This window comes from Schistocerca nitens, chromosome 4 (genome assembly GCF_023898315.1).
Source record: "Schistocerca nitens isolate TAMUIC-IGC-003100 chromosome 4, iqSchNite1.1, whole genome shotgun sequence".
NCBI lineage: Eukaryota > Metazoa > Arthropoda > Insecta > Orthoptera > Acrididae > Schistocerca > Schistocerca nitens.
This window is the reverse complement of record NC_064617.1, coordinates 550906353-551194710: the sequence shown is the minus strand read 5'-3', so window position 1 is coordinate 551194710 and position 288358 is coordinate 550906353. Positions and strand designations below refer to the sequence as shown.

Here is a 288358-nt window from a genome sequence, read left to right as displayed (position 1 = left end):
CTCCAATACCCGTTCCGGTTGTCGTTATTTCCTCTGTAGTAGTCGTTGCCGTTCCTGGGTGATTTGTAGTTATTGCCATATTCTCTTCTAAATCCATAACCGGTTCTTTGTTGAAATCTGTTGCCGTTTCTTGGTGCGAAGGAATCACGTGGTTCGTAATTATTGTTTCTTCGTACTGTGTGTCTTGTAGATTGCACTGCTTTTTGCTTTCGTTTTCACGTGCGCTTTTTATTGCGTCATCTTCCAAAAATATGAACTCTAACTCCCTTAGAATATCTTTAAATGCTTCAACATCATTGACTCCGCGACCTACTAATGATTGCTGGTATTTCAATGGTAACTTCATCGCGCATAATTTAATCAACTCTCCGTCACTGTATGGTACATCTAAGCATTGATTTTTCTTTGCCATTACTTCGAAAAATTTCACGGGACTCTTCTCTCCTGAGTTTTCAACATATGGGTTGTGTAATAATTCGTACTTCACTCTGTTCTGTGCTTCGCTGGACCAATATCGTGAGCCGGCCGAAGTGACCGTGCGGTTGAAGGCGCTGCAGTCTGCAACCGCAGGACCGCTACGGTCGCAGGTTCGAATCCTGCCTCGGGCATGGATGTTTGTGATGTCCTTAGGTTAGTTAGGTTTAACTAGTTCTAAGTTCTAGGGGACTAATGACCTCAGCAGTTGAGTCCCATAGTGCTCAGAGCCATTTGAACCATTTGAACCAATATCGTGAGAGAAACTTCTCTCTGAAATCTTCGTTTGATCGGCATGACGCTGCAACATTCTGCATGGTTTCTGCGACTGTTCCTGACATGTGTGCACATATAAAGTCTAATTTGTGTGCTAGCGTCCAGTGTTCTAGTAATCCTACTCGGAATTGATGAATAAAAGTTCGTGGATGTAATGAGTTTCCTTCTCGAAAGTGTTGAAATTTTCTGACTGTGAGGAAATGATCGTTGTAGTACTCCGTCATAGTTCCATATGAAATTCGCGATTCTTCGCCACTTTTGTTTCTGATCATTTCTCCCGTCGTTCCTTACGGTTGTGGTGTATCCATTGGATATTGTCCACTGTAACTTTCGCCTACCGTTCCGTAGTATCGTTGGAGTGGTACGGAATAATTTTCTTCCATCGGTTGTGAACGTGTAGCTGAATGCATTGCACTGTACTCTTCGCGACCTGGCTTTCCATTGTCACGTATTTGTTCGGTATCTTGTCTGGCTAACCTCGCCGCTTCGTTGCACGATCCAGACTGTCTTGAAACATACATTTGTGGTTCTGCATGTGTTTGTGGTGCCGTCTGTTCATCAAGAATTTCGAAACGTGTTTGTTGCGGTGCAGGCTTTCTGATTCCACGTATGTTATTTTCCGCCTGTGATTGGAATCGAAAATGCATGATATCTTCGTTAATTGCTTGTTTTTCCGGTGCTGTTACAGATACGGATGTAGTTGCAGACTCAGTGCTTGTTGCCGGCCGCCGTGGTCTCGTGGTTAAGGCGCTCAGTCCGGAACCATGCGACTGCTACGGTCGCAGGTTCGAATCCTGCCTCGGGCATGGTTCTGTGTGATGTCCTTAGGTTAGTTAGGTTTAAGTAGTTCTAAGCTTTAGGGGACTGATGACCACAGATGTTAAGTCCCATAGTGCTCAGAGCCATTTGAACCATTCAGTGCTTTTTCGATCCTGTCACTACGCTCTTCAATGGTTTGCAACAACTCTGTTCGCAACTTCTGAAATTGTTGCTTCGTTTGCGCTTCTATTTTCACTATGCGGTTATCATATCTTTTCAGCGCTGCTTTTGTGATACGTTTGTGTAACACACTGTTTTCGACAAATTCGCGCGCTGTACCTGCTGCTTGTCTAGTAATTACGTTTATTTGCTTCTCTAGTTTCTTGACTTCTCCCTGGGTGTTGTTACGTAATGTTTTGATCTCGTCCTGAGTGTCATTACGCAATGTTTGTACGTCCGCTTGTACCTTGTCAATGTCCGTTCTCAATTGATTGTGACCTGATACTAAGTTTCCCATCACTTCTCGAGATTCTTTTGCCTCGTCTTGAGTATGACTTAGGTGTAACTGAATTTTTTCGTTTTGTTCTTTAATCTCACGCATTTGCCTTGTGGTTCGTCGTTTCTGCATTCAGAATTTTAAATTGGTTCCCAATTTCTTCATTTTGTCTTGTCATGGTTTCCGACATTAATTGTAATAATTCTACCAGATTGGTGGGTCTTATTGCGTTTTCTTCCGACGTCCTACGCTCTGTGTTTTCGCCCAAGTGTTGGTTTGCAACCGATTGCATTGGACTGTGCGGTGACACGTTTCTGCTCGAATTCCTTGTACTCTGTGGTGAGGGAGCTCCGATTACTTGTACTATGGGTTCTACGTATTCAAGACGCAAGTTAGAATTCTCATCGGCTGTCTCTCTACTTTCCTGCTCCTGTGTCGTATGCTGACCTAGGTTTTCTGTGCCTTGGCGTACATTCTCCTCGTTATGGTGCGTTATCTGTCCTATTTCTTGCGATACTGCGTCGTCTGTTGTACTGTCCTCTATTCTCTGTCCATCTTCATGTTGGGTCTCTTACCTCAATTCGGTCAAGGTCTCGATCTTCCATTGCTAATCTTTCCGAATCCCTTATTTTCTGTTTTAAAAGCAATTCATGCACCCTACTTCGCGTCAACATGCGCTCATACGATCTCACGCGTTACATAAAGTTTTGTTCACACGACTTGACACTTATTATACCCAAGACTGACAATCCATTCACTTACTTGTTGGGTCAGAACCAACTTGTCAACGATGTATCCGTCACCTGTGCACTTGCATTGGAGAGAAAACTTAATTCTAACAACATTAAAATTCATAACTTAATTATGCTATTGTCTCTACTAGAATGTCTCACGTTCTATTGAATACTTTCTTACCATCTATGACTGTAGCTACTGTTTTCGACTGTTCATAACTTAAAAAAAAATTATTACGAAAATTTATCAACAGGATATTTTCTGACCTAGTTAGGCATGTGGTCGACCTTCAATCATGGTATTTTACCATCCTGGCAGGGTCGCCATTCTCTAACATTCTGCATGGTGTCTGTTTGTTCTAAGTCGTGTCTACCTACCACTTTCGTGCAACGACGCTCTGAGCGTGTTTTTTAGTGAATTGACTCGTTTGAACCTGGGACCTGTTGCTGGTAAGGAGACGCCAGACCACACATGACATGTAGAGTTCAGAAGAGTACAGTGAGACTAGCGATGATGTAACCAAATACTTAACGGTTTCAGCGTCAGCTCCACTGCACTCCCTGTAAAAGAATCTTAATACTAACTAAACTGAGTTGAGGGGGTTCAAGGCTTTCCTATTTTTAGTTAGCTGGTAAAATAACGTCGAAAAATCAGTTACGTTTACCATTGGAAATTTTATTCTCCTCACAAAACAGTGTTTATAAATTGCACTATTGATAAAAGGAAATATTTTAATACAGGATGATAAAAACCAACTGCGTTCAACAAAAATGTGAACGAGTATTCCCTGAGTGGGTTTCCAAGTTCTACAATGGATCGAAGGATGACCTATGCCATATCACATCAATAATCTAGGTTTAAATTAAGTTTCACAAAAGAGAAAACTATCAAAATGGTCTACAGTGACCCAAAATTATCTTTAATTACTTATCTAACTTGTTGTAAATTACAGTGGCTGATGTGGCTTCTCAATAATTATATAACAGAAAAATCATCGCATTTCTGATTTTAACTTACGTAGCAAATGTGAATACCATGAGCTTTAATTGACGATCGACACTAGTATTGCGCGAAAAGGGGGTGTAACAGATGAGACTTCTGCAGTTCTGAGTGAAGCTTTATGCGCTGTTATGCGGCATCGCCTGTGTTCATTACCCTGTCGTTGGTTAGGCAGTGTCAGGGGGCGGCGGGCAGCACAGCTCCATACAGCTCGTCGTCTCGGAAGCAACTCCCTCCCAAATTCTCCTTACTACAATTTACCGAAGCTGGTTTAAAAAAACTATATGGCTGAGTTTTCATCTGACCAATCAGGGTCTCAATGTTAACCTTAAGCTCCGCCTACAAAAATTATGTCTATCCAATGAGAGACGTTATACTTTTCGTGGTGGGGCAATGTTTTTAACGTTTGCAACGTAACAGAGACGCGAAAAAGTCTCACGCTAAAACTTGCAGCTGGTGTGGCCCTTTTAGTATTATCGTAAGATCTATACTGTTCTTCTGGAGGCTCTATCTTTTAACATGGGCTGGGTGTGGTCCTGGTGGTTGGCTGGCGACGTGGGTGTCCGTCCCTTATCGTAGGGCCTTCTAGCTTAACACGGTTCTGCTCTCGGCTTCTCGTTTCTCCCCTCGGAACTGCGTCTGTCTCACGGTGGGAAGGTATGACATGCATTTAGGCATTCTTCTGTTAGTCTGTGGTATTTCATTTGCTCACTCGTTACTCGTATTACTTTGGTTAATTTAATGTCACGGTTTATTCGGAGCTATGTGACATACTGCTGGATTTGCTTATCATGTCAGGGTTTTCATGGAAGTGTTGGATTTGCCTGACACCTTACAATGCGTAATGTGAATGTTAATTTGTTCGGTCCACATCATGATGTTTTTTGAGGAATATGATCCACTGAACTTGAAACTGAGTGACTAACTGACCTTTGAAACATGAAAGAGTATCGATTCTACGTAGCATGGATTCAGCATGTCTTGGTATGTTTCAAGGCCTATGTAGCACCAGATATCCACTCATAGATTTCATAAATCACAGACCAGCAGTTTGCTGGCCTGAGTGAGTCCCACAGTGTTGTTTCGGGTTGTTGACCTAGACATCAACGTCATATCACTCTGCTCAATCCAATGTAGCACAATTCTTGCCGTGTGTCACGGACAAGTCTCCTGCCGAAAGATGGCATCGTGGTCAGGGAAGACATAAAGCTTGGAGACACGCTTGTGGACCAAAATAATTTTCATGTAGTGCACAGTTGTTGTGGTGCGTTTAGATACCATCACAGGTCTCATACAGCAAAGGTGAATGCATTCATAGGATAATACAGCTCCCAACTGCATGCAGCCACGGTGTGGTCGACCTTTCGAATAGATGTTCGCCTGGATGACGACTCAAAGGTCCCGTGCCCACTACAATCGTAACTGATGATATCTTGGACAGAATTTCTGCAGAGCCCCGGGCTCATCAATGTGCGCTGAACGGCTGCTCCTAAAGGCCCGTGGTTCACCAGCAATGTACTCCGTGGTAAGATTCACCACAGATCGCCTTCTATCCTGTTTTACTAAGAAGGCACGCCTCCATTCTAGTCATTCTGGGCTCAGACATTGATGTTTAACACCTTGTCGCGTACTAGATGTTTCACCGTCATTTTGATTACTTTACGAAGATCTTCACGACAGTAGTTTGCAGACGGATGACCAGCTTCGCAGTTTCGAAGGTGCTCATTCCCAGGCACCTGCAATGTCAATCTGCCCTTTGTGAAAGACTCTTGCACTTGTAGATTGCCACATATTCAGTGAGTTCCGTCTGTAGAATAACTTCACATTCCTCACACGGCTGCTCATGTAGCCTGAAAACATTGTACTCTGAAAAATTATTCGTAATCCCTCTGTGGCTTCCTGCCCTTCTCACAAATGAGTAACAGCCTCCAATATATCTCACAGCTCTGATACGCTTACACTTTTGCCCTTGGCGCATGTAGTACGGTTATATAATAAAATCTCTTCGTGCTATATAAATGTTTCCATTGGTTCTAGTATTGTGTTTGTAACACTTGTATCTCTGAGTCTTTTTTCTTGCAGTCATTTGGCTAGTAGGAGGTTTAAAATTTTTTTAATAGAACAGCCGTAACGTTACAGCGAGTGCAGTTATACAGTTAAGTGATCGCCGTGTTTTCGAATAGTTGTATGTCGTGTCATACAAAACAGTGTTAATATTTCATCCTTTAGCTCGCTAAAATTTTAAAATCAGAACACGATGAGGTGCTCGGCGTATGGCGTAACAGTTGGATACCATACCTTTGGAAACAATGTTAACATTTGTTCCCCTAGCTCGCTAAAAATTAAAAATGGCTGCCTAATTTGACAGATCAAATATATTAAAGTTTGCTCACTCGAGTAAAACATCGCGATCTTTTGTGCTGTCGGTGATAAGGAAGTACAATATATAATGGTCATGTTGAAACGCATTATTCGATATCTTGAAACGAAATCATACTTGTATTCGCCGCTTGTGTCATTTGTCCCAGAATGGCTGCTATTGGGCTGTCCACTGGGAGATGGTTCGAGATCGTTTACGTTATTTGGCATCTGTTTATCTTCTTCAGTTGCCATTTTGTGGTCTCCCAAGATTGATACATCCGAAGATGTCAGAAGCTGACGGAATGTGACATGCTTCGTTATTTCACGTGACCATTTGCGTGTAAAATCTTTTCCGCAACATACGCATCTTCATTCATCCGACCAGCCGGCAACGGAGTAGCTTCGATTATGACATATCAAACCTACGTGGACTGATGTCGCCATCGTTCAGTATTATAGAATGTTGTGAGTCCGGTGAATCTGGCACCGTATGCACTGTGCCGAAATTGCTACCTACGAGTCTCAATGTAATTTGCTCTGCTTAAGACGCTTAGGATGTAGGAAACGAATTTTGCTATATACTAGTGGAGAAGCGCAGCAGAGCCACATCTGATTTTTCAAGAGTACACAGATAAGTACATTTACTGACTTGGGCGGTTTTTTAGGTTAGAAGGCATCGGGAAAGTACGGGGTGGGCTGCAATCGCAAATACAGGACGTAGTTCGATCAAGGAACAGTCAGAATTGTAGTTGTAAATTGTTGTAGTTGTGCTGGGAAAGTCCCTGAGCCTCTAGTGCTAATAGAAAGCACAGAAGCTGAAATCGATGTAGGTACACACAGCTGGCTAAAGCCTGAAATAAGTTCTGCAGAAATTTTTACGAAGTCTCAAACGGTGTTCAGGAAAGATAGATTAGGCAGAATTGGTTGTGAAGTGTTTGTGTCTGTCAGTAGTGGTTTATCTTGTAGTGAAGTCGAAGTAGATACTCCGTGCGAATTGGTATGGGTGGAGGTTACACTTAACAGCCAAACTAAGTTAATAATTGGCTCCTCCTACCGACCCCCAGACTCCGATGATATAATTGCTGAACAGTTCAGAGAAAGTTTGAGTCTCGTAACAAATAAATACCCCACTCATACGGTTATAGTTGGTGGGGACTTCAACCTTCCCTTGATATGCTGGCAAAAATACTTGTTCAAAACCGGTGATAGGCAGAAAACATCTTCCGAGATTGTCCTAAATGCTTTCTCCGAAAATTATTTCGAGCAGTTAGTCCACGAACCCACGCGAATTGTAAATGTTTGCGAAAACACACTTGACCTCTTACCTACAAACAATCCAGAGCTAATAGGGAGCATCATGACTGATACAGGGATTAGTGATCACAAGGTCGTTGTAGCTAGGCTCAATACTGTTTCTCCCAAATCCACAAGAAACAAACGCAAAATAATTTTATTTAAAAAAGCGGATAAAGTGTCACTAGAAGCCTTCCTAAGAGACAATCTCCATTCCTTCCGAACTGACCATGCAAATGTAGACGGGATGTGGCTCAAATTCAAAGATATAGTAGCAACAGCAATTGAGAGATTCGTACCTCATAAATTGGTAAGAGATGGAACTGATCCCCCATGGTACACAAAACAGGTCCGAACGCTGTTGCAGAGGCGACGGAAAAAGCATGCAAAATTCAGAAGAACGCGAAATCCCGAAGATTGACTAAAATTTACAGACGCCCGAAATTTGGCACGAACTTCAATGCGAGATGCCTTTAATAGGTTCCAAAACGAAACATTGTCTCGAAATTTGGTAGAAAATCCGAAGAAAATCTGGTCGTATGTAAAGTACACAAGCGGCAAGACGCAGTCAGTACCTTCGTTGCGCAGTGCCGATGGTACTGTTACCGACGACTGTGCCGCTAAAACGGAGTTATTGAACGTAGTTTTCCGAAATTCCTTCACCAGGGAAGACGAATGGAATATTCCAGAATTTGAAACACGAACAGCTGCTAGCATTAGTTTCTTATAAGTAGACACCTTAGGGGTTGCGAAGCAGTTCAAATCGCTTGATATTGGCAAGTCTTCAGGTACAGATTGTATACCGATTAGGTTCCTTTCAGATTACGCTGATACAATAGCTCCCTACTTAGCAATCATATACAACCGCTCGCTCAGCGATAGATCTGTACCTACAGATTGGAAAATTGCGCTGGTCGCACCAGTGTTTAAGAAGGATAGTAGGAGTAATCCATCGAACTACAGACCTATATCATTGACGTCGGTTTGCAGTAGGGTTTTGGAGCATATACTGTATCCAAACATGATGAATCACCTCGAAGGGAACGATCTATTGATACGCAATCAACATGGTTTCAGAAAACGTCGTTCTTGTGCAACGCAGCTAGCTCTTTATTCGCACGAAGTAATGACCGCTATCGACAGGGGATCTCAAGTTGATTCCGTATTTCTAGATTTCCGGAAAGCTTTTGACACCGTTCCTCACAAGCGACTTCTAGTCAAGCTGCGGGCCTATGGGGTATCGTCTCAGTTGTGCGACTGGATTCGTGATTTCTTGTCAGGAAGGTCGCAGCTCGTAGTAATAGACGGCAAATCATCGAGTAAAACTGAATTGATAGCAGGTGTTCCCCAGGGAAGCGTCCTAGGACCTCTGCTGTTCCTGATCTATATAAATGGCCTGGGTGACAATCTGAGCAGTTCTCTTAGGTTGTTCGCAGATGATGCTGTAATTTACCGTCTAGTAAGGTCGTCCGAAAACCAGTATCAGTTGCAAAGCGATTTAGAAAAGATTGCTGTATGGTGTGGCAGGTGGCAGTTGACGCTAAATAACGAAAAGTGTGAGGTGATCCACATGAGTACCAAAAGAAATCCGTTGGAATTCGATTACTCGATGAATAGTACAATTCTCAAGGCTTTCAATTCAACTAAGTACCTGGGTGTTAATATTACGAACAACTTCAGTTGGAAAGACCACATAGATAATATTGTGGGGAAGGCGAGCCAAAGGTAGCGTTTAATTGGCAGGACACTTAGAAGATGCAACAAGTCCACTAAAGAGACAGCTTACACTACACTCGTTCGTCCTCTGTTAGAATACTGCTGCGCGGTGTGGGGTCCTTACCAGGTGGGATTGACGGAGGACATCGAAAGGGTCCAAAAAAGGGCAGCTCGTTTTGTATTATCACGTAATAGGGGAGAGAGTGTGGCAGGTATGATACGCGAGCTGGGATGGAAGTCATTAAAGCAAAGACGTTTTTCGTCGCGGCGAGATCTATTTACGAAATTTCAGTCACCAAAATTCTCTTCCGAATGCGAAAATATTTTGTTGTGCCCAACCTACATAGGTAGGAATGATCATCAAAATAAAATAAGAGAAATCAGAGCTCGAACAGAAAGGTTTAGATGTTCGTTTTTCCCGCGCGCTGTTCGGGAGTGGAATGGTAGAGAGATAGTATGATTGTGGTTCGATAAACCCTCTGCCAAGCACTTAAATGTGAATTGCAGAGTAATCATGTAGATGTAGATGTAGATGTAGAATATAGACCTCCTTTTCTCCTTCCTGTACCAATTTCCAAATACAAATACGGTGCAAGATACACAAATAAATCATTTAAGCTAATCTCCAGTACCATCACAATTCCCTGTTAACAATAATTCAGTTTTTGAAATCTGTACTGCCTAAGCTTTCAAATACGGGCCAAATGAACAGTCTTCTTCTTTACATACGACAAGCGGACAACTTCCCGTTGTCATTTTACTGCCTTTCAAACGAGGTTCGGAGATCGAGGCACTTTCTGAAGTACCTGAAGTCACAGTAAATGAAGTACTGTCAGATGATGTCTAGCAGGAATATCGCTAATATGTTACGCACACCCTATTGGAGGATGCATCTGTTGCTTTCTTGAACCAAATAAAATTGTCCCATTCGTTTCGACATAGGATTATGAGAAGTGCAATTCATGTAATCGGTAGACTCGTGGAGTATATACATTTGGGCAGTAATTGTTAACTTACTTTAGGGTTTGTTATGATGGTAATGAAAAAGAAGTATTTGGAGTAGGTATTAAAATCCATGGAGAAGAAATAAAAACTTTGAGGTTTGCCGATGACATTGTAATTCTGTCAAAGACACCAAAGGACTTGGAAGAGCAGTTGAACGGAATGGACAGTGTCCTGAAAGGAGGATATAAGATGAACATCACCAAAAGCAAAACATGGATAATGGAATGTAGTCGAATTAAGTCGGGTGATGCTGAGAGAATTAGATTAGGAAATGACACACTTAAAATAGTAAAGGAGTTCTACTATTTGGGGAGCAAAATAACTGATGATGTTCGAAGTAGAGAGGATATAAAATGTAGACTTGAAATGACAAGGAAAGCGTTTCTGAAGAAGAGAAATGTGTTAACATCGAGTATAGATTGAAGTGTCAGGAAGTCGATTCTGAAAGTATTTGTATGGCGTGTAGCCATATATGGAAGTGAAACATGGACGATAAATAGTTTGGACAAGAAGAGAATAGAAGCTTCCGAAATGTGGTGCTACAGAAGAATACTGAAGATTCGATGGGTAGATCACATAACTAATGAGGAGGTATTGAATAGAAATGGGGAGAGGAGAAATTTGTGGCACAGCTTGACTAGAAGAAGGGATCGGTTGGTAGGACATGCTCTGAGGCATCAAGGGATCACCTATTTAGTAATGGAGGGCAGCGTGTAGAGTAAAAATCGTAGAGGGAGACCAAGAGATGAATACACCAAGCAGATTCAGAAGGATGTAGGTTGCAGTAGGCACTGGGAGACGAAGAAGCTTGTACAGGATAGAGTAGAATGGAGAACTCATCAAACCAGTATCAGGACTAAAGACAACAACAACAGCAACATGATGGTAAACGTGCTTGTATTCCTTTCTCTTATCTGAAAACACATGAGATAATTACCAGTTTATTTAAGAGATGAAGACAAACTTATGTTTTGAGATACGGACACCACAGTAAAAAAATTTGCGAGAATGTACAGAAATGACTTGCAAAGTATTGATGACTTACGTCAATACTGAAACAACGCGACAGCGGTTACTAGAACCTACTGATGCTTCAGTCTGAAGAGTAACGGTCCAATAATCACGTTGTGTTCATTTGATTTTAAACTGCCAAGAGACAGCAAATTGTATTCTTCCATCACCTCTTCTCAATATTTCAGTCATCTACCCCTTAGCCTATAACCATATCTTTCTCAAGGTCTTCTGAGTTTTGATTTTGTCTAAGATTCAACCTTGTCTTGACTGGCAATTCCAAGGCATTGTCTGGAATATTGACAAGTACGTACAAGCTTGGGAAAAATTCCGTACTCACTTTAGTAGATTCAGGGATGTGGAATCTTTGAACGAAGTCTCTTACATGATTCATCTATTACATCAAGTTTATTTATAAAAAAATGTTTACTTCAGTAAGTATTTGTTCCGACCAGTAAAAGTGATATGTTACAGAAAAATTACTGCAAGAAAGTTAGTCAAAGTTCATCTCTTCAGGAATAACTTCAAAAATCAATACTTTCATTTGTTGACTCGCGTTGTATTTGTATTCATTCTCTCATACATGCATTAGAACACATGGGAAATGGCACCGTGTGAGTACGTAAGGTACTCACAGAATTATGGTACGAGATGGTTAAATGAAACGACATGATTGTTATATGCAGTAAGAAACGGTGCAAGAAGCACCAAACATTGTACTTGACTAAAAGTGATTATATAATTCCAGTATCTATGAAGAGATGCCCGAAACTTTTATCATCACGAAATAACGAAATGAGGAAGTTCATGTAGAAAAGCTAGTGTGGGAGGCCAATGGAATTTAGGAATCCTGTTTCACTAACAGACATATTTGTGTAGTCTTGTTGAAAAGAATATACACACTGTAGAGTAACTCACGTAGCACCTTACCATTAAAAGATTACATCAATTGGTAAAAAGGAGAAGCTCGCTGTTTTACGCATTTTTCGTTACTCTATACATCCTTATCACCTTTATTCATGCGTCAAATTATCAAATGTGCACAGATTCACTAGTTGCACCAGTTGCTCAGCTAACAGGCGATGGCCGATAGCTCCACATTCAAGGTCTCATTATCTCAAAGCAATATGATTTCGTTTTGGGAGCTTGAGAGATAAAGGCTGTTATCTGCTGGCTCATATAGTGAGGTCGTTCATCAAGAAACAATTCTCAACACAGAGCTCGTAAAAGAAACCCACACATACAATGGTGTTCTTCTCTTCTGTAGTTAATTTGTTTATACTTGTCTGCGTAGTGGTCTTGTCGAAGGTAAAGTGCAGCAGCAACTTGGCATTCCTTAATGTTACGTTTTAGTCGTAAATAAGCACTATTTTAGCCTTTTGCTTCAAAATGTGCAGTATCTTCTAGGACTACTCTGCAAACACAATTAATACACGTTCAGGATTTGATGTTGTTAAAATTCATAGTGCGCAAGCTTTGTAAATGTCTTTCATTTTCGTTGTATCATTTCTTCAGCTGTATATACGTCAACACGCTGCAGTTCACCTTTTGGGGTGTGGGCGAGGATACTTTGTGTACCACTGACACCCCCCCCCCCCCACCACCACCTAGCCTTCTGTAGCCGTGAATGATCCACGGGAAAAATGATTGCCTATTTTAAAGCAATGCGTCGGTTGCATTATCCAGGAACGTATACTCTCAGAATTGTAACAGTAAGCAATATTGTGATGCAAAATGCCTCTTGTAACGTCTGTCATTGGAATTGGTTGAACATCTCCGTGATGCTTTCACGTCACTTGAAATGGAACATGGGTGGTGCAGTAACTAACAATTTTTAATCAGAAATGTAATTGCGAAGTCATTTTATCTCTCTAACTCGCATACCGGAACTTTCAGCCAGGCTCATAAGCCTTCGAATCTCCTCTGCTCATCACCATACGTAATTTTGACTTCGAGAAATTGAGTGAATTTAGCTGATTCGTCCCTTCTCCATGTATCTATCACATAGTGTGAGAACATCGTTAACCAGACCAACTTTCCTTCGAAATGTATACAATATCATTACATTTCATAAAATTTTTACCTTGCTGACGTTTCACGTCGACCACTGACTGCAGTATTTTGTTGTTTTTCTGGTCTCTCTCTCTCTCTCTCTCTCTCTCTCTCTCTCTCCCTCCCTCTCTCTCTCTCTCTCTCTCTCTCTCTCTCTCTCTCTCACACACACACACACACACACACACACACACACACACACACACAGAGAGAGAGAGAGAGAGAGAGAGAGAGGTACCCACGAAGTGTTACCCACACACATGTGTCAGGCTGGGTTGAATCCTTCTGGGATCAATGCCTAGCAATTCTGCACTTTGGTCAGTGGGATTAAGTACTTTCCTTCGCATATATAATCCTATGTCTCCTTGAAACATATTTGACAAATTGTGAGAGACCATTGTTGCTTTTGCAGTGTGGAACACAATAACTTGACAACATCTAATCCCTCCCACTGAGGAGATAACTGATGATCGTCGTCATCATCGTCATCTTCGGGTATTACGGCTTTTTGTCTGTTTCGCCTCAGAATTGTCCACGTCATCCGTTTAAGAGTCGTCCATTATTTCTCGTGCCTCTTTAGTTATTCCACTTTACCTTGGAGGTGGTCTTCATACTTCAGTCCGCATTTTTCATTTCTTTGTGTAAAAGGTTCCGTATTTAGTTCTTTTCTAATATCGGTATTACTTTAACGGTTCAATAATCAAAATGCCGCTAAAAACGGAAAAACTCCATCTACGATGAATCAGTTTTTATTTGTGGTTAGTGTCCAACATTCATCATAATACAGCAGCGACGCCAAAGCTATTACTTCGTGGTGTTTAATAAATGTTATTTTTCTCGTATATCATGTTTTAATGTACTTTGTATTGTATTGTTCTGCCTCTGTCCAATTTCAACTCTTCATCATGTGATTTGAGCAAAATATCGTTACACTGGAGATATTTAAACTCTCATAGTTTTTCAGTTATTTATCCATCTATAATAATTTCAGATACCGGGGGTTACAGTCCTTAAAATACCGTCATTACTGTTTTACCTGTCGGTATTGCTATTTCGTATTTACATACAATTAGACTTAACTGATATAATTATGCTGTTACTCGAATCTTTCCTTCAGAGTTTCCTATTATAAGCTGATTATCAGTAAATTGCAGCTTCATGAACATAAAGTTGTCATTTCTTAACGTGTCGTTTAATACAATCAACCATTTATCAGTGATATCGACAATACAGATATTAAAAAGCTCGTGTGACAGTAGGCAGCCTTGTCTAGCTCCGTGATTAATGTCGGCAGGTTCTGTCCCAAACATAACACTACGACTCCTTATTTTATAATTTTTTGCAGTGCCTGAGTTGCCGTAATTAGATATGGTGGAAGTCCAACTTTATTTAGTTATTCTCACAGTATTTTCGGTTTTTCCTCGTTTTGTAATCGATAAAAACATAATAAGATGGAATTATGAATTCTATTCTTTTCTCAGTTATTTATGCCATAGTGATAAGACAATCAGAACATCATCTACCTTTTTTAAAACCACGTTGTACCTCCCAACATATGTGCTTCCACTATTGGTATCAGTTTTTTAGATATTTCACCACACAGTTTGTAATAAGAATTTAGCACACTTATTTCTCGGCCACTTGCCCATTGTGATTTATACTCTCCCCTGCAAATATGGAATGTCAACGCTTCATTGTATTCACCTGGCACGTATCTGCTCATCCAGCAAAAATTCATAAAATTTGAAAGTGTGTATTTAGTTGACACACATTTAATCAGCTTCATGTTTATGTTATCAGTTCTCGACGATTTTTTGATAATGTTTTGTTTTATGAACATTTCATCAAACCACTTTGGATACTTTTGGCACTTTGGGTCCACCCAGGCACAATCATGTTGAAAGATGCGATTCGTTAATCAGAAGAGTTCTTGTAACACACGCTGTCACTTAAAACGTTTTCGTACAGGATTCACCATTGGATTCATTGAAATCTACATTGTCACTGTCACATCCATTTCAGAATCTTCAAGAAAACCACACGTATGTGGTACGCTTGATCGTGTGCTCGCAGCTCCTGCGGAATCCATACGTATTACAAACAAAATATGTATGTGCGTTATTCCACATCTCTTCCTAATCCAATGGACCGATTCACCTAAAAGTGGTACACGTATCATTTACTGTCTAGAAAGAATCGCTTTGGGGAATGGAACCACCCACCTATCAAATGGGCGGGGGTGCGGTGACAAATTACTGTAACTGACGACCAGCTGATTTATAGACTTTATTCACCCAATATTTGAGAATGAAAGCACTCAGCGACTTGCAACAAACTTTACTGATTATGCATAATTTCAACCCTACAAAACTTTTTCTAACTAATAACTCCTGCAAAATGAAAGGAAAAGAGTTTAAATGTTTATCGCTTAGTACATTTTCGCTGTTCATGCTGTAAAACTGCTGCATCAGGCGTGACATTTTAATTTATTACTTCTTTACTATTGACTATATTCGTGGAGCATTTTAAGTGTTAACATATGCAGCTGAATGTATCAACAAAATTGTGTTACTGTGTGACCAATAGTTCAGGAGATAGGAAATCAATAACTGAGATGCGATAAAAACTACTGCTTCCGTTTTAATTTATTACTTCTTTACTACTAACTCTATTCACAACAAATTTTGCAGATACTACCCACATATACTGCTGAATGTACCTCGGCATTGTATCATTATAATTCAGAAGAAATGACATCATGCACAACGTTTTACTTTATTATGTCTTGACTACCAACTCTACCGGCAACACGTTTTGCAGACAGTAGAAAAATACACCATTCAATGCATCTGCAAAATTTATTGGATAACACATATTTCAGGAGATATGACGTCATACAGTTCGAGCTGCTTGTAATCGAAACTGCAGAACGAAGTTCGCTATAGATACAGGTGAAACATGTGTACAAATATCCTTTAAATATGTTAAATATAAGTTAAATGCATGTGGCATGTGCATACTTTGGCAAAGCCGAGGGTAAGAAGCTCCTGCTAAACTCCTAGGTTCATTTTAACTAATCTTGCTACATATTTCTTATCTAGAAAGAAATTCTTTGGGGCAAGAACCAGCAGCCTCCTATTGGGGTGAGGGCGATAACGTGGAGAGAGAAGGAGATGAAGGAAGACATGGACATCCACAGAGGGGAAGTAGAACACGGTCATGGGTAGGAATGGGGAGGGGATGGACACATTGAGATGCCGTGAAAATGGATATGGAAAGGGAAAAGGAAGGGGTGGACAGAGAAAGGGGGAGAAGCAAATGGAGAGAGGAACAGAAGAGGAGGAGATGGACAGAGACAATTAGTAGGAGTAGGTGCACTCAGAGAGGGTAGAGGAGAAGATGAGCAGAGAGACATTGAGGAGAAAATATACAGGGACAGGGAAGAGGAATTGGACAGGTAATGTGGGGAGCAAGGGATGGACAAACAGAGGGGGAGGAGGAAATGGACAGACAGAGGGAAGGAGAAGATATACATGGTATGGAAGAGGTAGTTGGCTCGATGAGACGGGGGGTGGGGTGTGGTGGGGGGAATTGGAGGAAATGGACAGAGGGAGAAGGAGCCGATTGCAGGGGAGCTGGAGCAAAGAGAGATGGGGAGTACTTGACACACACACAGACGGCCAGAAAATAGACAGTGGGAGGTGGAGGAAGTGGAAAGACAGGAGGAAGAGAAGGAGATGGAAAGAGAGGAGGGAGGAGGAGACAGACACAGAGAGGGGGAAGGAGGAGATGAGCTAAGAGGACCGTAATAAACACATACCGCAGCAACGTCGGGTATTCAGTTAGTGGTTCAATACAACAGAAAATTCTGCCTCATTAAAGCTTCTTTTCTTGCAGTGATTTGGCATTCAGAGGGTTTACCAATAAAAGCACTATCATGGTGCTTTCTAGGTTTACTCTCTCGAGTCGGGAATCAAAGATATATAGAAAGAAAAGAAATCACGGAGTTCATGTCACACTTTTGACGGTGAAACGACGCAGTGGTTAGAGATTGCACTGGCGTTTGGGCGAACGGAGGTTGAAATAGCCGTCCAGCCATCCAGATTTAAGTTTTCCATAGTTTCCATAAGACGCTTAAAGGAAATACCGGGACGGTTTATTTGAAAGGTACGGCCGATTTCCTTCTCCAATGTGCTCCAGACCTGACTTGTGATCCCTATCTCTGACATCGTCGTCGACAGGACGTTAAATCATACTCATTTTTTTCCTTTCTTCTTATTTCTATTGGTACTGTGTTTACTAGACTGCTGTTAAGCTCAGTAGCCCCTTTCATTGGTAGGGATTTGGTTATGATAACCAGTAACTAATTTCACTGACGTCTTTTAACAGGAAGAATATGTTCCGAGCTACTTGTCAGGAAATAACTCTCAACTAATAACAGCCCTCGATACAGCTAAGTTTATCGTAAACGTTTTGCTCGTGGCAAAATTAACGTCTTCAAAATTTACACAATAAGTCTTAGTAATATGTTTTTCCACATTTCTCACTTACGATAACCAGTTCATTACTGTGTACAACATTCCCACCTCAACTGTGCAACTGAATTGACTTCATGACTGTAGAAAGACTTCACAATCCTGTCGCCGTTAATCGGGATTGCATGACGTTAGGGGCTACCTTGGATATCAGCGCAAAAAATTATGGAAATTATAAGGTGCAGATTTATGTGCTCTTGCTTGCCTCATGGAATTCGTACACGTATGTTGAGAAACATGTTGATAATTGTGAGAAAGGTATTTTCTTTCACTGATTCCTCTTCTTTTCCCCTCTGTCGCTGGTGGAGTCGCGTAGTCTTATATCTCTACTACACTGCCTCCTTTCTGCCTCTCATTTCTGTATTTCTATATTGACTCGTTTATTTTTCTTACTTCCGACACTCTCATTCATAACTTCTCTATATCAGCTACCAAAATATGTATATATACGTAAGTGAACCAGCTACTTCATTTAACTTTTTACATAACTCCCTTTACAGTTACATTCGGTGCTCAATTATCCTGATACCACCTGTTTAATTTACGAGGGATGTTCAGTAAGTAAGTTAACATTTTTTTTTTTTACTTTGGCGATTTCGGTTGAAAAAATACGGAATTTTTTGTGGGACGTCACCGGTTATTCCAGCTGCAGCCGTAACAGTACCACGAAGTTCCGATAGGTGGCGATCCTATACTAACTTACAAAATGGCGTCTGTAACGGAGGTGCGTTGCAAGTTGTCAGTGAGTTTCTCTTGGTGGAAAAGACCAGAGCTTTGCAGATATTCACAGGCGCTTCCAGAATATCTACGGAAACGTGGCACTGAACAAAAGCACGTTAAGTCTTTGGACGAGGCACCTGGAAACTTCGTAACAAGGTCGCGGAAAACCGTCCGTCTCCTGGGTGCAGGTCGGCCACACAGCTGTGACTCCTGTAACGTTGGAATGTACGAACACTCTCATTCGAGGTGATCGACAGATCACAATCGAAAACCTGCCTGCACAACTGGACGTCTGTGTTGATAGCGTTGACCCACTCGTACAACAGTTCGGGTCCTCGAAGATATGTGGCCTCTGGGTTCCTCACAGCCTAATAGAAGAGCGTAAAGAGAAACAACGAACAATCTGTGCGTAATTGCTTGCACTTTTAGAGGTTGACCGTGATAGTTGTTTTGTCGAACATCGACATAGGCAATGAAACATAGGTTCATCACTCCGATCCGCGACGGAAATGGCAATCCTTGAATTGGAGCAACACCACAGTGCCTCCAAAGAAAAAGTTCAAAGTTGCAATCTCGTATTCGAAAGTATATAGTGCTACCACCAACAAATTGAAAAACTAATTACTTCAGGGTGTTCGTCGACCCAAAAAGCAAACCAATTTCTCCATGATAACGCAAGGCTTCACACAAGTCAGCGGACACGACAGGAGCTCACAAAACTTCATTATAGTGTTCCTCGTACCGCCCGACTTCCATCTGTTTGGGCTAATGAAGGATGCACTACGCGAGGACGTGGACAAGCAGAGTGGTGTCATGCTGGCGTACGGGCCCTCCACGGAAGGTGGCATAAGGACCTCACATTCAGCGGAGATTGTGTTGAAAAAGAGGGTTATGTAGTCAAAAGAGTTGGAATAATATTGCGTTTTGGAATCCTGTATAAAACCAACCTGCTTTCAGAAAACAAAAGCGTTCCGTTACTTACTGAACCCCCTTCGTGTTTTGTATCATAGTTTGACTCGAGCTGGTTAGCTCCTGCTCCCATAAATAAACTGCCTTAATGACGGCTTATTCATCGTCTCATTCCATTTTAGCACGTGACCGTAATTATGCTTCCAACGAATCTCTGAAAAGTAAATAATGAAACGATCAGTGAACTAGTTTGTCTTCCAGACTAGTAACGCAATAATGAAGATCGTTTCATACCGGTATTAACAACGAAAAACAGTGAATGATTAGTAGACATGTCTGTCTTTCGGAGTAAGGACAAAATTAATGACGTGCGCATAGTTCCTGTGAGTTAGTAAGGGTAGACACTATAACTGACAATCGGAATAAATTAATAATTTGGTCTATTAACAACCGAAACACTTTCTTTTAGGCTTGTTTCACAAGATCTTAGATCTGCTCATCTCGAAGCAAGAATTTACAATCTTTTGTATTCAAACTACACACTAATGTGATAAGTCGTGGGATAGCCATATGCACACACGTGTGGCGGTAATATCGCGTACACAAAGTGTAAAGAGGCAGTTCACTGGCGGAGCTGTCATTTATACTCAGATGATTCACATGAAAAGGTTTACGACGTTATTGTGGTCGCATTATGGAAATTAACAGATTTTGCACGTGGAGAGGTAGCTGGAGCCAGACGCGTGGGACATTCCATTTCTGAAATCGTTAGGGAATTCAACATTCCAAGATTGACAGTGTCAAGAATGTGCCGAGAATTCTAACTTTCAGGCATTACGTCTCACCACGTATAACGCAGTGGCCGACGGTCTTTACTTAGCGACCTAGAGCATATAATTGCCAGTGTTTAGCGGACAAGCAGTACCGCGTGGAATAGTCTCAGAAATCAATGTGGGAAGTACAAGAAAAATATCCATCAGTACAGACGACGAAATTTGGCTGTAGGGGGCCATGGCAGAAGACGACCGATGCGAGTGCCTTTGCCAACAGCACGACATCGCTTGCAGCGCATCTCCTGGTTTCACGACAATATGGGTTGGACACTCGACGATTGGAAAACCGTGACGTGGTCAGATGAGTCCCGATTTCAGTTGCTAAGGACTGATGAAAGGGTTCAAGTGTAGCGTAGACTCCACGAAGCCATGGACCCAAGTTTTCAATAAGGCATTGTGCAAGTTTTTGGTGGCCGCAAAATGATGTGGACTATCTTTACATGAAATGGACTGAGCCTTCTGCTCCAAGTGAACCGATCATTGAGTGGAAATGGTTATGTTCGGCTACTTGGAGGCCACTTGCGTCCATTCATGGACTTAATGTTCCAAAACAACGATGTCATGTCACGGGCCACAACTGTTCCCGATTCCTATGAAAAACAAACTGGACAGTTCGAAAGAATGATTTGGCCACCCAGATCGCCCTACATGAATCCCATCAATCATTTATGAGACATAGTCGAAAGGTATGGAGAGCTGCATCAAACCAGTCCTGAAGACCACAACAACAACAACAGTCGAAAGGTCAGTTTGTGCACAAAATCCTGCACCAGAAACACTACGGCAATTGTGGACCTCTATAGAGGCAGCGTGGCTCAGTAATTGACAGGGGACTTCCAACGTCTTGTTGAGGCCATGCCATAACGAGTTGCTGCAGGCGCCGGGCAAAGGGGGTCCGACGCGATATTAAGAGGTATGCCGTGACTTTTGTCACTTCAGTGTATTCACTATGAGGTTATGCATGTCATTAAAGCAACTAGTACACTTCCTGCTTCAGCAGAAAGCTTAGAACTCACACTGGGGATTGGAACCGAAGTTCGTACAGGAATGCATATTGAGTGATTTTGGAGCCGTCCGTGTGTATCTCGCAGTTCCCTGGGAAACTACAACTAATTGTACAATAACAAAAGACATTATGTCCGAATGAAAAGTACACTAGGAGCAAGGCACAATCAGTATCACCACGGCTCGATAGCAGTCGGAATATTGTCGATGTCAGTACCAATAAAGCGGAGCTATTAAACACGGTTTTTGGAGTTTCCTTCATCAAAGAAGTCGAAGTAAATATTCCAGAACTCGAATCAACAACAGCTGCCAACATGTGTAACTTAGACATAGTTATCATCTGTGTAGCAAAGCAACTTGAGTCAATTAATGAAGGCAAAGCCTCTATATTGTATACAAGTTAGGTTCCTTTCAGATTATGCTGATACAACAGCTTCATACTTAAGAATCACATACAAACCGTTCGCTCTATGAAGGATCCTTACCTAAAGTCTGGAATATTTCACTGATCACACCAATAATCAGGAAAGGAAATAGGGACAATTCGCTGAATGGCAGACTCATACCAACACCGATTTGCATTAGGATTTTGGAATACGAGGGTTGTCCAGAAAGTAATTCCGATTGTTCGCGAAATGGAAACCACAGTGAAAACCAGAAACGTTCTATTTGTAACAGTTAGGTACACCTTCCACCTACTTCTTTACATAGTCGCCGCTCCAACTTCGAGTTTTGTTGTAGTGTTGTATCAACTTTCCAATATCACCGTCATAGAAAGCAGGCCAGTTATCTGCACTGGTTTGCAGGTCGTTGTTACGGAAAAAGTTTGTCTTCATAGCCAGCTTGTGAGCGGAGACTCAGGGGGAGCCAAATACGGACAGTATTGTGGGTGATCAAACACCTCTCATCGAAAACGCTGCAGGAGCGTCTTCATTGCCCCTGCTGTGTGCGGCCGAGAATTGGCCTGAAGAATGAACTGTTCGACAGTTGTGTTATGTGGGCTGCATGACACAGACTAAATCTCTAACCAGGCCCTCATACTTCGCGGGAGACGCTATTACCTACGCATCTTCACGTGTTCACTGTTCACGCAAAACTGAAAAGAGCGACGCGACACGATCGACGGACATACTAGAGACACTGCCCAACACATATGTGCAAAGCTTTACCGGATTCTCCCAGTGGTTTCCATTTCGCGACCGATCGAAACTTACTTTCTGGACAACCCTCGTATAGACTCTGTTCGAACGTTATTAATTACATCGAAGGAAACGATCTATTAACAAATAGTCGGCACGGATTCAGAAAATATTGTTCCTATGAAAGACCGGTAGCAGTTATTCACACTAAGTAGTGTGTGCTGTCGTCAGGGGTCCTTAAGCTGATCGCATATTTCTAGATTTCCAGAAGCATTCTGACACAGTTGCTCACCAGCGTCTTCTAATCAAACGGCGTGCCGAAGGAGTGGAGACAATCTGAGCGGCCCCCTTAGATTGTTTGCAGATGCTGCAAATAACCAGCAGGTGAAGTGAGAAACTCAAAACCCATATTCCAAAATTGTTTAGACAAGATACCCATCTGGCGCAAAACCATAAAAATGGAAATTTTGGGGTCATGCACATGAGTACTAGAATGAATCTACTGGATAAATCACACAAATCCAAAGATTGTAGGTTCAGCTAAGTACCTAGGGTTTGAAATTATGAATATCGTAATTTGGAATGACCACATATTAAAAGTAGTGGAGAAGCTGAACCAAAGACTGCAAATGTAGTGGAGAAGGTGAACCAAAGACCGCGTCTTTTTGGCAGAACGTAGAAGAATTAACAGGTCTGGTAAAGAGACAGCCTACACTAAGCTTGTCAAGCTTTTCAGAAGTACTGCTGAGCAGTGTGGGATCATTTCCAAATAGGATTGACAAATGACATCGAAAAAGTTCAAAGAAGAAAGGCTCGTTCTGTATTATCGCAAAATAAGGTAACCGAGTTAAGGTGTCAATAATTTAAACAAACGCATCTTTCGATGACTGAGATCTTTTCACGAAACTTCAATCACTAACTTTCTTCTCCGAATGCGAAAACGATTTGTTGACGCCCACCTACTTAAGGAGAGATGATTATCGTAATAAAATAACAGAAATCGTAAATCGCTTTGAAAGATTGATGTGTTCGTTTTTCCCGTACGTTTGTAGGGAGTGGAACGGTAGCGAGATAAACTGAAGGGGGGTCTGCCAGGCACATAGATGCTAACTGCAGTGTAGTCATGTAGATATCGCTGAACGTAGTTTCCAGCTAATAGTTATCTTGTTGTGAATGTTTTGTCAGAAAGGAGAATCTTCGGCTGCTACAGTTAGTTCGTTATAGATACGGCTCAAACCACTGCTTCCTTCCACTGCGTGTCCAGTGTCTAACCACAGATCATTCGTTTTTACAGCCGCTGACTTACTTCAGGAGACCATGGACATTCATAAATAAGTTTTAGGAGTGTGTACATATTTTTAACATTATGTGGTTCTCGTTTAATAGAACACATCAGATTGTTTTACAATGGGACCTTGATGCTGCTTCTCCAAAACTTTCGGCTTTTGTATCTCAGAAGTCGGTAGAATTATCTTAAACGGATGTGAAACATTTTCGGTAGATTACTCTCGGTTACTAGAGCTTCGAAGCAGACATGTATAAGCCATTATAAATTGGCCAAACTTAGGACACTACAGACGAATGTCTTGTATGTTGCTCATCATTCAGAGCATCATGCTCTAGAATTAAGTTTGCATGTTGGTTTCAGGGAGAAGATGTGCTGGTGACTGTCGATCAGGGAACGTTGCGTGGGATCACAGCAACGAGCGTCTACAACTCATCCTACACGGCCTTCCTCGGAATTCCGTATGCTGAGCCACCACTTGGGGTGTTGCGGTTCCAGGTGATGTGGGAAACCCTGCTGAATTTGCTAAATTCTGAGTTACACACAATATACACCGTCCAGTCACGTTAATATGACCACCAAATATGTTCGACGTCAACGGGTAATAACCACTCGCAGAAGACTGTTGGCAGCTCTAGCAGCGTTTCAGGGTGATACGGAAGACAAGTGCAGTCGCTTCGTAACGCCGAAATGGAGCGGTTTATCTGACGACCAAAAGTGCAATATCACAGGCCTTCGGGCCAAGGGTGAAAGCATTTCCGAAACGACTAAGTTCATAAACCTTTCGAGTGCCGCCGTGGTTAAAATGTACCATGCGTGGCAAAACGACTCCAGGGAACTGTGGTGCACCACAGCTGCAGAGATATGTACAGGTGAACACTCGAGCTACTCTTGAGAAACTGACCACCCCGATGAGCCAACGTGCAACAACAGTGTCTCCACAACGACCGTTCAGCGAACATTGCCGCTTATGGGCCTCCGCAACGGGCGCCTGCTTCATGCACCCATATTGACTGCTGTTCATCAGCAACGAAGGCTGGAATCAGCACGTCAGTACAGCATCTAAAGGTCTGCTTAGTGGCGACAGGTGGCTTTTTCAGATGAGTCATGTTTTATGTTCCATCAGACACGTGGCCACTGGAGTGTACAGCGTGAAGCGACTGAAGGTAAACATCCTGTAGCAATCGTCGTGAGGGTCCATGCTGGAATAGGGACCATTATGGTCTGGGGAATGTTTCCGTGGAATTCCCTGTGTGATCTCGTCATTCTGGAATGCATAGTGGATCAACAGAAGCATGCGCATATCCTTGGGGACTATGTCCACCCCTACATGCATTTTGTTTCTCCTCTGCATAATGACATGTACCAGCAGGACGATGCAACGTGTCACGCAGCCCACAGTGTACGAACATCACATGAAGAACACCAGGTTGAGTTTAACATACTTTCATGGCCACCAGCCTCCCCGGATTTAAACGCAATCCAGAATCTGTGAGGCCAGTTCAATCGGGCTGTTTGCGCCACAGATCCTTATCGGAGAAACGTGACAAACATGATCACGACACTACAGTCGTCGTGGTTCCACAACCCTGTCTATACTTTGCAGAACCTCATTGACCTTCACGACCCACAGCGGTCGCCGCTGCAAAATAGTTATTCAGGTTTCTTACAGGTGGTCATATTAGTGTGTCTAGACAGATTAGAAATGATGGCTTTGCACTAAAGAACAGTGAACACACATAATATGTGAAATTATGTTCAGTACTGGCGTATGTTTCCGACATTACACCATTTGTCCTATTGTGCGAACAGGTAGCTGTTGCAGTGGATGGATTCATATTGTTATCAAGCAACTGCTTCCTGTTTGAGTTTAATGGTACTGCTGTTCAGACTGCCTTTTGGACTTAATATTAAACAGCTGCTGATCTGTTGTCGCCACATTGTTTCCAGAAGCAGTAAAGCACAACTGTTATGTTTTGACTGAACGTATCAGGAGACAGCAGCCGAAAGGTGAAAACAATATGTAGAAACCAATTTTCTCGCGAGATGAATGTTCTGCCGACTGAATTTGTACTATAATCCAGTTTTCTCCTGAATAATGCAGCATAAAGTAGGAGATTACAATTGAAATAGAAAGTAGTCACAAGACCCACTGCCCGCATCTCGTGGTCGTGCGGTAGCGTTCTCGCTTCCCACGCTCGGGTTCCCGGGTTCGATTCCCGGCGGGGTCAGGGATTTTCTCTGCCTCGTGATGGCTGGGTGTTGTGTGCTGTCCTTAGGTTGGTTAGGTTTAAGTAGTTCTAAGTTCTAGGGGACTTATGACCACAGCAGTTGAGTCCCATAGTGCTCAGAGCCATTTGAACCAAGACCCACTACTCATCAATTTCATCGTTCTGATTTCCACCTCGTCATCCACGAACAACCGTGCCTTCTTACTATGACATTAAAGTATTCTGGAAAGACTGTCGAACTGCTGAGGTCACCTGACTACTCTTCAACAAATACCCGACTTCTGACTGGCACTCCTCAAACTATTATAAGCGGATTACATCTTTCGATCATACTAAAGGTTTAAGCAAGCCTTATCGACCCATCCCATTCTTCGTCACCTAGCTCGACTTCTTTGGACCGTTAAATTTTACCGCTCCTGATAAGTCATCTAAAGCCAAAGAATTCACCTCTTCTTAAACACCCTCTTTCAGCAGATCGTATGCCACCTATTCTTAGGTAGTCAGGTCATCTCTGTGAATACTATATGTATCTTAAACTAGGAATTTATTGTCTTCTTAATTTAAAAAGCTTCTACCCTCTACCGGCACTTCCGCATACTCTACATCATGTCACAATGAAGCTGAACAAGCTTCCCCTTTATGATCCTGAAGCTACTGACACTTAACAGTACTATTTACGGTATAGTCATAGCCCGTTGCTACTTTTTTCCACCTAAGTTCCAACAATCCACACAGCTTCACAATAGCGAGGCAAAACACTTCCCTGCTATTGCTTCCATATCCTCGTCGAACACTTCACAATACACCAAACTCCGCTCCAAGTCAAGATATCTCTGTCAGTTTGTTCTCCCCCACTACCACTGTGACATTAAGTGCTAACCATCATGCACAATTGTATCTATTAGTGCTGCCTCATGCAGCATCGTCATCCACATCACAGTACCAGCCACGTCATCCTAGTGTTACATAAAGTTATAATCAATAGATGTGATATTCTGTTGCTTCAAATTAACAAATGGAGACATGAGAAAACTCTAGCTAGGTTATACCATGATTTCGAAATGAAATACTGGACTGTAAAGCAAACACAGGAGTAAGACTGAGATCACAAATTAGTGACGGTAAATAATAGATTGAATTTGAAGAAGATCGTTCGGAGGAACCAGTGCAGGAAGAAGTGGGATACTGAACCAAAAAGGAATGATGAGGTGAGCTTGAAATTCTTTATGACTGTAGACATTGCGATAGTTAACACAACAATAGTCAGTGGAGTTAAACAGAAAGGAATTTCTCCGAGAGGAGCTGTCACTGACGTTGGACAGACATAGGCAGAAGGAAGGTAACTGTGAATAAATCTTGAATAAAAGGAGAAACAATGCAGATGAAGGAAACTCAAAACCATTGACACCTTGAGGTGTCGGGTTTGCTGCCGGATATCGACGTCCTTTCGACAACGTGGCTCCTTGTGATCAAGTGCTACCTCAGACTACTAGGCGAATGAAAGTGCCCCAGTATTGATGCCTATTGCATCCACCCTCCATGACCAGCTCTGGGCGTTACGTCTGCAGTCCGTTCCCACTAAAATAGCACTGAGCTTTCGGTCCGTTGAGTTGGTGGAAATCTGGGGTTCTGTTGTCGTAGGAACAGTAACCAGACTGTCGCCTGCCACACGGCCCGAAAACCTGGAGTGATGGTCTGGGTCGCGAATTCGTTTCATATCATTACCTCTTTGGTTGCCATCCGCGGCACCGCAACAGCACAGCGGTGCATTAACGATCCATGCCCCGTTTTGTTGTCCTTCATGGCACGCCGACACAGGCTTACATTTCAGCAAGATAATGCCAGCCCTCATATGGCGAGAGTATCTACTGCTTGACTTCGTGCTTGCCAAATCCTATTTTGACCAGCGAGGTCGCCGGATCTCTCCCCAATAGAGTACGTTTGCAGCATTATGAATAGGGTCCTCTAACCAACTCGGGCTTTTGACTAGATAACGCGCCAGTTGGACAGAGTATCGCATGATATCACTCAGGAGGACATCCAACAACTCTGTCAATCCGTGTATAAGGGGCAGAGGTGCACCAACGCGTCACTGATTTGCTCGATTTGTGAAACTGCTCCTCTTGAATAAATCATCCAGTTTGTCTGAAATTATTCCCGTTTGTTTGTCTGTAGATGTAATTGTTTGAGCGTAATTGTACATAACGCGCAACTTATGTCGTGGTCTTAAGTGAAAGTTACGTCATAGTGTAAAGTTCTAACCATTCTGTGACAGCCATATTGCATATATGAAGTAATGATTTGTGTTAACGATAGGTGACCTTACACTATGGAGACTTCAGTGAAATACCTTTCCTACGTCTCTTCCTGTACTATGTGGCAGCTTTATTCAACATTTTGAAGAAGTTTCCAACACCGTCAACACTCATTCGAAACTTCCGTTTAAATTTATGTCACAGTTAGTATATTAAAGGAACGTTTCACCAAACCGGTATTAAATTGTCTAGTATCTCTCAGTAGTAAATAAGTCATAGAGGCTCAGTTTTCAATCCAGGATGAGTGCAATCATATCTAAGAAGGTTTCCAGTCCAATCCTGAGCTGTCCTGGCAGGCACCACAGCCAGCTGGAGGCTGGGACGGTGTCCGCGACGCGACCCAATACGGCAGCGACTGCGTGCAGGACGACGGCAGCGGCTCCGAGGACTGCCTCTACCTGAACGTGTACGTGCCCGGCGTTCCTCAGGAGGGCGCCGACCTGCCTGTGATGCTGTGGGTGTACGGCGGTGGCTTCACCGTCGGGAGCGGCTCCAATGAGGAATATGGACCAGACTTCCTCGTCTCCTACGACGTCATACTAGTCACCATTAACTACCGACTGGGAGCCCTAGGTACGTAAGGTGGTAAGTTACTCAGAAGGTACACACTGGTTCTGTGAAGCTTGCTGAGTAGTTTCAGTTGCCACCTTTTTATACACCCAGTTCCATATCCAGCTACTCTCGTGTTTCTGAAACACCGAGAACCTAGTGAAAGCAGAACACCATGAAGCAACGAATCATCAATGTCAGTCATCGATGTTCAGATGTCATGCTCGTACAGGATATTAAGGACGATCAGAAACCGTCTGAAAAGCTTGTAAGGTTGTTGTAGGGCAGGCTGTGTTGGGAAATAGCTGTTAAGAAAAAAATTCGATACCTTGCACCGTTTCCGAGTAATAATCATTGAAGTTAGCTATTCAGTTCGTCCTTTCGCAAATTCAAGCAGCCTGCAGGGACAGTGGCGCGAAAATCGTTCTTCCTTTTGTTTTCTCAAACCGAATAAATGTAGCTTTTGCTCACCTAGCCTAAATTATCACCTCCTTAAACAGCACACGTTAACTGGCAATGAGCATTTGAACCAGTGATAACCTACGCACCCACAGATGTCTGTGCATTTAAATGCGTGTAAGTGCTTGAATCTGCGCTTGCAACGACCAGATTGGCTGACTTCAATGCTGAATAGCCAGGAACAAGCACAACGTATCGAATCTTTTTCCAGGAAATTATTTCGGAGCATAGCCTCCCATGCAACACCCCTACAACACAGGTTCTGACCACCCTGCTAGTCTAACTTCACCCACCATTTAAAATAACTCAATCTGATCGTTATTGTAAAAGAACGAACTAAAAATGAGTTACTAAGAATCACGTCTAAACCGCGTTTTGGTAGCGTATTATTATCTCACATTTTGAACAGTTCTGAAGAATAGAGGGAATTAAGACTTAATGGAAATGTGTGGAACTTGACAAATTTATTCCCCAAATCAAAATCTCTTTCCGTACACAATTTTTCTTCCATTTCCAGTACACTACTTTGTATAACAACTGCTCACAACAGACTGCCATCCAACAACTACTAATTACAAACATCAACAGGAACAGATACATTGCAAGAAGACAGTGTAAATTGATTTTACAGAATACCGAGTTTACATCAAAAGACTTTAATTCATAATTAGGTCCTTCATCAGTATTATCAAATTATTATTCAGAATAAATAACAGAAAGTAATTAGATCTTTTGTCATAATTAACAACTTATAATTCAAAATTAATTACAGCATGACAGCAGTAGTTTTAAATATGATGACAACTATCAATTAAATTGAAAACATGAAAAAAGACATTATGTCTTCTGAAAATAAATCTTACGTTAAACTCACGTGTTATTTCTGTTTACAAGAGGAAAATAAAAGATCATTTGAAGTGTGCCGCCAACATTATAGTAAATGTAGAATTACAATTTTGTTCCTATGGGATCGTTTTGTGAAATTATTTATACTGAATTCTACAACACATCAGTATTATCAAATTATTATTCAGAATAAATAACAGAAAGTAATTAGATCTTTTGTCATAATTAACAACTTATAATTCAAAATTAATTACAGCATGACAGCAGTAGTTTTAAATATGATGACAACTATCAATTAAATTGAAAACATGAAAAAAGACATTATGTCTTCTGAAAATAAATCTTACGTTAAACTCACGTGTTATTTCTGTTTACAAGAGGAAAATAAAAGATCATTTGAAGTGTGCCGCCAACATTATAGTAAATGTAGAATTACAATTTTGTTCCTATGGGATCGTTTTGTGAAATTATTTATACTGAATTCTACAACACATCAGTATTATCAAATTATTATTCAGAATAAATAACAGAAAGTAATTAGATCTTTTGTCATAATTAACAACTTATAATTCAAAATTAATTACAGCATGACAGCAGTAGTTTTAAATATGATGACAACTATCAATTAAATTGAAAACATGAAAAAAGACATTATGTCTTCTGAAAATAAATCTTACGTTAAACTCACGTGTTATTTCTGTTTACAAGAGGAAAATAAAAGATCATTTGAAGTGTGCCTTGAAACAAACATCAAGAAAACTAAATATATTATAAGAAGTCAAAGTATATCGATTTTACAGAATACCGATTTTACATCAAACGACGTTAATACACAATTAGCCCCTCTACCAATATTATGAAATTATTATGACAACACATGCTAGTCTAACGTCACCCACCTTTTAAAATGACTCAGTCTTATCGTCATTACAAAAGAAGTAACTAAAATGATGTTACCAAGAATCAAGTGTTCTCTACGTTTTGGTTCCGGATAATTATCTCACGTTCTGAACAGTACTGAAGAAGAGACGGAATGTTGGTATGCACGTAGCAATTAATTGTAAAATTAACATATTTCTCTTTTACTTACCATTGACGATGTATTTCATTGTAAACATCTTCAGAGTTATGGTCTTATTGTCTAGGATAGAATGAAATACCCCTTGGTTACTGCAGACAGGTGTGGAACTTGACAAATTTATTCTAGAAACTTTCTTTGCTAACCAAAGTATTTAATACATTGCAAACACATGACTCCATATAATAACAGCTCACAACAGACTCTCATGTAACTGCCACTTGTTACAAACATCGTTGTTGTTGTTGTTGTGGTCTTCAGTCCTGAGACTGGTTTGATGCAGCTCTCCATGCTACTCTATCCTGTGCAAGCTTCTTCATCTCCAAGTACCTACTGCAACCTACATCCTCCTGAATCTGCTTAGTGTATTGATCTCTTGGTCTCCCTCTACGATTTTTACCCTCCACGCTGCCCTCCAATGCTAAATTTGTGATCCCTTGATGCCTCAGAACATGTCCTACCAACCGATCCCTTCTTCTAGTCAAGTTGTGCCACAAACTTCTCTTCTCCCTAATCCTATTCAATACCTCCTCATTAGTTACGTGATCTACCCACCTTATCTTCAGCATTCTTCTGTAGCACCACATTTCGAAAGCTTCTATTCTCTTCTTGTCCAAACTATTTGTCGTCCATGTTTCACTTCCATACATGGCTACACTCCATACAAATACTTTCAGAAACGACTTCCTGACACTTCAATCTATACTCGATGTTAACAAATTTCTCTTCTTCAGAAACGATTTCCTTGCCATTGCCAGTCTACATTTTATATCCTCTCTACTTCGACCATCATCAGTTATTTTACTCCCTAAATAGCAAAACTTGTCTCATTTCCTAACCTAATCCCCTCAGCATCACCCGATTTAATTTGACTACAGTCCATTATCCTCGTTTTGCTTTTGTTGATGTTCATCTTATATCCTTGAAACAAACATCAAGAAAACTAAATATATTATAAGAAGTCAAAGTATATCGATTTTACAGAATACCGATTTTACATCAAACGACGTTAATACACAATTAGCACCTCTACCAATATTATGAAATTATTATTCAGAATAAATTACAGTATGACATTAGTAATTTAAACATGATTATAACTTCAAATTAAATTGAGAAATAAATTATATGTTAATTTTTATGTGTTCTTCCTGTTTAGAAAAGGAAAATACATTATCATTATAAGGGTGACATGAAACTTACAGTAAATCCAGAATTTCGATTGTGATCCCATGGGATCATATTGTGGACTAATCTGCGTTGTATTCTCCAATACGTGATGAAAGAAGAAGTGTACTGACCAGTTCCGTTACACTAGGAGCAGGGGAGAGGAATTAGTCTCTTCTTTCTAAGATGTGTATCTTAGCGTTGACGTCTTTGTAAGTATCGTACAGGTTTTCTGACGAAGCTCTTCTGCTGCTTTCATTGGAAACGGAGTAGCAACATGCTGCATAAAGATGATCTAATATTTCTAACACAAAGATCTTTTCAACTGCATTGATTCTGCTTGTGGCCATGTGTCAATGTCAAAAACTTCTCAAGAATCTGCGGAGACAGTGTAGCCAAAGTGTAATGTTGAAGGTGAATAACGTCTAACATTTGTTGAATGTGACGAATTTGATTGTGACAAATTCTCTCTGTTACGAGCATCAGGCCTGCATGGCATATAATCCTACTGTAAGCCTGTGTTTTAATATGTCTGAATCTGGTGCAGGAAGGTACAACTTGTTCATCTCAAAGCCTTGTTAAGAATGTCAGCTTACTGAGAAGTTGACCCTTCTCTTTACAGAGCTTCTGCAACTTTAGTACATCGTAGATTATATCCTCCCTGTAGAGGAGGGGTCGTCAAAGCCACCGACAACAAATCTAGCAGCATCCCTCTTAGTTACTTAGATGTCTTCCTTTAGTCAGAACTGGTAAGAATCTCAAACGCTCGAGCAATACTCAAAGATGGAGCGCAGTAACGTTCTATACGCTGTATCCTTTACCGGTGTACCCCACATTCCCAAAATTTTCCGAATTAACTGAAATCGATCATTCGCCTTCCCTACAATTGTCCTTATTTCCTCCTGTTGCCCGAATCAAGTAGCCATGCTGCCTTCTGTTCTCAGCCATATTTTATAATGATTTACATCCACCAAGTAACAGCTGAATCCCAAAAGGCCAAGTAATGTCAAGAGATTCTTGTTGTTGTTTTTGTGGTCTCCAGAGTGAAGACTGGTTTGGTGCAGGTCTCCGGGCTTCTTTATCCTGCGCAAACTTCTTCGTCTCCAAAAAACTACTGACTGAAACCTGCATCCTTCTGAATTTGCTTACTGTGTCCTGTCTCCCCTTACTTCTTTTACCCCCTCCACCCCCGTTCCCACTCACACGCACATTTCCCTCCAGTAGCAAATTGTTGATGCCTGATGTGGCAGAATGTGTCCTATCAACCGATCCCTTCTTCTTTTCAGGTTGTGCCCACAGTTCTTTTCTCCCCAGTTCAGTATCTCCTCATTAGTTAAGTGAAAAAAAATGGTTCAAATGGCTCTGAGCACTATGGGACTTAACATCTGAGGTCATCAGTCCCCTAGAACATAGAACTACTTAAACCTAACTAACCCAAGGACATCACACACATCCATGCCCGAGGCAAGATTCGAACCTGCGACCGTAGCGGTCGCGCGGTTCCAGACTGTAGCGCCTAGAACCGCTCGGCCACCCCCGCCGGCGTTAAGTGAACTACCCATCCAATCTTCAGCATTCTTCTCTAGCACCACATTTCAAAATCTTATAAACAGTGCAGCTTTTCTGCTCAGTCATAAACAAAAATACTTACAGAGATAGCAATAACATAAGATGTGCAGAATTTGAAATGACGATGGTGAATTGGGACCGTGAGCTAAGTTAGCGGATTACCTCAAGGGCACAGAGATCTGTTCAGTCTGGAGTGAGAGAAGGAAGATTTTACTGTTTATCTTCCAGTGCTGACAGTGCAGTGTCGTGAGCGACTCGTACCGACCAACTGCCACTGCATAAGTTTTTACCTGAAAGTAGCATGGATTCGAAATTGCGCACTATAGAGAAAGTGACCTCAATTTCGACGCATATTGTAGCAAGTAGTATGAAATTAAATTAAGGCTCTTGATCTGATGGAATTACATTTTCATGGAGACAAATGAGGCTCAACTTTATCTTCGATAAGGATGGAAGCTGAACTAAAATTTGTGTCGCAACTGAGATATGAACCTGTTTCTCCTGCTTAGAAAGGAGATGTGCCAACCACTACGCCACAGTAATATAGCTGCACAGACTAACCAAGTCAAGAACCTTCCCTAACACTAACTCCTGTTCAAACCTTCACCCCATTTACTCCATCTTCAGTCGTCAGTATTACCGATTTCCCCATCAGGTACAAAGCCGGGGTACTATTCCAATGTAGGAGAGCCTCGTAAATACAGGAAATGTATTCGCTGCTGCAAATATGAATCTCTGTTGGCTGTATATTGGAATGACGACAGCTAAATTTTTTGCTGAACCAGAACTCGAACCCAGATTCACCACTTTACGCGAGCGGTCGTCTTAAACGCTTGAACCATTTGAGAAGGAAACATGGCCAGCATACATGTCCGAAGGAAAATTGTGTCATACTTCTTAATAACATAGGCACTGCTATTTTCTATTTATTAGCCAATGCCAGGCCTTGGACTCTCAATAAATATTTTCTACCTGTAGTAGACACATGGACGACGACATTTGGAAGTGTGGGTCCGGCCTTGATTCGTATTCGGATGGTCGAAACTGTTAAGGTGACCACTCTGATAAAAGTGGGAAATTCAGGTTAGAGTCCTACTCCGTGAAAAATTTCCATCGTGGTCATTCCAATAGTCAGTCGACTGTGGTTCATATTCGCAAAGGCGAATACATTTGCTGTAACATGGAAAACATTTAGTAAAATTTGTGATCGTGCCTCATATTGAGTAATGCATTAAAATATAGCTCCAGTTTCTATTATTAATCAAATAATAATTCGCTCCTAGAAACAACAGAACTCATCACCAGCCAACGGCTGTGTCAACAATTTCCGGTCGCTAAGCGTGGGTGCTATTTGAAACGGAGATCTGTTGACAGGAAGTGGAATGTAGAAAAATTCTAAGTTAATGCAAATCAATAGGAAAAACAATTCTGTAAAGTTCGAATACAGTATTAGTAGTGTACTGCTTTACACGAAACCTCGTTTAATATCCATGCTTAATGGAATTAAAATGTAAGGATGGTAATAGGGAGAGGCAATTTCGGTGTTCTTTGGAAAATTTGGGGATAGTGTGGTCCATTTGTAAAGGAGACCGAGTACAGAACCATAGTGGGACTCATTTTTGAGTACAGCTCGAGAGTTTGGAATCCTCCCTACGTCTGATCAAACGAATGCTTCGAAGTAATTCAAAGGCGTGCTGCAGGATTTGTTAGCGTAGGTTTGAACAACACGCAAGTGTTATGTAGGTGGCTCGAGAGCTCAAGTGTGTATGTAACAATTGAACAGTCTATTATCATCTTGGAAAGTGTGCCTTATACTGTTGAGATACCTGTCGACTGGACTTTATCTTATTCCACCACTCAACACACAGAGTTGGAAATGGGAACAGGAAGCGTCGAGCGTTTTGGAGAGCGTGCTGAATAGTGCGAGAAGCTCATCTAGAGGCTTAGAGCTGTGGAATGCTAACGTCTTCCGCATTCGTCAGCCACGTATTGAACGAATCGCAAGTGAAATGATATATTTCGCAAATTTCGAGTTTTCAATTCCAGGGCAGAAATAACAAACATTCATGAATCCTTCATTTAGAAGTACCATTGATAAAATCTAACATATCTGTATCTGTGAATGAATCTGCTGATTCGAGAAAGGTACACTGCTGGCCACCGTAAATGCAACACCCTGAAGGAAGCATCCGAATCAAGTGAAATTTACACCATGAGTTTGCAGCGATGAGATATGCAACTGATTAGAATTTCAGCGCAGACGCACATCACGCGCGCCTGTGGCGCCACCTCATAGCGCCATTTAAGGCTTGGCGATTTCGACGAGTGTACGTTCGGCACGTGTGTTTACCTTGTGGTTGTTTCACAAGACGATCAGTTATGCCTCGTAGACAACAGCGAACATCGTTTGATCAAGTATCCGAGTTCGACAGAGAAAGGATAGTGGCTTACCGAGATTGTGGATTATCATACAGAGAAATCGCTAGTCGTGTTGGCCGAAACCAAACAACTGTAATGCGGATATGTGACCGTTGGATGCAGGAGGGTACGACAGACCGACGTGGTCGATCGCATTCACCTCGGTGCACCACTGCACGTGCTGAAAGGCAAATTGTGCGCATGGCAGTGACGGATCGCTCAGTGACATCCCGAACCATAGCACAGCACATTGCGTCTGTAACGCATCATCCAGTGTCTGCGCGTACCATTCGACGCCGTTTACAGCAGAGTGGTCTGTCCGCAAGACGTCCATTGCTTCGTCTACCATTGACGCAGAACCACAGACGTCTCCGTCGCCAATGGTGTGATGACAGACGGATGTGGACGGCAGAATGGAATGACGTTGCCTTTACTGACGAGGCACGCTTCTGTCTGCAGCACCACGATGGTCGGATTCCTGTGTGGAGACACCGTGGAGAGAGGATGCTGGACAGCTGCATTATGCACCGCCACACTGGTCTTGCACCGGGTGTCATGGTATGGGGCGGTATTGGATATTACTCTCGCACGCCTCTAGTACGCATTGCCGGTACTTTAAATAGCTGGCGCTACATATCCGAGGTGCTGGAGCCAGTTGTCCTTCCTTACCTTCAGGGCTCGGCCACAGCCATATTTCAACAGGATAATGCGCGACCACACGTGGCACGCATTGTCCAAAGGTTCTTCGTCAATAACCAGATTGAATTGCTTCCCTGGCCGGCTCGCTCTCCGGATCTTTCGCCGATAGAAAACATGTGGTCCATGGTTGCTCAACGGGTGGCCCAGATTACATTCCCAGCTGCCACACCAGATGATCTTTAGCAACGTGTGGAAGCTGCTTGGGCTGCTGTACCCCAGGAACACATCCAACGTCTCTTTGACTCAATGCCGAGACGTGTGGCAGCGGTGATCTCCAACAATGGCGGCTACTCTGGCTACTGATTCTGGCAGGAACCACATGTCACAGACGTCTGTAACCGTAATCATTTGATACTTGGTCAACATGTTATCTACAAAATAAATTTTGTTGTGCTACCTCTTGTCTTTCTTGGTGTCGCATTTACGGTGGCCAGCAGTGTACATGTTATTGTTGAGAAACTTCGTTTGTAGGATTCCTGAGCACTGGTGATCAAGTTGTACCCGGCAACGCGGGCGTGAAGGACCAGCAGCTGGCCATGTCATGGGTGCAAAGGAACATCGCCAGATTCGGCGGCGACCCTCAGCAGGTCACCGTTTTCGGACAGAGCGCAGGCGGCATCTCCGTATCCTTCCACCTGGTGTCACCAACATCTGCAGGTCAGCACGTCGATAACCACATCAAACAGCAGAATGCAGATCGTGGTTATAATGTCCTTGGTAATATGTAGAGCAGTTGGTACTTACTTTAGCTGTTTTCGGCGCTTTAGTTTGGTAGAAGTTTTGTCCATTGTGGAAGCAGTGACGTTTATTTTGTCGTCTGTGTCATTGCTTAACAAGTAGCGCATACAGTGGCTTACATCGTTTCCGAACATTTTATTCCCTAGGTTTGTTCTCAAGGTTAATCATAGAAAGCGGCGTCTTCATCAGACGACTCGTCCCCTTGGCCGCAGCTCGCAACCACGCCTTCAGACTTGGAGCTGCCCTCGGTTTCGAAACGGAGGACTCGCAACAGCTCTTAGAATTTCTTCGATCTGTAAACGCCACCGATCTGCTCGTGGACAGGAATCTTATCCTCACCGACGAGGTAATTCAGTTTACAGGTCGAAGTTACAGTGCTGTTAGTTGTTCTTTGCATGCGTCCTTACTTGCTGTTGATAATCCTCGGGAAATTACAGTCCATGTAATACTGGTGTTTAAATTACTTTATAGCGGGTTAACATCAATAAAACCGAAAACTGCAGGGACAGTTGCCTGACTGGAAACAGAGGAAACAAGGTCACATGAAAACTTATCCGGAAGTGGACGGTGTGCATACAACGACAACAAATCGTCTCGGAAAACGGTACAGAGGTGCATCGCATCCACGTCGTAACAAATGTTCACAGAGGCCTCCATGGGTTTGCAGGTGATAGGGAAGTAGTGGTTGTCATGCAGAATACATTTTTCTTCTTTCGTAATCGTACTTTGGCTTGCACCACGTTGGCGGGACACTTACCTGGAGCTTGTCCTAGGGGTTCGTCTCAATATCCTGTAGAATCTGTTCCTCCAGAAGTCCGCCATTTCCCCGCACATTCTGAAAGAATGATCACACAAACGCCCAAAATGGGCTTGAAATGCTGTATGATGTGGTTGGTGTCTGTGAGGGTTCTTGTTTCGGTACAGCCCCTCTGCCTCTCGGCTGTTTCCATATGCTTGACTGTAGACGAACACCATCTCGGATTGTTCCCGTTCTGCTACTGACATTCAGCTGAGTCGTTCACACAGTCTGAAATACACAAGAAAGACACGGCACGTGGCCAGAGGAACATTTGTCAGCGCCATCTACCGTGGGAACGATACATTTCCATGATCATAGGACATTTTTTCCTCCGTTTGCAGTCAGGAATCCGTCCCTGCAGTTTGTCGATTTCATTAATATTCACCCTATATACATTTTTTGTTTCATAAAACATATAGAAGAGATCGTCATGGATATGGAGTAGTCCATAAAAACAAAATACATTATACACACAGTGTTGTTAAATACTGACACAGCTTCACTAACATAACACGTCTATGTTGGAAATCAAGTCAAACTGACACATTAATAACTTTATTTGCACTACTACTAAGTGGGTTCTTTATTTCTCATTTTTCAAATTTCAGTTCAACTTTCATTCGCCGTAACTTGTTCATTTCAACAGGTTTGAAGAAACGCAGGTGCTTCCTCAGTTCTGATTGGTTTCCTGACTGAAGTGGTTCAAACCCTGCGTTTTACTTACCCGATATAAAAGGGTAACAGTTACATCGGGAAAAGCTAAATGAAATGCAGATGTCATGATTTCAATTTATAATTTTCGCTGGCAGTACTGATTCATCAGTACTGCAATGATTTATTTCAGAATTTACCAGCACAGAGATATATTTTCGAGAGAGAGCCATGCCGTTCGTGAATGAATTGTGCACTTTTGGTCCCTAGGCGAAGGTTGAAACCATTTTACATAAAGTTTAGTTACTCATGCCCGAATAGTTTGATCCATGAAGAGAAAGGCCCTGCAACTTTTAAAGCGAAATATCATCATTCCGTAAACTTTTACCTGGTGTGTGTGATACATATCTTGACTGTTTCCTGTGTGAGAAACACACTACTTTACTAAAGGTAAGTTTCACATACGAACCACCTTTTCTGTACTTAACTTCAGTTTTGTAGCAGTATAGAAGCGATTAATTCTATACTCCTGGATCATAGCTTGCAGTAATTGCAAATTGTAGCATTCTTAATTTCGTCGTTACTTTTGTGACGCTCGACAACGCCAGTGCCCGTACTTTAAAATATCTGGACGAGTGTATTTAAAATAATTAATAGGCGAGTATCAAGCCGCATGTGCTGGTCTCCCATCTGTCCGTCTCTCTCTCTCTCTTTCTCTCTTTCCCCCTCTCCCCCACCCCCATACAGACACACACACACACACACACACACACACACACACACTGACACTCACCCACAAGACCCACAAGCCTACCAACCTAAAATTCCCAAAGGCACTAATCCTGCTAGGTATGCAGACGGACTTCCGTGAAGTCTTTAGAGTGTAATAAGAGGTACTGCCCTAAGTCAAGCTGTGAAGATGGGTCGTGTGTCATGCTTGGCTGGCTCAGTCGGTGGAGCATCTGTCCGTAAAAGGCAAATTCCCTGCTTCGAGCCTTGCCGGCACACAGTTTATTGTATCTTTAACATGCTAAAATTTAAATCTTTCAACGTCCATAAGACATTCAAAAATACAGAACCATTAAAAAACTTTAAAAAATAGATGTTCAGATGCGTGTGGCTGGCTCGCGTACCACCTTTACGATGAACCATCAACTTTGCCACAAGCAATCTGATAGCAAACACAAGCTGTGCTACACCCATCCCATCATTGCCAGATGACAGGCAAATTTCTGTTGTTTTACAACCCATTAAATATGATTAACTGAAGCTATGTGTCACAAGTACGTCGTAAAGGCAATGTTCTTATTGTCGAGGAGGAAGCCCTGTTATTTTAGTCACCAGTATTTAGACAGAAACCTTAGGAGAGGCAGTGGTGTATATTTCATGCATTTGTTAATTTCTGTATAATTTACTTTTTATTCAGTTCTACGTACATGTGAGTGATACAGTATCACGAAAGCAGCGTTTAATATCCACATAACACGGCTGCAATTATGAAAATAGCTGTTCCTGTCAGCTGACCAGGCATAAACACGATCATTCTGCCACCCCATACCAATCGTTCATTACAGGACACGTAAACTATAGAGAAATCATATGAGCATATGGACCAGATAATTAAAAATATATGTAGGAATATGAAAATGTAATAATGATGGGGGATTGGAACGTGGTTTTAGAGGAAGGTATAGAGGAAAGAGTTACGAGAGAATACGGACTAGGCCGTAGGAACGAGAGAGGAAAAAGACTAACTAAGGTTTACAACACGTTTTAGATAGTAATAGCGATTACTCCAGTCAGTTTCGCACTTGCCAAAGACCTGGAGACTGGGGAAGATTCCAGCTGGATTACATCATGATCAGGCAGAGATTCTGAAATCAGAGACTGTATTTTGTGGTGTAACTGAGAGCAGAGACAGACTCAGATCTGACCGAGCGGTTCTAGGCGCTTCAGTCTGGAACCGCACGACCGCTACGGTCGCAGGTTCGAATCCTGCCTGGGGCATGGATGTATGTTCTTAGGTTAGTTAGGTTTAAGTAGTTCTGAGTTCTGAGGGACTGATGACCTCAGATGTTAAGTCCCATAGCGCTCAGAGCCATTTGAACCATTTGAACAGACTCAGATCATAATTTAGTAACGATGAAGAGTAGACCGACGTTCACGAGAGTCGTTCGAAAGAATCCGTGTGGAAGAAAGAGGGATACAGAAGAACTTAGGAATAATCAGACACATATGAAGATCGTTAACAATGTGGATACCACGATAAAGTATACATCAATAGGCAGTTCAGATGAAGAGGATGGTTGTCTCTAAAAGGGGCATTCACAAATAATGGACTGTCAAACTTAGGTATGAGGAAGGTAACAGCGAAGAAACGTTGGTACCATGAGAAATACAATTGATCGACGGAAGAAGAAGTACAAAACTGTTCGGGAAGACAGCAATACAGTAATATAATTCCCTTAGAAACTGAATAAATAGGAAGTGCAAGGCACGCAAGGCGAAATGGCTGCAGGAAAGATGTGCAGAAATCGAAAAAGTAATGATCATCAGAAGGGCTTACTCACCATGTAGAAAAGTTAAAGCAACTTTCGGTGAAATTAAAACACAAAATTGTAACACAAAGAGTGAAATGGGAATTCCACTGATAAACGGAGAGGAGAGAGTGAGCTGGTGGAAAGGACACATTGGAGGTCTCGATGAAGGGAAGACCTGCCCGATGACGAGACAGGAGAAGAAACTGGGATCCAGTATTAGAACTTTAAAGAATTCTAAAAGACTTTAAATCAATTAAGGCATACGGGATAGACAACATTTCATTGGCATTTCTAAAATCATTGGGCTAATGGGCAACTAAAAGTCTATTCATGATAGTGTGCAGAATCTATGAGACTCGCGACATACCATTCCGAAAATAGGAAAGACAGATAAGGGCGAGAATTGTCGCACAATCTGCTTAAAAGCTCATGCATCCAAACTTCTAACAAGGATAATATACAGAACAATGGAAAAGAAAATTTAGTGTCTTGTAGATGACGGTTAGTTTGGTTTTAGAAAAAGGTAGAGGCACTACAGAAGTAGTTCTGACGTTGTGCTTGATAACAAAACCAAAATAAAGAAAAGTTATGACGCGTTCATAGCATTTGTCAATCTGGAAAAAGCGTTAGACAATGATGATGATGATTTTTGGTTTGTGGGGCTCTCAACTGTCCGGTCATCAGCGCCCGCACGAATTCCCAATTATTACACAGTCCAATCCAGCCACTGTCACGAATGATGATGATGATGATGATGATGATGAAATGATGAGAACAACACAAACACACAGACCTCGGGCACAGAAAATCCCCAACCAGGCCGGTAATCGAACCCGGGACCCCGTGATCCAGAGGCAGACCACGTTCTGGCGTTCGACAATGTCAAATAGTACAAAATGTTCAGAATACTCAGAAAAATGGGAGTAAGCTATAAGAAAAGACGGGTAATATACAATATGAAAAGAACCAGGAACTAATAACTGGGAATAAATAGTTTAAAACTTGGTTAAAAATTTTCGCCCCTATTGTTCAATCTATACATCGAAGAATCAGTCACGGAAATAAAATAAAGATTCCAGAATGGTATTAAAACTGAAAGGATATCAATGATAGCCGACCGAGGTGGCCGAGTGGTTCTAGGCGCTTCAGTCTGGAACCGCGCGACCGCTACGGTCGCAGGTTCGGATCCTGCCTCGGGCATGGGTGTGTGTGGTGTCCTTAGGTTAGTTAGGTTTAAGTAGTTCTAAGTTCTAGGGGACTGATGACCTCAGATGTTAAGTCCCACAGTGCTCAGAGCCATTTTTTTATGTCAATATAACATTCGTTGATGACATTGCTTTCGTCCAGTGAACTGAAGCAGCATTACAAGATTTATTGAATGGAATGAAAAATCTAATGAGTACATAATACGGAATAAAAATAAACCATAAAAAGACTAAATTAATGAGAAGTAATGTACGCCCAGTTAGCCGTGCGATCTAACACACTGCTTTCCGGGCGGGAAGGCGTGCCGGTCCCCGACACGAATCCACCTGGCGGATTTATGTCGAGGTCCGGTGTGCCGGTCAGCCTATGGATGATTTTTAAGGCGGTTTTCCATTTTCCTTCGCGAATGCGGGCTGTTTCCCCATATTCCACCTCAGTTACACTACGTCGACGATTGCTGCGCACTGTCTCCACGTACGAGTACACCATAATTACTCAATCACGCAAACATCGGGATTACGCTCGTCTGGTGTGAGACGTTCTTGGGGGGTTCACTGGGGGCCGAACTGCACAATAACTCTGGGTTCGTTGTGTGGCGGCGGTGGGGTGGGTGGACTGCTGTAGCCTGTTGTGTGATTGTGAACCACTGAGGAAGGGCTACGGTGGCGACGAAGCCTCTCCGTCGTTTCTAGGTCCCCAGTTCCACACAATACAATACAATGCAATGATAAATACAAAGATTTAGTAGGTTAACACAACCGTTGATGACACTAAGTAATTCTGCTATCTTGGAAGCAAAACAGACCATGCAGGACGAAACAAGAAGGTTATAAAAACCTGAATACCACCGGTAAATTGTGCATTTCGGCCCAAGACAAGTTAACTGGTATTAAACATAGTTTTTAATTTCAGAAGAAATTTTTGAGAATGTACGCTTGAAGCACAGCATTGTATGGTAGTGAATGACGTACTGTTCGAAAACTGGAACACAGGAGAATTAACGCATATGAGATGTAGTGTTACAGAAGAATGTTGGAATCTGTGTGGACGGACAAGATAAGGAATGAGAAGTTTCTCAGCAGAATCGGCGAAGGAAGGAACTTATGGAAAACACTGACAAGAAGGAGTGACAAGATGATAAGACTTGCGTTACGACATCAGGTAATGACCGCCTTGGTACTAGAAGGAGCGATAGAGGGCGAAAACTATTGCGGAAGACAGAGTTTTGAATACATCCAACAGCTAACTGAGAAGGTACATGCAAGTCTGACGCAGCCCTCATCAAATTAGTCAGAGGACAGACGACTAAAAAGGAAATCATATAGTAGGTTGTTTCATTTCACAAGGTCCATGCTGAAGTATGCTGCTTCAACATAGGAGTAGATGGATCGTTCATTTGACACTGATTCGTTCTTGATGTCTCTGTAAATTAAAATTTAATAAGCTGTTTGTGACACTTCAGAATTTAACTGAAAAATTACCTCTTTTTCAGGAGAAAATGCTGGCCGTAGCAGGTCTGTGGGAACCTCACATAGAGCCAAATCTACAGGGCGCATTCTTAGCAGAATCGCCAATCAGAATATTAAATGAGGGTCGTTTTAGCCAAGTGCCCATCATAATTGGCACCACTTCGGCGGAATTCGGTATGTATCGTCTGGCGATTGGAGTTTTTTTTTCTTTTTTTTTTTTTTCGTTGCCATTAGATTTATTTCGTATGTCCGCTAGAGTCTTTCGATAGAACGATGGCACCTGTCATGATTCAATTTTATTTAATTTTTTGTATAGGTGAAGCAGACCGCTCAACATTTAGATTTGGATAGACTCTTGGGACTGGTATATGTATGATTAAACAAATAACCCAGAATTAAAAGGTAGAATCAGCGTTCGAATAATTTTGGCATAGAATCTTTATGCCTTTTAACAGTTTAATCACGTAAATACTTTTGAATAAATCACTGATTTTTCATATATTCATGCTGGACTTTTATGCTGATGGATATATGATTTTCAGTCGTCAGAAGTGAACAATATAGAGACGTTAATAAATTAGGGCTATGGCTTGACTGTTTATGTGAGGATCAATATAGAATTCCGAGATATGCTCCAAGTCACATACTCATTATTGGTTGCTTGGAATAGGGCTGGAATCCCTCACTCTTCTGTCAGGGAAAATCTTTTTCGATAATGTATGCGTAAATACATAGTTTTGCACTATGCCATGTTTCTTCTGGGCTGTTATGGATCAGTAAGCAATGAAACTGAAGGAATGTTACAGCCTGGTGTCAAAAAGTAGACCTTTTCTCTCGAAAAGCTACAGTGGCTCTGCAAATAGTAACGTGAGTTTCACTGACTTTCATTGACAGTAAGCTGTTTAGCAATATAAGGAACACAGTCAGTTGATTTTCTAAATCTGAGTGATTTAGTTCATACGCTATTCGTATAATTTAAATCATAAACATTATCAAACAGACGTATATTATTTAGGAAGATTATTAAGGACATTTTTCTATCCCCAAAGCATCAAAAAATTTTCGTCCGAATATCTACTCACACTCTCAAACGTACTGATTGTTATGCTTCCCCTCTAAAAAGGAAACAAATTGCAGTAAATTCTACACTTAATAATGAAGAAAGTAAGTTCATTCTTCGGTACAAATTTTTAGTGTCTAAGAATTAGTTATTAAAACGTAAGTTGACATATCGGTAACTTAAACTGAACTATAAATGTCATAAATTAGTATCTTCATTAGTATCTTTAGCTATTTGTAAATTATTAGCTGTTTTGTGGAATATTGTTTATAATTTAACTGTGGATCAATTTTGATTTAGGGCCATACATGGTTAGCCAGCAAGAATTAATCACGAATCTAAACGAGGCGTTTGACGTCGCTGTTGGACCGTGCCTTCACCTTCCGACAGCAGAAGAGCAGACAGAGGCGGCGTGGAAGCTCAGGGGATTCTACTTTGGTAACGACACCATCTCCAGCAATGACCCAGATCCCCTCGTCAACGTAAGTGCATCTCAAGTCTTTTCAGGTGCATTATGACAGCCAGAAAATAAGGAATAGGACAATCATGTGTTGGCATTCCAGAGAGATAAGTATGAAATTGTTCCTCCTAAAGTATTCTTAAAAATATCACGGAGCTTTTCCCACTTGATCCAGTTCTTGCCCCAAATTCCATCGTATAAACAATTCCTTGTCGAGAACCTCCGTTTCTGTGACCCACTTTCTTCCGCGTTTCCCTTCACGACTACACATTTCTTCCATTTGGGTTTACTGTTATTGACGCAGAGCTATCAATGCCATTGCTGCAGGTAGTTGTTTTTTTATTAAACGTAACTTAAACGTAATATTACCTTATAGTATTAAATACAACCTCTCATACATCTCTCATTCAAGTTCCCGTACCCCCTGAAACACCCATTTCCAATCACTGGTTCCTTATCTCAAAATACGTAATGTAGAATCTACTATGATATGCGTAATTTTGATACTAAGGATTCTGAACACGAAATATATTATGAAACCAGTAAGAATCGGTGTTACTGAATTAGTACTCAGCATTTATTATAGTAATCTGTATGAATATGTAGTCCCTTTTCTCTCTCCTTTTTCCTGTCATTGCATAGTTAAGCAAAGTGGAAACAACTAGCACACATAAACACCGTCAGTACAGTGCCAGCAAGATGTTAAAGTCAAATGTGTGTGAAATCCTAAGGGACCAAACTGCTTAGGTCATCGGTCCCTAGATTTACACACTACTTAAACTAACTCAAATTGACCTATGCTAAGAATAACACACATAACCATACCCGAGAGAGGACTCGAATCTCCGGCGGGAGGGGCCGCGCAGACCGTGACTTGACGCCACAAACCAAGCGGCCACCCCGCGCGACGTTCCAGCATGAAAACGTATGTACGAACTTGTAGTGTGAAATATGCAAAATAACTCTGATAGTTTAGTGAAGCTCAGTTAAGGTGAAAAACCTTTTGAGAACCAGTGCTGCAAATAGATTCTCTGATTATAATTATCTGATCACTTACAGTGAACATTAAATGGTATGCACCCACACTCTGCCTTAATGAAGGCTTGAGATCTGCTGAGAACGCTGTCAGTGAAGAGTCTGGATGTCTGTGGAGGAATGGGATTTCACTATTCCTCAACAGCCGCAACCAGAGAAAGTGATGGTGTCGTACACTGGAGTCTGGAGCGAAGACGAACTTATCCCAAAAGTGTTCCATTGGGTTCAGGTTGGCAGTACAGGCAGGCCAGTCCATTTCGGGAATGTTACCATCCACCAGTCATTACGACGGGGTGCATTGTCTTGCTGACACAGTCATCGGTTCCGAACTGTTCCGCGCCCACTAGCCAATGCTGTAAAACGTGTCCATATCCTTCCGCATTTAGCGTTTAGTTCAATGAAGGTACCACATCTTCATCGTCAAGAATAGGACTATATCTTAACACCCTCTCCTCGACACCTCACTATTCGCACTATATTCGATGGTAGGTAATGTTCTACAGGCATTCACCGAATCCATATAGTTCCACGGTACTGCCACAGGGTGTAGGGTGATTAATCACTGCAAATCACTCGTGTACACACAATTAAGTCGCGTCGATCTTTGCACCACTTCAAGCGTCGCTTAACATTCACTGCAGTAATGTGTGGCTTATGATGAGCTACTCGATCGTTGTACCCCATTCTACTCAACTTCCTACGCACAGCCATTGTGCTATCTGGACTGCTGGCAGAACTTTGGAACTCACGAGCGATTTCTTCCGCTGACTTCGTGTGAGTTTTTACAGCCACCCTCCACAATTCTCAACTGTTTCTGTCCTTCAGTACGTGAAATCTCCCTGGTCCTGCTTCAGTTGTGGCTGTGGCTGTTCCTTCGCGTTTCCACTTCACAATATCATCACCATAGTCTGCTTAATTCGCTCACGAGATGAACATACAGCTTGATGTTTATAACATCAGGAGAGGCTATGGCCTTCCTTTTTAGAAGTAGTTGTAAAACTGACTCCGAATTTTCTGTTACTATCTTGGGTGCAAATGTCTTGACGGTCACTATCGAGTGGGAAAATGTAGGGCCCCCTTAAGGGCAGGCGAGTACCCAACTCTGGAGGCAGCTACTTGGGAACCCGATAGTAGTGGAGTGTACCTGAGATTTTCTTAAATTCCAGTGACCACACAGTATTGTCGCAGAATAGCTGTGTGCATCAAGCCGTATTTGCTGTTGACAATAATAAAAATCACAGCATAGCAGAAGAAAAGAGTATTATAAACTAATGTTAGTTAACTACAGAAATACGTTCCCGAAATGACTCTTACCCATTGAACTCATTGTGCGTAATATTTTGTACAGAAACGGATTACAATGCAACAGTAAACTGTGAATGGAAGATTATTCAAAATCATAGGCTCCACACTAATGAAAGCGCTGTTTCCATTACCGTCGAAACCTCTGTAGTGTCTAATGAGATAAATACATCAGAATATGCGGCTGCAGATTAAAGCCAAATGTGTATGTAAAGTACATCGATGGAAAAAAAGATCATAATACCAGGAAAAAGTTGCGCACATAAACGAAAGTTGGTAGCCGTGTTTCTACATATGAAAGATGATGTCTATTTGAATTTCCCGTCAGTTGCATAAGACTGTTGTTTGTAGCAAATCGTGTTTGCTTCGAATACACGCTGTAACGGTAGTGACCTTTACTTACCTTTGAGATTGGAGTGGGGAGTTGATGTTAGACAAGAATGCCTTTAAGGTGACTTAGACGCCATTATCAACACCTCACTGAGTCTAATCGAGTTTGTGTAATACGGCTATGACTAGATGGAAGTTCCTTCTCTGATACTTCTGAAAAACTTGACAAAAATGTAGCCACTGTACATAATTACTGACAGCGACGGTCACGGGAATGTTCGGTTGTAAGAACATCGGACTCCGAACAGCTGCACGGGGGAGCACTATCGAGAGGGAACACCACCGTATTTGGTGTATGGCTCTATCGCTTCGTACTACATATGCACCAGTAATATGAGCAGTAGTTGTCACCACAGTGACACAACAAACTTTTACAAATTGATTACTTCAAGGACAGCCTCAGGCCAGACTGCCAGCAGCGAGCTATCCATTAACAACAAATAACCGCCATTCGCGACCTCAGTGGTATCAAGCGAGAGCTCTTCGGAGGGCATGGTAGAGGTCTGTCGCGTTTTCTAATGGAAGCTGGATACCGAGGCGGAACCAGCTTCCATTAGAAAACGCGACAGACCTCTACCATGCCCTCCGAAGAGCTCTCGCTTGATACCACTGAGGTCGCGAATGGCCTCGGTTGTTAAGCCCTTTGGTTAAAAGGAGGCCAACTGAGGCCTACAGCCAACTTGTCTGCGTCCAAGATACACTCGACCTACACATGGACCTAAGGTCTGTCGTGTGATTTCGTATGACAGCGGGAGCACTCTCGTGGTTATCTCACTTACCCTGAATCCAAATTTGTACGAGAGTCTTCTGATTCGACGTGTTCTGCTGCCATTCATTGACAGCATCCCAGGGTGTGCCTCCTAACAGCGTACTGCTCGCCCACATACCGCTGTTGCCTTGGCCTACTCAATCACCAGAATTGTCACCTATCGGGAACATAGGGGACTATATCTGACAACAAACGCGTTACCCACAACCTTCATTAACCGTCCCAATTTTGACCGACCTAGTGCAACAGGCATGGAACTCCATCCCCAAAACTGCCATCCAGCACGGGTTCAACACAACGCATGCACGATTGTATGTTTGCATTCAACATTCCGGCACTCACACCAGTTATTAATGTACTAGAATTTCACATTTGCAACCGCTTATCTCACGCTGACATTAACCTGTGTTCTTCCAACGTTAATCACTTAAATACGTTACAATAAAATAAATTCCCGAAATTTCATTACTCTACGTTAATTATTTTTTGGTGCTGCAGTTTTTTTCCGACAGCGTATCAATTCGAATTCCTGTCGTCCATCTACATGAAATATGATTCTTGTGGCATCCTTTATAAAAATTGTGAATGACTTCTCACGTAAATTATCCAGTCGGTTATCTTTCAATCAACTATCTGTAGAATAAGGATCGCACACACTTCAAACTATAGATAGGAACATAGGATCTCGTGATGTTGTGCTCAACGTATTACCCAGGTGATTCAAAATGTGTGTTTATCTCGGTTTTATATGTGGAAAATACACCTGCTTAATTTGAAATATTTTAACGTCGATTGTCACAACATGCTCTTCCACATGACATTAAAATTCAAGGATTAATGAGAAAGAAAATTTTAAAACCTCAGTTGAATCTTATCTCTACGCTTCCTTAATATCTCCTCTGCACACGTTTTTTATATTCTTCCTAAGATTAGGGTACAAAAATTCGCGTTAAAGGTTATTATTTGTTACTGTGGGGTTTCGATGTCTGAACCTGTCAACTGCCAGTATCGGTATCTCGGAGACAACTAAAAATATATCTCACACGGAGTATGTGTGGTTACTTACCAGACTGCTCGACGCGAGGACTGTTTTCTTTCAACATATTGTATAAATCTCAAGTAACATCATATCTTCATTCCTTTTTGTGAGCTCATTAGTTTTGTGACATTCGTGATGAAGACACAGCTACCTACTTTCCTAGTGTTTGATGTCCATAACTTACAGAATTTATTTTAACGTGCTTTACTAATATCAATTGAAACTATACGGTTCTAGAGACCTTTTCAAGTCTCAGACATCTATATTTATGCAAATTTACATCAGGGATTTTTTGGAATTGCAAAGTTCTCTGGAACCATATAGTTCCATTTGAATGTAACAGTGCGCCGTAGTGATTGCGTATCTACCTCTTGAGGAGGAGACTTGGGTTCGAACTTCGGCCTTGATATAAATTATCATTCGCCGCAGTTATACTGACAGCTATACTTAACTGAACCATATGCTTATTCACTAGTATGTTTCTAGTATTGCCATACTGTTTGTGGATAGGTACTCGGATTTTTGTAAAACGTTTAGTAATTACTTTTGCAGGCAGAAAAAAATAATCAGGTTTCAAATGATTCACTAGTTCTTCATCTCACATGAAGTCTCAGTAACACTTATTTGTTGTAGATGTCTAGGAAATGCAAAGTGGTTACAACTCATCCTTATGTATATGCAGTACTAAGAATATTACTCACCAGTTGTAGAAAATGTATGACAAAGGAACTAACACATTATCCCATTATCAAGTTGTATAAAACAAGGAACCACATGCGGCTATAAAACGTGCATCTCTACACAGAAAAACTCTTCGTAGTACTTCCCGTGTAGGCGTTTAACACCTATACAGATCTTAGTTATCAACTGTCCGTATGTACCCAAATTTGTACTGACATGTTACTTCCATGTCACAGTTCCCAACGATGCTGCCGTCTACAGTAAAATCTATGAATGTTTATGCATCAATTATAACAAATACTAAATTATTTACAGTACTAAAACCTAAGTAGTTTGGGAAATTCTCTCATAAAATGAAAAATGTAATGATTATGTTTCCTGCAACAGCCGAGTTTGTCATAAGTCACATATGACTCTTTTTATTGTCAGACCTACAAAAAATAAAGGAAAGACATGTCCACGTTTACACCGAATAGGAGTTTTCTATTTTCTCTTTAGTGTATGTGTTCTGTAGTCTACAACTGAATGCAAATGGTGTAAATATTATACATCGTATTACTTTAATCAAATGCAAAAACCAAGGAACTAAATACACTGTGGAATATAAGAGGGCCTTCAAAGAAACGAGAATAAATAGAATCAAAACTTTTAGTTACTTGTTAGACTGTTTGGATGGCCACAATTTCAACTAAAATTTCCTTATATTAAAATTTTCTGCACACAATTACCCTTAGGGTGGCCCTGTAATAAGTGCCACGAGATTCTTTTTTTACTTTTTATTCATTTATTTTTTTAACTGAACATTGAGGAATGATGTATCAGTAAAGTTCGTAAACCGATCTGACAAAAATTTATGTTGTTTCCGTGTGTATATCTTTTTTCTGTTCATGTAGTATAATTTGCATGTAAAACTAGATAGTACGCATTAGTTAGTAACACCGACACTTCGATCTAGGTAAACCACAACAATCACTAAATAGTGGTATTGTGTGATAAAATCTGTTTAGCGAGTAAAAGTTTCGTTTATAGAAATAATGTCTGGTGTATCTTTATTTAGTCATTGATGAGAGATACGATTTTACTGTAACAGTTCATGAATGACATCAGCATCTTCGCGACGACAGACGACTTAGTGAGGAAAGTTACAGAGCTCTCCAACTTACCAGCATACTACTATGTGTTTGACTATGGACAGCCCACATCCCAATCAGAGTGGGGTAAGTACAAATACCTACAGTGTAGCTGTATTTACATAGTGGGGTAGTGTTCATACAACCCCACTTATTCTAGGACATAGGGCAATTTAAATATGGTAGGAAATTCGAAGAGTTTCTATTATTTAGCAAAGCAGAATGAGCTTGCATGGTTGACACACTATTCGAAGATGACGGTTCCTGTCCAGGACAAAGGATCCATTGTTCTCCTTATCTCCACTGTAAGACAACTGTATCGCTTAAAATTGATAACATGTAACGTTTACCTCATTATGTATTAACTAATCCTAATAATTTATTATCCAAAAAGACTTCAAGGATTTCCTCAACACCAGCAGAGGTGCAAAGAAGATAGTTATCCCCAGTATTACTAGCCATCATGTAAGGAAGAGTTAAGGGTAGCTATAATTTCAACTACCTAGTTTCAACTACTTTTCCTGGTCACAGAACTATCCACTTCCTACATCCAAAAGACACATGCATATCAACATTAACAGGAAAGTTTGTGCAATTTTTGACAGGGTAGTAAATAAGAAAATAAATAATCCTGAACAAAAATTTTATTAATTATACATATATATACATTTACATACAGAAAACAGCTCTCATATTTTTATTTGTAGTTTCAATAACATCCAGTTCAATTTGAATTTATAATTTAAATACAAATTTTTAATTATCTGTTTCTTTCACCACCCAGTAACTAGAGAAATACTAAGAAACGATGTTCTGATATTTCAATAGATATGAATTTTTTCCTATGGGTTGTCTCTTTTATGACTAACAATTCTCTCCATTCCTTCTCGCAATTCTTTAAGCTGAAAACATTAGTAAACTTTAATTTTTCCTCTTTTCTCTTGCATTACACTATTGTTAAAACACTCCTCATCATACTTGGTTTATTTTGGCAATTCTTCTGCTATATATCCTGTAGAAATTTCCATATAAAATATTAAGTTCACAATATGTGCAAACAAATTATCATTAAATGTTGTCATTCCATTCCTTTCAGTTTCGCAAATGGCCATTTTAATAGTAGGTGCGCAATGTTGAGCTGACCACATTTAGATGCAATGTAATATCCTTTTGGAACAAATCCAAATGATATTGGATGTTTATAAAAAGATTTTTCGAAACTTCCTTTAACATAACAAACATATAATTACAAAAGTTTTGGCTAGTACTTCAACTTACGCCACTTATTATTGATATTTATAATAAATGCTGATATTTTATATTACCTAGTTGTATTTGGATTTTTGCATACACTGTGTTTCAAGTAATTTGTAGACCTCACTAGTACATGTGCAATGCTTTCAACTTTTTCCAATTTCAGTTCACACTCTTTCGTAATGGCAGCTGTTAGCACCATATACAGCAGGTTTAATTTTTTTGGATATGGTGTCTTCCACTTCCAGTTTTATTTTGCATATCCATGACACCTTAAGCGCACTTAAACGCGCAATTTCTTTAATGACGTAAGTCAGTTTGACATAACGTTTCTTTTTCTTAGGATCTGTAGGACAACATTGTTCGTGAAAACCAGCCTTAATCTCGTAATGTCTTTATTGGTTTGTGGGGAACAATATTCCGAATTGGGAAAAATACGGTTATGTAGCTTTAATGAAACCCTTCCTCACAATACTTGTATCTTCTTTGTTGTTCTTGACAGACAGAACATAGTTTATAATCTTTTCTCTACAAAAAGCTTGTGTATTTAGGATCCATAACCAGAATTTTATATAATTATCAAACGGATTGTATTGCATGTATGTGAATATTTACAACGCAGCATCTTTCATCTTTAGAGTGTACAATGAGAAATCATAGCTGCAACAATGTGTCTTCTGTGAGAGTAAAAAGCAATAGCATAGTTTCGTCAAAGGTGTCAGACATACCTCAGTTAATGGGGTAGAAGACGAGGCCAATGGACAAACAATTTGATATGTAGTTATTATAGGAAAACCCAGACGATCTTGCTACTGACATTGTCAACATAACGTTCAGTGAAGTCTGTACACTTCTCAGGAGAAAAAAGTTTAAATATCCTTTCGTCCATTACAGAACCGTTTTGTGACTGCCTTATGGTGGTTAAAATCTGTGATCAAGCGGACTGGCAGGAACAGATAAAAAAGGTACAGAAACAATGCCAAAGAAATAAATGTGTTGTGCATTTTAACAGCTATCTGTGCTGTAAATACCACAAGTTCATCTCGACGAGACATGTTCTCAAGATGAAGGTACCATTTCGGTGAATTGGAATGACAATGTGACACAAAGAGGCTTTTTAGAAACAGAAATGCACAGGGATTCACTGGCAGCCATTTCGAGGAAATACAAAAATCCTGTGGTAATACCATGTAAACTGCAATAGGCTGACCCTAAAACGGGTGAACTAATTGAAAATGTGCCTGGAAAATTGCAGTAACTTCGAGTAGACCATTATAACGTTAGGGGTCTGGATAGAACCCAAGTTTTTGCTGGTATTTTTAACAAAATGGGAGGGGGTGGAGCGGTGGCTACCGAATATCAGTGACCTTTTGTGCAAGGAGACTATCAAGAAATAAGCAGTTTCTTTGTAAATAACGATAAAAAATTTGGAATAGATTTCTTAAAGTAAGTGAGCTACAACTGTACAAATTTTTATGTTAGTCACAAAGCTAGGGGGAACTAGTTTAATGGGAATCACTTCATTGATTTTAAATCGATCTAAAGCACATGGTTTTGCGATACACAAAGCTACAGTGTACGATTAGAAAGTGTATCACGTCTTTGACCCAGACCAAAATTGTGTAAGTGTGTTAGGCACCAACAAACAGTATTTACAATGTGCGCCACTGTATTCTATATCTAACAGAACAGGTACAGTGTGGTATTTAACAGTGCTCTGCAGTTTGTCTTCTGAGGCACTAAGAATACCCGAAAACTGACTGGTGTGCAAGTAAGTCTTGCAGGAAACCAGCACTGAGAAAACAATGTAAACTATGAGCTGTCTGCCTATAGAGTAACTAAGTGGAGTTTGTGACGTATTCTCCAACAAATATAGTGTTTTACTAAAGATGGAGAAACGTATTTTTCTCAGCCCATAACACTGTTCTCCATAATACTGTATGATATAATTATTACTTAATTAGGGTGATTCCTAATAATAATATTGAGGAAAAAGAGCCAATGTGTCTAAGAGACAAAGCTGTTCTCTGCTTCAGAAATTAATTGTTTGTATGATATTAATGCATCATGCATGCCAAACAGAAGACTGGAAATGGAAAAGATTGGAATCAAAAAATGAAAACTGGAGTATATGGCGTAAACAGTTGCCATAATGAAAGAAAATAAACCTCAGTTGGAATAATAAGAAACTAATGCAGATGTACAAGCCACATTTAAAGTCTCTTTGAACATAATGTACGAAAATATCTGGATACAACCAGGAATATAAAACATCAGCAAACAGTGTAAATGGAAATGATAAGTAATCATATATCGGAGTACTGGGCAAAATTTTTGGTTTTGGTCACATTTATTTTGTTAAAGGAGGCATGAAAAAACGTTCATAGTGTTCCAGTCCTATCTGAATCCGTTTAATACGAATGGTTACATGGTCTCTAAATGTAACTGACTGTACACGTGCAACTAGAAACGAAACAGCCATTCCATGTGTTTAAAACATGCAAATGTAATTTAATGTTAATTCGTTCACAAACATTGAAAACTTACAGTTTATACGGAAACTTCCAAAGAATGTGGAAGAGAAGACTGCCATAGTATACCCAGGACGATGTGGAATATTAACCAATAGTGTAATTCATGAGATAAGACGCAAAATTAAAACTCCCAACCGCTCTCAGTTACAAGAATTGTAATAAGGAACATAGTTAATGATCAAAGATGCAAAAGATATGGTTTACAGGATAAAATTGCTATTTACTGTAATTTGATGATGTACTTTCTTTTTATTTTTCACATTACTGACTGGGGAAAGAAATAGACCATCCAAATTTAGATTTAAATAAGAAATTAAAATTATATGGGATGTTATTTAAATTATGCCAAAGAAAAACAAAGCGCTGTCTTCTGTGATTAAATATATATGCTAAATTTAGTACATTTTTGTGCAAGATCGATTATTTTCTTATCCACTACCTTGCCAAAAATCCTTAAAAATATCTTTTCATTGAGGTTTCGTATGAAGGAAGTGGGTACGATGCACCTGAACAGTAGTTGAAACTAGGTAGCTTACTTATAAGAAAAAATTTCTTACTCTGTTTCCATATTTTTTGCAATCCAAGCCTTCAGTCCTGATACCAGTCAAAGTCACTGTTCTATTGCACATAAATGTTAAAGGTACCTCTGGTGCATAATTACAAAAAAGTTGAGACACATGTTACGGTGTGTGTGTGTGTTTAGAACATCAGTGCATGTAGCATGAGATACACGAGTGAGGAAACTGATATCTAACAAGAACACGGGAATGGTGAGGATAACTATTTTATTATATTTTATTCTTTTGACTGATGTTGGTGGTGGGGAAATCCTTGACAGTCACTTTTTCGATAAGAAATCATTGTAATAGTTAATAAATAAGGATGATAAAAGTGACAGGTAGTCAATATGGAGTCACATAGATGCCGTAGAATTGAGATAAGAACAATGGACACCTTGTCTTTGATTGCACCCGACATCTGGGATAATTCTGGAAAACATACAGCCTCGTCTCGATTTCCTGACAAATAGAAAAACACCTTTTCGAATTTTCCGCCATTTCAAGAGAACCAATTCTCCTTGATAATATAGGGGAGAAGGTAAACTGTCTTTGGCACTTGAACTAAGAGGAGATCTGTCAAGAATACAGGCTGCAGTCGTATACCCAATGCGCCACTACATATGTAGTACAGTCCTAGAAGGAGTTCTGAACCTCTGCCCTTGAAAACTGAAAAAGTAATCCAAAAGCAACAAACTGTCATTGAACAAAACCAATCATCATAACCATCATCATCATCTTGGACAGTTTCCAACTTCTTGCTGGGTCTATTTGGAACATAAGCCTCTCCATCATCATCTGTCTTGCCATCATCTCTCCATCTTCACCTTGGTCCAGTCTTCTCCTTTCTTCTGGACGCATTTCTCCACTCCTTTCAGCCATCTGTCTCTCGGTCTTCCTTTTGGTCTCTTTCCTTCCAGTTTAATATCGTGTATCCTCCTGGGTATCCTCTTCTCCTGTCAATTCTTAACCTGTCTATCTTTGTCACTCCAATACTGTTCCTCAAGAATTTCATCTCACTAGCTTGTACTTTGCTTTTCTCTCTTCCTTTCATAATCCATGTTCCGGATGCATACGTCAGGATCAGGACACTGTATCGGCGGTATATAAACTTTTTACTGATTTGGGATACCTCCTTGCTCCATATCAGGGTTCTGACACTCTTCCGAAATGCTTCTGGTCCCCCCCCCCCCCACTTGTTTATTTCTCTGACGTTTCTTCCATCTTCCTGTATCAGGCTTCCTTGGTACTTGAAATTTTCCACTCTCCTCAATCCTCTCCCCCTCCCCCATTAACAATGGTTCCTCTCTCCTTCGTTGTTGTTGTGACAATCATCTCGCTCTTACTTATACTAAATTTTATCTAATATTCTTGTACTGTTCGTTCCCATATGTCCAACTGCACTTGTACTTCTTCCTCCTTATTCCACCAAATCATCAGATCATCTGTAGACAGCATAGCTTCCATCTTTATTCACCAATTACTTGTACTACTGTACTCATTATATCATCCATCAATACAATGAAGAGTAGTGGAGAAAGTGCACCTCCCTGCTTCAAGACATTCTTCAGTTCAATCCAAGCTGATCTCTCTCCTACCACTTTCACACAGCCCACACTTCCATGGTACATTTCCCTTATCCTCCAAAAAAATCTGTTTTGCTACTCTTCTGTTCTCCAGGGCCTTCTTTGCTTCAACGTACACTAACATTAACTTTTTCAATATCCACGAAGGTCATTAGTAGATCTAGTCCATATTCATAGTGCTGTTCCTGCAGTTGTCTTACAGTAAAAATTAGATCCACTGTGGACCCTCCTGTTCTGAAACCACGTTGCTCTTCTCTCATCCCTCCTAATTTTGCCCGATTTCGTGCTTTCAAAATGTTCCTAAAAATCTTTCCACAATGATTCTTTAGTGTTATCCACCGATAGTTCTTGCATTCTTATCGATTTTCCTTCTTAAAGATCGGGATCATTATTCCCTTCTTCCAGCCTTCTTTGATAATCTGCTGTCTCCACACAATTTTCATTACTCGATATATCCATTGTATCCCCGCTTCTCCTGCTAGTCTCACCATCTCTACACTTAGCTCATCCAGACCTGATGACATCCCTCCCTTGATCTTGCCAAATGCCTCTTCCACTTCTCCCAATGTAAAGTCTTTTTCTATTTGCTGTTCCTCCTCTTCTTTCTCCTCGGCTTCTCCCTTATCATCCAGGTCTCCATAACACCTTTTCTGAACCTTTATTATCCTCATCCATTACTCTGGTTCACTGTTTCATCCACTATCTTCTGGCACCGCTCTTTTAATTTCTTTCTTTCTCGCTTGATACTATTCTCTTGTCTCTACTGGTCTCTTTTGGAACCATACCCTAAAGGCTCTATTCTTCTTTTGCACTATATCCCTTGTTTTATCATTCCACTGGGATGTTTCTTTCCATCTTTTTTTCTTTTTTCTTTTCCTCTCACATATTGCTTCGACATATTGTTCCCTTTTCCCTTTAATCCACCCCATTCCTCTTCTACCGTTTTTGGTTCATCCTTTGGGATGCTGGATGCTTTCCTTTACGATTTGAAGCTACTGTAGCCTGCTTTCCTCCTCCTTCAAGTTCCATACCCTTATACATCTTTCCTGTTTTTCTGTACCTTTGTTATCCTTAGTCCCTCTAAGACTCATTACCAGCCAACGGTGGTCGCTATGCAAGGCTTCTGATGGTATTACTTTAACGTCAACGATGTTCCCATTCATCTCACTATTGTACAGGAAGTAGTCAACTATCGACTTTCTATTTAAGTCTTGACTGTAATAGGTAATCTTGTGGCTCTCTCTTTTCATGAACCAAGAGTTCTCAACCAGCAAGCCATTCCTTTGACAGAACTTCGTGTTTCACCTTCCCCATTTCGGCAGACCCAACCCTCTCGTCCAAGCACACTTTCACATCCTTGTCTTTCTCTTCCCATGTGTGCATTTAAATCCCCCTTTACTATCACATTTTTCCTTCGCATCTGATTCTGCATTTCCTCTTCAAACACTTGCTTCTCCTGATAAGTGCAACCCACCTGTGGCACATACACTTGCACTGCCTCTATGGTCGTCCCCTGGAATGATATTTTGATATTCATCACCCTATCACTTATTCTCTTCACTTCCTCTTTTAATCTATCTCTTACTAATATTCCCACTCCATTTCCCCTTCCCTCCTCATTTCCACCCCAGTATAGTCGGTAGCCTTTCCTCCATTCTCTCCTTCCATCTCCTTTCCATCTCGTTTCAGCTAACCTCAATAGGTCTAACTTCCTTCTTTCCATCATGTCTACTATCTACTCCACCTTTCCAGTCAATATCAATATTAGATACTATTTTGTTACAAAACCTATGCATCAATCTGAAAGCTGACTGCTTCTTACTCATGCATGTTGGTTTAGAAATCTGAAGCTGCTACAGTAAAAGAATACCCTTCTTAATTCGTCATTGTGTTTCTAAATATGCGTGCCTTATACTCAAAGCTAGAGTACATTAGAGAAACTGAATGATTTATCTAGTAGCCGTACATTTGTGAACAATTTATAGAGAGCTGCATCCTCAAAATTTGTCTCTTTCATTAAGAATTTAAAAAAAAGTCTTAGTTTTGTTGGAGAGTGGCTGTACGGTTGCAGGTGTTCTTCATTCTGGGGAAATGCCCTTCCTCTTTCTAAGGAAAGATACAGAATACAACCTGGACCCGGAGTCGGAGGAGGAGCGCGTCCGCCGGAACATGCTGATACTTTGGACTAACTTCGCTAAATATGGGTAAGAGCAAGGAAACTGTTGCTTTTTGCGGCAGTGCTTCGCAGTACGAACAATGTCACTTTTCATCACCATTAAAATTTGGCAAAGCAGCAGATGTATCATCCGCCCTATGCTTGCACAAATCTGTAAGGGGCGATCAAAACTTTTCCGTTTCAGGTCGTTGATAAGCGTGTATGTAACACAACGCGACTCCAATGTCAGTACGTGTGCCGACATGTAGGCTAAGTATTAGTGTGGCATTCGCGTCTTTCCGACGTGCGTGCGGTAAATGCGGAAACGTGAACTTTGACGATGTCAGTATCAGACAGGGCGAACAATCCGTTAACTTTTCTTGGCTGTCGAAGGACAAACACCGGTAGACATCCACCGAAGACTGAAGAATGTTAGGGGGCAGCATATCTTTCGAAAAGCACTGTTACGTAATGGTGGTGCTGCTATTTCATGTAACGCACATCCCTGAATCGCAAATTTCGAAAAGCATAAGTTATGTACCAGCCCTGTTGTCCCGCTCTCTCACCATACGGTTGTAATACCTTAGGTCCCTTATAGGTCTCGATGAGTAGGCGATTCCTGTCGGACGAGCACATGCAGCAGACGGTTACGGATTTCTTCACGACGCAGGACACTGTGATTTACCATACAGGTATCTTCAACCCGGTGTGTCACTGGGACGATTGTCTCAATGCCCACTGAGAGTTGCATATAAAGTCTTCGAACGGAAATTTGTTGATAGCCCCTTATAATAGTTCCAGATTACAGTCCCATGAGGTCTCTACATACTGTCAGAGAGAGTGCATGTAACAGGCGAAGGTTTTCACTTACACTGTTTCTGTTTGCTTTCTGCTGCAAATGCGTACATGTTAATATGCAGTGCGTTAAGACTATTTTGGGAACTCAATACTTCTCACAATTACTCTGAATCATATCACTAAATCATACCTCTAACATACCTGTGTAGTAAATGAATGCAGTGACAGCATTAAATGAAGCATTAAATCATCGCAGTTGTTGTATCGTACAATAACGGAAGCTGTATTTACTTTCTAGAAATCCAACGCCGGAAGCAGACCCTGTAGTATGGGAGCCGTACCACCTGACAAATCGGGCTTATCTGCTAATGCAGGCCAACTTCTCGCTGGCTCACGACAAGCTCGGCGAACGCATGGACTTCTGGCATGAGAATGTTCCTCTTCTTCCTTTTCCCGACACCTTCTAGAAATACAATATTCTTAACAACAGAAAAGCTACGCTAAGCCTTCATAAATACTTGTAATGAAGTTTAGGACACAATTTCATTCGATGTGTGTGTAATTAAATCACTGAATTATAAGAGAAGCCACATCTGTATTAAAATCCCGTCAGGAAATAAATCCGGAGCTTCCTGCGGTGCTTGCATCAAGAAATGATCTTAGTGTTCGCAATATGCAAAATAGAATCTCTTTAACCAGGAATTTCATGGACCTTTTTATGGTGGTTTCATAATTTCTTGAAATTCGTACAACTAGCTTAATTAAACTATAGGTAAACTGTGTTCCTAAGACATTCAGATGACTATTGTATTTAGATAATTACCATTCTACTCACTCAAATATTAACCCAGCATTAGCGCATAGTCAGTAACTATTTACTACAAACGGGAAACACCTCTTCTCAAAAAGTCTAAGTCTACGTGACTACATTTTGTTCTGAATGGTAAACAAAGAGCTTCTCTGTCTCTTTTATCATAGATGCATATTTTATAGTATAGTATTTCTAAACACAAATAGACGATAACGCTATAATTATATTTAATGTATGTTACGCAATACAAAATGATAACGTCCACTTTGTCTGTGAACGCTGTTGTCTGTAACGTGAAGCTGCACAAACCTATCCAAGGCTAAAACGATTTGAGACCTTGATACACAAGTCAACTGTCTAAGGCAGACAAAACACAGCTACATAATATCCCAATAATCAGTATTGGGGCAGAGATACTAGCTGTCATAATTTTATTTAAATTAGCACACTCTCACTAACTTTTCGTTCAATGTTCTCTAAGACACCAAGAAACTCCATCGCTAGGTTACTTGACCAAAGACATTAAATAGAAATCTCTGTTTAAAACGAACTTAAATACGTGGGGTGTTCCTAGATATTGCACAGAAATTAATCCAATAGACTGTAAGCTTTCACTGAGTCTCTGAAATGTTGCACTTGACAAGAATTCAAGCTGAGGCTTGAAGTGTGCAGTAATTAAACTATTTCCTCTACCTATGTTAATGAACATCTCAATCCGAAATCTTGAAATAATTACAAATCCGATTTTCGTTAATATACTCGAAATAGCAAGCTTTGACTCCATCGGAATTAGCTCAAAACTATGTACTATTCTCACAAAACATTCTCATAAAATTTCTCAGCTTCTATTTAACTGTCTTGATCGCAAAATTTTTTTGAAAATTTAAAAATATGTACATCATGATCGCTCTTCCTAATGTCATTTTAAACCGAATTCTATTCAAAATTTTGTAAATTTTAAAGTGAAAACTTTTCACCACAAGATTACGTCCTTTGGTAAATCTTGCAGATCTGTGTTCTGCAAGCGCAAAATATTCATACATTGCCGCTAGCTAGTGTGACCCTTATAATCACTGACATCATTTCCATCCATTTTATTTCTTCATGTTCTTCAGACTATGCATTAAATGCAACGATAGATCAATATGTATCTTCGAATTAACGCTTTTACGCCTAATAAAATTGTGTATTCACAATGAAACATATTGAATAACTTTATGTACATTGAAAACCTTTTGAAATAGTAGGAAAAATACAACTGGCATACCGTCATGGGATTTGGTGTGCTCTTTCTTGTGACATTGCTAGAATCACTAGGTCTAGAATCGAAGTGCAAAATACCATCTCAAGTATTTCAATGAATTAAAAACATAGAAGAAAAATAATTGTTGTCTGCAGAATGATGAGATACTACATTATGACCATTATCCATCACGAGAATGAATGCCGTGCAGTGTAGTTTTCATATGTTCGTATACAATATAATGTGATAGGGGAGACCAGCAATCACAGTCCATTTCGTCTGTAGGATACAATCAAAATGTGTAAGAGTTAGTCTACAAGTTCCTCTAGGAGCAGTCGTCGCGCCACACCAAGAGACACCAACCAGCTGTGTAGGAGGGGGAAAGGCAATTGCTTTCAGGTGTAGTCTATACGCATACATCGACACAGATCACTGGAGACTGTCTGCTGAAAATATATTCTGCGCCATGCCAGTACTGCTCTAGACGTTGTGGCAGAAAAAGGGGAAGTGAAAGATCAAGTATGTGATACTGTTTCAGCAGGCCGAAAGTGACCTCACATCGTTTTTCCAATGCATTACTGGGATCAACGACCGGTTGTGTTGTTCATTGTAATGACAAGGAGGCATTTATTGAGCATTTCTACTTATGCTGGCGATAACCAATCAAGTTGACATAACTGTTACCTGTCCTCCTGAAGATTATTTGATAGGGTACTATGCAGCTATCACTGAATACTCAGATAACTATGTACCAAGGAAAGTAGCTAAAACAGCTGTTGGTATTAAGTTATTTTATTTTGACAAGCTGTTCCTGCATTTCCATAAGCCATATTCAGGCTCCATATGCACTTCATCTTCCCCCATGAACCATGGACCTTGCCGTTGGTGGGGAGGCTTGCGTGCCTCAGCGATACAGATGGCCGTACCGTAGGTGCTACCACAACGGAGGGGTATCTGTTGAGAAGCCAGACAAACATGTGGTTCCTGAAGAGGGGCAGCAGCCTTTTCAGTAGTTGCAGGGGCAACAGTCTGGATGATTGACTGATCTGGCCTTGTAGCATTAACCAAAACGGCCTTGCTGTGCTGGTACTGCGAATGGCTGAAAGCAAGGGGAAACTACAGCCGTAATTTTTCCCGAGGACATGCAGCTTTAACGTATGATTAAATGATGATGGCGTCCTCTTTGGTAAAATATTCCTGAGGTAAAATAGTCCCCCATTCGGATCTCCGGGTGGGGACTACTAAAGAGGACGTCGTTATCAGGAGAAAGAAAACTGGCGTTCTACGGATCGGAGCGTGGAATGTCAGATCCCTTAATCGGGCAGGTAGGTTAGAAAATTTAAAAAGGGAAATGGATAGGTTAAAGTTAGATATAGTGGGAGTTAGTGAAGTTCGGTGGCAGGAGGAACAAGACTTTTGGTCAGGTGATTACTGGGTTATAAATACAAAATCAAATAGGGGTAATGCAGGAGTAGGTTTAATTATGAATAAAAAAATAGGAGTGCGGGTTAGCTACTACAAACAGCATAGTGAACGCATTATTTTGGCCAAGATAGACACAAAGCCCATGCCTACTACAGTAGTACAAGTTTATATGCCAACTAGCTCTGCAGATGATGAAGAAAGTGATGAAATGTATGACGAGATAAAAGAAATTATTCAGCTAGTGAAGAGAGACGAAAATTTAATAGTCATGGGTGACTGGAATTCGTCAGTAGGAAAAGGGAGAGAAGGAAACATAGTAGGTGAATATGGATTGGGGGGAAGAAATGAAAGAGGAAGCCGCCTTGTAGAATTTTGCACAGAGCATAACTTAATCATAGCTAACACTTGGTTCAAGAATCATAAAAGAAGGTTGTATACCTGGAAGAATCCTGGAGATACTAGAAGGTATCAGACAGATTATATAATGGTAAGACAGAGATTTAGAAACCAGGTTTTAAATTGTAAGACATTTCCAGGGGCAGATGTGGATTCTGACCACAATCTATTGGTTATGAACTGCATATTGAAACTGAAGAAACTGCAAAAGGTGGGAATTTAAGGAGATGGGACCTGGATAAACTGAAAGAACCAGAGGTTGTAGAGAGTTTCAGGGAGAGCATAAGGGAACCATTGATAGGAATGGGGGACAGAAATACAGTAGAAGAAGAATGGGTAGCTCTGAGGGATGTAGTAGTGAAGGCAGCAGAGGATCAAGTAGGTAAAAAGACGAGGGCTAATAGAAATCCTTGGGTAACAGAAGAAATATTGAATTTAATTGATGAAAGGAGAAAATATAAAAATGCAGTAAATAAAGCAGGCAAAAGGGAATACAAACGTCTCAAAAATGAGATCGACAGGAAGTGCAAAATGGCTAAGCAGGGATGGCTAGAGGACAAATGTAAGGATGTAGAGGCTTGTCTCACTAGGGGTAAGATAGATACTGCCTACAGGAAAATTAAAGAGACCTTTGGAGAGAAGAGAACCACTTGTATGAATATCAAGAGCTCAGATGGCAACCCAGTTCTAAGCAAAGAAGGGAAGGCAGAAAGGTGGAAGGAGTATATAGAGGGTTTATACAAGGGCGATGTACTTGAGGACAATATTATGGAAATGGAAGTGGATGTAGATGAAGATGAAATGGGAGATAAGATACTGCGTGAAGAGTTTGACAGAGCACTGAAAGACCTGAGTCGAAACAAGGCCCCGGGAGTAGACACATTCTATTAGAACTACTGATGGCCTTGGGAGAGCCAGTCACGACAAAACTCTACCATCTGATGAGCAAGATCTATGAGACAGGCGAAATACCCACAGACTTCAAGAAGAATATAGTAATTCCAATCCCAAAGAAAGCAGGCGTTGACAGATGTGAAAATTACCGAACAATCAGTTTAATAAGTCACAGCTGCAAAATACTAACGCGAATTCTTTACAGACGAATGGAAAAACTGGTAGAAGCGGACCTCGGGGAAGATCAGTTTGGATTCCGTAGAAATGTTGGAACACGTGAGGCAATACTAACCTTACGACTTATCTTAGAAGAAAGATTAAGAAAACGCAAACCTACGTTTCTAGCATTTGTAGACTTAGAGAAGGCTTTTGACAACGTTAACTGGAATACTCTCTTTCAAATTCTGAAGGTGGCAGTGGTAAAATACAAGGAGCGAAAGGCTATTTACAATTTGTACAGAAACCAGATGGCAGTTATAAGAGGCGAGGGGCATGAAAGGGAAGCAGTGGTTGGGAAAGGAGTGAGACAGGGTTGTAGCCTCTCCCCGATGTTATTCAATGTGTATATTGAGCAAGCAGTAAAGGAAACAAAAGAAAAATTCAGAGTAGGTATTAAAATTCATGGAGAAGAAGTAAAAACTTTGAGGTTCGCCGATGACATTGCAATTCTGTCAGAGACAGCAAAGGACTTGGAGGAGCAGTTGAACGGAATGGACAGTGTCATGAAAGGAGGATATAAGATGAACATCAACAAAAGCAAAACGAGGATAATGGAATGTAGTCAAATTAAATCGGGTGATGCTGAGGGGATTAGATTAGGAAATGTGACACTTAAAGTAGTAAAGGAGTTTTGCTATTTAGGGAGTAAAATAACTGATGATGGTCGAAGTGGAGAGGATATAAAATGTAGACTGGCAATGGCAAGGAAGTCGTTTCTGAAGAAGAGAAATTTGTTAACATCTAGTATAGATTTGTCAGGAAGTCGTTCCTGAAAGTATTTGTATGGAGTGTAGCCATGTATGGAAGTGAAACCTGGACGAAAAATAGTTTGGACAAGAAAAGAATAGAAGCTTTCGAAATGTGGTGCTACAGAAGAATGCTGAAGATAAGGTGGGGAGATCACGTAACTAATGAGGAGGTATTGAATAGGATTGGGGAGAAGAGAAGTTTGTGGCACAACTTGACTAGAAGAAGGGATCGGTTGGTAGGACAAGTTTGAGGCATCAAGGGATCACAAATTTAGCATTGGAGGGCAGTGTGGAGGGTAAAAATCGTAGAGGGAGACCAAGAGATGAATACACTAAGCAGATTCAGAAGGATGTAGGTTGCAGTAGGTACTGGGAGATGAAGAAGCTTGCACAGGATAGAGTAGCATGGAGAGCTGCATCAAACCAGTCTCAGGACTGAAGACCACAACAACAACATGCACTTCATGTATAGAGATTCGGATGTATCGATATTGACATACTAGAACCATCGGTACCTGGAGACTGTGAATATTTCCTTAGAAGAGTTCACATCAAATGGGTTAGTTCTGTGGGTGAGGTCGTCAACATGAGTTAGTACTGTGTTGCTTGAGTTACAGATAGCCTTTTGCAGTAGTAACATGGAGAGCTGCATCAAATCAGTCTCAGGACTGAAGACCACAACAACAACATGCACTTCATGTATAGAAATTCGGATGTATCGATATTGACATACTAGAACCATCGGTACCTGGAGACTGTGAATATTTCCTTAGAAGAGTTCACATCAAATGGGTTAGTTCTGTGGGCGAGGTCGTCAACATGAGTTAGTACTGTGTTGCTTGAGTTACAGATAGCCTTTTGCAGTAGTGAAAAATGTTTCATCGTCGCTATTTTGCCGGAAAGGGGAAGAGAACTAGTGGAACACATATCCCATCACAAGATTGTCTTCTGCACTGTCTCATGGAATAAATGGACGCAAAACTGTTGCTGGTGATTCATAAGTGGAAACTGAATGTTATTCTGCAGCAAATGCTATGAATCATGCTTTTCCCTCACTTACCGTCATTATAAATCATAAAAACACAACGGTTCGTCTCTCTCTCTCTCTCTCTCTCTCTCCCTCTATCACACACACACATTAGTCATGTAGATGTGATTGTTATCTTGTACAGTTGGCAAGTGAGCAGACCAAGTGGGACAATAAAGTCTAGCTATGGGCTTTGAGTCACAGAGTCCGTTCACTGACAGAAAAGAAGTTTCTGCTGTTCGTGACTACGTCTCAGAGCGCACCTGCTGTGGCTGTGTGTTGTCTGCAAAACAGATGACGCTCGAAACACGGATGTGACGCAAATTGTGACTGCATCCTGATCACTTCTGCTGCCGCTGCACGACAACATTGCTGCCTACTTTAGGTTCTGCATTCGCTTATGCGTGGTAACACTGCAGACACTTCTGTCTCTAAATCGCAATACATCAACAAAAGTTTGGAATAATTAGGTCCAAATGATGATCCCTGGTGAGCCACGTAGTGGTAGGATGCATGAAAAGCGCGTGTGGAGTCTCTAGTTACTAGTAAATATGTGATTAGTTCATCTAAATACGAAGAGAATTGGAGCTGTACGAAGAATGCTGATTTCCCATCGCGTTCCTATCATTACCTGTGTCAGTGGGAAACTAGCAAGGTTAATCTAACGTAATGTGTATAATGAATGCGGAATAGTGCCATTACACTGTAAAACATACAACTTACATTTAGAATACCCCTCCAGTCCAAGAAGTATCGAGACAGGATCAATAAACAATAGGGAAACGCTTTAACCTAGAACAATAAATGGTAGTTGGGGGGGGGGGCTATATAAAATCGTTAGTAAAGTATCATCAATTTTACTGCTCCCTATTTTATATTTTATTCAAAGGAGTAGTAATTTTGGCACTAGTTGACTACAATTATAATGCTTTCATTGGTCTGTCACATACAAAATAAAAAATTCTGCTTTTTACATTATATGCAACACCAAATTGGCGAGAACCGCGAACACCTGTAATTGTAAATTTTATGAGGATTTAGTAAGTTAGGCTAATGCTTCATTGGGTGTTCTATAAAGTCCCTTTCCCCTCACCCCTGCTTCCCATGTGCATACAGTGCACAGGACATTCATACAAAGATGTAAGTGGTCCTGTTCAGTGCACTTAACTAAGATGTAAAAAATATCGTCTACATCGCACGTACTACATCCATTGGTACAAGAAAAAAATTCACTATTGAACATAAAATATTAATAGCTAATAGCTCAAAAAGGAAGAGTAACGCAGTGATGGCAGAATACTGGCGACTAATAACTCAAACATAAAAAATTGAAAATCGAAGTTAAATTTTGAATTAAAAACTAAAACTCAGATTCTATATTAAGAAAATCATTATCATTATTTTAAAATTCCTTCGTTCCTTTATATCTCAGCTTCAAAAAAATGAAAGTCCCAACCACTAATTAACTTCAAGTATCTGTTTGTCAAAGCAATTTCAAATTTATCATCAAGCTTCCCCCAAATTTTTTCTCCATTCTAGTTTTTAAATATTCGCAGTCAGTAACCTAGTATACATAATTTACTTCTAATACATATCTTTTGAAGGAAATGAGAGTTGTTAGCGTTATTGACCTTCTTCAGTAGAGCCTCCACGTGTATAGATGAAAACATTGAGTTTAAAAATTTTCGCTCAAAATTCTGTTCTAAGCATCATGTGTTAAATTTTTCTTGCCATACATGACTATATAGGGAAGACTATCATTCAGAATTATATCACTGAATGTAGCACACAGCTTTATTGTTGTTATCTAAGAGGTTAACACATTCATTCTCCTAGACATATTTATTATATCTTGACAAATAACTTCATTTTTTCCATTCTTTGGGTAGATATTCTATAATTTTATGTGATCAAACAAGGAGGACTCTCTTAACTGATTAGTCTTCCTTCTTCGTCTGGAAACCAACAAAAATTAAATAAAACATATCAAATTCTGCATAATTATAGGAAAAGGCAATATTAAGCTAAAATTTCTCTTTCTATTCAGTACAGCAACCATAGTGGTTTGTGGTTCAAAGAAGACTATGAGGATCTTCAAATGCTTTAGTCTCATACTTAGCCACTGAAATTGCCATTCATTCTACAACATCTTCAATGGCAGCTTGATTATTGTCAGATCATCGAAAAATACCATCTCACGCACTTAAAGCCCACATAAAAATTACACTAAAATCTCCTTCCCACATTATTTCATTATAATCCTTGTAAAATCCACCAAGTATTTCACTTTCCTTATTTTTTATCTTCCTATTATTGAGGATATGACCCTCCATGGTTAACCCATTGGTTAGATGAAATTAGTCACATAAGGATAGATGACGAAATTAAATAATGTTCCATTGTAGACAAAATAATGTTTCCTTTCTTTATGATGATAACGACAAACTGCTTTGACAAGTAGTGTTTATTGGACTTTAATCTATGTTGGATAATCTGTACCATTAACTACAATAATTCTAAGGCTCATGTACATTTGAGCATGATTAGGATGCCCATCGCCAATATTTATGTTAATTTCGGTGGTCTGGTTGGGAAGATACAGTTTGTTTTAAGTTTTCTCATTTACAGCAGGTAAGAAACACTGATAGCCCTCTACTTTGTTCATTATATATTAAAAATAAAAATTTATGAAACAATTCCTAAAATAACTGTTACAATAGCATGAGCAAAGTCAAGCAAAGTATGATTTTCATCAGGTACAGTCATTTTCTATTCCTGAATAGTACGGAAAATTGGAATACATACAAGATATTATGGTCAGTGAAATACATGTCCACCAAATTCAGCATTGAGCTTGAAAAAGTAATGATATTAGTTTCTTGATCAAAATCATCAGTATGCTTTACAAATACTCCCTCAGCCAAATTAAATTCGTATTAATTACTCTAGACTCTTGCTAAACCGGCATTCCTCGCACATTTGGATGCTGGATTAGCAGAAGTGCCAGATTGATCAGAGTGTCTAAAATTTAGTATAAACACATAGGGATTGTACTTTATCAAATCAAAAGATACATTTATTTTTACAGGAAACTTAGTTCATGAGTGTGTACATTGATATCATTTTTACTCCACATTCACTATAAAACATGTCCAAAAGTCTTAATTGTCACAATGCTGAAATGCAACTGTGGTATGCTTTATCACACATCAGCTTTTTAATCATATCATAGGTCCTGCCATGTTTCTGATTGTTGCATAATGTACACTAGGAAGACGTTCCCAGCTTCAGCACCAGACGTTTGAGATATCCTCATGTTCTCTCCTCCAAAACCTCATCTTCATCAATGTTATCGTGACTTCTATGTGAGCTTATGCTTATCTCTTTTCTACTAAAGGTTGGTCATAAATAGATGCTCGGGCAACACTGTTGCCAGCAACAATGATTTTCTGCAAAGAACCACAGTTCCGTTTATATATAATTTTGAGCTTTTGCTTAAGGTTTAGCATAACGTGTTTCCCTTTAGAAGCCATGATAATGATCCATAAGGAAAGCAAAATTTGAAAGTGTACAGCAAAGTACAACATTGTAACTAACTAACAACATTGTTGCAGACGAAATTTGAATACTGTAGGTCTCATTATTGTAGGCTGAACGCTCAAATGGCTCTGAGCACATTGGGACTTAACATCTGAGGTTATCAGTCCCTAGGTTGAACGACTGGAAGCTGAGAGTGCGCCAGATTCCTGAGAGGACAGACTACTGAGCGCCTTATTAGGGAGAGTTTAGTGTAATTCAAATGGAATAAATTTAGGCACATTATTACCAACAATCTTTTCATTACTTTCAGTAGTTTGACTACTAAATGAATGTACACTTCCAATACTATCCTTTTCATCCATATATAATTTAATGTCACCTCAATAATAATTCTATTTAAAATTTCGTCTGCTTTAATACGAATATTTAGCTTCTTTGAATGAATCAATTTTTCCAGTCTTCTAATCTAAATTGGCCAACAGAAGTTACTATCATTTCCCTATCACATAATTTATTATTTTCATATATAATATCTGGAGTTAGAAATGATGTATAAGAACCAACTAGTGCAACATTATTAAAACTTTCTCATATAGGTACAATCAATCCTTTTTTGAGAACAGATGACATAACACTCAACTTAAATAGGCGACACTTTTACTATTAATATTAATTAATTTAGTTAAATAAACAGTGTCTAAGGACCAAAAATGAGAATTGTACAGAAGGAGTCAAAAAATAAACATAGTTATCTTTTACCAAATTCTAATGGAATTGTAATAAAAGGACCAAGGGATTTTGAAAAAATAATTTTAATGATTTGTTATTATATTTTAGCTGTATAACAGTTGGACTGTATATATTCAAAAAGTTTTATTAACCAAAATACAAAAAATTAAGACGAAATACTACAAAATTGCTACTTTTATTGAAAACAGTGAATAAATTGAACCACTAAACGAATCTGAAGGTAATTCAGTTGTTATATTAGACGATTTTATTCTTGAAAATCAGGATATAGTTGGACAATATATTACTGCACTTATGCATAAAGGAATTGATTATTTTTATTTCGCTCAGACATACTCAAAAATACTAAAACAGTTAGTAAGGTTAATCTAATTTTTTGAGTATTTGTAGACAACATATAGTGAAACAAGAAAGAAACTTGTACAGGCATGCATATTCATGTACAGAGATATGAAAGCAGGTAGAATACAGCACTGAACTCGGCAATGCCTATATAAGACAACAAGTGTATGGCACTGGTGTTAGATCAGTTACTGCTGCTAGAATGGAAGATTTCGTATTTGGACCTTTGAATCTGCACACTGAGTGTTTTTATGTGTGCAAACCTAGCTTAACACTTAGTGAGCAAATGGACAAAACATCTGAACTGTCTTCTCAAGCCCAGGGTGTCAAGCAGACATTCTAAATAAATATGATCCTAGTCCCATAAGGTTGCTAATATCAGATGCATATCGTAACAAAATTCATTAAAAATGATGCTGTCACGTACCTAGAATGCATGAATTCATAAAAGTGAAAGCCTGGTATCTTCTCTAGAAAGGCAACACAGTTATTCCTCTTTTTATACTATGTATAATTTATCAACTGTTGCTTTCAGGGGTCAAGAGATAAACAACAATCTTGATCAATTACTTTAGACACTTCGCAACAAAATATTTAATTCTTGGACATATGGAAATGAAGATTATTAAAATTGTTATCTCTACAGAAGAAAATTTTTTGTCACAGGAAAGAATGATTATTAAAAATCCTCATCAGCTCATTTAAATCTACATTGTCCTAGCTGGTCACTGCACTGAGTTGGTGGAGAATGAATTTCCTGTTTGAACCAATAAAGAAAAACTGTCATGTATGCAATGTGAGGGTAGGTCAGTATGCCAGCTTTGGATATTCAATGGTCAAATCGTACACAAGTTGGAGTGAGCAAAATCTAGACTCCACATCTGCTGTGGCACAATGTGCGATGGTACTTTACCAAGTGGCATCTCCAACGGCGTTGTCTCCATGCTGGATTTGAAACTCTAATTCCCCACTCTGGCTTTGACTGGACTCACTGTCGCAACTTTCCTCCATTCCATAGAGTGTTAATCTTTCCCTAGACGAAATAATGACTATTCCTCACTCACTATGGGTAGGTGCAATGTGCAGAGTTTCTTTGCCCATAAAAATTCCTGCTGGAATAATTAACTACCACTTTGCTATCTGTCACCATGATATGCGAGGTGTATCATCCTCACTTTGCAGAAAGGAAAGCTCTCAACACCCTCACTTATTTCCACACACTTGCGCGGTCCGCCATGAGAAGTGAGAGAGAGAGATAGACAGAGATTTTTGGTCTCAAATTGTTTCTATATAATGGGAATCTCCTCACTGTGTCATGTCTGTGTCGCCAAGTACTGTGTCAGCCAATCACTGTCTCGCTAGAGTTAAATACATTTTATTCCTCTTGCTGGGTCACAGCCTTGCCCTGTTAATGACATTCATCCGCTTACCCTCAGGTCCGGCCTTATTTGCATTAAAAGGAATAATGTATTTTTCTGGCTTTATCCCTTTCTGCACTGATGCTCGCTGTTCTCTTGCTAAATCAGAGTTTTTCAATATCACTAACCACCTGCTCGGTTCATCTCTAAAATGTGTCCCGCTTTGTTTGTTTTGTTAGTTGTCGGTACATGAGATTAACTGCAATTGCCTTTGGTGATATAATATAACTATTATTTTCAGGGGATCTCATAATGTATCACCCTGTTGTTATGGATCAAGATCATGTACGATCCATAAAATTGGACGCCATACAAAGGTTGCAAAGATTTAAGTGAGTTCCAACATGGTGTTATAGTTGGTGAATGAGGGATGGGACACAGTATCTCCGAGGTAGAGATGACGTGGGGATTTTCCCATATGACCATTTCATGAGTGTGCTGTGAATATCAGAAATCCAGTGAGACAAATCTGGGTGAAACATCGAATCTCTTGCAGAGGCTGGAAAAAGATCCTGCAAGAACGGGACCAACAACAATTGAAGAGAATCGTTCAATGTGACAGAAGGGCAACTGTTCTGCATATTGATGCATATTTCAATGCTGGTTCATCGACAGTTGTCAGCAAGCGAAGCAGTCAACGAAATATCATCGATATGAGCTTTTAGAGCCAAAAGCCCATTCTTGTACCCTTGATGACTGCACAAGATAAATTTTTACACCTCGCCTGGACCTGTCAGCACTGACATCGCACAGTTTGTGACTGGAAACATGTTGCCAGGCCAGAAGAGTGTCGTTTCAAATTGTATCAAGTGGCTGGACGTGTATGGTTACTCAGACAACCTCAAGAATCCATCTACCCTGTATGACAGCAGCGGACTATTCAAGCTGGTGGAGGCTCTGTAATGGTGTAGGGCGAGTGCATTTGGAGTGATATGGGACCCCTGATATGTCTAGATATGACTCTGACAGGTGAAAAATGTGTAAGCATCCTGTCTGATGACCTGCATCCATTCGTGTCCGTTGCGCATTGTTACGGACTTGGACTATTGTAGTAGGATAATGCGACACGCCATACATCCAGAATTGCTACAGAGTGGTTCCAGGAACATTCTTCTTATTTTAAAAACTTCCGCTGGACACCAAACTTGCTAGACCTGAACATTATTGAGCATATCTGGGATGCTTGCAACATGCTGCTCAGAAGAGATCTCCACCCCCTTGTATGTTCTGTCCTGCACGATACATGGTGTCAATCTCTTCCAGAACTACTTCAGACATTAGTAAAGTCCATGCCACATCACGTTGTGGCACATTTGTATGTCCATGACGGTCTTACACGATACTGGGCAGGTGTACCAGTTTCGTGGTTCTTCAGTGTAAGACAAATTTAAGTGTCATATATCATTAATTTTTTGGTGACGAATTATTAATTTGTTGGTGACGATTTAAAATTCTGTGTTTTGAAAGGCAACTGTAATAAGAAACGTAATTAAGTTCTTTTACAATAGACACAACTATCTAGCCTAAAGAAGGTATGTGCAGACATATCAAAAATAAATTTCTAAACAAAGTATTGTTTTAGTTTTAATAAATGTTTGCAAAATATAACCCATATTGTGTTGATAATGGTTGTCAAAATAGAAAAGGTAAAGGAACAAGAGGAATTTTAAAAAATGTAACAAACAACTGAGAACAGAGTATGAAAAATATGAAAAACAGGCTAAACCAGTTATTGATGCAATCCAATAAACTAATAAAATAATTGAAGTTTTATGTGATAGTGTGCTTAAAGCTATTGAACAAAACAGAGAGGTTAAAATAACACAAGATTCCTTATCACCATTTTGATGAGTAAGGTGACATACCACCAGTTAAGCAATTTGAATGTCTGCCACACAGCTGTACATAAAGTTAATTACAAATACAAGGTGTACTGACTGTATATGAAGAAGAGGTTAAGACAGGAACTCTCAGAAATAAATAAGTGAGGTTAATGTTAAAAAAACTGTAAGTTAAAAAGCGCTAGAATACACCAACCATAGCCAAGATCAAGTTTATGATTTAAGATGTGTTAGCACATTTGAATTTCTTAGTAAACTGCAAGTAAATTTTTGATGGAGATAAATTAACAGTTGGTGATAGGTCATATGAAGGTACAAAAAGGGACTAGTGAATTTTTTAACTGAAAAACGTTGCAGTATGAAAGAAATGAATAAAGGATTTGATGCTGTTTGTTTATCAAATTACCCAAACATTTTGTATTGTTCAGGAGCATTTTGTTCTGAAAAGAATCAAAAACAATTTAATCAGTAGAATTATTAAACACAGCAAATTAATATATAAATAATTGTTGATGGCCAACGGCCTTGCCACAGTGGTAACACCAGTCCTCGTCAGATCACAGAATTTAAGTGCTGATGCGTTTGGCTAGCACTTGGATGGGTGACCATCTGCTCTGCCGAGGTCTATTGGGGAGTAGGGTGCACTCAGCCATTGTGAGCAAACTGAAGAGCTACTTGATTGAGAAGTAGTAGCTCTGATCTCATAAACTGACATACAACTGGGAGAGCAGTGTGCTGACCCCATTACCCTCCATGTCCACATCCATTGATGCCTATAGGCTCAGGATGACATGCCAGCCACTCAGTACTGTTCGAACTTCCAAGGCCTGTTTGGATGGAGTTAGTTAGTTACATTAATAATTGTTGATGTCAGTTTCCCAAAAGTAGTTGCCGATTTTGGATCAAGTGTACATGAGCAAAGAGGTGAAGGTTTAATAATAAGTATACAGCAAAACCAGTTGGCTATATCTGGATAAATGGTATGTATGAATTAATCGATGAATTGACAGTAATTCTTGGTGAAGATTTGGCATTAAAAAAATAATTATAATGTAAAAGTTGCAATATTGTAAATGTTAATAAATAAAATTAACGATTTCATTATTAATAATCCAAAAGGAATTCTGTATTCAAGCAGAATTTCGAATTATTTACCACACACATTTTTTAAAAGTGGAAAGCATTGAAAAGCGTTAGTAAACTTGGCTTTAAATAACTTACCAATGTGAGTAATGCATTTACAAGCGTACATGTATGGTGGACATTTATGAATCTGGATGTATGATTAGCCACAGGAGATTGTCAGCTTGCTTAACTGAGTGGTAACGTGTTTGCCTACCATGCAGAGGGCCCGAGTATGATACCTGGCTGGGTTGGAAATTTTCTGTGGAGTAGGTGTTGCATTGACCTCATCATCACCTCATCATCACCAATATGCAAGTTACCCTGTGTGGCATCACCTGAAATAATGCTTGCATCTAGAGGCTGACGTTCTGATGATGGGACCTCTGAGCCAACAATGGCTTACAATCATTTTATTTCATTTTTACAGGAGATCAAGGAATAATCTAAGAGATGAAGGTTGTAAAAAGCTTGAGATTGCATATAAAGATAAAAAGATTTGGAGTAAAGACATAAAGGTGATAAAGAACTTTAGTTAGCTGAAAAAGAGAGTTCATATGCTAAAGATGCATCACTTGGCGAAAAATTAGGTGCACTGCAGTTAGAGAAATATCGGATGAAAAGAGAAAAATTTGACATCAGCCTCAATGAAAATGGTTGGAAACTGTAAGAATATTAATAATATTAATTCACATACAATTTCTACCTACATAAATGAATAACTTCAGCGTCGATTATGCTTTGCTACAAAGTGGCAAAACTGCATGAAAATCAAATAAAATTAAACTCAGTAAATAACATTTAAGTAGTATTGGTAATTACACATTACACATAACATTATGTATATCTTTAGTGAAAAAAATCTAAGAAAAAATTTCAAAAATGAGTCTATATGTATCTTAATGCACTAAGTAATTTTGACATAGGAAAATTTGCTAAAAATTTAATATTAAACATTTTCCTGAAATTTTTATGATTGTTGAATTATGTAATCATCCTAAAGAATATGAATATGGAATAGTTAATTCAGATATAGCTGTTCATTGTGGTTCACATTGGGCCTCTTAATATAAGAATAAAGATAAAAAAATTTGTATTGAATTTATTTGGAAGAAATATCCTAAAGAACTGATTAAATATTCTGGTTCTAGAGAGCTGTGTTAATGAAGTGACATTTGATGATTTCTGTCTATTTATATAAAGCCCTTAGCAGATAATTGTAAGTTTAATGATAATTTGGTTTAATAAACAAATATTTTTGGAAATAAGTTAAAAAAGCAGAGCATTGAAAAAATAAAGAAAAAATCAAGATATAATGTGGGAAATTAGAATCTTCAGAATCAAAAATGAAAAAAAATTCTTAATGAATTTGGTAGTTTTGATCCAAAAGATAGATCACTTAACTCAACAATTTCAAAAAGAACTAAGGAAAATTTTAAGATAAGAAAAGACTATATTGATTTCAAAGGTAGAACACCTGTAGAAATAAAAGACTCTGCAAATGGCTATGATCCAGTTACTGCACAATAGTTAGAAAGTGAATCAGCTAATTTTGTTAGCAAAGCTGACAAATTAAGCATTTTAACACACCCAGGCTTAAAAGAATGAACATTTAAAAATCATGAATTTTATATAACAGCAAATGTATATGATAACCTACATGAATTAAATAATAGTAATGAATCAATCATGGTACAAAAAATAAATTTTCTTGCTGTAAGATTAAAAGATACTGTTCCAGCTGTACCAGTAGTTGTGAAGTAAATTATATTTTATGAAATTACTTAAAATTTAATGAACTTTAATTCATATAAATGGATAAACAGAACTGGTGCTTGAAGTGCAGAAAATTTACTGAGATACACAATCCTCACAGAGAAACACCAAAGGAATCGAAGACAGAGAATAGAATATCTTTGCACAGTATGTAAAACTAAGCATTAAAAATATTTTGTAGGTCAGGGTTTGAGTGATTCATCCAGACCTTCAATGTTCGTGAAGAAATAATTAATGAAGTATGTAAACCAAATGGATATAGTTTTAAGATATGAATATTTACTGACCGTAATCCACATTGTGTAAAAATTGGCTTGGGATATTCAAGTTAAAGATAGAACAGGAAAAAATGTAGCTGATTCTTCTGAAAAAAAATTAAAACTCAAATGACCAGATATTCCACAGACAAAAAATGGTAAGGTATTCTACTGTATAACAACAAATTTCAAGAACTTACGAAAAATGTAATATTAATCATTATTCGATGCATTAAAAGCATCTTCTGTAGCAATATTTCATAGACCATTTAAAGGAAAGATGTAGAAAGTATTTGACTTAAGAGGAAATTATAAATAGGCTGAGTTAGTTAAAAATCCAGTTGATTAATATAATAATACAAAACAAACAACAATAAAAATAAAGCCAATAGAAGTTAATGATAAAAATTATCAGCCTGTTGTAAATGTATCTGAAAACAAATCCAAATATTAAGTGGGTGTTAAATGAGAATCAGTACACTTAAATGGAATATTTGAAGAAAATCCACTGCCAATTGGCCAAAAGAAATTTTCAAAACTGAAACTGTTATCCATTCTAACCCTGTCACAAGGAAACTGAATTCATTGGATGGAGAAATAATGGAAAAAACATTTTATGAGCTAGAACTACAGAAAACAAATAAGCCTGACGTACATTTTGTTGAGAAAATTTTGAGAAAGATGGAAGATAAGGCATAATTTATGTTACATGGTTGTGTGACAATAATTCACATAATCATTGGATGGATAGAAATTAAATTGTTTTATGTTTAAAAAGAAGTAGATATTGATAATGTAAATATTTTGGTTTCATTACAATGTTAATTCTGCTAATTGTTTTATTAACAAAGGTAGAGTACATTTTCAAATCAAAATTAAACTCAACACTAATCCACTGGTCAGATTCATGCCAAGGACTGGCATCTCTTCCCACCTGGAAGGCAGTGCGTTAGACCACATGGCTAAAAGGGTGGGAATTAGTTCCTGTGGTATGTAACCACCCATAAAATTAAAATATATAATATTCAATCTTTCTCTGATTCCCTTGTACTAGTTCATTGAAATGTGATCATAATTAAGGCTTACCATTTATTCAAATTTGGTTGGTTATTTCTAATATTGTTCAATTGTTTTTGCAAATTTCTTCCTTGTACTCTAATGACAAACCTTCGAATTATCTTCACCCTTTCTTCCCCAGCCAACCATGTGGCAACATTACCTTCTTATGGGCCATTCATGGACGTTTCCACCACAAATCTTTATCCTGTAGCTGCCCTATGGCTACACACATGTGTTTTGAGAAATCGGCAACAGATGGCAGGAGAATGTCCAGCAATGGGTCTTAAAAGTAATCTTTGGTATGAGCTGCCATTCTAATGTTTCGATCAGCTGTTGTGTGCTATTATTGCTCTTTTTTACTCTTCTCTCCATGAATACTTACAAGGTACATTTTGCATAAAATTCCTAAAACAGCAAAGTATCAAGAAATGTAAAATAATAATACATTTATAACGATTTATACTCAGAACACTTACTGAAATGCGACTGTTGCCATTTGGCAATTATAGGAATTCATGTTTTGTGTTTGCATAGCGTCAGAAAGTGCTTCCTGTTTCACAGTTTTCTGGGAATGGCACTCCCCCAGAAAAGTCTAACTGATAAGAAAATATTAGAGCTGCTGCAGATTCCAGATGGCGATATTTCAAAGTTTAGCTTTTCATAGGATGAAGAAAATAATGAGTGTGACATTATCCAGCAAGACTTTGACGGTGTCCTAGAATATCCACAAAGTAAACATATTGAAATACACATTGAAAGGAACGATTACAGTATTGAACATGAAGACATCTCTAAACAACAAGCAAACAAACATAGAAATTAATGATGTACAACCTTCCACCAGTAAGGTAAGTATTATATATTTTCAGCACAAAAAATCATCACATCGTGTTACCTCAAAATGCATATAACTGGCTTTTTATGCATACATTATGCTACAGGAAGTAGCTCAACCCGCAAAAAAGAAGAAGAAAACTGTTCATGGAAGAAAGGTTAATTCGTTCTGCCAGATACCACATGGAAAGACAACATACATCAACCACCATCTGATGGAGACCTGACTCCAATCAATTATTTTCGGATGTTCATTGATGATGAAATATGTGAATCCTTTTCCATTGAAACCAATCATAATGCACATATCAAAGATAGGGTTGTCGCTGATGTTTCTTGCAATGAAATAATACAATTTGTTGGTCTTTTATTATTTATGGGTGCAGTTCCAATGCCACAATATAAAATGTACTCGTCACAAAAGTGTGGCTTTCCTCCAATTGCAGATGTTATGAGTAGGAGTAGATTTGAAACTCTAAGGTCATATTTCCATATCAATAATAACAGTAACCAGAAAACGAAAAGTGATCGAAAGAATGACAAGTTATTAAAAGTGAAACCCCTGATAGATTCTTTACTGAACAATATGTTGCAACTCCCTCCAGACGAGAAACAAAGCATTGATGAACAGATGATCCCTCTCAAGGAAAGAAAATCTTTAGTTCAGTATCTCAAACCAAACTTCATAAATGGGGATACATATGGAGTATCAGGCCTAATATATGATTTTCCAATTCATGTGGATAAGGGCACATGTGATGAGTTCAGTTTAGGAGTTTCAGGAGATATTGCTCTGATGCTGCGTGGACTGTTGCCAGAGAGCAAAAACTACCAGATATTTTTTGATAATTGCTTCAGCTCTTTAGAACCTTTAGTCATTCTCTAACAGAAATGTATTTTATGTGTTGCAATTATTCATTCAGGCAGAATATCACTCAGCCCCATAGCAGAAGAAAAGAAGCTGAAAAAGGAAGGAAGAGGAGCACTGGATTACAGCATTTATGAATGATCCATCATAGCAGTAAGGTGGTATGGCAGTAAAGCTGTACAACTGACTTCCACATAAGCAGGTATAAATCCACAGGATAAATGCAAGAGAAGGAGTAAAAAGGATAATTAGTCAATTTAGGTAAATCGACTACTGATGTGAAGGAATATAATGAGCAAATGGGAGGAGTATATTTAGCAGACATGCTCATAGAACATTATAGGATAAATTTCCATTCCAAGAAGTGGTATACACGAATAGTTTATTGGTGCTTCAATGTTGCAGTTGTAAATTTGTGGTTGCTTTACAGACGTGCAACATCTAATCTTTCTCTTCAGGATTTTACACACATTGCTTCTGGTCTTACTATGGCAGGAAATGTTGTTCACTGCAAAAGAGAAAGACCATCGACAGAAGATACACAAGCTTGCAAAGAAGAATTTGGTAGCCTCCAGGCCTATCGCAGATGTCTGATATGATGAATTTGGTCACTGGCCACAACAGAACCACCAGAAAGGCCCCTGCAATCTATGTCCTAAAGGATTCAGCAGAGTGTTGTGCATAAAATGTAAAGTGTTCCTATGTCTAACAAGTGAAAAAAATTGCTTTATGTCTTTCCACACTAAATAATAAATGAAGTTTTCTGTAACTTACCTTGATGGCATGTTTATGTTATGTTATGGAAGAAACACTTAGAAATGGTCATGTCATCCATATGAAGATATATTCTCCTTGTTGCATTGATATTCTGGAATGCTATAAAAAACTGACAGGAAAACAATTTTAATGTTGTGAAAAGGGAATGCCAAAGAGAGTTCCTTGCATGTGTACAGAAAAATAAATGTCGTTTTAGTATGAAGCTCCACCAGAAACTGATATACATATTGCAAATTTAATAATAGTTCACAGAGTTAATGGTGACTTTATTGCATGTTACGAATTTTGTAGGTGGATGATTTCTAATAAGCATATGTATAACACTAAAGGTTACAATTCACAATTCATTCTGAAGTTCAGTGATAATATAAAAAACTCTATTGCGCATACACCGGAACTAAACTGACGTTATTTGAGATCAAGCATTTAGAACTGAAAATTATAAATATCAGAATTTTGTAGAAAGCCTTCTTTCTAGCTTCCCCAAAACATCTGATTTGGAACTACTGAAGAAAATTACTTCTCACGTTTGTTCAATACACAGGAAAACGAAAGTGGCATAGGGTCATGTCCTGACATAGAATATTATTTTGTTGACGTTATGAAACTAAGAGAAAGAGAAGTAATTTCTCAAATGGCATAGTCAGAAAGTTAAAGAAAATTATGTACTCAGTATGATGAAAGAAATTAAGTAATGTTAAAATTCTGATGTATATGTACTGAAAGGAGTGTTCGGAGCTAAGGAGACAGTTCCTATAAATAGCCAATACAAATCCTTGCTGTTATTTAGCTATGGTTAGAGTTTGTATGGCGTATAAAAATCTAAATATTTGCCTGAAGGAAGAACTGCTGTAGCGGATAAAGAAGAGAAAGAAAATTATACTAAAGCATCCATAGCTTGGTCAAACAGCTTAAACAATAATAATATTCAACATGCTCTTAATGCTGGTGAAGTAAATATAGGTGGAGTACATGGAGCACATGGATTTGATTAAGAAACCACTACTGTTTACCAACACCAAAGTTTGCTTTTGGCAAGGCTGTAAATAATGTTATAAAGGTGAGACAATTAACAAAAAATTAAGGAAACAGAGGATGACCTACATCAAATGACTTTGATAAAAAATAATGAAATTCACAATGCTGGATATAATTTAGTGGAGACAAGGGAATGGGGTTAGCTTAGCCTAAGAAGTTAAAACAGTTAACTGAGTTTGTTGAACCTTTGAATCCAAAAGATTCTTTTTTATGCTGGTCGAACAAATACAATAAAATTAAGAACTAAAGCAGCTGGTATTAACACAAAAATAAGATTTTATGATTTATGTAGCCCTTATCCAATTGTACAATATTATGATTATTATCCTGAGTTACATCTAACAAAAATATAGACCAAAATATTATTGTAAAAAATAGTATGGATATATAAAAAGTAAATCACCTAGGTGATTGTATCACCCAATTTTACCAGTGTGAATGAAGAAATATAAAAATAGGAAACTGTTGTTTCCTGTAAGTATCAACTGCACAGAAGAAACAAATACACAAATGCAATCACAACAATGAGGAAAGAAGTCTTATTGGCACTTGGGTACATGAGGAAATAAAGAAAGCTATGGGAGAGGGATTAAAATTTCTTATGTCAAAGCTATGGGAAATGATTAAAAATTTTGATATGTATGAAGTTTAGGATCTTTGAAATAAAAATATCATTTTGTTTAAAAATTATAGGAAAGATTTTAAGAAAATAGAATTAGAAACCTGTGCCCACAACTTTGAAAACAAAGAGAGGTGTATGAAAACACTAAAAGAAAAACTGGAATTGACTTAGATTCTGATATGATAAAGGAAAATCCAGGAAAACTATTTGTTTCTGAGAAACGTCTGAATCAAAAGGTATGACATTTTTTCAACAATTTTATCAGGTACTATTGCATTATCGATTGCACAATACAGATATAACTTTTATTAATTGGGAAGTGCTTCAGAGGAAGTACAATTTCAAGAATTATTACATAGAAAATAATATAGTAGAAAAGCAAGTATGTTGGGTGAATGGGCTGCTGAATTAGGAGATAATAAATGGATTACAAATTGGGCTACAACTCCATCTAAAATTTACTATTTTAAGAAAGATGATAAAAGCATAGCAATGAAGGTAAAAGGCTTCAGTTGAAACTATACAAATTTCCAGAAATTGAATAGTGTGTCCATGACAAGATTAATAGAGAGTGAAGTGAAGGAAAGGCAGAATTAGAGCATAATCAGATTGCCAGAGCTGTAGATACTAAAAGTTTAATCTAGAAGCAGGTTAAGAAAGAATTCTAATTTTAGTATGATAAAAGAGAAATTCTAGAAAATTACAATACAATGCATTATAGATATAAAAATTAATTTAAGTTATTATTTTGTAAATTTTAATAAATTAAAATTAAAGTCGGTTTTCTACAGTAGTTTAGAAATAATCATAATGAATTCCATAATACATTATTTCTAGTTTAATTTTTAATTTTAAAATGTACCTCCACTTTTCATTTTTTTTATATTAGAGCTCTTAGTCATCGGTTCCTCGCTAGTGCTACCTTAGTCATCATTTTTTGGCTGTCCATTTTAATACTAGTTTTCAATAATTTTCAATGTTTTTCAATAACAATCTTTCTTATGGCAGTCCTCATAGAATATGGGGTATTGTTGATTTTTATGTTTAAGTAGTAGAATTGTCTCCTTTGTTTTTCAACTAGCATATCACATTGGTTTGAATATCGGTTGGGTAGTCAAAGTGTAGACTGTTCATGTGTATTTCTGCACTTTATCATTTTATAGTGCATTCGCGTTGTTAACACCAAGTCTAATCCCCATGATGACTTCATCATAAAAGAGTTTATTAGGTTGGGCATTTCAGCCACACTGTTCAGCAGCCATATTTTTGTTCAGAGGTCTAGGTGCATGGAACACACTTTGCACATTCCTTGTCCTTCTTTAAAACATTCTCATTCAGAGATATTGCTCCATTGTCATTTGCGACTCAACAGGGGAAGACACGACGGTCACACACCTGTTTTTAACGCTACCTGATCAAAACTTACTGGTGGAATGCACGTATGTTGTTTACAGTTTTTTATCCAAGCTACTGCCACAGTTACTGCACTGTTGTTGTTCATATGAGAGGAATAAAATCTTTGAACTGATGGTATATGTAGTCACAAAATGTTCAAAGCTGTATCTTTCGATTGTTGCAATTGAATAATTAATAATGTAAATGATGACCATTCTTTAGAAAATACAAATAATTTGATTCAAGTGTAATATATTAAACGTATGTTTAAAGGAACTGCAAATAATTTTACCTTATCGACTTTCATTGCATTGTGATAGAATTGTTGATACAGCAGAAATTGTACCAAAGTATAGGCTGTGAAGTGCATATTATTAATTCAATATTGGAATTAACTGCTATGGCGATATGGATTAAATTTGTGATGATAAATTTGGACCTCTCGCTTGATTACCTTAATCACTTTTAAACTACAGGTACCTTTGTAAGTAGTGTGTGTGTAATCAGTCCTAATCTGACCATCAAGTTTCTGACGAAACCGGACCAATTTAAACAATTTTTTTTTTGCTATTCGAAATTGTACACATGACATTACACTGCATACAGTAGTCCAATATACATAATGAGGACAATCCTTATGTCACATGTAAGTACGTATTATGGAAAGGTTGCACAAAACGAAACGATACAAGAGGAGAAAACTGCAAAAGAAGCACAAGATCCTTTATTGTAAGATTATATGATAGCAGAACAAACACTGGTAGCAGTTACTTCTGTAAAATATCTGGGAGTATGCATGCGGAATGATTTGAAGTGGAATGATCATATAAAATTAATTGTTGGTAAGGTGGGTACCAGGTTGAGATTCATTGGGACAGTCCTTAGAAAATGTAGTCCATCAACAAAGGAAGTGGCTTACAAAACACTCGTTCGACCTATACTTGAGTATTGCTCATCAGTGTGGGATCCGTACCAGATCGGGTTGACAGAGGAGATAGAAAAGATCCAAAGAAGAGTGGCGCGTTTTGTCACAGGGTTATTTGGTAAGCGTGATAGCGTTATGGGGATGTGTAGCAAACTCAAGTGGCAGACTCTGCAAGAGAGGCGCTCTGCATCACGGTGTAGCTTTCTGTCCAGGTTTCGAGAGGGTGCGTTTCTGGATGAGGTGTCGAATATATTGCTTCCCCCTACTTATACCTCCCGAGGAGATCACGAATGTAAAATTAGAGAGATTCGAGCGCGTACAGAGGCTTTCTGGCAGTCATTCTTCCTGCGAACCATACCCGACTGGAACAGTAAAGGGAGGTAATGACAGTGGCACGTAAAGTGCCCTCCGCCACACACCGTTGGGTGGCTTGCGGAGTATGAATGTAGATATAGATGTAGATGTAGAAAACAGTAAGTGGGTGACAAGGCATTTATTGATCTGTATGTCTAATTGTACAGTTACTAATTCTTCAGGCTACCTTTTTCAGATTTGTGTACATTACAAAATTTTCCAGCACGTTCTTATGCCATCATTGTTTATGGAGGAAGTTGACATCATATCCTCTATCTATGATGGTGTCACCTTCGTTGTGGATGTGTGCAACGTATTTGAATGGTTTGCTATAATTTATATTTTCCCTATGTCTCAATGGTGCAGAGTTCACAGTTTGTCCATCTGATCTTCTACATTTTAAAATGCAGGAAATTGAAGGTGTTACCTATTTCACATAGTTTATAAAGTGCAATCTTAATGTCGTGTCAAGTCTTCTGAAGTGTTTAATCTGTTTTTTTCTAATTTTCCCACGTACTGGACTACTACACTTCTTTTGTGTACCATAATTTCTCCCAGTTTAATTTTTCTTCTATCATGTGCTACAATGGATAGAATTTGTTTTATACACTTCACTTGGTGTTTTGTTTTTATTTGCATTCTGAAAAGGAAAAAAGTGCAATTGGTTTGGATAGTATTCAAAGTATGGTTTTACAAACTACATTTCGTATTTGGCTGTCACATGTAAAAACAAATAAGTTCTGTGGTTGTCCAATATATGAATATGCAATTAAATTAGTCCACACTTCTACAGTGGAATGCTTGCTATTTTGCTTTGTTGATAGTCATACAGTATATTAGTCTTAACAGAAACTGGAAAGTTTTAAATGTGAATGGGAAATTACTCGAAAATGAGTGGAAGTCGTGGTATAATTACTGATGTGCTGTTTTCTTTTCCAGATACCATTTTCACTTCTTTGCTTTCTTTTGAGAGATTACTGGGAATGCTGAATTTAATTAAGTATTCTGATGGGAAATTCACGCTTTCATCTTGGTTCATCATTATATCAATAAATTTAAACAGTTTTTATTACCCTGTTGTTCACTGATTTGCTTTTGCACCATGTTATATTCTGTTGGTAGGCACCATTCGTTATTTACAAGTTTTATCTCTGTAGATAGATATACTTTTTCTATGAGTCGTTTGTCTGCAAAAGTCATCGTTTAACACCATTTTACAGATGTGAAAATCAGTGCACTATGTGCCATTTCTATACTGTGTTTTAGAACTTTCTAGAATATTCGAAAACAATGTAGGACATCCAAGAATATTCGTAGAAGCTCTACAAGATTATAGAACCTTCCGATTCGACTACATGACTCATATCTCCACAACCACAGCAGACACCACTATAGTTCACAACAGGGGAACCAAGGGTGCCAACAGACACGAAAACCAGTAACTGATGATGGGTGGTTATTTGGCATCTTTAACTTCAACGAAAAACACCAGTGTAAGAAAACCACTTACACAGAATTTTGCCATGTTGGAGGAAGATTAGAAGAAACTTTTTATAAGTGACGGAAGCGTCACAGGTGCACCACTTCCTCACGTTGGGTCAATGAAGTTTTTGAGGCTAGTGATGTTCAGATGCTGTTCAAACTCTCACAACTGAATATTGTTTTAGAGATGGAAATATGGTTTACATCAATGCAAAACGAAAAATATACATTCGCTACCACACCGCATCAAATTAATGCTTTTACTTTGCATTGTTTAATTAATGCTCCTCTCCTTACGTTATGTTTTAGTGTATGTTATGTAGTTTCACAGAAATGTCTGAATCTGACCAATTTTACCACTACATCGTCTGACATGGGAAATCTAAATTTGTACCCTCAATATTTAAACTCTCTTACTTGTTCAATAATTCTCCCATCTGTAACATTTTTGGCTTTTATGGGCTACAGTCCTAGAAATGCCATCACTTTTGTTTTTCTAGTGATATTCTCAATCCATATTTAGCGTTAGTTTCACGAAATTTCTGACCTAAACTTTGAACTTCCTCTTCAGATGCTCTTTTTATAATCTCATCATCAGGAAATGGCATCGTAAGAAAATTAAAATTATCACTTCTTAATGTGTCATTTAGTGAAATCAATCATTTACAAATGATATCGACAATGTGAACATTAAAAATGGTGTTGGACTGTGGGTAGCCTTATCTGACTCCTCGACTGATAGCGGCAGATTATGTCCAATTCCTCACAGTGCAGATCTTAATTTGTTATTTTTGTATGATGACTCAATTCCGATAATCAGATGTGCTGGCACCCTCAATTCCTTAATTCAGTTCCATAGCATTTTCCGCTTTGCCTTGTCAAACGCCGCTGCATAGTCGATAAAAAATAGTAAGCAGGCAATATCAATTCCACTCCGTTACCAGTTACTTGTACGAAAGTAAAAATACAATCAGGAAATGATCTATGTTTTCTCTAACCATGTTGTAACTCTAACATAGGTACTAATGCTATTGTTAGTATTCTCTTATTCATAATTTTAGCATAGAGTTTGTAGCAGGAATTTAGACCTATTCCTTGTTAATTTGCACATCAAGATTTATCGCCTTTCTTATAAATAGATCATAACACAGCCATATTCCATTTGTCTGGCACACTTCCATTCAACCATCAAACACTCATAAAATTAAGAGTCTATACTTTAGCTGGTCAGGTACATATTTAATCAGCTCCAGGTTTATGTTACCAGTGGCATGTGCTTTTTTGTTTTAATCACAATTTGTAATTCTTCCAATGTTATCAGATCTATATTGTCGTTGGTGCAGGTGGTTATTTCTGGTTCTTCTTCATTTAAAATTCACGGACATTTGAAGTATATTAAAAATTCTGTGTTGGATATTACATTTCATTGTAAAGTATCTCGTTCTTTGACTATTCAAGTACTTCATGGCGTTATATGCTTTGTCTTGTCTTCCTTGAGTATCAGGTTTCGTTTTACTCATTTCTCGATCCCAACTTTCCTGTTTAATTTTTCTTATTTTTTCTGTACTAAAGCAGATATGGTTTTATAATCCTCTCTACTATTTACGTTACTAGCTAATGACAACGATTTTAGATGCATTCGCTCTTTGTCTTTTATTAACGTGCTAACATGATAATACCAAATTGTTAATTCCTTTGTAGAGTATTCCTTTTTCCTCATCCCTAATGCTTTAGCAGCTACATGCATTGTGATTTATTTTATAGTATTTCATTCTCTACTTATGTTATTACTTACTGGTTTCATTTGACATTTCTTATTTAGTTTCTTTTGGTATAATAATTTGATATTTTATTCTTGGAGCAGGTACAACTCTTACGTTCTTACATCCAACTAAGCCTTTCTGTGTGGTTTCTTCCCTCTTTTTTAAAACAGCTATGTCATTTTTTACTGAAAAGTGATCAGTTGATACATCCAAGCTTCTGGAAACTGTTGCGTCTTTTATTCTTACCAATGCTTTTTTATTTGCACAAATGTAGTCTATTACTGAAGCTGCACCTCGAGTTGCTCAAGTAAATTTATGGATGTCACAGTGTTTAAGAAGGAATTTATTTTCGTAATTCATTGTGGCAAATTGTATCAGCTTCTTTCCATTATTATTCAGTGTATTTTCACCGTCTCTACCTACTGTATATTTAATGTGTTTCTTACCCACTTGGGCGTTTAATTCTCCCATAAGAAGCTGATAACGATTTATATTTATTTTTCCTATTGTGCTCCGTAACAACTCATAAAATTCAATATAATTTATAGTTCTTGCTTCTTCTGGCGTGTACACAGGCAAAATGGAGATGTATCCTCTCTCAACTTTAAGATGTAGCACTAGTATTCTTCCATTTATATATGTGTACCAACGCATTCTGTTCTTCAAAGCTTTCTGTGCCCAAATGGAAGCTTCAGCAGCAGTTCTTTGTTCTTGCTTTACTCTGAAATATATCATCACATAATTCAGAAATCCGATCGTTCCTTGTAATTTCTTTTTGTTTCAGTTCTGGCAGCAATATAGATTTTGTCATTGCCTAGTTCTTATTCCAGCTCTGTTCCTTTACGTTTCACAACGTCAACAGTTCATTTGCTATTTTAAACATTTCTGATAAATGTAACTTGTCCTTACTCTTTGGGTCGGCATATAATGATCAGTCCGGCGTGAAAGTCTCTTTGGATATTTAGCAGTTCGAGTGTCTCTTGACCGCACCACAAGTGCATCACAGAGTAAGGACAGTGGTTAGACTGCCGCCTTTAAGTTTCCCTCCCAGATGATCTTATTTCAGACTTCTGTACGTATTCGAGATCTTCTTCCTGTTGTGCTTGTGTTCTCTTACGTATTTTGGAGGATGTAGTATGGATCAAAAACAGAAAAAACGTCTAATAAACATGGGCTTTAAAATACGTGCCCTAAGAGCTATGAGCATTTGTTATCTAGAAGAGATGTGTCTCATAGTAGCGAAAGTGAACAAGTGCCCATAGTTCTTCAGGTATGCATTTTAGAGCACATGTTTTCTTGGCATTTTCTTCTTCTTACGATCTACACTATCGTCTCTGAAAGTTTGTCGGTGGAGCCCGGGTTGAACCCAGATATGTAATTTGAAAAAAAAAAAATAACCAAATTAAAGTCAATGTATTTCAAAGAGCACATCTTTGAAATCAAAATGAGCTGCTTGTTAACAGTGATTGGTGTACTTTGCAATACACTCGGATGCTTAGTTCCTCAAGCCTATTATAATACTCCCCTTGAGTCCGCAAGGCCGCTATCAGCCTCTATTTGTTCTGGAGTAAGTGTAGACGGTGAGGGCGTAGTTGAAAATATTCAAGTCCGCCTCATCTCGCGGTTGTTGATGTGAAATCTTCTAACCTGCTTCTGTCAGGTGGTGTCCCTTTCGCTGCAGTAGAAGCGCCGGTCGTGGGCTTGTCTGACGTGGAGGCAGAGGTGAAGCTACAATCGTCAATTGTGAAGGGAATACTAAACGTAAAGAGCGTTCAACGATTTAAAAGGGATGACAAATAATTATCCATTTATCCTGTAATGTTACCACATACACTGCACTAAGCAGCTCTTCGTTAGATACTACTATCGCACCCTGCAACTGTGGGGAGATTACACAGGAGACGCATATTACACACATATATGCCCTTACAAAAACGGACAGCAGATATGCATATATAAACACTAAGCCTGCAGTAATTTATGAGAGTCACTTCCTGTCTGTTAACGACGGCGGCCACCGACAACGATTCTGCCTTTAATACAAGAAATTCAACAATGTAATAAGCAACCGAAACACGTCTCCTGCTAATGGTTTCCCCCCTAACTTGTCAGCTCTGACCCTGAAGCTGCGACACACGGTAAGGATCTGCTGTCTTATTTTTTGGCCAGTTAGCGCCTCATACATTTTGTTTGACTATGTATATTGCTGCCTAGCTCAGCCAATAGCGTTCTCTTACGAAGTTGATCACAAATCACGTCACTTCACCCTGGTGCCATACTGGAAGTGCTCTGTCACCCAACACCATCGTCCCTCTCTCTCCTACTGTATCCTGGTAAGAATTTGCACATTATAAAATAATACATACTCATCATCTGACGTAAGTTTTACACTGTCTCCTCTTTAACATTTTGGCACCTAATTGAATACGGAGAAGCCTTGCAATGGTGCATCACATATTTCAGTTGGTCTTTGAGCTCATGACATCTGGTCCATTTGTTTGACTTTTGACTCTATGAATACAATTTTCAGGAGCTGGGTGCAGTACAAATGTGCATATTCATATTTCTAATAATTTTTTGTGTTTTCAGTCACCAATCTTCTATTTGATGTGGCTGCTACAAATACTTGTCCTTTGCTAATCTCTTTATTTCAGAGTAGTAAGCCGGCCGCGGTGGCCGACTGGTTCTAGGCGCTTCAGTCCGGAACCTCGCTGCTGCTACAGTCGCAGGTTCGAATCCTGTCTCGGGCGTGGCTGTGTGTGATGTCCTTAGGTTAGTTAGGTTTAACTACTTCTAAGTCTAGGGGACTGATGACCTCAGATTTTGAGTCCCATAGTGCTTAGAGCCACTTGAACCATTTTATCATAGTAGTAATTGCAACCTTTGTGCTCAATTATACATCAAATGTATTCCTATCTCTGTCTTCCACTAGAATATTTTCTCTCTACAGCTATCTCTAGTACAATGAAAGTCTCTCCCTAATGTCTTAACACATATCTTATCTTCCTGTCCCTTCTGCTTGTCAGTGTTTCCCATATGCTCCATTTTTCGCCGATTCTGTACAGAACCTCCTTTTTCCTCACCTTATCACTCCACCTACTTCTCGGAATTCGTCTGTGACACGACATCTCAAATCTTTTAACCTCTTCTGTTCCCTTTTTTCGACTGTGAATGATTCACTACCATAAAGTACTGTGCTCCAATCGTAGCTTTTTAGAAATTTCGTCCTCAAAAAAAGGCCTACATTTCAAACCAGTAATTTACTGTGGACCAGGAACGCAGTTTTCTGTCTGTGCAGGTCTGCGTTTTATGTCCTTCGTGGATCATCCATCTACGTTTCATACTAGTAGTCTACTGTGGACCAGGAAAGCAATTTTCTATCTGTGCAGGTCTGTGTTTTATGTCCTCCTTGGATCATCCATCGTGCGTTATTTTGCGCAACTGGACTACCTGTTGTGTTGTTACTTATCACAGCATCCACATCTCTAGCGAAATTCAAATGCGTCTCACACTTCCTCAATACTTCAGTATTCCAATTTCCTTCTACATTGATTCTCTTATATCATTCTCAGCTTCAGCCTGCTCTGCATCATTACTAAATTGTGTTCTTTGTCTGTACCTCCACCTCTGTCCACTTTACAATCCAATATCTCATTTCAGAATGTCAGTCTGACCCTGACGTAACCCATATGCAATCTTCCTGCATCTCCATGCCTTCTCCACTGAACCTCTTGTCCTTGCAATTCTTGAACATAGTATTCGCTATTACTAGCTGAAATTCATTGCAAAAGTCAATTAGTTTTTTTCTCCTCTCGTTCGTAAGGAAGATCACATATTCTACCGAAACGTTCCTTCTATACCTTCCCCTGCAAAGGCATTCCATTCCCCCCTGGTTATTAGATTTCCTTTTTCGAACTGATTTACTCGTTTATTGTCCCTATACACTGTCTCTCCACTTTCTGCTTGCGGCTTCGGCATCTATACTGAACTATTGTGGTAGACTCTGGTTTGCTGTCATTTCTGATGAGAACTGCACTGTTCACAGTAATTCAGTTTCTCTCCTACTTTCCTACTCAAAGCTAATCCTACTCCATTATACTATTTACTGCTGCTGTTGATATTACACTATACCTGTCTGATCAGTAATCCTTCTCTCCTTTCCATCTCACTTTACTGGCCTCGACTATATCTAGATGATCCTTAGTAATTCTATTTTCACATTTTCTAGCTTCCCTACCACGTTCAAACTTCTAACGTTCCATGACCCTGACTTGAAGAGTGTAATCCTTTGGTTGGTTATTCCATTTTTTTTCATTGTCGCTTCCTACCTCATAGTCCCCTCCAGAGGTCTTTATGGGAAACTAATCACGAATCTTTTGCCACTGGAAGGATCCTGGTGGCAGTTTTTCGATTACAGTTTACAAGTACTGTGAATACGCGTTGTGTGTCTGATGGAATAGTTTCCATTGCCTTCTGCATTCTCATACTATAACCTCTCTTTTAATTGAGAACAATATTATCAGGAATATTGTCACATAGGAGTGTGGTGACTGACAATATCAGAAATAATTAGCAGCACTGGTAAAGTTTTATTTAAAATTATCGATATGTAATCTCTTATCCAAATAACGCCCGCAGCAAAATAGCGCTTCAGGGAAATCAAAGAGAGTTTAACATGGCTACTTTTTTTTATAAATTATACTATACAAACCATGTGTGGGTATTTTTAGTGCTCTTCTCTTGTTTTCTATACTCTGAATAAGTGTGGTGTGCAATACAGCTGGGATTTGTGTGTGATATGCTACGCAAGGGACCAGAGCACTTTTGTTAAACTGCAAGATAATTGACTGTAGTTAATTTATATGGGACAAACTTTTGCCATAAGGTCACAGACTAAAAATATCTGAGGAAATGTATGCATGAGAAAAAGTAGTGCTCAGTGTTAAATTCTATTACATGCCAAATAACCGCTCATAGGATCTGTGGTCTATATGAAGGGACATTAAATTGAATACAGCAACGGAACAGGACACAGCTTTGTGAAAGCAAAAGCGAACGAAGTTTGGATGGCTGTATCAAAGTATAGTAACGGACCATAGTCCTTGTTATAACACCTTCGAGTGATGAACTATACAAGTCATGGATATTTTAGTTGCTGTAATATTTGAGAATAATTGTAGAATCAACCATCCTTTTCCCTGTAAATAAAAAACAGTCTTTTATGGTCACTTAATAATTATTAAATATTGTTAATGAAAAACTAGAGTGATTTCCACAATAGCATTTGTATTAGTCAACAATATTTATAAACAAGCTGCAAACTGTATCTCTGGACGACGGGAGGTTCGATTTCGATATATTATGAAGTGTAAATTGTGACTTAAAAGCTATTTAACATTTCATTTCCAATAGAACGGATATAATTCAAAATCAGAAACAGTGTGGATAAGTAGTAACGTCGGAAATAGAAAGTTGAAATGATAACTAACACCCAAAGACATTATTAACTGCCTTGTCTTTGTTAATGCAGCAACAAATTGTCAGTCGTGCAAACCGACGAAACATTTGAACTATCATGTCATGCGCAGGGTGTTAGACATTCTAGATAAATATGAACCTGACCCTGTAATGCAGATAATATTAGGTACAATTAGAAATGTTGCTGTCATGTAACTAAAATGCATAAATTAATAAAAGTGAAAGATTGGGATCTATTCTAGAAATACAAAACAATTGTTCCCTTTTTCGTTCTACATATAATTTATCACTGTGCTTTCAGGGGTCAAGTGATACACAACAATCATGTTAAGTTACTTCATACACTCAATAACAAAATACTGAACTCTTGGACATATCGAATTGGTGATTATTAAATTTGTTATCTCTACATATGAAAATATTTATCACAGGCAAGAATGATTAAAATATTCATCAGCTAACTTATGTCTATGATGGCATAGCTGCTGAATGCACTTAGTTGATAGAGAATAGTTTTACGTTTGAAACCAATTAAAAACTCTCATGTACTCAATGTGAGGGTAGCTTCGTATCCTAGTTTTTGATATTCAATGGTCAAAGTTACGCAAGTTGGAGCAAAGAAAATCTCGACTTAACATTTACTGTGGCCAAATGCACTATGGTACTTTACCAAGTGGGATCTGCAACGTCCTTGTCTTTGTGCTGGATCTGAAACACTAATTCCCTACTCTGGCCTTGATAGAATTCCTGCATTCCGTAGAACGTTAATTTTTCCTTAGTCTAAATAATGGCTCACTGAGGGTTGGAGCAACGTGCACAATTTCTTTGCCTGCAAAAATTCCTGCAGGAATAATTAACTACCTTTTCGCTATCTGTCGCCACGATATGTAAAGCATATCGTCCACACTTTGCAGAAGAAAAGCCCTCAATGCACTCGCACACACTTGTGCAGTCCGCCGTGAGATGAGAGAGATCTCTAGAAATTTTAGTTCTTAAAATGCTTTTATATAATGGGGATCTCTCCTTCATGTCGCATCTGTGTCACCCAGTGTGACTTCAGCCAATCGCCGTCTCGTTAGAGGTGAATTTTATTTTTTTTTGCCAGGTCGCCATCTAGCCCTGTTAAAGCTGTCCAGCCACTTACCCTCAGTCCCCGACGCATTTATGTTAAAAGGAATACTGTATTGTTCTGGCCTTGTCCTTTTCTGTGCTGAAGCTCGCCATTCTATTGTTAAGTATGGTTTTCCAATGCGATTAACCACCTGCTCGGTTCATCTCCAAAATGCGTTTCACTTTAACTTATGTATCCATGCCACTATCCTTACATTGGTAGATACTGTTTTGTTAGCTTTCAGTACATGAGATTACTGCAATTGCTTTTTGTTGATATAATGTAATTATTATGTTCTGAGGACGTCATACTGTATCACACTGTCTTTATGGATCAAGCTCATGTAAGGTCCGTAAAATCCGGCCGCCTTATAAAATGAAGGGTGACCAAATGTGCAAGAAATTAACATTAATTATTATGAAGATCCAAAAATTAGTATCCGTTACAGTGAAGATGTTTGTGGCTGCTCCATCTGATGCGTAGAAATTACGAAAAGTCAGTCATATTCAGTAGATAACATCATCAATATTTTACGTCAAAGAAGTCGATGACAGCAGGTAACAGAGGGTGGCTACTGTGCCCATGTTCATGATTCTGCCACATTTTATATGACCGTTGCATCCCATGTTCTAGCAGCACAGGTAGAGTATCCCGTATGAAATCATGGCGGTGAATCGAGGAAGTACAGTATATACTGACGAAACTAAAATGAACTCTAACATGGAAACTAAGCGTTTCCGGACACATGTCCACATAACATTTTTCATTATTTGTGAGTGAGGAATGTTTCCTGAAAGTTTGGCCGTACCTTTTTGTAAAACCCGGTATGTACGAGTACATAGCAGTGGGTGCTAGCGTGACTGATGCACCCTCGTGTTTATCCCACTAACACGGCATGGGTGGGACGTATATTGCTACCTGACCACCATCAAGTGTCAGACAAATATTGTGCTGTTAAATGAAGAGAATAGCCTCCGTTAGTCCATGTTCCATTTCATCTACATTGCAGCCCCCAGTGTTCAGCAGGTTGTGTTGTTTCTCGAAACGAGTTCCTGGAGGATATTTGCTTGAGTGGCATACAGGCATCGGAAGGAGAGGCGGGGGCTGGGGTAAGTGTAGGCTAAAGTTTGAAGGTAGCAATCACAACCCGATAATGTCGATAGCTACCACCCACTAAACTGCTGACTTTCAATGTTTTATTTCTCACAACAGCAGCTGAAGCTTCGAATGATGTCACTGCGGTTTACGCCGCATCGGCAGGAAGCTTATCGTGTTGACAGTCGTTTTGGCCATAAGGTGACAAATAGCTTGCAGTTGCGCTTCGCGGAATATTGACAGGCAACAGCCATCACGAGGCGCTTCATCTGGTTCACAATTCGAGACACAGAGCGCTCTCCTCAATGCAGTTGAGAATTTAGCTTCACTTTTACGTCGTAGCGATTTTCTATAATCAAACGAGCACCGAGAAAGAATTTTCCGATCACATGAACACTGTTCCAAAAATGAGTGGTGTGACACATTGAGCAGCATTTATTTTCATCTTTTGGTAAATTTTGGATAATTATGTCTAACATGTTGTAAATATAGCGCTTTTATATTACAGTGTGTGGTAGTACGAAACTTGAATAATGTAGTCAGTATTCATCGATTTCCTATAAAAATATGCATATGGGTGCCCCACAATTAGATCCTTTCAGTCCAGAAAGTTTGTATTTCTGTTCTACTCGTTTTGAATAATGACCTTAAAGTTTTACTGGCGTTCTCTAAACTGACGATGACGTTGATTGATGTCGTTGGGTCCACCACCAGTAAGAAAAAATGCATTGTAGTCGTGTTTTTTGGCAGCTATATTATTGTGTTTAAGGAAAATGATTTGAAGATAGTCGAAAAACATTTAATGATCGGTATTCATGTTAATAAAAGCTGTAGCAGAATCCTGAACAGCCGTTATGCTTTGGCTGCATCGTAAAGATGATTTTACTGAATGTTATGACAGAGGTTGCTTCATACTGATTTAATCTACATGGAACAATAAATACTTCTTCTTTATTGGAGTACTAGTCATTTTTACATATTGGTAACATCATAGTAGGCAATCACATGACACTAATTAATGATAATAATTAATTTTTGAACACATTATAATGTAGTTAGGAGTAGACATTCCGTCTGACGTCTCAGGAAGCTTTATGTCGTTGAATCTCCCCATATTTTTCTAAGAGTCTTCAGCGTAAGGTTGCAGCGGAATGTTCTGATGCCAGAAGTCCATCCGCTCTGCGTCTTTGTTGTGAGCGAGGGAGAAGTTGGACTGCATCAGAATATAGCTACGGGTCACATTGTCGTACGGCTCCCAGATCACAGGATCCGCCTCCGGGGTTGGATTTCTGCGAAAACACGAGGGTGAGGGCTGATCCTTAGGAAGGTGTTAAGCACAGCAGAAAAATTAGCTGTTTAAACAAAATGGTTCAAATGGATCTAAGCACTGTGGGGCTTAACATCTGAGGTCATCAGTCCCTTAGAACTACTTAAACCTAACCAACCTAAGGGAATCACACAAATCCATGTCCGAGGCAAGATTCGAACCTGCGACCGTAGGACCAGCGCGGTTCCGTACTGAAGAGCCTAGAACCGTTAGTTGTTCTTCTCTGGTTTTAAAGTCTACGTTGTTTTAAGTTTCTGACATTGATCCAGAAAGTTGATTAGTGATTCTGCATCTACATTTAGATGGAGGTAGTAAATAGAACGGAAAAGTTAATGCACACTTGCAGTGTATGCTAACAACATATTTGTAAAAAAAAAAAATAACGAAACAAGTAATACCTACACACACGCAGATGAGAATAACATGTGCATTGTTCATAAGAGTAACGCTGTACTTTTTGTTAGAACAAATGCAGTTGGAAATAAGGCGCAACAACATGTTGACCGCGACGAAAGAAATAGTGATGAATGTAACGAGAACGTGGCACAGCTGTAGTGTCACCGTATTTATTGGCTTCTTAACTGTCGCATAATCACACCAATTCCGCTACGTTCGTTAAACCACAATCTTATCGTAATTGTTAACCGTTTCAGTCGTCTGCTAAGTTCGTTTGTGATTCTGATACGTAGACCATTGAGATACTTCGAAGCAGAGAAACTCACTGACGAGTTAATTCGGAAATTGGTTGTAAAACGTTACTGTTTACACATTGCATGTAACACTGCTAGGAAAAGAGAAAGCGAAGAAATATAGGTACCTTAAAATTATAATACTGATTTTTTATTACTATCTACATCAAGTGCTTTGTAAAACATTGAAATATGATGACTTATTTCAGATGATGACATAGCCATCACTCATGGTAAAATATATATCAGCATATAGAGTACTGAAAACCGTGCACCGCTGATATAGCTCCATCTCTCATATATCTTTGTACAGCAATCTGATTAAGCACGGTTTAGAACTAGATTGTTTTACCTACCTGGTGTATTCAGTTTTTATTGGAAGTGTTAACACATACGGACATACCCGTACTCCCAGTTATCGCATCGCATTTTGAATGATTTATAATGTGCTCGATTTACACAGTTATAAAAACATTTCAAATAGCTTTAAGAAAGCGTTTAAGACAAGCTGTAGTTATTGCAATTTTTAGTGAACAGCCGGAATCATATTTAATGATCTGTAGCAGACTGCTCAACCAGCAACAAACAGTGAAACCAAAATTCGAAAAATAATTGTTTTATCCTGATTCCGAAGACAAAGAACTTACAGTGTCTGTACATACCCATACTTAGCGAAGTTGGTCCAGTACCGAACCATATTCCTGCGCACTTGATCCTCCTCTGACTCTGGATCCAGGTTACATACGGTATCATCTCTCACAAAGAGCACAAATATATCACCAGCGATTCGTCCCTGAAAGAGGAGATTATGTTAGAACAGTCAATTGTGTAGCGTTAATGCCCTAATAAACACATGTGGAAAGTTGTTGATATGTTTCTGGGTGGTTTATAACTTTAGATATTTTAATAAAGAAGTGAAGTTATTTTGCCATACTTCCGTCTCTGATGTAATCTTGCGTAATTGTAATTCGGTAAATACAAGTGTCTTTAGTCGCTGCCATTAGTACGGCAATTCATACAGAATAGTTACTTTTGTCATTGTTGTATCTTTCAAACCAGGGGTGGCCAAAATTTCAGCTCAGGTGTGATGCCCAGGCCCTACTGCCAAAGCGTCCAGCCTCCCTCACATTTCTCCCATCACCTCACCGCACTGTCTGAGCGCGAGAAAGGGGAAAACAGCAATCTCGCCGCACATAAATGGCAGTACAATCGTTCTGCATACGACTTGGTTTTATATTTCACATTTCTCAAAAACATAGATCACAAACAAAATAAGTTTTCAGAATTAATTACTTATTTCTGGCGCGCTGAAGACATAATATAATTTTTATCTGGTGCAGACCCAGACAATTTCACACAGTTTTACTCAAAAGTTGCCATGTGATCGTGAATTATTTAGTTCATAATCGAAGAGAGGTCTTTCACACAAATATGGCAATCGAAATAATGTAGCACTTTTGCAACCTCATTATGGAGTCCTGGAAAATCTACCCGGGAAAAGCAATGTAGACTTACTGGACAGTTTTAACGAAAATGATTTGTGATAAAAACTGGAATTGCCTTGCAGGTCAATCAGTTACGTCTGTACATGCACAGCGCCCCTCTCAACTGAAACGGCAAACGGTTTCGATAACAGCTTGAGAACAAATGTAAGACTAATAGAATGCTGGAAACCATTATAAAACTATCGCTTTCTTTTCTTGCGTGGCCACAATGAAGTCTTCAGACCTCGCGCGTTTTTTAACGGCAGTGAGCTTATGGAAGTGGACTGTCTTTCTCAGAATGTGTCGCGTCTACAATGTGATTTTCTTTTTAAATGCATCCTGATCAAATCAGAAAGAAGTGTTGCAGTGTCTAACTGTGGACAGTATGCAGCCGAATCCATTTATAGTGTGAAATCTACAGTTCATTCCTCATGTTCTAATTTTCATTCCTGGAGTCCTTTTTCCGTCACAAATTCATAAATAGCGTCATTTAAATCGAAAAATCGTGCCAGACACGCTCCTTGACTTGATCAACGGACTTTTCAGTAATGTGTCCGATTACTTAGCTGAGTGGTAACGAGTTACCTTCCCGTGCACCGGGCCCGGGTTCAATTCCCGGCCGGGTTGAAGCGTCCCACCACTCGTGGACTGGATGTTGTGCTATCATGTTTCATCACCAGCAATGAGCTAAGTGGCCAATGGTACATCACCCGAAATAAGACTTGCAACCCGGCGGCCATCAATGCCACAGGATCATTCGGTTTTTATTTATTTATTTATTTTGCAGTGGTATGTGAAGTCTCTATACTCTTCGCTCACTTCCACTGAAAACTGTTGCAACTGAAAATGCAATAATAGGTGCGACTTCAGAAGTTTTACTATTTTACTACCAGTTTCTTCAAGTGCTCCCTGCCTGCAAATTTAGCGCAAAATGCTTGTTAATGTACAGAATAATAAATGCCGTTTGTCGATCGTTGTATTTTTTTTCTTTCGTGACATCTAAAATTTTTTTTCTTTCTGCTTGGTACTATATACCGCTTCGTTGCGAATAAACAGTACCTGTCGCTTATGCCAGTTGAGAATTGTCATCCCTCTCTTTTGTCATTCCCATCTATTTTAAAAGACTGTCACGATAGAACATTGCCTCGTTTTGTACAAACGGCAGCTGGACCTACGAACGTCCTTCATTCCAAGAACAAGTAGGGAATGGCAAATAGCGCTGACACCAGGATTCTGCCGAACTCAGAGAGTTGTGTCGAACGCAAAAAGCCACACTTAGTGCTAAATAAACTGTCGCGCTATTCTAGGTACTTCTGACTGGACCCGAGCAAAGTCAGGTGACAGGGTGGGCCTTAGCCTGCACGCAGCCAGCGCACGCTGCACACGTGAAGTCTGGCTCGCCATGGCCGGCCCTGTTTTAAACAAGGATGGCACACGTTTCTTCCCTTTCAGGGCCAGTTGATAGTCTGAGAGTGTTTAGGAAAAACGTAAGGAAGGTGCACTTGGTTTGAAATTTACTAACCGTTGTTTTATTGCTCTGTGTGACCAATGTGTAATGCTGGACTCCTCGTAAGGGTTATTAATTCAGCGAAAAACGCCTGGAAGTTAATAGAGATCTGTGAAAATACGCGAGTCTTAGCGATAATATATCCACCAACAGATGCATTGGGAGCAATATAATACGTGACGCAGTGATATAACTAGACGGTATGCCGGGTAACTGAGTTAATTATATATTGTGTACTTTCACCCTTCATACAGAATGTGGCTTTCAAGTGGCATCGATATGTACAGCTTGGCTGGCCCTAATGGTTCAGAATATGTGACACGAGGCCTCCAGGCCGTGGTGTAGCGTTTAGGGCAGTATTTCTTCGGTATAGAGGTTACCGTGCAGTTTTCATCAGGTTTATATTGCGAAGCTGTCGATTCTTGAAGGTGTGACGTCTTCACGATGTAGGCATTCCTTCGCCAAGTCAACCTCGTCAGGTATTCCTATCCATTGGACTGAAATTTAGTACCAGTTGTAGCACATACTGTTGCATTATTTTGTCCTGTAGATTTCCAACATCATGTTGATTACAGTAATAATATACAGGAGTGTGTACAGTCCTAAATGACTCCATACAAAACAAAACATTTATGGAGTCATTTTTGCTTTTATCTGCAGTACTTTCAAAGTTCATACGTCTCAGGACATACTTGTTTAACAGATGGTGAGATCCAACATCAGTCTTAACACTGACGCAACCGTAAATAGAATTCTGTCTCATTGTTGCTAGGTTCTTTCAGAGCTGACAAGATACCTCATTCACTGTCTTTGCATGGCTGAAATGTGTCAGGCTGGTCGCCGACATGTTGGAGCAATGGTCGAAAGCAGTGGCTCAAAGCTCAGTGTAGATATGAGTCCCAGGGGTTGCTGGTTAGTCTTCTTCAGGCACTAAGACAACAATCCTGTTCTTGGAATGTAGCACGCGCACTGCTGCTGAGTATTTCCTCCTTGTTGGATTCTTCTCCTCAGACGTCTACACTCAGCTCTCGGCCCAATTTGCGTTGTCCATGGAGGTGTACAATCTGCCGATAATGAGCGTAATGTGGTTAAAACATGTACCCTCCGCTATCCTGCTTCTATTCGACTAAAATTGTGTAACACCGTATAGTGCTAGCTGCGTCCCACTTTTCAGTTTCAGTGTCGATAACCGACAGGGTCTCCCTACATATTAACTCAGCCGGCACAAAACTACTATCTACTAATTTTGAGTGCTCGATACTATGAGCATTGTTGACACGACAATGCCCCAGCCACCAGAAAAGACACGTAACCAAAAGAGAGGGAAAAAGCAAAGAAAAAGCAAAAACAAAATGCTAGACGTTAAGGCTCACTGGCTGGCATGTGTTACGGTACAGAGCAAAAGTGTCAAAGACGGACAACCATTGACAGGGATTTGACTAATGTTGCATTCATCAAAACTATTCGACAAATAAACATTAAACTGAGCTAGTCCCATTAGACCTAGATATGTATGTCCAGTTAACCATCGTCGTTTCGAGCCGTTACTTTCACGAGGGCGTCTGAAGGCTGGATGTCAAACAGCATGTTGAATATTGGGAAGGTATTTCACCGCTCCTACGGAACAAATCTCCGAAATAATTTTTTCCTGCTAAAATGATCGGGCAACGCACCCAGAATAATGTTCCGCAAGTTGACTCTGATCTTGGACCTCTGCTCTAGTGTATTAGGAAATACCTGTTTTATATACGTTGGCGGCAAGTTTTTTAAACCAATTTTTATCAGACTTTTTTTTTAGATCAGCAGTGTGTGAAGCTCTCTTTTCAGTATTTAGACTAGTGTATGCATATGTGAGTCATAGTTGATTTGACACGTCGTGTATGTCATTACATACTTACTAAGTGTTGTGTGTCATTGTGGGCGACCACAGCTTGATAACTTCTATTCCAGTGATGTGTACTACATAAAAATTCGTAATATATCTAAGAAAGAGATAAGAACCATTCTGTTCATTACATAGCTGCAGGAAGCATTTCCCAATGTAACTGAGCTTTCTGAAATATAGGAAGCAAACTAGACTGAATTTGTCTTCCAGCTTAACTGCATTATTTTGTGGAGATACCAAAGTGGTCTAGGAAAAAGCTGCTGAATGACACAGAGGATCTTCGTAAACTTACACGTTGTTGTTATAAACGTTTATGGATTTCTTCGACCCCTCAAAAAATTACCATCTTGCTGTACTGTAAAGTGTTTACTATTAATTCAGTCTTGTATTCTCATATTAATAATCATTTCAAAATAATATTTCTTATCTAAAGTCCTTACACATTCCCTTTGATGAGGACATTCACCATGGATATATAATAATAAATACTATATAGAGCCTACAAAGCTGCTGTGAAGTTGTCACGAGAGATGTTATATTATTGTGTATCGATAGCAATGACAAAAGGCAAAATTAAAGCCACGCACTTGAGGCTGCTGCCAGTTCGTCAGAATCGCGACAGACGACGCAAACATGAATGACGTGGGTTACGGACTTCAGTTTTGGACAATCTTCTGAGTCTTATTTTGTTTGCTGTTCACGGTAGCACCTGCATGCATATCGATGCTGTTCACTTGAGTGGCTGCGTCTGAAGCCATCCCTATCAGTTCTTCAGACACTCAGTACTTAGTTTATTTGTGCCCTTTACAGCTGCGTGTTTTCAATAAATGTCTTGAGTAATTCACCCTCTGTGAGTACCATTTCACTTAGGCTCTCTAGAAGGAACATTAGTACATTAGTGTGGGCCTTGTTTGTACATATGTCATGACTTGTTTTGGTTTTATGATAGGTTATTAATTCTTGAGAGGCTCTTTTATAGATCTATGGAGCAAAACATATCTACTCCAATTTAAACTATCTACTTATTTACAAAAGTAATTACGAGAAAACAAGAACGGCAAGCATGAAAAACAAAGTGTTAAGCAGAGACTGAGAACAAGAATAAAACTTTGAACAACGGGAACAGCATCTACAGTAAGTGACATTGAAACAACAGCAGTCCAAACGGCGAGAACAACACTAACATCAGCTGATGGAACAGCAGTATTCGCAGTTTCCACAGCCTCTAAATCTATCAATGTTATAAACGCCGGTTGGCGTTAATTCAACGCATCTTCTTAGATATGTCGTAGAATCAGTATTGGCTCGCGAGTGGCACAGCTTTCCCGCATCCAAGCTAATATTCCCCGAGATCACTTTGGTTCAAATGGCTCTGAGCACTATGGGACTTAACATCTCAGGTCATCAGTCCCCTAGAACTTAGAACTACTGAAACGTAACTAACCTAAGGACATCACACACATCCATGCCCGTGGCAGGATTCGAACCTGCGACCGTAGCGGTCGCGCGGTTCCAGTCTGAAGCGCCCAGAACCGCTCGGGAGATCACTTTCTCCAGTTTTTCGTACTGTTAAGTATCTTATAAATATGACTGATGCAGTGACAGTTCGTTAATATTCACGTCTTTCATCAGATTCCTTCCTTAGGAATTATTATATCCCTCTTGCAGTCTGAGGGTATTTCTCTTATCTCATATATCTTCCATACAAGGTAGAATAGTGTTTTCTCATGGCTGTCACTCGAAAGGACCTCAGTAATACTGATGGACTGTCATCTATTCCAGAGTCTTATGTCCTTCACAATTATGTCAAGTTCTCCTGATTTAATTCGATTCCATTCCATTACCCTTGCCTTACTTTTGTTCATATTCATCTTTTCAATAAACTATTCATTCCGTCCAACTGTATTCCAAGTTGCCAGCTCTGAGACATCTACATCTACATTTATACTCCGTAAGCCACCCCACGGTGTGTGGCGGAGTGCACTTTACGTGTCACTGTCATTACCTCCCTTTCCTGTTCCAGTCACGTATGGTTCGCGGGAGGAACGACTGCCGGAAAGCCTCCGTGCGCGCTCGAATCTCTCTAACTTTACATTCGTGATCTCCTCGGGAGGTAAAAGTAGGGGGAAGCAATATATTCGATACCGCATCCAGAAAAGCACCCTCTCGAAACCTGGACAGCAAGTTACACTTGAGTTTGCTAAACATCCCCGTAACGCTATCACGTTTACTAAATAACCCTGTGACGAAACGCGCGGCTTTTCTTTGGATTTTCTCTATCTCCTCTGTCAACCCGACCTGGTACGGATCCCACACTGTTGAGCAATACTCAAGTATAGGTCGAACGAGTGTTTTGTAAGCCACCTCCTTTGTTGTTGGACTACATTTTCTAAGGACTCTCCAAATGAATCTCAACCTGGCACCCGCCTTACCAACAATTCATTTCATATGATCATTTCGCTTCAAATCGTTCCGTACGCATACTCCCAAATATTTTACAGAAGTAACGGCTACCAGTGTTTGTTCCGCTATCATATAGTAAAGGATCCTCCTTTCTATGTATTCGTAAAACATTACATTTGTCTATGTTAAGGGTCAGTTACCACTCCCTGCACCAAGTGCCTATCCGCTGTAGATATTCCTGCATTTCGCTGCAATTTTCTAATGCTGCAACTTCTCTATATACTACAGCATCATCCGCGAAAAGCCGCATGGAACTTCCGACTCTATCTACTAGGTCATTTATACATATTGTGAAAAGCAATGGTCTCATAACACTCCCTTTAACGTCTGTAGACGTCTCTCCATTGAGAACAACATGCTGTGTTCTGTTTGCTAAAATCTCTTCAACCCAGCCACACAGCTGGTCTGATATTCCGTAGGCTCTTACTTTGTTTATCAGGTGACAATGCGGAACTGTATCGAACGCCTTCCGAAAGTCAAGGAAAATGGCATGTACCTGGGAGCCTGTATCTAATTATTTCTGGGCCTCATGAACAAATAAAGCGATTTGGGTCTCACACGATCGCTTTTTCCGGAATCCATGTTGGTTCCTACAGAATAGATTCTGGGTTTCCAGAAATGACATGATACGCGAGCAAAAAACATGTTCTAAAATTCTACAACAGATCGATGTCAGAGATATAGGCCTATAGTTTCGCGCATCTGCTCGACGACCCTTCTTGAAAACTGGGACTACCTGTGCTCTTTTCCAATCATTTGGAACCTTCCGTTCCTCTATAGACTTGCGGTACACGGCTGTTAGAAGGGGGGCAAGTTCTTTCGCGTACTCTGTGTGGAATCGAATTGGTATCCCGTCAGGTCCAGTGGAATTTGTTGAGTGATTTCAGTTGCTTTTCCATTCCTTGGACACTTATTTCGATGTCAGCCACCTTTTCGTTCGTGCGAGTATTTAGAGAAGGAACTGCAATGCGGTCTTCCTCTGTGAAGCAGCATTCGAAAAAGGTGTTTAGTATTTCACCTTCACGCGTGTCATCCTCTGTTTCAATGCCATCATCATCCAAGAGTGTCTGGATATGCTGTCTCGATCCACTTACTGATTTAACGTAAGACCAGACCTTCCTAGGATTTTCTGTCAAGTCGGTACATAGAATTTTACTTTCGAATTCAATGAACGCTTCACGCATATCCCTCCTTACGCTTTGACATCGTTTAGCTTCTGTTTGTCTGAGAGGTTTTGGCTGCGTTTAAACTTGCAGTGAAGCTCTCTTTCCTTTCGCAGTAGTTTCCTAACTTTGTTGTTGAACCACGGTGGGTTTTTCCCGTCCCTCGCAGTTTTACTCGGCACGTACCTGTCTAAAACACGTTTTACGATTGCCTTGAACTTTTTCCATAAACACTCAACATTGTCAGTGTCAGACAAAACCGCAATGTCGTCAGAGAGCTTCACCAACTTTCTCTCTTATCCTAGAATTCCTTTCAAATTTCAACTTGGTTTCCTTAACTGCTTCATTAACGTTCGGGTAAACTAACTTCAGGTATAGGCAACAACTCTGACTTATTACCTTGTCAACTACTGCTTCCGTTTCACTCCGTTAGATTCTTATAACTGCAGTCTTGTTCGTGTACAAGTTGTAGATTACTTTTTGTTCCCTGTGAGTATGCTTGGTACCCTCAGACATAATCCAAAGCTCCCTGCAAATCTACAAATTATATGTACATTGGTTTTCCCATCTTCAGTCTTCCAAGATACGTCGTGGAGCAGAAATGCCTTCTAAAATTCTACATTTTTGCGGAACCCAGACTGACAGTCCCCGAGACTGACTTCTGTTTTTTTATTGTTCTGTACAGACATCGTGTCAGTACTTTGCAGCCATCATTTATCAAACTTGTAGCTTGGTAATATTTATACCGATCAGCTCCTGACTGCTTTGAAACTCAGATTATTAGATTTAGATTTCACTTGTCTCATTTATCGTACACGTCTAAAGTATCCCAATAATCCTGACGGAATTTTGTTTACTCCAGGGACTTGTTTCGACAGGTCACTGAGTAGTGTTTCAAATTCTTCTCGCATTGTAGTATCTCCCATCTTATCTTCATTAACATTCCCATAGACATCATCCAATGTTCTCCTATCTAGTTTACTGGTCTATCCTTAACGTTACATAAAATCTTTCTGTGTCTCCAATGTCTTGCAATTGTACAATCTTCTTTCATTATTCTTAAACCAGATGTCAGAAATGATTAAATGACGCAGTTTTTATTTGTTTCCCGTAGCCCATGTTCTCCTACCAATGAAATCACGTCTCAAATTTCTAAATACTTTCTTTTATTTCATATTCAGTGTGTCCGAAAAATGTATACACCATTTAACTGTTCATAACTTCCATCAACTGACGGAAACGTCTCGCTTATGATAGTGCAGTAGGTATTGTTTTGGCAGTCGCCGCATTGGCGTTGTCTTGTTTTCTTACTTGGTAGTTGCCTGTTTTGTTTTGTTACGTGATGTCGCCACGTAACGCTGTTTCCTTTTATTTTCAGTAAACATGAATGGTACAAGCCTGACATTCAATGAAAGGAAGACAGTTTTGTAGTGACACAGTATACATGAAAAAATTGATGATGATCGACGCCTGTGGCGAAATAAGTTTCAAACAACCTAACAACCGCCCGCATTCGTGACACAGTCGGAAGCTGTGCTAATGATCTACACAAACAACGATATAGACGACCTTCCACGACAGCATTAAGTGCAGCGAACTGCAGTGCTGTGTTAACAACAATTCTCTCTCTCACCACAAAAGTCTGCGAGACAGACATGAAACCATGGTGAGTCAATCAAGTGATCAACTCATTCTGAAATCTGAGGAGTTTAAGTGCTGCATGTCAAGTCTGCCACGCGCAATTAAGGAGGCCGACCCAGATCGTAGAAAGGAGAACTGCGAGTGGTTTAATGGTAAGGTGCGCATCAAGGAAATATTTGCAGAGATGTTTGTGTATTCTGATAAGGCGCTATTTAACCTCTGTGGCACAATAAACCTGCACAATTCCGTATACTTGGTATCTGCACGTAAACGTGGAGAAAATTATGACTCAACCTGGAGGAAATGGGTTGTGTGAGTTATTACCGGGGTTTTATTGGGCTGTTCTTCTTTTATGGCACTCCTATACTAATTTCGATAATTTGTACTTAAAGCTGCACTTTGACCGAAAATGAGATGTTTCCGTCAATCAGTTTCGAAGTTATAGGCTATTAAACAGTTTACACATTTTTGAGCCCCTCTGTATTCTTTCAGCGTCTTCGCCATCTACGGAGAGAGTTGGCGTGTAGACTTTTAGTTCTGCGACAGGTGTTGGTTTAGTGACTATCATGGTTACGATAATGCTTTCAGCATGGTTTTCTTAGTAGTTTAGCCGCGTTCCTTTTTTGTTTGGGATTTACTCCCGCATTACCCATATTTGATTTAGTATTTTAACTACGTACTGGCCGGACAGAAGTCATAATATTCCTGTCACCTTCACTAGTACTCAATGTATCTTTACCCTATTCATTTCCCTTTTCCTATTCTCTAGTTTATCCATCCGAACAAGGGATAACGCATTCCACTGTGAACCACAGATTGCAAGTTTTGTTTTTCCTGATGACTAAATACTATTCCCAGACCGGTGATCCGTCTAGGGAGACTATTTTACCCACTGAGTATTTTACTAATGAGGATGACATCATTATTAAGGTGTACAATAGTGTTGCGTGCTCTCAGGAAGAAATAACGATTGTAGTTTTCCCTCACTTTCAGTCGTTCGCACGAAAGGGCCATGTTGGCTAATTGCCCTATCAGTCAATCATACAGTTTGTTGCCTCTGCCACTACCGACAAATCTGCGTACCTCTTCGGTCCTATCTGTCTTTAGACATACCAACTGCAGACATGAAGTCTGTGAGCGAATCCACGACCATGTTACGGCATCTTATTTGCAAAGGTCCGTCTTGGTTACATAAACTGTATAATTCACAAGTACCGGTTTCGGCCATTGTCATCTTCAGAGCCATTACAAACAGAAAAACCGTCTATAACAACCTAAAATCAATTAACTGTGGCAATTTCTACGAAATCCCAGTGATAAATAAGAACAAGGAAAAAATTCTAGAATCATTAGCAGCCATACATACCATCAAAATATTCTGATGCAAGTATCAGATCAATCTATATATCTAGATGCATAATTAGTATTAGTAATGGCCTCGTTGCGTTCTGTATTAATATAGAAAACTGAGACCAGTAGAAGGCGCTAATCCTAGGGTATATGAGTAACTAGAATTTTAAATTTCATAGTTAAATGACTATATGCCTAGTCATTAACTAAAATCATTTCATACGACGAAAGAAAAGCATCTGCCAATAATACATGAACTGACATGCTATATACGGAAATAAAATGCATACTCAAAATCCACATAAAACGTGTAGTGAATAATAATAGGAAGATCCTAGCACGGAAAGTAAATAATACATCATTATATAAAAGTCACAGCCAAAAATTTTTAAGTACCCATCACGTCTATAAATCAAAGCCTTTCAACATAACAAAAGAGTTAAACATTACCATAAGTCTGAGATAATTAACAGGAAAATGTCTGTTGATTAAAATCTCGATAGCCGATGACACGTTCGGAATGGAATCACAGAGACGCGGCCTTGTGGCTTCTCTGTAAGAAGTTTTCGCTTTCCTGTGGTGGAGTTAGCGGAAGAACTCCTTCCTTTGATAGACGGCGCACACGACCGCACGCCGAGCTGCTAGTATTTTTTTAATTTTTCTTATGTATCACTAGACTTGTTGGAGAAATTATTTCAGCCAATTAAACTTAGGTTGTTACACGACTGTTTTTCTATTACTGGCAGATCTGAATATAGCAATGGCCTAAACCGGTACGGCACTCATGAGTTTTACATTTTATGTAATCAAGATGGGACTTTACAAATAAAACATCGGCAAATATTTGTCTGTTGTGGTTGTTATCTGTATCGATGAGGCACGCAAGCCAGCCCACCTTCGCCATGTTTATTGTTGCTGGGGGGGGGGGGGGGTGGAATTGTAGAGGTATATGGTGACAGTCACGGAGCGGCACAGTGTTTTTTCCAAACATTACACTTATGAGACCATGAGAATGAGTTGGTGTTAACAATGTAACCTGAAAGGCATACGTTTCAAACAAAGTGCTACTCGTAGAGTTGTAAATCGCATGCGTGATACAAATACTACACTGCCCATGGTTTCGTCCGCTAATGCAGTCTCGTCTTCGGTTATGCAGTATGCCTACAAGCAATACTTCGAAGACCGAGCCTTTTCAACGAATCAGGTTGCCAAGCGTTTGGATTGGAGTTCGCATGGCCCTTGTGGGCTGGGGCAAATCACTTACTTTTTCTTCCTTCCATACTATATTCGCAGCTGGAGGCGCTGTTTACACAGCACTAGCGTAGTAAAAGTTCAGATATACAGGGTGAGACAAAGTCTTGCCCTGATTATAACAATTTACTATAGAATAACCGTTTGACATAATAATTTGCACTTGATGCCGTTCTATAGGTTAGTGTTACTAGTTTTTTTAAAGACCACTTACGTTAGTAAACCACAACATGTGCTCTCTTGGTAGCTCGGAGAATGTCGAAGCGGTATTCCAGTTCCCGCCAGGTGTTCCGTAACATGTGTTCTGTCACAGTACCCACAGCAGCTTGTATCCTAGCCTTCAGTTCATCGACGTCAGCAACTGGTGTGACGAAGACTCTGTCCTTGATATAGCCCCAGAAAAAAGTCAAGGGGCGTAATGTGTGGAGACCGGGGCTGCCAAGATGTTAGACCGTTCCTTCCAATCCACCGTTCCGGAAACGTTTCACCAAGGAAATCATGCACTACCAAAGCCCAGTGGGAGGGATGGCGGGGGGGTGGGGGGGGGTGAGGGTGCTCCATCTTCTAGCTGTGGGCCAATGAACTGTGGTAAAACGTCTAAGTAAAAGCGGTATTTGATTTTTCCGCGAAGAAAAACGGTCCAAAAACCTAGTTATGCATGAGGTTGTAACAAACATTTACTTTTCCGCTGTCTCGCTGTAAATGTACAGTAGCTAATGGAGACTCTGAACCCCGTACACGGACATTATGCCTATTTACCATTCCACTGCATCAAAGGTGGATTCATCGGTAAAGTATATGCGATTTAAGTAATCATTAGCGCCATCAATCTTGTTGAGAATCTCAGTTGCAAATTCAGCACGCTTTAGCAAATCATTCGGTTGCAAGGCCTGCACTTTGTAAGCATACAACCTAAACCTTTCATAAAGGATCTTCACTACACTTGCTTGCGGTATTTGAAGTTCACGTGATGCTTACCGAATTAATTGAGACGGACTCCGTTGACACGACTGCCGAACACGATCAACAGTTGCATCACTCACACGAGGCCTGCCACTTAGAGGATCTTTAACGCTTCCTGTTTTGTTAACTTTTCGTACCATCGCTTTATTGATTCCACGTCAGGAGGTCTGCGTCCATAAGAAGCCCGAAATTTACGCTAAACACTGATCGGCGATTTCGTTTCGTGAAACCAAAGCACACATTGCGCTTTCTCCTGCTTCAACGCCATTTCGCCAGCAACTAACGTGACATAACAGACCAAGTCGGTGTTGTGGAGCACTAGCGCCATCTATTGGTCACAAAAGCTAGTAACACTAACCTATGTAACTGCATCAAATGTAATTTGTTGTGTCAGACGGTTATTCTGTTATAATCCGGGCAAGTCCGCCACGATAGCTGAGTGGTCAGCGTGACGGATTGCCGTCCTACGGGCCGGGTTCGATTCACAGCTTGGTCGGGGATTTTTTCTGCTTAGGGGCTAGGTGTTGTGCTGTCTTCATTATCATCTCATACCCATCCGGGACGCGGGTCCTTCAGTGTGGTGTCGGATGTAATAAGACCTGTACCAAGGCGGCCGGACCTGCCCCGCAAGGGGCCTCCCGGCAAATGACGTCAAAAGCTCAATTCCATTCATTTCCAACTAGGGACTGGCCGAGCGGTTCTAGGCGCTTCAGTCTGGAACCGCGCGACTGCTACGGTAGCAGGTTCGAATCCTGCCTCGGGCATGGATGTGTGTGATGTCCTTAGGTTAGTTAGGTTTAAGTAGTTCTAAGTTCTAGGGGACTGATGACCTCAGATGTTAAGTCCCATAGTGCTCAGAGCCATTTGAACCAATCAGGAACAGACTTTGTACTCACCCTGCATTGTCTACGAATGATTTGAGATGGCCAATACACAGCTGCAGTTTGCAGGAATTTTTGTGCGAGTGTTGCATGCTTCTGCTGCACTGTAGTGGTTACATTTTATGTGGTTTTCCAGTGCACTTGTGTATCCACGTGCGAAAGCTTGAATCGAGAATTTGTCAATAACGATATTTCAGTAATCAGTTCTCATCACCTTGCAACTTACATAAACTGGGCAGAAAATCTTTTGTAAATTTAATACACATTTTATCTTTTGAGAACAATTAAGTATGTCCAATGTTCGGGCAGTTGTCTGTGCACTATACATTTGCACACCACCATTCGTCTCCCCCTGCATTGCTGTGGCCACCGCTTTCACGACGCCGAATCAATTCGCTTCGTCCCTCTACCAGGTTGAACGCCAAAAGAACCCATCTTCTCGAATTACCTCCAGACCCACGGCAGTCATCGGCCCAATACTTTTATTCAAACCCTTCAGTGTTCGGAACTTCTGCTGAGCGACATGTGTACGGTCATCATTCTTGTAATACAGCTTTACAAGCAAAACGCGATCCGGTATTGAGACAGTCATAGAGAACTTCGCAGACGCAAAAGGAGGAAAAGCCGTGTACTCGGCGTGTTTATACGAACTTCAATGATTTGTGCACATGGCAGGTGTTTTTATTTAAGTATTCTGACACATACGGCGCCGTCTATTGATCAATTTTCACACTACTTTTTGTGCTGCCATCGTTCTCCTCTTTCTCCGATAATATTCCGTTGCAATCTGACTTCATTCTGACCAGTAGTGTTATTTCTATAGCGTTTTGAAAGTTTAATGTCAATTATAATCACCCTGTACATCTACATAGATTCTGCGCAAGCCACCGTACGGTGCGTGGCGGAGGGTACCGTGTACCACTACTAGTCATTCCCTCCCCTCTGCCACTCACAAATACAGCAAGGGAAAAACGACTGTGGTGGAGCTGGAGCTGGGTGCTGAAGTAGTACTGGAGTAGCACTTTGCAACAGAGCAGTCTGCCGCAGCGGGTTACTTCCCGCCGTGGCACAATGCTGCATTTCAGCTGACATCTACGTGGTGGGGAGGAGACTATTGTCACTGCACGCCCAGGATCGCCGAGTAGACATGTCGACCCGCTGAGCCATTAGCAGCAATTGTTTTTGGACTTCCGAATTCCACCATCGCTGCGATAATCTCCAAAACAGTCCTCTGTCCATGTTTGGCGAAGCCGCTAAAGGCTCACTGAAAAGTGTCATCAGATGTGCAAAAACTGCTAGTATTCGAGCCGCCAGCTAGACTCTGGATCTGGAACTGATACCAGTAACAGGATGCCTCACCTTTAGTGTCATCGCCTGACAGTCTGGCCGGTTTCAAAGGTGGATCATCTGTATGGCCCTGCCTACCGCGCACTACGCCTGCAGTGTACGCCACTTAGCTGTCTCGCCACACTGCTGCAAAACAAACAGTTGTTCAGCACCAGCAAGGCCACGCCCACTATCAGTCGTGTTATGATGAGGCGGCATGCCCCCGGGTGCTGGATGCCAATATCTATCTACTGTATGGAAGCTGCGCTTACTAAATAATGTTGTTACTAAGTGAGCGTTTCTCACAGTGCCCTCGCTGCGATAGTGAAAAACCACTACTCACAGATCCTGCAGAAACCATTGCGGCACAGTAGTAGCCATACTGGCTGGTACTGGTGTTGGTGTTGACTGTCACCGCGGCGCCTTTACAAAATGGTTCAAATGGCTCTGAGCACTATGCGACTTAACTTCTGAGGTCATCAGTCGCCTAGAACTTAGAACAATTAAACCTAACTAACCTAAGGACATCACACACATCCATGCCCGAGGCAGGATTCGAACCTGCGACCGTAGCGGTCGCGCGGTTCCAGACTGTAGCGCCTAGAACCGCACGGCCTCTTCGACCGGCGGGGCCATTACACAATGTAAGAAAATTGCGATTAGGTTTTCTACGGCATTCAAAAATTTGTGTGACTGCTCTAACTTTTACCAAACATTATTTCAGTTACACTGGTTTATTTTGGCTACATGAAATATTTAACAGCAAAGAGACATGTTTATGTTAGGTTCCTTAATTTCTTTGTACTCACCCCAGTGCGTAGATCCAACGATCTCCCCGCGATAGTCGAATTCGTAATAGAACACTGGTGTGTCAGTTAGCTCGGTCACTTTCCTCACCAGCGCGTCCGTTGGCTCGAAAAACAGCATGTCATTTCTGAACTATAAGAAAAAAATATTATTTATCTTTTGATAGTGATTGATGCTGCTGTAGTCGCATAATGTATGCATCGAGGTGTGCCATATCACACTAGTTTCGAAGATGGCTATACCAACATTTATATGAATCAACGGAGTAAGAAAAAGTTACTTTTATCAAGTACGGTCCTTTTACTTTGAAACTATGCAGTTTTATTCTTTTGGCACAACTTATCAATTTGATTTGTTCTGTAACAGCTTCCTGCAACACTTCATAAGTAACGATCTTGTGTTCACTCTGCCCAAATGTAAATGGGTTACCAAATGTGCCACTAACAGCATCCACCTCTTGGCAAGTGTCACGGTTAAACATTTAATCACCAACTGATTTCAATAATTATTCCCAACATTACGTTTTCACTCAGTCAATACGTGTTTCTTCAGTGCTAGCTTTCCCTTTTCCCTTTATTACTCGTTTCATAGTCGTCTTAATCTAAACACACTGCTTCCAAAATATCTTTAATTATAAATCAGTGACATCAGTACATTTTATAATGTCAAAATTCTGTGTGTACGCCCTTAGAGTCTTGTCTGTTATACCCTAAATGAGATTACTACACACAACTGCTTCCTTTTTCCTATGTTATGCGAAAGTTTCCTTTTTACATTCATTACTTATAGTTAAATTTTTTAGACCTTGTGTTTAAGGTCTCTTCATGTATTGTATTCTCATACGTCACTGCAGCGCAAAAAATTATAGTTTTCACTATCAAAGACTCTTCTAAATACCAGTCAGAGAGATTTTATCAATTATTTTCTTCATTAATATTCAAAATTTGAATTCCGTCACTGGCGCAAATACTATTTCGGAACAGAAATTGTCATGCACTAATTTTGTAACCTTTCTTTACTCTCCTTCATATATGAAAGCTCTCAAGATGTTCGGAGAAGAAGATATTGAACTATAGTGTAGTCTGATTTAGCTCATCTACCGTTATTCGGTCTCTGGAAGTATGTCCGTTGAAATATTTCCTGTGGTGTAAAAAGCAATGACACCAAACTCAGATTATTTCTAAAGAATTCTCCCTCAGATTACCATTTCATATTATTTTGTTTCTGTTACTATTCTGTTTCTGTTTTTTTAACTGTTTTTTATTTTACTTTTCCATTCAGCTTGTGCAAACGTATATCTGTGCCGGATGTGGTTAATGGTAGCATAAATGGTCGTTTATGCACAATACATGAATTCCAATAATGTGTTTACTTCACCGTCTGAAATCCATTGCGGTTTATCCTTTTTCATTGTACCCAGTTCCTGTCTCGACCCTGACTTTACTTACCAATAATTTGGACCTCTTTTGCGTGTTATTAACTATCAACATTTTTTTTCTATTTGTGCTATTAAAGTAGAATTATCTCTGAATAAAATTTCGGATAAGAAAGAGTGTTCATTTTACTATCAATGAGACACTTCCTTGGTTATTTCCTGTAATCTTCACAAAAAAGTGAATGGTCTGTTGGATGAAAAAAACAAACATTTTCGGTACACGAGGCAACCCTGACAAAATATTAATGCATTTAGGCACTTCACAGTAATTACTAGATTTATTTATACAGAATTGGTATGGAGTAAGAAATCGTCAAGGCCGTTGTAGTACAGATTGTGCTGCGTATGACACATTTTTGATCAAATTCGAAAGATGTGGTGATGCAAAAATGCAGAAGTGACTGAATCTTAACAGTACTGCTCCACTGATAAACCTGAAATGACAGAGAGCTACAGGAAATTATATTGTCTGACAATTTTCTGAAAAAAGCTGTATAATGTCGAAAAATTAATTTGGTTGGAGGATGAAACTTTTCGTAGTCCTCCTAAAGACATATGTGATGTGTCCGTTTCAAGAGTCCAACAAAAGCAATAAATTGTTTTCTGCAAATGGTAAGAAAATGTTTGGGATGTGACCTTATTCTTTCGTTTTTTTCCTGATTTTGCTTCGTACATTAAAAGCTGTTTGCAAGTACACAGTCTTTTTCTTTTTTTTTCATTTTTGTCCTAATTTGCCTCGATGTTGCTGGAAGCAAATGTAAAATTTCGAAACAGTAATCCACTGACACTTATCAGTGACGTTGTTGTATATGAATGTGTCTTAGCATTCGTAGATCACGCAAGTGATGGCAAAACGCGGTCTGCACTTAATTCGTGCACGAAACATGACTGAGCGGCTGACTGGCTTTATACACAGCATTTTATTGGAAAGGAATCAGCTTCGTTTCCAAGACAGCTACGAACTTTTCTATGGTAATACCTATTAATGATATATCTACATGTTTATTTCAGGTGAAATTCGTAATTTTGCTACTCCTTTCCGTATATTTTCCTGAATCAGTTTAACAGGGTCGAAGTAACCTAGAAATCAATAATGGTCATCTCATTTGTAAATCAGAGCGCCCAGTCCCTTATATCCCCTTCGTTAACAGTACACTGGTCCTCATGAGCAGATCTAAATCTATCAAAAAGTTTTTTTTCGTATTTTTACGAGTTTCATTTCGGTGGATATTTCGTACTTCGTGTAAATATTTCTTCCATTTATACAATTCGTGTTCAGATTCATGCGAACGTTTAAACGTTTAAACTTTGTCTCCCCTCTCTGTTTTACTAAAAAATCTATTTCCTTTACTTTGTCACTGAAACCTATTACTGCACGTGTCTTCTTTCGGTTTGGGAGGTAGTCTGTTATTGTTCTGGACTTTTATTAGCGCAACAGTCATAGTCTAAACTACAATTAGCCGAATAATCCTACCTATCGCCTGTTTCTTCTGATTTCCACAATTTCTAACGAAATGTCGAAAACCTTCGAGAGGATATATTGGCGCTCGCAGTATTGCAATAGTTCGAGTAAGGAAGATTTTTGTGAGGTAAGTGATTCATGAAAGGTATAGGTTATTGTTTGTCAGGGCCATTCTTTTGTAGGGATTATTGAAAGTCAGACTGCGTTGCCCTAAAAATATTGTGTGTCAGTTTAGTGTTGATCAGAATAAGTAAAGAGAGAACTGTCTGAGTACAGTTTTGCTCAGCTGTTTGAAAATCAAATAACGTAACAGTTTTTCCAGCACTGTCATTCTTTACATACAAAGGGGAAGTTTCATATGTCGACCCTTGAGCCGAGGATACATCACTGGTATCTTCTGATTTTTTCTTGTAGTTTGTGTAATTAGTGTAGTTATTGTTTATTGCTAGCGCGTAATTGTACAGAGAATTAACTTTGTAGTTGTAGTTGTAGTTTTTCAGTGTTGTACAGTAAAACAGTTGTGACCTGCATGTAGATTTGCACCAAGTATTTCGCACCCGCGCTTGCAATTAATTGGATATTATTTTAATTGCTATTTTAATGTGTTTTCGTATTTTGCTCTTCAAATTGTGCTTTTCTGTGTTGTCGTGTGAAATATTTTGACAATTATGGCGTGTGAAAACCGTAATACTAGGCTGCAAAGTTAATTGAGAAATGTCAGTGAAGAACAGAGTAGTGTGTTAGCGCCACTGCGTAATGAATTAACAAATATTCAGAAAAGTAATTTGTAATAATGCATAGGGAAATGGACCAGGCAATAAATAATGGTGTAGACAGTGAAACAGCTAGTGAACAGGGTAGTATTGTCGATCGATCGGTCGGCAACAGCTCGCCCCAGGAATCCGAAATGACAGGAAACAATCTCGCAAATACTGTAGATTCAGGTTTTGCGTCATTACCCGTTTCTCAATCAAATCAGGACACATTTTCTGTTTTTCGAAATGCGAATGTTGCCGGTGCAAATCCAGTGCCGAAAAGTACAGAGGAACACGTTTTAGACACAAGTGCATTGTTATTACAATGAATACAAAAAATAGGACAACAGCTTCAAAAGTTAGACGCAATGGAACAATATCAAAACAATCAAAGCAACAAATGGAATAAAATCAAAAACAATCACAGCAATAAATGGAACAAAATCATAGACAAACACAACAACAGCTTCAGAAGTTAGACACAACGCTTGAACAAACACGCGAAGATTTAACTGCTGAGTTACTTAACATCGAATTTAAATGTCAAAAAGTCTGTAATGACGTAAAAACATAAATTTGTGAGCATTTTCAACCTATTTTTTCGCGGCATGAAAATGCTTTACAGAATCAATCACGAAGCAGCTATAAAAGAACTGTAAACTATTGTTCATGAAAATCACCTTGCGGGCTAAAATTGACTCAGTTGCATCTACCGATTCGGTTACGCAACTTGCAAAAACTCAGGAAAACTTAAAGGACACAGTAGATACACTAAAACTTCGTTCAGAAAAACACACGGAGCAAATCAGTTCATTATCGGAGAACGTAGCCAAACTTTCGGGTCAGTTCACTAACTTATCTACAAAGGTAGATGATGATCTGAATGACACAAGACTGGCAGCCTTCACTGACACAGAAGAGTATGAACAAATTAAGGAATTTAAACAAAATCAGAATCAAATCAATACACGGTACAAAAGAGAAATGCGGGAAGTACAAGATCAGTTGACACACGTAATGCAAGAATTACATATTTCAAAGGAGACGCGCGCTCCGACACGGGAAGAGGGATTCTGAAATAAGGAAAAGTCACAAAGCAACAACTCACGATATTTTGGAAATTGTGGAAGAAATTGACAAGGTGCATCACATTTTGCGATGGAACCGCCGACACAGCAAAACAATGACCGATCAGCGACTCGCCGTCATGACGATTTTGACTATAAGCTGTTCATTAGTATATGTAAATTCAAAACATTTAAGAATTCCGGCAACGACATTCATCCACAGGCGTGGCTTCATCAATTCTCTCATTGTTTTCCTCCCAAATGGTCATTAGAGCACAGATTGGAATCTATGTGTGGCTATTTGGAAAATGAACTTGCTGTAAGAATGCGTTCAGTCATTCGCGATTGTCACACTGAAGGAGAATTTTATCATGCCTTCCTCTCAGTATATTGGTCTCAAGCTACTCAAGACCGAGTAAAACATAGCATCATAATGATGAAACACTTTGAACAATCAGAATTCTCTAGTCTTATCAAACATTTTGAAGACATGTTGCACAAGAATCAGTACCTGTCAAACCCATACAGCCCCTCAGAACTCATCGGTATTTGCTTAATCAAGTTGCCGGAACATTTAAGACATATTTTTTGGCAGGACGTTGCAAGGATGACATGGAAGGTTTTCGGGACCTTTAACAAGAATTAGAAATTGATACAGACAGTCGCAGGATGCGAGAACAGGAAAACAATCATTATAGGACATATCCGTCACAATTCCGTGACGACAGAAACAATAATCAGACACGACAAGACTACTATTATAACGCAAATCGTGACCAAAAAAGACTTCACCCGTATGACAACCGTTGGCAGAGTAACAATTGTTGCAGGGAACGATCACCTCTCCACGGAAATGACTATGATAGAGACAATCATAGAAAGAGACAATATGGGATCTAGAACAATTATTATCAAGGGAGACAGAATAACTTCAGAGACAACAGCCCACTATGCAGTTATGATTCAGGGAGAAATTCTCCACCACGTGACCGACAAGAAAGAAATTAAAGAAATTACCAACATGACGAGAGGACGATATAATCTTAACAACAGACTAGAATTTAACCAAAATTGGTGTGATTCAAGCAGGGCAGGGCCCTCTCGACAAGTTGAAATTGTAGAAGTTAGATCTCCAAAACTCAGTAACGATGCGCGACAACAAAGAGGTAACAGTCAATGACTCTCACCGCAGGCGGCCACATGCGCCGGCTAGGCTTGAAAAAAATAACATAAGCTTATCTTGAGAAAAATTCCAGTAATCTTTACTGACGTATATCACATGATAATTGGGTTGAAGCTGAAACTCTGTGTACTGGGAAGAGTAAAGGATTACACCACAATTCACATGTAAAGCCGATTATTGAGAGATAATCTGCTTTTTAACTTAGTCTTTGCCAGAAAATTTTTCACTTCACGTTACTAGTACGCTTTGTCACACTTAGAAACTGTTAACATGCAACAATTTTTTGGACTTAACAATCCATTCAAGAACCTAGGGAACTTATTTGGACAGTAATTACGACTGCATTGTTATAGTCAACAGACAATACAGTGCTATTGTGTGTACCTTCTTGCTTGTTAGTTGCACGATTATGTAACCACTATAAGGCTTACATACTTAGAACATATACTGCTAATGAGACTTTAATGCAACATTTTGGTTTACTTGAAAAGACATTCTTTATTGAAAGTACTTTCTGAGATATTACAGGTAACTTAGTAATTGGTTTGTTTGATAGCTACACGATTATACCATGATGCTATTAATGAGTGACACAATTTATATTATTGCTTTTGCGCTGTACCCGTCTTATATCTGCGCAGTGTTTCTGTATTCTTCTGGAATGTGAAACGTGTTTTAGTAGTAACTTTTGTGGTATAGCTACAACGAAACAGCCTTTTCTGTAGCACAAAACTACGTTACATTACAGTACTTTCTTGATCACAGCAATGAGCGTAGTAACTACGATGTCTATATGCATACCATTTCACTTTGTTTATGATGAGGTAAGTACATTGACTTCTACAGAACTTGGCTTACAGACGACGATAATTACGACACTTGGCATATTTTTACCGTAAAGTGATGACAGAAATTATCCTACAGCAAGACGCACAGTTTAGCGCTACAGGAAACGCATTTGAGTGATTAATTTTGGTACTTCGAAAATTTTTAGAAAGATTCTTGAATTACAAAGATACAAAGAAGGTTTTTGGTGAGACATTTCATTCGGTTGCTGTAATCTGTGACACCTGAAAGTATAATTACATTAATCATCGAGGGGTACACGTTTACTTTGTGTACCATGGGTGTGGCAAGCGCTAGGAGCCCTAGCTAATTGGTATTTGGTTATTCAGTTTTACACATTTTTTACGATATTTCTCTAACATAGAATTACACAGCTATCTGATCATTTAAGAGAGACAAACTTATTTTTTTAATACATCAGTTAATTCACACTTACAAAATTGTATTTTTTTACTTTGTTAACTGTTCATACATCAGTTAATTCACACTTACAAAATTGTATTTTTTTACTTTGTTAACTGTTCATACATTTCGGAACCATTGTGATACTATGAGACCTTTGAATGAAGTATTTTGTATGGGATCATGATCTTTGAAGTACGTTTGAGGTAGATGACACAACTGAAACGAGCAGAGAATTTTTTTAGGTTTTGAAATTATTGAAAGAACCTGTGACGATTTTGAGATGTGATTGATGTTTTGTGATGATATTATGAAGACGATGATGTGTATTATGATGTTAAGATATGTTTATGATCAATACGATTATGCTATTTGAGAAATGTGATTATGTGTTTATATGTATACCAATAATGAGTAGGCGTTAGGGACTCTGGTTTGTGAAAAAGGATGTACTTTAAGAGTTATGAAATGTGTTTACATACGTGAATGTGAGCACCACAATGCTCACAAAACTTGTTGGACACTCTTATATATGAGATTTCGTTTCTACACACTTCTAACATAAATTTTCAATCTATGAAATTTGTATTTTATATGAGACTGTAGTGGAAACTGCTGTCGTCAGTATTTCGGTAAGGAAGATAGGTGACCTGGACGTAATGCGCTATGGGTGCCGAGCTGACCGACAGTTGCCTGGAAAAAAACCATAAGTGTGTACCTTTCAGAGGGACCGGTGTAGGAAAAAGAGGCCATTAACCTCGCTATTGACATTTCTTTGTAGAAAGCATCGCAAATATGACACGCTCATACTTGAAAACATACAATTACAGTTTGGAGCTCGTACTTTCTGATATTTACTGAAATGCCTAATGGAATGATGAGAAATATTTTACATCTATACCCCTGATTATGTCTACTGCCTTTCTAGTTGAGAAATTTTTTTTACTGCCTTATGAAATGCCATATGGCTAGTGAATGGTGTTTCATGCTTGATACAGAAAGGTACGGCCAAACTTTCAGGAAACATTCCTCACACACAAAGAGAGAAAATATGTTATGGGGACATGTGTCCGGAAACACTTACTTTCCATGTTAGAGCTTATTTTATTACTTCTCTTCAAATCACATTAATCATGGAATGGAAACACACAGCAACAGAACGTACCAGCGTGACTTCAAACACTTTGTTACAGGAAATGTTCAAAATGTCCTCCATTAGCGAGGATACATGCATCCACCCTCCGTCGCATGGAATCCCTGATGCGCTGATGCAGCCCTGGAGAATGGCGTATTGTATCACAGCCGTCCACAATACGAGCACGAAGAGTCTCTACATTTGGTACCGGGGTTGTGTAGACAAGAGCTTTCAAATGCCCCCACAAATGAAAGTCAAGAGGGTTGAGGTCAGGAGAGCGTGGAGGCCATGGAATTGGTCCGCCTCTACCAATCCATCAGTCACCGAATCTGTTGTTTAGAAGTGTACGAACACTTCGACTGAAATGTGCAGGAGTTCCATCGTGCATGAACCACATGTTGTGTCGTACTTGTAAAGGCACGTTCTAGCAGCACAGGTAGAGTATCCCGTATGAAATGATGCCAACTCCGTATTTGTAAACATTGCACTGGCTGCAAAACCACGTTCGTGATGAACAGTAAGCTGTTGATGCTATGTACTGATGTGCTTGATGCTAGTACTGTAGAGCAATGAGTTGCATGTCAGCACAAGCACCGAAGTCACCATTACCTTCCTTCAATTGGGCCAACTGGCGGTGAATCGAGGAAGAACAGTACATACTGCCGAAACTAAAATGTGCTCTAACATGGAAATTAAGCGTTTCCGGACACATGTCCACATAACATCTTTTCTTTATTTGTGTGTGAGGAATGTTTCCTGAAAGTTTGGCCGTAACTTTTTGTAACACCCTGTATATATAAATATGCTGCAGCATTGGTTAAAATAAAATTTAATAGATGCACTAATGTAAATATTTTCTGTCTACAGATCCATTAAATAATTTTATGATATACTCAAATAGACATTTCCCTTCACAGGAATTGCATACATATTTTTTTCAACGATTTGGTAACTTGTTTGGTAGAGTAAGTTATCGTGATGCATCGCTCTAGTGTTCAGATGTGACATAGGTATTAGACATGGCTATCTTTACTGTAATATTCTGCTTGAGCTTTGTCATGTTTAGGTATAAGTTTTTGCATTTGCTGCTGCTGTTTGCCAGGCATATTCATACTGAATTTCACTTTGTATTACTCTGCTAAGCCAGTTTTACTACTGATTTATTCTTCTTGTTGCTGCACATTGTCTTATATTAGTTGTAATGTTGCATTTTCTTTGCTAATTTATATTTATTGCTGCTTGCTTTGCCAATTTGCATTTTTTTCCTCTTTCATGTTTGTGTTAATGTTTGTGCTGCTGCATCGCCTTGTCGCTTAGTATATGTATCTGAGTTCAGTAGACTTAAGTTAGCTTAAGAGGAGAGATACTATACAGGAAACTAACTATGAAGAATGGAGAAAGATTGCATTAAGAAGTTATAAGAAAATTTTTTAGCCAAAACAGTAGTGTACAATGAGGAATAACTATTTTCAAACAAGTAGGGTTTAGGGACAACAGGTTTAGGTAGGATTTTCTTGGAAACAAATGATGAGGTGATATAATGAAAGATAAATGATGAGCTAAGATAATGGAAAATACAGAAAGCATGCTTAGATAGGACCTCTGTGCGAAAAAAATGTTGAAACAAGAGGAGAGATCTATGGAATGAAGCTTTGGGTAGGACTGCACTACCATACGTTATACTGAAAACAAACCCTGTCCTTTCCTTTGGTAATGGAAATGTCGTGTGGCTAGGGCCTCCCGTCGGGTAGACCGTTCGCCTGGTGCAAGTCTTTCGATTTGACGCCACTTCGGCGACTTGCATGTCGATGGGGATGAAATGATGGTGATAAGGACAACACAACACCCAGTCCCTGAGCCGAGAAAATCTCCGACCCAGCCGGGAATCGAACCCGGGCCCTTAGGATTGACAGTCTGTCACGCTGACCACTCAGCTACCGGGGCGGACTTTTCCTTTGGTGTTATTCCGCTATGTGTTAATGTGTACCCTTGTGTGTCTATGTTCTTCCTGTCTTTATGCGTTTATCTGATAAGAGTTATGTTGTAGAATTTTCTAATACTAAGCTACATTCACTATGATGAGGAGTACTGTTATCCTCAAACACTTTGGAAAAATGTTTGGATATTATTTACTCTGTTATGTTTTCCTTTAACGATCATGTGTCAAATTAATGTTTGAATATTCTCATTTCGCATTTATTTACTTACGTCACAATTCCTATAATACTCATATATATGCTTGTTTCTATTCTTTTCTAAAGCCTGTATTACTTAAAATGTTGATGAAGGTTTCTCGGGTCTCCAGCTGGGTGGTAGCGTTGATATCTCGCGACGTTTCGGGAAGTGTCATACCACCCACTTCGCCAGAAGATGGGTAGTATGACACTTCCCGAAACGTCGCGAGATATTAACGCTACCACCCGGCTGGAGACCCAAGAAACCTTCATCAATAGTTTACGCCGGGAAAGCCTACAGTCACATATACTTAAAATGTTGTCTGTATTATTATGTTCTTTAATGATGTTTTCTGTACCATTTTAATTTTATTCTTATGCCTTAAATTTGTAATTGTATAGACACCAGTTCTTCAAATTAAGTGAATAGTAGGGATTCATTTTACGGCACACATTTCTGTTGGTCATAATGTATATGTAAAATCTCAGATGCTAAATGACTGTCTTAGTGTTTGGGCATGTGTTGATAATTGAGCAAGGGACTGGTTAACAGCACTGCTGGTTCTAAGGACATTCCAAAATGTTTGTGAGTGCACAAGTGGTAGTTCATGGACTTGCTATATTATTCGCAAGACACTTAGATGATAATTATGCACGCGCACAGTCGCAACGGATGGCTGTTGTCCATCTCCACAAGGATTACAGTGGGTCTGCACCTTTGATGGCCCACAAATACTATTACCTCTACCAGAACTGTATTGGGTCTGCACCTTTGGTGACCCACCAATACCATTATCTCTACGAGAAATACTATGGGTGTGCTCTGTGATGAACTACCTACCAATATTCTTCAAAACTTCGACTGACCCTGCTGTGGGTTCTGTTGTGGCCATTTACCTGTCTGCATGTCAAGAGTCAGCACTGTCTATCCGTTGGAAGAACAACAGTACTTCTTCAAGACTGCATGGAAATCCGCTACTTCCCTGTGCATTTTCTTTTACTGCTCAGACTTTGTGCACAAAACTGTAATTACCACGGTGATGAATGATCGGGACTGTCTTTATGGACTGTGAGAACAATTTGGCTTTTGACCAACACTGTACCAATAAGTGTGTGCACTTGATATGTTTGTTATTTTAATTATAATTTTTTTTATCAAATCAGTATTGTCCGATGCCCAAAACAATTTGTAAAATCTTTTTTTTTTTTTGGGTGGGGGGGGGGGGGGAGGGAACTTGTCGGCTATGTGAGCAGGCTGTTTAGGTTTTTATGTTTGTAACGCCACGTAGTGCTCTCTACGAAAATCGCTGACTGCGCTGTGTGCAGTCTGTGGCTGGTTGGACTCATTGTTGGAATATTCGCTAGTGTAGCGTTGAGCGTTGGGCAGTTGGGTGTGAACAGCGCGTAGCGTTGGGCATTTGGAGGTGAGCCGCCAGCAGTGGTGGGTGTGGGGAGAGAGATGCCAGAGTTTTGAGAGGTTACTAGGAGCGGACTATCTAGACGTGTGTCGGTCAGAAAAAGGAAATTTGTAAGACTGGACGCATTGGGGTGCCTGCATTGGCGCTCGCTGTATTGCAGTAGTTCGAGTAACGAAGATACGAGGTAAGTGATTCTTGAAAGGTATAGGTTATTGTTAGTCAGGGCTATTCTTTTGTAGGGATTATTGAAAGTCACATTGCGTTGCGCTAAAAATATTGTGTGTCAGTTTAGTGATGATCAAAATAAGTAAAGAGAAAACTGTCTGAGTATGTTCAGTTTTGCTCAGCTGTTTGAAAATCAAATAATAGTTTTTCCAGCACTATCATTCTTTACATACAAAGGGGAAGTTTCAAGGTAGGTGATTTTGACTGCACACCAAGTTTTTAATATTTTACCTTTGCTAGTCTAAGAACATTAATTGCATTTCACACTACTGCGATGTTCTTAAACATCCGCAAAGACCGATGAAATTAGCAACCACTGCTAATTCTTATGGATGTTAAATGAGTTGTGAATTTTCATGAATAATAACTGTGTTCAATTGTGACAAACTGTCAACAGAAAGTGAAATTCGGTTTACGGATTACAATTGTGCCGTGCCCTGTTATCTGCTTACTAATGCACCATCGACCAAGTGTATCTGCCCGCCGCGTAACGTATGCACTGTGAAGCGTGGGTATACATTTCTCCAGCTGTCTGAAGAGCTACGAATTTGGCAACGTTCAACATTATGTAAAAAATACTTGCAGTGTGTCTTAGCGGCTACAATTCTGATAGCGTGTTTTTCTGGGTGTATACTTCTTGTACATCTAATTTTAGGACAGGTTTCGATATGTCGAACCGTACTGTTCCCTTATGAGTCACATGAGACTGAAGAGACGAAAGATATGACAGCAATGCACACACAGTCGACAACTAATTACTCCAGCTTTGAACGAACCTGGAAGAAAAGGACGGTTCAGTTGACGCTCGACCCACAGAATTTCGTTTTCTTACATAAACTGTAAATCTTGTCTTATATGTAATTTAGAAATATTATTACTTGTGTGTCTGTTTCCTCGTATTTTGTGTGTTCCTGTACCATTCATTCGATAAGAAACTTCGGACAGTTGTAGTGCATACACTTGTGAAGGTTTCTGTAGGGGTAAGATCCATCTACCACGCGTGAATACACTATGTGATCAAAAGTATCCGGACACCTGCCTGAAAATTAAAGTAAGCTTTTGGCGTCCTCCATCGATAATGCTGGAATCCAATATGATGTTGGCCCACCCTTAGTCTTGATGACAGCTTCCACTCTCGCAGGCATACGTGCAATCAGGTGCTGCAAGGTTTCTTGGGGAATGGCAGCCAATTCTTCACCGAGTGCTGCATCGAGGAGAGGTATCGATGTCGGTAGGTGAGGCCTGGCACGAAATCGGCGTTCCAAAACATCCCAAAGCTGTTCTATAGGATTCAGCTCAGAACTCTGTGCAGGACAGTCCATTACAGAGATGTTAATGTCGTGTTACCACTCCGCCACAGGCCGTGCATTATAAACAGGTGCTCGATCGTGCTGAAAGATTCCGCCGCCATCCCCGAATTGCTCTTCAACAGTAGGAAGCAAGAAGGTGCTTAAAACATCAATGTGGGCCTGTGCTGTGATAGTGTCACGAAAACAACAAGGGGTGGAAGCCCTCTCCGTGGAAAACACGATTACACCACAACACCACCGCCTCCGAATTTTACGATTGGAATTACACATGCTGGCAGATGACGTTCACCGTGCATTCGCCATACCCATACCCTGGCATCGGATCGCCACATTGTGTACCGTGTTTCGCCACTCCATACAAGGTTTTTCCACTGCTCAATCGTCCAATGTTTATGCTCCTTACACTAAGTGAAGCATAGTTTAGCATTTACCACCATGATGTGTGGTTTATGAGCAGCAGCTTTACCATGAAATTCAAGTTTTCTTACCTCCCGCCTAACGGTTATACTACTTGCAGTGGATCCTGATGCAGCTTAGAATTCCTATGTGCTGGTCTGGACAGATGTTTGCCTATTACACATTACGAACCTCTTCAACTGTCGGCGGTGTCTGTCAGTCAACAGACGAGTTCGGTCTGTATGCTTTAGTGCTGTACGTGACCCTTAACGTTTCCACTTCACTATCACATCGGAAACAGTGGGCATAGGGATGCTTAGGAGTGTGGAAATCTCGCGTGCACACGTATGACACAAGTGACACCCAATCACCTGATCACGTTCGAAGTACGTGAGTTCCGCGGACCGCCCCATTCTGCTGTCTCACGATGTCTAATGACTACTGAGGTCGCTGATGTGGAGTATCTGGCCGTAGGTGGCAGCAAAATGCACCTAATATGAAAAACGTGTGTTTTTGGGGGTGTCCGGATACTTTTGATCACATAGTGTATGAGGATGAATGGATGTCTTAGAAAATTAGCTCAGGAACGTCTGGAGCAATTGCAATAAAATTTTGTATACGTATCACATTATTTGTAAAAATTATCTATATAAAAATATCGTGGGGGCAGTGTACCGTAAGTAGCTGTAGATGTGAGGCGGGGTCGAGAAGACACGATATGTTAAAATCTTCCATACGCACCGGAACTGGTTTAAAACACATACTGGTGAAAGCCAAGACTCCTCTAGCATCCCTGCAACTAAGGTTTTGGGGTGGAAAGGTGTGTGACAAACGCTTAACTCAGAAACTACTGAAACCAAATTTTTTATACTGATGATTCAGTATGCGGGAGTCAGATACCCCTACTACTGCAAGGGGTGCAGGTGAATTTGAGATGGAGCGACATGTAGAAACGTCCGAAAACGATCTTTCCTGTAATAAAATTTAGTTTGAAGGAAATTCAAACTTCGGTGTTATAGTAGTAAATAGCTTTACTGGTTCAAGTCACGGCCGGTTTTCGGGTAATTGTAAGTCGACTTTCAGGTGTACAGGAACCGTGGATCCGGAATCTCGGCTTCACGTGCGTCACCTGGCCGCAGCCTAGCTAGCGTTCACTGTGCGCGGTGGCTCGGTTTCCGTACACCTGAAGGCGGACTTAACAAGTGATTTTGAACCAATAAAGCTATTTACAGCTGGACCAGTTATTTATCTGACTTGGAACACTTCATAAGTATGAATCACAATCTCATTTGTATTGTTCAGTTGCATCTCTAGAGCTGCATGGTGTAAAACAGAGCAGAGTAGATAGTTCCCTAAGAGAGTCTTTTTCTCGAAATGACAATCAGTTACTGACAGAATTATAACTTTTCTCCGAATTCAGATGAAACCGCAGGGCCATGCGGTTCTAGGCGCTGCAGTCTGGAACCCAGCGACCGCTACGGTCGCAGGTTCGAATCCTGCCTCGGGCATGGATGTGGGTTATGTCCTTAGGTTAGTTAGGTTTAATTAGTTCTAAGTTCTAGGTGACTGATGATCCCAGAAGTTAAGTCTCATAGTGCTCAGAGCCATCTGAACTATTTTGAAACCATCGGACGAAATTCATTAGAGACGAAATATGTGACCGGGTATGTATGAAATATATTAAATGTATGTCAAATATACACAGGACGGCCAGAAACAGTCTGAAAAGCTTGTAAGAATGATGCAGAGTAGGTTGTGCTGAGAAATAATTGTTAGGAAAAAAGTTCGATACGTTGCGCCATTTGCGAGTTAATCAGCGTTCAAGTTAGCCAATCGTTACGGGCGTTGCGACCGTTAACTGAAGCAACCTACCAGATGCAATTTAGTGTCAGTTGTTCTCATAGCTTACACGATAGCTCAAAAGACTCGTCATCCTCTGGCTCCAGTTCGGTCCTTACTAGCGCCTCAAGGCTAATTTTTATATCTTTCTCTTGCCTGGGTTTAGACAACTAAACAAAAAACCCGTTTGACGACATCTTGTTTTCGGGTCGCTTTAAACGGCGCATCGAGGGGGGTGGCGCAGTGGTTAGCACACTATACCCGCATGCGGGAGGACGACGGTTCAAACTCGCTTCCGGATTTAGGTTATTCGTGGTTTCTCCGAATCACTCAGGGCAAACGCTGGGATGTTTCCTATGAAAGGAGACAGCCGATTTCCTTCCCCACGTTATACAAAATCCGAGCTTGTTAACGAGTCGTTAAACCCAATCGTCCTTCCTTTGTATTTGCGCGCGCAACAGACTGATGGCTGATATCAATGCTAATTAACTTGCATAGGGACCAACGTATCAAAATTTTTCTTAACTATTTCCCCTCAGCACAACCTTCCCTGAAACGCTCATACAGACTGTTCCTAACCGCCCTGTGTATAAGGATGCAACGTACGTGACATATGAGTAAGCAAGTGAAGCCACGGGAAAATAGCTAGTCTTCAATAAAGGCAGTCCGAAAATTTACGCTATACGTAGAAGAATGGATATAAATCTTTGGTGTCCTCACATTAACCCTACGTGGATTTACAGAGCAACTCTAAACAGAAACAGAAGTGAATGAAAGTGACACTTTTCGATGAGCTAAGGCGGAAATGTGAATTGATGAGTGATATCAGTAGCGAAATTCATTGTATTTGTACGGTTCTAAAACGTTTCTACGTCTTCACAGTTTCATAAGTGTACAGCATTACCATTCACTGTTTTGAATACATTACTAAAATATCTTTCAAGAAATAAAATCTTACACAAAATCAAATAAATGTAGATAGCTTACTTGCAGAAGGCAATTTAACACACTACATAGAAAGTAGGGAAGCTATCCTTTACCAATGAACTAGCAATCGACTCCGGAGAATTCCCTAAAAAACAGAGAAAATGGTTCTGGATTACTTACGTTCACAAGAGCGTCAGCATCGTCCGTAGAGATAGTATCGTTGCCGAAGTAGAACTCTCTCAGCTTGAGAGCTGCTTCTTGTTGCTGCTCTGCAGTCGAGAGGTGTAAACAGGGTGCCAGCGACTCGACAAATTGGCTGTTGAGTGTCTCGATTTGTTCTGTGTTGTTTAATATCTTGTAGCCTGTCAGATTACCATAGAGAAGCATTAGCAGTTAATTAGTGATAGGGATATATCCATACTAAAATTCTACTCATGCATCCAAATTGCTGAAAAAAATAATAAACAGAAGAATGGAAAATAATATTGAAGATATTTTAGACAGCAATCAGTATGGCGTTAGGAAAGGTACACAGATATGACTCTGACATTGCGGTTGATAATAGAAGAAGAATTAAGGCAAAAACTAAGACACATTATAGGGATTTTCGACCTGAAAAAAGCGTACTACGATATCAAAAGGTGCAAGATGTGTGAATTCTGAAAAAATAGGGGTAAGATATAGGGAAAGAACGGTAATGTACAATACGTACATGTGCCAAGAGGTAACAATAAGAGTACGAGACGAAGAACGAAGTTCTCAAATTAAAAAGGGTGTTAGACAAGGAACGAAACCTGAGTGCAGTTAAATTTTGAAACTTTAATTTATCTGGAATATTGGTTATAAAATTTACTACTTTTGAACTGAAATATTTATCTATTTTACGTTAAACCTTTTAGCAAACTCAAATATGAGGTATATAAGCTACCGTAACATTAATTTAAATGTAGCACGCCAATACAAAACTCTATTGCACTATGTGGCTAAAATAGCCATGATGTTTTTAATTACTTTAGAAAACTCGATTACGAAAATTTACTTTCGCTGAAACATGTTCTCAACAAATTTAAACGACCATAGAATTTACTAACAATGTTAAGCTGAAAGGGAGCTTTCGACATCGTATTCTTACGCTGTTTATGATGACAAGTTTCCTTCATAATCTTGAACTTCTATAAAACATTTATACACACAGACTTAAGACTTGCATTTACAGGAAACTTGCTAAGGCAAATAACAATTTAAAGGCAATTTATCTGAATTACTCTGTTTTCCAAGACTGCATCGCATATTTTGAAATACTAACTGAACTCTGTCAAAATTCTGGAAATGGTTAACAAACATGAGAACTGCCTTGCTTTGAGAATGTAGGCGTTGGGATGCTGCTATTGAGATGATGTTGCTAAATACTGGTGTCTTCACCTCTCAATACGTGTGGCTATTATTACACCAAGCCCTCCTTCTCGCAGACGTCGTTACACTCTTGGTAACCGCGCTCAACATTGCCATTAATTTTAGATCGGAATATCTTGCATTTCGCAACTCAGAAAATAGAGAAAACTTTTCCCGTCATCTGCTGCTGATACCACTACGATAATAGGGCAGGTCGCAATAACTCTAACCTCTCAACATTAGTCACGTGAGGACGGAACTCTACTCGCGTCTGCATCTTTGTTTGGTCACGCGGTTCCTTCTTTTATAAGCTATGAAAAATTCTTAACGTAAATTTGGGTTACGTTACATCATTTACTGCTACGATTGTGATAAATCGTAAGTCATCTAATGTTGTTGCAGTTGGACGGAATATTTCGCAAACCTCGTCAGTAAATTACATACCGTAAGATATGCGCATGATAGAACCTTGGAGGTGAATTATACCATCCGAGAACGGTTCTCCCCTTATGGTTGATCCATCTTTGATGTTGTACAGTTGACAAAAAACACTCACCACGAATCTGTCTGAATTGCAGTTAACGGCGTTTGTTTCCTTGAATGGTCACCCATTGTCTAATGAACGTGCTAAGTGTACCAGAGACAAAGTCATCGGCAACAACAGGAACCGACCGTTTACAACAAGCGTCGAGCAAAATTTTTAATTTCATCCCAAGTTTCTATCTTCATTCGTGTAGAAGACATACTCTTGCGGAATCGTCTGAACCTTTTTGAAGTGCCCTTTATTTAGTAGGCACATAGTCACTGTGTTGCCCACGATCTCCTGAGTCAGATCTCATACATGTTTTCTGTCGCAATCTATTCGTCCACTACCAATGCGTTAACTACCATCAAATATTTGACAGCATAAACGTCGAAAAGGAATAGCTCATTACTTCAACACGGTTGATAGCTCTTTGCCAAGGCAACAAGTTTTATTCTTCGTCTGTCTGCGTAATGCCTATTATAGTCGTAGACTTTAGTCTCCGTTAGATCAGCAACATGTAAAAGTAGTTATTCAGCGGATCACAATCTATTGTTCAGTAATTCATATAGGAGAGATGAGTGAATGGCCATTGTTTGAATTACTAGATACTAGTAGAGAAACCGATGCAATAATCTGTCCAATTGTCTCACACTGAAGTAACGTAGATTGCCGTTGTACCACTGAGGTACGAACCCGATTCTCCGGAAGTGACTCCTGTAATAATGGGCACTCTGTGGAAACGGCCGTCGATGAGCGTCTGGATTGAAGACTCTGTGAGGAAGGCGCCTTCGAGGTTTGGTTCCACGTGTGGTGCCCACACGATGTAGGTAAATAAAACCTTCAGCTGTAACCAAAAGTAGCGATTAACAGGAAGTGTTCCTTTATTTCAGTTTAAAAGTATCTTTTATTGATTACATGAAACATGTTTTATTTTCTGGGAAAAGTGTTGTGATCTGAAACAAGTGTATCGAAAATTGTCACAAGAACATTTAGTAGATATTTGTCCTGGTAATACTATCCACAGTTTGTGAAAGAATTATGCCAACGTACAAAAACATAAACTGTCGCACTGACGGAATGAACCTGTCCCTCTAATCTCTGTGCCAATAACGCTGTGCGACTATGATTTTCTTACTCATGTCATTTAATACATCTTTATCGAAGAGTAAAAGAAACAGGAGTGATGTTGCTCGTTGTCAAGCTGTGACAGCCCATGTCACTCCAGAAAGGCAGTCTGCTAAAGTATGTTTCTTTTCAATAAGTAGGCCACAGTGCAACAAATTACCAGACCCAATCCATCGAGTAGCCACACAATCTTGTTTCTAGATACGGAAGCTGCTGTCATAAGAATGTATAATACTTCAGGATAGTATATGTATCAGCGTAGTTAACAATCCCCTCCTGGTTTTTAGAAATATAATTATAACGATAGGCATACAGAACATTACTCCAGTAGGCAAACTGAAACCTTTCATAGGGAATGTTTAAAGTCTGCTGAACACAGTGGTTCTCTTAGGTACTACCCATCTCATTACAGAATTTCAGCTACATGTCGTGTCACTTTAAAGAGGTCCTGGATTGATATAGCAGTTATATATAATACCTATGTCGGCTGTGTTGGGGTCTTTCTTAACATAGATTGTCTACCACATGCCTGTCACCACCTCTCTTTTTAGTATTCTTCATTATGTGCAGCTGTCACTCTCCCCCAGTTTTTCTTGAGTGATGAAGTATGTGGTACTGCATCCCCCCATAACAAATAATCCTTTAAACCTACAGAATGTTCACCCCAACTTTCACCCTTGTGATTATAAAATGTAACTCACTTGTGATAAATAACCAGTGCTGAAACACAGCAATTGAAGCTGGTGTGTAAACACAGATTTCCACGTAGTTTATAGGAAAATAATGAAGATAATAGGTAGACAGAACATAGTTTACAACCTTTCCTCAGTCCTGATTGTCTGAAATTTGTACACACACACACACACACACACACACACACACACACACACACACACACATATATATATATATATATATATATATATATATATATATATATATATATATATATATATCCCGAGGGCATGCAGCTTTACTGTATCATTAAGTGATAATGGCGTCCTCTTGGGTAAAATATTCCGGAGGGAAAATAGTCCCCCATTCGGATCTTCGGGCGGGGACTACTCAGGAGGACGTCGTTATTAGGAGAAAGAAAACTGGCGTTCTACGGATCGGAGCGTGGAATGTCAGATCCCTTAATCTGGCAGGTAGGTCAGAGACTGTAATGGATAGGTTAAAGTTAGATATAGTGGGAATTAGTGAAGTTCGGTGGCAGGAGGAACAATACTTTTGGTCAGGTGAATACAGGGTTATAAATACAAAATCAAATAGGGGTAACGCAGGAGTGGGTTTAATAATGAATAAACAAATAAGAGTGCGGGTAAGCTACTACAAACAGCATAGTGAACGCATTATTGTGGCCCGGATAGACACGAAGCCCATGCCTACTACAGTAGTACAAATTTATATGCAACTAGCTCTGCAGATCATAAAGAAATTGATGAAATGTATGATGAGATAAAAGAAATTATTCAGGTAGTGAAGGGAGACGAAAATTTAATAGTCATGGGTGACTGGAATTCGACAGTTGGAAAAGGAATAGAAGGAAACGTAGTAGATGAATATGGAACGAAAGAGGAAGCCACCTGGTAGAATTCTGCACAGAGCATAACTTAATCATAGCTAACATTTGGTTCAAGAGTCATGCAAGAAGGTTGTGTACATGGAAGAACCCTGGAGATACTAAACGGTTTCAGATAGATTATATAATGGTAAGACAAGGATTTAGGAACCAGGTTTTAAATTGTATGACATTTCCAGGGGCAGATGTGGACTCTGACCACAATCTATTGGTTATGAACTGTAGATTAAAACTGAAGAAACTGCAAAAAGGTGGGAATTTAAGGAGATGGGACCTGGATAAACTGAAAGAAGGTTGTACAGAGTATCAGGGAGAGCATAAGCGAACAATTGACAGGAATGGGGGAATGAAATACAGTAGAAGAAGCATGGGTAGCTTTGAGCAATGAAACAGTGAAGGCAGCAGAGGATCAAGTACGTAAAAAGACGAGGGCTAGTAGAAATCCTTGGGTAACAGAAGAGATGCTGAATTTAATTGATGAAAGGAGAAAATACAAAAATGCATTAATTGAAGCAGGCGAAAAGGAATACAAACGTCTCAAAAATGAGATCGAGAAAAAGTGCAAAATGGCTAAGCAGGGATGGCTAGAGGACAAATGTAAGGATGTAGAGGCTTATCTTACAAGGGGTAAGATAGATACTGCCTACAGGAAAATTAAAGAGACCTTTGGAGATAAGAGAACCACTTGCATGAATATCAAGAGCTCAGATGGAAACACAGTTATAAGCAAAGAAGGGAAAGTAGAAAGATGGAAGGAGTATGTAGAGGGTCTATACAAGGGCGATGTTCTTGAGGACAGTAATATGGAAATGGAAGAGGATGTAGATGAAGACGAAATGGGAGATATGATACTGCGTGAACAGTTTGACAGACCTAAGCCGAAACAAGGCCCCAGGAGTAGACAACATTCCATTAGAACTACTGACGGCCTTGGGAGAGCCAGTCCTGACAAAACTCTACCGTCTGGTGAGCAAGATGTATGAGACAGTCGAAATTCCCTCAGACGTCAAGAAGAATATAATAATTCCAATCCCAAATAAAGCAGGTCTTGACAGATGTGAAAATTACCGAACTATCAGTTTAATAAGTCACAGCTGCAAATTACTAACGCGAATTCTTTACAGGCGAATGGAAAAACTGGTAGAAGCCGACCTTGGGGAAGATCAGTTTGGATTCTGTAGAAATGTTGGAACACGTGAGGCAATACTGACCCTACGACTTATCTTAGAAGGCAAACCTACGTTTCTAGCATTTGTAGACTTAGAGAAAGCTTTTGACAATGTTGAGTGGAATACTCTCTTTCAAATTCTGAAGGTGGCAGGGGTAAAGTACAGGAAGCGAAAGGCTATTTACAATTTGTACAGAAACCAGATGGCAGATATAGCAGTCGAGGAAGATGAAAGGGAAGCAGTGGTTGCGAAGGGAGTGAGACAGGGCTGAAGCCTCTCCCCGATGCTATTTGTATATTGAGCAAGCAGTAAAGGAAACAAAAGAAAAATTTGGCGTAGGTATTAAAATCCACGGAGAAGAAATAAAAACTTTGAGGTTCGCCGATGACATTGTAAATCTGTCAGAAACAGCAAAGAGTAGTTGAACGGAATGGACAGTGTCTTGATAGGAGGGTATAAGATGAACATCAACAAAAGCAAAACAAGGATAATGGAATGTAGTCGAATTAAGTCGGGTGATGCTGAGGAAATTAGATTACGAAATGAGACACTTGAAGTAGTAAAGGAGTTTTGCTATGTGGGGAGCAAAATAATTGATGATGGTCGAAGTAGAGAGGATATAAAATGTAGACTGGCAATGGTAGGGAAAGCGTTTCTGAAGAAGAGAAATCTGTTAACATCGAGTATTGTTTTAAGTGTTAGGAAGTCGTTTCTGAAAGTATTTGTATGGGGTGTAGCCATGTATGGAAGTGAAACGTGGACGATGAATAGTTTAGACAAGAAGAGAACAGAAGCTTCCGAAATGTGGTGCTACAGAAGAATGCTGAAGATTACATGGGTAGATCACATAACGAATGAGGAGGTACTGAATAGAATTGGGGAGAAGAGGAGTTTGTGGCACAACTTGACTAGAAGAAGGGATCGGTTGGTAAGACATGTTCTGAGACATCGAGGGATCACCAATTTAGTATTGTAGGGCAGCGTGGATGGTAAAAATGGTAAAAATCGCAGAAGGAGACCAAGAGATGAATACACTAAGCAGATTCAGAAAGATGTAGACTGCAGTAGGTACCGGGAGATGAAGAAGCTAGCATAGGTAGAGTAACATGGAGAGCTGCATCAAACCAGTCTCAGGACTGAAGACCACAACAATATATATATATATATATATATATATATATATATATATATATATATATATATATATATATAGGGTGTTCCAAAAATGACCGGTATATTTGAAACGGCAATAAAAACTAAACGAGCTGCGATAGAAATACACCGTTTCTTGCAATATGCTTGGGACAACAGTACATTTTCAGGCGGACAAACTTTGGAAATTACAGTAGTTACAATTTTCAACAACAGATGGCGCTGCAAGTGATGTGAAAGATATAGAAGACAACGCAGTCTGTGGGTGCACCATTCTGTACGTCGTCTTTCTGCTGTAAGCGTGTGCTGTTCACAACGTGCAAGTGTGCTGTGGAGAACATGGTTTATTCCTTAGAACAGAGGATTTTTCTGGTGTTGGAATTCCACCGCCTAGAACACAGTGTTGTTGCAACAAGACGAAGTTTGCAACGGAGGTTTAATGTAACCAAAGGACCGAAAAGCGATACAATAAAGGATCTGTTTGAAAAATTTCAACGGACTGGGAACGTGACGGATGAACGTGCTGGAAAGGTAGGGCGACCGCGTACGGCAACCACAGAGGGCAACGTGCAGCTAGTGCAGCAGGTGATCCAACAGCGGCCTCGGGTTTCCGTTCGCCGTGTTGCAGCTGCGGTCCAAATGACGCCAACGTCCACGTATCGTCTCATGCGCCAGAGTTTACACCTCTATCCATACAAAATTCAAACGCGGCAACTCCTCAGCGCCGCTACCATTGCTGCACGAGAGACATTCGCTAACGATATAGTGCACAGGATTGATGACGGCGATATGCATGTGGGCAGCATTTGGTTTACTGACGAAGCTTATTTTTACCTGGACGGCTTCGTCAGTAAACAGAACTGGCGCATATGGGGAACTGAAAAGCCCCATGTTGCAGTCCCATCGTCCCTGCATCCTCACAAAGTACTGGTCTGGGCCGCCATTTCTTCCAAAGGAATCATTGGCCCATTTTTCAGATCCGAAACGATTACTGCATCACGCTATCTGGACATTCTTCGTGAATTTGTGGCGGTACAAACTGCCTTAGACGACACTGCGAACACCTCGTGGTTTATGCAAGATGGTGCCCGGCCACATCGCACGGCCGACGTCTTTACTTTCCTGAATGAATATTTCGATGATCGTGCGATTGCTTTGGGCTATCCGAAACATACAGGAGGCGGCGTGGATTGGCCTCCCTATTCGCCAGACATGAACCCCTGTGACTTCTTTCTGTGGGGACACTTGAAAGACCAGGTGTACCGCCAGAATCCAGAAACAATTGAACAGCTGAAGCGGTACATCTCATCTGCATGTGAAGCCATTCCGCCAGACACGTTGTCAAAGGTTTCGGGTAATTTCATTCAGAGACTACGCCATATTATTGCTACGCATGGTGGATATGTGGAAAATATCGTACTATAGAGTTTCCCAGACCGCAGCGCCATCTGTTGTTGACAATTGTAACTACTGTAATTTCGAAAGTTTGTCTGCCTGAAAATGTACTGTTGTCCCAAGCATATTGCAACAAACGGTGTATTTCTATCGCTGCTCGTTTAGTTTTTACTACCGTTTCAAATATACCGGTCATTTTTGAAACACCCTGTATATATATATATATATATATATATATATATATATATATATATATATATATATATAGTTTGTATTTGTTTAGATACTGAACTGCAGCAACTGACAAACATTATATCCTAGAATGCCAGCAGCCGCTCCACCAGACGACGTTGCAGCTTTAACGTTTGCTGAAATGGAGAGCAGAGGCAGCCTGAGATACTGCACAGTGATGAGTAATATTGGTGAGATTCACCAGGTCCATAGAGGAGACATCCTCGTAACTTTAGCCATCTCCAAGGAACTGACTTTAAAATCTGCAAATTTATGTGTCTAATGCGATCTAAACTGTGCAAAAAAATCCAAAAGACCAATTTATCTCCTATGTCCCACCGTGCATATAATTAAACTGAAAGAATGGCTCAAATTATGTTAAGTGACTTAAAATTATGCGAACGCCAAATAATAGTATTAGTTGCCAATCTCGGTCACAGATGTGAATGCAGGCAAAATGTGTGAAGTCATTACAACCCCTGTGGTTAGGTGGATGGTAACGTGTTTTTGTATGGATTAATTAGAATCAGTTACTGTAAATTGCAGTACTGTGATGGAGGAAACTTATTTTCTTGGTATATAATCTAGTGTCTGAGCCACAATTTCTGCACATTTTTATAGCCCTAATGGGTGTATTGTATCTCTCTAGAGGTGGGGAGTGACCTAAGAGGAAAGCAACTACATTGTTCTTATTCACTCATTCACCATTTTTCCATATTTTTCTATTTTTTCATTTGTTTTCTGTATATTACATTTGTTTACATAATTTTCAATGTTTTTCCGTATTCCATGTGTACATGTACAGGAATATTTGTGTTCTAATTGCTTACCCTACCAGGTTTCTTTGACATTCAACAGTGACTCTGATTCTCCCACCAAGCCAGAGTCTCTATAGTGTTTGCAAGATGTAGTGATGTCATAATCTATATCCTTGCTAGCGAACTACCTTACAATAGGTGCTACCTGACAAACCTTAGCTGTGGCATTACAATGTCACAGCGAGACCGCAAGTTACCTGCATGCATGTGCATTTGGTAGTAGTATAATAGACTCGGTCGAGTGAACATGTAGTAATGAAGGGTCTATGAAACCTCACCAGCTTCTACAATTACTTCGTAACTAAATAGTTACAGCTGTGCGAAGTTCAGTTTGGCAGTAGCTGAATGTTTTGTGTAATTGTGGCTGAAGTAAATCTCTCACCCTGTCGGCAGATAGCCAGGCACTAGGATCACAGTCAGATCTCTTAAATTTACGGGATGAGAGCTTGCAAGTGACGTACTGTGGCACGATACACATTTCTGATTTAATAATCTCGAAAAGGGACCGTATTAAACTATGCAAGGCACGAATAGGGTCTATATCACGTACACAAACTACAACGGTTCCTGATACTTGCACGTGAAGTGTCGTACATGTGAAAGCAGGACGAGGCATCACAACACATCAAAGATAGAGTCCAGTGAGGTACTTAATCAATCAGATACAAACGTGTCGCAAAACGCTTTACTGATGTAGAGGGTTGCATGTGAAATTGTTGCTTTCGACACTTTTGAGTAAAATCGAATTTGGCGCATGTGATGTGGATAAACTAATGTATTATGTCAGAAAGTGAGATTCAGTTTTACCAGATTGATGTAATACAAGTCATGGAGGAACAGGGCGAAACGAGCAGCGAACGGAATGTTAACGTATACAAACTGGGATAACAAATAAAAACGTAGATACAGATTTAGGAACCGCAGAAACGTCAGGAACTAATATAACAGTGTCTTGTCTAATGGACGAAACGGTATGTGTGGAAGATAACAAGATAGAACAGGTACTTACGGAGAAAATACTGGAGGCCAATTGAGTATAGATACGCAGACACTCTAAGCAACAATAATGGGTAAGATGGGGAACTTGTCCTACTTGAAAGAAATAGAGAAAAAGAGAGAGGAACATCAAGCTGAATGAGACAAGTAAAAACTGAGAAAGCATAATTCATCACTAAGTGGAATAAGCAGATCGAAACACACGAGGAATGGAGTCGCAATCATGAACTAAGAATACTACAGATTAAAGCAGTTGCGGCGGAGTCCACCGACAATTGTGCCCAGCTCAGCACACAACCAACAGTTGTACAAACGAGGCAAAAAACGTAGCATAAAATGAAACCGAATTAGTGGAAGAACTGAAGGGGAAATCGCTGAGGTCAAGTCTGAATTAGAAAAGACTACTGGCACTCTCACAACTAACAAGATGACTTCGTGATGGGTATTTTAGAGAAAGAAGCAACGAAGGGCAGTACAGGGGTAATCAACATACTACTAACTGGTTTGGTGTGAGTAAGACCTTTCGAAAGACACTGCTACAGGTCGCAACAGGGAGGAAGATTGCAGCCATCGGCTTCTCTTCATAGATTGAAAAGAGCGATTTCCGGAAATGGTCAGACACAGAAAAGACAGATTTTGCAGCGACGTAGATGGAAGAAGGGACAGCCAGCTGGGTAGATTCCCTGAAGTTAGGATGATGTACGACGCGTTAATATTGGTCACAGGGAAAGCAACAAGAGGTGAAGCATGAACTGACATACGAGCATGCAATAGACAGACTTCAACAAACAATGCTACGTACCAAAGCTGACAATTAGGCACACTAAAACACTCTTGGACTGTGGTGGAACTCCAGCTTCAGCTATCTCACATACAGCTTTATGTTTAGTGATTCCTACAAAACATTCTACCTTTCTATTGTTACTCTTAAAAAAGTACATGGACTAGTTGCGTTGCTTTACTTCTTCTTTATGTGTTAGTATTTCGTCTGTACCGAGCGCGTGGACGATTAGACGATGAATTATACACTTCTTCACTTGTTTCCTCTATTACGCTTGCAATTTCAATAATCATTAGAAATTTTTACTCAGAAAATCTTCTTTCAACTGTTGAAACAAGTCGGCCATGGGCGTGCCAAGTTAGCGCTTTGCAGATTTTCAGCATTCAATGTACATGATTAATGTGGGCATGTGCGCGTCTGTACATATGTAGATGCCTGAATATGCGTGCATGCCTATGTGTGTGTGTGTGTGTGTGTGTGTGTGTGTGTGTGTGTGTGTGTGCGTGCGTGTGTGTGTGTGTGTGTGTGGCACTTGTGTATGTGTGCGTGTGTGTGTGCGTTATCGCTAGTGAAAACATAACACGTACCTCATCCGTCAAGAGGACTGAGTCGCTTACGACCAGATCCGCTGCGTCGCGAGAACGCAGGAATTCAACCAGCTCCTGTGAATCATTCGTTTCCAAACCAAGGATCGAGCCCAGTCTGAAAGCGTTCCAGCGAGCCTGCTCCAAGGTATTTGGACGGCCGATGAAGTTGCCGCTCTGAATAATGATCCTCGAGAAGAGTCCTGTACAAATTCAGACCTATATCAAACAACATTCATAAAAATCTTAACATGAGACGTAGGAGATAGATACGAGGTGAATGATTATTTTGAAACTGTACTGTCCACACCTCATCATCATTTCCATCGTCATCATTATCATAACTGTACTTAAGGATTACGCCTTTCGGCCTGTTCTGCGTCAGAATTGCTGATGGCATGTCTTTAAGGGACGTCAAACGTTTCTCTTTCCTGTGGAGTCATATAGTTTTGCAGCGTTACTTATCCTGTTATTAGACATGCGTCAAACATAGTCTTCCAAAATCAGTCTGTATGGAATGGGATCGACATTTAGTTCTTATCTAGTCCAGTAACGAATATCACAGTTTGAAGCGGAGGAACTGCATCTCGGATGATACGATTCGTCATCACTGATCAGCTGTTAGAATCCAACATTCTCTGCCATACAGCAGAAAGGGCAAAGCTATTACTTCCTAATGTTTAATTAGCATTTCTATCAGTGAGTTATGTGTTAAAGTAAGTTGTGCCATTAAAAATATCTGACTAATTGCAGCTCTCCGTATTCATTCTTGGGAAATCTTAAATTGCCACGTAGACATTTAAACTTCGTTACTTGTTCAATTGTTTGTCCATCTATGATGATTTTAGCTCTTATGGGTTCCAGTTCTTGAAATTCCATCATATTTGTCACATGCTATTTTTCTCTGTCGATATCCCCATTCCTTATTTAGCGCCTATTTCGTTCACATTATGAATTGTAATTTGAGTTTTTTCTTTGGCTTCTCCTATTATAAGCTGATCATACGCAAGTACCTGCGTCAATGGTCTAATGCACGGCTTTCCGGGGTGGGAAGGAGCGCCTGGTCCCCGGCACGAATCCGCCCGGCGGACTTGTGTCGAGGTCCGGTGAGCCGGCCAGTCTGTGAATGGTTTTTAGGCAGTTTTCCATCTGCCTCGGCGAATGCGGTCTGCTTCCCTTTATTCCGCCTCAGCTACATGATGTCGGTGATTGCTGCGCAAACAAGTTCTCCACGTACGCGTACACCACCATTACTCTACCACACAAACATAGGGTTACGCTCGTCTGGTGCGAGGCGTTCCCTGGGGGAGGTGGAGTTGGTCCAGGGGGCCAAACCGCACAATAGCCCTGGGTTTCGGCGTGGGGCGGCGGAGGGGTGAAGTGGACTGCGGTAGCCGTAGTGGGGTTGTGGACCACTGCGGCTGCGGTCGGGACGGAGCCCCGCCGTCGTTTCTAGGTCCCCGGTTTGCATACAATACAATACCTATGTCAATTAAAATTATCACCACTTAACGTGTCGCTTAATATAATGAACCATTTTGAACGATATTGTCATTATAAGCACTGAAGAGGTTGTGGGCAGTGGACAGCTTTTTGCAACTACTTGATTACTACTGTCAGATTCTGCCATATTCGTTACAGTAAGGACCCTCATTTTGGTATTTTTGTATAATGGCTGAGTTGCTGTAATCAGATGTGCTGTAACTCCAGTTTCCTTTACTGATTCCGATAATATTTTCAGTTTAACCTCCTCCAGCGCCTTTTCACAGTCGATAAAAACATTATATATTGGTAATCTAATTCTCTTCTTCGACAGTTACTTGCGTCAAAGTGAATCTTTCTTTTCTAAAACTGTGTTGTAACTCCTACATACGTGCTTCCACGAATGCTTTTAATCGTTTTTTTATATATAATTCCAGCATACAGTTTTCAACAGAACTTTAGCAGAATCATTCCTCGGTAATTTGAGCATTGTGAGGTATCGCCTTTCTTGTAAGTAGCGCCTACAATAGCTTCAATTCTTTCATCTACGATATGTTCGCTCAGTCAGCAAACATACACTACATTTTAAAGTCATTCCTTTGGTTGATCAGACGCATGTTCATAATATCAGTGCACACAGACTTTTCCTTTTTTGTTTCTTTGGTCACTTTTTTGCAGTTTTTGCACTGTTATTAGATCTAAGGAGTCATAGGAATTGGTGTTTTATTCAGGAACTTCTTAATTTTCAGTCCATAAGCATTTAAGGTAGTATAAAAATTCCTTTTCTGATATTATATTTAATGAATCTCGTTCTTTTTTATTCAAGTTCTTCATAAAATTTGTACGCCGTGTTTTGACCTCCATGAATATCATGTTCTACTTTACATATCGATCCAAATTGCCCTGTTTAATTTGTGGTATTTCCTCCTTTTCTGAACGAGATGTATTTTTATAGCTCTCTCTGTAACTCATATTATTGGGTAATGACTAGGTTTTTTGATACTCCACTTTTGTTCATCAGCTTTACAACGATACTGGGCATTATGCTCTGTAGCTTGAATGGTTAGCTCGAGCCCCCACGTGCTATGCCGTGAAAAATTATATACAGGGTGGTCCGTTGATAGCTCCCCGGGCCAAATATCGCACGAAATAAGCATCAAACAAAAAAAGTACAAAGAACGAAACTCGTCTAGCGTGAAGGGGGAAACCAGATAGCGCTATGGTTGGCGCGCTACATGGCGCTGCCATAGGTCAAACGGATATCAACTGCGTTTTTTTAAATAGGAACCCCCATTTTTATTACATATTCGTGTAGTACGTAAAGAAATATGAATGTTTTAGTTGGACCACTTTTTTCGTTTTCTGATAGATGGCGCTGTAATACTCACCAACATATGGCTCACAATTTTAGACGAACAGTTGGTAACAGGTAGGTTTTTTAAATTAAAAATACAGAAATTAGGTACGTTTGAACATTTTATTTCGGTTGTTCCAATGTGATACATTTACCTTTGTGAACTTATCATTTCTGATAACGCAGGCTGTTACAGCGTGATTACCTGTAAATACCACATTAATGCAATAAATGCTCCAAATTATCTCCGTCAACCTCAATGCATTTGGCAATACGTGTAACGAGATTCCTCTCTACAGCGAGTAGTTCGCCTCCCGTAATGTTCAGACATGCACTGATAATGCGCTGACGCATGTTGTCAGGCGTTGTCGGTGGGTCACGATGGCAATTATCCTTCATCTTTTCCCACAGAAAGAAATCCGGGCACGTCAGATCCGGTGAACGTGCCGGCCATGGTATGGTGCTTCGACGACCAATCCACCTGTCATGAAATATGCTATTCAATACCGCTTCAACCGCACGCGAGCTATCTGCCGGACATCCATCATGTTGGAAGTACATCGCCATTCTGTCATGCAGTGAAACACCTTGTAGTAACATCGGTAGAACATTACGTAGGAAATCAGCATATATTGCACAATTTAGATTGCCATAGATAAAATGGGGGCCAATTATCCTTCCTCCCATAATGCTGCACCATACACTAACCCGCCAAGGTCGCTGATGTTCCACTTGTCGCAGCCGTCGTGGATTTTGCTTTGCCCAATAGTGCATATTATGCCGGTTTACGTTACCGCTCTTGGTGAATGACGCTTCGTCGCTCAATAGAACGCGTGCAAAAAATCTGTCGTCGTCCCGTAATTTCTCTTGTGCCCCTGTGCACGACGTTCAAAGTCGTCGCCATGCAATTCCTGGTGCACAGAAATATGCTATGGGTGCAATCGATGTTGATGTAGCATTCTCAACACCGACGTTTTTCAGATTCCCGATTCTCGTGCAATTTGTCTGCTGCTGATGTGCGGATTAGCCGCAACAGCAGCTAAAACACCTACTTGGGCATCATCATTTGTTGCAGGTCGTGGTTGACGTTTCACATGTGGCTGAACACTTCCTGTTTCCTTAAATAACGTAACTATCCAGCGAACGGTCCGGACACTTGGATAATGTCGTCCATGATACGGAGCAGCATACATAGCACAAGCCCGTTGGGCATTTTGATCACAATAGCAATACATCAACACGATATCGACCTTTTCCGAAATTGGTAAACGGTCCATTTTAACATGGGTAATGCATCACGAAGCAAATACCGTCCGCACTGGCGGAATGTTACGTGATACCACGTACTTATACGTTTGTGACTATTACAGCGCCATCTATCACAAAGCGAAAAAATAGGGCCCAACTAAAACATTCTTACTTCTTTACGTACTACACGAATATGCAATAAAAATGGGGGTTCCTATTTAAAAAAAACGCAGTTGATGTCCGTTTGACCTATGGCAGCGCCATCTAGTGGGCCAACCATAGCGCCATCTGGTTTCCCACTTAAAGCTAGACAAGTTTCGTTCTTTGTAGTTTTTTCGTTTCACGCCTATTTCTTGAGATATTTGGCCCGGTCACGATTATTGGACCACCCTGTATTTGTTATACTCAACACTCAGCTTCAATGAGCGGCCCAGAGACGTGGCTGGTCTCAATGTTCTGTTTTCGTCATAGGGTGCCAGCTCACACCAGTCGTAAACTCAGTTTTGAAGCATAAATGTAAAAAACAATTCAGGCAGGTATAGCGGTGAAATTTAAAAACAATGAGTCACTTGAACAAGAAGTTTATTTCTATTTTCCACGAAACAATGAGTCACTTGAACAAGAAGTTTTTTTCTGTTTTCCACGAAACTCTTCAGTATATTCACTAATCACTTAAAATGCAGCCTGAGGGGATTTTAGATAAGGGCGGGAGTTAATAACTGATGCTGCAACAGTTCCCTATAAAATTCATATGTCGCGATCACGACACTCGACAGTCTGTTCACAGTTCACAAAATACACTGTTGTCTGCTGTCCTAATGCTCTATATTGCGCTCAACTTGATGGTTTTCGAACGTCGTTACACGCACGCTTGTCCCGGAACAGGGCTACCCCCAACCCACTACTAACCCCAGATGCACGGCAAGTCAGGCTCTTAGCGTCCCTCAAAACCAACTCCCCTGTCATCAAAGAAGACCGTCCTATGCACCCTCGAAAAGACTGCTTACCTCAAAACAATTTTTGACAAAAAGAATTACGAGTACTCTAAAACTAAACACAAAAACACATATGTTGTGGTCTTCAGTCCTGAGTGGTTTCATGCAGCTCTCCATGCTACTCTATCCTGTGCAAGCTTCTTCATCACTCTGTACCTACTGCAGCCAACATCCTTCTGAATCTGCTTAGTGTATTCATCTCTTGGTATCCCTCTACGATTTTTACCCTCCACACTACCCTCCAGTACTAAATTGGTTATCCCTTGATGCCTCAGAACATGTCCTACCAACCGATCCCTTCTTCTAGTCAAGTTGTGCCACAACACCTCTTCTCCCCAATTCTATTCAATACCTCCTCATTAGTTATGTGATCTACCCACCTAATCTTCAGCATTCTTCTGTAGCACCACATTTAAAAAGCTTCTATTCTCTTCTTGTCTAAACTATTTATCGTCCATGTTTCACTTCCATACATGGCTACACTCCATACAAATACTTTCAGAAACGACTTCCTGATACTTAAAATTATTCTCGATATTAACAGATTTCTCTTCTTCAGGAAAGCTTTCCTTGCCATTGCCAGTCTACATTTTATATCCTTTCAACTTAGACCATCATCAATTATTATGCTCCCCACACAGCAAAACCCCTTTACTACTTCAAGTGTCTCATTTCGTAATCTAATTCCCCCAGCATCCCCCGACTTAATTAGACTACATTCCATTATCCTTGTTTTGCTTTTATTGATGTTCATCTTATATCCTCCTTTGAAGATACTGTCCATTCCGTTCAACTGCTCTTCAAAGTCCTTTGCTGTTTTTGAGAGAATTACAATATCATCGGCGAACCTCATAGTTTTTATTTCTTCTCCATTCAATACCTACTCCGAACTCTTCTTTTGTTTCCTTTACTGCTTGCTCAATATGCAGATTGAATAGCATCGGGGAGAGGCTAAAACTCTCTCCCTTCCCAACCACTGCTTCCCTTTCATGTCCCTCGACTCTTATAACTACCATCTGGTTTCTGTACAAATTGTAAATAGGCTTTCGCTCCCTGTATTTTACCCCTGCCAGAATTTGAAAGAGAGTATTCCACTCAACATCGTCAAAAACTTTCTCTAAGTCTACAAATGCTAGAAACGTAGGTTAGACTTTCCTTAATCTTTCTTCTAAGATAAGTCGTAGGGTCAGTATTGCCTCCCCTGTTAAAACTGATCTTCCCCGAGGTCGGCCTCTACTAGTTTTTCCATTCGTCTGTAAAGAATTAGCGTTAGTATTTTGCAGCTGTGACTTATTAAACTGATAGTTCGGTGATTTTCACATCTGTCAAGACCTGCTTTCTTTGGGATTGGAATTATTATATTCTTCTTGAAGTCTGAGGTAATTTCGCCTGTCTCATACATCTTGCACACCAGATGGTAGAGTTTTGTCAGGACTGGCTCTCCCAAGGCTGTCAGTAGTACTAATGGAATGTTGTCTACTCCTGGGGCCTTGTTTCGACTTAGGTATTTCAGTGCTCTGTCAAACTCTTCACGCAGTATCATATCTCCCATTTCATCTTCATCTACATCCTCTTCCATTTCCATAATATTGTCCTCAGGAACATCGCCCCTGTATCGACCCTCTGTATACTCCTTCCACCTTTCTCCTTTCTCTTCTTTGCTTAGAACTGGGTTTCCATCTGAGCTCTTGATATTCATACGAGTACAAGTGGTTCTCTTTTCTCCAAAGGTCTCTTTAATTTTCCTGTAGTCGGTATCTATATTACCCCTCGTGAGATAAGCCTCTACATCCTTACATTTGTCCTCTAGCCATCCCTGCTTAGCCATTTTGCACTTCCTGTCGATCTCATTTTTGAGACTTTTGTATTCCTTCTTGCCTGCTTCACTTACTGCATTTTTGTATTTTCTCCTTTCATCAGTTAAATTCAGTATCTCTTCTGTTACCCAAGGATTTCTACTAGCCCTCGTCTTTTTACCTACTTGATCCTCGGTTACCTTCTCTATTTCATTCCTCAAAGCTACCCATTTTTCTTCTACTTTATTTCTTTCCCCCATTCCAGTCAACTGCTACCTTATGCTATCCATGAATGTACAACCTCTGGTTCTTTCACTTTATCCAGGTCACATTACCTTAAATTCCCTCCTTTTTGCAGTTTCTTCAGTTTTAATCTACAGTTCATAACCAATAGATTGTTGTCAGAGTCCACATCTGCCCCTGGAAATGTCTTACAATTTGAAGCCTGGTTCCTAAATCTCTGTCTTACCATTATATAATCTATCTGAAACCTTTTAGTATCTCCAGGGTTCTTCCATGTATACAACCTACTTTCATGATTCTTGAACCAAGTGTTAGGTATGATTAAGTTATGCACTCTGCAAAATTCTACCAGGCGGCTTCCTCTTTCGTTACTTAGCCCCAATCCATATTCACCTACTACGTTTCCTTCTCTTCCTTTTCCTACTGTCGAATTCCAGTCACCCATGACTATTAAGTTTTCGTCTCCCTTTACTACCTGAATAATTTCATATTCCTTTCATCAATTTCTTCATCATCTGCAGAGCTAGTACTACTGTAGTAGGCATGGGCTTTGTGTCTATCTTGGCCACAATAATGCGTTCACTATGCTGTTTGTAGTATCGTATCCGCACTCCTATTTCTTTATTCATTATCAAACCTACTGCAGCATTACCCCTATTTGATTCTGTATTTATAACCCTGTATTCACCTGACTATTTTTTATTCATTATTAAACCTACTCCTGCATTACACCTATTTGATTTTGTATTTATAACCCTGCATTCACCTTACCAAAAGTCTTGTTCCTCCTGCCACCGTACTTCACTAATTCCCACTATATCTGACTTTAACCTATCCATTTCCCTTTTTAAATTTTCTAACCTACCTGCCCAATTAAGGGATCTGACATTCAACGCTCCGATCCGTAGAACGCCAGTTTTCTTTCTCCTTATAACTACGTCCACCTGAGTAGTCCCCGCCCGGAGATCCGAATGGGGGAATATTTTACCTCCGGAATATTTTACCCAAGAGGACGCCATCATCATTTAATCATACAGTAAAGCTGCATGCCCTCGGGAAAAATTACGGCTGTAATTTCCCCTTGCTTTCAGCCGTTCGCGGTACCAGCACAGCAAGGCCGTTTTGGTTAGTGTTACAAGGCCAGATCAGTCAATCATCCAGACTGTTGCCCCTGCAACTATTGAAAAGGCTGCTGCCCCTCTTCAGGAACCACACGTTTGTCTGGCTTCTCAACAGATACCCCTCCGTTGTGGTTGCACCTACGGTATGGCTATCTGTGTCGTTGAGGCACGCAAGCCTCCCCACCGACGGCAACACATTGAAAAATATAGAAAATTTCTGGGCAGTAACTATTTCTGTTTCTTCGGAAATAATGTTCTCGTGGCGTGATATTGCTTTTCACGGAATTTTGATACTAAACATAAATAAACAGATAAAAATACGTACTTCATTACTCATCTAATTCTTTAAACTTTAGAATGCTGCCGATAGTTTCGTCTCTTTGAATTTATTTATTACGGAATAAACAGTTCCTCTCAGTCGAATCCCATATTCCGACCTCTCATTCAAAAATGGCACACATTCAGCTAAATCGGCTATTATTGTTCGGCGCAGCTCTACTAGCTGCATCCTCAAACAATTTGTTCATATTAATCGGCCACACCATTGCCGAGATATTAGTTGTAGAACTTTCATAAGTTTACAGTTTGTAAGGCGACAATAACTTTTAAAGTATTATATATTTTTGTGGCGCATCTAGATTATTTAGTTTTACATATTTTTCTGTCCATGAGTGCCAGCTCGCACCTCTGTGTCACTGTTAGTTCTGGTTTTATCACTTTTTCTCTGACATATAAATGTCTCCAAGTGCGTAATCACGGCCATATGCGCTCCTGCCAAGCGTCCTTTCGGGTTTTTCCTAGGCCGCGTAAACGCTAGCCGCTCACCACGGCCTCTTAGCATCCGCCAGCGACGTGCTCTATCTCCTTTCCCCCACAACTTGTACGCTCACAACCTCCTAACAACGTTAAAAAGCAATAATCCGGTCTCAGAATATTTACTTTTCCTCGTTCCTAATGCTTCAGCGGTTGTTTACGTTATAATGTCTTGAACATTATTCCCTTCTCCGCTTATGTTGTTAGTTACTGGTTTCAGTGGACATTTCTCATTCAGTCTCTTGTCAATGGTTCAAAGCGCTCTGAGCACTATGCGACTTAACTTCTGAGGTCATCAGTCGCCTGGAACTTGGAACTAATTAAACCTTACTAACCTAAAGACGCCACACACATCCATGCCCGAGGCAGGATTCGAACCTGCGACCGTAACGGTCGCTCGGCTCCAGACTGTAGAGCCTACAACCGCACGGCCACTCCGGCCGGCTCTCTTGTCAATACGATATCTAATGATGATTATGTTTGGTTTGTGGAGCGCTTAATTGCGCGGTTATCAGCGATCGTACAAATTCCCAACCTTTGCTCAGTCCAATCTCGCCACTTTCACAAATGATGATAAAATGATCAGGACGACACAAAGACCCAGTCATCTCGAGGCAGGTGAAAAATCCCTGACCCCGCCGGGAAACGAACCAGGGACTCCGTGCTCGGGAAGCGACAACGCGACCGCGAGACCATGAGCTGCGGATTCAATTTCTGGTATTTTAACTACAGCATACAGAATACAAGCATTTGTTTAAACTTGATCTATATTCTGAGATATTACAGATCTATAGTTTACTTAATACAGCAACAAAGATACTATAAAAGGCGCAGCAGGTGATGAACAAGACATATATTCAACACAGGCTCAAGACAGTTATCTCATTGTGATGTGTATACTGAGGCTTTGTGGCATTAGTGGTGTATGTGTCACTGTTATCAACAATGAGATGGCGCTCGGGATGCTCGTCTGTGTACCTTCTATTCTGACAAGCAGTAACTGTGCTGAGTTTACGGGGGAACAGTGCCTGCAAAATTCATTCTAGGGTACAACCATGCACCACATGTGCTATACACCTTCAGAAATTTGAATGGGATCGCACTGTGTGCATCCGGGAAACTGGATAGAAGTACCGACGAATGATGCACATTGGTGGCGTAATGTGATTAGCTGCTCTCCACAGTGGCCTGTGGAACATTCCGACGATAATAGACACTTTTCTGGACGTCCACATAGTACAGACTCCAGTAGACGCAGCATTCGAGATGTCGCCGACCGAACATCATTCACGGTAGAAATACGGGCTCTTATTGAACCTGCTATGTCACCAGCTACCGTTGGGAAGCGTCGCCTTTAGATCACATGTGGCTCTGGCCAGGCTACCACTTACACGACGTCGCCGCCAGTCATGGTCTCTCTCATGCCATGGAAGAGTGGACTGGAGAGTTGAAAGACGCTCCATTGTCTCCAGTGATGAGAGTAAGTTCTGTCTGTAAGCGAGTGGCGGACGTATACGAGTAAGGTGGATACGTGGAAAGTTGCAATTCCAGTGTGCATTCAGCCACGACGCGCTTGTCCAGTTTGAGGGTTCAGGTTATGAGAAGCCATCACTTGGGGGGTCAGTTTTGTTGTTTCTGAAGGGTAGAGTAATCAGTGTCCACTACCGTATGAAATCTCTTGTCCCCTTGCTAGTGCCATTTATTCGACGGTAACGTGATGTACTTTTTCACCAGGGTAGTGCAGTTTCCTGTACGGCTGATGCTACGTAATGTGTTGTTCGCGGTGTACAGCTACTACCCTGGCCTCCAGATCTCTCGCCATTTGAAAATATATGGGATATGATAAAACAGGAAGGTAGTCGTTCTCCAGGGCCTGCAGGAACAATTGTCGAGTTGCAACAAAAGTAGCGAGACGCTTGGAACAGTGTATGGGAAGCTGCCATTTGGCACCTTCATGTGGATGCAAAAATACAGGACAGCTGTGCTTCCAGAACGGGGTACACTTTGTATTGATGCGACTAACTGGGCACCCTTTACAATGACATGTCTTTCACTTGGTGTGAATCGAATTAGTTGGTGCCCGAAGATAGGCAACCCAATAAAAGGAATTCCAAATTGGGTTTCTCTCCCTCTTTTCCAGGAAGTTCATGTCTGCGACTTCGATCAGTTGTACGCACTTATGGACGTTTGTAGATTGATCGCCTGTAATCCGAGTTCAAAACGCGGTGAGATGCTCCATCCACCGATGTCTGTCTGCTTTCTGTATGTCTTGTAATTTTCACACACCTTCTGAAATCTCCGAGCTACCAAGGAATAATCCTGTATTTAAGAATGAACTGCGGAATTTTAATAAATTCAAAAATTTGTTGTGGAGGTACTCACTTGGCTGAGTAATCTGACTCCAATAGCTTGAACGGCAATATCAACACTTACATTCACTTTGCACACCTATTGTATGTAAATAATAACATTCACTAATCTTACTTCTTAGAGACACGTATTGTCATTTTGCATGAAACGATAGTTACAGATAATTTCAGATACAAGAAAATCAATCTCTGTTCTAGCTTTTGAACCACATTTTCTTTTCAGTAAACTTGTGTATTTTAAGTTTCAGTTTTCGCAGTTTTATAGAAAATATTCAAATTTGTTTGTGATTTTTTAAAATTTATACCGAAGACTAAATGTAGTACTTCATCGAAAATGTCAAATACCACAAAGGAGGCAGTGGAAAGCCATTAATCCTGATTCTAAGTTCTTGACATTTATTTAACTAAGTAAGTAGTAAGTGAATGATAAGAATGAGTTAGCCCTCTCCAGTGAGTTATTGGTTCTAATCAGTCGCTCGAAAACAACCTTTCTGCTCTTCTCCAGCAGGAACTATTCAGCACAACTCCGTCGTACCTTTCTTCTATCGCACTTGATGAAGAAACATGAAAGGTGTAAATCGGCCAACTGTTCATCAACGAACATATCTACACTGCCGTGTATCATTGTCTACGTGCAACTGACACTGCCGGAACAAGAAATCCGAGATAAAAATCGAGCAATACTGAATACTAGCTTGAAAGCGAAGAGTAAAGTGGTCATTGCTGTTGTAAACAGCGATTACCCTGAGTGAGTGGAGCAAGTTTGTTCCCAAATAAGACACACAGAACATACAGTGAACATTTCGAAGATTGTGCAGATACGAGAATAACAGATGGAACGATAAGCAAATTACTCTGTAGCGAGCTGCCGAAAATCACTACTCTCCTATACCAAAATACTCCGAAAATATCCGTGAATACCCTTCTTCGTCGATGGAATTCATGATCACTCCGTATACTGGTTGCCTGCTCTTCCGGCACATTTAAATTCCCACTTGGCGCACATATCACTGCATCGTCATCGCCGTTTCGCGGCCCCACCTGGTGTAGCAGTCAGTCGTCAGGACAGCACGAGATGGGAGGGTCTAGATTTGGTGGAAATGCTGCGAGCATGCACCAGCAGAGATAAGTGTGGCACCAGTACGTCAGCAGCTCGGCAGTTGGCCAAGAAGAATCATTTCAACTTCCTAAACTTGTGATTTACCTGCAACATACCACATGACAAAAGAAGTAGAAAACTCAGAAGGGGAGGAGGAATCGAAATTATTCTTCATGGGTTGAGAGGATATGTGAGGTTATTTTAGTGCTTTTGGTATCGAGTCGAATCTACAAAGAACTTGGCAGTATGAGCTCACTTACTAGGAGGTCGTTGCACCCCATCTGGACAGAATGCTTTCACTGACTCGGGTGGGAAGGGTGTCGAAATGGTGAAATGGTACTGTATCCTCTCCAGAGGCAAGATGGTCCTCAACTATTGTAAGTGGTCCTTCCTGATTACTGGCACTCGGATGATGTTACAACTGGAGCTGTTCCCACGCATATTCTATTGGGAACAAAGCTGATGCTGTCAGTGACCTTGGGAGTATCTTAGAACGATACATGGTTCATAGAGACATGTGCCACATGTGGTCGACCATTATCCAATTGAAAATGCTACCCAAATACTGTCCGGTAAATAGTAGCTCACCAGGAGGAAACACGTGACATACTGTTGTGATCATCACAGTTCACTCAGTCACTAACAGCAGTGAATTGAAGTAATATCACATGGCCTTAACGCCATGAGTAACAACACTGTGTCTCTCCTAAACATTGTAAGAATAGAAACCCTCGCCAGGTGGCCACCATACTCCCTAACGGTGGTCATCTGGAGTAGTTAAGAACGCTGATTCATTACTGAACACAATGTAACACCAGTCTTAGGCGGTCTATGGTTCTATAAAGCGAAATCGCTAGAAATGTACCCGTTTGTGTTGTGCTATTAACTCCAGCTTAAGGGTGGCGCGGTAGTGCAGTAGACAGGCAGCTGATAGTCGCCGACTACCGGTGAGGGATGACACAAAAATGTTTCAGGAAGACCATTACGAATTTTCTGATGGCAGGCACAGATGAGAAAGGGTTAAAATGTGGCTGATGCATAATACAGCTAGTTGTGAAGGTCAGATGTGGTCGACACAGACAAATGTATCTGCCCTCACGTTCCAAAGCAGTCTAACATCGGGGCATTGTCCCATTGAATGCCCCAAAGATTTAGATATTACGTGATTTGACCAACTAGCATAATGAAGATACACGATGAGGGAGCTTTAAAATTTTTCACTAGTTGAAAATGCTGTCTCACACGAGTAACCGACATCTCAGCTGCCTTTGCAGCGATCACGCAATATGTGATACTTTTCACTCGCCTTATATACCCAATCAGGCCTGGTAACTACACTAAATACGAACAACACTAATTCTCCCTGGTGGCTATTCTGTCACAAAGAATTAAAGCTTTGTCATCTACGTACCTCCCGATAGTTTGTATTGTAAAAATTTACAGTGATATCCAACCATGCCTTCGGGGTTATTTCCGTTTCTTCAGGCAGTATATTTCTCCAGTGGTTTCTTACGCACTGCCATATGATTACGGATTGAAAGAGTGATTTCTGCAACCTATTTGGTGAGCAAGTGGAATTTTGAACTACATAAAACGGCCTTGCTCTTGCACTCTTCCACACAGGTTTTTCTCTGTTTGACACTTACATGTCACTTTTCTTTCGCATATTGTGCTGTATTCCCACCTTCGTAAGCGGTGGTCCACGTCAGGTGTATTGTTTTTATCAAAAAATCGTTCAAATCTAAGCTTGGTTTTAAAATTATCCAGATTATTTATTTAAAAATTCATTATAATTTTATAAGTTTTGTGAGTTTGGAAAGACAATTTGAGTTCCTTCTTGATAACGACTATTAATTTCGATATCTGAGATTAATAAACCACTAAGAGTAGTCCCCATTTGATATATACAGGGTGTTACAAAAAGATACGGCCAAACTTTCAGGAAACATTCCCCACACACAAAGAAAGAAAATATGTTATGTGGACATGTGTCCGGAAACGCTTACTTTCCATGTTAGAGCTCATTTTATTACTTCTCTTCAAATCACATTAATCATGGAATGGAAACACACAGCAACAGAACGTACCAGCGTGACTTCAAACACTTTGTTACAGGAAATGTTCAAAATGTCGTCGGTTAGCGAGGATACATGCTCCCACCCTCCGTCGCATGGAATCCCTGATGCGCTGATGCACCCCTGGAGAATGGCGTATTGTATAACAGCCTTTCACAATACGAGCACGAAGAGTCTCTACATTTGGTACCGGGATTGCGTAGACAAGAGCTTTCAAATGCCCCCATAAATGAAAGTCAAGAGGGTTGAGGTCAGGAGAGCGTGGAGGCCATGGAATTGGTCCGCCTCTACAAATCCATCGGTCACCGAATCTGTTGTTGAGAAGCGTACGAACACTTCGACTGAAATGTGCAGGAGCTCCATCGTGCATGAACCACATGTTGTGTCGTACTTGTAAAGGCACATGTTCTAGCTGCACAGGTAGAGTATCCCGTATGAAATCAAGATAACGTGCTCCATTGAGCGTCGGTGGAAGAACATGGGGCCCAATCAAGACATCACCAACAATGCCTGCCCAAACGTTCACAGAAAATCTGTGTTGATGACGTGATTGCACAATTGCGTGCGGATTCTCGTCAGACCACACATGTTGATTGTGAAAATTTACAATTTGATCACGTTGGAATGAAGCCTCATCCGTAGAGAGAACATCTGCACTGAAATGAGGGTTGACACATTGTTGGATGAACCATTCGCAGGAGTGTACCCGTGGAGGCCAATCAGCTGCTGATAGTACCTGCAGACGCTGTACATGGTACGGAAACAACTGGTTCTCCCGTAGCACTCTCCATACAGTGACGTGGTCAACGTTACCTTGTAGAGCAGCAACTTTTCTGACGCTGACATTAGGGTTATCGTCAACTGCACGAAGAATTTCCTCGTCCATTGCAGGTGTCCTCGCCGTTGTAGGTTTTCCGCAGTCACGAGTCATAGGCTGAAATGTTCCGTGCTCCCTAAGACGCCGATCAATTGTTTCGAACGTCTTCCAGTCGGGACATCTTCGTTCTGGAAATCTGTCTCAATACAAACGTACCGCGCCACGGTTATTGCCCCGTGCTAATTCATACATCAAATGGACATCTGCCAACTCCGCATTTGTAAACATTGCACTGACTGCAAAACCACGATCGTGATGAACACTAAACTGTTGATGCTAGTACTGTAGAGCAATGAGTCGTATGTCAACACAAGCACCGAATTCAACATTACCTTCCTTCAATTGGGCCAACTGGCGGTGAATCGAGGAAGTACAGTACATACTGAAGGAACTAAAATGAGCTCTAACATGGAAATTAAGCGTTTCTGGACACATGTCCACATAACATCTTTTCTTTATTTGTGTGTGAGGAATGTTTCCTGAAAGTTTGGCCGTACCTTTGCTTTATCGATTACACTCAAACAAATAAAATAAATACAAAGTTCAAGAATAGTGCTTAAGCATGTTGTTGTTGTTGTTGTTGTTGTGGTCCTCAGTCCTGAGACTGGTTTGATGCAGCTCTCCATGCTACTCTATCCTGTGCAAGCTTCTTCATCTCCCAGTACCTACTGCAACTTACATCCTTCTGAATCTGCTTAGTGTATTGATCTCTTGGTCTCCCTCTACGATTTTTACCCTCCACGCTGCCCTCCAATGCTAAATTTGTGATCCCTTGATGCCTCAAAACATGTCCTACCAACCGATCCCTTCTTCTAGTCAAGTTGTGCCACAAACTTCTCTTCTCCACAATCCTATTCAATACCTCCTCATTAGTTACGTGATCTACCCACCTTATCTTCAGCATTCTTCTGTAGCACCACATTTCGAAAGCTTCTATTCTCATCTTGTCCAAACTGGTCATCGTCCATGTTTCACTTCCATACATGGCTACACTCCATACAAATACTTTCAGAAACGACTTCCTGACACTTAAATCTGCCCGCATCTCGTGGTCGTGCGGTAGCGTTCTCGCTTCCCACGCCCGGGTCCCCGGGTTCGATTCCCGGCGCGGTCAGGGATTTTCTCTGCCTCGTGATGGCTGGGTGTTGTGTGATGTCCTTAGGTTAGTTAGGTTTAAGTAGTTCTAAGTTCTAGGGGACTGATGACCATAGATGTTAAGTCCCATAGTGCTCAGAGCCATTTGAACACATAAATCTATACTCGATGTTAACAAATTTCTCTTCTTCAGAAACGATTTCCTTGCCATTGCCAGTCTACATTTTATATCCTCTCTACTTCGACCATCATCAGTTATTTTACTCCCTAAATAGCAAAACTCCTTTACTACTTTAAGTGTCTCATTTCCTAATCTAATCCCCTCAGCATCACCCGATTTAATTTGACTACATTCCATTATCCTCGTTTTGCTTTTGTTGATGTTCATCTTATATCCTCCCTTCAAGACACTGTCCATTCCGTTCAACTGCTCTTCCAAGTCCTTTGCTGTCTCTGACAGAATTACAATGTCATCAGCGAACCTCAAAGTTTTTACTTCTTCTCCATGAATTTTAATACCTACTCCGAATTTTTCTTTTGTTTCCTTTACTGCTTGCTCAATATACAGATTGAATAACATCGGGGATAGGCTACAACCCTGTCTCACTCCTTTCCCAACCACTGCTTCCCTTTCATGCCCCTCGACTCTTATAACTGCCATCTGGTTTCTGTACAAATTGTAAATACCCTTTCGCTCCTTGTATTTTACCCCTGCCACCTTCAGAATTTGAAAGAGAGTATTCCAGTTAACCTTGTCAAAAGCTTTCTCTAAGTCTACAAATGCTAGAAACGTAGGTTTGCCTTTTCTTAATCTTTCTTCTAAGATAAGTCTTAAGGTTAGTATTGCCTCACGTGCTCCAAAATTTCTACGGAATCCAAACTGATCTTCCCCGAGGTCCGCTTCTACCATTTTTTCCATTCCTCTGTACAGAATTCGTGTTAGTATTTGGCAGCTGTGACTTATTAAACTGATAGTTCGGTAATTTTCACATCTGTCAACACCTGCTTTCTTTTGGATTGGAATTATTATATTCTTCTTGAAGTCTGTGGGTATTTCGCCTGTCTCATACATCTTCCTCACCAGATGGTAGAGTTTTGTCATGAATGGCTCTCCCAAGGCCATCAATAGTTCTAATGGAATGTTGTCTACTCCCGGGGCCTTGTTTCGACTCAGGTCTTTCAGTGCCCTGTCAAACTCTTTACGCAGTATCTTATCTCCCATTTCATCTTCATCTACATCTTCTTCCATTTCCATAATATTGTCCTCAAGTACATCACCCTTGTATAAACCCTCTATATACTCCTTCCACCTTTCTGCCTTCCCTTCTTTGCTTAGAACTGGGTTGCCATCTGAGCTCTTGATATTCATACAAGTGGTTCTCTTCTCTCCAAAGGTCTCTTTAATTTTCCTGTAGGCAGTATCTATCTTACCCCTAGTGAGACAAGCCTCTACATCCTTACATTTGTCCTCTAGCCATCCCTGCTTAGCCATTTTGCACTTCCTGTCGATATGATTTTTGAGACGTTTGTATTCCTTTTTGCCTGCTTCATTTACTGCATTTTTATATTTTCTCCTTTCATCAATTAAATTCAATATTTCTTCTGTTACCCAAGGATTTCTATTAGCCCTCGTCTTTTTACCTACTTGATACTCTGCTGCCTTCACTACTTCATCCCTCAGAGCTACCCATTCTTCTTCTACTGTATTTCTTTCCCCCATTCCTGTCAATTGTTCCCTTATGCTCTCCCTGAAAATCTCTACAACCTCTGGTTCTTTCAGTTTATCCAGGTCCCATCTCCTTAAATTCCCACCTTTTTTGCAGTTTCTTCAGTTTCAATCCGCAGTTCATAATCAATAGATTGTGGTCAGAATCCACATCTGCCCCTGGAAATGTCTTACATTTTAAAACCTGTTTCCTAAATCTCTGTCTTACCATTATATAATCTATCGGATACCTTTTAGTATCTCCAGGATTCTTCCAGGTATACAACCTTCTTTTATGATTCTTGAACCAAGTGTTAGCTATGATTAAGTTATGCTCTGTGCAAAATTCTACAAGGCGGCTTCCTCTTTCATTTCTTCACCCCAATCCATATTCACCTACTATGTTTACTTCTCTCCCTTTTCCTACTGAGAATTCCAGTCACCCATGACTAAGCATAACTGTCGGAAAATGAAAGAACAACGAAAGTGCTATCTGCCTTTGGAGGTGGTGATAAAAACACAACAATTCAAACAATACCATGCTTTATTTGGGCAATCTGGGCACTCGTAAATCGTGTCTGTTCGTTGTCCTCGGCTGGAGCATGATCTGCACTTTTTTCTCCGTGATTTTGATGTTCCAGGTGATTTTCATTTTACCACAACATGTTGGGGATTTCTGACTGGCTGATCTACCTGCTTTTGTGGCAATAGTGCTCTTATAATACTGAGTCTGAATTCTTGGAAGGACATTTTTGTGCCCGAATATTTATTGTGTAGGGCATGTGCGTTTGTCAGCGTCGTTTCCATAACGTGGATGAAACGTTTATTGTACCAGCGTATGGTTTTTCGTTCCGAGAGGTAATATGATAACATCTGATCGTGCTGATCAACTCCCGACATAAATTTATTGTAGTGTACATTGGTCAAGGGCTTAGATTTCTTCTTCTTTCTATTGTTTTCAACCTGAACCATTTCATTTGCAAATGCATTAGAAATGTAGCAAACCTCCCTCTAATCACACCACTTACCTATCGTAACTCCTTCCGCAAATCCGGCAACGGCTTCACCTTTTCGTAATTTTGCCTTCTGTATTGCCTTGGGTGCATCCTTCCGATAGGCCCTCAGAGGTCCCGTGCGGTGAGTCTTCTTCTCCAGGAGCAACTTAGCCAATGCGAATCTATTATAGTACTTGTCCATGTACACGTGGTGACCAGCATTCAACTTTTCATCCACTAAATGAAGAACAATTTTTTGCGCATGGCCTCTTCCTTCTAAATCGTACAGCATGCCAGAGTATACCGCAAATTTTAGGACCATTCCAGTGGAAGTTTTCAAAATATATAGCTTTATCCCAAATTTGTGATTTTATTTCTGATGTATTGGCGGAAAAGTAATCTACCACGCCAAAGGACCATTGATTTGTCCAGTGACAGTTCCCGTCCACGGTAGTACGTTTGGCACATCCTTTCACTGAAAAAAGTGAGAACTGGGCGTATTTTATAAAACATGTCCGTTGGTTATGGTTCGCCGTTTTGGATTTTCAGAAAAATCCAATGCACCAAGTATCAGAAGAAAATGATTTCCTGAAATACTATCGGCAATTCCTTTCACATGACCTTTTTCCAATAGTCCTGCAACTTCCTCATCTTTACATTTCCCATGTGCAGGAAATCTCCTAAGAATACTGACAATTCGCCAACCGTCACATATTTCCAACAATTTATTCGTGATTGTTCTTTGATTCCCACAGGAAGGAATAATGAAGTTGTGTTTCGATTTGTTCCTTTTACAACTTTCAATAGAAATTCGTCCGTCAGGAAAAGACGAAAATAATCTAAGGGAGTGTTTCCCACTGGTTGAATTAGGAGTCCCTCATTTTTATAAACGGGCAATTTACCATCCCAACTGGCTCGCTTTCCCATGCAACACTTGTATCAGCTACGTTACCACTTGTTAGCACTCCTGCCTTTCCTGTCGCTTGGATTCACAGCCATTTCTAGTCTCATCTAAAGCAAACTCGGCTCAGTCAGACTCTTCACTGGATTACCACCCGTCCTCCCCACTGGCCAATTCCGTTTCTGAATCGCTTTCTTCTAATATTTGTAATAATTCCGCAACCGTTAGGTTTTATACGTTTATTGTGTCCTATATTTTACGTTTCTTAGGTTCTGAAGGGCCCGCCGTGTCACGATTGTTTCCATTTTCAGTCCCCCAATAGAGAAAAACTGTAGGGAAAAAACGCGAACCGCACCCGTAAAAACCGAAAACAATACGTTCTTAGAGAGCCTGCGCAATAAACCACACCGAATGGCTGTGCCCAACTAAACCGAACCGTGGTGCCTCGCAACAACTGACTCTCTCTCCGCGCAGGCGCGTCCACGGTATGTGCTCCAGTATCGGCCAGGCGCGCTGGCACTCCGATGACAGCGAACGTGTTAACGAGGGAGATTGGTCAAGTCTCTGTCCAGCTATCCAGAATGTAGCTGGTTGTGATTTCCGTAAATCTCTGTAGGCAGATGGAGGAATGGAGCCTTTAAAAGGGCACTATCAATTTGCTTCGCAACCTTGACACAGCCCTAGATTGTGTTCTATCTCTAATAATATCTGATGAAACTTTATTTTCCTTGAGACATATTGAGTCTCAACTTTATCTTTGATAGGGATCGAAGCTGACGCATAAAATAAAAGTTGGTACTAAGGCCGGGACTTGAAACCGCATCTCCCACTTAGTACGCAGATGTGTGGCCAGTACACCACCTCGCATACTGCCACACACATTTATTTCCCTCCACTTCCTTGAGTTGTGGAGTGAGGTTTGTATTATGGCCGGTATTGGACTGCAAGAGTCCATAAACTATGCCAGACGCAATTTCAGAGTGGTATATTGGAAACACATTTGCCTAACAAGGACCAAGGTTCAAGTCAATGCCCTCGTACAAACTTTAATTTACTGATTCAGTTTCTATCCTTGTCTAATGATTTCGATGTAAACAAGACATTAAACCCTAATCTTCATTCCTTACTTCCTTATCCCAGAAGAGTTTTGATGACTGAGAACATAGCGTGATTTTATTTCATTCAACATTTTTTCATGTTTTCGAAGGAAAACATTGGGAAAATATAGATGTAAAAAGTAAAATAGAAATTAAAAACGCATTATCAAATCAGATAATTGGAGGCTAGCTGTAGGTGTTCGAAGTTCAATACACCACAACTTGGTTTGGATTTAAAGAGATTTTGTTCGACTTAATGCTTCAAGCGAAGAAATATCTTTAGAGCAAAGCTCTTTTTCTGAGATCACTGTCTTTTTCCTTGTATCCCTGTAGATGCCAACATTTCGTCATCATAGTATGTTCCTTGTAGGTAGGCTCTTTTCTATTACATAATAATAAATAAATGCTATAGTTTCAATAAAATGATTTGACTTATGAAACATTTGCAAAAGGAACCAAGTAGGACCTTCTAAAGTATCAGAATTGTAATTATCTTATTTCATGGTGCGTTAAACAACCATACAGATGCATGCTTTACCAGTGTTGATGCTCAGTTTAATACACTTTCCGTGGTTTCAACGACCATTGTAATGCATGCAAACAGTCAGGTAACAGGTGGAGTTAGGTATGGGTAGCATTGTGTACTGACCTGCAGACAGCGGTGACACCAGATGGAAGGACGCGCAAATGGCACCAGCGCTCTCCCCAAACAGAGTGACCAGCTGAGGGTCGCCGCCGAAGTTCACGATGTTCCTCTGCACCCAGGTCAGCGCCAGCTGCTGGTCCTTGCTGCCCGCGTTACCAGGAACCACCTCGTCACCCGTACTCAGGAACCCTGTGAAACACACAGCTTTATGGCATGCCCTCTACTTGAACTGCTTATCAGGCTGTAGCAGTTCGCGTGCTTGCTAAACGGTAGTAGGGCGAAGACGGGCACAGCTGGGCACGGTGAACAGACAACTGACAAGCCGCCACTTCTGTCTCAGGGGTTGTAGCGCACGTGATCCTACTACACAGGCCGAGCGTATGCGGCCGGGGCTGGACAAGCAGCTAGTGCGTAAGGAGAACGCATGCCATAATACTGTTTAGCGGGTAGCCTACTTTGCCACGAGTGATGTGAGGGGCAGGCATGTCCCACGAGGTAGCACTGTAACACCTTGCATACCTTGCACCATCTGCTTCTTACTCGGTGAAATGTTATGATGAATAGAAGACAAAAGGAAATGGCACACATGAACCATAACATGCTCTCCTTCTTTCATCCCCCTTTCTGCTTTACGGATGCTAACGAAATGACTTTTGACTGCTACAATACCCAGGGGGAAGCGAGGGTACTTTATGCTGAGCATCTGAAAATTTTATAACATTATCAGTTACTTTACACTTTAAAATTCTGAAAAATATTTATTGTTTTCAATAAGTTATTTTACCAAATATCGCCACTGTTTAGATTTTTCGTTTAAACTTTGCCCAAAAATTAAAGTTTCCATGGTAGATCTCATTTTTTGCAATGAATGTCATATTCAGTATGTTCGGGTTCGGAACATTAGTCACACATCAGCATCTATTTAAACAATACGTTATGAGTGAGAAACAGTTGGGTTAGTTTTTATGGTGGACATTAAAGTATCCCCCTCCCTCCCAGCATTCTAATTATTGAAAGGGTGTTGATATTGCTCAGATTGCGCTAAAAATATTTTCGGGTTCTGGACCCTAATTACATAAGAGTACCTCTGACAAAGAATAACGTTAATGTAAGTCAATAACAATAAACCATTTTAAATTTTTATTCTTATTTAATTTTTTGGGGTGGGCATCAATTACCCCACCCACTGATAATGAGCGTTACGGAATTTTTGTTGGTATTGCTAGTGGTGAAACAAAACCAAACTATCGAAAGTGTAAGTGTGCAGGATCTATCCTTCAGTTTGACAAAAACTTCTTAAATATGTGAGTAACTTCTCATGGACAGGGCCCACAGTCAATAGAAACTTTGAAAGACATCATGTTCCCCATTGACTGTAGAAAATTATTTGCTTCTTACAATAAGCAGCGAACATAATATCTTTCAAAATACCCTACACATTTATGAATGTGGCATCACTCGTTCCTGCAAATTAGTTCAATAATTTGGAAGTTTTAAGTCTCTTAAGAACTGGCACAGGAAAGAAATACTTATTCAGTAAATTTTTAATAGCCCTCTGTGATACGACTGGCCTAATATGATTTTTTATTTAATACGTATAATCAGCTGTATAACCTCTTAGAAAAAATGTATTTCTCGATGTGTGCTATTGTTGTGGCCCTCAACATGAAAAATGGTTTGATTTAATCCTCTATTTCACTTTGCTGTGTGTAATTCTCTTCGCTTCTATATAAGTACTGCAATTATTATGATCATATGACTGTGTGCTTAATGGATGAAAGGCTATCGGTTTTTCTGCTGTGGTTTCAGGGGTATTTCAACCGAGTGCGGCTGTTTTTGGAACTGAATAGTGGAAATGATACAAGGTTTGTCTATTATTAACGACCACAAAGATTGCGATGTACAAACTGACATGTATTTTCTACTAACACACAAATTCTGAGGCAGTTGCTACCTTCGCCTTACACGTCTAATCACAGTTATATCTTTTTATTGGTTGTTGATTTTCAGTACTTCATCACACGCAATGCTGATGGTTAACATCGACAACAATCCTCACTACAATCCATGGTTGTTGTTGGCCAACGCGGTTGATGCGAAACACGAAATTCGGCACTTGTCACTTCTGATGTCATATCACTCGCGAATCGGTATCGATGAGGGTCCACCCCACGACGATTAGGGCGACGCGCTCATCTGTCACACATCGGTAAATTTACTCGACCACCATTCTTGCCCATCCCTCCAGCACTACAGCTCACTCGACACTCTCCATTACTACTGCTTACTCGACACTCCTCTCACTGCCTCCTGCAGGGCTCGACAATCGACTCACATCTATCGACCTGGGCGTCGGATACCAGCATCTATGTTAATGGGATCACGGATCCCTTACATCCCCGCCCTAAAAACCTTCTTTGTAGCCACAGGCGAAAAAGAATAATAGGAAAAAATTATCACGTAGTATATAAATGAAAATGAGCAACATAAGTTCTGGTTCAAATACTGAAAATTACATCATATCACAAATAATACCCCATTGACTCCAGTAGCAAACTGCCCCTACAGAAACATCATACAAAATCAATATACCTTAATTAACATAGCATAGTAAATATTTTTATAAGACTTTGTGTTACATTCAGTTACCAAAAATCTTCACTTTTAAAGGTTTGTATGGGCCGTGAACAACATATTTCTTACTGGTTAATCTTTTATAACTTGCTACAGCAAAGACAAGAAAACAAGCTAGTGGAATGCCAGCTACCCCTTTGGTATGCCGTCGTTTCAGCGGGGTTCCTGCTGTCCATACTACTTACTCACTTGGTGAACACACATTAAACTTAAGGGAGAAATTCACAACTTATTCGTTTGAGTTTTTAACGCAATCAAAATTGAATATCAAAACAAAATATAGCATTTACACCTTGACTTATGCAATTATTTTATAATCCGTCTTACATCTACGGAGTCAATAATATTAAATGCTCCATTATACCACTAAATATGTCTTACATAACTATTTGCATCGCCATAACTAATGTGGTCACCTAATGAAAATTTAAAATTACTGATCATTTCATTTCGCCAGACATTTAATGGCATCGCTAATGCTCGGATGAAAAATATAATATTTCCTATTATACCGACATTAATCCAAATCTGCTATATGGATATTTATTATTCATTACACAGTGCCAGAATTCTGCTTCTAAAGCTTGATGTAAGTACAACCATACTTGACTTTGATAGCTAACTGGATACATGAATTACTCATTACTCATGAGTTACACTTTGTGTTTTATTCATAACTTGCAAACAGATGTGGCTCATGTGCTAAATGACTAACTTCAATACTTCTAACATCTCATACTCCACACATTTCATTACACATAACTCCCTCAACTTAACAGCAACTTCAAATGCAAATAAATATATATCTTCAACCTACATGAATCCTCCATATACTTCAATAATTCAAACATCTCACACTCAATACACTTCATTACACATAACTCCCTCAACTTAACAGCACTTCAACTGCAAATAAATATACATCTTCAGACTACATCAACCCTCCATATTCGCTGCAATTACTACATAAAAATACTACTCCAGGCTCCTTGGCCTCTCCGTTCATCATATTTCACATCATTTATTCGAACAAGTATCTCCTCATGTATTTGTTTCTTTACATGTTCATCTACATACAAGTGGATACGTTACTTCAATTCTCTTACAATTGCTTGACCCTTTTATGCCTCATAAAACAACTCTGTAAGGTTACACAAACTCTTTTTTGACCAATTAGCTTCCCACCACATTTTATAAACATTAAATTTCTGATCTGGTTCTCCCTTTATTACTTCTGGCACTATTAATTTTGTAACATACTGACACTAAACTGATTTTTAATTTTTTGATTCTCTGACATCCCACACTCTACATCAACAGTAACTACTTATCCTTATTTTAAGTCAACTATAAATCTGCTACATGTTTCCTGAACGAATTACTTGGATGACCACTACCAATCCTATCTACTACACACTAACTTTCTTAGCCTAAGGATACAGAAAGATGGTAGAGGAGTGAAACTTGAAACGAGAAATAAAGTCTCACCCAGCTGGGAGTGTACCAGTCGCCACTTGGTATACCAACAAAAGAGTTGCTGACTCCCTACACCTTAAACTGATTTTATTCCATTATCTGGGTTGTCCTTATCCTTATGTGGATAGTATCTTTTTATATTCTCAACATGTTCCTTACCATGAGCTCTTTTTGTTTGCACATATTCCAATTCCACTATGTTCGGGTGATAAATTCTTGTGATCTTATATGGCTCTTTATAAACATGGTTAAATTTATGCATCTCAGAATTTATTTTCTCCGATTTGGCATGCACTTTTACTAGCACCAGATCCCCAACTCGATAAGTTCTTGGCTTTACCAATTTATGTCTTTCCTGTCCCTTCTTTGCTTCCTCTTTCATACTCAGTTCCACTAATTCTAATTTCTTCTCCCATGTTATGTCATTTCCAGGTGGATAACCCAATAGCTCACGAAACACACTATCAGGTTCTTCGTTGAGCAAGATTTCACACAGTGCAAATTCCGTTGAGTCATGTGGGAGATGATTCCTGATACGTTCAAATTTTCCCAGGTACTCCTTCCATGATCGCTGCTTCCTGTGACAGTATGTCCTACACAAACGATTTAATTCCTTCATCGATCGTTTGGCTGGACTGGAGGTCGGTCTATACCTTAAGATTGCAATTGGTTCTATCTGATGTTTATCTAGCATTTCTTTGTTTTCTTTCTTGATTTCTTCATTTTCTTTAGACATCTCTTCTACACACTTGTTGATTTCTTCATTTCCTTTGGACATCTGTTTTGAATGCTTGTTGATTTCTTTATTTCCTTTGGACACCTCTTCTAAACATGTGATATTTCTTTCTTTCCATTGGACATCTCTTCTAAACGCATGATGATTTCTTTCTTTCCTTTGGACATCACTTCAAAAATCTTGTTGACATCTTGGAGTATCTTAAACATTATTGACTGCGATTCTCCATCCTCAAGACCCAGTTCCTTTCTAATTGGTTTTACCGGTGTCTCAGGGTAACCGGTTGAATGACCCAATGGGCTGTCCATTGACATTCCACTAGTACCAATTCCTGACTCATCCTTGTCCTCCTGAACTACATCCATTTGTCTAACCACCTCCTCCACAACCTTCTCTTTCAATTCAGGATCCATTCTCAATTACTCGCTATGCACAGATAAGAAAAAAATAAAATAAAATAAAAATAACCTCCTGTAACCCAAACACTCACTAATTAGTTAATAGCGAAATAATCCTTCACTGTATTCGTTTAACCCAGACTAGCAAAATAGACCTCTCCTTTGAACACCATAAATTACAGGAGCCTATCCACATCAAACATCAATGACTGCATTTATACACAAAATCTCGAAGTAACATACACACAACATAGAAGACATATAAACATGTAGTTTACAATAAATAATGCAAATGAGACACTATTCTGTGCTGTACAGCATGAAAACACATGCATATTAGCATACCATGCTTCAGAGAAAATTCGCAAAAAAAATACTATTCTTATGTTTTCTGCAATTGACAAATTCAATTTGAAGTTCCTTCCGCGCTCTGAAGATAGTGCAATATTAATTAGTCTCGCGCCACCAACTCGTCCTCACTCACCCCTCGACGCTCGTCGAAGTCGCGATGTTTTGACGTTTGAAGTCGCGCTACTAGTGGTGTTGGCGTTGGCTCCTCCGGAGCGGCGGCTGTCAGGCGATGCGTTGCTGTAGCTGGTGTGTAGTGCCGTGTGCAGAGCGAAGCTCGCGGCGAAACGCGCTGACGCAGTCTCGCAGTACGGTGGTTGGCGACCGGATGGAGCTGCTATCATGTATTTCGTTGATCGGCGGGTAGGTGGCGCAGACGTCGTATACTTCGTGGGTTCGCCACTAAATGTCGTACTCCGCGTCGTCGTTGTTTCTACTTCAACCACTTGGATCCGCTGTAGTCACCGGTCAGTATGGTATATCTCCGCTATTCAAATCCTTGCTGTCACGGCGTGTGGAACTTCTTCACTGCTTCAGATTCTTTGGCTAGGCGATCACAGTGTCAAGGTGACGTCATCCAACAATTACGCCACAGACAACACTCGCAAATGCGGTAACAGTTTATGGGTCCACGTGAAATTGAGCGATTTACACCGTTCAAAAGACAATTTCGGGTACAAAGTCACTTGAAAAGATGTTCCTAATACTTTCGTAACGGAATTTTGGTTAGTTCATTCTAGATTACGCACAAACGCGCCTTTCCTTAGAGTCTAAATTTTACAGTACTTCATGCAGGTTTTCGTGTCCATATTTCAATACATTGCTCATTAACACTGCTTTGGTCACTTGAACTTGTAAAAAGAAATTGTTTACTGTTCCTCAGTTACTTTTGCACTGTATTGTCTAAATAACGTGCTTCGTTCCCGCGATTTCTAATTTCACCATACATGTTATATTATACTGTTTCTAGTTGGAATACTGTAATTTTAGTCACGGTAATGACAATACCCAATTATTTTTGCACTAAAATCGTCCGATAATTGCCAATGTCTTTACACTGAACCAAAAATAGTGCTTAATAACTCATTGTTCGGATCCGAAGATTGCAACCGTCCTTTTCACGGGAGCCAAGATGAAACTCCCCCGTTTAATTCCTTTACTGGATTTTGTGTAATTTATCGAAGCCGCCAAACAGTTAATTATTATGATTATATGACCGATGAAAGGGTACAGTACCGCCCAACATTGAGAATAGGTACGAAATTCTGTCAGAACAACACATTTTTTTTGTAAAAGTAACTCAATAATTTCAATTAATACAGCGAAGCCGGATACCAGTGTGGGAAAGAATGACAATTTATTTATTTAATTGATCACATGTGCACTTCCTCAACATAAATCCTTACATCCAGTTTGGTGAGATCTGTGTGGTGTAAATGAATGAATGTATGGTCGTCTGCTAACCACAGATAGTGAATCGATATGAGCATCTTTGAGTCGATCCTTTGGCTACCTTTGGTGAGACCAAAGAGATGGAAGTTACCAGAGCTTTGAGCGTCTGAAATGGGGCTGACCAATAAGGTAGCAAGGTACTTCTCCCACTTCGAGAGAGGTGCGAGAGAACGAAAAGACGGCCATGTTTCAGACTCGGCACTCTGGCGCTGAACCTTCTGCTGTGAAGACCTGTTTTTTGTTGTGCTCCGTAATGAAAGCGTGGAGGCATGGTATGGATGTGGAATACTTAAGAGTAGTTAGAACTAATCATTTCTCTTTCCTAGGATCTTTTGTGGGGAAAATTACAAAGTGAGGCAGGTAATTTTAAAGGGATTATAGTAAACCAACGGTCACAAAGGGGCCACGTGTAGTTATAAGTTGAGATACTAGCGTGGGTACAATAAGCTGAAATATTTAAGAATTAATATCGTGTGTACCATAAGCTGAAATATTTGAGAATTAATAGCGTGTGTACAATAAGCTGATATATTTAAGAATTGCGTGTGTATCATAAATTGAAGTATTTAAGAAATATCATTCCGTGTGACGCTGAATTTAAACTCTGAGAGAAAATCAAGGTGAGTCGGCCGTTTTTCCAGCAACGCCACTTGGCTTGCATTGCACAGGAAGACGAGCGTTTATCTCCAGAGTTCACAGTAGGAAACTGGAATTACAAATTGGGGCAGTGTCGAGTGAAACTGGGTTAAATATTGATTGAAGTGGGAAAGCGGAAAATGATGAAGTTGTAACGGTTCTTGTGTATTATTTCAGATTGTTGTATTGGGTATGTCTTGTAATTTGAATATGTGTGTTTTGCATGGGAGTAGCAAGGTAGTTTCGGAAGATTTTGTGGGTATGCCTGTTCCTTCTGCATCGCTCGATCTGGAGGAATGTTTCTGGAGAATGATTGTGAGAGGCGAAGTGTGAGGTATAATAAAAGATCCACCATCCGACCCAGGGAGTGCACAGTTGTGGTAGATAGATTACGAGACCGTAGTATGGAAATTCTCTTATGATATTGTCGTAGGTTGTAGAATTTGTGTGCTAATGAATAAATCAAATAGTGAAAAGAAAGAGATTAGTGGCCTATTTCATTAAATTGTATGTTATCATAATGTCCCGAATTTGTATAAAAGCCGTTAAATCAAAGACAAAAAGTAAGTGTGGTATTGCCAGTGCGTAGTGTGCAGACAGAGTTCTATAGTCAGATGCGTGTTTCCGTTGCGTATTATTCATGCAGGAGGATAATTTGTAACAAAATCGTAAGATACGAGAATTCATGTTGCTAATCCACTCGCTTGGCAAACCACCCATCTTGCAGGCCTGACTGCTTGATGCCACAGTATGAGAAAGGCAAGTGGGTGCCTCTCATAATTTCGACCCTGCCAGGATTCCTTTTGTTAGGATATTTAATTTGATGCCAGGATTAATTTGATGCCAGGATTATTTATTGGTCAGGATATTTAATTTTGTTGCCAGGATTCCGTTTTTGTCACGATAATTTTGTTGCCAGGATCATTTTTGTTAGGATATTTTGTTGTTAGGGTTTGCTGTTAATTTTTTTTATTTTTTGATGGAATATATTGTGATAGCGCTAAGAAGTAAAGTTTTTTTTCTGTTTGCAATTTCTTTCTGGATTGGTGAGGATCTTTTATTTTATTTTATGTAATTAATTGCGGTATCGCACAAGGCTAGAAGATCGTTTTATAATTTTTTTTTTGCGTAATGTCCGTAGTAACTAGGTCGCAGGCTAAAAGTATAGTCACCATGGAGAATAACGATTCTGGCGTGAATGTAGCAGTGCAGCGGGAAGTAGGTGTTGACCGTGAGTTAATGAGAGGGGACGGCAGGCACTCCGAAGAGGCTGTATTGTTCAGTGGACCTCTGCAAGGGGAGCCTTTGTGCAGTGGGCTTTGTTCACTATCGGGGGCCTTTCCGAACGACGCGGGCGAGCAGGGACTCGGTCAGGTAGAGAGTGAAAGTGCAGCTACCCTTAGCGAAGCTACGGTTTCTCAGGCGAACGAGGTGAGCGCGTCGAAAGTTGCAAATGACGATATGATGCTACAGTTGTTACAGAGTTTGGTGAGAGATAATAAGGAAAGAGATAGGGAGAATAAGGAAAGGTTAGAAGCGATGAGTAGGGAGACTAAGAAAGGATTGGAAGCAAATAACGAAAGATTAGAAGCAATCAATAGAGATAATAAGGAGAGAGATAGGGAGACTAAGGAGAGATTGGAAACAATGGATAGGGGAAATAAAGAGGCAATGAGGAAGCTACACACAGTTATCGATGAGCGGCTGTCCGCAGTTAATAATCGGTTAGATGAGGGGGAGAAGAATCTGGATGTGGTGCAGCAAGAATGTGATGCTGTGAAAGGAAAAGTCAATAATTTGGAGGTACGAATAAGTGCAATAGAGAGCGATATTACAGAACGTAGGGACGTGCTGCCGGATGAGCGAATCAAAGAGATAGTGGAGGACTTACTTGCAGATAAACAAGGGGCATTAGACAGCGTGGAAGCTCAAGTCACCCGACAGGAAGTGGCGCTAAATAAACATAGAGGAGAAGTTGCGGAGGTAGTGGCCAGAATGAATACGATTAGCGCAGATGTAGAAAAGATCAGTATAAGAGGCGAAACAGGCTCTGACAGCACGCAGCGAGAGGTTTATGCCGACCAGGAGGAGATACAGCCACCATTACAGTTTAAAGAGGCACAATTAGAAATAAGTAGGAAACATAGTGAGCTAGCACAGTTGCAATTAGCGTGCAGTAGCGAAGGTGACGCACCACCAGGTAGATTGCCGAGGGAGAGTGAGATAAACTCAGAAAGCGAAAATAGGCAGAAGGAGAAAGGCGAATTCACAGAGTCAGAAGAACGGTTTTGTCGGATAAAACAGGTGGCAGACTCAACTGGGTATAGTCCAAGGCTGTCTCAATTTCAGGACGCATTACTTTCATCGAGGGGATTGCTCCGCAAAACGAAGTTTGTGTATAACTATTTGAGAGACGAGGCTAGAGCGAAAATGCAGGAAGACCTTAAAGACGGTAGTAGCCATTTAAATGAATTCTGGTCGCAAAGTAAGCAGGACCAGGTTACGCAAAGCATATTGATAATGCCAAATCGTAACGAATGTGGTATAAGGGATTCAGTGTCGTGTTGTCAGAAAATGCTGAGACGAAACAGGTATTTGGATGTGACATACGAACCAGCGGAGTTCATTAGAATCCATATAACGAAGTTGCCAGTGAAATTGCGCAGAGGTATAGCGATAGCAGGCAGAGGCGTAGACGATACCGCGTCATTTCAACACTTGGGTAATGAGAGCGATATCGTGAACGGAGACAGGTCAGATAGTGTCGAGGGCGGAAAGTATCAGAATGACAGGAGAGCATGGAATCCAGGCATTTCATTCTTGTCGTAATGGATTGAAGAATAGGAGAAACTAATCCAACATATCAGCCCTTAATATCTTGCTCTTAAAACACATGCAGCTGGCACTGAAAATTGTCTATGTAGCAGACAAACTCAACTAATATGTAGGGAATGCAAATACCATACTTCTGATCAGAGAATAAAACGGCAGTAATGGAATCTGTTAGGCTGGTATCTCAGTAAAATTTGCAAATTTTTTATTTCAAACGGTAAAGTAAAAGAGCGGTTTCTTCAAAGAATCCAGTTGCTAAAAGGTTATGTAATAATGCCAATGAGTCCAGTTTAATTAGGGTGATTTGATTATTGTAGATACTAAACACGTAATGTAAGAGGTAAACATTGTGATCGAAGTTTTTAGATGCCATCTGATCTATATTATGTCATTGTCGTGGTGACAGTTATAATGAAGTGCTGTGTATGGTTGTTCGGAATCTGGTGTTAGTGAGAGAGGCCACTTGCACCTAAGTTTCCAACACTTGGGTTGCCCAATTCTCCCAGCTTGTATATTCTCTGCACACATTTAATTTTCGTGTAAGCACATATTCCTAACTAGGAAATTTTTTACTGTGTATAGTGGACCATTCAGAGTGAGGCGGATTGTACATGAAAATGCTGTACTGATTGAGACGATCAAAGGAAAACAATCTCGAGGGCTTCATCACATTTCTAACATCAAATTATGGAAAAGTTAAGGATAGATCTAAGGTAGTCAATTTATGGTAGATAGTCAGTATATTTATTTGTGGTGTGTAACGTTGTGCAGAGTCAAATCGAACGTAAGAATTTTCAGGCGGGATGTCAGGAAGTATGACGGAATAGACTGGTCAAATGAGTCATGAACAGGAGTCGACAGAGTGGTGTATGTACGTGTTTTTTGTCGTATGAATAAGGATCAAGCAGAAACGACGTGATGATTAATGAGTGAATAAAGATGGTAGATAGAGAAGCGACGTGATAAATAGTAGTGGATAAAGGTGAATTTTTGAGGAGAGAATCGACGAGAAGCAGTGGGAATAATAATAGGGGGATTCGACGTGATGAAACAGCGGTAAAATAAAGGTGAGTAGAATTGAATAATGTGGAGATGTCTTAGATGTATGTTACAGAGAGGCCTGTGTATGCTGCAATAGAGATTGATGCCAATGGCGAAGGAAGACCAGGAAATGATGGAGTAATGGACGGACGGAGAGCCGAAATACGAATGAAGAGATGAGGACAACTGCACAATGTGAAAGGACGTAAAGGGAGTATGAGACCCAGATGGTGAACGTTGTGGAATACTGACGTAAGATGTAATGTAGGTGTAGATCTAATTCTTAGCATAACAATTGTGATTTGAGAAAAATAATATTTTTTGTTGTTGTTGAAGCCTCGTACCAGTATAACTAATCAAAACGGTACCAAGAATGTGTACAGCTATTTTTTGCAGGATGAATAATTTGTGTATTTTTTGTTCTTAGATGAAATGTCGCGATTCTAAGTTGATATTTAGCATAAAGTGAATGCAGAGGTAAGCCGATGGAGAGAGGTGCCAGAGTGAAAGGACGAATTCGGAGACTGGAATGCTATCTCTGAAACAGCTTCATGTGTTATGTGGTTGAGTATAAGGGAGCAAAGGTATGGTATGTTGTCGTGAGTGTGGTGGTGTTAAGGTTAGCTGACTTCTAGTCCTATTCTGTTAGTGTGTTAATGGATTGAATGAGAGGAAAAATGTGATGTCTGGTGAGTGAGAGTCGTAGAGTAGTGTGATCAATGCGCACACTCCTGTAAAGGGGATGCTACCGATCCATAACTAAAACATTATTGTGTTTTATTGTTTGTTGGGATGAACCTGGATGTCAGGTCAGGATCTGTCATACGTGTCCTAGAAACATTGCTATATATAATGAAATGTAAAATATGTGAAGAGATACTGATTTCAGTCTGTCACAAGCACAAGGGTGCATTATATGTTGTAGATTTAGAGTCATCAGTTCCTAAAATGTTTATTGTGTTAGGATGTTAAAGTAGTTAATATTTAATAACCAGTGGTAGGTAATTGTGAGCTATGTAGATTATTCTTATTTTTTTGTTAGAACACTTTCAAGGGGTAATAATTTCAGTGTGTCACAAGCACAAAAGTTCATTGTATATTGTAGTTTTAGGATAAAGTTTCTAATATTTTCACTGTGTTAGGATGTTAGAGTAGCCTACTCTTTGATATTGTAATTATGAGCGGTATAGATTGCTTATTATTCCTTTTGTTTTATTTTACACTTTCATGTTTTGTATGAGGGACGACAGGTACAAAGAATAGCACGAGTGTGGGCTATCTATAGAAAAAGGATAGATAAATGTATGTTGTCTGTGTAGAAAACTAGGGTGTATAATTTTATGTTCTTTTTAGAACAAAGATTCTTTTGTTACCAATGTAGCTAATAGATAATACATGTAATCAATGAGTATTTAAATGCTGTATATCGTTTTGTCTGTAATGTTGCGAGATGCACGGAAGATCTGGCTAATTGGGTGTCGTAACGCCCATACCGCTAACGGGCCGAGCTGACGTCACCATGGCGACAGGCGACACAGCCGCGGCACTCCCCACTCCATTGTCGGACGAGGTGCGCTCCACGCGCCCGCTACAGCAGGTCAACGGCCTGGGGCGACACGCACGCATCACTGGCCATTCATGAGTTCCGCCACCCTTACGACTGGGGAAGGTACCCCGCGGAGGCAACAGCGGGTGGTTTCTTCTGCTCAACGGCGCGCGCAGCGACGCTACTGCTGAATGGACGAGGCGCGACAGAGCCCGGCGGGAATTGGTTACCAGCAACTAGTAACTAGTACTGGACTGTGGAGCCGTGAAACAAGATGACTGCGACTTTCCATAAGGTGGAAAGTGAAGGACTGGTGTTTCCACATTGTGAGTGGTGGAAAAGATGTTGTCCTTAGCAGACGGGACGATTGTTTTGTTTTGTCTTGACCACTGAATGGTGGGATCGATAAACTTTTGACAATGACTTGTTAAGTGTGCTTTGTGAATGGCATGTGGGACACTTGGTATACTTAGAGGACAGTTGTCGTTTGGTGAACAATTAGAGTGGGACATTGACATTTGCGTCTGTAGTAGGAGACATTTCTTGGATTGGCGCGGGAATAAGTGCTGTTTGTTGAAACTTACGACTTTTAATTACACCATGAACTGAAAGGACAGAACCGTGGGTAATAGTAGTTGTAGGGCCATTTTTTTTTGGACGAACAGTTTCGTGTGGATGGTACTCTGAGAGTGACTATGACATTTGTGTTTAATGAGAGATACAGTTTACTGTTCAGTGCGTGTTCAAAATGCCGAATTGAGTGACTCAAAGACTTTCGTCCGGGTAACCATGGGAGAGCTTTGACACCGAGACAGTGGTTCTAGGAAAACTATCAGCAACTTTTTGACCCCAAGAAAATCACAGAATGAAATGTTTCCGTGTGACTCGCAAGATAGGGAATAATGTATTTGTAATTGTGTAAATGTTTTTTTTATATGTTTCATTCCTGAAGGGACAGCAAGCGTAATTGTATTTTATTAATATTTGTGTTTAGAATAGTTAGTGTTAGTTTTTTGGTTTGTTCTGGGTTATCAAGTTCACGTAGCATGTTTATTAGAATATTTGGTACAATGATGCTTTAACTATTAGCCAGTGGCGTAATACTAACGTAGCGGCTCTTGTAGTATTGATCAGTAAGGTTGTCACAGGGGAGAAGAATTTGCATTGCACAACAAATATCGGAATTAACTGATGTATTTTGATGTCGTGCATAGTAAATCTTGTTGGTGTTTTGACTGAAGCCACTTATTTTTTTTATTATCACAGTGGTGACATTTCACATTAAAGTGTAACGAAGGCTAGTTGAAATGCAAGTTCTTGTCGTCTATATGTGTGACAACAGAGAAATAAGCAGTAGAGTAAGATAAGAAAGCTACTGGTGGATTCAAGCACTTATTGCTAACTATTTATTGCGAGTATTGATCAAAGTTGATGGACTGACTAGCTCAGCACCAGGTATTTGTACTGATGGATATAGGATAAGGTTAAACTCACTGTCGAGTAGCTGTGGCAATTGCTTAGGTGATGATAGTTAATGAGGTATGACATGATGTCTTATATTTCATTGTTTTTCTTCTCAGTTTTATTTCTCTGTAGGTTTGAGGTATATTTTAGAGTAATGGTATGGAACCTGACATTCTACGTGTAACTAGTGTACGAATTTATTTCTTTTGTTGATTTTGTTTTGTATTTAGACTTTGCTGTGTAAGGGTTTTTACAGCGCAATTTATGAATGTCAGATTACTTGCTCTGTGTTTGGACAGTGAGCTATTCAAAATTTCATGAGTACAATTAGTATTTTTTTTATTTGTTTTAGAATTATTGAAATTTGGATTACTCATAAAAGTAACGAAGATCCCAGTAACTAAAGCAAAATTTTATCTCAATATTATTTTTTTATTTCTATGATGTGATGTTTTATTTGTCATGTGGATTGTTATATATTTGTATGTGTACGTTACTCCGGATTGTGGAGAGTACAATATAATTTGATCGTCTATTTGAGGTCACCAGGGGCTAAGGTCTCCTCCTGGTTATTTTGATGAATTGCTACGTTTGTTTTAATACAGTTTTCTTAAAAAAATGTTCGGAACTACCCTCGCATTGCAAGGATAGTACCGTGCCATTTTTTTCTGCATGGGTAGCCGGTGATGAAAGGGTACAGTACCGCCCAACATTGAGAATAGGTACGAAATTCTGTCAGAACAACACATTTTTTTTGTAAAAGTAACTCAATAATTTCAATTAATACAGCGAAGCCGGATACCAGTGTGGGAAAGAATGACAATTTATTTATTTAATTGATCACATGTGCACTTCCTCAACATAAATCCTTACATCCAGTTTGGTGAGATCTGTGTGGTGTAAATGAATGAATGTATGGTCGTCTGCTAACCACAGATAGTGAATCGATATGAGCATCTTTGAGTCGATCCTTTGGCTACCTTTGGTGAGACCAAAGAGATGGAAGTTACCAGAGCTTTGAGCGTCTGAAATGGGGCTGACCAATAAGGTAGCAAGGTACTTCTCCCACTTCGAGAGAGGTGCGAGAGAACGAAAAGACGGCCATGTTTCAGACTCGGCACTCTGGCGCTGAACCTTCTGCTGTGAAGACCTGTTTTTTGTTGTGCTCCGTAATGAAAGCGTGGAGGCATGGTATGGATGTGGAATACTTAAGAGTAGTTAGAACTAATCATTTCTCTTTCCTAGGATCTTTTGTGGGGAAAATTACAAAGTGAGGCAGGTAATTTTAAAGGGATTATAGTAAACCAACGGTCACAAAGGGGCCACGTGTAGTTATAAGTTGAGATACTAGCGTGGGTACAATAAGCTGAAATATTTAAGAATTAATATCGTGTGTACCATAAGCTGAAATATTTGAGAATTAATAGCGTGTGTACAATAAGCTGATATATTTAAGAATTGCGTGTGTATCATAAATTGAAGTATTTAAGAAATATCATTCCGTGTGACGCTGAATTTAAACTCTGAGAGAAAATCAAGGTGAGTCGGCCGTTTTTCCAGCAACGCCACTTGGCTTGCATTGCACAGGAAGACGAGCGTTTATCTCCAGAGTTCACAGTAGGAAACTGGAATTACAAATTGGGGCAGTGTCGAGTGAAACTGGGTTAAATATTGATTGAAGTGGGAAAGCGGAAAATGATGAAGTTGTAACGGTTCTTGTGTATTATTTCAGATTGTTGTATTGGGTATGTCTTGTAATTTGAATATGTGTGTTTTGCATGGGAGTAGCAAGGTAGTTTCGGAAGATTTTGTGGGTATGCCTGTTCCTTCTGCATCGCTCGATCTGGAGGAATGTTTCTGGAGAATGATTGTGAGAGGCGAAGTGTGAGGTATAATAAAAGATCCACCATCCGACCCAGGGAGTGCACAGTTGTGGTAGATAGATTACGAGACCGTAGTATGGAAATTCTCTTATGATATTGTCGTAGGTTGTAGAATTTGTGTGCTAATGAATAAATCAAATAGTGAAAAGAAAGAGATTAGTGGCCTATTTCATTAAATTGTATGTTATCATAATGTCCCGAATTTGTATAAAAGCCGTTAAATCAAAGACAAAAAGTAAGTGTGGTATTGCCAGTGCGTAGTGTGCAGACAGAGTTCTATAGTCAGATGCGTGTTTCCGTTGCGTATTATTCATGCAGGAGGATAATTTGTAACAAAATCGTAAGATACGAGAATTCATGTTGCTAATCCACTCGCTTGGCAAACCACCCATCTTGCAGGCCTGACTGCTTGATGCCACAGTATGAGAAAGGCAAGTGGGTGCCTCTCACCGTGTGCTTAATGGATGAAAGGCTATCGGTTTTTCTGCTGTGGTTTCAGGGGTATTTCAACCGAGTGCGGCTGTTTTTGTAACTGAATAGTGGAAATGATACAAGGTTTGTCTATTATTAACGACCACAAAGGTTGCGATGTACAAACTGACATGTATTTTCTACTAACACACAAATTCTGAGGCAGTTGCTACCTTCGCCTTACACGTCTAATCACAGTTATATCTTTTTATTGGTTGTTGATTTTCAGTACTTCGTCACACGCAATGCTGACAGTTGACATCGACAACAATCCTCACTACAATCCATGGTTGTTGTTGACCGACGCGGTTGACGCGAAACACGAAATTCGGCACTTGTCACTTCTGGTGTCATATCACTCGCGAATTGGTATCGATGAGGGTCCACCCCACGACGATTAGGGCGACGCACTCATCTGTCACACATCGGTAAATTTACTTGACCACCATTCTTGCCCATCTCTCCAGCACTACAGCTCACTCGACACTCTCCATTACTACTGCTTACTCGACACTCGTCTCACTGCCTCACAGTGTTGCCAACTCTAAAAAACCCTAGTCTCTAGATTCAATATCAAAAGTCGCTAGAAAGTTGCTAAAACTGATTTTACTAGGGGTGTACTGAAAATTTCGTGCTGTGAATGGTGCAATAAGCCAGGTTGGGGGGGGGGGGGGCAAATAAAATATTAATAAAAATTATCTCATACGTAATTGCTATGTTGTCTTAATTAAATGACGCATTGCTTGCAACAACATACATATAAAATACGCTAACGTTTAATTAAACATGTTATCATAATTGATGCAACACATAAATTTTTGTTCCGATCACAGTAGTCAAATATACTAGAAATATACAACTATATTTGTAACAAAAGAAAGCAAGAACTCAAATTAGGTTAAAAAATATATACATACCGTTATGTGAGCTATTCATCGTCGTCACTCAGAAGATCGAATAACTCTTCTGTTTCTTGCTCTGACAGAACTGTAGTTGATGTAGAGGATTGAACATCGCTCAAGAGAGCAACTTTTGTTCGTTTCAATAAGCTCCAATACGTCTGACAGTATGTCAAAAGATGCACAATCTTTATTTTGTTTCTTCAGCTAGCCTCTTAATACGATCAAAGCATTAATTCTTTAACGATAATCTGTTACGTTGTTTAGTTTTTATAGTGTTCACAGAACTGAATATTCTTTCCCCTTCATCATTTGAATGCGGTAGGCATAGAACAGTCATTGCTAGCTGTGAAATCAAAGAAACAGCATTCTCCCCTGCGGCATTTTTATACTGCAAAACCTCACTCCAAAATCGAACAGTGTTAGTAGTTTTATTCCACCTAATGAAGTTGATAGTATGCCATTCTTGCAGCATACCGTCTATGAAATCGCCACTAAAACTCAATTCTTTGGTTACATCCGCTACAGCATTATTTTTATTCACTTTTAGTGTTTCTTCAACATTCAGAATTGACATCTTTTTCAGGATCGTAACGTTAATTGGCAGTCTTTGTTGAATTTGTTTTATGAGTTTCAGACTAAACTGAATGGATCTCTTTTTCAAATAAAATTTATTTTCTTCAGACAAACTTGACTCAGACAATTTCTGTTCAAACATAAAGCCAAATTTCGGATTTGCGTACATACATTCGCTTCGAACTGGTGTTGTCAACAAATCAACAGTTGGAAAAACTGTGTTTTGTCCGAGTGACTGCATGAGAAATACAAGTGTATCTAGTAATTTAGTGGGGTCATTGTCTTCTCCTTCAAAAGCTTTTATTGCTATTTGTACGTCTTTTAAAGCATGTTTAAGGTAAAACATGTAAAGATGATTTGAGTCGTCACAATACATCTTGTACAAAAGATCGGCAGTGTTGTCTTGAACCATGGCAAGTGAAAAATGTAGCTTTAGTTCTTCCCACTGCTCCAGAATTCTTCGTATTGCTGGTTCAATTGAAAGCCAATGTGTTGCACAGACCTTCAAAAATTTTAGTGGCTGTTTTCCACAATTTATTGTCTCATAAACCTTTTTATATTCCTCTTGTCTTTTGGGTGAAATGGAGAACCAATTGTACATTTCCCATACAAGAATCTCTATGTTTCTAGGTATGGTATTCACTGAGGCGTGCGAAACTGCGAGTTGAAGAGAGCAACAAATGCAACGGATCAATACCAAATGCTTCAAACCATATTCTCTCCTGAGTTGTTCGAAAAGCCCATTGTTTATTCCAACCATTGCAGAAGCATTATCTGTACCAATTCCTACCATATTAGCGATTGGAAGTTTGAGATCTTTCAAAGAATTCACAAGAACAGCAGCCAGATTTCTTGCATCTGCAGTTTCTACTACAGCGTGTATGAGAAATGCTGATCTAATGGTTTGGTTGTTTACACTATAGTACCGTATAACGATAACTATCATTTTATATATTGATACATCTGTGGATTCATCTATTAGTACACTGTATTTTTGGTTACCTATATCTTCAACCAATGATTGTGTAAAATATGGAGCCAAAACTTCAGTCATAATGTTAGTGCACTTTGTACGATGTAATTGCATGTTTTTAGCGCCCTCATCACCGGAAAACACCTTCTTGCACAGTATTCCTAAATGATCTACAGCTAAAATAGAACAATGTTCAGCAATAAACAAAGAAAGGGTGCCTTCCACTCTGCTTGCTATTTTAACTGTAATTTTCGAAACAATTTTTACTGGTAAGGTGGTTTGTGTGATGTTTAAAGCTTTCCCGGCGTACTGATTGTTCCCTAATTGTTCCGGCAGTTCTCCCGTGTTTTTATGGAACAAGGTGGTTCGTGTTTTCTTTAAATCAATAGTTTTGTTTATGCTTAATAGTTTTCGAATGCTTTCTAATATCACACAATTCAGCATAAAACTCTGTTACACATACTTGACATCTTGCCTTCGATAAGTCTCCAATGACTGGTTTCAGCCACCCATTGAATTCAGGTTCTTCTTCCCACGCATTCCGATATTTTTGAGCGTACTTCTTCTTCTTCTGCGGTAAATCCATTATGTAAGCCACCACAACATAAGTTTCACCAAATTATAATCACTGAAAATACATTAAAACTCAGGCGAATTAGAGGTCATGTAACAATCTACTTACTCGGTAACTCGATATCAGTCCTATTGTTCATTGTTTAAAACGTAATAATGTCTGAGATACCCCCATCGAATTGTTCTTGCGTTACCACTGTGCATGTGGTAATAATTTGACTGCAAGTTAACATTTCGAAAAATTAGATGTTGCTGGATAGAGATGTGTTTTATTATACTTAATATTGCGTATGTTTTTTGTCAATTCGAAAAATGAAGGTTCAAAAGTTTAAGAATTATAGATCGATACGCTATCGACGACAACAGGCTAGTGGGTAATGAATAATGAATTGTTCTATAGTCAATGTTTTCTTACTCTGTAGGCAATTCCCACATTCAGGTTTACTAAATGCTGAACAGTGCTACATAATCTGCTAAGAACTTAATTTAACTTAGTAAATCTAGAACAATGTCTGTGTAGTACCAATTCAATAGTTAAAATCTTAGTTTTGTTAATGAAAATACTGGCCCAAGATAGTTTTGATTTGCGCTTCAAAAGTCGTCAGTACTCCAAAAGTAGCCAGATAAGTCGCTAAATAATTTTTGTCGCTAAAAAGTTTTTTTTGTCGCTAAGACGAAGGCAAAAGTCGCCATTTCTAGCGACAAAGCCGCTAAATTGGCAACACTGCTGCCTCCTGCAGCGCTCGACAATCGACTCCCATCTACTATCGACCTGGGCGTCGGATACTAGCATCTATGTACGTGGGATCACGGATCCCTTACAACATGCATTTGATCTGCTTACTGCAGCTGACCATTGACTTCACCATATAATTTTCACCCCTATCCCACCAATGCCCACCAAATGAACTCACACTCATACACTTGCTTCCATTACCTTCCTCTCTGACTTGTTTCGTAAATTTTGACTAGTTAGCCTGTCTGTCTACCTTATCTTCAGCATTCTTCTGCAACATCACATTTCAAAAGTCATTAAGCTGATCTTGTATGCATGTTTGACTTGCATATATGGCTAAACCACAGGCAAACTTGAGAGAGGACATGTAACTCCCACACCTACTTTTTCTATACGGAAAATTATTAAAGTTTTCGTTACAACCTGATGCAACTTGAGCAAGACTCTAGAATGTTAATGGCCTGAGCAGACGTTGATGGAGCCTGATAGGGCGCTAAAAGCATGAGGTATTTTTATGGTTCTTATCTCGTAGAAACAGCATGTTGAGAGTTGAAAGCAATTGACAGCGAGCCCATCCCTTAGTAAATCTTGCTGGACAGGCCCACAGCCATACAGGGCAGACAGAGCAGACCCTCTTCGAGACAGGTCTCCAGCAGAACAATGTCGCGATATTTGCCGTTGTGCCAGCAGAAGCCTTGGCTGGGGGCAATGGTGTGAAGAAGCGCATGTGCACAGTGGAGTCGTGAACATGGCATTGTGTGCAGAGCCACGTGTAATAAAAAATTCACAACTTTTCGTGTTCACCGATACTGCAAATAGGCCTGTGAAACACTTCCATCGGCTGCCTCAGTTTTATAAGAAACTCCAGTTTCTGACAAACGTTTAGAGATAGAATCTTTATTACACCACATAGCTAGGACTAATAAGCTCCAAGGCTCAGGAAATTTAGGTACAGATCTTTAAGATTGTATCTGTTGCCGTGGGAAGTGACATGACTTCGCAGAAAATCATCTTCTCCCTCTGCGAAAGAAAAAAGAAAAAGCCAGTAATTGGCCGTTTCTTTTTCTTCCAGAGACTCAGGTTCCTGAACTCTTGCCCTGTTTCGACATGACTTTGTGCTTTCGTGTGGGAGGGGAGATTTAGCACCTCTAGAGCCCTTTGATTGGCTCAAGACAGAGTGAAGGCAGTGTCGTTCGTGCACTTTGCGGGAAAACGGAATTTCTCTTGAGAGGTGCGAAGCACTCGGTTGTGGGTCTTTGGTCTGGTAAGGGACTTCTAACTAAGGCTCTGGCATATGTGGTTGGTACTTGGGACCTGTTCTGAGACTGATTTCACTTGCGAGTAGTTTGGACTGGGGAGCCTGTGGTGAAGTTCTTACTGTACCAAAAGTGTGATTTCAAACATCTCGGACTGCTCGTTTGCTGAGGGCACTCTTATTCGTTTTAGATTTACCAGTCTTGACATTTAGTATCCTTGTGCACTCTGTCGTATAAGTGAGCCAAATTGGTCATTGGTACCAGCAAACGTGTGTGTCACACACTGAAATCTACCATGATTTCAGGGCTCTGTTAGAGAGAAAATTGCGATCCGTCTGCCTGGTCGCTAGACCATTTCTTTTATGGGCGCGATCGATTCACAGGTGCCGCCTCCATGCCTCAATTCGGCTGCACACATCTCGCCAGCTGCAGTTTACACCGCCACACGAAGCAAGCAATGTAACATACTGCCGCTATGGCATTGTCAGGGCGTACAAATCTCAATCGACACTTGCTCTCAGCTGCACCTATATAGAGAAACTGCAGAAGATTTGAATCAAAGTCTGCTGACCATCAGATCAGTTAAGATTGCGTTATCCACATTTTTAGGGTCAGAATACTTGACTCACTTCTTTCACCCAGGATACTTGTCCAGTGTAGTATTAAGCCACATGATAGTGTTCAATCAACTTGTTTAGCATAATTGATGTTTGTTTCTTTTTTGGAAAAATAAATGTTCTTAGAACACTAAAATTATTCCTACACCATCAACCATTTAGACAGTCCCCACCGGATTACCTTTCAAACTCTTTTAGAAAATTCTCCCCTACATTTAAATTTACCTTCGATACAGCATGGTTATTTTTTTGGGGAAAGCTCTCCTCATTTTGCAAGTTTGCATTTTATACCCTACCTGCTTCTGCGACCATCAGGTAATTTGCTGCCAAAACAGCAAAGTCATCCACTACCTTCAGGGTCTCATTTCCTTACTCTTTTGAAGAGAATATCGATTCCATTCAAATGATCTTTCAAGAGCTTCGCCATATCTGCAGTAATTACAATGTCATAGGCAGACCTTAATTTTTTTCAGTTTCTTCCCTGATTTTTATTTCCTTTCTCAAATTTGTGCAAATTTACTGCTTGATTACTTTACAAAGTGAGACAAGGGACAGGCTACAACATTCACTCTCTCCTCATTCACTGACTTGTTTCATTTTCTTTGGGTTTTATGACGTCCATACCAGTTAGGGATAAATTTCCGCTTCCTATATTTTATCGCCGACAATTTCATGATTGCAATAGATGTGTTTCAGTTAACACTGCCAAACGCTTTTTCTAAATTTGTGACTCCCGTAAATGTGGGTTTCTGTTCCTTTAAATTATCTTCTAAGGTACGTCACAGAGTCAATATGGACTCCTGTATTCCCACTTTTTTGCGGAATTGAACCTGAACCTGGCGCAGAATAAAATAATGTGCATAAGTACCGATACGAAAATGCTTCTGCTTAAAAGAAAAGGCGAATTTCTTGTCGCTGACCAGTTTTGTTCAGATGTGTGTGAAATCTTATGGAACTTAACTGCTAAGGTCATCAGTCCCTAAGCTTACACACTACTTAACCTCAATTATCCTAAGGACAAACACACACACCCATGCCCGAAGGAGGACTCGAACCTCCGCCGGGATCAGCCGCTGACCAGTTTTAAACAATTCCATAGTAAATAGGAAACTGAACAAACAGAAAAGTAAATGAGACCAGGTTTGTTTCTACCAAATTAAAGAGTGTTTTAAAACCGATGATTGCGATTTTTCTGAAACGGAGATATTCTCATGAGCATTTACGGAGTATTTTGATATGAACAAATAGGAGTGGCCTTTTATTGCGACAGCCATTAAAATCCTGAGAACTACTCAGCGATTAAAAGAGAGCTGTATGATGCATATTTGCCTTCTGTCGAGTTCATACTTTTGTATTTAACTCTTTGTCAGGACTGCACTGTGGAACAGAGTTGTTTTCAGCGGGACACTTGAGGTATCTTTCTTGCCACCACTCTGTGTGGCAGGAAACGGTGGTTGACAAAAGGATGTCTATAAAAATATATTTCGTTTGCTGAATTTCCTAGACCTCTTCAGGTTCCATCGAGACGAGAAAAATTGCTTTGATACTAGTTGTATGATTACAGGTAGTTATTAGGGAAAAAGGTCGATATTTCACGTAACTGAACACCTGAAGAAAAAACGTTTCGACAACTGACGTCAGCTATTACCAAACACAGAGTCCGCCCTCCGGAGCTGAGTGGTCAGCTCGTCTGACTGCCATGCAGCGGGCACAAGTGACTTCGCCGCCGAGTCGGAGATTTTGTTACGATCGTGGATTCGATGTTGTGATGCCCTTATTTCAACATCAGCGATACGAAAGTCGCTCATTCTCGCGTCAACTGAAAGGACTTGCAACTTCGCGTCCGTGCTTCTCCCAGATAGGGACCTATAGTCCACAATGCGTACGATCACTTCATTTCACTAAACACGCATAGTATGAAATAATTATAACTACCAGATTGCAGACAGTGCCAACACTGAGTAGTTAGCTCTGCCGGAAAATGCTTGTGTGATTTTCTATTAGCGTATCTGTAGCTGTGCTCAGGTCTTGGAAACATTTACCTATCTCCAGTGGCCAATGCAACTACCATGAGCGTATTAACTTCGCCCTAAAGACCAGAATATCTAGGAAGACAGCTGCGCTATCTAAACAAGTATCTGGTTACCTATAAGTGTACCCACCCATCGCCTTTAAGACGGCTGGAACTGTGCTGGGGACAATTTGGATGAAGTGTCTGAATAAATGTGGAGGCAAGGTTCAAATGGTTCAAATGGCTCTGAGCACTATGGGACTCAACTGCTGAGGTCATTAGTCCCCTAGAACTTAGAACTAGTTAAACCTAACTAACCTAAGGACATCACAAACATCCATGCCCGAGGCAGGATTCGAACCTGCGACCGTAGCGGTCTTGCGGTTCCAGACTGCAGCGCCTTTAACCGCACGGCCACTTCGGCCGGCTGGAGGCAAGGTAACTCGTTTTTCCCGAAGAAACGAAACCAGAGCAGGAAGTGATCTTGGACGTTCGGATCTAGAGCGTAGTATATAGAGGGTAGTCGGCGTTGTCAATCAAGCTAAAAGTGTTCCATTGTGCTTACGTCGGACGCTAGACAGGCCAGTCCCTTTAAGAAATGAGGTTGTTTACATGTAATTGTGTCAGAGACTCTGCTTAAAGACAAGGTGCTCTGTAACGCTGAAACAGTCAGTGTTTCCAAACTGTGCATCCACTTTACGCAGTATAGAATGCTGCAAAATATGTTTATATCCTTTCAGAGATAGCGTTTTCCTAATCATGATAAGCGGATCATATCCGAATCACGAAAAACACTTTCATACAGTGATACCACTTCCTCCATACTTCCCTGGTGGCAATAGAATGATGGTAGATGACGTTCACCGGGCAATCGTGAAGCCAAAACCGTTCTATGGGGCTGCCATAGGGTATAGCGTGATTTATTAATAAAATTCATTGGTTTCCTCTCATCCATCGTCCAGTGGAATCGCTCTTTACAGCACCAAAAGCAACGCGGTTAACATTGTTTACGGAAATGTGTGACTTGTGAGAAGCTGCTAGACTATTGTACCCTGTTCCTTCTAACTCACTACTACATTGGGTAGACTGCTGACAGCATTTTAAATGTTATCGTACGAAAAATGAGGTCCCATGTCAAAGTTGGTGCCTCACGACAGAACCACAAGTAAGGATAGTCCCTGCTTGACGCAGCAGTGAATGAGAGTCGTCGGCTTAGAAGCGCCCTCAAAATTTCGGTACGCCACCGCTACCGGAAGATTACTTCATCAACCGCTTACGACGGCAGCAACGTTTTGCAAGGAACCCCTTGAGTACGAGGACGCAAATGGCGAACGACATTTACCGCATTCGACGCTCCAAGTATTGTCTACCATGCACCCACAATACTGGCTGCAAGTGCCAACATGGGGGCGGGACTGGAGGTACCCAATGCTGAGCGCACATAAGGATGCGGAGCGTAGTTGCCGGCCGAAGTGGCCGTGCGGTTAAAGGCGCTGCAGTCTGGAACCGCAGGACCGCTACAGTCGCAGGTTCGAATCCTGCCTCGGGCATGGATGTTTGTGATGTCCTTAGGTTAGGTTTAACTAGTTCTAAGTTCTAGGGGACTAATGACCTCAGAAGTTGAGTCCCATAGTGCTCAGAGCCATTTGAACCCATTTGAGCGTAGTTGCTTAGTCCACCAGTAACTCACTACAGTGCTACTGTGGTAGTGGTGTTGATATAAGGCAGAGCAACGTGAATGATAAACAAAGTAAACTTCACATTATATCAACAACGACATTTGCCGAAGGTGACAATTCGTCAGACAGGAACCCAAGGAATTTTTCAAAATGAGAAAGATTGGCAGATGAAATAAGAGCTTCTCTGCAAGCTGAGTGAATGCAATGGTTGATGTATTACACGCTCCATTGTGCATACAATGTACAAGAGGAGTAAAACGATGACGATATGTGATTAACCCTCCCCCCATGAACCATGGACCTGGCCGTTGGTGGGGAGGCTTGCGTGCCTCAACGATACAGATGGCCGTACCGTAGGTGCAACCACAACGGCGGGGTATCTGTTGAGAGGCCAGGCAAACGTGTGGCTCCTGAAGAGGGGCAGCAGCCTTTTCAGTAGTTGCAGGGGCTACAGTCTGGATGATTGACTGATCTGGCCTTGTAACACTAACCAAAACGGCCTTGCTGTGCTGGTACTGCGAACGGCTGAAAGCAAGGGGAAACTACAGCCGTAATTTTTCCCGAGGGCATGCAGCTTTATTGTATGGTTAAATGATGATGGCGTCCTCTTGGGTAAAATATTCCGGAGGTAAAATAGTCCCCCATTCGGATCTCCGGGCGGGGACTACTCAAGAGGACGTCGTTATCAGGAGAAAGAAAACTTGGGTTCTGCGGATCGGAGCGTGGAATGTCAGATCCCTTAATCGGGCAGATAGGTTAGAAAATTTAAAAAGGAAAATGGATAGGTTAAAGTTAGATATAGTGGGAATTAGTGAAGTTCGGTGGCAGGAGGAACAAGACTTTTGGTCAGGTGAATACAGGGTTATAAATACAAAATCAAATAGGATTAATGCAGGAGTAGGTTTAATATTGAATAAACAAATAGGAGTGCGGGTAAGCTACTACAAACAGCATAGTGAACGCATTATTGTGGCCAAGATAGACACGAAGCCCACACCTATTACAGTAGTACAAATTTATATGTCCACTAGATCTGCAGATGATGAAGAAATTGATTAAATGTATGATGAGATAAAAGAAATTATTCAGGTAGTGAAGGGAGACGAAAATTTAATAGTCATGGGTGACTGGAATTCGAGAGTAGGAAAAGGGAGAGAAGGAAAGGTAGTAGGTGAATATGGATTAAGGCTAAGGAACGAAAGAGGAAGCCGCCTGGTAGTATTTTGCAGAGAGCATAACTTAATCATAGCTAACACTTGGTTCAAGAATCATGAAAGTAGGTTGTATACATGGAAGTACCCTGGAGATACTAAAAGGTTTCAGATAGATCATATAATGGTGAGACAGAGATTTAGGAACAAGGTTTTAAATTGTAAGACATTTCAATGGGCAGATGTGGACTCTGACCACAGTCTATTGGTTATGAACTGTAGATTAAAACTGGAAAAACTGCAAAAAGGAGGGAATTTAAGGTAATGTGACCCGGATAAATTGAAAGAACCGGAGGTTGTAGAGAGTTTCAGGGAGAGGATAAGGGAACAATTGTCACAAATGGGGGAAAGAAATACAGTAGAAGAAGAATGGGTAGCTCTGAGGGGTGAAGTAGTGAAGGCAGCAGAGGATCAAGTAGGTAAAAAGACGAGGGCTAGTAGAAACCCTTGGGTAACAGAAGAAATATTGAATTTAATTGATGAAAGGAGAAAATATAAAAATGCAGTAAATTAAGCAGGCAAAAAGGAATAAAAACGTCTCAAAAATGAGATCCACAGGAAGTGCAAAATGGCTAAGCAGGGATGGCTAGAGGACAAATGTAAGGATGTAGAGGCTTGTCTCACTAGGGGTAAGATAGATACTGCCTACAGGAAAATTAAAGAGACCTTTGGAGAAAAGAGAACCACTTGTATGAATATCAAGAGCTTAGATGGAAACCCAGTTCTAAGCAAAGAAGGGAAAGCAGAAAGGTGGAAGGCGTATATGGAGGGTCCATACAAGGGCGACGTACTTGAGGACAATATTCTGGAAATGGAAGAGAGTGTAGATGAAGACGAAATGGGAGATTCAATACTACGTGAAGAGTTTGACAGAGCACTGAAAGACCTGCGTCGGAACAAGGCCCCGGGAGTAGACAACATACCATTAGAACTACTGACGGCCTTGGGAGAGCCAGTTCTGACAAAACTCTACCATCTGGAGAGCTAGATGTATGAGACAGGTGAAATACCGGCATACTTCAAGAAGAATATAATAATTCCAATCCAAAAGAAAGCAGGTGTTTACAGATGTGAAAATTACGGAACTATCAGTTTAATAAGCCATGGCTGTAAAATACTAACGCGGATTCTTTGCAGACGAATGGAGAGACTGGTAGAGGCCGACCATGGGGAAGATCAGTTTGAATTCCGTAGAAATATTGGAACACGTGAGGCAATACTGACCTTACGACTTATCTTAGAAGAAAGATTAAGGAAAGGCAAACCTACGTTTCTAGCATTTGTAGACTTAAAGAAAGCTTTTGACAATGTTGAGTGGAATACTCTCTTTCAAATTCTGAAGGTGGCAGGGGTAAAATACAGGAAGCGAAAGGCTGTTTACAATTTGTACAGAAACCAGATGGCAGTTATAAGAGTCGAGGGACATGAAAGGGAAGTAGTGGTTGCGAAGGGAGTGAGACAGGGTTGTAGACTCTCCCCGATGCTATTCAATCTGTATATTGAGCAAGCACAAAAGGAAACAAAAGAAAAATTCGGAGTAGGGATTAAAATCCATGGGGAAGAAATAAAAACTTTGAGGTACGCCTATGACGTATTAATTCTGTCAGAGACAGCAATGGACTTGGAACAGCAGTTGAACGGAATGGACAGTGTCTTGAAAGGAGGATATAAGATGATCATCAACAAAAGCAAAACGAGGATAATGGAATGTAGTCGAATTAAGTCGGGTGATGCTGAGGGAATTAGAATAGGAAAGAGACACTTAAAGTAGTAAAGGAGTTTTGCTATTTGGGGAGCAAAATAACTGATGATGGTCGAAGTAGAGAGGATATAAAATGTAGACTGGCAATGGCAAGGAAAGCGTTTCTGAAGAAGAGAAATTTGTTAACATCGAGTATAGATTTAAGTGTCAGCAAGTCATTTCTGAAAGTATTTGTATGGAGTGTAGCCATGTATGGAATTGAAACATTGACGATAAATAGTTTGGACAAGTAGAGAATAGAAGCTTTCGAAATGTGGTGCTACAGAAGAATGCTGAAGATTAGATGGGTAGATCACATAAGTAATGAGGAGGTATTGAACAGAATTGGGGAGGAGTTTGTGGCACAACTTGACTAGAAGAAGGGACCGGTTGGTAGGACATGTTCTGACGCATCAAGGGATCACAAATGTAGCATTAGAGGGCAGCGTGGAGGGTAAAAATCGAGATGAATACACTAAGCAGATTCAGAAGGATGTAAGTACTGGGAGATGAAGAAGCTTGCATAGGATAGAGTAGCATGGAGAGATTCATCAAACCAGTCTCAGGACTGAAGACCACAACAACAACAATGTGATTAAGAAGTGAAAGTGATGCTGAAACAGCTGTGAAGCCAAATAGTACACTATCCTTGTCGGACAGGGAGTCATAAATCCCGTCTCTAGGGATACAATGAAACCTGGTGAAGGGCAATCATTGTCCAAGAAGAGGGAACTAAACACAATTACGTAGATGGATTATCATACCTAGCATAGTACAAACAAAAAGCAATTTTCAGGTAAGTCCACAGTAATATGACCGTGTAGTGCACCGTGTAGAACATTAGAAAAACTACGGATATTCAAGTGAGGACAAGGCGCACATGTTACAATAACTGGTGTTCGCGCTTTTCAAGAATGCTCAACACATTTTACAAGATATGTTTGCTCTATACAATTATCTGGATGTGCTTCACAGTGACATAGTACGTCACGGAAATCAAAATTTTCAGCGACATAGATTACAATTATTTCATGGGAAGCAGGGGAATGTTGCAAAACTTCAAACAGTTCTACAGAAAATGAACATGTAAGATAAAGGAATTTATAACAAAGTGTTAACTTGTCGATGCACAGCAAACTATGTAATCGGCCCGGAAATTGGTAAGTGAGATACGCAAACTTACACCATCGTTCAGTAAGAAATTTATTTTCAACTTCAACCATTAGGGATCTGAAGAGGGAACGCATATGAATGGAACCATGGAAGTTAGAAGCTCCAAGACAATTGTATGTAGATCAACTAACAACAGTGCCTTAACTCACATATGTACAATTACGACTACTTTTAATCTGGATGGTAAATTGGCTAGAGAGCTGTTATTGTACTGAGAGAAGTTGGAGGTTTTGACCCTACGATTCTTTCTCGGCTGCGTGATCTTGCAAGGGCATTAGGGAATATTTACGTCGCAGCAAGCGAGAGTGGGAAAGTGGGTGTAAGATAACTTCAACTACGAGTACTATTTTTGGTCAAAAGCTGGTTCAAATAACTTGCTTTTGCTTTATTCCTGGTCTGCGCGTAAAATCACATTCTTTTGGAGCAAACCTTTCAGCCTGAAAAGTATGTGATATTGCTTTTCATACCATCAGGAACCATTGAACAAATTCTGGATGTATATTTTTTTCCGTGCTCTTAAAACATATTATCGCACTGTATGCAATTACACTGAAGAGCCAAAGAAACTGGTACACCTGCCTGATTTCGTGTAGGGCCCGAGAGCATGCAGAAGTGCCGCAACAAGACGTGGCACGGACTCGACTAATGTCTGAAGCAGTGCTGGAGGAAATTGACACCGTGAAATTTGCGCAGCTGTCGATAAATCCGTAAGAATACGAAGAAGCGGAGGTCTCTTCTGAACAGCACGGTGCAAGGCATCCCAGATATGCTCAATAATGTTCATGTCTGGGGAGTTCGGTGACCAGTGGAAGTGTCTAAACTCAGAAGAGTGTTCCTGGAGCAACTCTATAGCAACTCAGGACGTGTGGGATGTCGCATTGTCCTTCTGCAATTGCCCAAGTCCATCGGAATGGACAGTGGGCATGAATGGATGGAGGTGGTTAGACAGGATTCTTACATACGTGTCACCTGTCAGAGTCTTATATAGACGTATCAGGGGCTCATATCACTCCGACTGCATACGCCTCACCCCATTACAGAGCCTCCACCAATTTGAATATTTTCCAGCTGACATGAAGGGTCCATGGATTCATGAGGTTGTCTCCATATCCGTGCGCGTCCATCCGGTCGATACAATTTGAAACGAGACTCGTCTGATCAGACAACATCAGCCATCAACAGACCATTGTCGATGGTGAAGGGCCCAGGCGAGGCGGAAAGCTTTGCATCGAATGCAGACATCACGGGTACACGAGTGGGCCTTCGACTCCGAAAGCACATACCGATGATGTTTCGTTGAATGATTCGCACGCTGACACTTGTTGATGGCCGACCACGGAAATATGCAACAACTTGCGGAAGGGTTGGACTTCTGTCACGCTGAACGATTCTCTTCGGTCATCGTTGGTCCCGTTCTTGCAGGACCTTTTTTCCGGCCGCAGCTATATCGGAGATTTGATGTTTTACCGGATTTCTTATAGTCACGCTACACTCGTGAAATGGTTGTATGCGAAAATCCCCACTTCATCCCTATCTCGGAGATGCTGTGTCCTATCGCTCGTGGGCCGGCTATAACACCACTTTCACTCTCACTTAAATCTACAGGGTGTTACAAAAAGGTACGGCCAAACTTTCAGGAAACATTCCTCACTCACAAAGAAAGAAAATATGGCCGGCCGCGGTGGTCTCGCGGTTCTAGGCGCGCAGTCCGGAACCGTGCGACTGCTACGGTCGCAGGTTCGAATCCTGCCTCGGGCATGGTTGTGTGTGATGTCCTTAGGTTAGTTAGGTTTAAGTAGTTCTAAGTTCTAGGGGACTAATGACCACAGCAGTTGAGTCCCATAGTGCTCCGAGCCATTTGAACCATTTTGAAAGAAAATATGTTACATGGACATGTGTCCGGATACGCTTACTTTCCATGTTGGTGCTCATTTTGTTACTTCTCTTCAAATCACATTAGACATGGAATGGAAATACACAGCAACAGAACGTACCAGGAAATGTTCAAAATGTCCTCCGTTAGCGAGTATACATGCATCCACCCTCCGTCGCATGGAATCCCTGACGCGCTGATGCAGCCCTGGAGAATGGCGTATTGTATCACAGCCGTCCACAATACGAGCACGAAGAGTCTCTACATTTGGTACCGGGCTTGCGTAGACAAGAGCTTTCAAATGCTCCCATAAATGAAAGTCAAGAGGGTTGAGGTCAGGAGAGCGTGGAGGCCATGGAGTTGGTCCGCCTCTACCAATACATCGGTCACCGAATCTGTTGTTGAGAAGCGTACGAACACTTCGACTGAAATGTGCAGGAGCTCCATCGTGCATGAACCACAAATTGTGTCGTACTTGTAAGGCACATGTTCTAGCAGCACAGGTAGAGTATCCCGTATGAAATCATGATAACGCGCTCCATTGAGCGTAGGTGGAAGAACATGGGGCCCAATCAAGACATCACCAACAATTCCTGCCCAAACGTTCACAGAAAATCTGTGTTGATGACGTGATTGCACAGTTGCATGCAGATTCTCGTCAGGCCACACATGTTGATTGTGAAAATTTACAATTTGATCATCAGAATCGATGACGTACAGTACATATTGACGAAAATAAAATGAGCTCTAACATGGAAATTAAGCGTTTCCGGACACATGTCCACATAACATCTTTTCTTTATTTGTGTGTGAGGAATGTTTCTTGAAAGTTTGGCCATACCTTTTTATAACAGCCTGTAGATAAACTGCCATTGTAGCAGCAGCACCTAATGTAAAAACTACGCCAGATACATTTGTTGTCTTGTATAGACGTTGCCGTCATCAGTGCCGTATTCTACCTGTTTACGTATCTCTGTATTTCGATACGCATGCCTATACCAGTTTCTTTTGCGCTTCAGTGTGTGCCGTAAACGATAACCAGTTTCAAGTCAAGGTCCAGGAAAAATCCGTTTGCCATTCTGTAGCATCCCATCACATGTCCATCAGTTCTTATCACCTCCTCACACACATATGACTGCATACGCATTCTTTAAGAGTTGATATCGAGCTGAACGACCTGCACGGTTTGTAACTCCCAAGGAGAGAGCCTTAGATCTTGATAGCGCGAACCTTTGTTATCGCTATGGAGCGCCATTTTTCATTTGGTGTTCGTGGTGCAAGTTATCAGTTTGTTTGAACATTTCTTGAATGTCAGCGATGTCTATTTTGTGAAGTGTAATACGCACAACTCATTGAAGGTTGATCTCAGCACCTTCTGGACACTCACTTTTCTGTCGCCCTCCTGATGCACGTGGTGAGTCTTGGCATGTAATATTTTTTTCTGTCGTAATTGTAACCATAAAGCTTTCAAATGAGCCTTACTAAAGATTGATCTTACGACCTCGAAATTAAGGAGTTCCTTATTAGTCATTTCTGGCAGAGCGAGTTGTATTACAAGTCAGAACATTGTATCAAAGTTTAGAGTCAAATGAAGTTCTAAGTTCTCGGGGACTGATGACCTCAAATGTTATGTCCCATAGTGCTCAGAGCCATTTTTTTAACAGTACATACCAAAGGCTCCCAGCCGGTAGTTTATGGTGACGAGTATGACACCGTAGGAGACGAGGAAGTCTGGTCCGTACTCGCGGTCAGAGCCCCCACCACGTACAAACCCCCCGCCATGCACCCAGAACATGACGGGCAGCTTGGCGCCCTCTTCTGGCACTCCCGGCACGTACACGTTCAGGTAGAGGCAGTCCTCCGAGCCGCTGCCGTCCTCTTGGACGCAGTCGCTGCCGTACTGGGTGGCGTTCCGCACTCCCTTCCAGCCTGCTGTTGGCTGCGGAGCCTGAGACAGAGAGAAAAATCGTACCGCGATAAACGATTGCACTAGGCGATTTAGGGAAGCTGCACTAACTCTCTTCTCAGTGACAGTCTCTAAAATAGGAAGGATTCTGAATATTTTGTGGAAATGCATCAGATAATAATGATTACTTCAACAAATATGTCTTCGTTGTTTTGATATAAAGCCAGTATCGTATTATAACATTATAGGAAATTAAAATCGGTATCATGTGAAGTTTTTCTTTTTTTTCCCAAGTAACCATAAAGCAAAAGATACGCTGAGATCAACGAAAGACCGACCAAAGCCACTACAGATTGTTTCAGTATACGAAATTAGGTGCCAGTATGATATAGGAGAGATTTCGTGTAGTTAAAGCACGTTTAAAACAGCATAAACAACATTTACGCCTCAATAACGCAACACTCAGCCGTAAATTAATGCAGTGAAATACGAGGTAAGATCATCGTATCAGTGGAAAGAGAAATTAGAGCGCTAGAAGAGATTGTTAAACACACGAACAGTTTTAATTGTGGCGATATGTTTTGGTTCCCGGCGTCTTGGCTGACTGTCCTAGGCTCTACGACGACACACGCTACGCCCTCCTGGCTGCGTTGCACCGATAAACTCTTCAGCCTATCAGAGCAACGTTATTGAATACCACAGACGAACATTCGTGGCGATAAACATGGAAATACTCTCCACGAATATGTGATAGGTTGACGATGCACCACAGTTTGCAGCCTGTTCCCGGAAGAAAGTAAGAGGGCAAAAACGACAGCGTCGAAGATTATAGAAAGGACGACGCCGTACCAAAGCCCAAGAGCTTTGACCATCATCTGATGTACTGCTTGTATTCCGCTATCTAACATTACGTACCTCGTATCTGCAATTCAGTTTTTTTTAATCTGAAATTTGATGGATAAAAGCTTATGGAACGCAAAAATAACGCCTTTTCATCACACAAAAGAGCAGAGAGGAATATTTTTCCACAGTTATCTGTAGATTAAACTACTCATTCAGTTGCATTGGCTGACTGTTCCGTAACTTCTTGGTAGAATATGTTATACATTATGAATGAAACACACACAACAAAATTAGAAATGATTGACTCCTTTATAACCCATAATGTTCGTTTTATTTGTAATCTCTTATTTGAACATCACATAACCCGTAATAAGGAAATAGTAAGACACTGCATCAAAAATTTCGTTGAAAGAAATGTTGAACGGTGAAAGATTAGTGTATGAAACATTTTAGAGAATGTTTTATACACGGATATCCTCACGAGAAACTGTCAAAGTAGATAATTATTTAACATGTCGACGTCGAGATAATTAGAGACAGCGCAAGTTCTGTACCATGTTTTCTTGGTGGAAGTAAAAACTGTCCAAGTTTAGCATTTTTGTCACATTCTAACCATCCAACAGACTATCAATCAACGTGGATATAGGAAGTTACACAAAAGATAAGTTTCGCTTTCGGTTTATGCTGACCAGGAAGTGAGCAGAAGTGCTGACGTACAATTTTTGGTAATTATGCTTTATGAATCTCAGTATTCTCGTCAACTTCATATGAGCATACGACACGATTGGCGGTGACCCATTCTTCTGGATACATTCAGCACGGTGGGTACGGTCGTAGATTTTGAAGCAAATGATTTTGCATTCATCGCAGTTCTTAATCAATGCATTCGTTTCATGATTAGAGTTATCCATAACAAAACGAATACACAAGCACACCGAAAACGTACTCATATCGATTACTTACTCAGCACATGTGCTTCACATTTATATCGTCCTAGATATTCACAGACCCGAACACAGAAATGCCCTGTAAACCATGAACATAAGTACCGAGTTGAGTTAGAACAAATAACTAAGCAGACCATGTAAAAACTGCCAGATGTTTACTTCCCTGCATTGAAGTTCACGAGGGATTACGAATACCTTTGTAATAACTTCCTTTATGAAGATTGTCAAAGACTGAAAATATTTCTGGCCTTATTAGAGTAAAATGCAGCCCCAGACGCGTAAGTGATTTACTGCCACGATATATTTAAATTATTTTTCCTCGTGGAACATTACACCTAGCTGAAAGATTACATACAATACCTACACTCATGTTGTAATTTTAGACCAGTCGCTCTGCTACGACGCTCTTACAAATTGCTGGAAAGATTGATTTGTTATTGACCTCTCACTTATACCACACGATCAGGATTTCGACCTGGGAGAAGGCGTACAGATAGATACTAAATCCCACACAGTTTATAGCAGATGGATTTGAACTCCGTAAGGTGACACGAGTGGTACGTCTTGATTTATCAGCAGTGTATGACACTGTCAATTACCAGCTACTACTAGCCGAGGCCTAAAGCCTGACCAAGAATTTTAGCCCACTCTTCTGTAGCCCACCTCTTTTGTAAAATCGCAGGTTCTTTGTCGACATCGAAGAACAGCGTACCCGACTGAGACTTCAGAAAAAATGACCTCCCGCAGGGAAATGTGCTAGTACCAGTCATACATACAAGAATGACACACTTGTAGGACCCAAAAGGAGGAGCTACTTGCAAGCCTCTGGCCTTGCTCTAGCCACCCAGAGCGCGAAGTTTGAATTAGTGGAAAACAATCTCAATAATGGCTTTGGAAATCTTCCAGACACTGCAACACAAACCAACTTCAAACCAAATCCCACAAAGGTCCAAATACGTGCTTTTCATTTCAGAAAAGGGTAAGCCAGTCGCAAATTAAAGAAAGTATGGTCAGTAATTGAAAAAGCGTCATGATGACCTCTCCCTTGGCAAAAGATTCCGGAATAGTTCCCCATTCGGATCTCCGGGACAGCTGCCAAGCGGGAGGTGACCATGAGAGAAAGACTGAATAACCAACGAAAGGATAACGTCCTACGAGACGGGAAGTGGAATGTCAGAAGCTTGAACGTTGTAGGGGTGAAGAAAGTCTAAAGAACGAAATGCTAAGGCTCAATATAGATATAGTAGGATTAAGTAAAGTGATATGGAAAGAATACAAGGATTTTTGGTCAGGTGGGTATAGGGTAATAGCAACAACAGCAGAAAATGGTATAACGGGAGTAGCATTCGTTATGAATAGGAAGGTAGGGCAGAAAGTGTGTTACTGTGAATATTTCAGTGATAGGGTTGTTCATGCCAGAATCGACAGCATACCAACACCAACAACGATACTTCAGGTATACATGCCGACGTCGCAAACTGAAGATGAAGAGATAGAGGAAGTTTTTGAGGATATTAAAAGCATAATACAATACGCAGAGGGAGATGAAAATCTAATAGTTATGGGGGACGGGAATGCAGTGGTAGAGGAAGAGATAGGAGAAATGGTTACAGGATAATATTGACTTGGGACAAGGAATGAGAGAGGAGAAAGACTAAATGAGATCTGTAATAAATTTCCGCTATTAATAGCGAATATTCTGTTAAAGAATCACAAGAGGGTGAGGTACACTTGGTAAAGGCAGGGTGATACGGGAAGATTTCAGTTAGATGACATCATGCTCATACACAGATTCCGAAATCAGATACTGGATGTAAGGTGTACTCAGATCACAATGAAGTAGAAATGAACAGTAGACTGAAGTTTAAGATATTTCTAAGGAAGAAACAATATGCAAAGAAGTTGGGTACAGGAGTACTAAGTAATGACACTTGGAAGTTCTCTAAGGCGATAGATACAGTAATAAGGGATTGTTCAGCAGGCAGTACAGTTGAAGAGGAATGGATGTCTAAAAAAGGCAACCACAGATATTGGAATGAAAAACGTAGGTACAAAAGGATACCTGGGAAGAAACCATGGTTAAGAGAAGAAATACTTCAGTTGATCGATGAAAGGAGGAAGTACAAAAATGTTCCGTGTAACACAGGAATACAAAAAAAAAAAAAAAAAAAAAAAAACAAGTCCCTGGTGAATGAAATAAATAGGAAGTGCAGGAAAGCTAAGACGAAATGGCCACATGAAAAATGTGAAGAAACAGAAAAAGAAATGATCGTCTTAAGGAAGACTCATCGTGTAGGAAAGTGAAAACAATCTTCGGTGAAATTAAAAGCATGGGTGATAACATTAAGAGTGCAATGGGAATTCCACTGTTAAATGCAGAGGAGAAAGTGGACAGATGGAAAGAGTACATTGAAAGCGTCTATGAGTGGGAATATTTGTCTGGTGTGACAGAAAAAGAAACGGAAGCTGAGTTCGAAGAGATAGAAATCCAGTATAAGAATCAGAATTTAAGAGATCTTTGAAGGACTTAAGATCAAATAAGACAGATAGATAATATTCCATCAGAATTTCTAAAATCATTGGGTGAAGTGGCAACATAAGGACTATTCTCGTTGGTGTACAGAATGTATGAGTCTGGCGACATTCCAACTGACTTTCGTAAAAATGTCATCCACACAATTCCGAAGACTGCTAGTACCAAAATGTGCGAGAATAATCGCACAATCAGATTAACACCTAATGCTTCCAAATTACTGAAAAGAATAATATACAACTGAATGAAAAAGAAAATTGGGGGTCTGTTAGATGACGATCAGTTTGGCCTTAGGGAAAGTAAAGGCACGAGAGAGGAAATTCTGACGTTGCGATTCATAATGGAAACAAGACCAAAGAAAAATCAAGTCATGTTCACGGAATTTGTGCAATTTTCGAAATTCTGTGAACAATAGGGATAAACACATAGGGAGATGGCTCTGAGCACTATGGGACTTAACTTCTGAGGTCATCAGTCCCCTACAACTTAGAACTACTTAAACCTAACTAACCTAAGGACATCACACACACCCATGCCCGAGGCATGATTCGAACACGCGACCGTAGCGGTCGCGCGGTTCCAGACTGTAGCGCCTAGAACCGCTCTGCCACCCCGGCCGGCCATATAGGGAGAGATGTACAACATGCACAAGAGCCAAAATCGAATAATAAGAGTTCACGAACAAGAACGAAGAGCTAGGAATAAAAAAGAGTGGGATGTAGTCTTTCGCCCCTACTGTTCAATCTGTACATCGAAGAAGCAGTGATGGAAATAAAAGGCTCAGGATTGGAATTGAAATTCGTACTGAAAAGTTATCAATGATATGATTCACTGACTACATTGCTATCCTCAGCGAAAGTAAAGAAGAATTATGAGATCCCCTAAATGAAATGAACAGTCTAATGAGGACAGAATAGGGATTGAGAGTCAATCGAAGAAAGACGAAAGTATTGAGAAGTAGCAGAAATGAGAACAGGATTGATAGTCACAACGTAGATCAAATTAAGAAATTCTGCTACCTAGGCAGCAAAATAACCAATGACGGACGGAGCAAGGAAAACATGAAAGGAAACTAGCACTGGCAAAAAGGGAATTCCTGCTCAAGAGACGTCTGCTATTATCAAACATAGGCCTTAATTTGAGGAAGGGGTTTCTGAGAACGTACGTTTGAAGCACAGCATTGCATGTTAGTGAAACAAGCACCGTGAGAAAACGGGAACAGAAGAAAATCGAAGCATTTCAGATGTGGTGCAATAGACGTGTATTGGAAATTAGATGTACTGATAAAGTAAGGAATGAGAAGGATCTGTTCAGCGTCGGAAAGGTATTTATGGAGAACACTGAGAAGGTGAAGGTACAGGATGATACGACATCTCAAAATGGTTTTAATGGCTCTGAGCACTATGGGACTTAACTTCTGAGGTCATCACTCCCCTAGACTTAGAACTACTGAAACCTAACTAACCTAAGGACGACACACACAGCCATGCCCGTGGCAGGAATTGAACCTGCGACCGTACTTCAATGGTACTAGAGGGAGCTAGAGGGGGTAAAAACTGAAGAGGAATACAGAGACTGGAATTCATCCAGAAAATAATTCAGGATGTAGGTTGGAAATGGTATTTTGGGATGAAGAATTTGGCGCAGGAGAGAAATTAGTGGTTGGTAGCATCAAAGACCAGATTGTTCAATATATCAGTCAATACTGATATCGTCCCATCGTCCCACCTCCTACGAAGAAGATGAACTTCATCAAGGAATCGAAAACGCCGTGGGTGTGTCCAAGTTTTAGCCAAAAATAGTTTTGTCATAAATATGTGGAATATGTAAGTTTTCATACGAGAATGAATAATCCGCGTCGTAATGGGTTTCCATTCTAGCCTGCTCCTGGATAATTTTGTTTATGTTTACAGCATTAGAAATTCCATAACACATTTTCACTGTCCACTGAGTACCTCTCAATTTGTGAATGGTTTCGCACTGAAAGTGAACTCTCTGTATCTCCACCAGGTAGAATAAAGCAAGACATTGAAGCAATGCAGAGGTGTACTGCTAGATTTGTTACCCATTCTTGGATCAATACGCGTGTATTACGGAAATGTTCCGTGAATTCAAATAGGAATCTCTGGAGAAAAGAGGACACTTTTCCCGATACGCTATTGAAAATGTTTAGAGAAATAGCATTTGCGACAGACAGCAGGACGATTCTACTGCCGCTAACGTATATCTCGCATAATGACTGCAAAGACAATTTTTTTTTCCCTCGCTCCATTTGTGAGTGGGACAGGAACAGGCAAGGTAACATCTAACAGTGGTACAGTGTATCTTTAGCCAAGCACCATACAGTTGCCTACAGCGTATGTACATAAAAGCCACCGACATTTACGTTTCCCTTGTTTCTCCCGTGAATCGATTCAGATGGTTCCTTGAAAAGAACCGCCATGTTTCCTTCCAATTCTAATCTCGTCGGTTAATTTCATATGCATTTCCTCTTCATATCTCGACTGGTTGGAGATGAAAATAAATTTCTTACAGAGCTAAGATATAAGTTTATTTATCTCATCCACAAATTTTCGTGTCGCTTTCTGTTTTCTGTGCTTCGTCAAGTTGACGCTTTGTTTGAAATTTGGTTATCTTGCGTTTTCCAATGCTGTGGCTCTGTTTCAAGGTATGCAACCATCCATTGCATCCCTTTAAATGGCCATAGCCTATGTCGCCCAAACTTTGATATGCATGACGTAGTAAGTCACCATCATGCCCACCCTGTAGATTGTATCGGGCATACTTGAATCGCGCAAACACCAGTTTTTGTAACATGAGCCCCTTGTCCTCCCTTCAGTATCAGTGGTTTTTCTTATGCATAAAACGGTCATATTGATACGGATTTATTCGAAATATATTCATATCTCTGTTTTATTATGTAGTGTATGATCTTCCAGGGCTGCACCCGTGGTCTAGGGGTAGCGTCTTTGATTAGTTAACGTTATTGGTCCCGGGTTAGAAACCCGCTACAACTGAAATTTTGATTAGTTATCAGCATTGGCTGCCGAAGACTACTGGCGTAAGAAGTCTCCCCGATTCTTCCAATGGCCTTGTCAGAGGGTGGAGGAGCATTTACAGGTTTAGCACCCTCGGTTGGGGTGGGAAACTACCCTGAAGGCGGAAGAATCAGCAATGATCAACGGCTTGAGAATGCAGAAGGCCATAGAAACTACTGCGTTAGAGACACATAACGTGTACCCACAGGAAATGTGGCCTGTACCTAAAAAAATGTCATGATGACCTCTCCATTGGTAAAAGATTCCGGAATAGACACCCTTCGTATTTCCTGGAGGGGACTGCCAAGGGGCAGGTGACCGTGAGAAAACGATTCAATAACCAGCGAAAGGATAGCGTTCTATGACTCGGGGAATGTCAGAAGCTTGAATGAGGTAGGGAAGCTAGAAACTCTGAAAAGGGAAATGCAAGGCTCAAGCTAGATATAGTAGGGGTCAGTGAAGTGAAATGGGAAGAAGACAAGGATTTATGATCACATGAGTATATTATATACAGGGTATAGATAGTGTATTATCAACAGCAGCAGAAAATCGTGTAACTGGAGTGGGTTCTTTTATGAATAGGAAGGTAGGGTAGAGAGAATATGTTACAGTGAACAATTCAGCAGTGATAGGGCAGTTCTTATCAGAATCGACAGCAATCCAACACCAACAACGATACTTCAGGTATACATACCGACGTCGCAGGTTGAAGATGGAGAGATAGAGGTAGTATATGAGGATACTGAAAGAGTAGTATAGTACATAAGTGGCGGTAACAATCTAATAGTCATAGAGGACACTGAAATGCAGTGGTATGGGTAGGAGTAGAAGAAAAACTTACAGGAGAACATGGGGTTGGGATAAGTTATGAGAGAGGAGAAAGACTAATCGAGTTCTGTAATAAATTTCAGCTAGTAATACTAAATACTCTATTCAAGAGTTACAATAGGAGGAGGTATACTCGGAAAAATCTGAGAGATACAGGGAGATTTCAGTTAGATTACATCATAGTCACACAGAGATTCCGAAATCAGATACTGGAATGTAAGCGTACCCAGGAGGAATTAAAGACTCAGACCACAGTGTAGTAGTGATGAAGAGTAGGCTTAAGTTGAAGAGCTTAGCCAGGAAGAATCAACATGCAAACAAGTGATATACGGAAGTACTAAGAAATGACGAGATACGCGTTAAGTTTCCTAAGGCTATAGATACAGCAATGAGGAAGAGCTCAGTAGGCAATAGAGTGGAACATCTCTGACAAGGACAATCATAGAAATTTGGAAGAAAAACATAGGTGCAAAGAAGGTAGCTAGAAAGAAATGATGGACGAAAGGAGGAGGTACAAAAACGTTCAGCGAAATTCAGGAATACAGAAATACAAGTCTCTCAGGAATGAAATAAATAAGAAGTGCAGGGAAGCTAACACGAAGTACTCTCTACTCCGTCCGAGCAGGCCTTGGAAGGCCGAACTGTACCGACCGGCCGCCGTGTTTTCCTCAGCCCACACGCGTCACTGTACGCGGATTTGGAGGGGCATGTTGTCAGCACACCGCTCTCCCGGCCGTATGTCAGGTTACGAGACCGGAGCTAAGACGAAATGGCTACATGAAAAACATAAGGAAATCAAAAAAGAAATGATTGTCAGATTGTCTCAGCACATAGAAAAGTCAAAACAACCTTCGGTAAAATTAAAATCAGGGATGGTAACATTAAGAGTGCAACATAAATGAAACTGTTAAATTCAGAGGGGAGAGCGGCTAGTTGGTACGTTGAAGGCTTCTGTGATGGGGAAGACTGGTCTGATATGATGGAAGAAGGAACAGAAGTCGATTTAGAAGAGATGAGAGATTCTTTATTAGAATTAGAATTTGTGAGAGAGTTGGAGGGCTTAAAATCAAATAAGACAGAAAGGATAGATAACATTCCATCAAAATTTCTAAAATCATTGGGGAAGTGGCAACAAATGGCTATTCACGTTGTTGTGTAGAATGTGTGAGACTGACGACATACCATCTGACTTTCGGGAAAACATATCCACACAATTCCGGAAACTGCAAGAGCTGACAAGTGCCAGAATTATCGCACAATCAGCTTAACAGCTGAAGAATGGTGGAAACAAGATTAAAGAAATGTAAAATGGTGCAAGACATTCGAAATTCTGAGAGAAACAGGGGTATGCTACAGGGAGAGGCGGGTAGAGAATATGTGGGCAGAGGTAACAAGGTCATTGCCATATGGACCTACAAATGCATGCGATCTTTGGACGAATATAGACAACGTATGGGGCAAGTAAACCATCAAGCCACATTGTCGACGACTTAATGAAATCAATGCCCCTACGCCCTCGAGAAATCTTACGTAATGATGGTGGGTGGGTTGGTTACCAAACGTATACTCGTCCACAAATCCCATGTGGACAATTATCTGATAATCGGTCAAGCTTTGCTTGGTCACAGCTCTTTAGCATACAAGTCCATTTACTTTCAGTCTTCTCCTTACAATTCTTGCAATGCAAGGTAATGGAAAAATCTCATCCACTCGACGCCAACTGATGAATTGATTGGTGCATGTGTTGTTCAATACACAGCAATCGTCAGCCTCACTGGAATCTGTTTGTGTGTGTGTGTGTGTGTGTGTGTGTGTGTGTGTGTGTGTGTTTTCGTGTTCATGCACAATCTGAATCATTACTATTAACAATAGAGAGACAACCGACACTAAATATTGCATCAGATATGTCTGTAAAGTATTTTAATGCAATGGGAAGTTACAAACTGTATTTTTACCCAACCCACGTCCTGCATATTACGTCAAGTAAATAAGATGTATTAACTCCATAATATCGTCAGCAGACATCACTGCCTGCATGTTCTTATAGTAACTAACGTGAGACTCTACTCACAGTTGCCGTGGAGGAATTGGAACAGATATCATGTCATTACTTATCAGAATATTAACCAGTGATGAAATGTCCACTCTATTTGAATCCCAAGAAACTAGGAACCTTCTCACAAAGGAATGTGAGGTGATATTAAAACTTATCCAACAAACATAAATTAACTACAGAGCTTTCTTGCACGCATTAGTAGCACACAAGGAAATATTATGTCTTGGAAGCGTATATTTCATTTCCTCTTCTCATTTCGACGCCCTTGTTTTAGTATGAAGTGAGAAAATAAACACGAAAACTAAAGTTCCTGAGAAGCATATAAGTCATTTCCTCTTCTCATATCATGACTTTTGTTTTATTATGAAGTAAAAAATAAACAGTTTAGGGTCCTGCAGCAAAATATGACACCAGATTCTTATCGTAGGCGCTATCGGAAACGCAAAAAGCAGGGAGCTGTCCATTCTTTTGTCCAACAGTAAGTTTCCTTTCATGCATTACTACCGCTCGAAGATTCTTATTTAAGGACTTGCGCGCATCAAGTTCTTCGCAGAAGAAGCCTTATGTTATTGTGCTAATTACGGTATGGAAGAAATGCAACAAAGACGAGTTGCCCTAGAGCAGTGAAGATATTTGCACATGTCTGTATACAGCAATGACTGCCAGCTGCCACAACACTTCACAGGATCCATACGGCAGGCAACACAACTGTGAGTGCACTTCAGACCGCTTTCCGAGTCGTATTCAATCCATAATGAGGTGTTTTAAGGTAGCTGAGCGTTCTAGCAATTACACTTTGATAATTCCCATATGAGTATTCCGATAGCCAAAAGAGCCCGTTAGTGTGAAACCATCGGGGACTGCATTAATATCAAACTGCAAGAACTTGAGACAATACGTGGACTCTTCTCTTCGCTGGGTAACCTATTACTATTATTTAGGATTCTCTCCGTCCTAGGCGTAATGCAAATGGAACTTCAGATTCATGAGGCGCTTTCTACTATTCTTGACAAACATCAGAAACCTGTAATCACTGCGAGTTACAACTGCGTGATGATAACGGTACAGGTTGTCAGTGGATGTGGTGGTGTTACGCTGTCAAACTACTTACAGTAGCGTTAATGGTGGCGCACATTATTTATCGTAAGTGAAGACAGTGTGGTGGCGTCGTCGCTTCTCTTTATTTGGCACCAGCTTGAGTAATCCGATTTAACGAACACAGTACTCCATTCGTGAGCTGTTAGTGATACAGTATGACTACAGAGATCATCGTGCGGGTATTACACTAATTGTGCAGTGAATTGCTTAACAAATATAACCCTCTGCTATGCAACTGGAATGACTCATTACACAGGTACTCTACGTTGCACTTGGTTAAGTGATCAGTTCGCTGCAATCCGGCTTCTACTTTTCGTAAATACTTGTATACTGACCATTCGTTATTTGATTAAATATGCGCTACAATCTGATTCGCTTGTATATGACATGGGTTAGCGCCGTCACAAAGGGTTGGATGTCCTTGAAGTACCGTTATATTGATGGCAAAACAAATGTTCACAAATCATCCCTATTGCCTCAAAAAACAATTGCATCTTAAATATCGAAGGACCGACGTCCACACTGTTACAGCGCGTTGAAATACAGCAATGACGGCAGATGAAAATTTTTGACCGACCGGGCTTCGAACCAGGACCTCCTGTTTACTAGGTAGACGTGCTGACCACTCCACTATTTTCTTTTTTTTTTAAAAAAAAGTTTGAGAAGACTTTCAGCACCAGGTAGGCGGAGGCAAAAAAGAGGGCAGGGGCCTGGCCTCAGTGCCTCCCCCATACCCGTCACTGAGTAGCTGCATTATTCCCATGCATTCCATGTTTGTTCCCATATATGCCTTAAATTGTAGAACAAAATTGAAGTAGTAATTAAGGTAAAATAAATTACAAATTGCTGCTTCCAATGGCGTGCGTTCCTTGTAGAACATAATTCAGGCAAAAGGGTGACGGAAAAATACATAACAAACATTCATTCAGAAACATATTCACAATTTAAGTTATTATGCACTGGATGCAAATAAGGTCTGTAAGAAAGCCATATATTTCGCAACAAGTGAAAGAAATTTCGGAACCGGAGGGGTTTTGCCAAATTAGAACAGTTCTGATTTTAGAACCAACATAAAAGAAGATTTCAGGAATAAAAAAAGGTGAAAAAATAGTATTCTGCTTGTAATCAATAAAACTGTCCACCTCTTTGTAGCCCACATAAAGCAATAGATAAAAAGTTTTGAAACCATTCCTTATATTTGTTATTCTTCTTCAACTTAAAATGTTCTTCTGCAATATCAAAGATGTACTCTTCTAAGTTCGAAGTTTTGTTTGTTAACACGTAAAACACAATCCTCCCCAGATATCACGAATAACTATTATTCTTTGCGGACAGGTAACGTTTCCAGTTGAGTTGTAAAGCTTCAGTTATCGGTATATGACTTCCTGCGGTTCTGTTGATAAGTGCTAATTTCTTCCTAGTCCAGTTCCAAATTCTGATTCTGTTTTCACATAAGAACATGTGCGCTACAGTTTCTACAAGCTGACATGTGTCGCAGTATGGAGATGGTCTCAATTTGATTTTCCGCTGTGGGTATGGTTTCGTTTACAACGTCGCACCATACGACACTGACTCTGATTGAATTTTACTGTTGATATTTTTCCTGACGTTCATCCAGTTTTAGTAGGTTAATTTACCTGAACTGGGTTGTGAAGACGATGTCTGGTAATGTAATCATAGACGGCTCTAGTGTTGGTTTGTACTGGTGGAAGTCTTACATAGCTCCAATCGACATAGTACTGTTTGACGTAACTAGGCTGGCATCTATATGTGCTACATTGACAGGAGCGTTCCTATTCCCAGGATCTAAAGAGAGAAACAGAAATTTCGTGATGCCTGTCTTAGTGGCATGTATTAGTTGCAAAGCACTAGTTAGAAACAGTGCGTCACATTTAGACTTAACGTCTTTAATTCCAAGTTATCCGTTTTGCCTCTGCAAAGTCGCCGCGTGGAAGGATACTTTGAAGATATTTTGGTTCCACACATACTAACACATTGCAACTTCTATTTTATGTGCGGTGACCTGTGGTATCTGTAATACTTTTGCGACATGATACGGTACCCCCCCCCCCCCGCCCCCTCTGTCCATTATTCCACTCTCTCGTGGCCACACTGTATTCCCACGAGGGTTCGGACTATGATGTGCGTCTAGCACTGAAAACCCATCGAGGCCTGAATAATTTTACAGGATGTTTCAAGAGGAATAGTAAATATTGTAGGAGATGGTAGTATAGACAAATTGCAGAAAAAATGCCATATAACATGTGTCCAATTTTTAGTGAGTGCATATAGCTGGGATAAACGCATTTTCGTTTCGTATGTTGCTCCTTACAGGACCCAGTTGTCTACACTTCCTTGAAAATGAGCTTCCAGCGCTATTGGAAGAGCTTCCTTTGACTACAAGAATGCGTATGTTCCTCCATCATGGCGGGGCCCCTGGACATTCTAGTCTTCAGGTGACACATTGTCCAAACCTAACATTTCCCGGAGTATGGACCAGTAGATATGGGCTCTTTTCTTGGCCACCAAGGGCCCCGAACCTTATCTCTTTGGATTTTTATCCGCGGGGATGGTTAAAGGCGAAGTCTACAAAAAGTGAACCCAAGAGCCGATTTGATCGGTCGGATTATGAATAGTGCAGCCCTCATAAAAGAATGCAAAGACGACCTCATAAGAGCTACGCGTGGTGTTATCAAGAGAAGTCAAATGTGCATTGAAGTTGGTAGGGGAATTTTTGAAAATCAACTTTGAACGTCCTCATTTGCTTTTGGTTTGAGTTTGGTAGGGTTACATACTAACAGCTGTATCTCTGTACTCAAAAAAAGTGTACGCAATTATATGGGATTTTTTAATGCAATTCGTCGGTACTACCACCTGCTAAAATATCTACTGTTCCTCCTGAAACATCCTGAATACGGATATATGTGTGGTGTCTGTTCTATCGGACATGTCCGAAAGAAAAGACACTACGGATCCGGGTTCGAACCTGGTCAGGCACAAATTTTCATCTGACGCCGTTGCTCTATTTTAACGCCCATGACAGCCTGGACATCTGTCCTTCGATATTTAATTGATTAACAATGCTGTCTATTTCGATTCGTAGTGTCTGTTCTTTCGGAAACATCCGAAAGAACAGACACAGACACACACACACACACACACAAACACACACCAAATGGTTCAAATAGCTCTGAGCACTATGGGACTTAACTTCTGAGCTCATCAGTCCCCTAGAACATAGAACTACTTAAACATAACTAACCTAAGGACATCACACACATCCATGCCCGAGGCAGGATTCGAACCTGCGACCGTAACGGTCACGTGGTTCCAGACTGTAGCGCCTAGAACCACTCGGCCAACCCGGCCGGCCACCCACCCACACACACACACACACACACACACACACACATACACACATTAATATCTTAAACGCTTGGCAACTCAATGATAGTGCCGGACTGGAGCTGCATCAACCTACGCATTTCACTAGATATAATTGTAATTTTCTGGACAATTTCTGTTTAATAAGTGACAACGATAGTGTCTCTCATCGTTTACTTTGTCGGAAACCTGCTTCTTTCTGCCCTAGCCTATACTACAACAACGAGTGAATGCTCACATACTTGATACCTCACTGGACGTGCTCCTGCAACTGTAGCCAAAGATTCAAATCCCGCGGGAAAAAATGGTTCAAGTCAGATGGTTTTGCTCCTCCCCTACTGTCATTGAAAACGATCACAACGAAATTAAGTATAAGAATCCTATGATACCCTTGAGTTCATACTGCGGTGCCGTGCAGATGAAAAAAGTAGTTTTTCACAATTTTCATATGGCAGATTAAATTTGTCAGATACTACTAATTATGACTGCATTATTAACTGTTGGTTCACAGGCGCTTTTCTGTCGCTTATTGTAACTGTTTTTTGAATTTTAGAGCTGGAAGAATAGACTCATCAGATTTTCGCCATATGGAATATTCGAATTCGCCTTAAGTCTTCACGTTTCGAACAAAGGCAGAATATCCGCCAGAAAAGCTGACAACAAGAAGCCAGGCCATGCCTGTCTTCTGGCAGATGTGCCAATGACAGTGATCTCAATAACAATATTGTATAGCAAAGATAAGTTGCCAACGCAACCACTGGAGAAGCTCCAAAATTGTGAATTGCGTCTGGTGAATATGCTTTCAATGTTTCGGTCCGATTGAGACAGTAAAACACAAATAATTGTCGCAGTTATTAATTTATGATACTTAGTTTGCACTCAGTGCATCGATGTATTACAAGTAATTACACTCTAACCCCTAAAGCTAGTTACAGAAATGCGAATAAGTCTCATTGAGATATAATGAGGATATTGTGGCCTTTGCCACCCGCAACTTTGAGACGAAGCTATAGTCACTTCCGAGGTCACTCACAGAACACATAAGCTGGTATCCTTCCTGGCAGTATAAATGAAACTTGGCAACAGCGCAGAATAAGTTTGGCAACTCTGTGACTGACGAGTTACTTCCTAGACGGCACAGAACTATCCTGCTACAATCACTTGATATTATCGTGTCGTTTCAATTGAATAGTGGGAGTGATTTTCCCTTGAGATGTGGCATAAGGATGTCAGTTAAGGCTTTTGAGTCAACGAAAGTCGTTCCACACCGGAAATTCAACTACTCTCGTCTCTTATGGTGCGATTTATCTGACATAGCGCTTACTGGGCCAATAAGTAAGTCAAATACACCACACCTATTCGCTAACTCCTAGGTAACGTGCTTCTCCGTCCGACGCACACTGCCTTTGTTCGCCTTTCGAGACTCGCTGAGAGCTAGATTCTTTTGTAGCAGAGCTACAAGCAAGCAAATACAAACTCAATAAGGGAATCGTAAGACAACGCTCGAGCAAAATTCGTCTTGCTACTTTTAATACCCCTTAGTGTCAGAGCGAAAACCTATGGTACTGAAAAATTCATAATGTCACTTTTGTTTCATGCAGATATATTTTATGCTGCTGTGAATACATAATTTTATCTAAGAACTGCCACATTTTCATAATACTTGCGAATGATACAGGAAATGAAGTAGATACAGACCTTTTCAAAGCCAAAAGTCGGTAATATCCTACTAATTCGTGTTGAAATGGGCGCCATCGTCTTACAGACACTTAATGCTTTATTAAGATAGACTGTCGTCGTGATGTTTCTGTAGGAAGCTGAATTTAATTTGTATTAATACAGTGAATATCTCAATTGGGTATTCCATTAGTTTACTGACCGCAACAGTAATCATCAAAGAGAAATTAAACAGCAGCATAATTTTCTTTCACGATACCTAAAACAATCTGATAATGCTAAGCTAGTTTACAAATCTTCCCCCATGAACCATGGACCTTGCCGTTGGTGGGGAGGCTTGCGTGCTTCAGCGATACAGATGGCCGTACCGTAGGTGCAACCACAACGGAGGGGTATCTGTTGAGAGGCCAGACAAACATGTGGTTCCTGAAGAGAGGCAGCAGCCTTTTCAGTAGTTGCAGGGGCAACAGTCTGGATGATTGACTGATCTGGCCTTGTAACATTAACCAAAACGCCCTTGCTGTGCTGGTACTGCGAACGGCTGAAAGCAAGGGGAAACTACAGCCGTAATTTTTCCCGAGGACATGCAGGTTTACTGTATGATTAAATGATGATGGCGTCCTCTTGGGTAAAATATTCCGGAGGTAAAATAGTCCCCCATTCGGATCTCCGGGCGGGGACTACTCAAGAGGACGTCGTTATCAGGAGAAAGAAAACTGGCATTCTACGGATCGGAGCGTGGAATGTCAGATCCCTTAATCGGGCAGGTAGGTTAGAAAATTTAAAAAGGGAAATGGATAGGTTAAAGTTAGATATAGTGGGATTTAGTGAAGTTCGGTGGCAGGAGGAACAAGACTTTTGGTCAGGTGATTAAAAAATCAAATAGGGGTAATGCAGGAGTAGGTTTAATAATGAATAAAAAAATAGGAGTGCGGGTTAGCTACTACAAATAGCATAGTGAACGCATTATTGTGGCCAAGATAGACACAAAGCCCATGCCTACTACAGTAGTACAAGTTTATATGCCAACTAGCTCTGCAGATGATGAAGAAATTGATGAAATGTATGACGAGATAAAATAAATTATTAAGGTAGTGAAGTGAGACGAAAATTTAATAGTCATGGGTGACTGGAATTCGTCAGTAAGAAAAGGGAGAGATGGAAACATAGTAGGTGAATATGGATTGGGGGGAAGAAATGAAAGAGGAACCTGCCTTGTAGAATTTTGCACAGAGCATAACTTAATCATAGCTAACACTTGGTTCAAGAATCATAAAAGAAGGTTGTATACCTGGAAGAATCCTGGAGATACTATTAGGTATCAGATAGATTATATAATGGTAAGACAGAGATTTAGGAACCAGGTTTTAAATTGTAAGACATTTCGAGGGGCAGATGTGGATTCTGACCACAATCTATTGGTTATGAACTGCAGATTGAAACTGAAGAAACTGCAAAAAGGTGGGAATTTAGGGAGATGGGACCTGGATAAACTGAAAGAACCAGAGGTTGTAGAGAGTTTCAGAGAGAGCATAAGGGAACGATTGTCACAAATGGGGGAAAGAAATACAGTAGAAGAAGAATGGGTAGCTCTGAGGGATGAAGTAGTGAAGGCAGCAGAGGATCAAGTAGGTAAAAAGACGAGGGCTAATAGAAATCCTTGGGTAACACAAGAAATATTGAATTTAATTGATGAAAGGAGAAAATATAAAAATGCAGTAAATGAAGCAGGCAAAAGGGAATACAAACGTCTCAAAAATGAGATCGACAAAAAGTGCAAAATGGCTAAGCAGGGATGGCTAGAGGACAAATGTAAGGATGTAGAGGCTTGTCTCACTAGGGGTAAGATAGATACTGCATACAGGAAAATTAAAGAGACCTTTGGAGAGAAGAAAACCACTTATATGAATATTAATAGCTCAGATGGCAACCCAGTTCTAAGCAAAGAAGGGGAAAGGTGGAAGGAGTATATAGAGGGTTTATACAAGGGCGATGTACTTGAGGACAATATTATGGAAATAGAAAAGGATGCAGATGAAGATAAAATGGGAGATAAGATACTGCGTGAAGAGTTTGACAGAGCACTGAAAGACCTGAGTCGAAACAAGGCCCCGGGAGTAGACAACATTCCATTAGAACTTCTGATGGTCTTGGGAGAGCCAGTCATGACAAAACTCTACCATCTGGTGAGCAAGATGTATAAGACAGGCGAAATACCCACAGACTTCAAGAAGAATATAATAATCCCAATACCAAAGAAAGCAGGTGTTGACAGATGTGAAAATTACCGAACTATCAGTTTAATAAGTCACAGCTGCAAAATACTAACGCGAATTCTTTACAGACGAATGGAAAAACTGGTAGAAGCGGACCTCGGGGTAGATCAGTTTGGATTCCGTAGAAATGTTGGAACACGTGAGGCAATACTAACCTTACGACTTATCTTAGAAGAAAGATTAAGGAAAGGCAAACCTACGTTTCTAGCATTTGTAGACTTAGAGAAAGCTTTTGACAACGTTAACGGGAATACTCTCTTTCAAATTCTGAAGGTGGCAGGGGTAAAATACAGGGAGCGAAAGGCTATTTACAATTTCTACAGAAACCAGATGGCAGTTATAAGAGTCGAGGGGCATGAAAGGGAAGCAGTGGTTGGGAAAGGAGTGAGACAGGGTTGTAGCCTCTCCCCGATGTTATTCAATCTGTATATTGAGCAAGCAGTAAAGGAAACAAAAGAAAAATTCGGAGTAGGTATTAAAATTCATGGAGAAGAAGTAAAAACTTTGAGGTTCGCCGATGACATTGTAATTCTGTCAGAGACAGCAAAGGACTTGGAAGAGCAGTTGAACGGAATGGACAGTGTCTTGAAAGGAGGATATAAGATGAACATCAACAAAAGCAAAACGAGTATAATGGAATGTAGTCAAATTAAATGGGGTGATGCTGAGGGGATTAGATTAGGAAATGAGACACTTAAAGTAGTAAAGGAGTTTTGCTATTTAGGGAGTAAAATAACTGATGATGGTCGAAGTAGAGAGGATATAAAATGTAGACTGGCAATGGCAAGGAAATCGTTTCTGAAGAAGAGAAATTTGTTAACATCGAGTATAGATCTAAGTGTCAGGAAGTCGTTTCTGAAAGTATTTGTATGGAGTGTAGCCATGTATGGAAGTGAAACATGGACGATAACCAGTTTGGACAATAAGAGAATAGAAGCTTTCGAAATGTGGTGCTACAGAAGAATGCTGAAGATAAGGTGGGTAGATCACGTAACTAATGAGGAGGTATTGAATAGGATTGTGGAGAAGAGAAGTTTGTGGCACAACTTGACTAGAAGAAGGGATCGGTTGGTAGGACATGCTTTGAGGCATCAAGGGATCACAAATTTAGCATTGGATGCAAGCGTGGAGGGTAAAAATCGTAGAGGGAGACAAAGAGATCAAAACACTACGCAGATTCAGAAGGATGTAGGTTGCAGTAGGTACTGGGAGATGAAGAAACTTGCACGGGATAGAGTAGCATGGAGAGCTGCATCAAACCAGTCTCGGGACTGAACACCACAACAACAACAACAACAGTTTACAAATTCTACCCCCTTAGAAACTTACGATGTCATTAAACCAGTGTAGTTTGAAGAACATTTTCGTCTAGAAATGAACTGCCTTGACGGTTGATCGATCAAGAGTGGGAAAGGTAACATTTTACGAGTATATGATGAGAGGGACAAGTGCTTGAGAGAGGACTTCCCTATCAATACAAGTGCCTAAGAGATGACTTTCCTATCAGTCTCCTGGATAGTTTTGTTTCTGTATTAACAGAGTGCGTTATCATGCAGTAGCACACGTGATGTAGTTTTGCCGTTCGATTTTTTTACACTGCGACCGAAAGGCGTCTCAGGTGTCGGCAACAAATTCCAGATGTGATACACACACCCTTGGGGCAGCATTCGTAGCGCAAAACACATTTTTGGAGCTATCAGATGTAAAATATTATGTTCACACTACTCTTTGCTCGACTTTACGTCTTTTGGTGGGGCTCAGCCTTTCATTTCTTCTTGGGAAGTTAACGATAAAGGAATCATAACTCGTCACCAGTAACAGTACTGCATATGAATGCTGAGTGAGCGACCTGATGAGCATGCAGTACTCCTACACCAGAATTCTGAACTTTGCCTGTTGAACGCAAATGTTGCATGATGGTTAAATGGTAATTCATCACATATATCAGTAGTCTAGACTTCCTTAATGTAGAAAATCATTCATGCCAGGACGATCTTTGTTGAAACAAGAATATATTTTTCTGGCGTATTTTTCCCAAAAGCACTCGCTCCACACACAGTTCAAATCTTTCTAGCTGCCTCCTCTGCATTCACCCCTCTGTGATACCAAAAGTAAATATTGTCTTGCAGATGTTACACCTTTTTCCACTTGCGACTCAATTTTACAGCGCTTAACCGTAGTTCATGATTTTCAAGAATGCAAAATCCAATGCTTAACTGCAAGATGATAACTAGAACTTCAAATTCGAAAATAACAGTTGATACATACACTGACAGCGTCGCGCCGCGTTCACCTGGGTGGCGCAGGATTTCAGGCGGCGGGTGGCGTCTGGCCGGGGGCCGGTAGCCGCTGCAGCGAGAGGAAACGCTCGAGCGTAAGCTGTTCTGATCGCAACGCAGCCACAAACTATGCTGAACTATGCTGCAGAACTGTTTCTGGAGGTACTTGTTATTGCCGGTGGGTAGAATGTAAAGCGAACTATCTTCGATGTTCAATCAGACTCATTAATTTAGACGAGGGCCGAAATGTGGTACAAAATAATAATAAAAAAAAAAAAACAACCATTTGGACGCGAACAGGCGACTATAACCTTAGAATGGACGACAAATACCACTAGACCACGGGCTCATACAATCCGACAACATCTTGGAAGTAGACACCTCCGCATCTTACAGTGTTGCCAGATTGGATAGATGGCCAGACATAGAGTTGTCAGGGGCGGTCGGTTTTATTGGCCACCTTAACTGGCCCTTGGGAGAGCCAGTCCTGACAAAACTCTACCATCTGGTGATCAAGATGTATGAGACAGGCGAAATACCCACAGACTTCAAGAAGAATATAATAATTCCAATACCAAAGAAAGCAGGTGTTGACAGATGGGAAATTACCGAACTATCAGTTTAATAAGTCACAGGTGCAAAATACTGACGCGAATTCTTTACAGACGAATGGAAAAACTGATAGGAGCCGACCTCGGGGAAGATCAGTTTGGATTCCGTAGAAATGTTGGAGCACGTGAGGCAATACTGACCCTACAACTTATCTTAGAAGAAAGATTAAGGAAAGGCAAACCTACGTTTCTAGCATTTGTAGACTTAAAGCTTTTGACAACGTTGAGTGGAATTCTCTTTCAAATTCTGAAGGTGGCAGGGGTAAAATACAGGGAGCGAAAGGCTATTTACAATTTCTACAGAAACCAGATGGCAGTTATAAGAGTCGAGGGGTATGAAAGGGAATCAGTGGTTGGGAAGGGAGTGAGACAGGGTGGTAGCCTATCCCCGATGTTATTCAATCTGTATATTGAGCAAGCAATAAAGGAAACAAAAGAAAAGTTCGAAATAGGTATTAAAATCCATGGAGAAGAAATAAAAACTTTGAGGTTCGCCGATGACATTGTAATTCTGTCAGAGACAGCAAAGGACTTGGAAGAGCAGTTGAACGGAATGGACAGTGTCTTGAAAGGAGGATATAAGATGAACATCAACAAAAGCAAAACGAGGATAATGGAATGTAGTCGAATTAAGTCGGGTGATGCTGAGGGAATTAGAATAGGAAATGAGACACTTAAAGTAGTAAAGGAGTTTTTCTATTTGAGGAGCAAAATAACTGATGATGGTCGAAGTAGAGAGGATATAAAATGTAGACTGGCAATGGCAAGGAAATCGTTTCTGAAGAAGAGAAATTTGTTAACATCGAGTATAGATTTAAGTGTCAGGGTCGTTCCTGAAAGTATTTGTATGGAGTGTAGCCATGTATGGAAGTGAAACATGGACGATAAATAGTTTAGAAAAGAGAATAGAAGCTTTCTACATGTGGTGCTACAGAAGAATCCTGAAGATTAGATGGGTAGATCACATAACTAATGAGGAGGTATTGAACAGAATTGGGGAGAAGAGGAGTTTGTGGCACAACTTGACTAGAAGAAGGGATCGGTTGGTAGGACATGTTCTGATACATCGAGGGATCACCAATTTAGTATTGGAGGGTAGTGTGGAGTGTAAAAATCGCAGAAGGAGACCTAGAGATGAATACACTACGCAGATTCAGAAGGATGTAGGCTGCAGTAGGTACTGGGAGATGAAGAAGCTTCCACAGGATAGAGTCGCATGGAGAGCTGCATCAAACCAGTCTCAGGACTGAACACCACAACAGCAACAATAAGTTAATGACTCGGACTTAGTCTCTGTGGCGGCCGGACGGCAGTCAGTTTTTATGTCTAAGACTGTACATTGCCCTCACAATGGAGCAGATAGTACACCAACTATTCTACTAACTCATCTTGCAGGGACGCTAGTATTTCACATTCCATTTCTTTCTAACTCTGCTGAATACCATGGGTTACTGTCTGACAAATTGTCATCTTCAGCAGCTGTTGTTGTAGGTAGAATACTAAGTTTCCTTTTCTGAGGATGACATTGCTCTGATTTGAATCAACACTGCTAGCACAGTAGCAGTATTGTGAGGTACTGGCGGACTAAGCAACTACACTTCACAGCCTCGTGCTGTGCTCATCGTAGGATATCTCTAGCCCCACCCCTGTGCCACCAGCAGCCAATATTGTGGTTGTGTGCTAGGGAATATGTCCGGCATCGAATGACATAAGTATCAATGGCATACTGTCACCTCGAATTCAAGAGGTGTCTTGCTAGTTCTCGCGGGTGGATTGAGACATAATCTTCCTTCATTCCTCACTGATTCGTACAATACGTACCTCGTGGATACCTTCTCCGTCAACTAAGCTGTAACGGCTAGTCAACTAGACACAGTGCCAGTGAACGTCAGGTTGTTACTTATCAATGTCTGTTGGTAGTAAACTCACCGTGAAACGCAGCGCTCCAAGCGCCGGCTCAGCATACGGGATTCCAAGGAAGGCCGTGTACGTTGTGTTGTAGAGACTGGTTTTTGTGGTTCCCAGCAACGTACCCTCGTCCACAGTCACCAGTATGTCCTCAGCCTGTAGAGGAATTACGTATTTACTAAAACTTATTTAGGTGATTTACTAACAGCATTATCAACATTCCTCAACGATATACTTTTTATATCTGAAAACAGATACTTGAGTATTATGTTCTCTGTACCTGTGCACCATCGCCTTCAATTTTGTGTCGAGTCTGCTACAGGTATCTATCGTCAACCATAATCAAATAATATTTATTGGGTATATAAGAAATAACAAGGTCACTTAATCTTTAATATACAAAGTGAAAATGATGAAAACCAACAAACCTTGCGAGGTCGCACGGGATACTGAAACAAATATATTTCCTATCGTCATATTTTCCTGTAAGAAGTTTTCAGACTAGTTGACGGTGCTTCCTAGGGTTGATAATTAACTAAACCAACCTATTCTTTGAAGTTGCACAGAAAACTGACAGTACTTTTGTAAAGTATTTTCCTATGACGCACCATTTTAAGAGGACATCAAACCTTAATTGCAGTAGACAAAAAGTAACACAAACAATTTTTGATTCTTTAATACTAAGAGACAAAAACATATTACAACACAATTACTTGTATAGCTGAGGTTCAAAAATGCCACCACTGACTTGTAAACGAAGATTACACTGGCAGGTCCTTAATTTCCCCTTTTTCTACTACAACACTATCGGCCCAGCCATATCCTGTTCTGATTCAACGAGGTTTTGCAAACTAGGTGTGCATCTCTCGCCAGACAAAAAACTCCAGAGGGGTCAAATCCGGGAATCAAGTAGGACATAGTAGTAGGTCACGATACAGGAGCACTCCTGCAACCCATTTTTCTAGAAACTGTCGGTTCAAAAATTGACACACAGGATGATTGGTTCAAAATGGTTCAAATGGCTCTGAGCACTATGGGACTCAACTGCTGTGGTTATCAGTCCCCTAGAACTTAGAACTACTTAAACCTAACTAACCTAAGGACATCACATACATCCATGCCCGAGGCAGGACGCGAACCTGCGACCGTAGCAGTCCCACGGTTCCGGACTGCGCGCCTGGAACCGCGAGACCACCGCGGCCGGCACACAGGATGACTGAAATGTGCTGGCGCCATGTCATGCTCGAACCGCATGCGCTGTCTTATAGCGAGTTTGACATCACCCAGCAATTCCGGCAATGGGCTGGCGAGGAAATTGCTGTAATGCCTGTATTTTAATAGCCTAGATAGGAGATATCGTCCAAATTACTCACCAACAATAGGTGCCCACACATTCAACGTGAAACCGCACTTGAATTGTGCGAGTAGATGAAGCATCTGGAGTAAACTCACAACAAATATGCACATTGTGGATGTTGAAGGACCCATCACACCCAAACGTTACTACATCTGTAAACAGCGCAGAGGCTGGAGATTTAGGATGCATTTGATACTGTTCCAGGTACGACTGCGAAAATTGTGCTCTGAGTGGATAATCTTGTGGTTCAAGGTTGCACACACGCTATGAGTGGCATGGATGTAACAATACTGATCATGAGGGACGTTCCTGACATTCTTCTTATTCGTCCGCATGTTACCAGCAGTTGCACAAATGCTGATGGAATGATCGTGCTCCAGGTGCTACAGGACAGCTCCCTCAAATTGAGTCCGCACTGTGCAACCTAGTACCTGTTCAGGTAATCTGCTAAATGAAACGTCCTCACTCAGATGCCGACACGAAGCGGTAAACGTCAAATGCTGTGGGCTATGGCAACTGGGGTATTATTGTTGATAAACCCTCTCAGGTGCTCGTGCGTTTACAGTTCATTATGTAATAAGCATCAACCACATCAGTGTACGTACTCCAGATATATCGCTCCATTCGTAAACATGCCCTACACTGGGTCAAATTGTACAACTAAATGTGAATATGAAACAGCTGTTACAACTGAAGAGTGAAGTGCCCCCTCTACCGTTACAGCAGGAACCGTTACAACAACAAATCAGACGTTTCTATTCAATAGCGAATACACCGCCTACTGGATAAAAATGCTCACAGAAATTATGACATTAGAGAAAGATATTTGTTTTGGTGTCCTGTGCACCGGCCAAGAGTTTCTTAATTTAAATGAATTCAACCCTGTAGAATATCTTACAAATATGAGTGGGTTATAAGAAGTATATCATATCAGTATAAATGGTTAAATGTGCATGTAAAGATACGTGGGTTTGTGAGGTGAATTAAAAAAAATCATAAATTCTCACACATATTCATTCATAATTTAATGAAATTTTCAAACTAGAGTTATTTTGTCATTTCGAGATTGTGGCTGTGTACAGTGTTGAGGAGGAATGGACGTCTCTAAAAAGGGCAATCACAGAATTTGCGAAGAAAAATTTGGGTACAAAGAAGGTGACTGCGAAGAAATCATGGGTAACAGAAGTAATACTTCAGAAGATCGATAAAAGAAGGAATTACAAAAAAGATTCAGGAATACAGAAATACATGTCGCTGAGGAATGAAATAAAGAGGTAGTGGAGGGAAGCTAAGACGAAATGGCTACATGGAAAAGGTGACGAAATAGGAAAAGATGATTGTCAGAAGGACAGACTCAGCATACAGGAAAGTCCAAACAACCTTCGATGAAATTAAGAGCAAGGATGGTATCCACTTTTGAATGCGGAGGAGGGAGCGGATAGGTGGAAAGAGTACATTGAAGGCCTCTATGACGGGCAAGATTTGTCTGATGTGATAGAAGAAGAAACAGGGGTCGAGGTAGGGAATCCAGTATTAGAATCGGAATTTAAGAGAGCAATGAAAGACTTAAGAACAAATAAGACAAAAGGAATACATAACACTCCATCAGAATTTCTAAGACCATTGCGGGACGCGGCGACAAAACGTCTCTTCACCTTGGTGTGTAGAAGATATGTGTCCTGATACATTGCATCTGACATTCGGAAAAGTATCAGCCACACAGTTCTGAAGACTTCTTGCAGTCTGAGTAGTGCCAGAATTATCGCACAATCAGCTTAACAGCTCACGAATCCAAGCTGCTGACACGATTAGTATACAGAAGAATGGAAAAGAAAATTAAGGATGTGCTGGATGACGATCAATTTGGCTTTAGAAAAAGTAAAACTACCACAGAGGCAAATATGACATTGCGGTTGATAATGGAAGCAAGACTAAAGAAAAATCAAGATACATTCATAGGATACGTCGACCTGGAAAAAGGGTCCGACAGTATAAAATGGTGCAAGATGTTCGAAATTCTGAGAAGAATAGGGTATACTACAGGGAGAGACAGGTGTTATAAAATGTGTACAACAGTCAAGGGAAATAATAAGAGTGGACGACGAAGAACGAAGTGCTCAGATTAAAAAGGGTGTAAGACAGGGATGAGTCTTTCCCCCCATATTTTTCAATCTGTACATCGAACAAGCAACGATGGAAATAAAAGGAACTTTCAAGAGTAGAATTAAAATTCAAGGTGAAAGTACATCAGTGATACGATTCGCTGATGACATTGCTATCCTGAGTGAAAGTGAAGAAGAATTACATGATGTACTCAACGGTATGAACAATCTAATGAGTACAGAATACGGATTGAGAGTAAATCGAAGAAAGACGAAAGTAATGAGAAGTTTGAGAAATGAGAACAGCGAGAAACTTAACATCAGGATTGATGGCCACGAAATAGATGAAGTAAAGGAATTGTGCTGCCTAGGCAGCAAAGTAACCAATGACGGACGGGGCAAGGAGGACATCAAAAGCAGACTAGCATTGGCAAAAAAGACATTCCTGGCCAAGAGAAATCTACTAGTGTCAAAAATACGCCTGAAATTTCTGATAATGTACGTCTGGAGCACAGCATTGTATGACAGTGGAACATGGTGACTGATACGGTAAGGAAAGAGGAGGTTCTGAAGCGGAGACGAAAACACTGACAAGAAGAAAGGACAGGATGACATCTGTTAAGAAATCAAGGAATTACTCCATGCTACTAGAGGGAACTACAGAGGGTAAAAACTGTAGAGGAAGACAGAAATTGGAATACAGTCAGCAAATAATATCAGACGTAAATTGCAAATGCTACTCTGAGGAAGAGGTTGGCACAGGAGAGGAATTCGTGGCGGGCCGCATGGAAGCAGACAGAAGACTGATGACCCCAAAAAGAAGAAGAAAGTATCACAAATTGTGGTAGCACAGTCTACATCCTGAGTAGCTTATTATTTGGTTACTTTGCCACACAACTCGTACTGATAAATTCGGTATAACTTTGTGGCATTTTGTTCTCTCGTTAAGTTTGATTTCATGAGCTACCTAGATGAGCAGACCTTGTAGCACTTTCTCCATACAATCTTGCACTCTTTGTGATGCCTCCCTGTGCGTTTAGTGTGGTTTTGTGATTTTGTTTGATTTTTAGAGACTTCGATCTTTGTTAGTTTTACTATGGTTCAAGTTCATCATTGGTAAACAACGGTTTCGATTTTTATTTCAGTCTTGATTATATTTCAGGATCTCTCACTGTTCCACCACTGTTCTACAGCTTTTTCATAGGTGACCCACAAAAATGGTTCAAATGGCTCTGAGCACTATGGGACTTAACTTCTGAGGTCATCAGTCCCCTAGAACTTAGAACTACTTAAATCTAACTAACCTAAGGACATTACACACATCCATGCCCGAGGCAGGCTGTGGTCGCGCGACTCCAAACTGTAGCGTCTAGAACCGCTCTGCCACAAAGCCGTCAGGCGACCCACAAATAACAAATACAATCTGCTATATACCCAGTTTGTTGTTTTGATTGTGGGGGTATTTTCATGGTGTACAGTGGCCAAGTTCAACAATCAGTTACATGAAGAAGAATTTATAGAAGACAACGAGCGCGGCACTCACGTATCTCGTATGATTAAAGACTATTATAGCCGTTCTTTGAGCATATATATATATATATATATATATATATATATATATATATATATATATATATGCTCAAAGAACGGCTCCTGAAAGAACGAGCGCGGCACTCATTTATCTCGTATGAGCAAAGACTCATATATATATATATATATTTACTCTTGCCCTCCTCGAGTCAGATGTGGGACACACCAGACGTATTTACAAGGAAAAAAGCAGTTACGAGCACCTTTTCATAATGCTATTTATATGTAAAAATATCGCCGTCGGTGGTTTCAAATCGAGATGTTCATCTTGAGACAGCTGTTCACGTATACACTACTATTTGTTGTTGTTTACAACCAACAACTAATTTCAACAACAGTAAATGTAATACTATGGTAAACCAAATTGGTAACGCGGTGTTTGTGGAAATAAACAATATTATTAACAGTAGCTCAGTACCATTTTCTTCCTTGCAGGAATCGGCTTGTATTTAACACTAGCGTATCTGGAGGGCCGTGAAACTCATACCGCCATTGCAGCTGAAATGTGCTACTTTATTCATATACTTAAGAGATGGCAAGGGATACTTTTCCTAGGATCTCTGTCTACATCTACATCTACATGGAGCCGAAGCCACGCGCGGTGCATGACGGAGGCTACCCTGTACCACTACAAGTCATATACTTTCATGTTCTACTCGAAAAAAGAGCGAGGGAATAACGACTCTACATATGCCTCCTTATGAGCCCTAATTTCCCGTATCTTATCTTCGTGGTCCTTAAGCACATCGTAGGTGGGCGTCAGTAGAACCGCTCTTCAGTCAGCTTCAAATGTCGGTTCTCTAAATTTTCCCAATAGTGTTTCCCCTCATGGGGTTCCCATTGGAGTTCCCAAAACATATCCGTAACATTTAAGTGTTGTTGGAACCTATCGGTAACAAATCTAGGAGCCCGCCTCCGAACTGCTTCAATGTCTTCCTTCAAACTGACCTGCTACGGAACCCAAAAACTCGAGCAGTATGATGAACAGATCGCACAAGCGTCCCATATACTTTCTCCTTTAAAGGTGAATCACTCTTTCCTAAAATTCTACCAATAAACCAAAGTCCACTATTCGCTGTTCTCACATGTTCTTTGCATCTCATATCGCTTTGCAACGTTACGTTACGCCCGGATATTTGAACGACTTGATTGTGTCAAGAAGAATAATAGTAAAACCGTAGGCGTATCCGAACATGAGAAGTATGATCTTCCTAGCCATTGGCATTAACTTACATTTTTCCATATTTAGGGCTATCTCCATTCATAACACCAACAGGAAATTTTGGCTATGTCCTCTCGTATCTTCCTACAGTCTCTCAACATCGATACCTTAAGCGTACACCACGTCATCATCCGCAAACAACGGCCAAATATCATTTATGTATATAAAGAACAACGCCGCGCTGGATTAGCACAGCGGTCTGGGCCCTGCAGTGATGGACTGTGCGGCTGGTCCCGGCGGAGGTTCTAGTCCTCCGTCGGGCATGGGTGTGTGTGTTTGTCCTTAGGATAATTTAGGTTAAGTATTATGTAAGCTTAGGGACTGATGACCTTAGCAGTTAAGTCCCATAAGATTGAAAAAAAAAAGAACACCAGTAGTTCTATCAAATTTCCCTGGGGCAGTCCTGATGATATCCTTGTCTCTGATGATCACTGGCCGTCGAGGACAACATATTGTGTTCTATTATTTACGAAGTCTTCGAACCACTCACGTATCTATAAACTTATTTCACATGCTCGTACCTTCGATAACAACGTGTAATTGGTCACTGTGTCAAATGCTTTCCGGAAATATAGAACTGTGGAATCTGCCTGTTGCCTTTCATCCACAGTTCGCAGTATGTCATGTGAGGAAAAGACAAGCTGAGGTCCGCACAAGCGATGTTTTCTAAAACCAAGCTGATTCGTGAACGTAAGCTTCTCAGTCTCGAGAAAGTTCATTCTATTCGGTCTGAAAATATGTACAAGGATTCAGCAGCAAACGGAAAATTGGGATACTGGTCTGTAATTTTGCGGGTTTATTCCTTTACCCTTCATATGTAAAATAGTCACCTGCGCTTTTTTCCAGTCACGTGGGACTTTGTGCTGGGGGAGAGATTCATGATAAAAGCAAGCTAGGTAAGGGACCAACGCTGCTGAGTACTCTTTGCAAAATCGAACTGGGTTTCCATCCGGACCTGGCGGATTATTTGCTTTCAAATCTTTCGGCTGTTTCGCTACGCCAGTACGTCAGGAATGGTTGTTACTATGTCGTCCATACGAGGCTGTGTCCGATGGTCAGATAACGATATGTTTGTGCGATTCTCCTTTGTGAACGATTTCTTGTATGTGAAATTTAAAAATTCAGCTTTCGTTTTGCTATCTTCGACTGTCACAGATCTGAATGGAAGGCTTTAGAGCTGCTTAGCTATTTTATATAAGTCCAACATTATTTCGAGTTCTCTGCCAGATCTTTTGCTATGACGGTGGTAGTTGTATACTTTGCGCATAGATCTTTTCAAAGACCCACGACTCTCTAATTCGCCATTTGTGCGTTCCCTTTTGCACCGAGAATGCAACAGCCTCTGCTTCCTCAACACCCTCCGAATTTCGTTATTAAACTGTGGTGGATCTTTTCCGTACTTTATTCACAAACTAGAAACATAATCCTCCAGGTGAAGATTTACAATCTGCTTTAATTTCGCCCATAATTCCTCTACTTTCATTTTACTGGAACTACGTGATGCCAGTTCACTGTCTAAGTGAGATGCTAATAACTGCTTATCTGCTCTATCTATCAGAAACACTCTCCTAGCCTTCTTGACTGATTTATTAACTGTCTAGCAGTATGTAGGCAGAACTTATTGGTCGGCATGCATGAAGTTGTTACGACCTCATGAAGTGATACACATCGTATCCATCAATTTATCAGTAACGTGACTGTACAGTTCTGGATTTCTTCTCCTAGTTATGCGCAACATGTTAAATTCATTTACGCTCTTGGTCAATTACCAGTCCCTACACCATTAATGAATTGTCTGCAGGTTTTTCTGCAAATCACTACAGTATTCTGCCGTTCCTACTGTCCAACTGCATCATCTGCTAACAGCTGTATCAAACTTTTAACGTTATCTTCTAGATAACTGTCTTATCAAACTTCCTTGCGGTACTCCTAAAATTACCTTTACATCTGTCGATTCTGCTTCCTTAAGAGCAACGTCTTGAGCTGTGTATGTAAAGAAGTGTCGAATCCAGTCGCAAATCTGGTACAGTACACAGTAAACTTTTATTTTTTTTCCAAACAGTAAAAATTGGGGACTGTGTCAAATGCCTTCCTGAAGTCTTGGAACATAACGTCAACCTGAGCGTCGATGTCTGCAGCTCTGAGGCTCTTATGGAGGAACAAATCGAGCTGAGTTTCGCAAAATCTCTGTTTGCAAGCTATACGTTCATTCTGATAGATGATGTTTTCGTTCTTTCAAAACGTCATAATACCTGAACATGAAACAAGTTACACTACTCTGTAAGAGAGTAATGTCAGCGATGTAGGCCCATAATTTTGTCAATCTGTCCTACGACCCTCCTTGAAGAAAGGACTTATCTGTGTTCTTTCTCGAGTCGCTGAACAGCCTTCGTAGCTTCAGCGAGCTAAGCTGAACTGCTGCTAGAAAGGGAGCAAGTTCTTTCGCTTAATCTCTTCACAATCTCAGAGGTATCTCACCTGGTCTAGAAGCGTTTCCACTGCTGAGCTGTTGTAGTCGAATGTCTATTTCTCACTCACTTGTGGTGATGGAATGGAGGGACCACGTTACTGTCTTCCACAGTGAAACAGTTTCGGAAGAACGAATTCAGTATTTCGGACTTCTGTCTGTCATCTTCTGTTTTAATCCGAGTGCAATCATTGAGTGACTGAACAGGTGATTTCGACCTGCTTACTGATTTTACCTAATACCAAAATTTCGTAGAATTTTTAGTCGGATCAATGGGCAAAATTTTACTTTCGAAGTTATTGAAAGATTATCTCTTCGCTCTCCTTACACTCATTTTCTCTTCGTTCAGCTTTTGTTTGTCCGCTAGATTTTGACTTGTCTTTGCGATAAAGCTATGGCTATTAAACCACGGCTTGTCCAAGGGTAACGAACGATGCTTTTTAATTTTATCTGTTTGTGCTCCAAATCTTCGTCCTCCCCACTAAATATGTGATATTGACCATTAACAATATTAGGAGACCGATGGATTGCTACTTACTGTAAGACACGTTGGACTGCAGACAGGTACAACGAAAGGACTGTTACACACTAAATTTTCATCAACAAAGAAAGCGAGTACACCTCACCCACACATGACCAACATCTTCAGCACCTTGGACCGGAATGCATCTGTCATGTTGAACAGAAGTAGCAATATGGAGTGGGGCAGGAAAGGGTGTGGGATTGCAGGATAGGGGCTGGGAGAGAGAAGAGCTCTGTCCGGCAGAGAGTGCAATGACTAGATGGAGGCATGACAAGGCGCAGTGTGGGGAGACTCTGGGTTGCATGAGGTAGGGGATGGGGGTGGGGGTAAGGAGAGCAGGAAAGGACCAGGAAAGGGAGAAGATGGACAGATGTGTTGGCATTGTGTGGTACACAATTAGGGTGAGTGGACGTGAACAGAGAGGACAAGATAAGACAGAGAGGGCAGAAACTGTTGGGTGTAGGGTAGAGGAACAGTATGTTACTGCAAGTGGAGGCCAAGATAATTTCGGGAGCGGAAACGTGTTGTAAGAATAACTCTCCTCTGCACATTTCAGAAAAGCTGATGGTGGAGAGGTGGTTCCATATGGGCCTGGTTGTGAAGCACAAATTGAAATCGAGCACGTAATGTTCAGCTACATGTTGTGCCACAGGGTGATCGACAACACTTCTGGCCAAGGCTTGGCGTTGGCTGTTCGTCATGGTGGACAATTGTGCAATATAAGAAGCTGTGCAAAGATTCCAGTAGAGCCAGTATACGATATGACTACTTTCACTGGGAATCCAGCCTCTGATAGTGTAGGATAAGACTGTTACTGTACTCTTAGGGTTGGGTGGGTGGATTGGGCAGGTCTTGCAATTGGATCTTTCATGGGCATATCATCCTGGTGACAAGGAGTTGGGATTTGGTGTGGCATAGGCATGGACTAGGGTGCTGTGGAAGCTGGGTGGGTTACAAACACCACTTTAGGAGGGGTGGGAAGGCTCTTGGGTAGGATGTCCCTCATTTCAGGGCATGATGATATGCCTTTGTCTAGTTTCTCTTCAAAGGAGAATCATTTGTGCGTTAGGATACAATTGGTAAGATGTATGATGAATGAGATTGTGGGTCAGAGTCTGAAGGACTTTGGGGAAGGTAATGTTCTATAGCAGCAAGACCATGGTTATGAGGGATGTTGGTGTACAGGGAAGTGGCGTCAATAATGGCGAGTAAGGATCAAGGAGGAAAAGCCAGTGAAGGCATGGGTTGATATCTTTTTCGTGGGAAGGTAGATTACAGGGAACTTCTTGGAGGTGTTGGCCAATGAGGGTCGAAACCCTTTCATTGGGGGCACAACAGTTTGTTACAAAGAGGTGCCAATGACTGTTAGATTTATGGATTTTGGGGAGCAAGGTGTGGGGTGTCATGAGGGTCAGGTAGGAAAAGGATTCAGAGGAGAGATTGTGGGAAGCGACTAAAGCTAAAAGAAGTGATTGGAAGTTATGTTGGACTTCTGGGTGAGACTAACCTGCCAGAGTTCATAGGTGGAGGAGTCAAATATTGACAGAGGCCTTCCGCCAGGAAATCATTGCGATTCATAACGACATTGGTGGAACCTGTGATTCCACAAAGGATGATTAGGTCATGATTTATTTTGAGGCATTTTACGGCTTCCATTGCAGCCTCCATAGTCCATGAACGATAGCGTCAAAGCGTTAGGAGGTGAGTTTGATGCATTGCCACAGATTGCTTCAACCGTTGAGGAAAAAGAAGAACTACGAAGCAAAAAGGAACATTAGAGAAACGTACGTTATTCAGTTAGGTCTAGGAAACTGCGTAAATGTCTTGTGTATTGGGTATACGGGATTTGTTAGCTTCGTATGCTGGTCTTTATTTTCTTTACTTGTCATCTTCTGTGTTTACTTATTTAGGTATAGGACAGAGGGGATTGGCGGTACTTCCTTTTCTCTCAGGAATTGAAACTCTCGTATGAGAAATCGAGGACTCAGTTACAATATTTAACAGAAGAATACGACGAAAGCTAATATATAAAAACGAGCCTCGTTAGAAGCGAGATCGAGACTGTTACAAACTGGGTATCAGAAAATCAGTTGAGAACCTAATAACAGCATTAGAACAACATGCACAGAACACCAGGAACTTCTTAGATAGTTCTCTACAGAGAATACACAGCTAAGCAAACTATATGAGAAAGCGATAATAGGTACACCGCTACAAATCTTAGCAAACAGATTAGATGACTCAACGATTCAGATCGAAACTTGATATGAAGCAGTCCTTCAAGCTGCTCATAGACAATTGAGTGCAATGTTATTAAATGCACAAAAAATTTAATGACATTACAAGAAGCTGAAGAATACTTTCTAGAAGGATTACAACATTGAAAGCCTACAACCAGTAAGAATGCATGAGATCTTTGTATTCAGGTAAATTTGTTTCCGTGGCCTGACTTGGGCAAGAGAAGGTTCCAGACTAGCGAACAACTGTTTTTAAGAGGTTTATTGATTACATAAACATTTGTGTCGAAAATGTGGAAACATTCATCCAATAAATGGCTAGAATCTAAACTGTGATCTATGTATCATTCGAGAGCATGTCACACTTCTAAAGGCAGATTCGGCAGCAGCCCATTCGCGGTCACCTAACTTAATATGTTTTGCTGTCAGGTCACCCATTACAGTAATGTAATTCGGTTAATAGGTGAAGCTCAGCCAGCCGAGATGATTTTCGTCTGATGATTTCTGCTGATACTACTACTTCGTCTTCCAGATTTTCCATCTGCTCCGCCAAGAGGAGAACGATAGTAGACCAACGAATCGCCACAGATTCTGTACCACTGAATGTAGAAAGAAACATGTCTGAGATGCCTTTACAGTCGTGATACGTGCATAACAAATGACAGACTGCATAAACCGGAACAAGACATACACCTATTCCTGAACTTCTGCTCTGTCACTCCAAATTGATCACCACGTTCATGCTTGAGTTTATGAAACAGTTGGAAGCTTTTATACTCTGCAAATTATGCGGTAGGGATTGCCTAAATAAGTCCTATCTCGTGAGAAATGTATACTCAGCCTGTTCCCTTGCAAGATATCAAGCATGTTAAAAAGTTAAGTGGAGTGGAGGATTCCCGGAAATTTCTTATCAACTCTGGCTGAATCAGCACTTGAACAGGCACATTTCCATAATCTCGAATCACTTCTTACTTATTCTTTCAGGAAACAGATAAGTGAGCCTCAAACCTTTGTGCTACAGTTTTTTATGAGATTGTCCAGTCACCTACTAACTACATCCTCTAGCCTTGACATAGGGGAGGCATTCTGCATTAAATGTAAAGCAGAAACAATCATGGCAAACAGGGTGACACTAGTTTCAAAAAATCAATATTTATTTACAACCACTTACAATCCGATATGCACAAAGCATTCTGGAGGCACGGCTTACTTAGAGTCCACATTCTAAGAAAAGTACGGATGGGATTCTCCCAGATATTCCTGCTGAGTCAATGCCTGCATCTGCATACTCTAATTCTCCATTGTTGCTATAACGTGAACCAATAAAAAGCGATAGACAGTAAATCACTTGATAATGCCAATTATTGTCAATTTTTGTCTAAATTTTATGATGTCTGACGAAAATTATAAAGTGAAACACTCAATTGCAGAATGGAGTATTGGATATGAGAACGTTCTGTTGAAAGACACCCATAAAGAGTTCGTTATGCACGCGTGATTATTACATGATTTTGCATGGTGGCCTAACATAGAAGCGCTAAGATTCACCATTATAGTCACCAACATCACAAAAATGTAAGTTCAAAGTGAACTAATAATAGAATGCATTTTGTTTATCTGTTACTGATTGCACTACATGAAAGCAGCTACTCCATGTAACAAAACTTGAAGAAACTGGGAGGTGCAGTAAGCAGTGTAAAACTGCTGGCGTTGAGAAAGGGCAGCATCATCCGATACTGTGCATCTACATGAACTCTGGAACAGCTGTGCTGGTTCGTCACAAGGAGTGCAGGATATATCTGCCATCAAGATTCTCGACCATTAGCAATGCTGCAGTTGATTTTCTCTACAGTGGTAACATGTCCTTGATACACCATGGAAGATTGAATTACACCCACATAGTTGATTTCTAGAATATTGGTACGGAATTTCTTGTGAATAAAAATGGCAGTTTCAATTCATGAAGTATCATGCAGTGGAAAATAAGATTAGATTCCTAAAAGAAGACTGTCATGGCTCTTTGGTTATTTTAAAGAACGTTTAATTTTCACATATTATGTCGTTGGCGATCCAAAGGATTTTTCTGAAGTGAATGCGAAAATGATACTCCTGCTTCAGAGATAGTGTTTTACAGATTAAGAACACTTAATTGTTTTTGAAACGTAGGATAGGTATGATTGCATTTATCTCAAAGAACTGTTTCAGTTTCAGAGTAACAAATTGGTTCATTGATAAATGAAGTATATCGACCATATTGTATACTGTTGTCCCATAAAATTAAATTCAGTGACATTCTGATTTTATTAAGATAGATGGAGCAGTCAAAACTTGGCTGTCTTATGGAACTGTCTCAAATGTTTATTCAAATACTGACAAAATATTACTTGCAATAGATGATGTTCTATAAATTCTTGAAGACAAATTGGAATATTCATTACATTTGTCTATATACAATCTATGTGAGAGTATAAATTGTCAATGTTCGGTGTGAAAATATTTTACAAAGTTTTTTTAAAGTATATTTTGTCTCGTTTACGTTTCATTATCTCTGTAGTATATTACAAATCATGAGACAGATGTGACAGGAAAATCAGTGATAAGGCAGAGGTGGAGAGAAAGGGAGAGATCATTTGTGAATGGAGTTCAGTATCTGACGTATGAAACAGAAAGAGAGAGATACATTATTATTCATATGTGTGAACATATGTCGAACATGTAAGAAGAGTTGTATTTGTATGTGTGTAAATGATGCACATCTTTCAGTGTGGCACTATTTTTACACATCATTTCAATTTTATGCCAAAGGTATGTACGTGCAATCAATTACATTTGACTTTCGAGTGAAACCTGCAAGTTGGCAACAGAGGTGTGTATTTGCACACAATATTACATACATACCATGTAAATATTTCATATACATTTACATCGATGTCATTATTACGCATAATTTCAGTATTACTCAGTTTTATTTAAATTCATGGAAATAATGCATACCTTTGACGTTGACATCATTTTTAGGCGTCAATTTAGTATTACGCCATATGTATCCACGTGTACTCATTTTTATGTAAATATCACGGAAATATTTCATGCCTTTGGGTTTGGCTTCATTTTAATACTAGACACTGATTCGCTGGAGATAAAGGGTAAGGTGGGGTGTACAAAGCAAAATTCGGATAAATATATATATTTTAAATTTATTTTATTTGTTTATTTACTGACTGCCTCATTTTGACACTTGGCTGTGACTGAGTGGAAAGAGGTGGGGTATAATGCACAATTTTCTACATAGTTCGTCCATGCTCGATTTTTGACCGATTCTTTCATTTTTATTACTGCATTGTGATTGAGTGGAAACAACTGAGGGGAACGGAAGAGTGGATGGGGCTCAGGGGAAGGGTGGATAAAGAGGAGGGAAGAGGTCTTGTCAGCTTGGACTGTGAGGTCACGTAATTGCATTTCTTGCGTTTCACTTTGGTCACATGCCTCCATTCCTTCCAATGGATCAAAAAGAACGTTAGTTATTACTGGTAGTTCATCTCGTATTGGGGAATACCTTTGAAGCATAAGTTGTCTCGTTTTCAGCACCTTCCTGAATTCGCACCATTGAAGTTATCCCGTAACTGATAGTCAATGTGAATTACTTTCTTGGCATTCTAGTCATACAATGTTTGAACTGAAGAATATGTTAGCGAAAATGAAGGATCTTTCTTGCATCTCGATCCCAGAAATGCTGGTGTCTCCCTGCAGCAATACATGCAATGGATGTGTCTTAGTAGAGAATTCTGTTACGAACTGCCAGTAGAGTGAACACATTACAGGAAAACGTCTCACATCACAAATGTGCCGAGGAGTCGGAAATTCTGTTCTTATTTTCTTTTTATCAGGACTGATTATGGCTCTTCACTAGATACCCCAAGATTTTTATTGGTTAATGAAGATTCACTTTTTCCGATCTAGGCGGAGACCAGCCATCTAAAAAGACTTCAGCACAGTTGTCAGGCAACTTATATATTCTTATAATGTTTCCGAAAACGAAAATGTCATTCAAATTGCAAAACAACTTTGTCCATTTAGGGTATCAAAGCAGGTTCTCCATCTCTTCATCATATGTTAGAAAGTGCCTCAGGTATTCACCATAACTGTGAACTCATACAAGCCTTTAAGAGTTACGAATGCTGTCTTTTCCTGGTCAGTCTCGTCAACGTGCTTGCATGTCCATAGCTGATGAATATATTTCTTCCTTTAGTCAGTCTGTGCTGTAGTCAGCACGTTCTAATAGATAGATACCGTTTTTCGTGACTTTATTCTGTGGTTGGTACTCGACGCAGAAACAAAGTGTTCCATCCTTCTTTTTCGAGAAACGACTGAGAATTCTCTTAAAGGTTCAATATCATCTTGCATCATTTTCTTCACTTTGTCCTTAATTATACGTCGTTTAGCGGGTGACACCATCTTCCAGCGCTGGATTATTGGTAGATGATTCCCAATGCTTTACATTTAGCCGTTTGGTAAGTCTGTTTTTCATTCTTGATTTGTAGAAATGGATGCAGAATGTCTGTCGTCCACGTTGTTCCTCGATCAGGCCACTTCCTATTTTCAGTTCGACAGCAGCTTCCCCTACTGCGTTGTTAGGAGCGATAGTGGAGCACTATTCCTCGTCGATGTCACTAACCGGCAATCCTCGGACTGAATCAGCTGTCCCTTCGATCATATACTTAGGGCTGAGTCATGGTTGCTCGTTACAATTAATGAAGGAAAGTTATTGTTACCTATCTAAAAGTCTTATAATGTTCTCGATGGCTGTACTACTCTTTTGTGAGACTGAGTGGCTTTTTGCAATCTTTAAAACCGTTACAGTTAAACTGAGCATCTAGATAGGTAATGTAGAGCTCTTCTCTTCCATAGTCTATGATTACTTTTCATGCCTGACTTTGGAATAGCATTGTGACTTTTTTTCTCCATCACCCTCTGGCTGGTTTGACGCGGCCAACCTTTTCATCTCAGAATAGCACATGCAACATAAATCCTCAGTTATTTACTGTATTCGAATCTCTGCCTCTCTCTGCAGTTTTTGTCCTCTAAACCTCTCTCTACTACCATGGAAGTAATTCGCTCATTTCTTAAAACATGTCCTATCATCCTGTCCCTCTTTCTTATCAGTGTATTCCACGTATTCCTTTCCTCTCCCATTCTGCACAGAACCTCCTCATTCCTTACTTTATCAGCCCTCACAATTTTCAACATTCGTCTGTAGCACCACATCTCCAATGCCTCGATTCCCTTCTGTTCCAGTTTTCCCACAGTCCATGTTTCACCACTATACAATGCTGTGCGCCAAATGTACATTCTCGGAAATTTCTTCCTCAGACTGAGGCCTATGTTTGATACTAGTAGACTTCTCTTGGACATGAATGACCTTTTTGCCAGTGCTAGTCTGCTTTTAATGTCCACCTTGCTGCGTCCTTCATTGGTTATTTTGCTGCCTAGGCAGTAGAATGCCAAAACTTCATCTACTTCGTGACCATCAATTCTGATGGTAAGTTTCTCACTATTCTCATTTCTGTTACTTCTCATTACTTTCGTCTTTCTTCGATTGACTCTCAATCCAAATTCTGAACTCATTAGACTGTTGATTCCTTTCATCTTATCATGTAATTCTTCTTCACTTTCACTAAGGATAGCAATGTCATCCACTCTCTCCTCCGCATTTAACAGTGGAATTCCCATTGCAGTCTTAATGTTACCACCCTTGCTATTAATTTCACTGGAGGTTGTTTTTACTTTCCTGGAAGCTGAGTCAGTCCTTCTGACAATCATTTCTTTTTCGATTTCTTCACATTTTTCATGCCGCCTTTTCGTCTTAGCTACCCTGTACTTCCTATTTATTTCATTCTTCAGAGAATTATATTGCTGTATTTCTGAATTTCGCTGAATGTTTTGGTACTTCTTCATTTCATAGATCAACTGAAGTATTTTTTCTGTTATGCATCGTTTCTTTGCAGCTAACTCCTTTGTACCTGTGTTTTCCATTCCAGTTTCTACGATTGTCCTTTTTAGAGATGTCCATTCGTCTGTACTGCCTAATGAGTTCTTCCTTGTTACTGTATCTGGAGTCTTAGAGAAATTCAGATATATCTCGTCATTCCTTAGTACTTTCCTATCCCACATCTTTGCATATTGATCCTTCCTGACTAATCTCTTAAACTTCAGCCAACTCCTCATCATTACTACATTGCGGTCGGAGTCTATATCTGTTCCTGTGTCGACATACAATCCAGTATCTGATTTCGGAATCTCTGTGTGACTATAATGTAGTCTAATTGAAATTTCACCATATCGCCCAGACTTTTCCAAGTATACCTACTCCTCTTGTGATTCTTGAACAGAGTATTCGCTACTACTAGTTGAAATTTATTACAGAACTTAATTAGTATTTCTCCTGTCTCATTCCTTATCCCAAACCCATGTTCTCCTGTAAACATTTCATCTACTCCATCCCACACCTCTGCATTTCAGTCTCCCCCATGACTATCAGATTTTCATCTCCCATTATTTACTATATTACCCTTTCAATATCCTCATATACTTTCTCTATCTCTTCATCTTCAGTTGGCGACGTCGGTATTTCTACCTGAACTATCGTTATCGATTCTGACAAGAACAGTCCTATCATTGCTGAACTGTTCAGGGTAACGTATTTTTTGCACTAACTTCCTATTCATAACGAATCCCACTACTGTTACACCATTTTCTGCTGCTGTAATAATATCCTATCGCCAGAAATTCTTTCTATTTCACTTCACTGACCCCTATTATGTCTAGTTTGAACGTTTCCATTTTTCGTTTCAGATTTTCTGCCTTACCTAACACGTTCAAACTTCTTACATTCCATGCCCCGACTTGCAGAGCGTTATCCTTTCGTTGGTTATTCACTCTATTTCTCAGGGTCACCTCCCCTTTTTCAGTCTCCTCCCAGAGATCCGAATGGGGGACTAGTCCAGAATCTTTTGCCAGGGAGAGAGCATCATGATTCTTCAATTACAGGCTGATTTTCCTGTGAATACACTTTACGTGCCTTTAATACAGTGGTTTTTATTGCCTTCTGCATCCTTACGCCGTTGGTCGTTGCTGATTCTTTCGCCTTTAGAGGCGGTTTCCCACCCCAAGGACAAGAAAGTGCCTTGAACCTCTGTCTGCTCGCCCACCCTCTTTGATATGGCCGTTGGCAGAATGAGGATGACTTCTTAAACCTTCGGCAGCCAGTGCTGATTATTAATCAAAATATAAGCTATGGCAGGTTTCTAACTCGAGACTAAGGACGTTTTGATCACTAATCAAAGACGCTACCCCTAGAATACTCGTTTTTTACATTATGGTTGCTTTCTGTTAAGGCCACGAATTGGCAGGGCTGGCTGTGTTCTCTCATTGATACTTATTCTTGCAGTACGTGTTCTGGTCGGCTAGACATACTTCCGATTTGCTACTTTTACCACAATCGCTTTCGTGTCATGGAACATATCCTTACTTATCTGGTGACATTGAGCGTTTTATATTACTGGAAAAGAAGTCCCAGAGTCTAACAGCGACCTGACAGGTTGGTCGTCGATGATGACGTCAGTGTGAGTTCTTGACATCTTGGGAACGAGAGAGGAGACGCAGCGGTTAGTATGATGGACTCACACGCGGGAGAAAGACGGTTCAAATACATGTACGGCTACCCTGATTTAGGTTCTCCGTAATTTGCCTAAATCGTTTATCATGAATGGTGGAATGGTTCTTTTGAAGGTACACGGCCGGCTTCCTTCCACATCCTTCTCTAATCAGAGCTTCTGCTCCGTCTCTAACGATCTCGTTGTTGGCGGGACGTTAAAGACTAATCTTCATCTGTTTTTTGGTATCTTTGTGGCTGTCGTTCATGGAGGATTTTAATCTCTGGCTGCCCCACCTACAAGTACGGCCGCTTCACTTAATGTAGACGATGTGCTGGTATCTCTGTACGACGACGGGGAACAGCTACAACATGTTTGAGAGCGACCATTTTCGGGGTACGACAACGACCTTCATTCCATAGGCTGACTATTAATCGCCTGCAGTTGACTGGCCTGAATAAAATTGTTGTTATGACTGACGTCTGACGACGTACTAATAGTCGAACACTAGTCTCATTTCTCTGCAACAGCGTATAACATGTCCAGGGGGCCCTCAGTGGAAACATACTGTTGCATATTCCTCTGTCCACCAAATATCTGTTCTTCTACTGGGCGTTACACTCGGCAGAAGAGTTGGCTGTACCTGCGTGGCATACGTCCGAGTTGGTGAACTCCAGTCTTCATTGTGTACTGGACTGGTGGCGAAGATTGGTGCTAAACATCGATACATCTCTTCTTCAGCATTCTCTATTATCTCCCAAGATATGGGATCGACATTCAAGGCTGCTATCTCTTTCTAACACTGTCTGGAAATTCTTGCTGCTATAAAATACTCTATCTCTTCTCTTATTAATTCCATATAAGAGGAACAAGATCGCAGAAATCTTAAATAACTTCCATAGTGCCCCTCATTTTGAAGTCGTATACAATTTTCTCGTCAGACACTTTTCTGTTCCATTTCGTCGATGAGATAGTACTATTAAATAAATTCCTTGGTGGATTTGACATCCTTTACCAGAAGAGCTTGGTACATACGTTTGCAACTCCTGCCATGAAGTGCGAAATTCTGCCAGCTGCTGTTAAAAAAAAATAATTTTTTAGGACTGTGTCGCTTCCCCATGTCGCTGGGTCCTGTTCTTCAATTGCCCTTCTAATTAGTGGACTTCTTGCTCGTTGTCGCTAAATGTTTTCTTCAGTTCGATCTGGATTTGATCCCAGCTATTGAGATTCTTCCAGATAGTGAGCCTCTCTTCGCTGCATTCTGCCGCCGAAGTATAAATCTATAAAACACGTCATGTTATCCCACCTGCCACATCTGGTGACTTGGTCGAGTACGTACAGTCATTTCGACAAACATGACCACTATTTTCGGTAAACAATGATGGATACCTGATATGGAGCTGCCTTACTGCTGGTTTGGAATCTAATGACATTTTCCATCCTTCTGTATATTACTCTTGTCAGCAACTTGGATGCATCTGCTGCTAAGCTGATAATATGACAGTTCTCGCACTTGGCCATCATTGCTATCCTTATAATTGTATTGTTAATAATCTTTCAAACACCACGATGTATGTCTCCAGTCTTATAGATTTTAGACACCATTTGAATAGTTGCTAATGTCACTTTTCGCAAGAATTTCAGACATTATTTAACTTTTAAAGACATAATATTTATATAAAGGGAATCACACAGCCAACCACGTCAAAAGTTTATAAAAACCTTTACCTATGTGCAACTGGTTGGCTGTGTGACACCCGTTGTATTCATAATTCTACAGTTGCCGGGTGCTGCATGTTCAAGATTTTAAACACGTAATACGTTATTAATTTGTAATAGTTAAACAATTTGCATTTATTTGTCTCCATTTCCCCCCCCCTCCCCCACATCTCTCTCCAAAATATATATATTTGTGTTTGTGTGTGTGTGTGTGTGTGTGTATGTGTTCTGCTGATATGCTTTCACGTTTTAATTCTAATTCTACAGGTATAACATATACAGTGATATAATCATGCAATACAGTAACACAATTGTGATGTTCAGTAAATTAAACAACCAAGTTTCACCAATAGCATCATACTTACATAAATATAGTCACATACCTCATGTGTCTACAGCATAAAAAGTGGAGAAGCAGAGTAACACTTCATGTACAACTAAAGTCAAATGCAACGGTAAGTAGTGTGCAGTGTCTGTTTGCTCCTCCTGTCCTTCAAAAGGCGGATTGTAATCTGTTTTTCCCTTGACGTGGTGCAATCCATATTTGTAGCTTTGCACCTGAACGGTGTGAAGCATTGAAATATGTAGCAGTATCATAAAAAAAGTGACATACTAAGCATACAGTTTTATTTGTGTTTAATTATTAGTTGTAATCCTTTTGACATCATGCTTTACGGATGAAATTATAAAATTCTTGGTTCTGAGTATTATGGTACTTAACATCTGAGGTCATCAGTCAGCTAGAACTTAAAACTACTTAAACCTAACTAACCTATCACACAGAAGCCCGAGGCAGGATTCGAACCTGTGACCATAGCAATGAAATTGTTCGGTTATAGATACCCATTGCAATAAAGACTTTGCACTTCCTCTCCTAGTTGTTTACTTCAGTTCATTCAAAAACGCTCTACATTTAGTCACTTAAATGTATATCCTTTAATAGGTACTTTTCAACTTTCTTTGGCCAATGCTTTTAAAACCATTCTATTATTAAATACTCTTTATGTGCTGTATCAGTGTAACAGGTTATTTTTGGCACTGTTAGCATATCAGCATTCACCCAGAAAAGTTTAGAAGAAACTAATATAAATATTCCATAATGCGTCAATTATCTGGAAGATATCCCACCTCTTTTATGGAAACTCACATTTACAATCAATCGCTCGACTTTTCCTCAAATCATCACATATTCATTATATTTCGTAAATCCTATATTACAGCACTAAAACTACTTTTCTAGGTCACTGAACCTACAGCACTAGTCATTAGAAATTACTACAATTTCATTGCGAAAGATGACGTCACTGTTTTCTGAAGTTTACGGTTAACTAAGGCGTTTAAAAAATTTATCTAGTGTAAACGTTACCTTGCCGTAGGCGGTGAACTGAAGAAGGAAAATAGCAAACAAGTTTCTGATGTACAGCAGCATGGCAGTAGATGCGTCAGCTTCATGAGCAGAACTTAAGTGACGCTTTTTCAAAGTGTGGCTGATCATTTAAACGTTCCTCCTCCTTCGCTTATGGTTTGTAAGCTGCTGAAATTTCTTGGTAGCCTGTTGTTGATACAGCTGCTGCACAGGTGTTCTTCGTTTTCAAAGAGTAACGTACAGTCACGAGAATTCGATTCGTTATCTCTTGGCTTTGTTTGTGTGTTAGTGGCTGACTGAAGTTTGTAAACATAGTTGCGAACATTGGGACTCGCTTGTTTCTCGGAAAATGAACAAAAACTGACGTCTTTCCCATTGTAAACTAAAAGACGTTTTTATTTTATCTTCTTCATTCACACCTTATCTGGCAAAATTATTGTCAGTTTGTTATTAAGATAAGGAATTTTCATTGCAGACGACAGAGCCAAAGTTGCTTTATTTCTTACAGATGTATCACTGGAAAACATTCGCGCACAACGTTATCATGTCTTAATTAACTAGAACAATGGAATCTGAGAAGTCTGAACGTGGTAGGTAGCCTAGAAAATATGAAAACGGAAACGTGAAAGCTCAGTCTAGACGTAGTGGGAGTCAGTGATGTGAAAAACATTACTAGTCAGTATAGTGAAAGTGAAAGAACATAATGATTTCTGGTCATAAGAATATAGTATAACACCAACAGCAGCAGAAAATAGTATAACAGGAGCAAGATTCGTTATGAATGACAAAGTAGAGTAATGAGTGAGCACTGGTAATAGGTTAGTTACAGTATTGTTTCCATCAGAATGGATATCAAAGCAGCGTTAACAAACGTAGTTCAGGTGTACATGCTGAGGTCAGAAACGAAAGATGAATAGGTAGAAAAAGTCTATGAGGATACTGAATTGATAATTCAGTATGCAAAACAAGATGATAAGTTAATAATCACAGGTGACTGGAACGCGGTAGCAGGGGAAGTAATAGAAGAAATAGTTACGGGCGAATACGGGCTACGTAGCAGGCATGAGAGCGGAAAGAGAATGAGTTCTGCAATACATTTCACTTACTAATAGTGAATACAGCGTCCTAAAATCAGGAGAGAAGCTTATATACTTGCAAACGGTTTGGAAATACTTGAAGGTTCCAACTGGTTTGCATCTTGGGCAGAGATTACGTTGTCAAATATTGGTTTGTGAAGCGTCCTGTGGAGTAGACGTTGACTCAGATCACTATTAATTTATGATAAAGAGCAGGCTGAAGTTTAAGAAACTAGCCCAGGAGAATAACTCTCCAAAGAGGTAAGATACTGAATTACTTAGGAATGAAGAGATGGGACTGAAGTTGTCTGCGGCTGTAGATGTTACACTAATGAGTACCATAACAGGCATTTTAGTAGAAGAAGAATGGATACCTCTAAAAAGGGACGGTTACAGAAGTAGACCCCAAGACAGAGAGCAAAAATGTTTAAATAACATTCTTTTATTTAATTTTAGTAATAGCAAGCACAGATTATAATCCATTGCGTGTCCTTGAGATAGGGTGGTTCGCCATACGAAGCAACAACAGAGACTGCGAGTGTACAGGCAACTCTCAACGAACACACAGAGACCGACCAGCGTTATACGCAGCGTCTTAATAATTCGGCTCCGCGGTGACGCTGACCGCACATTCTGCAGGAGGCGTCTCTCAGAGCCGGCCGCAGACTGTCGGTGCAGTCACATGGTTACTGCCAACATCTCGAAGCGGACTGCACGGCGTGGTATCGACAGCGCGTGATGCTAGAAATGGCTGCAGAAAAAATCGAAGACATGGGAAATGGCCGTCGGAAGGCCTGATTCAGCGTATAAAAAAGTCAAAATAACATTTAGGCAATTAAAAGCAAGAGCGGCAACATTAAGAATGCTAAGTGTACTCCATTGTTAAATGGGGAGGAAAGTGCGGATTGGTGGAAAGACAATACTGGACCACAATACTGGACCTCTTGGGTAATAATAATTGCTTCATCTTATTTCGATTCCCTATTACTTTACCACTACTAGTTTCGTGGCTTAAAGTCACTCCTTCAGGTGACATATGATTAAAATATAATAGCGGTGTTTTGTATTTTACAGACAACGAATGTTGGGGAAAAAGATTCTGAGCTCTTCCGTTCTAATGTTTAATCATATGTTACCTGAAGATGTGTCTTTTAACTCCACGAAACCGGTAGTGACACAGCAAGAAAGGACCAAAATACAGCTGAAGCGATTATTAATACGCTAGATAAATACTCATAGCTGTGGTTGTCCCACCTACAAGGTTGTCTGCAATACTGGACGTAACTATCAAGAGGACGACTTGTTTGATGACATGATTGGGGAAGACATCCAAATCGATATGGCGAAATAGTGGATCTTGTATTAGAGTTAAATTGAGTTTTGTTGCACTTGTGATCAGCTAAGGCAGAAGGAATAGGTAGCACGCATTTGGAATATCTGAAATTATTGGGGAAAGTGACAACCAAGCAACTAGCCAAATTGGTATCTGCAGTCTGTGAGTCTCGATACATACACCGAGACTTTCAGAAAAAATTCAGCTACACAATCCCGAAGAGAGCAATAGTGGAGAATCAGCTTATGGGCTCATGCATACAAGCTGTTGTCAAGATTAATATACAGAAGAATGGAAATAAAATTGAGGATCTGTTTGGCTTTAGGAAAGGTAAAAGCAACAGAGAGAAAGTTCGGAGGCTGCGGTTGATGGTGGAAGCAAGACTGAAGGAAAAACCGCACACGTAATGGGATTTGTTGACCTGGAGGGATATACGGGTAGTATGTATTATATGCAAGAATCAAGAGGGTAAAATAATGTATTTCACGTACAAAAACCAACAGCGAAAGATAATTACGGAAGAGCAAAAACGAAGTCTTCGGGCTGAAAAGGGTATAAGACAGGGCTGCAGTCTTTTAACTACGGTTCAGGCTATAAATCGAAGATAAAAATAAAGGGATAAGTCGAAGAGTGCATTTAAAATTCAGGATGAAACAATACAAGTGATACGGTTCTCTGAGGATATAGCTATCCTCAGTGGCAGAGAGGAAGAATTACGGGACGTGTTAAATGGAATGCACAGTGTAATGAGTACACAGTGCAGTCTGAGACTAAATTGCAGGAAGACGAAAGTAATGACGACGATCAGAAATCATATTACCTATAATAATAATGTAAAAGTTGGGAACTGAGTTCTGTTACCTTAGAAGCAAAATAGCCCACGTCGGACGAAGAAAGGATGACATAAAAAAGTTGATAGGCACGGGAAAAGGGGGCTTCCTAGCCAAGAGAATTCTGCTCCTGTCAAACATCGGCTTTAATCTGAAAAAGAAATTACTGACAGTGTACGTCTGTATGGTGGGCTGTATGGTAGGGAGTAGGCTGAAGTTAAAGACATTAGTGAGGAAGAATCAATACGCAAAGAAGTGGGATACGGAAGTACTAAGGAATGACGAGATACGTTTGAAGTTCTCTAACGCTATAGATACAGCAATAAGGAATAGCGCAGTAGGCAGTACAGTTGAAGAGGAATGGACATCTCTAAAAAGGGCCATCACAGAAGTTGGGAAGGAAAACATAGGTACAAAGAAGGTAGCTGCGAAGAAACCATGGGTAACAGAAGAAATACTTCAGTTGATTGATGAAAAGAGGAAGTACAAACATGTTCCGGGAAAATCAGGAATACAGAAATACAAGTCGCTGAGGAATGAAATAAATAGGAAGTGCAGGGAATCTAAGACAAAATGGCTGCAAGAAAAATGTGAAGACATCGAAAAAGATATGATTGTCAAAAGGACCGACTCAGCATACAGGAAAGTCAAAACAACCTTTGGTGACATTAAAAGCAACGGTGGTAACATTAAGAGTGCAACGGGAATACCACTGTTAAATGCAGAGGAGAGAGCAGATAGGTGGAAAGAATACATTGAAAGCCTCTATCAGGGTGAAGATTTGTCTGATGTGATAGAAGAAGAAACAGGAATGGATTTAGAAGAGATAGGGGATCCAGTATTAGAATCGGAATTTTAAAGAGCTTTGGAGGACTTACGGTCAAATAAGACAGAAGGGATAAATAACATTCCGTCAGAATTTCTAAAATCATTGGGGGAAGTGGCAACAAAACGACTATTCACGTTGGTGTGTAGAATATATGAGTCTGGCGACATACCATCTGACTTTCGGAAAAGCATCATCCACGCAATTCCGAAGACGGCAAGAGCTGACAAGTGCGAGAATTATCGCACAATCAGCTTAACAGCTCATGCATCGAAGCTGCTTACAAGAATAATATACAGAAGAATGGAAAAGAAAATTGAGAGTGCGCTAGGTGACGATCAGTTTGGTTTTAGGAAAAGTAAAGGGACGAGAGAGGCAATTCTGGCGTTACGGCTAATAATGGAAGCAAGGCTAAATAAAAATCAAGACACTTTCATAGGATTTGTCGACCTGGAAAAAGCGTTCGACAATATAAAATGGTGCAAGCTGTTCGAGATTCTGAAAAAAGTAGGGGTAAGCTATAGGTTCAAAAATGGTTCAAATGGCTCTGAGCACTATGGGACTCAACATCTTAGGTCATAAGTCCCCTAGAACTTAGAACTACTTAAACCTAACCAACCTAAGGACATCACACACACCCATGCCCGAGGCAGGATTCGAACCTGCGACCGTAGTAGTCCCGCGGTTCCGGACTGCAGCGCCAGAAGGTAAGCTATAGGGAGAGACGGGTCATATACAATATGTACAACAACCAAGAGGGAATAATAAGAGTGGACGATCAAGAACGAAGTGCTCGTATTAAGAAGGGTGTAAGACAAGGCTGTAACCTTTCGCCCCTACTCTTGAATCTGTACATCGAGGAAGCAATGATGGAAATAAAAGAAAGGTTCAGGAGTGGAATTAAAATACAAGGTGAAAGGATATCAATGATACGATTCGCTGATGAGATTGCTATCCTGAGTGAAAGTGAAGAAGAATTAAATGATCTGCTGAACGGAATGAACAGTCTAATGAGTACACAGTATGGTTTGAGAGTAAATCGGAGAAAGACGAAGGTAATGAGAAGTAGTAGAAATGAGAACAGCGAGAAACTTAACATCAGGATTGATGGTCACGAAGTCAATGAAGTTAAGGAATTCTGATACCTAGGCAGTAAAATAACCAATGACGGACGGAGCAAGGAGGACATCAAAAGCAGACTCGCTATGGCAAAAAAGGCATTTCTGGTCAAGAGAAGTCTACTAATATCAAATACCGGCCTTAATTTGAGGAAGAAATTTCTGAGGATGTACGTCTGGAGTACAGCATTGTATGGTAGTGAAACATGGACTGTGGGAAAACCGGAACAGAAGAGAATCGAAGCATTTGAGATGTGGTGCTATAGACGAATGTTGAAAATTAGGTGGACTGATAAGGTAAGGAATGAGGAGGTTCTACGCAGAATCGGAGAGGAAAGGAATATGTGGAAAACACTGATAAGGAGAAGGGACAGGATGATAGGACATCTGCTAAGACATGAGGGAATGACTTCCATGGTACTAGAGGGAGCTGTAGAGGGCAAAAACTGTAGAGGAAGGCAGAGATTGGAATACGTCAAGCAAATAATTGAGGAGGTAGGTTGCAAGTGCTACTCTGAGATGAAGAGGTTAGCACAGGAAAGGAATTCGTGGCGGGCCGCATCAAACCAGTCAGTAGACTGATGACAAAAAAAAAAAAAAAAAATTGTAGGGAATTATGACCTGTCAGGCAAATGGAAAGGAAGAGACGTGGTGCTACTGAAAGATGTTGAAAATTTTTAGTTTGATAAGTATTGCAGTGGTTCTCCGCGGAACTGACGAAGAAAGGAATTTGCATAAAATGACAGAACATATGAGCTGAAGGAACAAGATGATACTACATCCTTTAAGAGACCAGGCAATTACTTCCATATCACAGCAGAAGGTAAAGACTGTAGTGGAAGACAGATATTGGAATCCGTACAAGAAATAATTATATAAGACTGCCGGGACTGTCAGCGAATTACAGGTAACAGACGTCTGCAGCAGGTATGAAATCCAGGTCTTGAAATAATCCAGTTTAGTGAATTATCAACGATGGACATATGGTGACAGATACACCAAAATAACTCTCCTTCTTCAACAAAATTACTGACGCCGTGACCCAACCTAGATGGTCTGTCGTTCGCTTTAGGAGTTACAGGTATAACAAAATCACTGTGAAACTAATGCAAAAAGATGCGCTGAGGAACGATGTGTCACCTATTAGTCACTGAAGGGCGTTAACAGTTGAGTTGTGTGCCACCCTTATTTATCTTCCTACATAGGCCACAGAAACAAAAAATACTTATGTGACTCTTTAGCTTCTGCCCGCATACTTCTGATGAAATAGTTCACGGGAGGAATGCCGGATGTCAGTATCCAACAGGCACAATATTTTGATAAGCGATCACCTTCGTATCATCTGGAGCACAGGTAAACCGCTTTGTGTAGACGCAGTGCTTTTAACTTCGATCTGCCGCAGTTCTGCGTCGTCTGCGACCAGAATCTCCTCCCCAACTCTTCACTAAAGTGGTCTCCTGTCGAAATATTCGACCCATACGACACTGACATCCGGCCTTGCAACTTTGAAGAGTTTCGTCGTGAAGTACTCCGGGAGAAGGGAAAAATCACACCACATGGCTCTGTGGGCAGGAGATATATCGCAGCCGTTTGGTGAACGCATTTGCATTTTCCTATGAGGCGAAAAACATGTGGAGTTGAACGTCACATAGGTATTGCACCACATCGATCCAGCAGCAGCCAGAAAATTCAAGAAACCTGCCAGCCTAACCGTGGCTTGGGATAGAAAACGCTTTACTTGCTAGTGCCTGGAATCGATTAGTTACATCCACAGCTAGCCAATCAGTTCAGTTCCTTTACATGGGTATGGATTGATGGAGTCCCCTGGGCCATATAGAACTCAACACAAAGAAAGGACATCGCACGTCAAACATCAAAATTCGAGAGTATAATTATCGGAGAGACAACCTTCTGGAACTCCTTGTTACACCTGAAACAGCTGATGGTCACGATACCTGTCCAGTTATCATGCGGTAAGACACCGAATGTATGGAGACATTCGGTGTCATACTAGAACTAAGAGAAGATACTGTCATCGTCGTCTCACCAACCGACGTGGATAAAGGAATGTGGTCTTATGTCACCAGGATTATACTGAGAAAATGCAAGGCATGCTAGAAGGCAGTGCATATCGGAAGAATGGTAATGACTAAAAAGAATGTGGAGCAGTTAGAAACAGATCTTCTCAGAGACTCCAGTTCGCCAGATGAGGTTAAGAAGCTTCTACAAAGAGCGTCTATTCCACCGAGAGTTTATGGACTGCCGAAAGTTCCCAAAGATGGAATTCCTTTCGATCCATTGTTAGCGAAGATGGCGACCGACTATTGGACGCCTTAAGAGCATCAAGATTAAGGGTACCGATGTTGTCTGTACAAAAATCTTTGGAATTTATTAGCCAGAAATTTGACGTAGAAACGACATATTCCTTTAAGAATGTCGACGTCGACTTGGCCACTTTGCGCAGACGAAAAGGGAGGCCATTGGCAGTCAAGTTTCACCAGTGAGGAGGAAGCACTGATATCAGCCTAATGTACAACTACCTATTTTTTCCGGTATGTAGATAACACCTTCGTCTAATGGCCACATGGAAGAGACAAGCTGAATGACTTCCCCATACCCATTGGTACCATACTTGAAATGATCTGTTGGAAGTCAAAATCAATGGAATCCTCCTGTTTCTGGATTTCCTGATAGAAAAGCACGTTGGGACACAGCCTATACTGTAAGAAGACCCACATTAATCTATATCTGCACTCGATCGTGTGGCACCACTCACTGCAGAGAAATGGCGTTCTCAAAGTATTGGTCTGTAGATAAAATTAGTAAAAATCAGTCTCGATTGCACAGTGACTTATCAAAAATGTGACTGGTTGCGGCCTCTGGTAGTAGGCCATCTTCTGTTTTGCACCATCCGATAGACGATGATGACATGCTGTTCACAGATGCCGCGCACGCAGTCGAGAACTGGTAGTTTATCTGATGAGATTCGGCCAGCACTCCGTTTTTGTGGAATAGTTTATGGAGAGCGGTATTTGTCAAATTTGTGGAGTTAATCGTTTCGGTTACCGATGAAAGTTTTTTGACTAGTATGATGCACTTTACATCTGTGCATGGTGTTCCTCCTCTCGAGTTCACTTTTCAGTAGCACTTTCTCACATGCTCTTGCCTTGACCATTGTCAATAGTTATTGAGCGATCCTTAAATTCGTACCAAGATCAGAATTCGGCGTAACTGTCTTTTTAACTTTGCATTCATTGTTTGTTATCTTGTTGAAGTTTTCCTTACTTGAATGCGTTTCCTTTTTTTATAAGTGTGCACTTTTATTGCTATGATTAGATAGTTCACTTAACTAAAACGTGGCGTTGTATGGTAGTTGACCTGTGTATGTCAGCCATCATTAACTTTAAAAGGTTAAACTCACATTTAATAAGATGTCATCCACTTTTTGTTGTTTTTGGGGTATACGAGTATTCAATGGCGAGGTTACATACATTAAAAGAAACGATATAGTTCATAGGGCTAAAAGCTTAGGTACACTCACTTGGTGACTCACTCACTCCTACATCATTCGCATTGATCCCCACAGTTACTCCATATCACACGCTGTAAAACAAAGGAGAAATAGTGAAAGATACCACTCCTGGGACTGAAACTGAAAGAAAAAGAAAGGGATCGAAAATACAATGGCACTGGGATATGTGACCCGCTGAGCACTTACAAAAAACCCGAATGAGCCAGTCACATTGTTAACTCATTCAGAACGTTTTCCTATAATTTTTGGAAACAAATTCCTCAAATGACAAAACATTAAATGTCTCACCACACTTGTTTGAACGTCACTTAAAATAGAGGGCAGATCTGCCAGCAAATCTGCCGCTGCATTCCGATCTGAAAGTAAAACACAGTTCAGTAAAATGTGGCACACTGTGATCTGTACACTATAAGTGCCAGAACAAGAATCCACGTGCCACAGAGCCGTGATATTTTCTCAGACGAGTATGGAGGGGCTCATCCTGCCTCTCTGGCTCAAAGAACGTAGGCCACGGCGGCGTAGTGAGCTTTTCTAGATGCGGCTTATTACCTGTCACTTCCAGCCACCCATCCTCCCATTGACGCATGACTCTGTACCTCAACACTGAGGTAATAAGACGCAGGGTAATGGCACACTTAAGCAGATAGGGATCAACACACGCCTCCTTGGTTGCTACATCTGCCCTTTCGTTTCCCGCAATGCCCGTGTGCCCTGGCACCAAGGAGAGAGAAACCTCCTACCCCATTTGGAGGAGGGTGTCCTAGATATTCAGATTTCCTTGATATTCCGGACCGCTCTATCTGCTGAGTACAAGTGTTGTAGAGAGCTGAAGGCACTCGGAAAATCGGAACAGAGAATGAATTTAGTACTTGCAGCACATCGCTTTTACTCCAGTGCTCGCAACGTTGCATACAATTCCACAACAAAGGCAGTAAAGCAATGGTTGTCAAATTTTCATGTTCAAGAGTCAGTACTGAAACCTCTGGGCGCATGCGTACTGCTCTCATTATTAATTCGCAACCTATGCAAAGTAGTATATTATGAGTCCAAAATAGACTAGCAATAGCAAGTGCTCGATAGGCTGGCCAAGAACTAATCGTTAAGTCAACGCCATTCAGAGCACTTCGTATCGACTGTTCTCTGTTTCAGATTGTTTTCACCCTCACCGACCCCAAACTTGTAACATTTCTGTCGCTACACAAAGTGTTGTTGTGTTGCCTGTGCGTGCAGATGACTATTCATTAATAACAGTAATTGCATTTACATTTAAACACATTATGCAACATGAGACGCGATCGCAGATGTTAACTAAATAATTTGAATGGTGTTTTTCCTTCTACCCACTGCATTGTACTACAACAGCCTCAATTGTTATCTACGTTATTTGAAGACGACCATCTCTATAATGTGGATTCGTCAAGCCATGTTACTTCAGTCTGAAATTTACAGCACACCAGCTGATCTGTACAGGGAAAACACATGGCCATGAGTTGTCAGCACTTGAAGACAAACAAGAGCACATTCCTCTTCAGTCACAACAATTCTATCTGTCCCTTCATATAGCTTCGCTTCTGAGGTGGCTGGCCAACTTTTTGTGCTTCTTCTTCTTCTTCTTCTTCTTCGCGTATGGATCACTTAGGACCACGCATAATCAACGTTTGTTGGCCTTCCTTTTCGCCCATTATTCCTTCATAAGCATCGAGTGGGCTAGCTTTCGTTGCGTTGACCACGTATGTTATTTTTTTTCTCTTCTTCCTCAAAACCCCGTGTGTTTGTCATTTTTCTGATTTCATTTCTGTCATGTAGATTTGGAGCGTATATTATAATTCCAACAGCATTTTTTTGATTCGATGAAGGAATCATGTACAGACAAAAGAAAATGGTACTTATTCTTTACCTGTTTCGGATATGCGTAGGTTCTTCTTCTTCAGAAGCTTCATTTAAAATCAAGCACATCTGTCTCTGTAATTATTTTCGTTTGTTACTGACCAGGATAAATGATACTCTTCAGACACTCTCAACTTTAGTTGATGGTTTCGAATTTGGATACTAGTTGCAAGACGTATATTATTATAAAATACGTCCGAGAACTGAACCAAATCTAAAATTACCCTAGGCGTTTTCAATAACCATGGTTAAAACTCTATATCTGGGGTACATGCTCTACAACAAGTGACTCCAGTACACACTGCACGCACACCCCAGACAGTGTTGTTCATCATGAACTATTGGAGAAAAGGTTTTCCAGAGAGGGGCGAGCTACAATATGGTATGCAGGTGGAGTTGGGGCTGCGAGGTACTTAGGTGCTTGATGCACCATGAGGAGCTGCCGCCGGATGGTGAGTGGCAGTTCCCCAACCTCAGCACAGCGAGTGGGTACAGTGCTGGTCCTGTAAGCAACTGTGGCCACCCTAATCCTCTCATGGTGGATAGCGTCAATAATCATTGGGTAAAATGACCTCACTGAACCGTACACTGTACATCCATAGTTTAGCCGTGAACACACAAAAATCCTGCTGCCCAACACCTGCGGCTAAGCCACTTGATGATGTTCGGTGTCTTCTGGGTTCTGGCTTTCAGATCTCTCAGGTGTGGTAACACAAACAGTTTGGAGTCAGAAATGAGGCCCATAAACCGCACTGAGTCTCTAGAATGTGTAATGGTGTTATTTATATGTAAGTCAGGTAAATCAAAATGAAAATTCGTCTTTGCAGATCACTTCTTTAACCTCCTAGCTGTAAGCTGCAACTGACGGGATGCTTTTGAAACACTGGAAGAGGAACACCACTATCCTGCACAAAAAGATTCGACTGCATGTGACCAACTCGGGACTTAAAGAACGCTTAGACAGGAAGGACCATATGAAGATGTGGAGATGGCCACAAAAACGCCACTGATGGAACTGCACGAGAATAATGGGTTTCCAAGCAGTATCGTATGCTTCACTGACGTCGAAAAATACACCGAAACAGTAATGTTTACGTAGGAAAGCCGACCGAATGGTCACATCTAGCAGGGTCAGGATGCCAAAAGTGGACCGAAATCTCCAGAATCCATACTCAGAGTGTCTAAAGAGTTGTCTGGTTTCTAATAACCAGACCAGGGGACCCACATCAGACAGAGTGTCTATAAAAAGCCAAGGATTACTCACGGAATATGGGTATCCTGTAAGACAAAAAGGAAACTTTACCTATCGGCCAGAAACAGCTCTGATGTGAATGCTCTACATGATAAAAAACACACTGCAAAACCATGAATACAGTAATAAAGACATCAAAACAAATGCATTATCACAAAAGGATAGTCACATTTGCTGACAGAATGAAGACAAGATGGGATATAGCAGAGAAATAGACTACTTAAACTAGAGATGAGGAAGAGCACATAAAATTAAGAGTAAAAGATATAGAGGTAACAAATACGTGTAGCACTGCCGAAATTTCCAATAAGCACTTTATAGCTGTTATTGAACAGGTTCAATACATGCTGCCACGGAATATTTCAGACCAGTCGCTACAAATAACTACGATAATATGAGTGAGAGCCTCACAACACTAGCAGAAGTAATGCCCCCCATAAAATCCTTAGATAAAAATAATTAGTAGCTGCTAAGATAATTAGCCACCTTACCTTACCGTACCTTTTAAAAGTAAACTCAAATGGTTGCACAGGGAGCTTCACTCCGTTTTCCAGTCATGGGTACTTTATATGCACAACTACAACCCCACCTCACACACTATGGCATCCATGTCACCTCACACATTATGGAAACATTTCCAGGATTTTCCGAATTTTGTCGAACTTTAGATTGTTCGTATTCAAAATTTAATTGATGTATTTAGTAACAATTTGAGTTATTTGTGTTACCTGTAATTTATCAGCCGAACATTTAAAAGTGGTTGAAATATGCTGAAGTTAAGCTTTTGTATAAGGAAGGAGATAAAGAAAGAGCATAAAACTTCCATCCAGTTCCACTTTTGCCCACAATCTCCAGTATTTTAGAAAAGATAATATACAATCGTCTTCTTAACCATCTAACCACAAATGATACATTATCAAAGTCAAAATTCGGATTTCTTAAGGGGCCTGATATCGAGAAGGATATCTACAAGTACAGTAATTTATTGTCTAATGCGTTAAGTACATACTTCACTCATTGGACAATAAATTACAAATGGTTCAAATGGCTCTGAGCACTATGGGACTCAACTGCTGAGGTCATTAGTCCCCTAGAACTTAGAACTAGTTAAACCTAACTAACCTAAGGACATCACAAACATCCATGCCCGAGGCAGGATTCGAACCTGAGACCGTAGCGGTCTTGCGGTTCCAGACTGCAGCGCCTTTAACCGCACGGCCACTTCGGCCGGCAATAAATTACAGGCTACTGGTAATTTTTGTGACCTGTCAAAGGCATCTGACTGCGGAAATCGAAATACCCTTTTAATTAAATTAAAATATAAAGGTGGAACACGAAATGCTACACAATTGGCTCAGATCATACAGGATGGTCCGAAAGTCTCTGAACGCTTGGCACTGATGTACACAAAAGATTGAATTTATGTTTTATTACAAATATAAAATATACTTACAATTATTTTTTTATATTCATACAGTTTTCCTTCTTCATTAATACATCCTTGAATTCCACTTGGAACACTGTTACACACTCCACAGCATAGTGTGGTAGCACTGTCCAAATAATGAAATGCGTCATGTATGTATTCTTTTAATTCTGCAGTGGTTTGAAGCTTTTGAGAATAAGCAGAGTCCTTGACGACACCCCAAAGGAAAAATGAATGGGCGTGATATCTGGTGAAACTGTGGGCATATCAATATCAGCCCTTCGACAAATCACTTTTCTTAAGAAAGTTTCCTTTAAATAATCGCTGATAGCATTGGCAAAATGTGATGAGGCATCATCATATTGAAAGTGGATTTCTTGAAAGCTTTCAGCATATGTCATAAGTCCGACTACCACATAAACATGAAGCATATCCAAATAGTTATCTCCTGTCACTGTTCCTCCGAAAAAAATGTTTGCTAAGTACGTCAAATGTCGATTTAGCTCCCCAACCTCACACCATGTAGATTCAGGGGGTTGTTCTAACAAAAGATATTGATTTTTAGTGTCCCAATAGGTGCAGTTATGCCTGTTAACATCTCTTCTTTACTTAAAATTGTCCTCGTCAGACCACACAATTTTACTGAATAAGTTAGTTTCAATTTTCTGCTGATCTGGCATTAATTCACAAAACTGAAGACGTCGATCTGGATCATCTTCAAATAACCCCTGTCGTAAACGTGGAAGGTCAACTTTAAACTTTTATTTGTGTGACAGTTTTTGCACTGACCTTCATTATTAAAGCAGCTCAGTTGTTTATCATCTGGTTGATTTTCGCCGACTTTGGGTCACAGCTACACACCTACAATTCACTTTCCTGAGTTGTTACCTGTCGAGCGGCCAGGTCTTGGTGTAACGATAATAAATCCATTTTCTTCAAATCTATGTCGTATGTCGTATACTCCAAGTCTAGACGGTGGTTTTGATCTAAAGTTTCTTCCCCATTCATTAACAATTGCAGTGTCACCAATTTTTAAAATACTTTTAACCTGAAAATCCTTTTTTCTTTCCGTAACATCGTGACAGTTCGGAAAACTACAGCTGTAAACACGTTTCGCGGATCACGCTTTCAACAATTCGCCAGTCTGATTATTCTATTTGTTTTGTTTGTCATTGCATTGTACACCAACTGGACAAGGTATAATTATCACCGTTTGGCAGTAACAACTTAACAGGTTTGAATTTCCTACTGTTTTCTTTTAACCAACTGTGCTGTGGCTTTTGCGCCACCTTGTATATCTTCGACAAGAGTGTCAATAGGAAAGAGACGTGTATTAAACAATGGGACATCATCCATCTGAGAACTAATAACATGTAGTGTCCCAAAAGGTTCCGTCTTAAAGCCCTTACTTTTTCTTGTGTATAACAATGACATTTTATCGCTAACATTACCACATATCAAGTTTGTTTTCCTTACAAATGATACAAACATTACAATAAACAGTAAATCAAGTACATCTAAGGAATGGCAGCTAATGAAATTTTCATAGACGTTAATAAATGGTTCCCAGCCAATTCTCTTTCACCAAACTTTGAAAAGACCCACTACACGTAGTTCAGAAATTGTAAATTTTTCGTCCAACACATGCCTAATATATAACGACAAGCAAATAGCAGAAGTTGACAGTGCTAAACTCTTGGGCTTACAGCTTCATAATAAATTTAACTGGCAAGAGCATACCACAAAATTTCTGATGCCTGTAAACAATTCTCTACTTGCTACGGAAGTGTTGTCAGACGTAGGTGTCATAAAAATAAAGAAGCTAGACAACTATGCTTGATTTCCATCCATAATGTCATATGGGATTATTTTCTGAGGTAACTGATCAAGCCAGACTACATTTTTCTGATCCTGAATACGTGCAATACGAATTATTTGTAGTGTGAACTCAATAACTTCCTCCAAAGAGCTACCTAAGGAACTAAATATATTAACTAACCAACTTTCTTTTAACCAACTGTCCAGTGACTTTTGCGCCACCTTTTATATATTTGACATGAGTGTCAATAGGAAAGGCACGTGTATTAAACAATTGGGCATCATCCATCTGAGAACCAATAACATGTAGTATGCCCAAGATTCCGTAACGAAATATGTCATTAAAAATAAATCATTTTTAGAAACCAACAGCTCAGTTCATGGAATCAAGCCTAGAAATAAGAATAACTTGCACAAAGATTTAAAGTCAGTCACTTTTGTTCGGGAGGGGTCTACTATCAAGCAATACACATTTCCAATAACATGCCAGCAGGTACAAATTGTTTGACTAATAATAAAGCTCAGTTTCAGAAGATTCTAAAGGTTTTATTGGCTGTCAACTCTTTCTACTCCACTGATGAATTTCTTAGCAGAACCGACAGATGATTGTATGTTATTAATAATATCATATAATGTAATATTGTATACAATTTGACTTCTATACAAGTTTTGTACATCAATGTGATCAGTGTAAATAAGTGTGTAGCTATAATAGTCTAATAATTATCATATGAACATAAATACTGAACATTTAATATTTGGTGAGAAGTTTTATATCCTTTTAAACGTAAATATGTTTAAGATTTTGTTATTTTGACCGTTTCCACATCCACAATTGCAAATCCATATGAGATCTGTGGAATGTACAACAATGTATCTGATCTTATTTTGTAAAAATTTCTTGTATATTTTAGTTTTCTGACATGTTCCATATCCCAAAGGATCTTGTCACTATAAATCAATTACACTCCTGGAAATGGAAAAAAGAACACATTGACACCGGTGTGTCAGACCCACCATACTTGCTCCGGACACTGCGAGAGGGCTGTACAAGCAATGATCACACGCACGGCACAGCGGACACACCAGGAACCGCGGTGTTGGCCGTCGAATGGCGCTAGCTGCGCAGCATTTGTGCACCGCCGCCGTCAGTGTCAGCCAGTTTGCCGTGGCATACGGAGCTCCATCGCAGTCTTTAACACTGGTAGCATGCCGCGACAGCGTGGACGTGAACCGTATGTGCAGTTGACGGACTTTGAGCGAGGGCGTATAGTGGGCATGCGGGAGGCCGGGTGGACGTACCGCCGAATTGCTCAACACGTGGGGCGTGAGGTCTCCACAGTACATCGATGTTGTCGCCAGTGGTCGGCGGAAGGTGCACGTGCCCGTCGACCTGGGACCGGACCGCAGCGACGCACGGATGCACGCCAAGACCGTAGGATCCTACGCAGTGCCGTAGGGGACCGCACCGCCACTTCCCAGCAAATTAGGGACACTGTTGCTCCTGGGGTATCGGCGAGGACCATTCGCAACCGTCTCCATGAAGCTGGGCTACGGTCCCGCACACCGTTAGGCCGTCTTCCGCTCACGCCCCAACATCGTGCAGCCCGCCTCCAGTGGTGTCGCGACAGGCGTGAATGGAGGGACGAATGGAGACGTGTCGTCTTCAGCGATGACAGTCGCTTCTGCCTTGGTGCCAATGATGGTCGTATGCGTGTTTGGCGCCATGCAGGTGAGCGCCACAATCAGGACTGCATACGACCGAGGCACACAGGGCCAACACCCGGCATCATGGTGTGGGGAGCGATCTCCTACACTGGCCGTACACCACTGGTGATCGTCGAGGGGACACTGAATAGTGCACGGTACATCCAAAGCGTCATCGAACCCATCGTTCTACCATTCCTAGACCGGCAAGGGAACTTGCTGTTCCAACAGGACAATGCACGTCCGCATGTATCCCGTGCCACCCAACGTGCTCTAGAAGGTGTACGTCAACTACCCTGTCCAGCAAGATCACCGGATCTGTCCCCCATTGAGCATGTTTGGAACTGGATGAAGCGTCGTCTCACGCGGTCTGCACGTCCAGCACGAACGCTGGTCCAACTGAGGCGCCAGGTGGAAATGGCATGGCAAGCCGTTCCACAGGACTACATCCGGCATCTCTACGATCGTCTCCATGGGAGAATAGCAGCCTGCATTGCTGCGAAAGGTGGATATACACTGTACTAGTGCCGACATTGTGCATGCTCTGTTGCCTGTGTCTATGTGCCTGTGGTTCTGTCAGTGTGATCATGTGATGTATCTGACCCCAGGAATGTGTCAATAAAGTTTCCCCTTCGTGGGACAATGAATTCACGGTGTTCTTATTTCAATTTCCAGGAGTGTATAATGAAAAGTACATCTAATCTAATGTAATCTCAATCATTTGCTCGAGGGTGTTTCCCATAAAGTTCATCAATGAGACGATCTGGTAACTAATGGGACATGTGCGATCCTTTCCCAGTTTGAAGAAAGGTATCAGAATTGCCTCTATCCACAAGTTACGAAAGATACCTGTCTGTTATAAATAATTAAAACATGCGATTTGGTTTTCCTCTGATGCTCTTGTTAAAAGTCGAATCATGAAGTACTGTATTTGGTCTTGACCTGTCGCAGTATCAGAAGTCTCAGAAAGTGTTGATTCCAGTTCCAAACTGGAGAAAGGGCAGTTTTGAGACTCAGAATTGTGGGCTCTGAATTCCAACTTGTTCTCTCTACACAGTAGTGGCGAAACGCCGGATCCTGGGCGGCACCACCAGTAGTCGCTGCAAAATGCTCTGTCATTGTCTTAGAGCTGTCTCTGGGTGGAGACGAACCTGTTTCACCGATGCTGCTATTGGCAAATTACTGCGTTTACCAGAAATCCTCCTGATGCTTCCCATACTTTTGTAAAACAAGTGGGACAGTTGATGGAGACCAGGAACGTTTGTCATGAGCTTTTCTTGCTGTCCATAACTACATATTGGGCCTTGGCCCTCACGTCCCAAACTGCTGTGAGGCTGTCTGTTTCTAAGCAGTACGTAAATCACATACCTTTCCCGGAACGCTGAACTTCACTGTTCGGTCCACCAAGGAACAGGTCGCCTCCTAAGATGACTTGAGGACTTTGGCATCGATAATTCACCCGTATGATGGATCACTCGTGTGATGTGGTCCACTCATTCCTGATGCTGTTAAGGTGTCCAGACACAGCCACTTGACTAAAATGTGTTACGCCTCCTGATCATCCATTTTGGTGGCGTCTGTTCAAGTAATCCCCTGTCCAGTAGGAGGATTCATTGTGGGAAGCAATCACTGGAATGAAGTTCATCAGTTGATTCCCACTGAGGTGACTCTACAAGCGCTGGAAACCAGAAAGAGATGTTGATGGCTGAGGACGACCCAGCAGTAACGGAGAAGCGAGTGGAACTGCCTGTATTGACGATGCAAATCTTTTGAGACATCCTGTAGTTCTCCAAGACTCGGCCCATATCGCAAGTACAGTTCAAGTATCATCGTAACACACAAAGGGCATCGAAGTCACCCATGCAGAGAAATGGGCAGGGTAGTAGTGTAATAAGACCCGTGAGAGCTTCAGACTTTATTCTGTCCCGTGGAGGCCAGTACAGCGAGCAGTTAGTGATCTTATGACCCACATGAAAAGCAACAGCTACTGTTTGCAAGTCAGTAGGGGAGAGTAGAGGAGTGATGTGTGTTAGAAACAAACACCGCAATTCATCCCTTGGCTCTGTCCCCAGACAGGTCATCCTTTTGGTCATGGACGTAGTCTCTTAGTGTAGGGGCATCAGTGGCTTTAAAATGTAAATGTAACACAGGCGATGTGCCTGTGCTAGGACTTTCAGTTCCACAATATGTCCTGATTACATTAATGTTACACTGTAGGATTCGAGCCATCTCTATGGGTGTAGCTTTTTCATCCTGATTTTTTGCCATGGTGGGAAGTCCACAATGAGTGGAGGCCCAATCAAGTGATCGCCCCCAATCCAACATCAAGGTCTATCGCCTGTGAAAAAGAGTTCGGAGACGTGTCTGAGAGAATGACATCAACATCTTTGGACTGTGAACTTCGTGTCTCCGTCAGTGGGCGATTCTTCGTCTTCGACTTGGCTTGAGGAGGATTCGGAGTCACAACCGCCGATATGGTAGTGGCAGCGCCGGACAGTAGACCCGACTGAAGCTTTGGAGGAGTAGGGTGTTCTGCAAAAATTCGGAAACCATGGCCTTTTCTGATGTTCTGGGGAAGGGACAAGCTACGAAATGACTGCAGCATCGCAGGCACTAGTGCTGTCATTAGCAATTTCCGCATCAGATCGATTTTCTGCACTGTTCTTTAAGTACCAAAGCAAAGGAGGTAACAGACTATGGGGAAGCATAGCTTCATACGTGTTTTTGACCTCATTATATGCGCTGCACTTTGTAGACTTAAGCTCTTGCATCTTTCATTCTTCAAGATATATGCTGCAGTTCCAGCTCATGAAAGAGTGAGCCCAGAGCGATTCAAACACTCCAAGGGATATGAACAAGCGACTCCTTCATGGAAAGCTTTACCACATTTGCCACAAGTGGTGTTTCCATGACACCCAACACTAATATGCCCAAAGCGCTGGCATTTGAAAAAGCACATTGGATTGTGGACATAAGACCACACTCTAAGACGAAGGAGACCTATCTTATGATGCTCAGGAAGTTCCTTGCTGCTGAATGTCACGATAAAGAAGACTGGTTTTACAAGATCCCCATCCACACTCTTCCTTATATTTTGCTCATCGACTGTACCTTCTGGAGTCCGTTCATCTTTCAGTCCCTTCTTGGGATTGTCAACTACATCCCTACAGGTCACAAAACTTTTGCTGTAGTTCAAGATGTTGTGCAGTTCACTTTCTGTTGCATATTCCTCATGGCATCTAGCTTTTTGGAGGTTAGCTGCATGCTGCGAGTTAGACGTTTCCACTAACAGTGTCCCATTGCTCAAGCGCTTTACTGATTTTAAAAAACAATAGATTCCCACTAAACCTTTTTGGATATGGAAGAGTGAAACCTTCTCAAAATTACATTCCTTCTGCTTGACTGTTAAGACCACATTCTGGCCAGCAGCACGCATTCTGTTACTGTAAATGGTTTCACTCTGAATAATTTCTGAAACAGGATGACTTGCTACATCAGCCCTCTTGTTTGGCTGGTTGTTGGTACCTACCAGTGGCTTACCCTTTTGGCTAGGAGGAGGAAGAGAAAATTTCGAAAGATCCATCTTGGTCCCACGAGTAGCTAGGGAAAGAAGAGTCCGCCTAGACAGAGCCCCATGTGCCTTTGTAGGCCTTATACGAGGTGTTGTAGGTTCCGTGGAAACTGCCCACTAACGACTATTCCACTTAAACCACCATGGGTTTTTATAAGGATTTTTACCATTCTTGCGATCCAGGCGGACAATCCGAGATCCCAATTCCCCTTTGACACACAATGTTCCACCGCCGCACGGCATGCTGGTCGCTGAAGTATGCCCAGTGCTTACGATGACAAGTGAGTGGGTCCCTTACCAGCCCTCCAGTCAGAAACGCCGGGATCTCCAAGCCCGTACCCAGCAAACGAATGCAGAGCCCCTGAGGGAGACGTTAACTGTTCCACGACTTGTCTCATTACCTTTCAAAAGTAAACTCAAATGGTTGCATAGGGAGCTTCATTCCGTTCTCCAGTCGTGGGCACTTTAGTTTTGCGTCTTATGGGTATGCACAACTACAACCTCAGCTCGCGCACAATGACATCCACGTCACCTCACACATTATAGCAACATCTCTAGGATTTTTCGAATTTCCGACCTTTTGATTGTTCGTAGTCAAAATTTAACTTCAATTTAGCATACCACAAAATTATATTTTTTTAGAAGTGCATGCTCTGATTCTATCTTTCAATAATAAGGAAGACAAGTATTTAGTAACATCTTCGAAATAGGAATAAATAGAATACGTCGCTACACATGTACGTCTTAAGGCACAAGATGCCAGATTCACCAAGGTATAGCAGTAGTTTACTGATCATAGCAAAAGCTGTGGAGATCTCATCAGGATGCTGGGTGAGGAAATAGAGTCCAAAGTAAGAAATGTCCAAGAAAAGAGGAAAGAAATCGTAGAAAGGTGCGTCAGTGGAGCTGCAAAGGTGATAACGAGTACTACCGATACCATACAAAAAGATGTAGACACTTTAAAAGAATGGAAAATGAAGTTTCAGACAAATTAGCTGCGTGTGAAGAAACAGGTACTAACAAAACAGTTCTGGTAAATTTGAGAGATCAGGAAGAGATCATAAGTCTCCTAAAATTTGAAGAGATTGAGGCAGACATTAACAGATGGAACGGGGAACCATTCGTCGAGTTACGTTAAGATAAGGAGTGAAACAAAACTGCGGGCAGCAACGCGCAAAACCGTGACACGGTGCGTGCCGAAGTAAGCAAACAAAAGGTGACGGAGACGCTCTGCCTTATCCCTGGAATACTTGCTCCGCTACAAGGAAATTTACATTCATCAGCAGCATCGAATATACAAAGTACCGGAGGCGAAATCAGGAATTACTTCATATCAGTGCAAAGGGTTGTGTCGTTTCCTGATAAGTAGAATCATTTATATCACAGGCATTGGAGTGCTCAGTTTCTAACTGGCTTACCGAGAGTGTGGCCAGAGAACTACAAAATTCATTTTGTATGCTCGCATATCCGAGAAGAAAAGGCTGCTACGATGCTTTAGTAGCTGGTCAATGCGGACGTTCGACGAATTGAAACGAACGTTTTTGCAAAAGTTTTTAGGTCAGCAAAAAAAAGGAGAGTTAAGCATGGCATTGTCATGATAGAGCACTATGCGATTTTGGCTTTTATCAATCCCACCCAGTACTGTAGAGAGATGGTGTGGAGAACCCATTTTCTCGATCAGAATGAAATGATAAGGATTTGTCAAACCAAGCTGGCAAATACGATCCAAAGGGAGATAGTTCTTGCAGGGCGTCTTGAGTGAGCTGGGTCAAATGAGGAGAGAGCTTTACACTTGTTGCAAACTGGTCATGAACAGCCATGCAATGGTTCCAGAAATCCAGCCTCGCGAGACAGAAATTGTCCCAGTAAAAACAGGAATCTATGAAACCGAAACTTATTCTTGAAACCAACCATGCCAGTCTGAAGACAGGCAAAGTCACGCAGATCGGAACAACAGAAATGATCGTCGCAATGACGGGCGACAAGATGAAGTCGGAATACTTGGACCAGATCTACGCCGGAATGCGGTTAATGAGGAAACTCCCACGAGGAACAGAAGATAGTTCTCCCAGTAGGGCATAATGAGAAATGTGTATTGGTTTCAGATCTGTCAAAATAAAGAAAGTTAAGCTCAACAAAATAGTATAAATATTGCCAATTCTGTTCGCTGTGTAGTGGTTCCATATTAAAAGAATTTATACCTGCTGTGTTTCGGAATTAACGTAAGCCATACTATTGTGGAGTTGCCAAAGATGTCTTTGTTAAGCCATGGTACCTTATTGAAAAGCTGAGTTTATGCAATGATTCCACTTCATAACGTAAAGGATCGTGGGTAAAGGTAAAAAGATCCTTCACGAAGGAAAAGGATACGTTAGAGTAATCATGATAGAATTTTACTACAGCTTTGGATGTACTGCACAATGATCTGGTAATTGCAGCCGTATAGTTTGTGGAGAATGAATATGCCATCAAGGATGGTTTTGTGTACGTTTTTTGAGTATGAATCAGTTGCGGAAACGTAATGACCGTTGTATTTTTATATTTTTGCTGACAAGAGAGCACCAATATGAGAGTTTTGCAGGAGCCGAGGGAGTGCCGTTAATGATGAGTTTTGTCTGATGTGTGCACAACAGCAAAGGGATGCTGTCCGATTACGTTTCTTTTATATATTTTTGCACCCCATTTTCATGTAGGAAAACGAGTTCACCAAAATTAATATGTATATTTAAATTGTATATACTGTTCCCAGGAAGACGATCTGTACACCAGGTAGTACTCGAGGTAAGGAAACTTTTAGAGAAAGAATCTCCATGTTTTGCTCAATCGGAACAGTATGAAAGGAAATACGTTACTACATAACAAAAAAGAGGAAATAATCATGTACAATTTACATAAGTATGGAATGATATGATATGCCTTTTTCCATCATTCAGGATTTTGGTTAGGTAAAGATGCTTCTAATCTATTTGTATCTGTTGCTTGTCACGCCAAAAAAATTGGCACAACAAAATAAATGTGAGAGGTCTAATAAAGCAAAGAGATGCCAAAATGACGTATTTTTATGATGTTGAGGTAAGGAACAAGAACTAGAGATCAGGTAAGTCATCACATAAGGTTACTAGGGAGTGTAGATCTTTGTATTATATTGCGGTAGAGGTAAATGGTGCGCCAATAATTGTACTTTGGTATGATTTGTAAGAGTAAAGCTGCCGTAAAGTTATTGTTTTTATTACTGTGTCCTGTCTATTCAGACGTTGAATGTGTTGACTGCCAGTAAATGAGCCACATTCGTGGAATGGTTGCGGACTTGTCGTTTCCTTCTCCAATCAAAACTACTTTTTTGTGTAGAAACTTTTTTACGAGGGACTACGGGAAAAAATGTAGAAATCTAGGAATTCTTTTGGATAGTTCACACATTTTTGTTCATCACAGAATCAATGGATTTCAATACTTTTTCTTCCGATGACATACTATACTGTATTCACTAACTGGTTTGTTGAACGACGTTACCTTTTGTTGCTTAAGTGGTTTCTATGTGAATTCACTTTTCCGATGAGTTGGTGAGGCTCTTATATCGTCAAATGTCATTTGCTATTATCAGTAATATTTAACAGTCAATTTACAAAACTGCCTTCACACAGAGACTATGTTACTGCTATTTCTGTTATCGCCGAGGTGGAATTCCAAAGTAATTGCTACCCTTAGACAAAGTTTTGAATAACGTCTAATTGTTGGTGGTGGGCGCCTGCGCTTCGCAGCAGTTGACAGGCCGAGAATGGAATGGAGGAGTCGAGCCGGCGGTCGGGTGAAGTATATGCGCGGGTTGGCGCTGTACGGTTGAAGTTGTTGTTTGTAACACGATTATTCACACTGCGTCTGTTCAGTTCAGAGTTTCGGTGTGAAGAGATGAATGTCGTTTAGTGGCACACGGAATCTCAACAATTAACTCATATTTCGAAGTATTTGCTATGCGCTGTGTTTTCGAAAATAAATCATACTGTTCGGCGTCTACTAAACAATAACTATTGTTCATAGTACCCGTCATTATCCGTGTTCCGATATGTTCACTCAGTGCAATATTTGTGTTTTAATTAATGGACTTGGGGGAAACAGTAGTATCATCTAATGTATCACATACCCAAAGGATGTGTTATAAATTGTTCATTTGACTTCACTAAATTGCAAAAGTCATCGGTTAAGAAGATTTGCGGGAGTTCGGATCAATGTGCTATGTTCTAATTCCATATTGTATTTTAGGCGTACCATAGCCTGCTAGTGTGCTCCAACAGCCTCGGCACTTTGCGGGATGAAATGGGGCTGAGCGAGCTCATGGAGTTTGCAACTTCTCACGCAAGTGGCCCCATGCATCGACTGTTCCCCAGCTCACAGCCTGCATGCTGGTATGCTAGTTGGCTATGTCCGGGCACTCTTGGAGTGTGGAATTCTTGGTGTTAAACTCACACGTGCTTGTGTAGACTACAAATAGTGAATAAGTAATATATGGTTTTGTGGATTTATTGTGTCTGAAGATCAACTGCAGTCAGCTTTTAAAGAGGTAGTAATTACAGAAAGCAGTTCATGCTGAAATTGTTACTGTAGTACTTGCATTTGCACTACTGTGTGCGTGTTGCTGATATTCTGAAAATTTACCATAAAAGTTCATTCATACTACGTTTCAACGATATTTAATGGTCTGAAATACGCTCATTATTTCTTACGGATGCCTTACCGTTGTGTACCGTTCAGTAAGTAGGGAAAAGGAAAGTTAGTGGCGTAAGTTATCACGTATTGCCAATTGAGAATGACCTAAGAAAAGCATGGTTATGAGTGATATCTCGAAATAACTTTACACCAAATACAATGTCAAGCGCTTTAGTAGTGTGCAGTCAACTTTTTACCGAGACATACTAAAAATCTGGTTCCAGGAGACAGATTCTGAGAACAGGTTGTATTTCCAGCAGACGTACGAATTATCTTCTCCATAAAGTGCTGGTCACAGCATTATCTAGGGGTCAAATTGAAAAGCAATATCCGAATAATAACGTGTGCCATAAACGTCAAAGAAGCGAAAGTCCTGCACAAGAAACCAGCGCTATCGTTATATAAAATTTATTCACAGGAGCTGCGGTTCAAACAGAAGACGACGTGCTTTCCAAAATAAAAGCATTATAAAAAGAACTAAGATAAAAAAAAACTGAGTCATGCAGACAAAACGACAAACTAAGAGCCAGCAAGGTAACATTTACATGATGTCAGAACGATTTGCAGAGTATAAAAATAACACCTTTTACATAAACCTGTAAACATTAACACCAGAAGAAACTAAGACGTTTAAAATAGAATTCTCGCGGGTGCAAATGAAAAATAGTAATAGAAAATCGCCTCGCTGGAGTGGGGAAGTAATAAAACAGTGCCTCATTTGCAGTACTCTTCTGTCAAACGTAACAAATACAACAGAGATTTTATGGTGAAGTTACCCAGCAGCTGTACTATTTCTCGTTTTGTTGGTAAAATTTGATACAGTCAAGACTGGAAGCAGAAGATAGCTACACCTCAATAGGAAAGGGAAGGGTAAACTGGCAGGGTTGTTAGCGAAATCCATAAGGGGGACACTAGTACTCAAGGACGTACCTCTTTTTTAGACTAATATCAGTGTCCAATGAGACATTCAGGCAGGCAGGTGCTAAAGAGGTCCAAAACTCACAAAATAATGATGTTACCATATTTAACCAAAATATTGGTGGATTAAAGAAAAAAGTAGATTCTCACAAAAGTAAAGTAAAAAATAATGTTACCATTTTTCACCAAAATATTCCGCGATTGAAGAATAAAGTAGATGAGCTCCTGGTTTGTTTAGATGACATTGAATCTGATAATGTAATAGATATACTATGCCTGTCTGAGCATCACATTGTGTCTGATATGGAAAAGGTAAAATATCAGTGGTTATAAACTAGCTGCACATAGGAGTAGAGAGAATAAGGTGAGAGGGGGAGTTGCCATATATGTCAAAAGTTATCACTGTGTAGAAAACTTAGATACAACAACGTTTTGTCTAGAGCAACATATAGAAGCATGTGCCTGTCAACTTAAACTGAAGGAGGGCTCTATTATAATTGTAACAGTATATAGGTCCCCTTCAGGGAACTTTTATTTATTCCTGGAAAACTTGAATGCCTTGTTGTGCTATCCGTCAGATAGGGGAAAGCAAATTATTATTTGTGGGGACTTCAATGTTGATTCGCTGAAAGAGTGTAATAGGAAGAATGACCTGGAAGTCTTGCTCGGTTCTTTCAGTTTGATATCTGTCATTAATTTCCCTACTCGGGTAGTAAAGGACAGCAGCACATTGATAGATAACACTTTTATAGACCAAGCCAGGTTTAAAAACATAAATTCTTGTCCTGTTGAGAATGGGCTTTCTGATCATGATGCTCAGCTAGTTACAGTATATGACATAGCTCCATTCAGTAATTCAAAACTACCCTCCAAAGTCGTGCGTTCAATTAATGACTCAACAATTCGAAATTTCAGAGAAAATTTTCAGCAATTAGACTGGGATGAGGTGTACAAGGAACCCGATGCTAATTTAAAATATAACTTACTTCATGATACACTTGTAAGGGAATTTGAAAACTGTTTCCCCACTAAAGGAGTTAAATCAAATTATAAGAAACCATGCAAAAAACCTTGTCTTATTAAAGGAATAAAAATATCTTGTACCAACAAAAGGGAACTTTATCTAACAACAAGAAAGAGTAATGACCCAGAAACAGCCAAATATTATAAAAACTACTGTGCTACATTACGAAATGTTATTAAAAAGTCCAGAAGCATGTGCATCATGTCTGAGATTAATACCTCTGATAACAAAATCAAAACAATTTGGAATATTATTACAAGGGAGACAGGGCAACCAAGAGTACAGGATGATGGCATCACCATCAAAGCAAATGGAAACTTGATAAACAACAAGCCGGAAGTCGACAACATTTTGAATAATCATTTTTTAAATGTTGTAGAGAAAATAGGATCTAAATATTTATTAGAAGAAGCAAGGCATTTAATGGAAGAGGCCTTACCCACACCATTTGATACAATTGAAATTCCATCCACCTCTCCTGCTGAAATTAGGAAGATAATAAACTCTCTCAAGAATAAAAGCTCACATGGAATTGATGGCATTTCCAGCAGGATAATAAAAGCTTGTTCCCAAGGAATAACTGGGACTCTTAGCCACATATGTAATAGCTCTCTGAAGCAGGGTATGTTCCCGGATAGACTGATGTATGCCATTGTTAAACCACTGCATAAAAAAGGGGATACGTCTGATTTCAACAACTACCGCCCAATCTCTCTTCTGTCTTACCCAAAATTTTAGAAAATTTAATGTATTGAAGAGTAGTTTCACACCTTTGTTAAAATAAAGTTTTAACAAAATGTCAGTTTGGTTTCCAAAAGGGTTTTTCAACGTAAAATGCTATATATACTTTCACTAATGAAATATTAAATGCTCTGAAGAACCGGAAGACACCCGTTGGAATTTTTTGTGATCTATCAAAGGCTTTTGATTGTGTAAATCATGGAATACTTCTATATATGCTCAAGTACTGTGGTATGAATGGGACAGTGCTCCGATGGTTTAAATCATACCTAACTGGAAGAGTGCAGAATGTTGAAATAAGCAGTTCACATAACATGCAAAAAGCTGGTGACTTCTCAAACTGGGGAACAATCAAGAATGGGGTGCTGCAAGTTTCGGTCTTGGGTGATCTGCTGTTCTTAATATATATTAATGTCTTGCCATTCTACAGGTTGTTACAAAAAGGTACGGCCAAACTTTCAGGAAACATTCCTCACACACAAATAAAGAAAAGATGTTATGTGGACGTGTGTCCGGAAACGCTTGATTTCCATGTTAGAGCTCATTTTAGTTTCGTCAGTATGTACAGTACTTCCTCGATTCACCGCCAGTTGGCCCAATTGAAGGAAGGTAACGTTGACTTCGGTGCTTGTGTTGACATGCGACTCATTGCTCTACAGTACTAGCATCAAGCACATCAGTACGTAGCATCAACAGGTTAGTGTTCATCACGAACGTGGTTTTGCAGTCAGTGCAATGTTTACAAATGCGGAGTTGCCAGATGCCCATTTGATGTATGGATTAGCACGGGGCAATAGCCGTGGCGTGGTACCTTTGTATCGAGACAGATTTCCAGAACGAAGGTGTCCCCACAGGAAGACGTTCGAAGCAATTGATCGGCGTCTTAGGGAGCACGGAACATTCCAGCCTATGACTCGCGACTGGGGAAGACCTAGAACGACGAGGACACCAGCAGTGGACGAGGCAATTATTCGTGCAGTTGACGGTAACCCTAATGTCAGCGTCAGAGAAGTTGCTGCTATACAAGGTAACGTTGACCATGTCACTGTATAGAGAGTGCTACGGGAGAACCAGTTGTTTCCGTACTATGTACAGCGTGTGCAGGCACTATCAGCAGCTGATTGGCCTCCACGGGTACACTTCTGCGAATGCTTCATCCAACAATGTGTCAATCCTCATTTCAGTACAAAAGTCATCTTTACGTATGAGGCTTCATTCCAACGTGATCAAATTGTAAATTTTCACAATCAACATGTGTGGGCTGACGAGAATCCGAATGCAATTGTGCAATCACGATATCAACACAGATTTTCTGTGAACGTTTGGGCAGGCATTGTTGGTGATGTCGTTATTAGGCCCCATGTTCTTCCACCTACTCTCAATGGAGCACGTTTTCATACGGGATACTCTCTCTACCTGTGCTGCTAGAACATGTGCCTTTACAAGTACGACTCAACATGTGGTTCATGCACGATGGAGCTCCTACACATTTCAGATGAAGTGTTCGTACGCTTCTCAACAACAGATTCGGTGACTGATGGATTGGTAGAGGCGGACCAATTCCACGGCGTCCACGCTCTCCTGACCTCAACCTTCTTGACTTTCATTTATAGGTGCATTTGAAAGCTCTTGTCTACGCAACCCCGGTACCGAGTGTAGAGACTCTTCGTGCTCGTATTGTGGACGGCTGTGATACAATACGCCATTCTCCAGGGCTGCATCAGCGCATCAGGGATTCCATGCGACGGAGGGTGGATGCATGTATCCTCGCTAACGGAGGACATTTTGAGCATTTCCTGTAACAAAGTGTTTGAAGTCACGCTGGTACGTTCTGTTGCTGTGTGTTTCTATTCCATGATTAATGTGATTTGAAGAGAAGTAATAAAATGAACTCTAACATGGAAATTAAGCGTTTCCGGACACATGTCCACATAACATCTTTTCTTTATTTGTGTGTGAGGAATGTTTCCTGAAAGTTTGGCCATACCTTTTTGTAACACCCTGTATATTCACGAAGATGCAAAGATGGTGCTTTTTGCTGATGATAAAAGTATAGCTACCACACCCAACAGACAAGAATTAACGGGTGAAGTTGTAAACGATGTTTTTCAGAAAATCATTAAGTGGTTCTCTGCAAATGGGCTCTCATTATGCTTTGACAAAACACAGCATATACAGTTCCATACAGTAAATGGAATGAGACCATTGATAGACCTCGATCGGAAATCGGTAGCTAAGGTAAAATATTCAAAATTTGCAGGTGTATGCATTGATGAGGGGTTGAACTGGAAAAAAACACAATGAGGATCTGCTGAAACGTTTGAGTTCAGCTACTTATGCTATTAGAGTCATTGCAAATTTTGGCGTTATACATCTGAGTAAATTAGCTTACCATGCCTATTTTCATTCTCTGCTTTCCTATGGCATCATATTCTGGGGTAACTCATCATTGAGAAAAAGAGTGTTCATTGCACAAAAGCGTGTAATCAGAATAATTGCTGGAGTTCATCCGAGATCATCCTGCAGACACTTATTTAAAGAGCTAGAGATCTTCACTGTAGCCTCACAATATATATATTCACTTATGAAATTTGTTATTAACAATCCGAACGAATTCAAAAGTAATAGCAGTGTACAAGGCTACAACACTAGGAGAAAGGATGATCTTCTCTACTCAAGGTTAAATCTAACTTTGGCTCAGAAGAGGGTAAATTATGCTGCCACGAAAGTCTTTGGTCACTTACCTAATAGCATAAAAGGTGTGACAGATAGCCATATAGCATTTAAAAGGAAATTAAAAGAATTTCTTAATGGCAACTCCTTCTACTCATTATATGAATTTTTGGATATAATAAGTGGGTAATTTCCCTAAGCCTCGCAAAAATACAAAAAATTAAAATTAAAATATTAAGTGTCATGTAATATTTTGTGTAATGTAATATCTTGTACAGACACCTTTTCTTAAGCACACACGTTCCACATCATTACGAAGTGTCGTATTCATGATCTATGGAACAAGTACTAATCTAATCTAATCTAATGTAATCTCTGTCTAAAAAGGACGGAATTGCTATATAGCTTGTAACTGACGAGAGGTCAATAGAGTAACAACTCCAGTGGGACATAATATTCGATGCATTTTTCGAGGAACGTGATTTGTGCAAATGCAGCAGCTTGAGAATGGTAGCGAATCACAACAATGTGTGCAAAGGTGTTCTAGCCAGTCGTTTGTTACGCTTCATGTTAAGCGGACTACAACCAAGTTCAGGTTGGCAGCAGCGTATTTCACTGAACAGCTCTCTGGCCCACGGCTGCATAAGCTTACATTGTCTATGATTCACAAAACAGAAGGAAGTGGTCTTTTGTTTGGTACGGTTAATCACAAAATTATAACAAGGTTGCGTGAGAGTAAATCACTGTCTCCTAAATTGCCATAACCAGAAACCTGTGAACGGCCGCTTTTTCTAGTTTTCGACCAGTGTCACGTTTTAAAGAATTTAAGATATTTATAGAAATAAATATCTTTGATGGTGAGCGAATGGTTTCTAGGAAATGCGTAAAGCAGTTGTACGAACTATCAGCTTCAGAAATTATAAAACCTGTCAATTTTCTTTCTAGCAAACTCATTCATTCACAAGCCTTCGAGAAAATGATTACGCCTACGAAGGAGATATTTTGACCAGAAGTAATTCCGACAGTAAGGCTTCTTAAAAGTCAATAGTCTCATTCAAAAGAAATGGTTGGAATTTACTTCTTCAGGAGCTATAATAAAGTTTATAGAGCTCCTTTTAAAACGGGACACAGCTCATGATGTCTGCAGTACACCACATCATACAAATAATCACAATGATGATGAATTGCAGTACCTTCAAGTGATGACGAGAGGTTGGAATGGCTGCAGAATCAATTTCTGCCGCATCTAGACTCCATTAAAAAGGAAAGCGCTACAGCTGAGACTCAATTCGCAAGTAATGAAACTTATGAAGCCACTGAACTTACAACCATCTCGACAGTCGAATGCACAAAATATTTGCTAAATAGTGGATTTCACTTTGTTCTTAACAGTTGTAAGTAGGCTGTATACAGTGGCCTTCAGCACGAATGTAATTTGAAAAGCTGGTTCATTATCGGTACCTTCGTGTACGAGTACAATCACAGCCACGGACAGAACAGCAGTTTCAGCAAGGAAAAATTCGTGTACGAAACCATCACCACCTCATAGTGAAAGCTAAAACAAATAGAAAGTACAACTGCCTGCACATGTTGTAAACATACTAACTGCTTCTCGCGAAATACGACGTAAATCTTTGTAATACTTATTGCCTTTTGCACGTACAAAGTACGAAAATAATCCAATATTACCTTCTTAGAAAAGCAAAATTGAAATTTTCCTTAAACCACTTTAAATCGCAATTAAACACCAATACAGTCTGAGTTTGAAAATTTTAAGCTAAGCTTCTTCAGAAAGAGTTTTTACTTGGCTTTCAAGATACGCAGCTTAATTCTGTTAAACTTTCATCATTGGCCTATGTCGTTGAATACATTGTAATGAAACCACTAAAGTAAACATCCTTTCCAGCTTGCAAACATCTCATCTCAATCATTTCGCATAAATCTCCATTAATGGATTTGATATATGCCCGTGACATCACAATAAAAAGCATGTGTTACCCATCCACGCCTCTCGGGAATTTGTTAAATGCAGTGTCGGATTTTGTGACAAGCGCTCTCCTGTACTCGCTCGTTAGAAAACATTTGGAGATGTATTAGTGCCAGAACTACAAAAAGAAGCTTGTTTCTGTTGTAACAGTGGGGAAGACCATGGAGTCCTTCTTAGTGCTCTCGTATGTAAATATTTCTTACCAGTTGTACTGAAGCGGATAGCTTCCCTTGCAATAGATGCTTACGAAGAACAGAGGTTTTTGAACTCTACATCGCTGAATTAAAAGATGCTGCGCGTTTAACGCCATAGACCTGGCGCTCAGTAGCAGCTGGCGTTAATCGGCCGGCAGACAGCGCTCTGTGGCGACCGGCTGAACTGCACATCGTAACAAGACCAGGTAACGAGAGCCGAGCGTGATAGAGTATACTAGCGGCCTATGGTGAAACATTCAAGAATATTCTAGAACATTCGAGAACATTCGTTACCATTCGAAACTATTCGCAAGCTCGAGAACATTAGAGATCATTCTGACGTGAAAAAGACAATAGATATCCTGGTGACTAGAACGATGTGATGGCGGTTACATAAATCATATCTCTACAACCGTGATAGGTACTAGCGCACAACCATTACAGTGTACAATGAGGGTAAGCAATTGTAGCAGTAGACACAGAAACAAGTGATCGGTTTTGGGTGAAATGAAATGTCGTGTGGTTAGGGCCTCCCGTCGGGTAGACCGTTCGCCTGGTGCAGGTCTTTCGATTTGACGCCACTTCGGCGACCTGCGCGTCGATGGGGATGAAATGATGATTAGGACAACACAACACCCAGTCCCTGAGCGGAGAAAATCCCCGACCCAGCCGGGAATCGAACCCGGGACCTTAGGATTGACATTCCGTCACGCTGACCACTCAGCTACCGGGGCCGGACATCGGTTTTGGGTGATTTTGGTTGTATCGTAAACTTTACCGTCAAAAAAACCTTTTACATCTACATGCATCTACATCTACATGCATATCCTGCAGGCCACTATACGGTGCGTGACAGAGGATACCTTGTACCACTATCATTCATTTCAAATGATTCAAATGGCTTTGAGCACTATAGGACTTAACTTCTGAGGTCATCAGTCCCCTAGAACAGAACTACTCAAACCTAACTAACCTAAGGACATTACACTCACGCATGCCCGAGCCAGGATTCGAACCTGCGAGCGCAGCGGTCGCGCGGTTCCAGACTGAAGCGCCTAGAACCGCTCGGCCACACCGGCCGGCCCATTCATTTCCCTTCTTAGACAGAGCGAGGGAAGAACAACTGTTTATAAATCTCCGTAAGAGTTCCCACTTCTCTTACCTTCTATTCGTGTTTCTTACGTGAAATGTATACTGAAGGCAATTAAATCGTTCTGCAGCAGTTGACTTCAATTACCAGTTCCCGAAAGTTTCTCAGTTTCCAAAGACTCACCCAATAAACCAAAGTCGACCATTCCCAAAGGCCACTACAATTCATACGTGCTTATTCCATTTCATATAGCTTTGCATTGTGACACCTAGAAATGTAATCTACCAGGTTTTGTCACGTAGCACACTGCTAATTCTGTATTCGAACACTATGGGATTGTTTTTCTTACTCATTTGCATTAACTTACAGTTTTCTATAGAGGTAGCTGCCATTCATCAAACCGAGTAGAAATTTTTTTTAAGTCATAGTGTATCTTTCTACAGCCACAGAGGGCGATGCATATCGTTTTAGAGACGGTGCTGAACATCTTTGGCGTTTTTGATGAGAAGTGATGAAGTGTTTGTCTTACAAGACACCAATACATTCCAGAGGGGCTGGCTGCCCTTTTGGTCAAAGCTGCAGCCATTATGAAGCAACTGGTTCTTTTCAGCATGTTAGAAGATTTCATTTGTGTGTTGATGTAAACGGACGACATTTTCAGCAACATCACTAAGACAATGAGCATCACACAGCAGTTTGAACACCGTCTCCGACCTTCATGGGCCACTCGCGGGGCATTGGTGCTCTAATGACATTTTTGTCACATAAAATAGTACTTCATTTTATCTCCAGAAACACTCTAAAATGTCTTAGGCCCCCTAATTTACTTCTTGTTCCTGGCCGTAATTCTTCATGGTTTCGGCATGATACTGGCTGGATTTGGCAGTGGTAGTGGGGGAGGTGGTTTAATGTCCTCCATGTCGTCACTCCCCCTCCCCTCCCCCGTCCCATCTGAAACGGAATTTGCGTTGTCATCTACCTACGGCTGGTGTTATCCCATGTGCAAGCGTAAGAATATTTTGTAAATGTTTAAGAATGGTGTAAGTGAGGCAGGACGTGGGTACCAGTCCGTTATTCACAGGGGCGCATGTGGGACGTCGGCTAAACCCATGTCCAAGGTGGCCGGCTCAAAACGGTTGTCGTTAATTCACCTCTTCTGCACAAATCCCAGGAGCGGCTAGCTAGCGCACTCCCCTGGGTTTATACTGCCTGACGGAGAATGTGTAATTATGAGCCCACTTGTCAGTATGACGCTGCACCTATTTGGCCTGGGTTCAATCACTGATTCGAATGAGAAAGATGAGCTCTCCTGAGGAAAACAGGACCACACGTGTTGCGATTTATCCTTAACATTCTGGGTACTGGCTCTGGGATGTTGACCACCTAGCTGGTCCCATATATGCTGTATCGAGGACAGATCTGGCTATCTTAGCAGCAGTATCTCAATACCACACAGACAGTTGGTAAAGACACGTCTCATATGTGGACGAGCACTATTCTGTTGAAAAATGGCACTACGATACTGTCGCATTAGGAGGTACAACGAGGACGCAGGAGGTTCATAACGTATCATTCTCCCGTTAGAGTTTCTTCAGTCAAGACCAATCGTGGCCTGAAGTCTTACCCAATGGAGTGGGGTAACACAGTTGGACCTCTCTATAGTATTGGAATATTGGAACTTCCCCTAGGTCTCCGCCATAATCATCAACGATGGTCATCGCAGATAGTGAACAACTGCAATTCAGAATCGCTGAACGCAGTGCGACGCCATTCATAAACAGTCCACTCTTCTCTGTCATAGCACCTCTACAACACAGCCATTTCTGTTGTGGGGTTACCGGTAGTTACCTAGTCTGGCTGCTGCTAGTCTCTGACCAGCAATATGAGGTGACATTGAATGTTGCATGGAGCCATTCTCTGCTTCCGGATGGCTGGTGCAGATGTGTAGGGACTATAATGTGCTTGGTGCACTATACGTCGATCTTGCCTTGTGGTGGTCAGACATGGTGAATCAGAGCCTTCGCTACAAGTATGCAGGTCCTCAAGCTCCCATGCCGTCCACTGGGTCACTGTCACGTCTGAATACCACACACATTTTGATACTGCACGATTCGACCAGCCAGTTAAATGGAGGCCCACAACGAGCTTCCTTTCAGACTTCGACAGGGCCGGCCGGAGTGGCTGAGCGGTTCTAGGCGCTACAGCCTGGAACCGCACGACCGCTACGGTCGCAGGTTCGAATCCTGCCTCGGGCGTGGATGTGTGTGATGTCCTTAGGTTAGTTAGGTTTAAGTAGTTCTAAGTTCTAGGGGACTGATGACCTCAGAAGTTGTCCCATAGTGCTCAGAGCCACTTCGACAGGTGTTGATAACGCTGTCTCACTGGAGAATGCGGCATCTTCGTGTTCTTCACTGAGATCACTCAGTGTCTGACGCTGTTCACTCGCTTTACACTAGCTGTCCCAGGAGAAACAGGGAAATGACAGTACAACTCATTTGAAGCAACAAACTTCATTTGGACATGCCCCATTACGAATGTTTACATTGAACACATTCAGTGTACATTTTTTTAGCTAGTGGCGCGCACGTCTATTTCTTACCTACCCAAACTCACTGACGTTTTATTGTAGCCAAACTCACCTCGTTGATCTCAACCTCTTTGCTCGGGATATTGTTATGGTGTTAGACTAGCCCGTTGAGCACACAGTTGTCCGTTGCGTGTTCTGAGGGAAATAGTGCGGGGAGTAAGTGTGTGTCAGCGAGAAGCATCGGCGAACTGCGTTTGTAAACTCGCTGGCTGAAATCCAAACATCTGCAGCAACGAAGAATATGCAGGTACCGTGTATGTCTACGGCTTCTGGGACGGTTGTGCTATTGCTGCTGTCCAAAGCATGCTGTTGGCGCTTTGCGAGTACTTACCAGAGATTTCAGCACACTGGGCGAAACAGGTATTCTTACAAGTTCCCTGTTTACTTTCTATAACCTGTCCAGGAACAGCAGCTCATTGTTGAAATGGTCCAGCGCAGTTCTACTACCAGCACACGGCAACTATGTGCACGTGTCAGTTTCCCATGAATAAATTTATTTTGAACCTTAACCCTAGGACTCACTCTGCTAAAATTTCCCTAGTACTCCATATGGAGTCATACATGACCCCAATCAATATATAATTGACTCTGTGTACTAATCATTCAGAGAACAACGTACTGTCGTTTAATACTGTTTGTTTACATTTTATTTATTATTTAGACACATTTCACAGCTTTTTTAACAGGTATGTACTTAGTAGAATTAAATTACATATGGCAGCGTACTTACATATCAGAAGTTACAATATTACTCTAAGTCATAATTTGTATCACTCATAAATGTTTCACAATGGCTTCAAATTTACAGAAAATGTGATGAACAACTCAACAGGAAACATAATTCTAACCGGAATCCGTACCATAGTCATCTGCACATATTTTGCAAGTAGTAACTATTTCAGAATGTTCCTTGCAAACAAATTTGTTACACTTTTTGCATATTGAACTGTATTTTGTGTCCTTTGATCGGGGGCAAATGGAGCATCTGCCTCGCTTTCTCTTCTGATTGTCGGGTATTACGTCCGGATGTCCATTGTCTAACAGATCATCAAATCCACACCGTTTGATACTGCTAATAATATCCTTGTTCCTTGCTTGTGGTAAACTCAAACGACGTTCCACTTGGGGCTTTGCCATTTCTTTGGCCAACTTCATTGTAAAAAGACGTCTCTCTGTTTTTTCAACAGCAACACAGAAGAGTCTGTAGGTATTGAGTGCAGCTAGATCGACAAGATCATAAAATACTGCTAATGGCCAACGTTTTGTACCCTTTTTCACAAAATAGTAAGAGCTTATTTGATCTAGCGTATCAACACCTGATTTTGTTGAGTTGTAATACAACACTACTTCTGGTTTTCGTTTCAAGTTGTTTTCTTTGGGCACTTCAAATGATTGATGTTGTGTTGACAGGAGTAGCACAGCCTTATTTCTTTTTGGAACATACGAAACTAATAGGGTTTTACCACTGTATGCAAATCTGGTAGTGCATTCTTCCCTAGTTTTCGAAGGCAAAAACTCTTTTGGGACTTTTTTTCTTGTAGAACGTAGAGTACCTACAAGTGTCAACTTCATTTTCAACAATTCTTTGCCAAGGTCATAGCTCGTGAAAAAATTGTCGGTGGTAATATTCCTACCACTGCCAGCCCGATGACGCACTAAATCTAAGACCACTCTCTTGCCTTGATTCACTTCTCTCACATCACCACTCCTTCCAGTGTACATTTGAAGATTTGTCAGATAACCATGTTCACAGTCTACTGCGCACCATATCTTGATGCCATACTTTCCTGGCTTTGAAGGAATGCAGACCTTGAAACTGCACCGACCTCTGTATACGCAAAGATGTTCATCAACAGTAATGTTGCTGGAAGGTATAAATGATGTTTGACATTGCACGGCAAACAAATCAAATATTTCCTGTACAGCTTCAGCCTTATTTCCAGTCCTCTCTTTCCTTTCAAGTCTTGTGATGCGGTCGTCAAAACGAAGTGAACGCAGAATGTCTCGATATCGCCTCCTCGACATAGTAGCATGGAATAGAGGAGTGCCATATTCAGAATCCCAAAATTCTTCAATAGGTTTCCCCCGGCTCTTCTGTACGCCATACAGAATCAGCAAGCCTAAATATGAAAGAAGCTCGCATCTGTCTGTATCACGCCAGTCAACTAATTTTCCAGACACTTTCAATTCATTTCCTCGTTGATTTGTGAACTGAACTATTATATCCAGCAATTCATTAGTAATAAACTGCCTGAAACAGTCAACAGCTAACACTAACTGTACTAGGAATACCTGCTGAAAATCGTTGAATGTTGCGGATTGGAAATCTACGAATTGATGGTTCTTTTGTACTCCATGCAATATCCCGACCCCTGCTTACCAGTATTGCACTTTCATCTTCTCCACTGTCATCATTTTCAGCAAGAATATCATTTTCTTCTAATTCATGTAAACAAATTTCATCACTTTGGTCTACCTGTGTCTCTGTTCCATCATCTTCGGCGTCACTACCTTCTGAATCACTACTGTTACGAAATAAGTCTTCCATAGCTTGTTCTACACTATAGCCAGGAGCAAAACGTATTCCATCCATGCTGAAATTACACTGCAACAACAAACGAACTTCTAGTTTGAGGTTAGTTCTGAGTAACACCTTAATAACACATGAATTCAGTGTTACCAACTCAAAATACCTAAGGAAGAGATTGATAGTTGATAATCTATACATTCTATGAATGTTACATATAATCTATCTGGGGTCATAATTAACCCCAACAGTAGTTATTGTTAATTATTGATTTAAATGTTGCGTCAAGCGCTCTAAAAATTTTTGTGAGAGAACTACAATACTGTGTGGTAAACGTCATAAAATTCTGGATTTTTACAAGAAATAGAAATATTATTTTATCCATAGTAAAGATGATTGGGGTCACTTACGACCCCAGAGTGAGTCCTAGGGTTAAATGAGGAAAACTTGTACCCATTTCACGTACAGCATGTTCACAATCTTCCTTGGCGACAATGCCACATGACTTGAATTTGGTCACTGGTTAAATGACAGTGGTCACTTCCTCAATTAACGTTATTCACTGATGAAGTCACGTTTACAAGGAATGGAATCAATAACACACGCAACGGTCGCAAGAAAATCCACACGCTACATGGAAACCAATTTCCGAATTCGTTTTTCGATCAGTATTACAGGACTGGGGAGCGTGGAGGGTAAAAATCCTAGAGGGAGACCAAGACATGAGAACACTAAGCAGATTCAGAAGGTTTTAGGCTGCGGTAGTTGCTTGGAGGTGAAGAAGCATGCACAGGATAGAGTAGCATGGACAGCTGCATCAAACCAGTCTCTGGACTGAAGACCACCACAACATTATAGGGCTGCCTTATTTACGTTTGTCAAGTTTTGGTTTTCGATTCCTGTATATGGTTGTGCGCTGAATTAAAAAGTGACCTCTATTCCTTCGACCATGTCAGAATTTTTTTCAAATCACAATTTGTCAAAATCACAAATGTACGAGTAGTACGTACTGAAAGATTTAAACACGTAGTAAACGCTTCCATCTGTCGGTTTATGACGAAAACGAAGCCTTGACATTACAAACTTGCAGATGGCAACACTTTCATCATTACTCGTGATGTACATCTCATCTGCCCGTGTTAGCATAAGCGTTCGTACGTATTCTCTGTGATCAAAAGCGTTTTGCCGAGAGACATACGCTAAAAAGCAAACATACACTGTTCCAAATGGCGTCAAGACGCTATAAAAAGTCTGCAGATTGCTTTTGATGCATTTACGGCAAGTTAATGGTGGCAAGGCAAAACTGATGTATAAAATCGTTCGTATGGCAAGTGTATTCGCGTATTTCGGTGTAAAATTGGGAGAGGAAGACAAGAATTGAGCACACCACTACGTTTCCTATACGTGTGTTGAAGACTGAGACAGTGGTCAAACGGCGTAAAACATCAGATTTGGCTTTCGTTTGGTCTGATGAGAGCCACAGAATCATAATGTTGATTCTTACTTTTCTTCAACTACTCATCTTTGGATTGAAGCTAGTGTTCACGGTTTCGGTGTCAAGAACAGACAGAACATTGTCTATCCAGATCTGCTATGGGCTTTACATTGTGCCTCTCATGGTCTAGACGTACCGTTGTCTCTCCAAGCAGATCATTTACCTGAAGTAGATGGTATTGAATCACGTGAGGAAACCTAAGGTAACGAAGAGGAGTAGAAACCTTGCAAATCTGCACCACAACCAAACGCATCAGGTGTGGCGATCTTGAAGTACTACAGATGATCCTTGGACAGCAAGACGGCCAAACGAAGTTTTCTAGTTTCGTATGTGCGTAGGACACAGAAAGATGAAAGATGGTAAATGTTTCCAGTACATTTGTAACAAATTTCCAACCTTATCAACGGGAAAACTTAAAGAGGTTGTCTTTACGAGTTCAGACATTCCAAAACTTTGCAGTATTCTAAATTTTGAAAATAAAAATGAAATCAGGAAGAAATCATCGAGCCATGTTCGGAGCGCATTTTCTTTCGGAAAGAGAGTTCCTTGAAGGCTGTTCGAGACAGAGAGTGGAAAAAGTGAAAATCTGAGAGCGCAAGATCAGGTAATATGGTGGATGCGGAATGACTTCCCATCCTAGCTCCTGTATAGCTTTTTTCTTCAGTCTAGTAGATCGCGTGCGTGCGTTATCATTGCGTAGCATCACTTCCTGGTCGTTGTTGTTGGAATGCTGTGAAAATGTGGTCGGTAAGTTGCTCCCCATGCGTGTCCTGCCTGTGACGTTAGTCCTCATGAAAATGTAAGGAGAGTCCCTGCGAGGATGCAGCTGGTCTGTAGCATCCTTATTGTGTTCATGGCAGCAACTACCGTAAGATAGTCCTCTCAGATGACTACTGCCACCTAGGCGCTGTGTGTTTGCGCCTCATTGCGTAGCATCACTTCCTGCTCGTTGTTGCTGGTCTGCGTTTGCAAGGCGTCTCAGTTGTTGACAACGGATGTCAGCAGTGATGGGTACACCTTCTGGAAGCAATTTGCATCCAACAGATCCATAATATTATCCATTATCTATTATGGACGCGCGCAAGTGTTTCTAAGGGTTGCTGCTTTGTTTGGGCTCACCCAATCCTTTCTTTTTCTTATGTCTTGAGAGACGAACCCTTCATCGTAGGTCTGAACAACAGAATGGAGGATTCTGTCCAGATATAACCCAATACATGAGTCAGATGTGTCAGCTGTATGTACATGATATCGGCTGCGGCGTGGCATGTGTGGGACGTACATTGGTACCTGGCTGCCTCCACATCCTTCTCCGACGATCAACAAGTGTCGTATATGTACTGCGCTTTCCAGTGAACTGGTGCCATTGTTTCAGGCCCCATTCCAGTTGTTCCCTTGCCCATCTTTTTCGCACACCTCGGTGATGAGGAGTTTGTGGTATTTCTGGTAATGGATGCCTAGAGATCATTCTCTCTTGTAGCGTGAGTGTGCGTCGACGCAGCCGTCCGAGCTACCTACAAGAA

General features: G+C 40.5%; 2 protein-coding genes across 4 annotated transcripts; one reads left to right on the top strand and one right to left on the bottom strand.

Annotated features, from left to right (window-relative positions):
* Nucleotides 1–12315: 12315 nt before the first annotated feature.
* LOC126251381 (cholinesterase-like) lies at nt 12316–62022 on the top strand. Of its 3 annotated transcripts, none has more exons than XM_049951767.1 (10): nt 12316–12433; nt 23967–24101; nt 28515–28722; nt 37406–37591; nt 37819–38018; nt 44361–44511; nt 45698–45879; nt 52164–52290; nt 60206–60338; nt 61386–62022. In XM_049951767.1, exons 1-10 carry the CDS (start codon nt 12371–12373, stop codon nt 61552–61554), a joined length of 1554 nt encoding a protein of 517 aa, XP_049807724.1. In that variant the 5' UTR covers nt 12316–12370; the 3' UTR covers nt 61555–62022. The 3 variants fall into 3 exon arrangements, with proteins under 3 accessions (XP_049807724.1, XP_049807723.1, XP_049807725.1); XM_049951766.1 differs by having other exon boundaries at nt 28446–28722; XM_049951768.1 differs by lacking the exon at nt 60206–60338 and having other exon boundaries at nt 28446–28722; nt 61386–61564.
* A 36830-nt stretch (nt 62023–98852) lies between these two features.
* On the bottom strand, nt 98853–246635 carry LOC126251382 (venom carboxylesterase-6-like). Its single transcript, XM_049951769.1, has 10 exons — nt 246526–246635; nt 224312–224446; nt 200578–200854; nt 166675–166860; nt 144764–144963; nt 135621–135771; nt 133190–133371; nt 116438–116567; nt 100377–100507; nt 98853–98987 (listed from the first exon to the last, which is right to left on the bottom strand). Exons 1-9 carry the CDS (start codon nt 246586–246588, stop codon nt 100491–100493), a joined length of 1341 nt encoding a protein of 446 aa, XP_049807726.1. The 5' UTR covers nt 246589–246635; the 3' UTR covers nt 98853–98987; nt 100377–100490.
* Nucleotides 246636–288358: the final 41723 nt, after the last annotated feature.

Bases quoted from the DNA above. Each gene is read 5' to 3' on its own strand.
- LOC126251381 (XM_049951766.1), top strand. From the start codon at position 12,371: ATGGTGTTCTTCTCTTCTGTAGTTAATTTGTTTATACTTGTCTGCGTA. The intron at 38,019-44,360 runs GTAATTCAGTTT...CCTCTTTTTCAG, and splicing joins ATCTTATCCTCACCGACGAG to GAGAAAATGCTGGCCGTAGC. The intron at 45,880-52,163 runs GTAAGTGCATCT...TTACTGTAACAG, and splicing joins ACCCAGATCCCCTCGTCAAC to TTCATGAATGACATCAGCAT.
- LOC126251382 (XM_049951769.1), bottom strand. From the start codon at position 246,588: ATGCTGCTGTACATCAGAAACTTGTTTGCTATTTTCCTTCTTCAGTTC. The intron at 224,447-246,525 runs GTAACGTTTACA...ATTCCTCTACAG, and splicing joins AGTTCACCGCCTACGGCAAG to GCTGAGGACATACTGGTGAC. The intron at 135,772-144,763 runs GTACGTGTTATG...TTTTGGTTACAG, and splicing joins CAGTCCTCTTGACGGATGAG to CTGAAGGTTTTATTTACCTA.